Source organism: Natrix helvetica (assembly GCF_964273705.1).
Source record: "Natrix helvetica genome assembly, chromosome: W".
NCBI classification, from domain to species: Eukaryota; Metazoa; Chordata; class Lepidosauria; order Squamata; family Natricidae; genus Natrix; species Natrix helvetica.
Window position 1 is genome coordinate 34,750,794 of NC_138555.1, and position 288,358 is coordinate 35,039,151.

Consider the following 288,358-nt stretch of genomic DNA (forward strand, 5'->3'; position numbering starts at 1 on the left):
CTTAAAACCGTCTACGTGAATGCAGGAAGAAGGAAGAGGGAGAGGGGCTGGAAGTGTTTGTGCTGTGCACAGGATGTGAGTCTTAACACCATCTGATTGAATCCAGGAAGAGGGAAGAGGCAGAGGGGCTGGAAGTGTGTGGATGTGCAGCGGCTGTGAGTCTTAAAACCTTCTGTGTGTATCCAGGAAGAGGGAACAGGCAGAGGGGATTGAAGTGTGTGAATGTGCATAGACTGTGAGTCATAAAACCGTCTACGTGAATCCAGGAAGAGGGAAGAGGGAGAGGGGTGGAAGTGTGTGGATGTGCACCAGCTGTGAGTCTTAAAAGTGTTTGAGTGAATCCAGGAAGAGGGAAGAGGCAGCGGGGCTGGAAGTGTGTGGATGTGCACCGGCTGTGAGCCTTAAAACCGTTCGAGTGAATCCACGAAGAGGGAACAGGCAGAGGGGATGAAAGTGTGTGAATGTGCATAGACTGTGAGTCATAAAACCGTCTACGTGAATCCAGGAAGAGGGAAGAGGGAGAGGGGTGGAAGTGTGTGGATATGCATAGACTGTGAGTCTTAAAACCGTCTACGTGAATCCAGGAAGAGGGAAGAGGGAGAGGGGCTGGAAGTGTGTATGCTGTGCACAGGCTTTGAGTCTTAAGAATGTCTGAGTGAATCCAGGAAGAGGGAACAGGCAGAGGGGATGGAAGTGTGTGGATGTGCATAGACTGTGAGTCTTAAAACCGTCTACGTGAATCCAGGAAGAGGGAAGACGGAGAGGGGATGGAAGTGTGTATATGTGCACCGGCTGTGAGTCTTAAAACCGTCTGAGTGAATCCAGGAAGAGGGAACAGGCAGAGGGGATGGAAGTGTGTGGATGTGCATAGACTGTGAGTCATAAAACCGTCTACGTGAATCCACGAAGAGGGAAGAGGGAGAGGGGATGGAAGTGTGTATATGTGCACCGGCTGTGAGTCTTAAAACCGTCTGAGTGAATCCAGGAAGAGGGAAGATGGAGAGGGGGTGGAAGTGTGTGGATGTGCATAGACTGTGAGTCTTAAAACCTTCTACATGAATCCAGGAAGAGGGAGAGGGGCTGGAAGTGTGTGTGCTGTGCATAGGCTGTGAGTCTTAAGAACGTCTGAGTGAATCCAGGAAGAGGGAAGAGGCAGAGGGGCTGGAAGTGTGTGGATGTGCACCGGCTGTGAGTCTTAAAACCGTCTGAGTGAATCCAGGAAGAGGGAACAGGCAGAGGGGATTGAAGTGTGTGGATGTGCATAGACTGTGAGTCATAAAACCGTCTACGTGAATCCAGGAAGAGGGAAGAGGGAGAGGGGGTGGAAGTGTGTGGATGTGCATAGATTGTGATTCTTAAAACCGTCTACGTGAATCCAGGAAGAAGGAAGAGGGAGAGGGGCTGGAAGTGTGTGTGCTGTGCACAGGCAGCGAGTCTTAAGAACGTCTGAATGAATCCAGGAAGAGGCAGAGGGGCTGGAAGTGTTTGGATGTGCACCGGCTGTGAGTCTTAAAACCGTTTGAGTGAATCCAGGAAGAGGGAACAGGCAGAGGGGATGGAAGTGTGTGGATGTGCATAGACTGTGAGTCTTAAAACCGTCTACGTGAATCCAGGAAGAGGGAAGAGGGAGAGGGGTGGAAGTGTGTGGATATGCATAGACTGTGAGTTTTAAAACCGTCTACGTGAATCCAGGAAGAGGGAAGAGGGAGAGGGGCTGGAAGTGTGTGTGCTGTGCACAGGCTTTGAGTCTTAAGAATGTCTGAGTGAATCCAGGAAGAGGGAAGAGGCAGAGTGGCTGGAAGTATGTGTGCTGTGCACAGGCTGTGAGTCTTAAGAACGTCTGAATGAATCCAGGAAGAGTGAAGAGGCAGAGGAGCTGAAAGTGTGTGGATGTGCATAGACTGTGAGTCTTAAAACCGTCTACGTGAATCCAGGAAGAGGGAAGACGGAGAGGGGATGGAAGTGTGTGGATGTGCACCGGCTGTGAGTCTTAAAACCGTCTGAGTAAATCCAGGAAGAGGGAACAGGCAGAGGGGATGGAAGTGTGTGGATGTGCATAGACTGTGAGTCATAAAACCGTCTACGTGAATCCACGAAGAGGGAAGAGGGAGAGGGGATGGAAGTGTGTATATGTGCACCGGCTGTGAGTCTTAAAACCGTCTGAGTGAATCCAGGAAGAGGGAAGAGGGAGAGGGGATTGAAGTGTGTTTGCTGTGCATAGGCTGTGAGTCTTAAGAACGTCTGAGTGAATCCAGGAAGAGGGAAGAGGCAGAGGGGATGGAAGTGTGTGGATGTGCACCAGCTGTGAGTCTTAAAACCGTCTGAGTGAATTCAGGAAGAGGGAACAGGCAGAGGGAATTGAAGTGTGTGGATGTGCATAGACTGTGAGTCATAAAACCGTCTACGTGAATCCAGGAAGAGGGAAGAGGGAGAGGGGGTGGAAGTGTGTGGATGTGCATAGATTGTGATTCTTAAAACCGTCTACGTGAATCCAGGAAGAAGGAAGAGGGAGAGGGGCTGGAAGTGTGTGTGCTGTGCACAGGCAGCGAGTCTTAAGAACGTCTAAATGAATCCAGGAAGAGGCAGAGGGGCTGGAAGTGTTTGGATGTGCACCGGCTGTGCGTCTTAAAACCGTTCGAGTGAATCCAGGAAGAGGGAACAGGCAGAGGGGATGGAAGTGTGTGGATGTTCATAGACTGTGAGTCTTAAAACCGTCTACGTGAATCCAGGAAGAGGGAAGAGGGAGAGGGGTGGAAGTGTGTGGATGTGCATAGCTTGTGAGTCTAAAGAACGTCTGAGTGAATCCAGGAAGAGGGAAGAGGGAGAGGGGGTGGAAGTGTGTGGATGTGCATAGACTGTGAGTCTTAAAACCGTCTACGTGAATCCAGGAAGAAGGAAGAGGGAGAGGGGCTGGAAGTGTTTGTGCTGTGGACATGCTGTGAGTCTTAAGAACGTCTGAGTGAATCCAGGAAGAGGGAAAAGGCAGAGGGGCTGGAAGTGTGTGTGCTGTGCACAGGCAGCGAGTCTTAAGAACGTCTGAATGAATCCAGGAAGAGGGAAGAGGCAGAGGGGCTGGAAGTGTGTGGATGTACACCGGCTGTGAGTCTTAAAACCGTTTGAGTGAATCCAGGAAGAGGGAAGAGGCAGAGGGGCTGGAAGTGTGTGGATGTGCACCGGCTGTGAGACTTAAAACCGTCTGAGTGAATCCAGGAAGAGGGAACAGGAGAGGGGATTGAAGTGTGTGGATGTGCATAGACTGTGAGTCATAAAACCGTCTACGTGAATCCAGGAAGAGGGAAGAGGGAGAGGGGGTGGAAGTGTGTGGATGTGCATAGATTGTGATTCTTAAAACCGTCTACGTGAATCCAGGAAGAAGGAAGAGGGAGAGGGGCTGGAAGTGTGTGTGCTGTGCACAGGCAGCAAGTCTTAAGAACGTCTGAATGAATCCAGGAAGAGGCAGAGGGGCTGGAAGTGTTTGGATGTGCACCGGCTGTGAGTCTTAAAACCGTTCGAGTGAATCCAGGAAGAGGGAACAGGCAGAGGGGATGGAAGTGTGTGGATGTGCATAGACTGTGAGTCTTAAAACCGTCTACGTGAATCCAGGAAGAGGGAAGAGGGAGAGGGGCTGGAAGTGTGTGTGCTGTGCACAGGCTGTGAGTCTTAAGAACGTCTGAGTGAATCCAGGAAGAGGGAAGAGGCAGAGTGGCTGGAAGTATGTGTGCTGTGCACAGGCTGTGAGTCTTAAGAACGTCTGAATGAATCTAGAAAGAGGGAAGAGACAGAGGGGATGGAAGTGTGTGGATGTGCACCGGATGTGAGTCTTAAAAACGTCTGAGTGAATCCAGGAAGAGGGAAGAGGGAGAGGGGGTGGAAGTGTGTGGATGTGCATAGATTGTGAGTCTTAAAACCGTCTACCTGAATCCAGGAAGAGGGAGAGGGGCTGGAAGTGTTTGTGTTGTGCACAGGCTGTGAGTCTTAAGAACGTCTGAGTGAATCCAGGAAGAGGGAAGAGGCAGAGGGGCTGGAAGTGTGTGGATATGCACCGGCTGTGAGTCTTAAAACCATTTGAGTGAATCCAGGAAGAGGGAAGAGGCAGAGGGGTTGGAAGTGTGTGGATGTGCACCAGCTGTGAGTCTTAAAACCGTTTGGGTGAATCCAGGAAGAGGGAAGAGGCAGAGGGGCTGGAAGTGTGTGGATGTGCACCGGCTGTGAGTCTTAAAACCGTCTGAGTGAATCCAGGATGAGGGAAGAGGCAGAGGGGCTGAAAGTGTGTGGATGTGCATAGCTTGTGAGTCTTAAGAACGTCTGAGTGAATCCAGGAAGAGGGAAGAGGGAGAGGGGGTGGAAGTGTGTGGATGTGCATAGACTGTGAGTCTTAAAACCGTCTACGTGAATGCAGGAAGAAGGAAGAGGGAGAGGGGCTGGAAGTGTTTGTGCTGTGCACAGGATGTGAGTCTTAACACCATCTGATTGAATCCAGGAAGAGGGAAGAGGCAGAGGGGCTGGAAGTGTGTGGATGTGCAGCGGCTGTGAGTCTTAAAACCTTCTGTGTGTATCCAGGAAGAGGGAACAGGCAGAGGGGATTGAAGTGTGTGAATGTGCATAGACTGTGAGTGATAAAACCGTCTACGTGAATCCAGGAAGAGGGAAGAGGGAGAGGGGTGGAAGTGTGTGGATGTGCACCAGCTGTGAGTCTTAAAAGTGTTTGAGTGAATCCAGGAAGAGGGAAGAGGCAGCGGGGCTGGAAGTGTGTGGATGTGCACCGGCTGTGAGCCTTAAAACCGTTCGAGTGAATCCACGAAGAGGGAACAGGCAGAGGGGATGAAAGTGTGTGAATGTGCATAGACTGTGAGTCATAAAACCGTCTACGTGAATCCAGGAAGAGGGAAGAGGGAGAGGGGTGGAAGTGTGTGGATATGCATAGACTGTGAGTCTTAAAACCGTCTACGTGAATCCAGGAAGAGGGAAGAGGGAGAGGGGCTGGAAGTGTGTATGCTGTGCACAGGCTTTGAGTCTTAAGAATGTCTGAGTGAATCCAGGAAGAGGGAACAGGCAGAGGGGATGGAAGTGTGTGGATGTGCATAGACTGTGAGTCTTAAAACCGTCTACGTGAATCCAGGAAGAGGGAAGAGGGAGAGGGGTGGAAGTGTGTGGATGTGCATAGCTTGTGAGTCTAAAGAACGTCTGAGTGAATCCAGGAAGAGGGAAGAGGGAGAGGGGGTGGAAGTGTGTGGATGTGCATAGACTGTGAGTCTTAAAACCGTCTACGTGAATCCAGGAAGAAGGAAGAGGGAGAGGGGCTGGAAGTGTTTGTGCTGTGGACATGCTGTGAGTCTTAAGAACGTCTGAGTGAATCCAGGAAGAGGGAAAAGGCAGAGGGGCTGGAAGTGTGTGTGCTGTGCACAGGCAGCGAGTCTTAAGAACGTCTGAATGAATCCAGGAAGAGGGAAGAGGCAGAGGGGCTGGAAGTGTGTGGATGTACACCGGCTGTGAGTCTTAAAACCGTTTGAGTGAATCCAGGAAGAGGGAAGAGGCAGAGGGGCTGGAAGTGTGTGGATGTGCACCGGCTGTGAGACTTAAAACCGTCTGAGTGAATCCAGGAAGAGGGAACAGGAGAGGGGATTGAAGTGTGTGGATGTGCATAGACTGTGAGTCATAAAACCGTCTACGTGAATCCAGGAAGAGGGAAGAGGGAGAGGGGGTGGAAGTGTGTGGATGTGCATAGATTGTGATTCTTAAAACCGTCTACGTGAATCCAGGAAGAAGGAAGAGGGAGAGGGGCTGGAAGTGTGTGTGCTGTGCACAGGCAGCAAGTCTTAAGAACGTCTGAATGAATCCAGGAAGAGGCAGAGGGGCTGGAAGTGTTTGGATGTGCACCGGCTGTGAGTCTTAAAACCGTTCGAGTGAATCCAGGAAGAGGGAACAGGCAGAGGGGATGGAAGTGTGTGGATGTGCATAGACTGTGAGTCTTAAAACCGTCTACGTGAATCCAGGAAGAGGGAAGAGGGAGAGGGGCTGGAAGTGTGTGTGCTGTGCACAGGCTGTGAGTCTTAAGAACGTCTGAGTGAATCCAGGAAGAGGGAAGAGGCAGAGTGGCTGGAAGTATGTGTGCTGTGCACAGGCTGTGAGTCTTAAGAACGTCTGAATGAATCTAGAAAGAGGGAAGAGACAGAGGGGATGGAAGTGTGTGGATGTGCACCGGATGTGAGTCTTAAAAACGTCTGAGTGAATCCAGGAAGAGGGAAGAGGGAGAGGGGGTGGAAGTGTGTGGATGTGCATAGATTGTGAGTCTTAAAACCGTCTACCTGAATCCAGGAAGAGGGAGAGGGGCTGGAAGTGTTTGTGTTGTGCACAGGCTGTGAGTCTTAAGAACGTCTGAGTGAATCCAGGAAGAGGGAAGAGGCAGAGGGGCTGGAAGTGTGTGGATATGCACCGGCTGTGAGTCTTAAAACCATTTGAGTGAATCCAGGAAGAGGGAAGAGGCAGAGGGGTTGGAAGTGTGTGGATGTGCACCAGCTGTGAGTCTTAAAACCGTTTGGGTGAATCCAGGAAGAGGGAAGAGGCAGAGGGGCTGGAAGTGTGTGGATGTGCACCGGCTGTGAGTCTTAAAACCGTCTGAGTGAATCCAGGATGAGGGAAGAGGCAGAGGGGCTGAAAGTGTGTGGATGTGCATAGCTTGTGAGTCTTAAGAACGTCTGAGTGAATCCAGGAAGAGGGAAGAGGGAGAGGGGGTGGAAGTGTGTGGATGTGCATAGACTGTGAGTCTTAAAACCGTCTACGTGAATGCAGGAAGAAGGAAGAGGGAGAGGGGCTGGAAGTGTTTGTGCTGTGCACAGGATGTGAGTCTTAACACCATCTGATTGAATCCAGGAAGAGGGAAGAGGCAGAGGGGCTGGAAGTGTGTGGATGTGCAGCGGCTGTGAGTCTTAAAACCTTCTGTGTGTATCCAGGAAGAGGGAACAGGCAGAGGGGATTGAAGTGTGTGAATGTGCATAGACTGTGAGTGATAAAACCGTCTACGTGAATCCAGGAAGAGGGAAGAGGGAGAGGGGTGGAAGTGTGTGGATGTGCACCAGCTGTGAGTCTTAAAAGTGTTTGAGTGAATCCAGGAAGAGGGAAGAGGCAGCGGGGCTGGAAGTGTGTGGATGTGCACCGGCTGTGAGCCTTAAAACCGTTCGAGTGAATCCACGAAGAGGGAACAGGCAGAGGGGATGAAAGTGTGTGAATGTGCATAGACTGTGAGTCATAAAACCGTCTACGTGAATCCAGGAAGAGGGAAGAGGGAGAGGGGTGGAAGTGTGTGGATATGCATAGACTGTGAGTCTTAAAACCGTCTACGTGAATCCAGGAAGAGGGAAGAGGGAGAGGGGCTGGAAGTGTGTATGCTGTGCACAGGCTTTGAGTCTTAAGAATGTCTGAGTGAATCCAGGAAGAGGGAACAGGCAGAGGGGATGGAAGTGTGTGGATGTGCATAGACTGTGAGTCTTAAAACCGTCTACGTGAATCCAGGAAGAGGGAAGACGGAGAGGGGATGGAAGTGTATATATGTGCACCGGCTGTGAGTCTTAAAACCGTCTGAGTGAATCCAGGAAGAGGGAACAGGCAGAGGGGATGGAAGTGTGTGGATGTGCATAGACTGTGAGTCATAAAACCGTCTACGTGAATCCACGAAGAGGGAAGAGGGAGAGGGGATGGAAGTGTGTATATGTGCACCGGCTGTGAGTCTTAAAACCGTCTGAGTGAATCCAGGAAGAGGGAAGATGGAGAGGGGGTGGAAGTGTGTGGATGTGCATAGACTGTGAGTCTTAAAACCTTCTACATGAATCCAGGAAGAGGGAGAGGGGCTGGAAGTGTGTGTGCTGTGCATAGGCTGTGAGTCTTAAGAACGTCTGAGTGAATCCAGGAAGAGGGAAGAGGCAGAGGGGCTGGAAGTGTGTGGATGTGCACCGGCTGTGAGTCTTAAAACCGTCTGAGTGAATCCAGGAAGAGGGAACAGGCAGAGGGGATTGAAGTGTGTGGATGTGCATAGACTGTGAGTCATAAAACCGTCTACGTGAATCCAGGAAGAGGGAAGAGGGAGAGGGGGTGGAAGTGTGTGGATGTGCATAGATTGTGATTCTTAAAACCGTCTACGTGAATCCAGGAAGAAGGAAGAGGGAGAGGGGCTGGAAGTGTGTGTGCTGTGCACAGGCAGCGAGTCTTAAGAACGTCTGAATGAATCCAGGAAGAGGCAGAGGGGCTGGAAGTGTTTGGATGTGCACCGGCTGTGAGTCTTAAAACCGTTCGAGTGAATCCAGGAAGAGGGAACAGGCAGAGGGGATGGAAGTGTGTGGATGTGCATAGACTGTGAGTCTTAAAACCGTCTACGTGAATCCAGGAAGAGGGAAGAGGGAGAGGGGTGGAAGTGTGTGGATATGCATAGACTGTGAGTTTTAAAACCGTCTACGTGAATCCAGGAAGAGGGAAGAGGGAGAGGGGCTGGAAGTGTGTGTGCTGTGCACAGGCTTTGAGTCTTAAGAATGTCTGAGTGAATCCAGGAAGAGGGAAGAGGCAGAGTGGCTGGAAGTATGTGTGCTGTGCACAGGCTGTGAGTCTTAAGAACGTCTGAATGAATCCAGGAAGAGGGAAGAGGCAGAGGAGCTGAAAGTGTGTGGATGTGCATAGACTGTGAGTCTTAAAACCGTCTACGTGAATCCAGGAAGAGGGAAGACGGAGAGGGGATGGAAGTGTGTGGATGTGCACCGGCTGTGAGTCTTAAAACCGTCTGAGTAAATCCAGGAAGAGGGAACAGGCAGAGGGGATGGAAGTGTGTGGATGTGCATAGACTGTGAGTCATAAAACCGTCTACGTGAATCCACGAAGAGGGAAGAGGGAGAGGGGATGGAAGTGTGTATATGTGCACCGGCTGTGAGTCTTAAAACAGTCTGAGTGAATCCAGGAAGAGGGAAGAGGGAGAGGGGATTGAAGTGTGTTTGCTGTGCATAGGCTGTGAGTCTTAAGAACGTCTGAGTGAATCCAGGAAGAGGGAAGAGGCAGAGGGGCTGGAAGTGTGTGGATGTGCACCAGCTGTGAGTCTTAAAACCGTCTGAGTGAATTCAGGAAGAGGGAACAGGCAGAGGGAATTGAAGTGTGTGGATGTGCATAGACTGTGAGTCATAAAACCGTCTACGTGAATCCAGGAAGAGGGAAGAGGGAGAGGGGGTGGAAGTGTGTGGATGTGCATAGATTGTGATTCTTAAAACCGTCTACGTGAATCCAGGAAGAAGGAAGAGGGAGAGGGGCTGGAAGTGTGTGTGCTGTGCACAGGCAGCGAGTCTTAAGAACGTCTAAATGAATCCAGGAAGAGGCAGAGGGGCTGGAAGTGTTTGGATGTGCACCGGCTGTGAGTCTTAAAACCGTTCGAGTGAATCCAGGAAGAGGGAACAGGCAGAGGGGATGGAAGTGTGTGGATGTGCATAGACTGTGAGTCTTAAAACCGTCTACGTGAATCCAGGAAGAGGGAAGAGGGAGAGGGGTGGAAGTGTGTGGATATGCATAGACTGTGAGTCTTAAAACCGTCTACGTGAATCCAGGAAGAGGGAAGAGGGAGAGGGGCTGGAAGTGTGTGTGCTGTGCACAGGCTTTGAATCTTAAGAATGTCTGAGTGAATCCAGGAAGAGGGAAGAGGCAGAGTGGCTGGAAGTATGTGTGCTGTGCACAGGCTTTGAGTCTTAAGAACGTCTGAATGAATCCAGGAAGAGGGAAGAGGCAGAGGAGCTGAAAGTGTGTGGATGTGCATAGACTGTGAGTCTTAAGAACGTTTGAGTGAATCCAGGAAGAGGGAAGAGGCAGAGGGGCTGGAAGTGTGTGAATGTGCACCGGCTGTAAGTCTTAAGAACGTTTGAGTGAATCCAGGAAGAGGGAAGAGGCAGAGGGGTTGGAAGTGTGTGGATGAACACCAGCTGTGAGTCTTAAAACCGTCTGATTGAATCCAGGAATAGGGAAGAGGCAGAGGGGCTGGAAGTGTGTGGATGTGCACCGGCTGTAAGTCTTAAGAACGTTTGAGTGAATCCAAGAAGAGGGAAGAGGCAGAGGGGTTGGAAGTGTGTGGATGTGCACCAGCTGTGAGTCTTAAAACCGTTTGGGTGAATCCAGGAAGTGGGAACAGGCAGAGGGGATGGAAGTGTGTGGATGTGCACCAGCTGTGAGTCTTAAAACCGTCTGATTGAATCCAGGAACAGGGAAGAGGCAGAGGGGCTGGAAGTGTGTGGATGTGCGCCGGCTGTAAGTCTTAAGAACGTCTGAATGAATCCAGGAAGAGGGAAGAGACAGAGGGGCTGAAAGTGTGTGGATGTGCATAGACTGTGAGTCTTAAAACCGTCTACGTGAATCCAGGAAGAGGGAAGAGGGAGAGGGGATGAAAGTGTGTGGATGTGCACCGGCTGTGAGTCTTAAAACCGTCTGAGTGAATCCAGGAAGAGGGAACAGGCAGAGGGGGTGGAAGTGTGTGGATGTCCATAGACTGTGAGTCATAAAACCGTCTACCTGAATCCAGGAAGAGGGAAGAGGGAGAGGGGCTGGAAGTTTGTGTGCTGTGCACAGGCTGTGAGTCTTAAGAACGTCTGAGTGAATCCAGGAAGAGGGAAGAGGCAGAGGGGCTGGAAGTGTTTGTGCTGTGCACAGGCAGTGAGTCTTAAGAACGTCTGAATGAATCCAGGAAGAGGGAAGAGGCAGAGGGGCTGGAAGTGTTTGGATATGCACCGGCTGTGAGTCTTAAAACCGTTCGAGTGAATCCAGGAAGAGGGAACAGGCAGAGGGGATGGAAGTGTGTGGATGTGCATAGACTGTGAGTCTTAAAACCGTCTACGTGAATCCAGGAAGAGGGAAGAGGCAGAGGGGCTGGAAGTGTGTGGATGTGCACCGGCTGTGAGACTTAAAACCGTCTGAGTGAATCCAGGAAGAGGGAACAGGAGAGGGGATTGAAGTGTGTGGATGTGCATAGACTGTGAGTCATAAAACCGTCTACGTGAATCCAGGAAGAGGGAAGAGGGAGAGGGGGTGGAAGTGTGTGGATGTGCATAGATTGTGATTCTTAAAACCGTCTACGTGAATCCAGGAAGAAGGAAGAGGGAGAGGGGCTGGAAGTGTGTGTGCTGTGCACAGGCAGCGAGTCTTAAGAACGTCTGAATGAATCCAGGAAGAGGCAGAGGGACTGGAAGTGTTTGGATGTGCATAGACTGTGAGTCATAAAACCGTCTACGTGAATCCACGAAGAGGGAAGAGGGAGAGGGGATGGAAGTGTGTATATGTGCACCGGCTGTGAGTCTTAAAACCGTCTGAGTGAATCCAGGAAGAGGGAAGATGGAGAGGGGGTGGAAGTGTGTGGATGTGCATAGACTGTGAGTCTTAAAACCTTCTACATGAATCCAGGAAGAGGGAGAGGGGCTGGAAGTGTGTGTGCTGTGCATAGGCTGTGAGTCTTAAGAACGTCTGAGTGAATCCAGGAAGAGGGAAGAGGCAGAGGGGCTGGAAGTGTTTGGATGTGCACCGGCTGTGAGTCTTAAAACCGTTCGAGTGAATCCAGGAAGAGGGAACAGGCAGAGGGGATGGAAGTGTGTGGATGTGCATAGACTGTGAGTCTTAAAACCGTCTACGTGAATCCAGGAAGAGGGAAGAGGGAGAGGGGTGGAAGTGTGTGGATATGCATAGACTGTGAGTTTTAAAACCGTCTACGTGAATCCAGGAAGAGGGAAGAGGGAGAGGGGCTGGAAGTGTGTGTGCTGTGCACAGGCTTTGAGTCTTAAGAATGTCTGAGTGAATCCAGGAAGAGGGAAGAGGCAGAGTGGCTGGAAGTATGTGTGCTGTGCACAGGCTGTGAGTCTTAAGAACGTCTGAATGAATCCAGGAAGAGGGAAGAGGCAGAGGAGCTGAAAGTGTGTGGATGTGCATAGACTGTGAGTCTTAAAACCGTCTACGTGAATCCAGGAAGAGGGAAGACGGAGAGGGGATGGAAGTGTGTGGATGTGCACCGGCTGTGAGTCTTAAAACCGTCTGAGTGAATCCAGGAAGAAGGAACAGGCAGAGGGGATGGAAGTGTGTGGATGTGCATAGACTGTGAGTCATAAAACCGTCTACGTGAATCCACGAAGAGGGAAGAGGGAGAGGGGATGGAAGTGTGTATATGTGCACCGGCTGTGAGTCTTAAGAACGTCTGAGTGAATCCAGGAAGAGGGAAGAGGCAGAGGGGCTGGAAGTGTGTGGATGTGCACCAGCTGTGAGTCTTAAAACCGTCTGAGTGAATCCAGGAAGAGGGAACAGGCAGAGGGAATTGAAGTGTGTGGATGTGCATAGACTGTGAGTCATAAAACCGTCTACGTGAATCCAGGAAGAGGGAAGAGGGAGAGGGGGTGGAAGTGTGTGGATGTGCATAGATTGTGATTCTTAAAACCGTCTACGTGAATCCAGGAAGAAGGAAGAGGGAGAGGGGCTGGAAGTGTGTGTGCTGTGCACAGGCAGCGAGTCTTAAGAACGTCTGAATGAATCCAGGAAGAGGCAGAGGGGCTGGAAGTGTTTGGATGTGCACCGGCTGTGAGTCTTAAAACCGTTCGAGTGAATCCAGGAAGAGGGAACAGGCAGAGGGGATGGAAGTGTGTGGATGTGCATAGACTGTGAGTCTTAAAACCGTCTGAGTGAATCCAGGAAGAGGGAACAGGCAGAGGGGCTGGAAGTGTGTGTGCTGTGCACAGGCTGTGAGTCTTAAGAACGTCTGAATGAATCCAGGAAGAGGGAAGAGGCAGAGGAGCTGAAAGTGTGTGGATGTGCATAGACTGTGAGTCTTAAAACCGTCTACGTGAATCCAGGAAGAGGGAAGAGGCAGAGGGGCTGGAAGTGTGTGGATGTACACCGGCTGTGAGTCTTAAAACCGTTTGAGTGAATCCAGGAAGAGGGAAGAGGCAGAGGGGCTGGAAGTGTGTGGATGTGCACCGGCTGTGAGTCTTAAAACCGTTCGAGTGAATCCAGGAAGAGGGAACAGGCAGAGGGGATGGAAGTGTGTGGATGTGCATAGACTGTGAGTCTTAAAACCGTCTACGTGAATCCAGGAAGAGGGAAGACGGAGAGGGGTGGAAGTGTGTGGATATGCATAGACTGTGAGTCTTAAAACCGTCTACGTGAATCCAGGAAGAGGGAAGAGGGAGAGGGGCTGGAAGTGTGTGTGCTGTGCACAGGCTGTGAGTCTTAAGAACGTCTGAGTGAATCCAGGAAGAGGGAAGAGGCAGAGGGGCTGGAAATGTGTTTGCTGTGCACAGGCAGCGAGTCTTAAGAACGTCTGAATGAATCCAGGAAGAGGGAAGAGGAAGAGGGGCTGGAAGTGTTTGGATGTGTACCGGCTGTGAGTCTTAAAACCGTCTGAGTGAATCCAGGATGAGGGAAGAGGCAGAGGGGCTGAAAGTGTGTGGATGTGCATAGCTTGTGAGTCTAAAGAACGTCTGAGTGAATCCAGGAAGAGGGAAGAGGGAGAGGGGGTGGAAGTGTGTGGATGTGCATAGACTGTGAGTCTTAAAACCGTCTACGTGAATCCAGGAAGAAGGAAGAGGGAGAGGGGCTGGAAGTGTTTGTGCTGTGCACATGCTGTGAGTCTTAAGAACGTCTGAGTGAATCCAGGAAGAGGGAAGAGGCAGAGGGGCTGGAAGTGTGTGTGCTGTGCACAGGCAGCGAGTCTTAAGAACGTCTGAATGAATCCAGGAAGAGGGAAGAGGCAGAGGGGCTGGAAGTGTGTGGATGTACACCGGCTGTGAGTCTTAAAACCGTCTGAGTGAATCCAGGAAGAGGGAACAGGCAGAGGGGATGGAAGTGTGTGGATGTGCATAGACTGTGAGTCATAAAACCGTCTACGTGAATCCAGGAAGAGGGAAGAGGGAGAGGGGGTGGAAGTGTGTGGATGTGTATAGATTGTGAGTCTTAAAACCGTCTACGTGAATCCAGGAAGAGGGAGAGGGGCTGAAAGTGTTTGTGTTGTGCACAGGCTGTGAGTCTTAAGAATGTCTGAGTGAATCCAGGAAGAGGGAAGAGGCAGAGGGGCTGGAAGTGTGTGGATATGCACCGGCTGTGAGTCTTAAAACCGTTTGAGTGAATCCAGGAAGAGGGAAGAGGCAGAGGGGTTGGAAGTGTGTGGATGTGCACCAGCTGTGAGTCTTAAAACCGTTTCGGTGAATCCAGGAAGAGGGAAGAGGGAGAGGGGGTGGAAGTGTGTGGATGTGCATAGACTGTGAGTCTTAAAACCGTCTACGTGAATCCAGGAAGAAGGAAGAGGGAGAGGGGCTGGAAGTGTTTGTGCTGTGCACAGGATGTGAGTCTTAACACCATCTGATTGAATCCAGGAAGAGGGAAGAGGCAGAGGGGCTGGAAGTATGTGTGCTGTGCACAGGCTGTGAGTCTTAAGAACGTCTGAATGAATCCAGGAAGAGGGAAGAGACAGAGGGGATGGAAGTGTGTGGATGTGCACCGGCTGTGAGTCTTAAAACCGTCTGAGTGAATCCAGGAAGAGGGAACAGGCAGAGGGGATGGAAGTGTGTGGATGTGCATAGACTGTGAGTCATAAAACCGTCTACGTGAATCCAGGAAGAGGGAACAGGCAGAGGGGATTGAAGTGTGTGGATGTGCATAGATTGTGATTCTTAAAACCATCTACGTGAATCCAGGAAGAGGGAAGAGGGAGAGGGGCTGGAATTGTGTGTGCTGTGCACAGGCTGTGAGTCTTAAGAACGTCTGAGTGAATCCAGGAAGAGGGAAGAGGCAGAGGGGCTGGAAATGTGTTTGCTGTGCACAGGCAGCGAGTCTTAAGAACGTCTGAATGAATCCAGGAAGAGGGAAGAGGCAGAGGGGCTGGAAGTGTTTGGATGTGCACCGGCTGTGAGTCTTAAAACCGTTCGAGTGAATCCAGGAAGAGGGAACAGGCAGAGGGGCTGGAAGTGTGTGGATGTGCACCAGCTGTGAGTCTTAAAAGTGTTTGAGTGAATCCAGGAAGAGGGAACAGGCAGAGGGGCTGGAAGTGTGTGTGCTGTGCACAGGCTGTGAGTCTTAAGAACGTCTGAGTGAATCCAGGAAGAGGGAACAGGCAGAGGGCATGGAAGTGTGTGGATGTGCATAGACTGTGAGTCATAAAACCGTTTGAGTGAATCCAGGAAGAGGGAAGAGGGAGAGGGGGTGGAAGTGTGTGGATGTGCATAGACTGTGAGTCTTAAAACCGTCTACGTGAATCCATGAAGAGGTAGAGGGACTGGAAGTGTGTGTGCTGTGCACAGGCTGTGAGTCTTAAGAACGTCTGAGTGAATCCAGGAAGAGGGAAGAGGCAGAGGGGCTGGAAGTTTGTGGATATGCACCGGCTGTGAGTCTTAAAACCGTTTGAGTGAATCCAGGAAGAGGGAAGAGGCAGAGGGGTTGGAAGTGTGTGGATGTGCACCAGCTGTGAGTCTTAAAACCGTTTGGGTGAATCCAGAAAGAGGGAAGAGGCAGAGGGGCTGGAAGTGTGTGGATGTGCACCGGCTGTGAGTCTTAAAACCGTCTGAGTGAATCCAGGATGAGGGAAGAGGCAGAGGGGCTGAAAGTGTGTGGATGTGCATAGCTTGTGAGTCTAAAGAACGTCTGAGTGAATCCAGGAAGAGGGAAGAGGGAGAGGGGGTGGAAGTGTGTGGATGTGCATAGACTGTGAGTCTTAAAACCGTCTACGTGAATCCAGGAAGAAGGAAGAGGGAGAGGGGCTGGAAGTGTTTGTGCTGTGGACATGCTGTGAGTCTTAAGAACGTCTGAGTGAATCCAGGAAGAGGGAAAAGGCAGAGGGGCTGGAAGTGTGTGTGCTGTGCACAGGCAGCGAGTCTTAAGAACGTCTGAATGAATCCAGGAAGAGGGAAGAGGCAGAGGGGCTGGAAGTGTGTGGATGTACACCGGCTGTGAGTCTTAAAACCGTTTGAGTGAATCCAGGAAGAGGGAAGAGGCAGAGGGGCTGGAAGTGTGTGTGCTGTGCACAGGCAGCGAGACTTAAGAACGTCTGAATGAATCCAGGAAGAGGGAAGAGGCAGAGGGGCTGGAAGTGTTTGGATGTGCACCGGCTGTGAGTCTTAAAACCGTTTGAGTGAATCCAGGAAGAGGGAAGAGGCAGAGGGGCTGGAAGTGTGTGTGCTGTGCACAGGCAGCGAGACTTAAGAACGTCTGAATGAATCCAGGAAGAGGGAAGAGGCAGAGGGGCTGGAAGTGTGTGGATGTACACCGGCTGTGAGTCTTAAAACCGTTTGAGTGAATCCAGGAAGAGGGAAGAGGCAGAGGGGCTGGAAGTGTGTGGATGTGCACCGGCTGTGAGACTTAAAACCGTCTGAGTGAATCCAGGAAGAGGGAACAGGAGAGGGGATTGAAGTGTGTGGATGTGCATAGACTGTGAGTCATAAAACCGTCTACGTGAATCCAGGAAGAGGGAAGAGGGAGAGGGGGTGGAAGTGTGTGGATGTGCATAGAATGTGATTCTTAAAACCGTCTACGTGAATCCAGGAAGAAGGAAGAGGGAGAGGGGCTGGAAGTGTGTGTGCTGTGCACAGGCAGCGAGTCTTAAGAACGTCTGAATGAATCCAGGAAGAGGCAGAGGGGCTGGAAGTGTTTGGATGTGCACCGGCTGTGAGTCTTAAAACCGTTCGAGTGAATCCAGGAAGAGGGAACAGGCAGAGGGGATGGAAGTGTGTGGATGTGCATAGACTGTGAGTCTTAAAACCGTCTACGTGAATCCAGGAAGAGGGAAGAGGGAGAGGGGTGGAAGTGTGTGGATATGCATAGACTGTGAGTTTTAAAACCGTCTACGTGAATCCAGGAAGAAGGAAGAGGGAGAGGGGCTGGAAGTGTTTGTGCTGTGGACATGCTGTGAGTCTTAAGAACGTCTGAGTGAATCCAGGAAGAGGGAAAAGGCAGAGGGGCTGGAAGTGTGTGTGCTGTGCACAGGCAGCGAGTCTTAAGAACGTCTGAATGAATCCAGGAAGAGGGAAGAGGCAGAGGGGCTGGAAGTGTGTGGATGTGCACCAGCTGTGAGTCTTAAAACCGTCTGAGTGAATCCAGGAAGAGGGAAGAGGGAGAGGGGGTGGAAGTGTGTGGATGTGCATAGACTGTGAGTCTTAAAACCGTCTACGTGAATCCAGGAAGAAGGAAGAGGGAGAGGGGCTGGAAGTGTTTGTGCTGTGCACAGGATGTGAGTCTTAACACCATCTGATTGAATCCAGGAAGAGGGAAGAGGCAGAGGGGCTGGAAGTATGTGTGCTGTGCACAGGCTGTGAGTCTTAAGAACGTCTGAATGAATCCAGGAAGAGGGAAGAGACAGAGGGGATGGAAGTGTGTGGATGTGCACCGGCTGTGAGTCTTAAAACCGTCTGAGTGAATCCAGGAAGAGGGAACAGGCAGAGGGGATGGAAGTGTGTGGATGTGCATAGACTGTGAGTCATAAAACCGTCTAAGTGAATCCAGGAAGAGGGAACAGGCAGAGGGGATTGAAGTGTGTGGATGTGCATAGATTGTGATTCTTAAAACCGTATACGTGAATCCAGGAAGAGGGAAGAGGGAGAGGGGCTGGAATTGTGTGTGCTGTGCACAGGCTGTGAGTCTTAAGAACGTCTGAGTGAATCCAGGAAGAGGGAAGAGGCAGAGGGGCTGGAAATGTGTTTGCTGTGCACAGGCAGCGAGTCTTAAGAACGTCTGAATGAATCCAGGAAGAGGGAAGAGGCAGAGGGGCTGGAAGTGTTTGGATGTGTACCGGCTGTGAGTCTTAAAACCGTCTGAGTGAATCCAGGATGAGGGAAGAGGCAGAGGGGCTGAAAGTGTGCGGATGTGCATAGCTTGTGAGTCTAAAGAACGTCTGAGTGAATCCAGGAAGAGGGAAGAGGGAGAGGGGGTGGAAGTGTGTGGATGTGCATAGACTGTGAGTCTTAAAACCGTCTACGTGAATCCAGGAAGAAGGAAGAGGGAGAGGGGCTGGAAGTGTTTGTGCTGTGCACATGCTGTGAGTCTTAAGAACGTCTGAGTGAATCCAGGAAGAGGGAAGAGGCAGAGGGGCTGGAAGTGTGTGTGCTGTGCACAGGCAGCGAGTCTTAAGAACGTCTGAATGAATCCAGGAAGAGGGAAGAGGCAGAGGGGCGGGAAGTGTGTGGATGTACACCGGCTGTGAGTCTTAAAACCGTCTGAGTGAATCCAGGAAGAGGGAACAGGCAGAGGGGATGGAAGTGTGTGGATGTGCATAGACTGTGAGTCATAAAACCGTCTACGTGAATCCAGGAAGAGGGAACAGGCAGAGGGGATTGAAGTGTGTGGATGTGCATAGATTGTGATTCTTAAAACCGTCTACGTGAATCCAGGAAGAGGGAAGAGGGAGAGGGGCTGGAATTGTGTGTGCTGTGCACAGGCTGTGAGTCTTAAGAACGTCTGAGTGAATCCAGGAAGAGGGAAGAGGCAGAGGGGCTGGAAATGTGTTTGCTGTGCACAGGCAGCAAGTCTTAAGAACGTCTGAATGAATCCAGGAAGAGGGAAGAGGCAGAGGGGCTGGAAGTGTTTGGATGTGCACCGGCTGTGAGTCTTAAAACCGTTCGAGTGAATCCAGGAAGAGGGAACAGGCAGAGGGGCTGGAAGTGTGTGGATGTGCACCAGCTGTGAGTCTTAAAAGTGTTTGAGTGAATCCAGGAAGAGGGAACAGGCAGAGGGGCTGGAAGTGTGTGTGCTGTGCACAGGCTGTGAGTCTTAAGAATGTCTGAGTGAATCCAGGAAGAGGGAACAGGCAGAGGGCATGGAAGTGTGTGGATGTGCATAGACTGTGAGTCATAAAACCGTTTGAGTGAATCCAGGAAGAGGGAAGAGGGAGAGGGGGTGGAAGTGTGTGGATGTGCATAGACTGTGAGTCTCAAAACCGTCTACGTGAATCCATGAAGAGGTAGAGGGACTGGAAGTGTGTGTGCTGTGCACAGGCTGTGAGTCTTAAGAACGTCTGAGTGAATCCAGGAAGAGGGAAGAGGCAGAGGGGCTGGAAGTTTGTGGATATGCACCGGCTGTGAGTCTTAAAACCGTTTGAGTGAATCCAGGAAGAGGGAAGAGGCAGAGGGGTTGGAAGTGTGTGGATGTGCACCAGCTGTGAGTCTTAAAACCGTTTGGGTGAATCCAGAAAGAGGGAAGAGGCAGAGGGGCTGGAAGTGTGTGGATGTGCACCGGCTGTGAGTCTTAAAACCGTCTGAGTGAATCCAGGATGAGGGAAGAGGCAGAGGGGCTGAAAGTGTGTGGATGTGCATAGCTTGTGAGTCTAAAGAACGTCTGAGTGAATCCAGGAAGAGGGAAGAGGGAGAGGGGGTGGAAGTGTGTGGATGTGCATAGACTGTGAGTCTTAAAACCGTCTACGTGAATCCAGGAAGAAGGAAGAGGGAGAGGGGCTGGAAGTGTTTGTGCTGTGGACATGCTGTGAGTCTTAAGAACGTCTGAGTGAATCCAGGAAGAGGGAAAAGGTAGAGGGGCTGGAAGTGTGTGTGCTGTGCACAGGCAGCGAGTCTTAAGAACGTCTGAATGAATCCAGGAAGAGGGAAGAGGCAGAGGGGCTGGAAGTGTGTGGATGTACACCGGCTGTGAGTCTTAAAACCGTTTGAGTGAATCCAGGAAGAGGGAAGAGGCAGAGGGGCTGGAAGTGTGTGGATGTGCACCGGCTGTGAGACTTAAAACCGTCTGAGTGAATCCAGGAAGAGGGAACAGGAGAGGGGATTGAAGTGTGTGGATGTGCATAGACTGTGAGTCATAAAACCGTCTACGTGAATCCAGGAAGAGGGAAGAGGGAGAGGGGGTGGAAGTGTGTGGATGTGCATAGATTGTGATTCTTAAAACCGTCTACGTGAATCCAGGAAGAAGGAAGAGGGAGAGGGGCTGGAAGTGTGTGTGCTGTGCACAGGCAGCGAGTCTTAAGAACGTCTGAATGAATCCAGGAAGAGGCAGAGGGGCTGGAAGTGTTTGGATGTGCACCGGCTGTGAGTCTTAAAACCGTTCGAGTGAATCCAGGAAGAGGGAACAGGCAGAGGGGATGGAAGTGTGTGGATGTGCATAGACTGTGAGTCTTAAAACCGTCTACGTGAATCCAGGAAGAGGGAAGAGGGAGAGGGGCTGGAAGTGTGTGTGCTGTGCACAGGCTGTGAGTCTTAAGAACGTCTGAGTGAATCCAGGAAGAGGGAAGAGGCAGAGTGGCTGGAAGTATGTGTGCTGTGCACAGGCTGTGAGTCTTAAGAACGTCTGAATGAATCTAGAAAGAGGGAAGAGACAGAGGGGATGGAAGTGTGTGGATGTGCACCGGATGTGAGTCTTAAAAACGTCTGAGTGAATCCAGGAAGAGGGAAGAGGGAGAGGGGGTGGAAGTGTGTGGATGTGCATAGATTGTGAGTCTTAAAACCGTCTACGTGAATCCAGGAAGAGGGAGAGGGGCTGGAAGTGTTTGTGTTGTGCACAGGCTGTGAGTCTTAAGAACGTCTGAGTGAATCCAGGAAGAGGGAAGAGGCAGAGGGGCTGGAAGTGTGTGGATATGCACCGGCTGTGAGTCTTAAAACCATTTGAGTGAATCCAGGAAGAGGGAAGAGGCAGAGGGGTTGGAAGTGTGTGGATGTGCACCAGCTGTGAGTCTTAAAACCGTTTGGGTGAATCCAGGAAGAGGGAAGAGGCAGAGGGGCTGGAAGTGTGTGGATGTGCACCGGCTGTGAGTCTTAAAACCGTCTGAGTGAATCCAGGATGAGGGAAGAGGCAGAGGGGCTGAAAGTGTGTGGATGTGCATAGCTTGTGAGTCTTAAGAACGTCTGAGTGAATCCAGGAAGAGGGAAGAGGGAGAGGGGGTGGAAGTGTGTGGATGTGCATAGACTGTGAGTCTTAAAACCGTCTACGTGAATGCAGGAAGAAGGAAGAGGGAGAGGGGCTGGAAGTGTTTGTGCTGTGCACAGGATGTGAGTCTTAACACCATCTGATTGAATCCAGGAAGAGGGAAGAGGCAGAGGGGCTGGAAGTGTGTGGATGTGCAGCGGCTGTGAGTCTTAAAACCTTCTGTGTGTATCCAGGAAGAGGGAACAGGCAGAGGGGATTGAAGTGTGTGAATGTGCATAGACTGTGAGTCATAAAACCGTCTACGTGAATCCAGGAAGAGGGAAGAGGGAGAGGGGTGGAAGTGTGTGGATGTGCACCAGCTGTGAGTCTTAAAAGTGTTTGAGTGAATCCAGGAAGAGGGAAGAGGCAGCGGGGCTGGAAGTGTGTGGATGTGCACCGGCTGTGAGCCTTAAAACCGTTCGAGTGAATCCACGAAGAGGGAACAGGCAGAGGGGATGAAAGTGTGTGAATGTGCATAGACTGTGAGTCATAAAACCGTCTACGTGAATCCAGGAAGAGGGAAGAGGGAGAGGGGTGGAAGTGTGTGGATATGCATAGACTGTGAGTATTAAAACCGTCTACGTGAATCCAGGAAGAGGGAAGAGGGAGAGGGGCTGGAAGTGTGTATGCTGTGCACAGGCTTTGAGTCTTAAGAATGTCTGAGTGAATCCAGGAAGAGGGAACAGGCAGAGGGGATGGAAGTGTGTGGATGTGCATAGACTGTGAGTCTTAAAACCGTCTACGTGAATCCAGGAAGAGGGAAGACGGAGAGGGGATGGAAGTGTGTATATGTGCACCGGCTGTGAGTCTTAAAACCGTCTGAGTGAATCCAGGAAGAGGGAACAGGCAGAGGGGATGGAAGTGTGTGGATGTGCATAGACTGTGAGTCATAAAACCGTCTACGTGAATCCACGAAGAGGGAAGAGGGAGAGGGGATGGAAGTGTGTATATGTGCACCGGCTGTGAGTCTTAAAACCGTCTGAGTGAATCCAGGAAGAGGGAAGATGGAGAGGGGGTGGAAGTGTGTGGATGTGCATAGACTGTGAGTCTTAAAACCTTCTACATGAATCCAGGAAGAGGGAGAGGGGCTGGAAGTGTGTGTGCTGTGCATAGGCTGTGAGTCTTAAGAACGTCTGAGTGAATCCAGGAAGAGGGAAGAGGCAGAGGGGCTGGAAGTGTGTGGATGTGCACCGGCTGTGAGTCTTAAAACCGTCTGAGTGAATCCAGGAAGAGGGAACAGGCAGAGGGGATTGAAGTGTGTGGATGTGCATAGACTGTGAGTCATAAAACCGTCTACGTGAATCCAGGAAGAGGGAAGAGGGAGAGGGGGTGGAAGTGTGTGGATGTGCATAGATTGTGATTCTTAAAACCGTCTACGTGAATCCAGGAAGAAGGAAGAGGGAGAGGGGCTGGAAGTGTGTGTGCTGTGCACAGGCAGCGAGTCTTAAGAACGTCTGAATGAATCCAGGAAGAGGCAGAGGGGCTGGAAGTGTTTGGATGTGCACCGGCTGTGAGTCTTAAAACCGTTCGAGTGAATCCAGGAAGAGGGAACAGGCAGAGGGGATGGAAGTGTGTGGATGTGCATAGACTGTGAGTCTTAAAACCGTCTACGTGAATCCAGGAAGAGGGAAGAGGGAGAGGGGTGGAAGTGTGTGGATATGCATAGACTGTGAGTTTTAAAACCGTCTACGTGAATCCAGGAAGAGGGAAGAGGGAGAGGGGCTGGAAGTGTGTGTGCTGTGCACAGGCTTTGAGTCTTAAGAATGTCTGAGTGAATCCAGGAAGAGGGAAGAGGCAGAGTGGCTGGAAGTATGTGTGCTGTGCACAGGCTGTGAGTCTTAAGAACGTCTGAATGAATCCAGGAAGAGTGAAGAGGCAGAGGAGCTGAAAGTGTGTGGATGTGCATAGACTGTGAGTCTTAAAACCGTCTACGTGAATCCAGGAAGAGGGAAGACGGAGAGGGGATGGAAGTGTGTGGATGTGCACCGGCTGTGAGTCTTAAAACCGTCTGAGTAAATCCAGGAAGAGGGAACAGGCAGAGGGGATGGAAGTCTGTGGATGTGCATAGACTGTGAGTCATAAAACCGTCTACGTGAATCCACGAAGAGGGAAGAGGGAGAGGGGATGGAAGTGTGTATATGTGCACCGGCTGTGAGTCTTAAAACCGTCTGAGTGAATCCAGGAAGAGGGAAGAGGGAGAGGGGATTGAAGTGTGTTTGCTGTGCATAGGCTGTGAGTCTTAAGAACGTCTGAGTGAATCCAGGAAGAGGGAAGAGGCAGAGGGGCTGGAAGTGTGTGGATGTGCACCAGCTGTGAGTCTTAAAACCGTCTGAGTGAATTCAGGAAGAGGGAACAGGCAGAGGGAATTGAAGTGTGTGGATGTGCATAGACTGTGAGTCATAAAACCGTCTACGTGAATCCAGGAAGAGGGAAGAGGGAGAGGGGGTGGAAGTGTGTGGATGTGCATAGATTGTGATTCTTAAAACCGTCTACGTGAATCCAGGAAGAAGGAAGAGGGAGAGGGGCTGGAAGTGTGTGTGCTGTGCACAGGCAGCGAGTCTTAAGAACGTCTAAATGAATCCAGGAAGAGGCAGAGGGGCTGGAAGTGTTTGGATGTGCACCGGCTGTGAGTCTTAAAACCGTTCGAGTGAATCCAGGAAGAGGGAACAGGCAGAGGGGATGGAAGTGTGTGGATGTTCATAGACTGTGAGTCTTAAAACCGTCTACGTGAATCCAGGAAGAGGGAAGAGGGAGAGGGGTGGAAGTGTGTGGATGTGCATAGCTTGTGAGTCTAAAGAACGTCTGAGTGAATCCAGGAAGAGGGAAGAGGGAGAGGGGGTGGAAGTGTGTGGATGTGCATAGACTGTGAGTCTTAAAACCGTCTACGTGAATCCAGGAAGAAGGAAGAGGGAGAGGGGCTGGAAGTGTTTGTGCTGTGGACATGCTGTGAGTCTTAAGAACGTCTGAGTGAATCCAGGAAGAGGGAAAAGGCAGAGGGGCTGGAAGTGTGTGTGCTGTGCACAGGCAGCGAGTCTTAAGAACGTCTGAATGAATCCAGGAAGAGGGAAGAGGCAGAGGGGCTGGAAGTGTGTGGATGTACACCGGCTGTGAGTCTTAAAACCGTTTGAGTGAATCCAGGAAGAGGGAAGAGGCAGAGGGGCTGGAAGTGTGTGGATGTGCACCGGCTGTGAGACTTAAAACCGTCTGAGTGAATCCAGGAAGAGGGAACAGGAGAGGGGATTGAAGTGTGTGGATGTGCATAGACTGTGAGTCATAAAACCGTCTACGTGAATCCAGGAAGAGGGAAGAGGGAGAGGGGGTGGAAGTGTGTGGATGTGCATAGATTGTGATTCTTAAAACCGTCTACGTGAATCCAGGAAGAAGGAAGAGGGAGAGGGGCTGGAAGTGTGTGTGCTGTGCACAGGCAGCAAGTCTTAAGAACGTCTGAATGAATCCAGGAAGAGGCAGAGGGGCTGGAAGTGTTTGGATGTGCACCGGCTGTGAGTCTTAAAACCGTTCGAGTGAATCCAGGAAGAGGGAACAGGCAGAGGGGATGGAAGTGTGTGGATGTGCATAGACTGTGAGTCTTAAAACCGTCTACGTGAATCCAGGAAGAGGGAAGAGGGAGAGGGGCTGGAAGTGTGTGTGCTGTGCACAGGCTGTGAGTCTTAAGAACGTCTGAGTGAATCCAGGAAGAGGGAAGAGGCAGAGTGGCTGGAAGTATGTGTGCTGTGCACAGGCTGTGAGTCTTAAGAACGTCTGAATGAATCTAGAAAGAGGGAAGAGACAGAGGGGATGGAAGTGTGTGGATGTGCACCGGATGTGAGTCTTAAAAACGTCTGAGTGAATCCAGGAAGAGGGAAGAGGGAGAGGGGGTGGAAGTGTGTGGATGTGCATAGATTGTGAGTCTTAAAACCGTCTACCTGAATCCAGGAAGAGGGAGAGGGGCTGGAAGTGTTTGTGTTGTGCACAGGCTGTGAGTCTTAAGAACGTCTGAGTGAATCCAGGAAGAGGGAAGAGGCAGAGGGGCTGGAAGTGTGTGGATATGCACCGGCTGTGAGTCTTAAAACCATTTGAGTGAATCCAGGAAGAGGGAAGAGGCAGAGGGGTTGGAAGTGTGTGGATGTGCACCAGCTGTGAGTCTTAAAACCGTTTGGGTGAATCCAGGAAGAGGGAAGAGGCAGAGGGGCTGGAAGTGTGTGGATGTGCACCGGCTGTGAGTCTTAAAACCGTCTGAGTGAATCCAGGATGAGGGAAGAGGCAGAGGGGCTGAAAGTGTGTGGATGTGCATAGCTTGTGAGTCTTAAGAACGTCTGAGTGAATCCAGGAAGAGGGAAGAGGGAGAGGGGGTGGAAGTGTGTGGATGTGCATAGACTGTGAGTCTTAAAACCGTCTACGTGAATGCAGGAAGAAGGAAGAGGGAGAGGGGCTGGAAGTGTTTGTGCTGTGCACAGGATGTGAGTCTTAACACCATCTGATTGAATCCAGGAAGAGGGAAGAGGCAGAGGGGCTGAAAGTGTGTGGATGTGCATAGACTGTGAGTCTTAAAACCGTCTACGTGAATCCAGGAAGAGGGAAGACGGAGAGGGGATGGAAGTGTGTGGATGTGCACCGGCTGTGAGTCTTAACACCATCTGATTGAATCCAGGAAGAGGGAAGAGGCAGAGGGGCTGGAAGTATGTGTGCTGTGCACAGGCTGTGAGTCTTAAGAACGTCTGAATGAATCCAGGAAGAGGGAAGAGACAGAGGGGATGGAAGTGTGTGGATGTGCACCGGCTGTGAGTCTTAAAACCGTCTGAGTGAATCCAGGAAGAGGGAACAGGCAGAGGGGATTGAAGTGTGTGAATGTGCATAGACTGTGAGTGATAAAACCGTCTACGTGAATCCAGGAAGAGGGAAGAGGGAGAGGGGTGGAAGTGTGTGGATGTGCACCAGCTGTGAGTCTTAAAAGTGTTTGAGTGAATCCAGGAAGAGGGAAGAGGCAGCGGGGCTGGAAGTGTGTGGATGTGCACCGGCTGTGAGCCTTAAAACCGTTCGAGTGAATCCACGAAGAGGGAACAGGCAGAGGGGATGAAAGTGTGTGAATGTGCATAGACTGTGAGTCATAAAACCGTCTACGTGAATCCAGGAAGAGGGAAGAGGGAGAGGGGTGGAAGTGTGTGGATATGCATAGACTGTGAGTCTTAAAACCGTCTACGTGAATCCAGGAAGAGGGAAGAGGGAGAGGGGCTGGAAGTGTGTATGCTGTGCACAGGCTTTGAGTCTTAAGAATGTCTGAGTGAATCCAGGAAGAGGGAACAGGCAGAGGGGATGGAAGTGTGTGGATGTGCATAGACTGTGAGTCTTAAAACCGTCTACGTGAATCCAGGAAGAGGGAAGACGGAGAGGGGATGGAAGTGTGTATATGTGCACCGGCTGTGAGTCTTAAAACCGTCTGAGTGAATCCAGGAAGAGGGAACAGGCAGAGGGGATGGAAGTGTGTGGATGTGCATAGACTGTGAGTCATAAAACCGTCTACGTGAATCCACGAAGAGGGAAGAGGGAGAGGGGATGGAAGTGTGTATATGTGCACCGGCTGTGAGTCTTAAAACCGTCTGAGTGAATCCAGGAAGAGGGAAGATGGAGAGGGGGTGGAAGTGTGTGGATGTGCATAGACTGTGAGTCTTAAAACCTTCTACATGAATCCAGGAAGAGGGAGAGGGGCTGGAAGTGTGTGTGCTGTGCATAGGCTGTGAGTCTTAAGAACGTCTGAGTGAATCCAGGAAGAGGGAAGAGGCAGAGGGGCTGGAAGTGTGTGGATGTGCACCGGCTGTGAGTCTTAAAACCGTCTGAGTGAATCCAGGAAGAGGGAACAGGCAGAGGGGATTGAAGTGTGTGGATGTGCATAGACTGTGAGTCATAAAACCGTCTACGTGAATCCAGGAAGAGGGAAGAGGGAGAGGGGGTGGAAGTGTGTGGATGTGCATAGATTGTGATTCTTAAAACCGTCTACGTGAATCCAGGAAGAAGGAAGAGGGAGAGGGGCTGGAAGTGTGTGTGCTGTGCACAGGCAGCGAGTCTTAAGAACGTCTGAATGAATCCAGGAAGAGGCAGAGGGGCTGGAAGTGTTTGGATGTGCACCGGCTGTGAGTCTTAAAACCGTTCGAGTGAATCCAGGAAGAGGGAACAGGCAGAGGGGATGGAAGTGTGTGGATGTGCATAGACTGTGAGTCTTAAAACCGTCTACGTGAATCCAGGAAGAGGGAAGAGGGAGAGGGGTGGAAGTGTGTGGATATGCATAGACTGTGAGTTTTAAAACCGTCTACGTGAATCCAGGAAGAGGGAAGAGGGAGAGGGGCTGGAAGTGTGTGTGCTGTGCACAGGCTTTGAGTCTTAAGAATGTCTGAGTGAATCCAGGAAGAGGGAAGAGGCAGAGTGGCTGGAAGTATGTGTGCTGTGCACAGGCTGTGAGTCTTAAGAACGTCTGAATGAATCCAGGAAGAGGGAAGAGGCAGAGGAGCTGAAAGTGTGTGGATGTGCATAGACTGTGAGTCTTAAAACCGTCTACGTGAATCCAGGAAGAGGGAAGACGGAGAGGGGATGGAAGTGTGTGGATGTGCACCGGCTGTGAGTCTTAAAACCGTCTGAGTAAATCCAGGAAGAGGGAACAGGCAGAGGGGATGGAAGTGTGTGGATGTGCATAGACTGTGAGTCATAAAACCGTCTACGTGAATCCACGAAGAGGGAAGAGGGAGAGGGGATGGAAGTGTGTATATGTGCACCGGCTGTGAGTCTTAAAACAGTCTGAGTGAATCCAGGAAGAGGGAAGAGGGAGAGGGGATTGAAGTGTGTTTGCTGTGCATAGGCTGTGAGTCTTAAGAACGTCTGAGTGAATCCAGGAAGAGGGAAGAGGCAGAGGGGCTGGAAGTGTGTGGATGTGCACCAGCTGTGAGTCTTAAAACCGTCTGAGTGAATTCAGGAAGAGGGAACAGGCAGAGGGAATTGAAGTGTGTGGATGTGCATAGACTGTGAGTCATAAAACCGTCTACGTGAATCCAGGAAGAGGGAAGAGGGAGAGGGGGTGGAAGTGTGTGGATGTGCATAGATTGTGATTCTTAAAACCGTCTACGTGAATCCAGGAAGAAGGAAGAGGGAGAGGGGCTGGAAGTGTGTGTGCTGTGCACAGGCAGCGAGTCTTAAGAACGTCTAAATGAATCCAGGAAGAGGCAGAGGGGCTGGAAGTGTTTGGATGTGCACCGGCTGTGAGTCTTAAAACCGTTCGAGTGAATCCAGGAAGAGGGAACAGGCAGAGGGGATGGAAGTGTGTGGATGTGCATAGACTGTGAGTCTTAAAACCGTCTACGTGAATCCAGGAAGAGGGAAGAGGGAGAGGGGTGGAAGTGTGTGGATATGCATAGACTGTGAGTCTTAAAACCGTCTACGTGAATCCAGGAAGAGGGAAGAGGGAGAGGGGCTGGAAGTGTGTGTGCTGTGCACAGGCTTTGAATCTTAAGAATGTCTGAGTGAATCCAGGAAGAGGGAAGAGGCAGAGTGGCTGGAAGTATGTGTGCTGTGCACAGGCTTTGAGTCTTAAGAACGTCTGAATGAATCCAGGAAGAGGGAAGAGGCAGAGGAGCTGAAAGTGTGTGGATGTGCATAGACTGTGAGTCTTAAGAACGTTTGAGTGAATCCAGGAAGAGGGAAGAGGCAGAGGGGCTGGAAGTGTGTGAATGTGCACCGGCTGTAAGTCTTAAGAACGTTTGAGTGAATCCAGGAAGAGGGAAGAGGCAGAGGGGTTGGAAGTGTGTGGATGAACACCAGCTGTGAGTCTTAAAACCGTCTGATTGAATCCAGGAATAGGGAAGAGGCAGAGGGGCTGGAAGTGTGTGGATGTGCACCGGCTGTAAGTCTTAAGAACGTTTGAGTGAATCCAAGAAGAGGGAAGAGGCAGAGGGGTTGGAAGTGTGTGGATGTGCACCAGCTGTGAGTCTTAAAACCGTTTGGGTGAATCCAGGAAGTGGGAACAGGCAGAGGGGATGGAAGTGTGTGGATGTGCACCAGCTGTGAGTCTTAAAACCGTCTGATTGAATCCAGGAACAGGGAAGAGGCAGAGGGGCTGGAAGTGTGTGGATGTGCGCCGGCTGTAAGTCTTAAGAACGTCTGAATGAATCCAGGAAGAGGGAAGAGACAGAGGGGCTGAAAGTGTGTGGATGTGCATAGACTGTGAGTCTTAAAACCGTCTACGTGAATCCAGGAAGAGGGAAGAGGGAGAGGGGATGAAAGTGTGTGGATGTGCACCGGCTGTGAGTCTTAAAACCGTCTGAGTGAATCCAGGAAGAGGGAACAGGCAGAGGGGGTGGAAGTGTGTGGATGTCCATAGACTGTGAGTCATAAAACCGTCTACCTGAATCCAGGAAGAGGGAAGAGGGAGAGGGGCTGGAAGTTTGTGTGCTGTGCACAGGCTGTGAGTCTTAAGAACGTCTGAGTGAATCCAGGAAGAGGGAAGAGGCAGAGGGGCTGGAAGTGTTTGTGCTGTGCACAGGCAGTGAGTCTTAAGAACGTCTGAATGAATCCAGGAAGAGGGAAGAGGCAGAGGGGCTGGAAGTGTTTGGATATGCACCGGCTGTGAGTCTTAAAACCGTTCGAGTGAATCCAGGAAGAGGGAACAGGCAGAGGGGATGGAAGTTTGTGGATGTGCATAGACTGTGAGTCTTAAAACCGTCTACGTGAATCCAGGAAGAGGGAAGAGGCAGAGGGGCTGGAAGTGTGTGGATGTGCACCGGCTGTGAGACTTAAAACCGTCTGAGTGAATCCAGGAAGAGGGAACAGGAGAGGGGATTGAAGTGTGTGGATGTGCATAGACTGTGAGTCATAAAACCGTCTACGTGAATCCAGGAAGAGGGAAGAGGGAGAGGGGGTGGAAGTGTGTGGATGTGCATAGATTGTGATTCTTAAAACCGTCTACGTGAATCCAGGAAGAAGGAAGAGGGAGAGGGGCTGGAAGTGTGTGTGCTGTGCACAGGCAGCGAGTCTTAAGAACGTCTGAATGAATCCAGGAAGAGGCAGAGGGACTGGAAGTGTTTGGATGTGCATAGACTGTGAGTCATAAAACCGTCTACGTGAATCCACGAAGAGGGAAGAGGGAGAGGGGATGGAAGTGTGTATATGTGCACCGGCTGTGAGTCTTAAAACCGTCTGAGTGAATCCAGGAAGAGGGAAGATGGAGAGGGGGTGGAAGTGTGTGGATGTGCATAGACTGTGAGTCTTAAAACCTTCTACATGAATCCAGGAAGAGGGAGAGGGGCTGGAAGTGTGTGTGCTGTGCATAGGCTGTGAGTCTTAAGAACGTCTGAGTGAATCCAGGAAGAGGGAAGAGGCAGAGGGGCTGGAAGTGTTTGGATGTGCACCGGCTGTGAGTCTTAAAACCGTTCGAGTGAATCCAGGAAGAGGGAACAGGCAGAGGGGATGGAAGTGTGTGGATGTGCATAGACTGTGAGTCTTAAAACCGTCTACGTGAATCCAGGAAGAGGGAAGAGGGAGAGGGGTGGAAGTGTGTGGATATGCATAGACTGTGAGTTTTAAAACCGTCTACGTGAATCCAGGAAGAGGGAAGAGGGAGAGGGGCTGGAAGTGTGTGTGCTGTGCACAGGCTTTGAGTCTTAAGAATGTCTGAGTGAATCCAGGAAGAGGGAAGAGGCAGAGTGGCTGGAAGTATGTGTGCTGTGCACAGGCTGTGAGTCTTAAGAACGTCTGAATGAATCCAGGAAGAGGGAAGAGGCAGAGGAGCTGAAAGTGTGTGGATGTGCATAGACTGTGAGTCTTAAAACCGTCTACGTGAATCCAGGAAGAGGGAAGACGGAGAGGGGATGGAAGTGTGTGGATGTGCACCGGCTGTGAGTCTTAAAACCGTCTGAGTGAATCCAGGAAGAAGGAACAGGCAGAGGGGATGGAAGTGTGTGGATGTGCATAGACTGTGAGTCATAAAACCGTCTACGTGAATCCACGAAGAGGGAAGAGGGAGAGGGGATGGAAGTGTGTATATGTGCACCGGCTGTGAGTCTTAAGAACGTCTGAGTGAATCCAGGAAGAGGGAAGAGGCAGAGGGGCTGGAAGTGTGTGGATGTGCACCAGCTGTGAGTCTTAAAACCGTCTGAGTGAATCCAGGAAGAGGGAACAGGCAGAGGGAATTGAAGTGTGTGGATGTGCATAGACTGTGAGTCATAAAACCGTCTACGTGAATCCAGGAAGAGGGAAGAGGGAGAGGGGGTGGAAGTGTGTGGATGTGCATAGATTGTGATTCTTAAAACCGTCTACGTGAATCCAGGAAGAAGGAAGAGGGAGAGGGGCTGGAAGTGTGTGTGCTGTGCACAGGCAGCGAGTCTTAAGAACGTCTGAATGAATCCAGGAAGAGGCAGAGGGGCTGGAAGTGTTTGGATGTGCACCGGCTGTGAGTCTTAAAACCGTTCGAGTGAATCCAGGAAGAGGGAACAGGCAGAGGGGATGGAAGTGTGTGGATGTGCATAGACTGTGAGTCTTAAAACCGTCTGAGTGAATCCAGGAAGAGGGAACAGGCAGAGGGGCTGGAAGTGTGTGTGCTGTGCACAGGCTGTGAGTCTTAAGAACGTCTGAATGAATCCAGGAAGAGGGAAGAGGCAGAGGAGCTGAAAGTGTGTGGATGTGCATAGACTGTGAGTCTTAAAACCGTCTACGTGAATCCAGGAAGAGGGAAGAGGTAGAGGGGCTGGAAGTGTGTGGATGTACACCGGCTGTGAGTCTTAAAACCGTTTGAGTGAATCCAGGAAGAGGGAAGAGGCAGAGGGGCTGGAAGTGTGTGGATGTGCACCGGCTGTGAGTCTTAAAACCGTTCGAGTGAATCCAGGAAGAGGGAACAGGCAGAGGGGATGGAAGTGTGTGGATGTGCATAGACTGTGAGTCTTAAAACCGTCTACGTGAATCCAGGAAGAGGGAAGACGGAGAGGGGTGGAAGTGTGTGGATATGCATAGACTGTGAGTCTTAAAACCGTCTACGTGAATCCAGGAAGAGGGAAGAGGGAGAGGGGCTGGAAGTGTGTGTGCTGTGCACAGGCTGTGAGTCTTAAGAACGTCTGAGTGAATCCAGGAAGAGGGAAGAGGCAGAGGGGCTGGAAATGTGTTTGCTGTGCACAGGCAGCGAGTCTTAAGAACGTCTGAATGAATCCAGGAAGAGGGAAGAGGAAGAGGGGCTGGAAGTGTTTGGATGTGTACCGGCTGTGAGTCTTAAAACCGTCTGAGTGAATCCAGGATGAGGGAAGAGGCAGAGGGGCTGAAAGTGTGTGGATGTGCATAGCTTGTGAGTCTAAAGAACGTCTGAGTGAATCCAGGAAGAGGGAAGAGGGAGAGGGGGTGGAAGTGTGTGGATGTGCATAGACTGTGAGTCTTAAAACCGTCTACGTGAATCCAGGAAGAAGGAAGAGGGAGAGGGGCTGGAAGTGTTTGTGCTGTGCACATGCTGTGAGTCTTAAGAACGTCTGAGTGAATCCAGGAAGAGGGAAGAGGCAGAGGGGCTGGAAGTGTGTGTGCTGTGCACAGGCAGCGAGTCTTAAGAACGTCTGAATGAATCCAGGAAGAGGGAAGAGGCAGAGGGGCTGGAAGTGTGTGGATGTACACCGGCTGTGAGTCTTAAAACCGTCTGAGTGAATCCAGGAAGAGGGAACAGGCAGAGGGGATGGAAGTGTGTGGATGTGCATAGACTGTGAGTCATAAAACCGTCTACGTGAATCCAGGAAGAGGGAAGAGGGAGAGGGGGTGGAAGTGTGTGGATGTGTATAGATTGTGAGTCTTAAAACCGTCTACGTGAATCCAGGAAGAGGGAGAAGGGCTGAAAGTGTTTGTGTTGTGCACAGGCTGTGAGTCTTAAGAATGTCTGAGTGAATCCAGGAAGAGGGAAGAGGCAGAGGGGCTGGAAGTGTGTGGATATGCACCGGCTGTGAGTCTTAAAACCGTTTGAGTGAATCCAGGAAGAGGGAAGAGGCAGAGGGGTTTGAAGTGTGTGGATGTGCACCAGCTGTGAGTCTTAAAACCGTTTCGGTGAATCCAGGAAGAGGGAAGAGGGAGAGGGGGTGGAAGTGTGTGGATGTGCATAGACTGTGAGTCTTAAAACCGTCTACGTGAATCCAGGAAGAAGGAAGAGGGAGAGGGGCTGGAAGTGTTTGTGCTGTGCACAGGATGTGAGTCTTAACACCATCTGATTGAATCCAGGAAGAGGGAAGAGGCAGAGGGGCTGGAAGTATGTGTGCTGTGCACAGGCTGTGAGTCTTAAGAACGTCTGAATGAATCCAGGAAGAGGGAAGAGACAGAGGGGATGGAAGTGTGTGGATGTGCACCGGCTGTGAGTCTTAAAACCGTCTGAGTGAATCCAGGAAGAGGGAACAGGCAGAGGGGATGGAAGTGTGTGGATGTGCATAGACTGTGAGTCATAAAACCGTCTACGTGAATCCAGGAAGAGGGAACAGGCAGAGGGGATTGAAGTGTGTGGATGTGCATAGATTGTGATTCTTAAAACCATCTACGTGAATCCAGGAAGAGGGAAGAGGGAGAGGGGCTGGAATTGTGTGTGCTGTGCACAGGCTGTGAGTCTTAAGAACGTCTGAGTGAATCCAGGAAGAGGGAAGAGGCAGAGGGGCTGGAAATGTGTTTGCTGTGCACAGGCAGCGAGTCTTAAGAACGTCTGAATGAATCCAGGAAGAGGGAAGAGGCAGAGGGGCTGGAAGTGTTTGGATGTGCACCGGCTGTGAGTCTTAAAACCGTTCGAGTGAATCCAGGAAGAGGGAACAGGCAGAGGGGCTGGAAGTGTGTGGATGTGCACCAGCTGTGAGTCTTAAAAGTGTTTGAGTGAATCCAGGAAGAGGGAACAGGCAGAGGGGCTGGAAGTGTGTGTGCTGTGCACAGGCTGTGAGTCTTAAGAACGTCTGAGTGAATCCAGGAAGAGGGAACAGGCAGAGGGCATGGAAGTGTGTGGATGTGCATAGACTGTGAGTCATAAAACCGTTTGAGTGAATCCAGGAAGAGGGAAGAGGGAGAGGGGGTGGAAGTGTGTGGATGTGCATAGACTGTGAGTCTTAAAACCGTCTACGTGAATCCATGAAGAGGTAGAGGGACTGGAAGTGTGTGTGCTGTGCACAGGCTGTGAGTCTTAAGAACGTCTGAGTGAATCCAGGAAGAGGGAAGAGGCAGAGGGGCTGGAAGTTTGTGGATATGCACCGGCTGTGAGTCTTAAAACCGTTTGAGTGAATCCAGGAAGAGGGAAGAGGCAGAGGGGTTGGAAGTGTGTGGATGTGCACCAGCTGTGAGTCTTAAAACCGTTTGGGTGAATCCAGAAAGAGGGAAGAGGCAGAGGGGCTGGAAGTGTGTGGATGTGCACCGGCTGTGAGTCTTAAAACCGTCTGAGTGAATCCAGGATGAGGGAAGAGGCAGAGGGGCTGAAAGTGTGTGGATGTGCATAGCTTGTGAGTCTAAAGAACGTCTGAGTGAATCCAGGAAGAGGGAAGAGGGAGAGGGGGTGGAAGTGTGTGGATGTGCATAGACTGTGAGTCTTAAAACCGTCTACGTGAATCCAGGAAGAAGGAAGAGGGAGAGGGGCTGGAAGTGTTTGTGCTGTGCACATGCTGTGAGTCTTAAGAACGTCTGAGTGAATCCAGGAAGAGGGAAGAGGCAGAGGGGCTGGAAGTGTGTGTGCTGTGCACAGGCAGCGAGTCTTAAGAACGTCTGAATGAATCCAGGAAGAGGGAAGAGGCAGAGGGGCTGGAAGTGTGTGGATGTACACCGGCTGTGAGTCTTAAAACCGTCTGAGTGAATCCAGGAAGAGGGAACAGGCAGAGGGGATGGAAGTGTGTGGATGTGCATAGACTGTGAGTCATAAAACCGTCTACGTGAATCCAGGAAGAGGGAAGAGGGAGAGGGGGTGGAAGTGTGTGGATGTGTATAGATTGTGAGTCTTAAAACCGTCTACGTGAATCCAGGAAGAGGGAGAAGGGCTGAAAGTGTTTGTGTTGTGCACAGGCTGTGAGTCTTAAGAATGTCTGAGTGAATCCAGGAAGAGGGAAGAGGCAGAGGGGCTGGAAGTGTGTGGATATGCACCGGCTGTGAGTCTTAAAACCGTTTGAGTGAATCCAGGAAGAGGGAAGAGGCAGAGGGGTTTGAAGTGTGTGGATGTGCACCAGCTGTGAGTCTTAAAACCGTTTCGGTGAATCCAGGAAGAGGGAAGAGGGAGAGGGGGTGGAAGTGTGTGGATGTGCATAGACTGTGAGTCTTAAAACCGTCTACGTGAATCCAGGAAGAAGGAAGAGGGAGAGGGGCTGGAAGTGTTTGTGCTGTGCACAGGATGTGAGTCTTAACACCATCTGATTGAATCCAGGAAGAGGGAAGAGGCAGAGGGGCTGGAAGTATGTGTGCTGTGCACAGGCTGTGAGTCTTAAGAACGTCTGAATGAATCCAGGAAGAGGGAAGAGACAGAGGGGATGGAAGTGTGTGGATGTGCACCGGCTGTGAGTCTTAAAACCGTCTGAGTGAATCCAGGAAGAGGGAACAGGCAGAGGGGATGGAAGTGTGTGGATGTGCATAGACTGTGAGTCATAAAACCGTCTACGTGAATCCAGGAAGAGGGAACAGGCAGAGGGGATTGAAGTGTGTGGATGTGCATAGATTGTGATTCTTAAAACCATCTACGTGAATCCAGGAAGAGGGAAGAGGGAGAGGGGCTGGAATTGTGTGTGCTGTGCACAGGCTGTGAGTCTTAAGAACGTCTGAGTGAATCCAGGAAGAGGGAAGAGGCAGAGGGGCTGGAAATGTGTTTGCTGTGCACAGGCAGCGAGTCTTAAGAACGTCTGAATGAATCCAGGAAGAGGGAAGAGGCAGAGGGGCTGGAAGTGTTTGGATGTGCACCGGCTGTGAGTCTTAAAACCGTTCGAGTGAATCCAGGAAGAGGGAACAGGCAGAGGGGCTGGAAGTGTGTGGATGTGCACCAGCTGTGAGTCTTAAAAGTGTTTGAGTGAATCCAGGAAGAGGGAACAGGCAGAGGGGCTGGAAGTGTGTGTGCTGTGCACAGGCTGTGAGTCTTAAGAACGTCTGAGTGAATCCAGGAAGAGGGAACAGGCAGAGGGCATGGAAGTGTGTGGATGTGCATAGACTGTGAGTCATAAAACCGTTTGAGTGAATCCAGGAAGAGGGAAGAGGGAGAGGGGGTGGAAGTGTGTGGATGTGCATAGACTGTGAGTCTTAAAACCGTCTACGTGAATCCATGAAGAGGTAGAGGGACTGGAAGTGTGTGTGCTGTGCACAGGCTGTGAGTCTTAAGAACGTCTGAGTGAATCCAGGAAGAGGGAAGAGGCAGAGGGGCTGGAAGTTTGTGGATATGCACCGGCTGTGAGTCTTAAAACCGTTTGAGTGAATCCAGGAAGAGGGAAGAGGCAGAGGGGTTGGAAGTGTGTGGATGTGCACCAGCTGTGAGTCTTAAAACCGTTTGGGTGAATCCAGAAAGAGGGAAGAGGCAGAGGGGCTGGAAGTGTGTGGATGTGCACCGGCTGTGAGTCTTAAAACCGTCTGAGTGAATCCAGGATGAGGGAAGAGGCAGAGGGGCTGAAAGTGTGTGGATGTGCATAGCTTGTGAGTCTAAAGAACGTCTGAGTGAATCCAGGAAGAGGGAAGAGGGAGAGGGGGTGGAAGTGTGTGGATGTGCATAGACTGTGAGTCTTAAAACCGTCTACGTGAATCCAGGAAGAAGGAAGAGGGAGAGGGGCTGGAAGTGTTTGTGCTGTGGACATGCTGTGAGTCTTAAGAACGTCTGAGTGAATCCAGGAAGAGGGAAAAGGCAGAGGGGCTGGAAGTGTGTGTGCTGTGCACAGGCAGCGAGTCTTAAGAACGTCTGAATGAATCCAGGAAGAGGGAAGAGGCAGAGGGGCTGGAAGTGTGTGGATGTACACCGGCTGTGAGTCTTAAAACCGTTTGAGTGAATCCAGGAAGAGGGAAGAGGCAGAGGGGCTGGAAGTGTGTGTGCTGTGCACAGGCAGCGAGACTTAAGAACGTCTGAATGAATCCAGGAAGAGGGAAGAGGCAGAGGGGCTGGAAGTGTTTGGATGTGCACCGGCTGTGAGTCTTAAAACCGTTTGAGTGAATCCAGGAAGAGGGAAGAGGCAGAGGGGCTGGAAGTGTGTGTGCTGTGCACAGGCAGCGAGACTTAAGAACGTCTGAATGAATCCAGGAAGAGGGAAGAGGCAGAGGGGCTGGAAGTGTGTGGATGTACACCGGCTGTGAGTCTTAAAACCGTTTGAGTGAATCCAGGAAGAGGGAAGAGGCAGAGGGGCTGGAAGTGTGTGGATGTGCACCGGCTGTGAGACTTAAAACCGTCTGAGTGAATCCAGGAAGAGGGAACAGGAGAGGGGATTGAAGTGTGTGGATGTGCATAGACTGTGAGTCATAAAACCGTCTACGTGAATCCAGGAAGAGGGAAGAGGGAGAGGGGGTGGAAGTGTGTGGATGTGCATAGAATGTGATTCTTAAAACCGTCTACGTGAATCCAGGAAGAAGGAAGAGGGAGAGGGGCTGGAAGTGTGTGTGCTGTGCACAGGCAGCGAGTCTTAAGAACGTCTGAATGAATCCAGGAAGAGGCAGAGGGGCTGGAAGTGTTTGGATGTGCACCGGCTGTGAGTCTTAAAGCCGTTCGAGTGAATCCAGGAAGAGGGAACAGGCAGAGGGGATGGAAGTGTGTGGATGTGCATAGACTGTGAGTCTTAAAACCGTCTACGTGAATCCAGGAAGAGGGAAGAGGGAGAGGGGTGGAAGTGTGTGGATATGCATAGACTGTGAGTTTTAAAACCGTCTACGTGAATCCAGGAAGAGGGAAGAGGGAGAGGGGCTGGAAGTGTGTGTGCTGTGCACAGGCTTTGAGTCTTAAGAATGTCTGAGTGAATCCAGGAAGAGGGAAGAGGCAGAGTGGCTGGAAGTATGTGTGCTGTGCACAGGCTGTGAGTCTTAAGAACGTCTGAATGAATCCAGGAAGAGGGAAGAGGCAGAGGAGCTGAAAGTGTGTGGATGTGCATAGACTGTGAGTCTTAAAACCGTCTACGTGAATCCAGGAAGAGGGAAGACGGAGAGGGGATGGAAGTGTGTGGATGTGCACCGGCTGTGAGTCTTAAAACCGTCTGAGTGAATCCAGGATGAGGGAAGAGGCAGAGGGGCTGAAAGTGTGTGGATGTGCATAGCTTGTGAGTCTTAAGAACGTCTGAGTGAATCCAGGAAGAGGGAAGAGGGAGAGGGGGTGGAAGTGTGTGGATGTGCAGCGGCTGTGAGTCTTAAAACCTTCTGTGTGTATCCAGGAAGAGGGAACAGGCAGAGGGGATTGAAGTGTGTGAATGTGCATAGACTGTGAGTCATAAAACCGTCTACGTGAATCCAGGAAGAGGGAAGAGGGAGAGGGGTGGAAGTGTGTGGATGTGCACCAGCTGTGAGTCTTAAAAGTGTTTGAGTGAATCCAGGAAGAGGGAAGAGGCAGCGGGGCTGGAAGTGTGTGGATGTGCACCGGCTGTGAGCCTTAAAACCGTTCGAGTGAATCCACGAAGAGGGAACAGGCAGAGGGGATGAAAGTGTGTGAATGTGCATAGACTGTGAGTCATAAAACCGTCTACGTGAATCCAGGAAGAGGGAAGAGGGAGAGGGGTGGAAGTGTGTGGATATGCATAGACTGTGAGTCTTAAAACCGTCTACGTGAATCCAGGAAGAGGGAAGAGGGAGAGGGGCTGGAAGTGTGTATGCTGTGCACAGGCTTTGAGTCTTAAGAATGTCTGAGTGAATCCAGGAAGAGGGAACAGGCAGAGGGGATGGAAGTGTGTGGATGTGCATAGACTGTGAGTCTTAAAACCGTCTACGTGAATCCAGGAAGAGGGAAGACGGAGAGGGGATGGAAGTGTGTATATGTGCACCGGCTGTGAGTCTTAAAACCGTCTGAGTGAATCCAGGAAGAGGGAACAGGCAGAGGGGATGGAAGTGTGTGGATGTGCATAGACTGTGAGTCATAAAACCGTCTACGTGAATCCACGAAGAGGGAAGAGGGAGAGGGGATGGAAGTGTGTATATGTGCACCGGCTGTGAGGCTTAAAACTGTCTGAGTGAATCCAGGAAGAGGGAAGATGGAGAGGGGGTGGAAGTGTGTGGATGTGCATAGACTGTGAGTCTTAAAACCTTCTACATGAATCCAGGAAGAGGGAGAGGGGTTGGAAGTGTGTGTGCTGTGCATAGGCTGTGAGTCTTAAGAACGTCTGAGTGAATCCAGGAAGAGGGAAGAGGCAGAGGGGCTGGAAGTGTGTGGATGTGCACCGGCTGTGAGTCTTAAAACCGTCTGAGTGAATCCAGGAAGAGGGAACAGGCAGAGGGGATTGAAGTGTGTGGATGTGCATAGACTGTGAGTCATAAAACCGTCTACGTGAATCCAGGAAGAGGGAAGAGGGAGAGGGGGTGGAAGTGTGTGGATGTGCATAGATTGTGATTGTTAAAACCGTCTACGTGAATCCAGGAAGAAGGAAGAGGGAGAGGGGCTGGAAGTGTGTGTGCTGTGCACAGGCAGCGAGTCTTAAGAACGTCTGAATGAATCCAGGAAGAGGCAGAGGGGCTGGAAGTGTTTGGATGTGCACCGGCTGTGAGTCTTAAAACCGTTCGAGTGAATCCAGGAAGAGGGAACAGGCAGAGGGGATGGAAGTGTGTGGATGTGCATAGACTGTGAGTCTTAAAACCGTCTACGTGAATCCAGGAAGAGGGAAGAGGGAGAGGGGTGGAAGTGTGTGGATATGCATAGACTGTGAGTTTTAAAACCGTCTACGTGAATCCAGGAAGAGGGAAGAGGGAGAGGGGCTGGAAGTGTGTGTGCTGTGCACAGGCTTTGAGTCTTAAGAATGTCTGAGTGAATCCAGGAAGAGGGAAGAGGCAGAGTGGCTGGAAGTATGTGTGCTGTGCACAGGCTGTGAGTCTTAAGAACGTCTGAATGAATCCAGGAAGAGGGAAGAGGCAGAGGAGCTGAAAGTGTGTGGATGTGCATAGACTGTGAGTCTTAAAACCGTCTACGTGAATCCAGGAAGAGGGAAGACGGAGAGGGGATGGAAGTGTGTGGATGTGCACCGGCTGTGAGTCTTAAAACCGTCTGAGTGAATCCAGGAAGAGGGAACAGGCAGAGGGGATGGAAGTGTGTGGATGTGCATAGACTGTGAGTCATAAAACCGTCTACGTGAATCCACGAAGAGGGAAGAGGGAGAGGGGATGGAAGTGTGTATATGTGCACCGGCTGTGAGTCTTAAAACCGTCTGAGTGAATCCAGGAAGAGGGAAGAGGGAGAGGGGATTGAAGTGTGTTTGCTGTGCATAGGCTGTGAGTCTTAAGAACGTCTGAGTGAATCCAGGAAGAGGGAAGAGGCAGAGGGGCTGGAAGTGTGTGGATGTGCACCAGCTGTGAGTCTTAAAACCGTCTGAGTGAATTCAGGAAGAGGGAACAGGCAGAGGGAATTGAAGTGTGTGGATGTGCATAGACTGTGAGTCATAAAACCGTCTACGTGAATCCAGGAAGAGGGAAGAGGGAGAGGGGGTGGAAGTGTGTGGATGTGCATAGATTGTGATTCTTAAAACCGTCTACGTGAATCCAGGAAGAAGGAAGAGGGAGAGGGGCTGGAAGTGTGTGTGCTGTGCACAGGCAGCGAGTCTTAAGAACGTCTGAATGAATCCAGGAAGAGGCAGAGGGGCTGGAAGTGTTTGGATGTGCACTGGCTGTGAGTCTTAAAACCGTTCGAGTGAATCCAGGAAGAGGGAACAGGCAGAGGGGATGGAAGTGTGTGGATGTGCATAGACTGTGAGTCTTAAAACCGTCTACGTGAATCCAGGAAGAGGGAAGAGGGAGAGGGGTGGAAGTGTGTGGATATGCATAGACTGTGAGTCTTAAAACCGTCTACGTGAATCCAGGAAGAGGGAAGAGGGAGAGGGGCTGGAAGTGTGTGTGCTGTGCACAGGCTTTGAATCTTAAGAATGTCTGAGTGAATCCAGGAAGAGGGAAGAGGCAGAGTGGCTGGAAGTATGTGTGCTGTGCACAGGCTTTGAGTCTTAAGAACGTCTGAATGAATCCAGGAAGAGGGAAGAGGCAGAGGAGCTGAAAGTGTGTGGATGTGCATAGACTGTGAGTCTTAAGAACGTTTGAGTGAATCCAGGAAGAGGGAAGAGGCAGAGGGGCTGGAAGTGCGTGAATGTGCACCGGCTGTAAGTCTTAAGAACGTTTGAGTGAATCCAGGAAGAGGGAAGAGGCAGAGGGGTTGGAAGTGTGTGGATGAACACCAGCTGTGAGTCTTAAAACCGTCTGATTGAATCCAGGAATAGGGAAGAGGCAGAGGGGCTGGAAGTGTGTGGATGTGCACCGGCTGTAAGTCTTAAGAACGTTTGAGTGAATCCAAGAAGAGGGAAGAGGCAGAGGGGTTGGAAGTGTGTGGATGTGCACCAGCTGTGAGTCTTTAAACCGTTTGGGTGAATCCAGGAAGTGGGAACAGGCAGAGGGGATGGAAGTGTGTGGATGTGCACCAGCTGTGAGTCTTAAAACCGTCTGATTGAATCCAGGAACAGGGAAGAGGCAGAGGGGCTGGAAGTGTGTGGATGTGCGCCGGCTGTAAGTCTTAAGAACGTCTGAATGAATCCAGGAAGAGGGAAGAGACAGAGGGGCTGAAAGTGTGTGGATGTGCATAGACTGTGAGTCTTAAAACCGTCTACGTGAATCCAGGAAGAGGGAAGAGGGAGAGGGGATGAAAGTGTGTGGATGTGCACCGGCTGTGAGTCTTAAAACCGTCTGAGTGAATCCAGGAAGAGGGAACAGGCAGAGGGGGTGGAAGTGTGTGGATGTCCATAGACTGTGAGTCATAAAACCGTCTACCTGAATCCAGGAAGAGGGAAGAGGGAGAGGGGCTGGAAGTTTGTGTGCTGTGCACAGGCTGTGAGTCTTAAGAACGTCTGAGTGAATCCAGGAAGAGGGAAGAGGCAGAGGGGCTGGAAGTGTTTGTGCTGTGCACAGGCAGTGAGTCTTAAGAACGTCTGAATGAATCCAGGAAGAGGGAAGAGGCAGAGGGGCTGGAAGTGTTTGGATGTGCACCGGCTGTGAGTCTTAAAACCGTTCGAGTGAATCCAGGAAGAGGGAACAGGCAGAGGGGATGGAAGTGTGTGGATGTGCATAGACTGTGAGTCTTAAAACCGTCTACGTGAATCCAGGAAGAGGGAAGAGGGAGAGGGGCTGGAAGTGTGTGTGCTGTGCACAGGCTGTGAGTCTTAAGAACGTCTGAGTGAATCCAGGAAGAGGGAAGAGGCAGAGGGGCTGGAAGTGTGTGTGCTGTGCACAGGCAGTGAGTCTTAAGAACGTCTGAATGAATCCAGGAAGAGGGAAGAGGCAGAGGGGCTGGAAGTGTTTGGATGTGCACCGGCTGTGAGTCTTAAAACCGTTCGAGTGAATCCAGGAAGAGGGAACAGGCAGAGGGGATGGAAGTGTGTGGATGTGCACCGGCTGTGAGTCATTAAAAGGTCTGAGTGAATCCTCGAAGAGTGAAGAGGCAGACGGGCTGGAAGGGTGTATGTGTGAACAGGCTTTGAGTTTTAAAAATATCTGAGTGAATCCATAAAGTGGGAAGAGGCAGAGGGGCTGGAAGTGTTTGTGCGTGTACACAGGCTGTGAGTATTAAAACCGTCTGAGTGAATCCAGGAAGAGGGGAGAGGCAGAGGAGCTGGATGTGTGTGGATGTGCACAGGCTGTTTGTCTTAAAACCGTCTGAGTGAATCGAAGAAGAGGGGAGAGGCAGAGGGGCTGGAAGTGTGTGGATGTGCACAGGCTGTGAGTTTTATAAGTTTCTGAGTGAATCCAGGAAGAGGGAAAAGGGAGAGGGGCTGGAAGTGTTTGTGCTGTGAACAGGCTGTGAGTCTTAAGAACGTCTGAGTGAATCCAGGAAGAGGGAAGAGGGAGAGGGGCTGGAAGTGTGTGTGCTGTGCACAGGCTGTGAGTCTTAAGAACGTCTGAATGAATCCAGGAAGAGGGAAGTGGTAGAGGGGCTGAAAGTGTGTGGATGTGCATAGACTGTGAGTCTTAAAACCGTCTACGTGAATTAAGGAAGAGGGAAGAGGGAGAGGGGCTGGAAGTGTGTGGATGTGCACAGACTGTGAGTCTTAAAACCGTCTACGTGAATCCAGGAAGAGGGAAGAGGGAGAGGGGATGGAAGTGTGTGGATGTGCACAAGCTATGAGTCTTAAAACCATCTGAGTGAATCCAGGAAGAGGGAACAGGCAGAGGGGATGGAAGTGTGTGGATGTGCATAGACTGTGAGTCATAAAACCGTCTATGTGAATCCAGGAAGAGGGAAGAGGGAGAGGGGGTGGAAGTGTGTGGATGTGCATAGATTGTGAGTCTTAAAACCGTCTACGTGAATCCAGTAAGAGGGAAGAGGGAGAGGGGTTGGAAGTGTGTGTGCTGTGCACAGGCTGTGAGTCTTAAGAACGTCTGAGTGAATCCAGGAAGAGGGAGGAGGCAGAGGAGCTGGAAGTGTTTGGATGTGCACCGGCTGTGAGTCTTAAAACCATCTGAGTGAATCCAGGATGAGGGAAGAGATAGAGGGGCTGAACGTGTGTGGATGTGCATAGCTTGTGAGTCATAAAACCGTCTAAGTGAATCCAGGAAGAGGGAAGAGGGAGAGGGGCTGGAAGTGTGTGGATGTGCACCGGCTGTGAGTCTTAAAACCGTTTGAGTGAATCCAGGAAGAGGGAACAGGCAGAGGGGATGGAAGTTTGTGGATGTGCACAGGCTGTGAGTTTTATAAGTGTCTGAGTGAATCCAGGAAGAGGGAAAAGGGAGAGGGGCTGGAAGTGTTTGTGCTGTGAACAGGCTGTGAGTCTTAAGAACGTCTGAGTGAATCCAGGAAGAGGGAAGAGGGAGAGGGGCTGGAAGTGTGTGTGCTGTGCACTGGCTGTGAGTCTTAAGAACGTCTGAATGAATCCAGGAAGAGGGAAGAGGTAGAGGGGCTGGAAGTGTTTGGATGTGCACCGGCTGTGAGTCTTAAAACCGTTCGAGTGAATCCAGGAAGAGGGAACAGGCAGAGGGGATGGAAGTGTGTGGATGTGCACCGGCTGTGAGTCATAAAAAGGTCTGAGTGAATCCTCGAAGAGTGAAGAGGCAGACGGGCTGGAAGGGTGTATGTGTGAACAGGCTTTGAGTTTTAAAAATATCTGAGTGAATCCATAAAGTGGGAAGAGGCAGAGGGGCTGGAAGTGTTTGTGCGTGTACACAGGCTGTGAGTATTAAAACCGTCTGAGTGAATCCAGGAAGAGGGGAGAGGCAGAGGGGATGGAAGTTTGTGGATGTGCACCAGCTGTGAGTCTTAAAACCGTCTGAGGGAATCCAGGAAGAGGGAAGAGTTAGAGGGGTTGGAAGTGTGTGGATGTGCACCGGCTGTGAGTCTTAAAACAGTCTGAGTGAATCCAGGATGAGGGAAGAGACAGAGGGGCTGAAAGTTTGTGGATGTGCATAGACTGTGAGTCTTAAAACCGTCTACGTGAATCCAGGAAGAGGGAAGAGGGAGACGGGCTGGAAGTGTTTGTGCTGTGAACAGGCTGTGAGTCTTAAGAACGTCTGAGTGAATCCAGGAAGAGGGAAGAGGGAGAGGGGCTGGAAGTGTGTGTGCTGTGCACAGGCTGTGAGTCTTAAGAACATCTGAGTGAATCCAGGAAGGGGGAAGAGGCAGAGGCCCTGGAACTGTGTGGATATGCACCGGCTGTGAGTCTTAAAACCGTTTGAGTGAATCCAGGATGAGGGAAGAGACAGAGGGGCTGGAAATGTGTGGATGTGCACCGGCTGTGAGTCATAAAACCGTCTAAGTGAATCCAGGAAGAGGGAAGAGGGAGAGGGGGTGGAAGTGTGTGGATGTGCATAGACTGGGAGTCTTAAAACGGTCTGAGTGAATCCAGGAAGAGGGAAGAGGCAGAGGGGCTGGAAGTGTGTGGATGTGCACCGGCTGTGAGTCTTAAAACCGTTTGAGTGAATCCAGGAAGAGGGAACAGGCAGAGGGGATGGAAGTTTGTGGATGTGCACAGGCTGTGAGTTTTATAAGTGTCTGAGTGAATCCAGGAAGAGGGAAAAGGGAGAGGGGCTGGAAGTGTTTGTGCTGTGAACAGGCTGTGAGTCTTAAGAACGTCTGAGTGAATCCAGGAAGAGGGAAGAGGGAGAGGGGCTGGAAGTGTGTGTGCTGTGCACAGGCTGTGAGTCTTAAGAACGTCTGAATGAATCCAGGAAGAGGGAAGAGGGAGAGGGGCTGGAAGTGTGTGTGCTGTGCACAGGCTGTGAGTCTTAAGAACGTCTGAATGAATCCAGGAAGAGGGAAGTGGTAGAGGGGCTGAAAGTGTGTGGATGTGCATAGACTGTGAGTCTTAAAACCGTCTACGTGAATTAAGGAAGAGGGAAGAGGGAGAGGGGCTGGAAGTGTGTGGATGTGCACAGACTGTGAGTCTTAAAACCGTCTACGTGAATCCAGGAAGAGGGAAGAGGGAGAGGGGCTGGAAGTGTGTGTGCTGTGCACAGGCTGTGAGTCTTAAGAACGTCTGAGTGAATCCAGGAAGAGGGAGGAGGCAGAGGGGCTGGAAGTTTTTGGATGTGCACCGGCTGTGAGTCTTAAAACCATCTGAGTGAATCCAGGATGAGGGAAGAGATAGAGGGGCTGAACGTGTGTGGATGTGCATAGCTTGTGAGTCATAAAACCGTCTACGTGAATCCAGGAAGAGGGAAGAGGGAGAGGGGGTGGAAGTGTGTGGATGTGCATAGACTGGGAGTCTTAAAACGGTCTGAGTGAATCCAGGAAGAGGGAAGAGGCAGAGGGGCTGGAAGTGTGTGGATGTGCACCGGCTGTGAGTCTTAAAACCGTTTGAGTGAATCCAGGAAGAGGGAACAGGCAGAGGGGATGGAAGTTTGTGGATGTGCACAGGCTGTGAGTTTTATAAGTGTCTGAGTGAATCCAGGAAGAGGGAAAAGGGAGAGGGGCTGGAAGTGTTTGTGCTGTGAACAGGCTGTGAGTCTTAAGAACGTCTGAGTGAATCCAGGAAGAGGGAAGAGGGAGAGGGGCTGGAAGTGTGTGTGCTGTGCACTGGCTGTGAGTCTTAAGAACGTCTGAATGAATCCAGGAAGAGGGAAGAGGTAGAGGGGCTGGAAGTGTTTGGATGTGCACCGGCTGTGAGTCTTAAAACCGTTCGAGTGAATCCAGGAAGAGGGAACAGGCAGAGGGGATGGAAGTGTGTGGATGTGCACCGGCTGTGAGTCATAAAAAGGTCTGAGTGAATCCTCGAAGAGTGAAGAGGCAGACGGGCTGGAAGGGTGTATGTGTGAACAGGCTTTGAGTTTTAAAAATATCTGAGTGAATCCATAAAGTGGGAAGAGGCAGAGGGGCTGGAAGTGTTTGTGCGTGTACACAGGCTGTGAGTATTAAAACCGTCTGAGTGAATCCAGGAAGAGGGGAGAGGCAGAGGGGATGGAAGTTTGTGGATGTGCACCAGCTGTGAGTCTTAAAACCGTCTGAGGGAATCCAGGAAGAGGGAAGAGTTAGAGGGGTTGGAAGTGTGTGGATGTGCACCGGCTGTGAGTCTTAAAACAGTCTGAGTGAATCCAGGATGAGGGAAGAGACAGAGGGGCTGAAAGTTTGTGGATGTGCATAGACTGTGAGTCTTAAAACCGTCTACGTGAATCCAGGAAGAGGGAAGAGGGAGACGGGCTGGAAGTGTTTGTGCTGTGAACAGGCTGTGAGTCTTAAGAACGTCTGAGTGAATCCAGGAAGAGGGAAGAGGGAGAGGGGCTGGAAGTGTGTGTGCTGTGCACAGGCTGTGAGTCTTAAGAACATCTGAGTGAATCCAGGAAGGGGGAAGAGGCAGAGGCCCTGGAACTGTGTGGATGTGCACCGGCTGTGAGTCTTAAAACCGTTTGAGTGAATCCAGGATGAGGGAAGAGACAGAGGGGCTGGAAATGTGTGGATGTGCACCGGCTGTGAGTCTTAAAACCGTCTCAGTGAATCCAGGAATAGGGAAGATGCAGGGCGGCTGGAAATGTGTGGATGTGCACCGGCTGTGAGTCTTAAAACCGTTTGAGTGAATCCAGGAAGAGGGAAGAGGCAGAGGGGCTGGAAGTGTGTGGATGTGCACCGGCTGTGAGTCTTAAAACAGTTTGCGTGAATCCAGGAAGAGGGAAGAGGGAGAGGGGGTGGAAGTGTGTGGATGTGCATAGACTGTGAGTCTTAAAACGGTCTGAGTGAATCCAGGAAGAGGGAAGAGGCAGAGGGGCTGGAAATGTGTGGATGTGCATAGACTGTGAGTCTTAAAACCGTCTCAGTGAATCCAGGAATAGGGAAGATGCAGGGCGGCTGGAAATGTGTGGATGTGCACCGGCTGTGAGTCTTAAAACCGTTTGAGTGAATCCAGGAAGAGGGAAGAGGCAGAGGGGCTGGAAGTGTGTGGATGTGCATAGACTGTGAGTCTTAAGAACGTCTGAGTGAATCCAGGAAGAGGGAAGAGGCAGAGGGGCTGGAAATGTGTGGATGTGCACCGGCTGTGAGTCTTAAAACCGTCTCAGTGAATCCAGGAATAGGGAAGATGCAGGGCGGCTGGAAATGTGTGGATGTGCACCGGCTGTGAGTCTTAAAACCGTTTGAGTGAATCCAGGAAGAGGGAAGAGGCAGAGGGGCTGGAAGTGTGTGTATGTGCACCGGCTGTGAGTCTTAAAACAGTTTGCGTGAATCCAGGAAGAGGGAAGAGGGAGAGGGGGTGGAAGTGTGTGGATGTGCATAGACTGTGAGTCTTAAAACGGTCTGAGTGAATCCAGGAAGAGGGAAGAGGCAGAGGGGATGGAAGTTTGTGGATGTGCACCAGCTGTGAGTCTTAAAACCGTCTGAGTGAATCCAGGAGGAGGGAAGAGGCAGAGGGGCTGAAAGTGTGTGGATGTGCATAGCTTGTGAGTCATAAAACCGTCTACGTGAATCCAGGAAGAGGGAAGAGGGAGAGGGGGTGGAAGTGTGTGGATGTGCATAGACTGTGAGTCTTAAGAACGTCTGAGTGAATCCAGGAAGAGGGAAGAGGCAGAGGGGCTGGAAGTGTGTGGATGTGCATAGACTGTGAGTCATAAAACCGTCTACGTGAATCCAGGAAGAGGGAAGAGGGAGAGGGGCTGGAAGTGTGTGTGCTGTGCACAGGCTGTGAGTCTTAAGAACGTCTGAGTGAATCCAGGAAGAGGGAAGAGGCAGAGGGGCTGGAAGTGTCAGACCTGTAGTTATGTTTTTTTTAGGATCTTTGGCCTGCCACACTTTCTTATAATTTTCTATGCTGTTTCAATAGTGTAGTAGTTGGGAGGGGGGAATAGAAAGGAGTAGGATTGTAGAATGGATTGTTGACATTCTTTTGTAGAAGCCAAGGTCATCTTTTGTCTTCGCATCTCGACACCTGGCCGGAAGAAGATGGGTGTACATGCCAGCGTGGAAGATGATGATTGGAACATGTGATGGATTTGTGGGTGTGGGGAGAGATCATGAACTTTCAACTAGGTGAACTTACAGGATGTAATTCAGAGTTGAAATTTTCCATAGCCGTGCTAAATTGCCTGCGGAATAAATTGGACCTTAAAGGATGTTTTGCCTTGGACAATGATTTATTTCTACATGGTATTTAGAACCCTAACAGGAAGTGTGTGGATGTGCTCCAGCTGTGAGTCTTAAAACCGTTTGAGTGAATCCAGGAAGAGGGAAGAGGCAGAGGGGCTGGAAGTGTGTGGATGTGCACCGGCTGTGAGTCTTAAAACCATTCGAGTGAATCCAGGAAGAGGGAACAGGCAGAGGGGATGGAAGTGTGTGGATGTGCTAATCATGTACCCAAAGGCTTGATATCTTTCTTGATGGGGTTAGGTTCAACACGTTTTGTTAGATACTTGCTTCAACTACAGTGGTTTCCACCAAGGTCCTCTGTTCCAGCAAGAACAGATGTTTAATCTCATTGGTCAAAGGGTCTGATAGCTCCCTATAAAAGGGCTGCTGTCAGACTCAACCTTCGCTAGATTGTTCTTACTTGTTGTACTTAAATAGAGAGCTGTTGTTGCCTTTAGTCTTGTGTGCCTTTCCATTACCCGATCTAACACGTCTTATGTGAAAAGCAGAGCTATGACCTTGCACCACACCTTATCTGTTAGGGTTACTCATGCTTATCTTGATGGGCTTAGGCCAATATGTCATATCCGGTTAGGGTTATGACCTTGTGAGTCCTGCATCACGTGCGGGTGGATTATGCACATCACATCCGGGGAGGAGGGCTATGCATGTCATATCCGGAGGGTCGGGGCTGTGCACGTCACTTCCGCTTAGGGGCAGGTTCTGGTGATGTAATCAACACATGGGTTTGTTTACTTTGATGACATCACTGATCAAAAGTACTGTGGTCCTGTTCACAATTAAAACCATCTTTCCAAGCAGCCTCCATTCTCCAGTGTCTTTTTCCCCACTTGGAGCCGAACCCAGAAGGACATTTCTTTCATCAATTGGCAACCCGCAGATGGGACTCCAAGCTAGCCTAACCAATGGATATGGCCCAGGTAAGCCTCCCATGCAGGCACAGACCCCATTGAGTCTGTGGGTGGACTTTATCTTGGCCTTAGCCATTTGGATCTAGGTTTTTTTTTTATTATTGTAAAATTTTTATTGATTTTTTACAAATGTTTTAGGGGAAAAGGTAAATAGTTGTAGAAAATTTTTGACAGCTACATCATGCGGGAGGTAGAAATCCCCCCGAATCTCACAACTTTAACCAAAAAGAAAAGAAAAGACATCCAAATTTGAATAAACATTGGCAGCTTTTTGTTTTTACATTCAATCATCAATATATTCAATCATCTTTTGTATCACTTCCGAGAGTTACATTATAACAACAATTGCAAAAATGTTTCAACCCATTTTTGTGATCTGAGTCTTCTAAGTGTTGCGTCCTCCCCCCTGTCTGCTGGCAGAGCCGCGGCCCCTCCCTCCTTCACATCTTGTGTACTGTCCCCTGTTTGATCTAGGAGGGCACTATTTTTTTTAATAAAGCCCTCCGCCTCCGCAACTGTGTTAATTCTAATTCTGCTGCCCTCCCAGAAAATTAGCATTCCTTCTGGCAACAACCATTTAAACCAGATTCCATTGTTATATAATTTCTTTGCTAAAGAGGAGTATTTCTTCCTCTTATCTCTTACTTTCTTTGGAATCTGTTTAAGAATGGTTATTTCTTTGTCTTTATATTTTAGTGGTCCCACCCTTTGAGCTCCTAAGACCTCATCTCTTGTGGTCTTTCTAAGAAATTTAACATGTACTTCCCTTGGAACGTTGTGTGTTCTAGCATATGCTGAATTAATCCTATAGATCAAATCAATATCCCACCATAGCTGTTCTTTGTCTCTTTTAATATATTCTGCTAAAATTGTGGTCATAATCTCCTTGAGATCTTCATTCTCTGTTTCTGGCAAGTTTGGGAATCTAAGAAAAAAAGACATTCTCTCAAATTCCACCTTTATCATATGGTTTTCAAATTCTACATTCCCCTTCTGGATTACCTTAACCTCTTCCCTCAGCCCAGTCACGCCCTCCTCCAGCACCCCTATTCTCTGTTTATTTTGTGTTGTTTGTTGTTGCGTTTCTCTGAGCTGATAATTTAAGTCTGCCAGTTGTTTTTTCAATTCGTCCTGTCCCTTTAAGAGAGTTTGAAACATTTGCTCAACTGATAGTTCCTTTGAGCTTTCTTCAGTCATTTTAGGTTGTAAAAATGAAGCCAATGGTGTCTTTTGGGTAATCGGGTTGGACGTAGATGATGTTGGGGCCGAAGACGGCTTACCAGGCGGTAATTTTTTAGGACCCATATTAGGTTCAGAGATAGCTATAAGTCTGCACAAAGAAATGGCGTCTGTGGAAAGACACAACCGGGAGAAGTCACAAGACAAGCAAGTCCAGAGGAGAGTGTAGGTCTCTATAGCCAGGTGATATAAATCAATGTTCCAAATCCAAGGGAGATACGTGCGAGAAGAGGCTCCTGGAGATCTCTAGGGTGTGATAAAGTACAAAGCCAGAAATTCTTTCAAAAGGGAAATTCATTCATAAGTGCAAGAAGAAGGAGGAAGTTGGCCATCTTGGCTCCGCCTTCACAGGAGATCAGAAAGCAACGTCCAAAGTTTCCATAAAGTAGTTTAAAAGAATCAACTCAGCAATCCTCCTTTGCAATTGTAGCTTAAAGGAAGAGAAAGTAACTTTTAACTCTCTCTCTCTCTTCCGAGAGAGAGGGATTTTCCAATTGCCACTTTTCCGAGGGGGTGGTGGAAAATCCCCCCCTCCAATCTTAACATTTCAAAAGATTGAATCCACAATTTAGAAAGGCTGCTGCTCATCAATTAGATAGATTTAAAAGGAGATTGAGGGAAGCTTCTCACCTCACCGCATTTCAGCTGTAACATCCGATTAGTTGTTTCCTTCCAGGCTCCACTCGGCGAAGGCGCACTGTTGCGCACCCCCCAAGCTCCCCGGCTCCTGGGGCGAAGCTGGCAACCCCCCTGAGGCCGCCACTGATTCAGGGGGTCCCAACAAGCCGCCCTACGGCAGGGGGCCCCTCCAAGGCTCCCTGTGCTCCCCCTAAACTTAAGGGGAGCCCACCGAGAAGACGAACAGCAGACGCAAACGTCCGTCGCCTTCGGGGACCGGAAGTGATCTCCCATTTGGATCTAGGTTTTAAAGGGGTTTTGAGTTTGAGCTCAAAGGCTGCCTGGAAAGAAGGTGAGAGCTATGCATGTCATATCCGGAGGGTCGGGGCTGTGCACGTCACTTCCACTTAGGGGCATGATCTGGTGATGTAATCAACACATGGGTTTGTTTACTTTGATGACATCAGTGATCAAAAGTACTGATAATTTTCATTTAAAAAAGGTATACACTGTGTGTGTGCGTGTGTGTGTTGGTATGGAGTTTTAAGTATAGAAAAGACTCTCAACATTCAGCAGGGTGCATGGTAAGGTATACTAGGCAATTACTGGAAGATACTCCCCCCCCCCCCCCCCGTGTTGCAGCAAGACAATAGTAGTTTCCACTCAGGTCCTCTCTTTTCCGGCGGGAACAGAGAGGCCCCTGATTGGCTGGAGCGCTGGACAGCTCCCCTTTAAAAAGGGAGCTGCCCGACCATGCATTCAGTGGATGCCTGTCCTTATACCAATAAAGAGCTGTTGTTATTGCTAGCCTTTTGTGCCTTTCATTACCCGATCTTACAATTACAGTAAGTCCTATTTGCCATGAAATCATTAGACTTTAGAAATTCTCCTGTAACATAGAGATAATGCCAGCAAGGAGAATTTTGCCTCGGAGCAATGATTCCCAGTCAAGGGTAAGGAATAGGCAGGTGCACCCCTGGACTTTTTTTTCAGGGCCTTTCTTTTGTCTTTGACTGGACACATTGCCTCAAAGGTGCTCTTAAGAAAGAGATCATAGATTGGTAAGGATCTGAGAGGGAACGAAGCAGCCATCTATCCTTCCTGTGACAGAGAAATTGGTGAGTCTGCATTTATTGTATTTCTAAGAAGCCCCAACTCCCTTTTACCTGTATGCAATGTAAAAACAGCCTCTTAGTTAATTACTTCTTTTGTGAAAAGGAGGTGTACAGGCCTTTAGAAGGACCATAGTTGTAAAGTACCGGTATTAAAAAGAGAAAGAAAAAAAGGCTGAATACACATTGTTTCAGTGCCCCCACCCCACCCCATGAGTTAGCAAGTAGATTGAAAACTGCCTGAAATGGGGAATGTAAGAGACTCACAAGAAATGGATGATGAAAATGCTTGTACAGTACTCCTCTTAGATGTCTATACCATTTTTTTAGCAGCTGGCAGGTTAGAATGGGAAAAAGAAAAAAGAAAAAAAAGGGGGCTATTAAAATAGAATAAAATATGAATTAAAATATAAGAATGAAGACGTGGCATAAAAGGGACAGTTAGTTAAAACTTCGTTATGCCTCTGTGCCCAAAACTGGCAGGGCAAGATGGCACACTTCCGTTGTCTTTATGAACTCTGAAACCTGACTCCACCTTTAAAACTCAGGCTTCCGGTCTTTGTCTCCGTGTCTCCCAGAGGAATCTCTTGTGGATTGGTATTTTTTCAACCTTCTAGGGGAAATTTTCTATCTATTGCCAGACTTATTGGAGAGAATCTCTTCTGCCTGATTCTTCTGCTGCCGGATTCACCTGGCTACCCTTCTTTTCTAACTGCTTACTTCATATTTGGACTGAACTTCTAACGTTATAAAGGATGGCATCTAAAAGACCCCCTCCTGGAAAACCTGGCTTTGCCACTTCTGCTCCAACATCCGCAACATCCAGTCCAGCCACACAGTCAAAGATAACAGAATTGATGCAACATAAGACTACAGAGATGGACTTTCAACAAATGCTTCAACAAATTCTACAGGGCCAGGAGGAAATCAAGAAACAGCTAAGGGAAATGAAAGATGAAATTAAAGAAAATCAAGCCCAAATATATAAGAACTCACAAAGACTGAATCTTGTGGAAGGGGGGGTGGAGGAGGTGAGGGGGGGGGTGGAAGCTGTGCAGAAAGGGAACAAAGATCTTGACATCCAACAGATGAAATTAGAATTTGAGAGAATGTCCTATTATCTTAGATTTCAAAATGTTATAGAAGAAGATGGGGAAAATATAAGGGACATCATGACAAACATTCTGGCTGACTACATACACAAAGAAAAACAACAGATGGGGTGGGATATAGACCTGGTTTATAGAGTGAACTCAGCTTACGCTAGAACACACAATGTACCCAGGGAGGTTCACATTAAATTCCTTAGAAAAAGCACAAGAGATGAGATTCTGGGTGTACAAAGGGGGCAAGCATTGACATATCATGATATGGAGATAACCATTCTGAAGCAGATCCCTAAGAAGATTAGAGAAAAAAGAAAAAATTATTCGCAATTAGCGAATAAATTATACCAGAAAGGGGTGTGGTTTAGATGGTTGATGCCTGAAGGTATGCTGATATTCTGGGAGGAGACAAGAATCAGAATTAATTCACCCATAGAGGCGCAGGCCTTTATGGAAAAAAATAAAACACTCCTAGAGAAAACACCAGACATTACAACGGACACGCAGGACACGGGAGGGGCCAGAGCTCTGCCAGTGGAGGGAGATGGGGCAATAGCAAGAAGACTCAGATCACAAAAATAAATAAGAAAATCATATTATTATAAATTGACCGAAAGTGAAAATGGAATTATATTAGGATTTTATATTGAATTGTTTAATTTGATTGAATTTAATAATAGAACTAATATGCTGATTGTAATCAATTATATACTAATGCATTATATATAAATGTATACTATGGGTATGGAGGGAGGGGGGCCTCACACATTTTGCAACTGCCAAAATTTGTATACCTGTCCATTTACCCTTTTCCCTATAAATTTTGAAAAACCAATAAAATTTTATTACAAAAAAAAAAAAAAAAGGGACAGTTAGAAGCTTGCTTAAAGGGACAGGAAAATGTCATCAGCCTCTAACCACAAGATGTTCTAGCCAACGTCCCTATGTCAAACGTCCAAACCACAAGGTTCTGTAGGAAGTTATCACCCAGCCCTCTCCCAGAAAAATGAAATATCCTAGGAAATATTGAAAAGGCAGAATATTATATTTCCCTGGATGTGAAAAGGAAGAAACGTGTTTTAAATTGAGAATAGCTCCCTGTAGCTTCTTGCCTCCACCCACTTTGTCAATGGGCCATTAAGGTGGCCAAGCCAGTCCCTTTACATAATAAAAGAGTTCTCCCCTTCAGCTCCAGGGGGATGGGAATGAAGGCATGATAATATAAGCCTTTACTCAACTGACCACATGGCATCTGAGAACTCTGAGAATTCAACCAAACCTGGACTCAGCCTAGAGAGTTGCCCCTGCATGGGCCCATGTGAGTCTGACAACCAATCAGAATACATTTCTTACACAGGAACAGGAAACAGAGAGGTGGGACTGAACAGGTTATAAAAAGCCTAGCAAGCCCCTCCCTCCTCCTTTCCTTCTCTTCTCCTCAACATTGAAGCATGTGATCACCTTTTCTGTTCAGCACTCAAGCGATGTGGTCCTGTCCACCATTAAAACCATCTTTCCAAGCAGCCTCCATTCTCCAGTGTCTTTTTCCCCACTTGGAGCCGAACCCAGAAGGACATTTCTTTCATCAGTTCAAATAAAGTTTGTTAATGACACACAGTCCATACCTGTAACAAAAGGAGAAGTAAACCCCCCATCTACTTATAAGGCTTTCCCCCCAAAATAACCAATAAGAAAAGAGTTAAGTATTTCCGTGTTGCGCTGCTTTTGAGAATGTATAAGAATGCATGCTTCGATAATGAAGGTTGTTCAGAATTTGCAATGTTAGCTATGTGCTAGCTTTCTGAACCTGGCTGCCAAATAAACTCTTCCTGTATCCTGAGAAGTCTAAAGCCTGTCATTTTCTGCAACACTATCTATTGTAAGCCTATCTGGCCAAAAATTAAAAACTCCCAAAGAATTATTCATGGCCTTCAGAAGGTATCTTTGAAGTACCAGTTATACTTGTTCTTATGACTGAATTATGGGAGTCCAGAAAATTTGAACACTGGTATGCTCAGTTGTTTTTTTAAATGCCAGTAGTAATACAGAGTTATTGAACAAATGCTATCATATTATGTATAGTGGACCCCTCCCCAACAAAGGAAATTCTTTTCTAATGAACCCATCTTTGAGAGCAATTGCATCATATTTAAATCACTCAAATATTTTACCAGATGCCCCCATGGAATTTCTCCCACCTATAGCTCTCCTAATGGGGCAGCCCCAGTTCCAGATGAGGCAGCCCAAGCCCAAATAGTCCCACAACGGGAGGTTCCTAGATTATTCCAGCATATAGTGAAATTCCTACAAAAAATGGCTGAGTTGTTTAAAAGCATTATTTCTACTCATAATCCTACATGGAATGAGTTACAAACTATGTTTAATGTTTTTCTGACTGAGGAGGAAAAACAGATGGTTGTGGGGAAGTTAGATCAGAGATTACAGAGAATCCTAGAGATGCTTTGTTTCCCTTTCAAGATCCTGTGTGGGATCCAAGCATCCCAGCAGATTTGAGAGAGTTGTGAGAAGACAGCAATTGAGTAGTTGCAGCTTTAATGATTGCTATTCCAAAGAAGAAAACTTTAGGGAAGATTTATCGAGACCTCCTCCTGAATTTTCGTCACTGCATGGAGAACAAAGTTGCCCCAGGAAAGAAAAGAGGAAATTTAAAGGGGAAAAAAACCCTCCACAGGTCTGGAAATGATGTTTAATTGTGTGTGTGTATGCGTGTTTGTGTGAGTCATTTCTAAGACCTGGGGGTGGGGAGGGCTAGTTAGCCTTTTCTTAGTAATTAGAAGGACAATGGAATGTGTTAAACAGAATGGAGATGATCCCATAGGATGGAAAAGTTGTTAGTATATGTAAGTGGAAAGAGAGAAAGAGAGAAAGAGAGAGAGAGACGTGTTTTATGCCTGGCCAAGTTGAAAGGTGAGAACTTTGATTTTTTATCTTGTGTGAAAAGACTTATGCTATAGAAAACTCATAGAAAGTTATGTATTTCTCTAAGTTCCAAAAAATAACCAGAGTGGTCAATGCCTGGAATGCACTACCTGACTCTCTTGTTACATCATCAAACCCCCATAACTTTAACCTTAAACCGTCTACTGTTGACCTCACCCCATTCCTAAGAGGTCTGTAAGGGGCGTGCATAAGTGCACCAGCGTACCTAACGTCCCTATCCTACTGTCCCCATTTATTTGTACCCGTTTCCTGTGTTCTTATTCAAGTTTATTCTTATTCCTGTTATCTTGTACATGAGCGACAAACCAGATAGATAGATAGATGATAGGTAGATGATAGGTAGATAGATAGATAGATAGATAGGATTGGAGCCGACCTCATGGGGAGAAGGAGCAAGAGGTTCCAAAGGGCAGAAGCAATAGTAGAGAAGGATCTTCTCCTGGACCCCGCCAGCCAGAATACCTTGGCCAATGGGGCCCGCCGCATGCCTGCGCTAGCCATTGGTTATAATCAATAACCATTATAAAATGACTAAACATCTATATCAATTTCGGTCCCCAGTTGAAGGTGTCTTTGTGTGTACAATCTACGTATTCTACGTATTTGTATGTTGCTGAGTTAGCGTAGGGCGTGGATAGTTCAGGACTTCCAGACTCCGCTTTCATTGCCACCCACTTGATTCCGATGATGTTCATAAAAGACTACATTTCCCAGCCAACGCTGCTGCGTTATATCATTGTAGGTCGATGCAGCAAAGTCTAAGGGGAGGAAGTGAGACAAGCGGTTTCCGGTGAAAATAAGGCCCTGTGGTTCCAGCCGGCGTGAGTGAGCGAGTTTTGCTTTTAAGATGGCGGCTGCGGCGGGCTTGGAGTTTCAGCGCGCCCAGTCTTTGCTAAGCACTGATCGCGAGGCCTCAATCGGCATTTTACACTCCATAGGTGAGTTTGGGCCCGCCGAAACGTAGAAAACTGGCAGGTGACCTGGCTGCCAACAGTGGGACGAAATTGATGATGGGCCTGGACGGGTTGAACTGGATCCGCTGCTGACTCACTGTGAGCAATTCCGAAGGAAAACGGGAGCTGCTAAGAAAGGAATTTGGGAATGGGAAGGCTCAGTGGGAACGGCCTGAGTAGGTCTCTATATTCAGCATCGCTTCATGGAAATAGAGAAAGCGAGTCGGGATTGGAAGACAGATGCTGTGATTGAGTTGAGGGTAGGGTCGAGGCTGACGTGGCCTCAGAGCACCAAGCGGGGTCTTTGACCTGTCATATTGGCTTTTATTCAGAAGGGGTGGTCTGAGGATTAGAAGCTAAGCGGGCGGATTTATCCACTAGGAATGGGTTCTGCTGCCGCTTTTCACCAACTTTCTAGCTTTTGCCTTGACCTAGTTAGGTTAGTCTGACTTCCTAAGACCTTAGCGGACTGTCAGGCCTGCTTCACTGTTTTGGAACTCCACTCAAAAGCAACTTTCGGTGACACTAATGAGCAGACGATTGTATACAGAGGTGAAAGAAGTGTGTATGAAGCTGATGATCATTTGGAGGGTTTTTGAAATATAGGTTGATCTAATAGGAGAGGAGAGTGGATTCTTGGTCACAGTGAATATGTAAGGGAGTACATTGCACTTGCTTTACCAGTTTAATATGTTCATTCAGTATTTTTAGCATTAATTTTGACAGGCAAGTAGCCTGTCATGGTAATGCATTTTACATGTCATGAAACATTTCACTTGTTGGTTGTAGAAAAGACTATTTACAAGTGTAAATTAGTATAGGACGTTTGTTTTATTAATTCATTTTTAGTTGGGATTTTCTTGTTAGCTAATAGTATGCTTGATAGGACTGCTCTACTGTTGCAGAAATTGACAGGCTTAGACTTCTCAGGATACAGGAAAAGTTTATTTGGCAGCCAGGTTCAGAAAGCAAGCAAAGAGCTAGCATTGGAAATTCTGAACAATCTTTCTTATTGATGCACGCATTTTTATACATTCTCAAAGCAGCGTAACACGGAAATACTTAACACATTTCTTATTGGTTATTTAGGGGGAAAAGCCTTATAAGTAGATGGGGGTCTTACTTCTCCTTTTGTTACAGGTAAGGGCTACGTGTCATTAACGAACTTTATTTGAACCTTGTGGTTTTGGACTTTTGACATAGGGACTTTTACTGGAACATGTTGTGGTTGAGGGCTGATGACATTTCCCTGTCCCTTTAAGCAAGCTTCCAACTGTCCCTTTAAGCAAGCTTCCAACTGTCCCTTTTATGCCACGTCTTCATTCTTATATTTTTAATCCATATTTTATTCCACTTTATTTCCCCCCTTCTAGACTCTATTAAGGCCCACAATTGAGTCTAGCCTGTTAGATTAACAATATAAGCATGCAGAATACAGAATAGCAGAAAAAGCAAGGATACAAGAATACACATCTCAGGGCTTATCTTCTGGAATCACTTTCTCTACTTCTAAGAGGGCAATTTGAATATAGGAACTAGTATCTGAGACTTCATCTTCCTTGAGGGTATGAGGAATTAGGCTTTCCATTATTATCAATTCCTTTTCAGATTGCATTTCTTTTACAGACCTCATAACGAGCTGTTTAATCAAGGGCATTATGCAGGGGAGGAAGGCTAAACTTGCGATTCCACATAATAAAAGAAATAGCATTTGCTTAATCCATCCTGTTCCTGGTAGCCAAGAGAACCACGCATCTGTCCCTTGTATTTTTTGACCAATAGAGGAAGCTCGATCTCGTAGTTCTTGGATCACACCCTGGACTGTTCCTGATTTATTCATATAAAAGCAACAGTCCTCCCCCCAAAATACACATAGCCCACCCTTTTCAGCAGTTAAAAGATCAATGGCTCGCCGGTTCTGTAATACTACAGCTGCTAGAGAATCAATTTGGTCTTGGACTTCAACCAAGGTGCCAGCAATTTGGTTCAGGCTTTCTTGGAATTCTTCCGACAGTTGCCTGAACTGTGTAATAGAATGGGTCATTCCACCTATACCTGTTCCTACTGCTGTCCCTATGCCCAGGATCGCTAACAGTGGAATTAGGAGTGGCACTCTTTTCTGGACATGTCCCATGAGGGGTACAGGGAGGGCCTGTTCCCCACTTACTACTCCCATTTTGGGGAGGAGGTGTACTAGGGTACATGTGCCAGTCCAATTGGTAGGCAAGCACAGATAGGCATTTCTCCCGCAGAGAAAGAAAACTCCATTTTCTCCTATACATACGCCAATGTTCATGGAGAAGGCATGGACTCGGAGGTTCCTTTCATTAGTCCAGACTTGTAAAGTTCCTGCTAGGAACATACCAGACAGGGGCTGCAATGGAACTTCTTGATTAGGGTCCATTAGCTTATTTCTGAGGACTGGTCCTTCAAAGAGATATTGGGAACTTGCATTTCCAGGGGGGAAGTAAACACAGACTCCCGTAGTAGACTGTATTGAGAGCCAAATGGGCAATCCGGGCGGTTGTAATGGCCTGGGGCAGCTTCCAGTGGTCAGATTCCCTTTCCATCGATTAAAAACAATTGGAGGTGGGAGTGAGAAAGTGACCTTTTGTTGGAAGAGCTTGTGAGCAGAGGGAGACATGCTGTGAGTCAATTTTACGTCTATTAGGGTTTTCCTGGGGGCTAGGTACATTTCAGATGGGCATTGTTCCTCTGATAGTGACCCCACAGGAATACCAGGCTCCTGATATCGTTTGATGCACAAGGAGGGTGACCCTATAATTTCTATGTCAACTGCTATGGGCCCAACGATGGGGAGACGGCTCATCCCTAGTCTTTTAAGTGCGTCATACAGGTCGCCATGTAGCCGGGCTTCTGCCGATTTAGTTCCCCATCTACCTCCCTTGTCAAAGACTATCGTAGCTCTGGTTTTTTCCCAGAGATCTGACTCGACTGGTACCGCATGATAAGATGAGGGTCCAGCAGACAAACATAACCAGCATTTCTGGCCCAGGGCAGGGTCAGACTGATTGATTAAGCTTTGTCCTAATTCCAACACTCTTAACATGTAATCCCCTTGTCTTAACTGCTGAAGGGGTCCGTTTTCCCTGGGCTTTGCATTTTTCTTTCTTACAGGGTTTGTCAAATACCTAGCTGGAAGTGTTGGAATTGGCTTGCGGTTTCGTCCCCAAGCATAAATAATACGCCACTGGCGGGAGCGGACCAGTTCCCCACTCTGTAACGTGTTTTTATCTTGTTCTCCGAAATTTTTGACATCCTCAGATTCTTCCTCTAGAGCTAAGGGCGTTTCTTGTGTATTTTCGCAACATGGGGATTTAATAGTCAGGAAGTTATCACTTAGCATGCCTTTTGCCAACAACAGCCAAAGCCACAAACAACTCATAATTATCCCTTTACACAATATTTTCCTTTCACACAGTTCCTCTTTAGCCTATAGATTCACTACATCAGGGAGAGGGATAGGATTATATATGGTTTGGAGGGTTACAGTATTGGCTTCTGACTCTCCACAAGACCAAATCTTATTTGCTAGAAACACACAACAAATTATAATAAGGATAATAAAACTTACAAAAGTAAAAGATATAGCAGTTACAGATATAAAAGCATATACCGCCATATCTTGACAGGTGCTCGATTTCTCTAATTCATCTTGCAACTGATAAGTCGGAACGTTGTTTTTCCTTCCTCCAATTCTTCAGCCGTACGTCGAGAAACCAGCGTCCGGTTGTGGTTTCAGTAGGGCTTCTTCTGCCCCGTAAGAGCTACCCGTTGCCGGTAGGGAAGCTTATAGGAGGCGTTTCTTTAGGCGTACTACTAAGGGCCGGGATTCGTCTGAGTCAGCCTCCCAGCGTTTTTCAGTGGCTGGTTTAATGCGGGTCCAATGAATCCAAGACTTGGATTCTAAAACTTTTACTGCAAGTGGAGAACACATAACTACAGTATACGGGCCCTTCCATCTAGGTTTCAAGTTCTCCCCTTTCCAGTGTTTTACCCACACTCTATCCCCCACCTGAATATTATGACTGGAACTTGTTAAAAATGGTGGGGTAAGGGAGACACAATATTGTTGGATTTCTTGCACTTTCTTATTTAATTCTCCCACCATTTGGTTCACCCATGAGGCCCCCAGCTGTCCCAGGTCCCCTACGTGATTTTTCAAATTAGAACTTATTACCGGTGGCCGTCCAAACATCATTTCAAAAGGGGACAATTTAAGTCCTTTTCGTGGAGTACACCTTACAGACCAAAGGGCTAAAGGTAAGGCGTCTATCCATTTAAGGTGGGTTTCTAGACACACCTTAGTTATCTTTTCCTTAATAGTGCGGTGTGAGCGTTCCACACGGCCAGCGCTTTGGGGGTGCAGAGAACAGTGGAGCCTCCATTGGGTTCCCAAGGATTTTGCTAACTTTTGGGTTATTTGATGCATAAACTCTGGCCCATTATCTGATGATATGAATGAGGGAATTCCATATCGGGGCACAATGTCTTTGAGTAGGATCCTAGCTACTTCACGGGCTTGCTTCGTCTTTGTGGGGAAGCACTCAGGCCACCCAGTGTAATTGCACACCATGACCAACATAGCTTTATAAAGTCCACACTTGGGCATATCTGTGAAGTCAACAACTAACGAATCCATGGGGTAATACCCTTTAGGCTGGCTCCCAGGGGGAAGTTTAGGTCCTTGCCTTGGATTAACTTGGGCACACGTGTTACATCTTTCGCTGGCATGAGCACATAGAGAGTGAAGGCGGTCAATGTACGCTATACGTTGAAGTGCCTCAGCTAATGCAGTTTTCCCCATGTGTGTTGTTGAATGGGACTCCTTTACCACATGCCAGGCAATATTGGCGGGTACAAAGATTCTTCCGTCCGGAAGTACATACCATTCTCCCTTCTTTAGTCCGTTCAGGTCTACAGTCGCCTGGAGTTCCTCTGTCCTGGAATATCTAGGGCTGAGTTCTTTTGGTATTTCTAGTGCTACGTAAACAGGTATGTCAGGATAGCCTTGATCATCTCTGGTGGCTGCTAGTCTTGCTTCTTTATCTGCTGCCCTATTCCCTCTGGCTATTTCATCTTGTCCCTTCTGATGGCCTCTACAATGCATAACAGAGACTTTCTTTGGCATTTTTACTGCAGCAATTAGCCTTTCAATTAGGAAGGGGTGCTTGATTTCCTTCCCTGAGGCCGTTAAAAGACCTCTTTCTTTGTAGACAGCTGCATGAACATGCAAAGTGAGAAAGGCGTATTTAGAGTCAGTCCATATGTTTACTCTTTCATCCTTTGTTCTTTCTAATGCACGAATTAAAGCCCACAATTCTGCCACTTGGGCACTGGTGCCTTTTGGGAGAGGTCCACTCTCAAGGACTTGGTCGAGAGAGACTATCGCATAGCCAGCATAACGTTTTCCCGTAGTAATGAAGCTTGATCCATCAGTGAACAAGTTATAATCTGCAGATTTCAACGGCATGTCCGTTAAGTCTGGTCTGCATGAGAACTGACTTTCAATGGTTCTCATACAATTATGCTCAATTTCGGGTCCTGGTATTGGCAAAAGGGTGGCAGGGTTTAAGGCATTTGTTTGCTTCAAGGTCACTTGTGGATTTTGAGTCAGGAGTGCCTGATATTTGTAAATTCTAGGGTTTGTTAACCACAAATGTCCCTTTGTTTCTAAAATCCCTTGAATTGCATGGCTGGTATAGATAGTGGTGGGCTGTCCGAAAGTTAATTTATTAGCTTCCTCCATCAGGAGGGCAGTTGCGGCTAGAATTTTTAGACAATGGGGCCATCCCTTTGCAACATAGTCCAACTGTTTGGATAGATAAGCGATCGATAGATAAGCGATCGGCTTCCCTTTTCCTGTGTCAGGACTCCCAGAGCAGTGTTGCCTTTTGAATCCACAAAAAGATTAAAAGGTTTTTCCATATTGGGGAGCCCCATTACTGGAGCTTGAGATAATTCTGCTTTTAGAGTTTCAAACGCCCGTTTTTGTTCCAGCCCCCAAATGAAGGGTTCCTTTTCACCCCCCTTCGTGGAGGTATACAAAGGTTTGGCCAAAAGAGCGAAATTTGGAATCCAGATTCTGCAATATCCAGCTGCACCTAAAAATCCTCGCAACTCTTTCCTGTTTGTTGGTTCCGGAATTCGGCAAATAGCCTCCTTTCGCTCATGTCCTATTGCTCTTTGTCCTTGACTTATGGAATATCCCAAGTATTTAACTTGGGTTTTTACTAATTGTGCCTTTTTTCTGGAGGCCCGATATCCCTTTTCCATTAATAGATGGAGTAATTGGTTGGTATTTTTCCAACAAGTTTCCTTCGTCTGTCCTGTCACTAAGATATCGTCTACGTATTGGAGTAGTACATCTCCGGTTTCACAAGGCTGGAAATTTTCCAAGTCGGAGGCCAAGGCTTCACCAAAAAGGGTAGGTGAGTTTTTGAAACCTTGGGGAAGTCGAGTCCAAGCGTATTGCCTCTTACGACCTGTTAAAGGATCCTCCCATTCAAACGCAAACAGTTTTTGACTGTCCCTGTGTATTGAGATGGTGAAGAAGGCGTCTTTTAAATCTACCACTGAAAACCAAGTAGCTGAGGCTGGAATCAGACTCAAAAGAGTATAGGGATTGGGGACAATGGCATGTACAGTTACCGTGGCGATGTTCAAAATCCTCAGGTCTTGAACTGGTCTGTAAGAGCCATCTGGTTTTGGTATGGGCAAAATTCGGGTATTCCAGGGAGACTGTATTGTTCTCAGAATGCCAGCTTCCAAATATTTGACAATATGGTCCTGAATTGCCTGCGTAACGGATCGGGGATAACTTTTCTGTCTCAGGCGGACAGGCACAGCTAGAGGCTTCACTTGTATAATTATAGGTGCATGATGAGATGCGTGGCCCGGGGGGTTGTCTTCCGCCCAAAGTTTAGGTACTTTAAATTCCTGCCAGGTATCGGGGATCTGGTCATCTTGAATTACCATCACTCGCCATATCTCATCTGGGGGGTGCCTCATTGTTAGGACCATTTTGTCTTCTTCAAAGGACAGTCTAGCTCCCATTTTACATAGAATATCACGACCCAACAGCGGAACTGGGCATTCAGGCATGTATAGGAACTGGTGTTCTATGTCTCTTCCATTCAGGGAACATTTTAAAGGTTTCAACACAGGGCGTCTGTTTATCTGGCCATCAACCCCTTGGATGTTTAGTACATTATTAGAAATGGGAGCCAAGGGTTTTGTAATTACTGATCTTGACGCCCCTGTGTCTACTAAAAAGGTTACATTATTAACCCCTATCTTCATTCGGACCAAGGGTTCAGGGGGGGCTGGACTAAACCCTGGTCCCCTTCAGTCTTCAGACCTTTCGTCTATCACGGCTAAGCTTATGGCTTCCGCCTCGCTTTGGGGCAGTCTTCGGTCTCTGCCCGTGAATCCACGGGGCTTCATTCCTCTTCTCCCTCCCGGGGAATCATAAATCTTGACCTTTCGATTCGATCGACCAGGTTCCATTCTTCTATTCTGTCCTCTTCCCTGCCCCCTTATCCCAGCTTCTAGTCTTTTGGGGCATTCTAACATCCAGTGACCCTCTTCCTTGCACCAATTACATCGACCTCTGCTCTGGATTTGAGATTTATTTGACAATGCAACTGCCAGCAATTCGGCTTTGCGTTGCATTCTATCGTTCTTCTTTTTCTCTTCTACTTTTTCCCTGTTCACAAAGACTTTGCGAGCAATTTCCATTAATTGGCTTATATTCATCCCTAAGGCCCCTTCTTGCCTCTGGAGCTTTTGTTTAATGTCTGGGGCACTCTGGGATATGAAAGCCATCGTTAGCATACGGGCATTTTCAGGATCCAGGGGGTTGATTGGGGTGTAGGTTTTATAGGCATCAATCAGTCTTTGGAAAAAGGCTTCGGGACTTTCGTCTGGTTTTTGGATCACAAGAGAGGGTTTGGACATATTTACTGGGGGTTTTGCAGCTTGTTCTAAGCCTTGAAGAATTAGTGCCTGATAGTCCCGGAGGGAGGCCATGTCTCTATAGGGGTCCCACTGTGGATCTTGCCGGGGAAACCGTAAATTTAGTGCAGCTTGAAGGCTCCCTCCATCTGCGGGTTTCAAGATTTTTCCAATGGCACCACTCAACCTTTCTCTTTCTTCTCCATTAAGGAGAGTAATCATTATTTGTTCCAAATCCTGCCATGTTGGATTATGGGTTCTGATAATGACCCTAACCAAGTCAATGACTTCCTGAGGCTTAGTGGACAGCGGTCCGTAATGTTGTTTCCAATTCAACAGGTCTGTGGTGGTAAACGGGACGTATTGAAACAAAGGCTGGATCTCTACTTGTCCCTGTCCATCTATAACCCTTTGATCCATTTGGCGCAGTGGAGCTAGGAGCTGACTTCTGGTTCGGGCAGCACCTGGGGAATTTCGTTGGGTTACAGGAGAAGGGGGTCTGCTAGGCGGATTTTCCAATTTCTGCTTTTCTCCCTGGTTACTTTGTCCTACTGCCCTTTGGTTGATTCCACCACCGGAATTCGAAGGCTGCCTTGGGTGATAGAGAGGGGCATATGGAGGGGGGCCTTCTTCATCGGGCGCAGTTTGGAGGAAAGGCTTTTTCTCAGGGTGATTCATTTTAACCTTGCTTTTTTCATTTCCTTTTATCCGAGCCACACAAACTTTTACGGCTTCCTTTTTACATTTACGGAGCCAGTCAGGATTTTGTTGCACTGCTATCTGCCACTGGTCAATATACTGATATTGATCTGGGTGACCAGTTTTAGCATCTACTATGATCTGATGTACTTTTGAAATGATGTCTGGATTAAAGGTGCCTTCGGGTTTCCATCCTACATTAAAGGTTGGCCATTCGTTCTCACAGAATTTTTTTAGCTCCCCTGGGTTGGGTTTGGGATCTCCATAGTCTCCACTAAAAGCTTTCCTGAAGTTTTTCAACATGCACTGGAGAGGCGTTCGAGGAACGCTCCCCCCCCCTCCCATGTTCTATTTCTAAGACACTGTCACCGACCTGGGGTGCCGGAATACCACGGTCGCCTTCAGGAACTGCGATGACTTAACCACCCACACAAACCTAGAGCCTCTTTAGGATACGCCGGTTCCGTTTGGAACGGACGCTATCCCGGGCTCAGGGAGGTGATCAGGCCCCCTCTTCCACTCCTAACCGAGTGGGTCCACAATTCTTTTAATACTTGCCTGCAGGCGTCTTCTTTCTCAGCCGGCGTAAATTTTATTAACTTGTCCTGATCCTGGTCAGATCCTTGGATCGGTGGTGTCCTCCGGATGCCCAAGAGGGGTCATCGGCCCCCCTTCCAGAGAAAGATCTCCGTGGCGCCTAAAGAAGGGCGAGATGGCCTCGATGGGGCACCGGTCGGTCCGTTCCGTCCTCAGCGAAATATCGCTCTAAGTCCTGCCGCCACGGTCGCCAGAATTGTTGCAGAAATTGACAGGCTTAGACTTCTCAGGATACAGGAAAAGTTTATTTGGCAGCCAGGTTCAGAAAGCAAGCAAAGAGCTAGCATTGGAAATTCTGAACAATCTTTCTTATTGATGCACGCATTTTTATACATTCTCAAAGCAGCGTAACACGGAAATACTTAACACATTTCTTATTGGTTATTTAGGGGAAAAAGCCTTATAAGTAGATGGGGGTCTTACTTCTCCTTTTGTTACAGGTAAGGGCTACGTGTCATTAACGAACTTTATTTGAACCTTGTGGTTTTGGACTTTTGACATAGGGACTTTTACTGGAACATGTTGTGGTTGAGGGCTGATGACATTTCCCTGTCCCTTTAAGCAAGCTTCCAACTGTCCCTTTAAGCAAGCTTCCAACTGTCCCTTTTATGCCACGTCTTCATTCTTATATTTTTAATCCATATTTTATTCCACTTTACTACTACAGAGAGTAAAAGAGGAAACATGGTCTGTGCCACAGAAGTGGACTTTTTAGGGAGACAGAACATTATGGTCTGGACATGACAGTAAGAATGGTAATGTGAGGAGTAAGAATGATGGATCTTAAAAGGGCTAATACAGAAATTGAATATAGAAAAAAATGATGACATAGCATGAGTAAAGTTGTTGGTGGAGCACACTTTGAATGTTCCTGACATTCCCTTTTCTGTGTCAGGGCATTGCTAGTTAGAGCACCTTCATGGTCCAGAAGTCTACTGTACGTCTACATAGGTAAATATGTGGTATAGAAATGTCAGCTGCTGTTATTAAACAAGATGGCTACTATACCTGTGCCTATTAATGGGCTTCATGAGGGCATATGGTTAACTACTAGATTTTAAATAAGTTTTTGTTCTGATTTTAGGACTGTCCTTGTTTCTTATCTAAAAGGAATTTGGTTGAATTAATTATGTAATTGTAAACACATTGTAGGAAGGGTAGGCTTTCCAAATTGGGAAGTAAGATACAATCCAATTATCTGTAAAATGAGTGTAATTAACTACCCTTTTTTCTTCTGTGCACATAGTCTTACACGTACATCTTAATGTAGTTACTCCATACATCTTATATCAAATTCCAGTTGATTTTCTGTAGAACGCGTTAGTTGGTAACAGCAGTAAGACAACATCCTTGCTCAGACAAATTTGAGTACAGGACACCTGCTGTAGAGGTTCTTTACTTTTTGTGAGCTTGCTAGCAGCAAAGAAATGAGATGAGTACACCACCAAGGGCAACTTGCTTCCATGTTTGTTGTCCACAGAAGGTTCCCTGGTGTTGCAGTGTTCAGTGAATCCTGGTGTCAGTTACTGGAACTTATGAAGACAAGATTGATTCAGAAGTACTAGCCAGGAATATACGTAGAGGTACAGATAAAGGGACTAGAAATCAAAAAGGAGCAATTTAAGTGACAGGCCTTTGCGGACGATCTAGTGTTTGTGCTAGAAGTTCCTATAAAATCTGGTTCGAAACTCATTGAGGAATTGACAGAATATGGGAAAATAGCGGGTCTAAAGATAAATATGACAAAGACCAAAATGCTGACTAAAAATATGACATCAAAAGCAAAAGAGGAGTTAACGAAGAAATTGGGTATTCAAATTGTCAAAAAAGTTAAATATCTTGGTATACATTTATCTGCGAGGTGTGTGACCATCAAAGAAGATAATTATACTAATCTGATTAATAAAACTAAGAAGGATCTAGAAAGATGGAAAAACCTACAACTGTCCCTGATGGGCAGGATCGCAGTTATAAAAATGAATATATTACCAAAATTTCTTTTCCTATTTCAGAATATTCCCATTGAATTAGAAAAAGGTGTCTTCAAGGATTTGAATCAATTGGTTTCGAAATTTATTTGGCAGGGAAGAAAACCAAGAATAAAACTTAAGGCTATGCAAGACACTAAGGAAAAGGGAGAATTTGGCGTACCAGATTGGGAACTCTATTATACTGCGGCCATATTAACATGGCTAAGGGAATGGATAATGCTGAGAAATAAAAGATTACTCAAATTGGAAGGCCATGACCTCCAAGCAGGCTGGCATGCCTTCCTCTGGTATGAAAAAGGATCTGCACACAAATATTTTAGTAGACATTACATCAGACAATCTCTGTTAATAATATGGAACAAAATTAAACATGACCACTATACCAAAATACCTATTTGGCTATCTACGATGGAAGCATACATACACCCAAATTTAATCAACATGGAAAATATAGTCACATATAAAGAATTATTGAACAGGCAGGGGGAGATCAAAACCAGATCAGAATTGACATCACAAGGAGTACAAGTAGAATGGTGGTCTTATTTACAGATACAATCAAGGTATGCACAGGATAGGAAGAACGAAGGTATTGCCAAAGTACACAATATTAGATAAAGTGTTGATACAGACAGAAAACAGACTGATCAAAGTGCTGTATAGATTCTTGTTGGAATATAAACTAGAGGAGGAACATGTCAAAGAAACCATGGTCGCCTGGGCGAAAAATTTCGGTTACAATGTGGAATTGGCTAAGTGGGAAAAACTTTGGATACTTAATCAGAAACTAACATTGGCTACGGCGTATAAAGAAAATCTTTATAAGATGTTCTACAGATGGCATCTCCCCCCAGCACGGTTTTCCAAAATGTTCAAAAATCTGGCCCCAAACTGTTGGAAGTGTAAAAAAACACCAGGCACTTTCTATCATATGTGGTGGACGTGCAATGAGGCAAAAAAATATTGGAAAATGATTCAGTCATGGTTAGAACAAATGGTGGGAGAACAAATTATGTTTAAACCAGAAACTTTTCTCCTAGGCATAATACCGGAGGGGTTTAAGAAAGATGTAATTTATTTACTTATACATATACTAACTGCAGCGCGCATAACCTATGCACAGTATTGGAAAAAAGAAAATACACCATCAGAGCTTGATACAATCAGAAAAGTGTTGGCCTGTGCAGAAGCAGATAGGCTCACTCTTGAACTTAAAAATAAAGGGGAATTAGAATATTTTGAAGTATGGAACAGATTTTATGATTGGTATAAGACAAGATGACAAGACTGGAACAAATGTATATATTGTGATTGAACAGAAGGACAGACAATGTATTAAGTAGATTAATTGTTAATGGTTGAAACTAGCTGTACATAATGTGAATGTATGACCACTCCGACTCCGCGGTATTGCATTGTTTTAAATGTAAAAATTATATATATATATATGTATATGTATATGTATATGTATATGTATATGTATATGTATATGTATATGTATATGTGTTACAAGCCCTGGTATGCCTAAAGTCTCCCTTTGTTTATTTATCAGTACAAATACAACACAAATATATATATATATATGTCACGATGTTAAAAAGTTTGCTAGGCCTGAACTGACATTCAAGAGTTAAACTAGGAAAGCTTTATTGCGCAGATCATAAAAGTTCTTATCTGAAAGTGATTTATTGCGCATGCGTTACACATTCCAGAATTCCTTTCTTCTTTGTTCGGCTGCCAACTTGGCAACCGGAGCTTTCATTATCAAAATGTAACAATTAGTTTATTTTACTTTTATTTACTTTTATTAAAGTTTGTTTATTAATTAGAATATACTTGTCAAAGACTTTTATTTTATTTTTCTTAATATCTCAAAAGATATGCGGAAGGGGGAATCAGCCCGATCCATTGATCTCAAATTTCTACAGGGTGTTTTTCCCCTGACAACTTGGTATGCAGAGGTTGGTTTGATGATACCAGCTGAGATGGCTACAATTTATGGCTGTATTTTCCCTTCATGCTATCTAAAGATAACCGACTAAGCCTAATTAGCAATGTCGGAGAAAAAGAAAAAAAAGAAAAAGAAAGATGGGGCAAGCACAGACGGATCAGCTTCTTCTGACAAAGAATCCATTCCCTCAGACACAGAGGAACAACAAATTCCTTCAGGTGCCGAGCCAGATGTGGGGGAAGAAAGCTACAGGACGCGACATCCACGAAACGAGGTCAGTGGTTCCTCCTTCTAAAATATCTCCAGGAGATTATGAATTTTTGGGGCCAAGCCAAAACTTCCCACTCTGCCAGAGCCACTCCATTCCCAGACCCTCGCAGATTATCAAACAATTGATGAATGGCAACTGCCGGCAGAAAAAAAATCCTCCCACGCAGAAAGCAGACTTTATGAATCCTCCCCAGATGATGAGCAAGAAATGCAAAGCTATCTTGATCAAATAGAACGCTTTGAAAAATATGCTAGGGACGTGAGAGAGTGCTTTAACGAAATAAAGCGAAGTAGGAGGAGCTCCCCCACTCCCAAAATGTCTGAGGACGCCATCTTGTCTTCAAAACAACAGCCTAAGACACAACCCACAGAGTTCATTGGTCAATTAGAACAAAGAGACATGTACACGTCACCGAGGTCACGTCCCTTTGAGCCCATTGAACTTCCGGCCATGTATAGAGGGCTGCAGCCAAGAAGTGAAGCTGCACTGCCATCTGCTGGTGGAGAAAAATTATTAGAGCAAAAGATGATGCAGTTTCATCAAAGCTTTAGAGATTTAGCTATGAGCCCTTTAGAAGCCAAAACTTTGCCCCCAAAGGTTAAGTCTTCAACACCCCCTGGCGGTGTCGAATCCTCCCTAGATGGAAAAAGGCAAAGCCAAAGGCGAATTCGAGGAAGCCAATTTGATGTTGCCACGCAAAGGCCAATGATGCAACCCCAGCATCCCCTGGTTCAACAACCAGCTTTGCAACCAGAACAACAAATTGTTCCGATGCACATTCCTCAGCAGGTATTCACAGTCACCCCCTTGACTGGTGAGTCCAAATTAAAGGAGTCAGGAGAGAATTATAAAGCCTGGGTCAGTGAAATTGCGCTCTTGCTTCGAAGAGAAGGCACACATTCCATGATTTTTAATCCTCCTCCTCAGCCCTGGACACCTGCAATGAGAGACCTCGAAAACAGAGCAATCACGACTTTGCTCATGTCAATGGAAATTGAGATCCAAGGTATCTTTCCACCTGATGCAACTGCCCAAGAAATTTGGGCTATTTTGGAAGATTGCTACAGGCCCGTTTCAATTGAATCTTCATGTTTGCTCATGTCTGAGTTCCATGGTTCGAAGTTGAAACCTGGTGAACGAATTGGTGGACATTTGACCAAACTGAAAAGAATGAGAAGTGAATTGAGACAGAATGGCCATGTAATCGATGATATCCAAATGATTAGCATCATCATTAACTCATTGAATTATGAATGGAAAGATGCTGTTGCAAAGATTAACTACGTGCCTATTGCTCAACGCAGAGTTAACCACGTTTGCAGACTTTTAGTGGAAGACGAAGCTATCAGGTTAGCTACACCACATCTGCAACGACCTCCAGCATCAAAGGCTCCAGCCAGACGTCCCTTCCGAGGAAGAGGCTACGCTCCAAGGATGCCAAAATGCTACACCTGCAACCGTGTGGGACATGACACCCGGGATTGTCCCCAACGAGTTCCAGCTCCCGTCACGTACCAGCCCAGAGGAACAGATTCCAGAGGCAGAGGTAGAGGCGGAAGACAAGGCCGTCGTGGTCCAAGGCGTGATTCACAAGCTCCACTTGTGACACTGGCCATAACCAACGTTCCACAACCTGATCCAAAGTTCGACAGACGTCTTTTGTGGACTTTAGATAGTGGAGCAGCTGTGCACGTTACCCACAGAAGGGAACTTTTCACAGAGATGGGCGAACCAGAGCCCGAGTATTGAGAACTGTATTCCTTCACCAACCACACTTGCAAGGTCATGGGAAAAGGAACTGTTTACATTGAAGAGCTCGATACACACATCCCTGATGTTTATTACATACCTTCAGCAACCAGTAATTTGCTTAGTCAAAGTCACTTGTCTAGAGATTTAAAGTTCCAGGTTCACCACCTCGAAAAAGCAAGTTACTTAGTTAAAGATGGTGATATTGTTGCTGAAACCATGCTGATTGGTGGTGTTTATTACTTAAAGCCAAAGCCTAAAGGGCAAGCACAGGCAAGTATGCAAACTCCAAAAAGGCACAACGCGAACCCAGAGAGAGTTGGCCCAGAGAGAGAAAACGTTACTGTGCCAAAGGTTCCTAAAGCCAACAAACAGAGAAAACAAAAACAGATTGCTCAGAGCAAGCCTGAGGGTCCTCATGAAACTGTTAATGTTGAGAATTCACTAACTGGTAAACCTTTGCATTCCAGGTGTATTCACAAGTGGCACAGAAGATTGGGGCATGCCAGTTTCCGTGTTCTTAGAAAGATGCCGGAGTTCGCAAAAGGTTTGGATCTAAAGGGGTGTAAGGTGTTTTTGGATTGTGCCGTTTGCAAAAAGGCTAAATCTAAGGCGGCTCCAGTTCCAAAACACGCTACACGCCTGTCAACACGCATTTTTGATTTGGTACACACTGACATAGTGGGTCCTTTCCCACCAACACTTGGTGGCAGAAAGTATTTTTTAACAATTGTAGATAATCATTCTAGATATGGATTTGTATATCCTATGAGAGAGAAATCTGAGACCTTTCAGATCTTTAAAGACTTTGCAGCGTTTGTTTCTACACAATACCAAGTTCGCATCGCCAGAATCCAGAGTGACCGTGGTGCAGAATTCATGTCTCAGCGTTTCCAGGACTGGATGCGTAAGAATGGAATTCTTCATCAGACATCTGCTCCATATACACCGGCTCATAACGGAGTCGTAGAAAGAAGACAAGGGGTTCTACAAACCATGTTGCGTTGTCTTCTAGAAGATGCCAATCTCAGTAACACATACTGGGGTGAAGCAATCAAGTATGCAAATTACATTGTCAACCGTACTTGGAGCAGTGTAATCAATCAAACTCCTTTCTACATGCTGTATGGCTACAAGCCTGATCTCAAGAACCTCCATATTTTTGGTTCATATGCTATGGTGAACACTCCCTTAAGTCAAAGAAGAAAGGGAGGTACAGTAGCAAAGAGACTGAGATTTATGGGTATTGATGATAATTCAAAATGGTTCAAATTCATTGATACTAAACATGTGATTGTCATTTCACAATCTGCTAATTTTGAGGAAGATATTGACTGGTCCAGGATTCATTCCAATGATCCTGAAGTTTATTTTCCTAGAGATGGTGTTCCAGATGCCACGCAGCCTGATGACAATTCGCAGGCAGATGTTCCTTCTACCAGTTCTTCACAACCTGATGTTCTGTCTTCGCAAGCCGCGGATGCTGATGCTAGCGACGAACGTGAGGACGAGGATGATGATGAAGAAGAAGAAGAAGACTGGACTGTTGCTCCTAGACGCTCCAAGAGGGCCACAAAAGGAATCCCTCCACAACGTTATTCATGGCAACTGACAAAGTCACCATTACCTTTGATTTGCAACGTTACTCTTCCTCCAGAGACATTCACACAAATCAAACAGCTTCCTGATTCAGAACAAGACAAGTGGTATGATGCAATGCAGGATGAAATGGACAGTTTAAAGAAACTTAATGTATTCACACCTGCAAAACCTCCAGCAAACAAGAAAGTCATTGGCACCCGATGGGTCTACAGAATCAAGAAGAAACCAAATGGTGAGTCTTTATACAAAGCCAGACTTGTAGCTCAGGGTTTCGCTCAACGTTATCCTGAGGACTACACAAACACTTACCAACAGTCAGAACTGAAAGTGTAAAAATTGCCTTAACCACTGCAACTATTCTTGGTTTAGAAGTTTTCCAATTTGATGTGGACACAGCTTATCTACATGCAGACCTAGATGAAGAGATCTACGTGAGAAGCCCTCCAGGATTCTGAAAGCAAGAAGGGGATACCTGGTTCCTGAACAAAAGTCTTTATGGTCTGAAACAGTCAGGTTTAATGTGGTATTTATGTCTTACTGACAAACTAAATTCAATGGGCTTTATTAAGTCCGAAACTGATGAATGCGTGTTCACAAAAAGATCTAACAATGCATATGAGATAATTCTTGTTTATGTTGATGATATTGTTTATATTGGTCCAAATAAGAAAATGAGTGAGATTTTTGCCAAAGGTTTGCAGAGATACTACACACTGAAATCTTTAGGACACATTAGCACTTATTTAGGTGTTCAAATTGAAAAGACACAGAAGGGGTTTAGTCTTTCACAAGAAGAGAAAATTGACCACATTCTACATCATTGCAACATGAAAGATGCTAGCACAACAAAGACACCCATGCAAACAGATTTTCACAACTTAACACATGAACCAAGTCCTGAGTTCGAGGATCAAACACTTTATCGTTCAGTCATTGGTTCACTATTATACATTAGTAGTTGGACCAGACCTGACATCGCACTTAGTGTTAATCTTTTATCACGACACGTAGGTAAGGCAACACAATTTCATTGGTCATGCATTAAGAAGTTGTTGAAATACCTGAAACACACTAAACACATGAAGTTATTGCTAGAACCAACACACACTGATCAACCAAAGTTGATTTGTTTTTCTGATTCCGACTGGGCGAGCGACAAGAAGTCACGCAAAAGCACTTCTGGTTACATGATGTTCCTAAATGGTTGTCCTGTTTACTGGCAAGTGAGAAAACAGAGTTTTGTTTCATGTTCATCTACTGAAGCTGAATATGCTTGTGTTTCAGATGCTTGTAATTCTCTAACGTGGTTTGATGCTTTGATCACAGATATCTGGACACGTCCAATTCGACCAATCACCGTGATGGAAGATAATGTATCTGTGGTTTATATTTCTGAGTCACATTTCACAGGTTCTAGGTCCAGACACATTGATATTCGTTATCAAAACACAAAGCAATTAGTTAAGCAAGGTTTTGTTAAATTGCAATATGTTTCTACACATGATCAGATCGCAGACATGCTTAACAAACCACTTGCCGCAAATCAACACGAGTATCTGCGAAAGAAGATGTGCCTTAATTGATGATTAGATGACGTCAGCCCAGACTAGCAAAAGAAGGGGTGTCACGATGTTAAAAAGTTTGCTAGGCCTGAACTGACCTTCAAGAGTTAAACGAAGAAAGCTTTATTGCGCAGATCATAAAAGTTCTTATCTGAAAGTGATTTATTGCGCATGCGTTACACATTCCAGAATTCCTTTCTTCTTTGTTCGGCTGCCAACTTGGCAACCGGAGCTTTCATTATCAAAATGTAACAATTAGTTTATTTTACTTTTATTTACTTTTATTAAAGTTTGTTTATTAATTAGAATATACTTGTCAAAGACTTTTATTTTATTTTTCTTAATATCTCAAAAGATATGCGGAAGGGGGAATCAGCCCGATCCATTGATCTCAAATTTACAGGTTTTTTTTCCCCTGACAATATATATATATATAAAGCACAGCACAGCAAAGATGCATAGGAACCAATTCCCTGAATCAATATTATATATATATAATATTGATTCAGGGAATTGGTTCCTATGCATCTTTGCTGTGCTGTGCTTTACAATAAGTGTTTGCCTTAGGACAAAATAAATTTTATGATATTCTGATTATTCTGAAAATAGGAAACAAAAATATTAATTTGGCTCAGTAACTTTGCTATTGGGAACTGTTGTGTCTTGAGAACAGGTCCTGTTGTCATTAAGATTATTTTAGGTCACCCACACAGCATTTTATTTTTCCTATAGTTCTATAATTTTAAGTTCAATTCATCATAGGTGACAGTTATGCTGTTCTTTCTATTATCAGTTGTCCCAGGATGGAAAGAAGATAAATTAGGATGGAATGAATGATTCTGCCAATAAATCTTTTGTAAGCAATAGTAGGTTATAGTGGGGATGTGTATTTTTTATTTCCAGTCTGTATATGACATTCACCCTTAGAATTGCTAAAGATAATTGGATGATCTCCCAAGCAAAAAGTTTGTGTTTCATTCATGTCTTAAATGTTAGCTGCTGCACTGTGCAGGTACTCTAAGAAACAAGCTTACTGCTTTGGCTTCTCTGAATAACAGTGGTTTTGTGCCTGTTTGTTCATGCAAATTAGCACTGGTGGCATACCTGTTTTTAGTGTTGGAAAACTTTGTATGCATTGTCTTATTTACAGTATCTGGTAACACATTCAAGAGTGAAGATTAATTTCATAGTTGCAGCCATATTTATGTTGATGCAAGTATTAATACCGTGTTTCCCCGAAAATACGACATGTCCTGAAACTAAGGCCATGCCAGATTGTCGCGGTGGGCAAAAATATAAACCCTCCCCGAAAATAAGCCCTAGTGAAGGGGTGGGTTTATCCAGAACAGGGGGCAGCCCTTCCCTTCCCCGGTCACCTCAGGGCTTCTTGGCCCCTTAATCGGATCAGCTGGGCCGCTCCGTTCACAAAACAGCTGATTCGCGGGTGCCGCTCAGGCCTCTGCCTCCAGCAAATGCCGGTCGCTTTTGCAGCCAATTGCAAAGCCGGAGGCCAAGCAACACAACCCAAATGCCTCATGCCCTCCTTGCCTAATGGTGACAGTCACAGCTTGCAATTCCGTCCATGGAACAGGAAAAGAAGGCATGGAAATCCATACACCTGGTACATTGGAAGAAGCCATGCGAGGAGACGCTGCTGCCGAAGTGCAGGAAATCTCCCCCCCCCCCCCGCAGATCGTCCTTTCAAAGAGGAGTTTCACCAGGATGAAGGCGACACAAACGCCGCCTTCAGTCACCTTTGTCCTGGTGAAACTCCTCTTTGAAAGGACGATCTGCAGGTTGGTGGAGGGGGGGATTTCCTGCACTTCGGCAGCAGCGTCTCCTCACAGGGCTTCTTCCGAAGTCCCAAGTGTATGGAGTTTAATGCCTACAGGAGGTCGCTTCTCACCTGCATATTCACATTGAAGGCTTGAAATGGGGCGTAGAGGTTTGAAAAACGCCACATTCCAAGCCTTCACATTATCCAGGATTGCAGGATTGAAGGCATGCGGGAGGGAGGATTTTTTCTCTTATCCTGTTTTCAGTCTGTGACCTTCAGAACGGGGAGAGGCAGAAATATCCCCCTCCATATTTTCCATTGTAGGAGGGGGAGTGGTCACGTGTCGGTATTCTCATAGCCTGATTGGTCCAAAGACTGAGAGCAAACGCTTAAATACTCCTGGCTTTCGTTTCCTTCCCAGTTCCTCTCAGTCTTTTTGGTCCAATCACTTGAGAATCTGTGTGTAGGTAGGAAATTATTGAGTTATTTACTTTAATTTGGTCTGTTTTGGCTAATTGGGCATTTTAAATAGTTTTCCCAACAATTTTAAATTTGCAGCTGTGGCCCAAAGGGACAGTGTCTGCCCCTAAACGTTTGGGGGGGGACCTCTTGGGGGCTCCTGCCTCCCTTCTGAGGGCGCGGAGCCTAGCCCGACTCCTGGGACTGCGGGGGTGCCGGCTCTAGGCAGCTGCAGCCGCGCCGAGGCTTTTCTTTTTAAAAACGGAGCTTTCGGCGCCACGTGGACTCAGCAGCGGCTAGAGAAGCTGCTGCTCGCCGGAACGAGCGGTTTTTCGCTCGGCGAGGCGTTTTGAATACTGAGGCGTGCAGGCGAGTGGGGGGAGTGCGTGCGGGCCTGCCGCGAGGCCCCTGGGTGCCGCCAAGCCTTTATTGTTGCAGCTGGAGGCCGGAGAGCTGAAACGGAGTTTTCGGCCGTTTTCTTTGCCGCGTTTGATTCCGGCGGCCATTTTGAATCATGCCACGTGCACGCAGCTCCCATTGGGCTTGGGGAGCATTGAGGCCTAGGCACAGGCGGGCAACCTGTTAGAGGCCTTGCTGCAACAAGGGTCCAGGCTCCGAAAGGGCCTACAGCGGCCTTCTGATCGCGATTTCCAGTCTCCTGGACACGTGAGTAAGGCGATGGAAAAGGGCGCGATTCTTCCCCAGGGCCAGGCCGAGGGCCCGGCAGGAGGGGGGCAAAAACAGGAGGCCGGGGATCCCTCGGGTGCTCCAGGGACGGCCCAGAGGCCATCCAGGGCCTCCACCAGGGAGGAGGCAAGGAGGCATAGGGCATTGGAAAAGACCTTTGCCAGGGCCGAAAGGCAGGCCAGGTCTGCAGGGCGGGCCTCAACCAGCAGGCCTCGTTCGCCCATCAGGCCTAGATCGTTCCAATCCTCTCCTAGAGGATTCAGCCCCTCATCTCCCTCTGTGTCTCCACCCAGGTCCCGCAGATATTCCAGGCGGAGGGGGTCTCCCTCTCCTTCCCACTCTATCTCACCAAGGTTGGCAAGGGGGGATGAGGAGGACCCCTTGGAGGGAACTTCCAGGGGACCTGTTTCCTCACGTAGGCTGGCCCCCCCAAGGACCTAGCTCTTCTTATGGAGGGGGGGAGGATTTGGAGCACCTCCCAGAAAACATTAAGAGGCTTATTTCGACTGCTATTACTAGGGGCATTGCACAGAGAGACAGGGGCTCCTTCTCTGCTAGGTCTCAGTACAGGGCATCGTCTCCGTCTATGGTAAGCGAGGCCTCAGCCCTGGGAGAGGAGAATCCCCAAGGTATGGGGTTCTCTGAGGATGAGGAGACTGCTAGGCCCGAGAGTCCTCCGCCCAAGGGTCTCTTTCACCCGGCCATGTTCAAGATCCTTCTGAGCAAGGCTAGAAAGACCACCAAGGTGGGCACAGGTGATCCTACGGTTCCTCCTCCAAGGGACCCGGATATGGCCATGTTTTCAAACACGGCCACTAACAAGGCTGAGATTCCGGCACCCCCTTTTTTCATGGAGGTTCTGACCAATCAGTGGTCTCGCCCTTCCAATTTCCCTAACCCCCGGGAGCAATGACCGTCGCTTCTATAATGTGGAGCAGACCTTTGCGAAGGCCATTCAGCTACCTTCCATTGACGCCCCAGTGGCCGCCCTAGTGTCTTCCTCCCCAGTGGTGTCTGGGGACGCGGCTGATAAGTTGAAGCCCGAAGACAAACGGGCGGAACTTACCTTGCGGAAGAACTTTAACGCCACAGCGTGGGCCATTAAGGCGGCAGCTGCTGCGTCTTATTTCAACAGGGCTACGGTCATGTGGCTACACCAGCTCCAGGATCGCATCCCGATCCAGGACGAAAGGTTGCACCAAGATCTGTTCAAGATCATTGCGGCTGCCGAATTTTCCGCTGACGCGACTTTGGACACAGTGAAGTTCGCGTCCAGCGCCCTGGTCACTTCGGTGACTTCTCGCCGTCTCCTGTGGCTGCGTAATTGGCAGATAGATAATAAGGCTAAATGGGATCTGGCGGCCGCCCCGTTCAAGGGCCCCACCCTCTTTGGGGAGGCCCTCGACCCGATTCTTGTCGAAAATAAGGACAAGAAGAAGGTCCTCCCATCTTCTACCAAAAAGTCAGAGAATAGGTCTCATCCTTACCGCAGGCAGTCTTATAGAGCATCTGAGTTTGATCAACAACGCTTTTCTTCCTTCAGGTCGGACAGGCAGTTTTCGCGACAGCCCTATCAGGACAGGAATAGGTTCCAGCATCAATCCCGGCGGCCCTTTCGGGGGGGCGGCGGTCGCCCGTACCGTAGGGGGAAGTGACTCGAACCCGAGTCCCATAGGCGGCCGCCTGTCTCTCTACGCGGATCGTTGGGACGACATCACGTCAGACACATGGGTGAGGTCCACAGTTCGCCAAGGACTCAGGTTAGAATTTCTCTCCACACCCCTGAACTCCTTCAGGTCGTTCCCTCCGTCTCGGAGCCTGGAGCGCCGCCGCCTGATGGATCAGGCAATCAAACATCTCCTGGACATTCAGGCGGTGGAGTTAGTCCCCCGTTTGGAAAGGGGGCTGGGCCACTACTCCAACCTGTTCGTGGTTCCGATGAGTTCGGGGGGTTGGCAAGCAATTCTGGACCTCAAACGTCTGAACCGTTTCCTAGTGTACAGACGCTTCAAAATGTCATCACTCAAGTCTATTCTTCAGGGCATCAGGAAAGGGGATTTCCTGGCATCGGTAGACCTCACAGAGGCCTATCTTCACATCCCAATCTTCCCGTCTCACCGCAGGTTCTTACGGTTCTCGCACGGGAACCAACATTATCAGTACAGGGCTCTTCCGTTTGACCTGGCCTCGGCCCCCCGCACCTTTACGAAGGTGCTGGCGGCATTGGCAGCGCACCTTCGGGCTGTCCCAGTGAGACTACAATGTTACCTGGACGATGTCTTGGTCCAGGCGGGGTCCCTTCCGCGGGCGATCTCAGATCTCCAGCTCACCATCCGGACTCTTCAGTCCCTGGGGTTCTCAGTAAACTTCCCCAAGAGCCATCTGTCTCCCTCCACTCGCATCCTTCATCTGGGGACGGTGATAGACTCGGAGGAGGGGGTGGTGCGCCTGTCTCAGGACCGTCAGGACAGGTTGCGCCAGCTGGCGGAAAGGGTCCGCGTAAGTCGGTCCATTTCTGTCCTCACGTTATCACAGTTGCTGGGCAAGATGGTGTCGTGCATTGGGATAGTTCCGTGGGCCAGGCTCCACCTCCGCCCTCTGCAGTGGGAGCTCATCCCGTTCCAGAGGGACCGGATGAGCAACTCGCTCCGTACCCTTCGTCTCCCGGCAGGGGTGCGCGCTTCCCTTCGGTGGGACGTCACCGGCCATCCAGATGGGCTGTTCCTTCTGGGAGCCGGACAGAGTGACAGTCACCACGGACGCGAGCTTGTTCGGGTGGGGAGCTCTAGTGGGTTCCCACCTGGCTCAGGGCAGGTGGACCCAGACAGACCTCCGCCACAACATAAATTGGTTAGAACTGAAGGCGGCCAGACTCGCCCTCCAACACTTCCGGTCCTCGGTGGAGGGCCGGCACGTGCTCCTTCTGACGGACAATGTGGCCACCAAGGCTCACATCAACCGTCAGGGGGGGACGCGGTCTCGAGCACTCTGGCTGGAGGTTCTGAGGCTGGGCGCCTGGGGAGAGAAGCACCTCTTGTCCTTGGTCTCGGAGCACATCTCCGGCCTCTCCAACCATCAGGCGGATTGGCTGAGTCGAGCCACTCTGGACAATGGCAAGTGGCAGATCCATCCGGACCTCTTCCGGAGGATTTGCCAGCGGTTTGGCGCGCCCCTGGTGGATCTCTTCGCGTCTCCGACGAACGCGCATCTGCCCCTGTTCTTCACTCGCTTTCAGTCCCGGGGGGCGGAGGGGACGGACGCTCTCAGGAGCAGGTGGCCGGCGGGTCTCATGTACGCCTTTCCCCCAATTCCGCTCATCCCGGGGGTTGTCAGAAAGGTGGTGGCGGAGAAGGCTCTGGTCATAGTGGTGGCCCCCTTTTGGCCCAGGCGACCTTGGTTTGCGGATCTCACCCAGATATCGGTGGCCCCTCCGTGGAGGATTCCACGGGAGGAGGTGATCTTGCGCCGGATGGATCAGGACCCCCTGTGGCTTCATCTGACCGCATGGTTGTTGAACGGGGATTGCTGAGGGCGGCTCAGCTGTCCTCGGGGGTCATCCGCACCATAGAGGCTTCCTGGCGTCCGTCCACAAATCGTATCTACAACTCGACTTGGGACGCGTTCGTGAGGTGGTGCTCCCATAATCAGATCTCTCCAACTAGAGCCACCATTCCTAATGTCTTAGATTTCTTGCAGAAGGGCTTAGAGAACGGTCTGTCACACAACACCTTGCAGCGCCAAGTGGCTGCTCTATCATCAGTTCTGGGGGGAGTGGGCTCCTCTTCGCTAGCTCATCTTCCCCTGATCAAGAGGTTTCTCAAGGGGGCGGCTAATCTCCGGCCTCCCCCTGTCCACAGGTTCCCCACGTGGGACCTGCCCCTGGTCCTCAGAGCCTTAACGGGGGCCCCGTTCGAGCCGCTTAGGTCGGTTCATCTCAGATTCTTGTCCCTTAAGGTAGTCTTTCTTGTGGCGATTACATCCGCCCGGTGTATCTCGGAGCTGGGCGCTTTATCATCCAAAGATGACCTCTGCCATTTTCATTCGGATAGGGTGGTGCTTCGGCTTGACCCTACCTTTCTTCCGAAGGTAAACACTCCGTTTCACAGGGCTCAGGAGATTGTTCTGCCGGATTTTTGTCCGGGTCCGTCTTCGGATAGGGAACGGCTCTGGCACCGTCTTGATGTTCGTCGAGCCTTGCGCATTTACCTCCGGCGGACGGCGGAGTTCCGCAGGTCGGAGGCCTTATTTGTGTCCTTTCAACCCAGGACCTTGGGCGCTAGGGTGTCTTCGGCCACTATTGGCCGTTGGCTGCGTCAAGCCATCCGAGAGGCGTATGCGGCAGCGGTGCGTCCCGTCCCCTCAGGGATAACGGCCCACTCCACTAGAAGTGCCGTGACTACGGCGGCGTGGGCCACTAGGGCCCCCCTTGAGGACATCTGTCGGGCCGCCACTTGGGCGTCCCCGACACCGTTCATCAGACATTATCGTCTGGATTTGTTCGCTTCGGCGGATGCTGCCTTTGGGAGAAGAGTGTTACAAAGGGTGGTAGCTGATTCTCCCCTTGGGCCATAGTTATTGGTTAAGTTATCCCTCCCTTGGGACTGGGCTTGGGTATGTCCCACACGTGACCACTCCCCCTCCTACAATGGAAAAAAGAACGTTGGTCTTACCTGAACGTGTCTTTTCATTGTAGTAGGGGGAGTGGTCACGACCCGCCCTATTTTGATGTTGGGGCCAAGGGGAGCCCGGGGTCCCCCTGGGGAGGGAGGTTGTGTTGTTTGTGTTTATTGTTTCAGTTCTACTGTTCGCCTTCGAGGAACTGGGAAGGAAAGGAAAGCCAGGAGTATTTAAGCGTTTGCTCTCAGTCTTTGGACCAATCAGGCTATGAGAATACCCACACGTGACCACTCCCCCTACTACAATGAAAAGACACGTTCAGGTAAGAACAACGTTCTTTTTCAAACGGTTTGCAAAAACGTTCCATTTTGAGCCTTCAGCATATTCCAGGATTGCAGGATTGAAGGCTCGGAATGGGGCATTTTTGCGAACGGCTTGAAAATGGGGAGGGGAGATTTTCCTTCCTCTTACCCTGTTCTGAAGCTCAGCACAGACTCAGAACAGGATAAGAGGCAAAATCTCCCCCCCCCCCCTTTCCTGGCAATCATTCTTTCCTTGGGATCTCAGCGCAGACACACATCCTCCAAATGCTCTATCCGAAGCCTTCTCTGCGTCTGTGCAGAACTCCCAAGGAAAGGATGGTGTGTATGTGTGTGTGAGAAAGAGATCCCTAACCCCCCCCCCCCCCCCCAGGCAGCCACATCCCTCCACTGACCTGCTTTCCTGCTCCATTCTTCACTGCCACGTGCAGGACAAGAAAAGTAGTTTGTGGGACGACTTCCAACTTCGCAAGATCTTTTTTTTTCTTTTGCAAGAAGTTGGAAGGTATTTTCTGGTATTTTTTTTACCATAGGCACACAGTCTACTTTTCTTGTCCTGCACGTGGAGCGGAGAATGGAGCTGGAAAGCAAGTTAGTGAAGGGATGTGGCTGCCTTGGAGGAGGAGTGTGTGTGTGTGTTCGTTCGTTCTGCCAGGAAGAGCCCCCCCCCCCCCCCCCGCGAGGCCAGAGCAGCACAGTCAGGTGTTCTGCAGCCAGCAAGCAGGGCAGGCGAAGGCCAGGATGCAAGGAGAACTTGGGTCATTGTGGCCGCAGGCAAGCAGGTGGTGGAACAGAGAGGGTGGGGCTGGTGGGCTTGCTGCTTACTGCACCTGTAAAATAATAAGCCCTCCCCCTTTAATAAGCCCAAGGCCATATTTCGTGGGTCAAAAAAATATGAGACCCTGTCTTATTTTCGGGGAAACATGGTACCAAATGGGCTGACATCAAACACTGTATAAATATTCTATTTTATGAGCTGCCCCATGATGCAGATCTTTCTGCTCTTTCTTCAAGACAATGAATAATCTGTCAGGCGGGTATTTTTGGCTTCTATAAGAAGCAAGTTAAATTTAAAATGGAATTTTTAGAGAATTGTAAACAGTCTTTCATTTGAAATGTACTCTTCTTTTATTAAAATGTTTATCTTCACAGTGAAACGTGATGTTCAAGACAATGATGAAGAAGCAGTCCAAGTCAAAGAACAGAGCATTCTGGAACTTGGGAGTCTTTTGGCCAAGACAGGACAGGCAGAAGGTAAATTATATATTTAAGCAATTTAATGGTCACATCCCTAGCAGTATTTCTAAAACTAGTATAAATACTAGAATGGGAGATTTTCTCTTTTTCTACCAGTAATTTGAAATTGATCTTGATCAAATAATTATCCTGTTTAGATCTCTTTGCTTTCCCATCACTGTTTCTCCATGTTAAATTATGATTTAACTATGACTGGCTTCACACATTTCATAAAGCCATAAACTATAATACAATACAATACAATAGCAGAGTTGGAAGGGACCTTGGAGGTCTTCTAGTCCAACCCCCTGCCTAGGCAGGAAACCCTATACCGTTTCAGACAAATGGTTATCCAACATCTTCTTAAAGACTTCCAGTGTTGGGGCATTCACAACTTCTGGAGGCAAGCTGGAGGAGAATGATTATCTAGACCCGCGCCAGTCCGGCTTCCGACCCGGGCACAGCACGGAGACGGCCTTGGTCGCGTTGGTTGATGATCTCTGGAGGGCCAGAGATAGGGGTTGTTCCTCTATCCTGGTCCTATTAGATCTCTCGGCGGCGTTCGATACCATCGACCATGGTATCCTGTTGCACCGGCTAGAGGGGTTGGGAGTCAGGGGCACCGTTCTACGGTGGTTTGGCTCCTACCTCTCTGGCCGAACGCAACGTGTGTTGGCAGGGGAGCAGAGATCGACCCTGAGCCCCCTCACATGTGGGGTGCCACAGGGGTAGGTGCTCTCGCCTCTCCTGTTCAACACATACATGAAACCGCTGGGCGAGATCATCCGTGGCTTTGGGGTGGGATATCATCTGTATGCTGATGATACTCAGCTGTACATTTCCACCCCGAACCACCCCAACGAGGCCGTCGAAATGATGTCCTGGTGTTTGGAGGCCGTACGGGTCTGGATGGATGGCAACCGACTAAAACTCAACCCCTCCAAGACGGAGTGGCTGTGGCTTCCGGCCCCCCGGTTCAACCAGTTGCTTCCATCTCTGGCCATCGGGGGCGAGCAACTGGCCCCCGTGGAACGGGTGCGCAATTTGGGCGTCCTCCTGGATGCCCGGCTGTCCATGGATGACCATGTACAGGCAAGGGGGGCGTTCCATCAGGTTCGCCTGATGCGCCAATTGCGCCCCTTATTGGACCGGGATGCCCTACGCACAGTCACCCATGCGCTGGTGACGTCTCGCCTGGACTACTGCAATGCTCTCTACATGGGGCTTCCCTTGAGATGCACTCGGAGACTGCAGTTGGTCCAGAATGCGGCCGCGCGGGTGATTATGGGGAGGACTAGATACTCCCCTGTAACACCTCTCCTGCGCGAGCTGCACTGGCTTCCTGTAGTCTATCGAGTGCGTTTCAAGGTTTTGATTACGATCTTTAAAGCGCTTCATGGTACAGGACCTAGTTACATGCGGGATCGCATCCTGCCCCATACATCCCTACGACCAATCCGCTCACACAGAGAGGGACTTCTCCGGGTGCCGTCCACTAAACAGTGTCGGGGGGCGACACCCAGGAGCAGAGCCTTCTCTGTGATGGGCCCAGCCCTGTGGAATGACCTCCCCCGTGACATCAGGATTACTTCCGATCTCCGCTCCTTCCGTGTACAGCTTAAGACCCACCTTTTTCAATTATCTGGCCTGGCTCAACCGTAGTTTTTTCTTATTCCTCCTGACAGTCCTTTTAAATTTTAAATTGTGTTATTATTAAGGGGTATTTTAATGGCTGATTTTTTAACATTCTTAATGTGATGTAATTGTTACCTCCTCCGTGCATGTATGTCTTTGTATATGTGTGGATTTGCTGTTTATGTGTTTGCACATATGTTTTTATGTGTTATATGTTTTATTGTACGCCGCCCCGAGTCCTTTTTGGAGAGGGAGCGGCTAATAAATTAAAAATTATTATTATTATTATTAAGCTGTTCCACTGATTAATTGTTCTAACTGTCAGGAAATTTCTCCTCAGTTCTAAGTTGCTTCTCCTTAATTAGTTTCCACCCATTGCTTCTTGTTCTGCCCTCGGGTGCTTTGGAGAATAGTTTGACTCCCTCTTCTTTGTGGCAATGCCTGAGATATTGGAACACTGCTATCATGTCTCCCCTAGTCCTTCTTTCTATTAAACTAGACATACCTGTTGGAAGGAGGCCAGAAACTGTTCGAAGTCTGGACCGACCACAAAAATCTGGAGGTGCTTAGGACCCCACGGAAACTATCACCCAAACAAGTCCGATGGGCTCAATACTTCAACCGTTTTGATTTTGTTTTAAAGCACATTCCAGGGGGGAGGAACTTTCTACCTGACGCCCTCTCCCGCGTGCCTCAGTACAAATGCGAATGGGAGTACGTAGTGGACGCCATCATTCCCTCTAGTCGAACCGCTGCCCAAGTGACCAGCAGGTGGTAATGTCATGACCGGCAAGACCAACCCACAAGCGACTTAACCACGAGGCTCAAAACCGAACTGCTAGCAGACCCCTGGTTCCAAAACAACCAACACATCTTGACAAAAAGAAATGACCTTGCATGAAAGGGGACAAAACTCTACGTCCCAGAATCTTTACGTACCCTAATTCTCCAGAGGAGCCACAACGCCAAACTGGCAGGTCACTTTGGGTTCCTAAAGACTTAACACTTAGCCCGGAGACAATCCTGGTGGCCTGGCATGAAGAAAGATGTAGATAGTTACGTGAAAAGTTGCACCATCTGCACCACAATGAAGAGACGAACAGGAAAAACCCCCGGACTGCTGCAAATAGTAGCAGAGCCAACGAGGCCGTGGGAGGAGATCGCAATGGACTTTCTAGTAGAGTTGCCAAAAAGAGGGGGAAACACGGTGATTTGGACTGTAATAGACCTGTTCTCCAAACAGGAACACTTCATACCCTGTAGTGGACTACCCTCGGCTCACAAGCTGGCTAAACTGTTCGTGAAGCATATCTACCGACTGCATGGAGTACCTCGAAGAATTATCTCCGACGGGTCCAGTTCACGGCTAAGTTCTGGAGGGAGTTCCTGCGGTCCATTGGGTCATCTCAGGGCCTTAGTTCAGCTTTTCATCAGAGCACCAATGGGGCAGCAAGAGAGACTGAACAGGTGGAGCAGTACCTGAGGTGCTATGTAAACTATCAGCAGTCCAATTGGGCAGACCTTTTATCTTTTGCTGAGGTTGCGTACAATAATGCTGTTCACAGTAGCACAGGACTCACACCGTTCAAAGTAGTAAGCGGTATGGACTTCGTCCCAATGCCTGAGTATCCAAGGGATCCCCCCTCCTCAGTCAGCTTGACTGATTGGATGTCGATGCTGAAAGCAACCTGGGAAAATGTCAAACAGCACTGGCTAAAGTGGCACAAACGTATAAGAAACAGGCAGATAAACACCGGGCTCTGCAACGGCCATTCTGGGTGGGAGAGAAGGTTTACCTCTCCACAAAATATTTGAGATTAAAACTGCCTAGCAAGAAACTGGGGCCAAAGTTTATGGGACCATTCCCCATAGTAAAGATCATCAACCCAGTCACAGTGCAATTGAAACTGCCTCGATTGTTGGGGAAGATACACCCAGCATTTCATAGCAGCCTCTTAAAACCCGTGATTGGATCCACTCTGAGACCACTACCCCGGGAGCCCCCGGGCCCTACGGTCATAGGGGGCCAAACCCATTATGAAGTTCAACGAATCCTTGATTCAAGGTGGCACAGGAGACAACTCCAATACTTAATCAAGTGGAAGGGCTACCCCTTATCAGAGGCATCTTGGGTGAAAATTAGAAATATCCAGGCTGATGGCCTTATAGCAAAATTCCATGCAGAAAATCCAAGCAAGCCTGGGGGAGGAACACATCCCTAAGTTATACACCTGTACTCAAAATGCTTTGTTTTACACAGGTCGCTTTCAGGAAGTGAAGGGAGCTGGATGTCGACGTGTAAAGCGTTTCCATGACTACTATCAACTCGGGAAGGGAGGAGAATTCCATGCATACTTTTGGCCCGTCAAGTCTCATATTCTTTGCAGCTGGCCTGTGAATGCGCATGTCTATACACCTGCCGTAACATCTTGTTGGTGTATGTGATTAATGACTTCAGGCAGAGGGGAGGGGACACAGGGGTAAAGTTCAGATGCCATTAAGTGGAATTTAGTTTCGGCTCCACAGAAAGTCATGCCAAGATGTTGATCCTAATAAATGAATGTTTTTTTTAAGCTTTGTCTCGAGGCTCGTAAATTAATTAGGTCATCTCTTGGGAACTTCACACGCAGGCTATTTGCTGATATTCTGCCTTAGTTATGTCCCCCTTTCCACTTTTTATATTTATCCTTTTTGTCTTTGAATTTGTCACAGAGTTCTTTATGCAGCCATGCTGGTTTCTTTTGGGAGCTGTTAGTTTTCTTCTTCATTGGTATTGTTCTAGACTGGGCTTTTATAATCTCATTTTTCAAAATTTCCCAAGCTTCTTGAGTTGTTTTCCCCTTGAGGATTCTCATCCATGGAATCCTTCCCAAGCTCTCTCTTAGTTTATTGAAATTAGCTCTCTTAAAGTCCAAGACTCTAGTTTGACTTTGTTCTACTACTTGTGTTTGCGTAATGTTGAATTCCAGTATTGCATGATTGCTTGCCCCCAAGGTTCCTGTAGCTTCAACACCTTATCATTTCCTCTCTGTTAGTGAGAATTAAGTCCAATATGGCCGATCTCCTTGTTCCCTTCTCTACCTTTTGGGAAACAAAGTTGTCTGCTAGGTTTGTTAGGAACCTGTTGGATCTTCCACTTGGTGCAGAGTTTGTTTCCCAGTTGATGTCAGGGTAGTTAAAATCCCCCATTACTATTGTGGTGTGCTTCCTACATACCTTAGTTAGCTGACTAGCAAAAGGTTCGTCTACTTCCTCTGCTTGGTTAGGTTGCCTGTAGTATAGACCTATGGCAATGTCGTTTCCCCCCCTTTAATATTGACCCAAATGCATTCAAGATAGTTCTCATCATTGTTGTGCTCTATTTCTGTAGAGATGTAGTTATTTCTTATATATAGTGCAACTCCACCTCCTCTTTTATTTGGTCTATTTCTTTTAAATAATTTAAATCCTTCTAGCTGTATGTTCCAATTGTGGGTTTCATCCCACCAAGTTTCTGTAATGGCAACAATATCATATCTGCCCTCATTTACTTGAATTTCTAATTCACCCTGTTTATTCCTCATACTGTGTGCATTGGTGTATAGACATTTGAGTCCATTTTGATTGACCCTGTGTTTACTGTCTACATAACCTGTGTTATGCCTGACTGCCCCTATTTTCTTGCCACTTGTATGATTCATGCACATGGTATGGCACTCACTATTAAATGCTTGGTTTTGCTTGATAGCGGTAGTGATAATCTTACCCGCACAAACATCTATGTTACATGCACTGATAACCCTATGACTTTTAGGTTGCTTGGGACAGAAATGTTCTGTATCAATTAATTCTCTGTCCCCGCTGTTCAGTTTAAATGTTTATCCAGAAAATCTGTGATTTTAATGCCAAGTAACTCAGTCCCTTTCTTGGATGGGTGCAAACCATCTCTTTTGTACAGTTTTTCATTGGACCAGCTGCAGACATCATGACTAATAAAACCAAAGCCTTCCCTTTTGCACCACTCCATAAGCCACACATTAAACTCTGCTACACGCTGGCCCTTCCCTTTTTGTTCCTTATATACTTATACCTATATATACTTATATACCTATACTACTAAGTTCATACCCCAAGCTCTGGAAATCATCCTGCACAGAAAGTACATCTTTTTGGGACAGTTCATTTGTTCCAAGATGTATAGTAGCATCAACATCACAGTCCTTACTTGCATTCTTGACTATCTTAAGAATACGCCTCTTGTCTCTGCTGGCAGTAGCACCTGGTAGACACCTGACCTCTTTTAAAACCTCCATATCCTTTCCTAAATTTACATGCCTTATGATTGAATCACCAACCAGAAGGTGACTTCTCTTTTTGCATACCTTGTTCTTCTTGTGCGACTGATGTGTGATACCTGGTTCCCCATTTCGCCTTTCCGAAGTAAGTTCTTCGTTTTGGACCATGATCCTTTGCTTATCTGAGTCATTATCACAACTACCTTGACCTGTCACTTTAGTGTCCCCATTAAGGTCAGCAAGGGCGCTATAACTGTTATTCTGGGACACAGCAAAAGCTTTGTTTTTATGGTTCACAGCTCTCACCCTGCCAGATCCCACAGTTGTCCAGACTGCTCTTCTCTTGCGGGATCTTTGCGGAAGAGGGGGCTGGTAGCGTGGCATCTCCATAGAATGGAATGGCCGAATTGGGCATCTAATTTCTGATTGGAGAGCACAGATTAGAGATTAAACATAGGTAATGTGTCTATGTAGTCTAGTAATTTGTTTACAAAGGGGACAGTATCCAAATTTGGAAAGAGTACTGCAAAAGACAGGTGCAAAACAGCTATTACATTGAACTAAGCCAGTCATTTCGAAATAAAATAAAAACACAGTCTCAAGTGCACTAACCCAGAATGTATTATTGGTATTTTTGGTTTATAGATATATGATTCTACCGTAGTCCTATGGAGCTCTTTGACTCCCCTCTCGCAGCCAGGAGCTATAAACACTAACTAGGTTCACATGGCATTCTGAGCCCAAACAAGCCATTTTGTCACCTAGTCATTAGAAAATGTAGCTTGTAGGAAATTAACTTCCCTGCCTATTTATTGTGGTTTGACACACATAAGCTTTATTATCTGTTTCTGAGGAAGACTTAAAGTACTCATAATCATTAAACACTGTCATACTTGAGGGTCAAACTATATAAAAAGTTAATTATAATATGTATTTACTACTAATGTTTCTATGTTGTTTCATTTCAAATGGTTCTAAGCAACTTATAGCAAAATAAGGATTAAATAACAGAAAACAATGTAAATTGGTTGGCTTTATATGTGTATAGTTTCTTTACAAAGTGACAGTTCTGGCATAGAGGGAGGGTGAGTCTTTGTTCCTCATGATACCAATCCAGATGTTTCCCAGAAGCTATTTGTTCAAGAACTAAATGTGTATACACCAATTATACAATTAATTTTATATCTAGTTTGCCCTTGACAAATAAGGGGACAAATATTGTGTTCATATACTTTTCTAGATCCCACTTACATTTTAAGACAGGCTTTCCTATCTCCAAATATATTGGATTATCATTCTTATGTTTCCCAAGACTTGAAATGCATAATGATAAAACAGAGGTGGCAGAGGTTCTATTTGTGCTGCTGTTGGCTAGAGATTGTTGAGCAAAGGTGAGGTATGACTTTGAAGGTTAGAGTGAGAATCAGTGAAGCTCATGTTCAGAGATTTAGTGCTGTTTTGGACAGATGGAAAACACTACGGCCTGACGGATAAGTTTACTACAGATTTTGAACCTTTTTCTATGAGGGATTTAGAGTTAATGGATTAGACTTTATACTTCTCCCTATGTGTTCAGTGCACTATTATTTTTTTCTTTTTTATTGCAGCTTACTGTATTTTTATTAAAATTTTTATTTTCAAACAAACATAAACACACAAAACATATAACATAAAAAACCTCTTCAACTACATACAGTGTGTTGATTGGTTATAAAATCTTTCTCTGTCCTTTCCATAGTCATCACTTGAGCTTTACATTATTAGTATACATTATTATTGTACTTCATTTGTTTAATTATCACTATTGTTTCACCATTTTAAACAAGGTATTCTAAATATGTATCCATTTATATTATGATGATTCATTATATCATCTTCAATATATCCAATAATAAAGATTTTTTTTGTATCCCATTCTAAATCATTCTATTATTTTAGCATTAATAACATTCTCTAATAATTTTCAATTCCATGTTTTTTCCATTATTAGTATCATCAATATAATATACATTTATACAAATTATTATAATTGTTAAACTTCCATTAAGCATAGCTATTATTACATCCTTTTTATATGAAGCATATTAAATTTGAAGTAAATTTATATTATGGCATTTCATTACATCATCCTGAAATCATCCAATGATATTACATCTTTATATTCTATTCTATATACAATTATTTATCTTTTATAAAAAAGGCTTTTCAACATCATCTCCATCATCCTCACTTACAGTTTATATAAAATTTCATATGTATAATATGTTTTTATAAGCCATTTGTTTCACAGTGTTTTGCATGATGATTTTATTCTTGAATATTGATGGTGGTGTTAGTTGCCCAGAGTCACCTGGTAAATGGGTGGCCATCTACTGTAAATTGAGGAAATAAACATTTCAAAGAACTGGAGGAAATGGACAGTAATGTTGAGAAACAATTAGGCAAAGTGACATATTTTAATTGCACATTTGGGAAGGACCCCTATAGTAAACCTGTAATGGAAATCAGAATTAGTTTATATGAATATGCCTTGTCTCCGAAGTGAGGCGTGGGAGGAGTCACACATGGGTATTAACACAGCCCCTTTGCCCTGGAGACTGAGGTAATCTTGAAGGCCACACCTCCATTCCTCCTCTGACCTCCCAGATTAACCTCAGTCTCCGGCCCAGAAGGAGTGTTTACCTGACTCTCCCTCACTTCGAAGACTTAGGAATTTTTTTGCAGGTTTTTTCTTCCTTTTACCTTTTTTTTCCTTTGCTGCTGGATTGCTGCATCCCTCCTCTACCGTGCTCAGCGCGGCTAGCGTAGAGCCTTGCCGCTTGCTAGCGTGCGCTCCCCAAGCGGCCGGACGGTCGCGTAAAAGGGGAAGAAGCCTCCGCGCCGCGTAGAGCACGTGGAACGGCTGCTCGGCTTCCGGGAGACGGGCGAAGACCTTCGGAGGACCGGGGATCCGGCAGGGATCGCCCCAACGCTCCCCAGCTACAAGAGATCAGGCCGCAGATCAGCGGCCGCCATCTTGCCCCCGCCATCTTGAGCACGTGAGTGAGCGCGTGGCCGGCGTTCCTCTTACAGACGCCAAGAGCGCTCAAGAAGCACTGCCGAAGGCAGAAGAGGCTTCGAAAGGCCCCAACTCTGCCGGCAATCCGGGGAGGGCCGTAGTTTTCAGTGCTTGCCGGCATTCGGGCCATGGATCGACGGCAGGGAAGGAGCGTGGAGCTTGAAGAGCTACGCGCACACCAATTCAAGCCGGAAAGAAGGAGAGAGGAGGGGGTAATCGTCGGAATCGTGAGTAGCATGGCAGAGGCGGCAGGGGTGCGGGGTCTAGATCCCTAGGGGACTTGGACCCGAGTGAGGGGGCCTCTAGGGGGGCTCCCCCAGGCACCAGAGGGAGGTCCCCCACCAAGAGAAGCACCCCCAGGGGCCCTAGGAAGGAGATCTCCCCTAAAGAGGGTCGAGTCACCAGGGCCTCCACTAGGAGGTTTAGGGCCACCATTAGCCCATCACCTTCTAGGTCACGCTCTCCCCGCAGGCTGCCTACGCTGGTAGAGGCCCAGGTGATGTCCCCTGGCTCCCCAAAGAGCTCAGGCAGAGGGCGCAGTTCCCCATCGCCCCCCCCATCGCCTGCCCATCCATCAGAAGTTAGGGGAGATCCCTTTGGGCGCAGGGCCCCCAGCCCTGCCAGGCACTGGCTGGCACCGCAATCCCCACAGCCAAGGGAGTTCTTGCAACCCCCAGAGCTGCACTCCTCCCTCCCAGGACTTCCTGATAGCTTCCAGGAGGTTTTAGCCAGGGCCATAACCCAGGGGATTGCCTCTGGGATGAAACACCAGGCCCAAGGTTCCAGGAGTACTTCCTCCCGGGACCAGTCCAGGGGTCATCAGGATCACCCCAGGTCCTCTGCTAGCAGAGAACCCAGGTCTCCCTCCCCCTCCACTGCCAGTGAGGCTTCGGATTTAGAGGAGGGGGAGCTGAAGGAGGTGGGGTTTTCTGAAGATGAGGACACCCAGGCTCCTGAGGCCCCCAACATCACCGGGCTGTTTCCCTCTTCCTTGTTTAGCTCCTTACTTCGTAAGGCCAGGGCCACAGCAGACCTGGACACCCCTCCAGAGTCCAGTCCTGTGACTGCCACCACTGGCAACAGCGGGGGGAACAAGAAGGGGCCCTTCCACAGGGCCCAAGTGGAAAAGGAGGAGATTCCCACTCCAGTGATGTTCCTAGAGGTGCTTAAATCCCACTCCAGAGATGTTCCTAGAGGTGCTTAAATGGGTTAAGCCAGGATCTTTTCCCAATCCGGGGGGGTAATGAGTGTAGATTTTATAATCTCAATTCTACCTTTGCCCAAGCGCTGCAGGTACCTTCAGTGGACACTGCGGTCGCCAGCCTGGCTTCAGCCTCCGCGGTGGTGACTGGAGACATAGCCAACTGTCTCAAGGCAGAAGACAAGAAGGCGGAGATGGTGATGCGTAAGTCCTTCCAAGCAATAACCTGGGCTATTCAGGCAGCCACGACTGCCTCCTTTTTTAAGAGGTCAACAGTGCTATGGCTGGAACAGCTAAGACACAGGACCCCAGCCACGGAAGTACGACTGCTGCAGGACATCTCCAAGGTACTGGCAGCCACCCAGTTTTCGGCAGACGTCACGCTGGATGCAGTTAAGTATGCCTCGTGAGCTTTGTCGTCCTCTGTAGCGTCCAGGCACTTGCTGTGGCTGTGCCACTGGCAGGCGGAGTCTCGTGCAAAGTGGCACCTGGCAGGAGCGGACTACACCGGGGACAAGCTGTTCGGGCCTTTGCTGGATCCCATCCTGGTGGAGGACAAGAATAAGCGGAAGGTCTTCCCGGCCACGACCAGAAGGTCAGATCACCGACCGGCGCCTTACCCCAGGAGAGCAGCTTACCGCCCGCCTGACACGGACTCACAGAAGCAGAGGTACCCGGTTCACAGGTTTCACAGGCAGGGGGACAGACAGTTCCCTAGGAACAGATTCAGAGGCCAACAGCAGAGCAAGCGGCCCTTTCGAGGAGGGGGCGGCCGTCCTTTCCGCAGGTTCAAGTGATCCGATCGTGGATCACCCCATAGGCGGTCGCCTCTCCCTATTTGCGGATGCCTGGGATCGCGTCACATCGGACGAGTGGGTCCTCCAGACTGTTAGGCTCGGGCTTCAGCTGGAGTTCCGCTCGCAGCCCCCGAATAGATTCCGCACCTTCGCCTCCTCCAGAGACCCGGCCAAACGGGCCCTTAAGGCTAAGGCCATCAAACACCTGTTAGACATCAGGGCTATAGAGAGGGTACCGGAGGGGGAAAAGGGTTCTGGATTCTATTCAAACCTGTTCCTGGTCCCCAAGAGTTCAGGGGGGTGGAGAGCCATTTTGGACCTTAAACTGCTCAATTCCAGAGTGGTCTACCGTAGGTTCAAGATGGTCTCTCCGAAATCCATCCTAGAGGGCATCAGACAGGGCGATTACCTGGCCTCCATCGACCTCAGAATCGCCCCGGAACATCGTAGGTTCCTCAGGTTTTCCCACGAGGGCAGTCACTTCCAGTATAGAGCCCTCCCCTTTGGGCTGGCCTCAGCTCCCAGGACCTTCACCAAGGTGTTGGCCGCGGCCGCAGGCCACCTTCGTTCCTTCCCAGTCCGACTTCACTGTTACCTAGATGACATTCTTGTCCTAGCCAGGTCCCCAGACACTGCCAGGCAGGACCTGGGTCTCACCATCGACATGCTTAGGTCCCTGGGTTTCTCGATCAACTTCGAGAAGAGCCAACTAGCCCCATCTACCAGGCTCCAACACCTAGGGTCCATTATAGATTCGGTGTCTGGAGAGGTGCTCCTCTCCCAGGAACTTAGGGACAGCATCATACAGCTGGTTCAGGAGATACGCAGGTTACACTCTGTTCCTGTAGTTCTCCTTTCCAGGCTCCTGGGGTAATTTATTTCTTGCATAGGGATCGTGCCTTGTGCTCGTCTCCACGCCAGGGAGCTCCAGTGGTTCCTGCTCCCACACCAGAGAGCAGGAACGAGCGGCGCCAGCTTCAAAGTTCGAGTGTCACCCCAGGTTCTCCTATTGCTCCGTTGGTGGTTGACCCCAGCCATAGACAGGGGGTCACTCTTCAGAGAACCAGCAAGGAAGGTGCTCATGACAGACGCGAGCCTGTTCGGCTGGGGAGCACATCTGGAGGCCCAGATAGCCCAGGGCCGTTGGACTCCAACAGACCTGCGCGACAACATCAACTGGTTGGAGCTCAGGGCCATCCATCTGGCCCTACGCCACTTCAGAGCTACGGTGACTGACCATCATGTCTTGGTCTTGACGGACAACGTGGCAGCCAAGGCCCATGTGAACAGACAGGGAGGCACCCACTCCAAGGCCCTGCGTGACGAGGCCCTCCGACTGGGGAACTGGGCAGAGAAGAACCTCCGATCCATCAGAGCGGAACACATCTCCAAGATAGAGAACCAACAAGCAGACTGGCTCAGCAAGGAGACGGTCGACAACGGAGAGTGGCAACTCCACCCCAACGTCTTCCTACAGATCTGCGAGAGGTTCGGACGTCCGGCAGTGGATCTCTTCGCAACCCCAGCGAACGCCCAACTGCCAATCTTCATGTCGAGGTTCCCGTCCAGAGGCGCCATGGACATGGATGCCCTTCGTTGCAGATGGCCGCCCGGTCTCCTCTACGCCTTTCCTCCCCTTCCCCTCATTCCCGGGGTTCTGAGGAAGTTAGTGTCAGAGAGAACAGAGATGGTTCTAGTGGCCCCCTTCTGGCCACGTCGCCCCTGGCTGGCAGACCTGGTGGAGCTGTCCTCAGCTCCCCACTGGAGGATTCCCCCAGGGGAGGTGTCCCTGCACCAGGGGTCTCTGGAGCATCCGGACCAGGAGTGGCTCCATCTCACAGTCTGGTGATTGAGCGGGAACAACCAAGAGGGGCCCATTTCTCTGCGAAGGTCATTAAGACCATTGAGGCTTCCAGGAGGCAGTCCACCACTTGCATCTACAACGCCTCCTGGGTCGCCTTCGCAGAGTGGTGCCAAGCAAAGGACCTTAATCCAGCTTCGGCTTCTGTGCCCCAGGTTCTGGACTTTCTACAGGAAGGTCTGGAGAAAGGTCTGACCCCCAGCATCCTTAGGAGACAGGTCTCCGCCCTATCCACGGTCCTGGGGGGAGTGGACTCCCCGCCCTTGTCCCAGCATCCAGTCCTAAGGCGCTTCCTCAAGGGAGCGGCGAATCTGAAACCCCCTGTGGTCCATCGATTCCCCACCTGGGACCTGCCCACGGTCCTCCAGTCTCTGACGGAGGCACCTTTCGAGCCTTTGAGGGAGGTGTCCCTCCAATTCCTGGTTGCCATCACCTCAGCCAGGAGAGTATCCGAGCTCAATGCTCTTGTCCAGCAGGGAGGACCTCTGCACCTTCCTGGATAACTGGGTTGTCCTCAGACTGGACCCTGCATTCATGCCCAAGATCAACTCCTTTCCACAGGGCATTAGAGATAGTTCTACTGGACTTCTGTCCGAAGCCCTCCAGGGATAGAGAAAGATCGTGGCACCGGCTGGACGTGAGATTTTAATTTAATTTAATTTAATTAGCACTTCTAGACCGCCCCCTCTCCCAAAAGGGACTCGGGGCAGTGTACAGTCCATATCAAAAACATCATACATAATAACAACTAAAAATTATTAAATGGATAAATACATAAATAAGAGGAGGATAAAATAGACAGAACTGTAATTGCTAAATAAATAATTTAAAATATACAAAATTTAAAACCCCAGTGTCCTATAAAATTAAGTCCACTAAAAAACCAGTAGGAAATATATATGCCAGGAGGTAGACGTTAAGAATTATGCCAGGCCAGCCAGTCGGAACAGGTGTGTCTTCAGTTTCTGCCGGAAGGAGCGGAAGTCAATGGTGGTTCTAATGTCGGGGGGGAGGTCATTCCAGAGGGTTGGGCCCATCACAGAGAAGGCCCTACTCCTTGGTGTCGCCCGCTGGCATTGCCTAGTGGACGGCACCAGGAGAAGCCCCTCCCTGTGAGAGCGAATTGGCCGCAGGGATGTATGTGGGAGGATGCGATCCCGCAGGTAACTAGGCCCTATGCCATGGAGCGCTTTAAAGATGGTAGTCAAAACCTTGAAACGCACCCGAAAGACCACAGGTAGCCAGTGCAGCTCGCGCAGGAGCGGTGTTACGTGGGAGTACCTAGTACTCCCCATGACTGCCCGCGCGGCTGCGTTCTGGACTAGCTGCAGTCTTCGTGCGCGTCCCAAGGGAAGCCCCATGTAGAGAGCATTACAGTAGTCCAGGCGAGACGTCACCAGTGCATGAGTGACCGTGCGTAGGGCATCCCGGTCCAGAAGGGGGCGAAATTGGCACACCAGGCGGACCTGGTGGAACGCCCCCCTAGCCACGGCTGCCACATGGTCGTCCATTGACAGCCGGGCATCTAGGAGGACACCCAAATTGCGCGCCCGTTCCACAGGGGGCAGTTGTTCGCCCCCTATGGCCAGCGTTGGAGTCAGCTGACTGAACCGAGGTGCCGGTAGCCACAGTCACTCAGTCTTCGAGGGGTTGAGTTTGAGTCTGTTGTCCCCCATCCAGACCCCGACGGCTTCCAAACACCGGGACATCACTTCGACAGCCTCGCTGGGGTGATTTGGGGTTGAAACGTACAGCTGAGTATCATCAGCGTACAGATGGTATTCAACCCCAAAACCACGGATGATCTCTCCCAGCGGCTTCACATATGTGTTGAACAGGAGGGGCGAGAGGACCGACCCCTGTGGCACCCCACAAGTGAGTGACCTCAGGGTCGACCTCTGCCCCCCTGTCAACACACATTGCGACCGGTCGGAGAGGTAGGAGCCGAACCACCGTAAAACGGTGCCTCCGACTCCCATCCCCTCCAGCCGGCGCAATAGGATACCATGGTCGATGGTATCAAAAGCCGCTGAGAGGTCTAATAGGACCAGGATAGAGGAACAACCTCTATCTCTGGCCCTCCAGAGATCATCAACCAGCGCGACCAAGGCTGTCTCTGTGCTGTGCCCTGGTCGGAAGCCGGACTGGCGTGGGTCTAGATATTCGGATTCGTCAAGGTGTCGTGGAAATTGCTGTGCCACCACATTCTCAACAACCTTCGCTAAAAAGGGAAGGTTGGAGACTGGACGATAATTAGCCAGCTCCATTGGGTCCAGTGAAGGCCTCTTGAGCAAGGGCCTTACCACCGCCTCTTTCAAGGCAGTTGGTAGGAAGCCCTCACCCAATGAGGCGTTCACCAGGCCCAGAAGCCAGCCTCGTGTCACCTCCCAGGATGCCAGTACCAGCCAGGAGGGACACGGGTCCATTGAACATGTGGTGGGTCGCAGCCGTCCACGCAACCTGTCCAAATCCTCGGGGGCAACAGAGTCAAACTCCTCCCAGAATGGTCTCACAAGACTCACTGTTGACGGCTCGTCCGGCCCACTGGAGGGGGCCCATCCGCTCCGGATCTGAGCGACTTTGTCCTGCAGATATTCCCCAAATTCCTCTGCTCTACCCTGCAAGGGTGCCCCCCGCGTCCCCTGTGACAGGAGAGAGCGGGTCACCCTAAACAGGGCAGCAGGGCGGTTATCCGCGGACGCAATAAGAGCGGCACAATGTCTACGTTTGGCCGCTCTCAATGTCACAAGGTAGGTCCGTAAATAGGCTCTTACCTGTGTTCGATCAGACTCGGAGCGTGAGGATCTCCACCTGCTCTCTAGACGTCTCCTATGGCGCTTCATCACCCTTAGCTCCTCGGTATACCAAGGAGCTCGGGTGGATCGCTGCCGCAGGAGAGGTCGCAAAGGCGCAACCCGGTCCAAGGCCCCAGCCACCGCCGTATTCCAGGCGGCCACTAGGTCCTCCGACCGAGCGCGGGTCAGGGCTACAGGTAGTGGCCCAAGTTCCGTCTGGAACCTATCCGGTTCCATCAGGTGCTTGGGGCGGTACCAGCTTCGGCAGGCTGGCTCCGCCTCCTCGCGGTGGGGGGTAGCGGCAGGGAAGTCCAGCCGGAGACATGAGTGATCTGACCATGACAGGGGAGTAATGACTAAGTCCCCTATTCCCAGATCACTCGTCCACTGTTCAGATACAAAAATAAGGTCCAGTGTGTGACCGCCCTCGTGTGTGGGGCCCTGAATTAATTGGGTCAGGCCCATGGCTGTCATGGAAGCCATGAACTCCCGAGCCACCTCAGATGCTGCTCCCGTCGACGGCAGGTTGAAGTCCCCCATGACCAAAAGCCTGGGGATCTCAACCGCCGTCTCTGAGATCAGCTCGAGGAGCTCGGGCAGGGCCGCTGATGTATAGCGAGGAGCCAAGTATACAATCAGCAGGCCCAACTGCCTCCCTGGGCCCCATTTCACACCTAGGGATTCACAACCGGGTATCTGAGGAACAGTGAACTCTCTCGGTTCCAGACCATCCCGTATAACTACCGCCACCCCACCACCCTTACCCAGGGCCCGAGGCTGATGGAATGCACGGAAACCCGGTGGGCACATTTCCACGAGGGGTAAACCACCCTCGTGGCCCAACCAGGTCTCCGTTATCCCTGCAAGGTCCAGCTCCCCCTCCGAGATCAACTCGCTAATAAGGGGGGCCTTGTTGGTTACGGACCTTGCATTGCAAAGCATCAGCCGCAGGCCCTGGCTCTGTAGTTCCTGACCACCTAGGCTGCGGGGGTTGGTACAAACGACCGGGCGTAGCCAACAGCCACGGTCTCCCAACCGACCTTGTGATCTTCTCTTGTCCTCGCATCCCCCCCTCCCCGCGACCGATGTAATAAAACAACCCTCTACCGGAATAATTTGTTCCCTCTCCCCCCCCACCCCGCTCACTTCCCTCCTGGACTCACCTGTTCGACTGGCGCTGGCTTCCCTCCCGGCCTGGTTAACCCACCCCCCCTCCCTGGAACCCCCTAAAAACAATGTAAAACATTTGACTAAAAATCCCCTCAGCTTCCGTTTCTTCCACCTCTCGGGGTTCACAAACCCGTCATCAAGGCAGGCCCTTGTAAGAGCCAAGGGCCATACCTGCGAGAGAGGGGCCTCCCGCAGGCGGAGCAGGTCTAACCTTGAATAAATTGATAGAATATTAAAGCCCAATTGGGTAAGGGTGCTGGTAGTAAAAGTCAATAGCCGGAGGGCTAAGGTCTTAATGGGGGAGCTGGAGGCTTTAGTATCCAGATAGTACTTGGAAAGAAGGCGGGGGGGGGGGGGGAATGTTCAAATATTCCCAAATAGTGGAGCAAGGCAGAGATGTCATAAAAATGGGAGACAGTCTAAGGTGGTTGAGGATAGATATAATTACAGATGTGGGATCCTTAGTGGGTGGGGGGGGCATTCTGAGCCCAGCTGTTTTTAATCTAGGCAGTCAGTCAGGCCCATCCATAGCCCTGAAACGGGCCTCCAGTGGCCTCTGAAGTTCTAGGCCATCCCCAGCCGTTATTTTAGTTCCTCTCCTCACTTCTGGTTCCCCAACACATTCATCTTGGTCCCCATCCGGCGCCTCAGTGATCATTGCAATTTGGGTAAAGCTCTCAAAAATTATAGGAACATTCTCCAGGTTCCCGGGAGCATGGGAGCAGCCAGGCTACGGCCAAATGTCATAGAGGAGTCCCTGGCTGCAGCTCTTTCCACACCTCCGACGCTGCAGCCATCTCCCTTTGCCGTTCCCGACTGTCTCCCTGATCTGCTCACCTCTCCGGAGCCTCCAGTGCCTCGTTGTCTTCTCTGGTGTCGTAGGGTGGCTCTGGTACCTCCGGTGCCACCTTGTTCTCTTTGGTGCCATTCTCTTGCTTTTTCCCATTTTTTTGCATTTTTTTCGCAACGCAGTTCAAACTTCACGCCTTCGCGCCACTGCGCGCGCCGCCGCCATTGCCTCCCGGCTTCCTCCTCAGCCGCTCACAGCCGCTCCGCTCCTTTCACTCTCCGTTCTTCTCCGACCAACCCTGGTGGGCTAAAACGAGCCCAAAACAATGAGCCCTGCGCATCTACCTGAAGCGCACGGCACCCTTTAGGCGTTCAGAGGCCCTCTTCGTCTCCTTTCAGGCATCCACCCGGGGAGCCACCATCAGCAGGTGGATCAAAGCAGCCATCTCCAAGGCCTACGAAGCACGCGGGCTCCAGGTCCCAGAGGGCATCACCGCGCACTCCACCAAAAGTGCTGCCACTTCGGTGGCTTGGGCCACCCAGGCTCCCATAGAGGAGATCTGCAGGGCTGCTGCCTGGTCCTCTCCCTCGCCTTTCATCAGGCATTACCGGCTAGATGCGTACGCCTCCGCGGACGTGGCCTTTGGGTGGAGGGTCCTTCAGGGAGTCCTGGACTCTCGGGGGACTCAGGCCCATTGATCCCTCCCAAGGACATCTAGCTTTGGTATGTCCCATGTGTGACTCCTCCCACGCCTCACTTCGGAGACTGTCAGTTGGTCTTACCTGAACTGCATGTCTCGAAGATGGCGTGGGAGGAGTCACTTCCCACCCGTTAGAGCACCCCGCGCTAGGGGCCTGAGTTAGTTCAGTGGTCAGTCAGGGCCGGACAGGAAGGATGTGTGTGTGTTCTCTGTCCCTTCCTTCCAGGGCTCTGCTACGAACCATCGGTTAATCTGGGAGGTCAGAGGAGGAATGGAGGTGTGGCCTTCAAGATTACCTCAGTCTCCAGGGCAAAGGGGCTGTGTTAATACCCATGTGTGACTCCTCCCACGCCATGTTCGAGACATGCAGTTCAGGTAAGACCAACTGACATTCTGTCTCAGATAACTGTTAGCTGAAATTAAGAACTATGTGGTCACTTTTTCTAGAATATGACCATAACCTTTTATAATGCATTCTGATGCAATTATAGATCCTGAGCTATATTGCTACTTGATTATTTTATTGTTAATACAGAGCTTGGAGGACTTCTGAAGTATGTTCGTCCTTTCTTGAACTCCATTAGCAAGGCAAAGGCAGCCCGTCTGGTTCGGTCCCTGCTAGACCTATTCCTAGACATGGAAGCTGCAACAGGACAAGAGGTGAGGCAACTGAAATTCAGGCACAGTTATGCTACTTCAAATTCAGAATGTTGGCAGCTGTTTCTGAAAAGTCCTTGCAAAACGTTCAGAGCCAGCTTATGTCGAAATTGATATCATGACACCAGTGAAGATACAAACAGTAGAAAAATAATTGAATGTAGTTTTTCTGTTAGGTTGACCTATGTCTTGAATGCATTGAATGGGCCAAATCGGAAAAGAGGACGTTCCTACGCCAGGCTCTGGAGGTACGATGTAACATGCCCATTTTAGTTAATGTAGTGATCCACTTGCTATTTGGGTTAGTAAACCTGTCATTCTCTATGCCAGTACACCATATTCAAACATTTGCCATCACTTTTTCTCTAGGTTATTATTGAAGGCATGTTCTCAAGTATTAGTTTGGAGCATGATAAACTTCCAGACTGATATTCACATGTTTATTACTGGCAATTTTTCCTCCAGTTTATAATGCAAACATCTTTTGCTTCTTAAAGAGTGTCCTGTTATGGTTGAAGTAAGATCTTATCTACATAAATGCATTAGTGAAATGATGATTCTACTAGCATGTTAATACATGTTGTTCAATGTGTGCCTTTAGTCCATGTTTCTGTTCTACCATTGTCAATCCTTGAACAGCATTCAGTTCAAAATAACAGGTAGTCCTTGACTTACAACAGTTCATTTAGTGACCATTCAAAGTTACAACCACACTGAAAAGAGTGATTTATGACCATTTTTCACACTTAGAACCATTGCAGTATGATTCCCAAGATCACGTGATCAAAATTCAGAGGCTTGGCAACTGACTTGTATTTATGATGGTTGCAGTCTCCCTGGGTCATGTGGTCCCCTTTTGCGACCTTCTGACAAGCAAAGTCAATGGGGAAACTAGATTCACTTAACAACCATGTTACTAACGTAACAACTGCAGTGATTCACTTAATAACTGCAGCAAGAAAAGTAGTAAAATGGGGCAAAATTCACTTAACTGTCTCGCTTAGCAATGGATAGTTTGGGCTCAATTGTGGTCATAAGTCAAGGACTACCTGTACTTGTTCTACAGATTTCTTTTGCATTATTATGGATGCACTTTCTACTATCTTTTTTCTCTGTTTTCTTGCTACTCCTGAAACATGAGTAGTTTCCCAGGAGTCTTGTCTGCTTCATATTTCATACCAGTCAGCTCTAGTTAAATATCTAAAAATCATAAAGTAGTTTTCATGACAATTTTTTACTTTTCCATCTTCTAGGCAAGGCTGATTTCTTTGTATTTTGACACAAAAAGGTATCAAGAAGCATTGCAGTTAGGTAAGTTGACTTCCTATACTGACCCTAATATTAATTAGGTTTATTCTAGAGATGTGTAAAATGGTATATGCATAAAATAGCTAGCTTGGAGTGATTTTTGCATGAAATGAGAATGTGTTTGGTCCGGACATGGAATGAAATAGTTCTTCGTTTGATCTGGTAATGGTTTGAAATATCTTTGTTAGAAGCTGAAGTGTTTTCAGGGGTAGGTTGTAAGAGTGAATAGTGGAGAAAAATCAAGGTCATTGGTGTTTATAGAGGCTATGAGGAGAGGGGAAGATCTTGGAAAGATTGTGGAATTGTTGCAGAAATTGACAGGCTTTAGACTTCTCAGGATACAGGAAAAGTTTATTTGGCAGCCAGGTTCAGAAGAGTTAGCCCATGGCTAACATTGTGAATTTCTGAACGACCTTCATTATCGAAGCACGCATTCTTGTACATTCTCAAAGACAGTGTAACACGGAAACACTTAACTCATTTCTTATTGGTTACCTTGAGGAAAAAGCCTTATAAGGAGATGGGGGTCTTCTCCTTTTGTTACAGGTATGGACTACGTGCCATTAACGAACTTTAATTGAACCTTGTGGGTTTGGACTTTTGACATAGGGACATTTACTGGAACATGTTGTGGTTGAAGGCTGATGACATTTCCCTGTCCCTTTAAGCAAGCTTCTAACTGTCCCTTTTATGCCACGTCTTCATTCTTATATTTTAATCCATATTTTATTCTACTTTATTTCCCCCCTTCTAGACTCTATTAAGGCCCACAATTGAGTCTAGCCTGTTAGATTAACAATATTAGCATGCAGGATACAGAATAGCGAAAAAGCAAGGATACAAGCAATACACATATCTTCCAAAATCACTTTCTCTAATTCTAAGAGTGCAATTTGAATATCATCTTCCTTGAGGGTATGTGGGATTAGGCTTTCTATTTAACATTAACTCCTTTTCACCCGGTGTTTCCTTTACAGACCTCATAACGAGTTGTTTAAGCAAGGGTATTATGCAAGGGAGGAAGACTAAACTTGCGATTCCACATAATAAAAAAAATAGCATTTGCTTGATCCAACCTGTTCCCGGTAGCCAAGAGAACCACACATCTGTTCCTTGTACTTTTTGACCAATAGAGGAAGCTCGAACTCGTAGTTCTTGGACCAACCCTCGGACTTCCCCTGGTCTATTCATATAGAAACAGCAAGCTTTTCCCACATAAGAAGAAGACTCCATTTTCCCCTACACACACTCCTATGATCATGGAGAAGGCATGGACTTGGAGGTTCCTTTCATTAGTCCAGACCTGTAAAGTTCCTGCTAGGAACATACCAGACAGGGGCTGTAATGGAACTTCTTGATTAGGGTCCATTAGCTTATTCCTGAGGATTGGCCCTTCAAAGAGATATTGGGAACTTGCATTTCCAGGGGGGAAGTAAACACAGACTCCCGTAGTGGACTGTATTGAGAGCCAAATGGGCAATCGGGGTGGTTGGAATGGCCTGGGACAGCTTCCAGTGGTCAGATTCCCCTCCCATCGGTTAAAAACAAGTGGAGGTGGGAGTGAGAAAGTGACTTTTTGTTGGAAGAGCTTGTGAGCAGATGGAAACATGCTGTGAGTCAATTTTACGTCTACAAGTGTTTTCCTGGGGGCAAGGTACATTTCAGATAGGCATTGTTCCTCTGATAGTGACCCCACAGGAATGCCAGGCTCCTGATATCGTTTGATGCACAAGGAGGGTGACCCTATAATTTCTACACCAACTGCTATGGGCCCAACGATGGGGAGACTGCTCATCCCTAGTGTTTTAAGCGCGTCATACAGTTCGCCATGTAGCCAGGCTTCTGCCATTTTAGTTCCCCATCTACCTCCCTTGTCAAAAACTATCGTAGCTCTGGTCTTTTCCCAGAGATCTGACTCGACTGGCACCGCATGATAAGATGAGGGTCCGGCAGACAAACATAACCAGCATTTCTGGCCCAGGGCAGGGTCAGACTGATTGATAAAGCTTTGTCCTAATTCCAACACTCTTAACATGTAATCCCCTTGTCTTAACTGTTGCAGGGGTCCGTTTTCCCTAGGCTTTGCTTTTTTTTCTTACAGGGTTTGTCAAATAGCTGGCTGGAAGTGTTGGAATTGGCTTGCGGTTTCGTCCCCAAGCATAAATAATGCGCTGTTGGCGGGAGCAGACCTGTTCCACATCCTGTAACTTGATTCCACCCTGTTCTCTGTGATTTTTGACATCCTTGGATCTTTCTTCAAGAGCAAGGGGGGTTGCTTGGGTATTTTCGCAACATTGGGAACTACTATTCAAGACGTTATCACTTAGCAAGTCCTTTGCCAATAACAGCCAGAGCCACAAAAAGCTCATAATCATCTCTCACGCAAAATGTCTCCTAACACAATTCTTTCAGCCTACTGAATCACCACGTCAGGGAGAAGGCAGGGGTTATATACAGTGGGGCAAAAAAGTATTTAGTCAGCCGCCAATTGTGCAAGTTCTCCCACTTAAAAAGATGAGAGAGGCCTATAATTGGTATCATAGGTAGACCTCAACTATGAGAGACAAATGTAAAAAAAAAACACCAAACAATCACATTGGCTGATTTGGAAAGAATTTATTTGCAAATTATGGTGGAAAATAAGTATTTGGTCACCTACAAACAAGCAAGATTTCTGGCTCTCACAGACCTGTACCTTCTTCTTTAAGAGGCTCCTCTGTCCTGCACTCATTACCTGTATCAATGGCACCTGTTTGAACTTGTTATCAGTATAAAAGACACCTGTCCACAACCTCAAACAGTCACACTCCAAACTCCACTATGGTGAAGACCAAAGAGCTGTCGAAGGACACCAGAAACAAAATTGTAGACCTGCACCAGGCTGGGAAGACTGAATCTGCAATAGGCAAGCAGCTTGGTGTGAACAAATCAACTGTGGGAGCAATAATTAGAAAATGAAAGACATACAAGACCACTGATAATCTCCCTTGATCTGGGGCTCCACGCAAGATCTCACCCTGTGAGGTCAAAATGATCACAAGAACGGTGAGCAAAAATCCCAGGACCACATGGGGGGACCTAGTGAATGACCTGCAGAGAGCTGGGACCAACATAACAAAGGCTACCATCAGTAACACACTACGTCGCCAGAGACTCAGATCCTGCAGTGCCAAACGTGTCCCCCTGCTTAAGCCAGTACATGTCCGGGCCCGTCTGAAGTTTGCTAGAGAGCATTTGGATGATCCAGAAAAGGATTGGGAGAATGTCATATGGTCAGATGAAACCAAAATAGAACCGTTTGGTAGAAACACAACTCGTCGTGTTTGGAGGAGAAAGAATGCTGAGTTGCATCCAAAGAACACCATACCTACTGTGAAGCATGGGGGTGGCAACATCATGCTTTGGGGCTGTTTCTCTGCAAAGGGACCAGGACAACTGATCCGTGTACAGGACAGAATGAATGGGGCCATGTATCGTGAGATTTTGAGTGCAAACCTCCTTCCATCAGCAAGGGCATTGAAAATGAAACGTGGCTGGGTCTTTCAACATGACAATGATCCCAAACATACCACCCGGGCAACGAAGGAGTGGCTTCGTAAGAAGCATTTCAAGGTCCTGGAGTGGCCTAGCCAGTCTCCAGATCTCAACTCCATAGAAAATCTTTGGAGGGAGTTGAAAGTTCGTGTTGCCCAGCGACAGCCCCAAAACATCACTGCTCTAGAGGAGATCTGCGTGGAGGAATGGGCCAACATACCAGCAACAGTGTGTGCCAACCTTGTGAAGACTTACAGGAAACGTTTGATCTCTGTCATTGCCAACAAAGGATATATAACAAAGTATTGAGAGGAACTTTTGATATTGACCAAATACTTATTTTCCACCATAATTTGCAAATAAATTATTTCCAAATCAGCCAATGTGATTGTTTGGTTTTTTTTTTTTACATTTGTCTCTCATAGTTGAAGTCTACCTACGATGCCAATTACAGGCCTCTCTCATCTTTTTAAGTGGGAGAACTTGCACAATTGGTGGCTGACTAAATACTTTTTTGCCCCACTGTATAGTTTGAGGAAGGGCAATATGAGCTTTGGGCAATCCACAAAACCAAATCTTATTTGCTAAACATATCACCCACAATCCAAAAACTCCTGTTATACTGCAAAGAACCCATTCCCATGGTTCTCCAAACATAAGTGTCATCAGAAGATTCGCACTCCTCTTTGTCACAGTCAATGATTTTAGCCTCAGCACCTGTCTTCCTCTGGAGGGGGCAGCTTGCCATTTCCTGACAGGTGCTCAACCTTTCTAATACATCTTATATCTAATAAATGGAACGTTGTCTTCCTCCTCCAAATCCTCAGCCATACGTCGAGAAGTCAGCTTCCAGGGGTGACTTCAGTAGGGCCTCTTCTGCCCCGTAATTCTGCCCATTGCCGGAAGGGCAGTTTTTAGGGGGCGTTTCTTTATGCATATCACTAGAGGACGGGCTTCTTCCTGGTCTGCCTGCCAATACTCATCAGCAGCTGGGTTAACTCGAGTCCAGTAAATCAAAAACTTGGATTCCAACACTTTTACTGCAAGTGGAGAACACATGACCACAGTATATGGGCCCTTCCATCTAGGTTTCAAATTCTTCCCTTTCCAGTGTTTTACCACACTGTTCCCCATCTGAATATTATGACTGGAAGTTGTTAAAAATGGTGGGGCAAGGGAGACACAATATTGTTGGATTTCTTGTATTTATTTATTCAATTATCCCACCATTTGATTCACCCATGAGGACCCCAGCTGTCCTAGGTCCCTTATATGATTTTTCAAATTATGGCTTATAACTGGTGGCCGTCCAAACATCATTTCAAAAGGAGATAAATTAAGTTCTTTACATGGAGTACACCTCACAGAGCAGAGAGCTAAGGGTAAGGCATCTACTCATTTAAGGTGGGTTTCAAAACACACCTTATCTTTTCCTTAACAGTGTGATTCACACATTGGCTTAATTTCTTTCCTGAGGCCGTTAAAAGACCTCTTTCCCTATAATCAGCAGTATTGATATGCAAAGTAAGGAAGGCATACAGAGTCAGTTCAGATGTTCACCCTTTCATTCTTTGTCCTCTCTAATGCACGGATTAAAGCCCATAATTCTGCCACTTGGGCACTAGTGCCTTTTGGGAGAGGTCCACTCTCAAAGACTTGGGCAAGAGAGACTATTGCATAGCCTGCATAATGTTCTCCCATAGTAATGAAGCTTGATCCATCAGTGAACAAGTTATAGTCTGCATATTTCAACGGCACGTCCGTTAAGTCTGGTCTGCATGAAAACTGACTCTCAATGGTTTTCATACAATTATGCTCAATTTCGGGTTCTGGTATTGGCAAAAGGGTGGCAGGGTTTAGGGCATTTGTTTGCTTCAAGGTCACTTGTGGATTTTGAGTCAGGAGTGCCTATTTGTAAATGTCCCTTCATTTCTAAAATTCCTTGAATTGCGTGGCTAGTGTAGATATTGGTAGGCTGTCGGAAAGTTAATTTATTAGCTTCCTCCATTAGGAGAGCCGTGGCGGCTAGAATTTTAGGCAATGTGGCCAGCCTTTTGCAACACAGTCCATTTGTTTAGATAGATAAGCCACAGGTTGTTGCCAACTTCCTTTTTCTTATCAGAGCCTGAGATAATTCTGACTTTAGGGGCTTTGTAAACTTTTCTGCTTTAAACCCCAAACAAAGAGTTCTTTTTCACCCCCTTTGTAAATGCGTAAGGAGGTTTGGCTAGAAGCGCGAAATTCTGCAATATCCTGCTGCACCTAAGAATTCTTGCAACTCTTTCCTGGTCATATGTGTAAGGAGGTTCCGCAATTTGACATACAGCTTCTTTTCGCTCATGTCCTATTACTCTTTGTCCCTGACATATGGTGTACCTTAAGTATTTAACTTGGGGTTTTTCCAGCTGAGCTTTTTGCCTTGGGGCACGGTGTCCCTTGTCCATTAACAGATGAAGCAATTGATTGATTGGTATTTTTTTTTCTTCAACAAATCTCCTTCGTCTGTTCGGTTACTGAGATATTATCTACATATTGGAGTAGCACATCTCCATCTTTGCAAGGCTGGAAATTTTCTAGGTCTGAGGCCAAGGCTTCGCCAAAAAGGTAGGTGAATTTTTAAAATCCTTGGAGAAACCTAGTCCAAGCAAACAGCCTCTTTTGACCTGTTACTGGGTTTTTCCTACTCAAAAGCAAACAGTTTTTAGTTGCCTCTATGTATTTGAGATGGTGAAGAAGGCATAGGCAAACAGGCATGGCTAGAGGCTTCACTTGTATAATTATTGGTGTATGATGATACGCATGGCCTGGTGGATTCTTGAACCACCATTACTTGCCATATCTCATCTGGGGGAGTGCCTCATCATTAGAGCCATTTTATCTTCCTCAAAGGACAGTGTAGCTCCCATTTTGCATAGGATATGACGACCCAAAAGAGGAACTGGGCATTCAAGCATGTCTTGGGACATTCTTTTAATCAATAATCATCATCAATATTTATTTCTAAGCCGCACCCTCTCCCGAAGGACTCGGGGCGGCGTACAATAAAACAAATAAAATACAAAGTACAATACAATACAATACAAATCTGAACAGGACATACATATAACAAGGACGTATATAAGACGTATACAAGGAGCCAGTGGCCTTTTTTTCCTTACACCAATTACATTGACCTCTGCTTTGGGCTTTGGAATTATTTGACAATGCAACTGTCAGCAATTCAGCTTTACTTTGCATCCTGTCATCTCTCTTTCTTTCTTCTACTTTTCACAAAGACCTTTCATGCAATTTCCATTTTATTCAATCCACACAGACCTACATGCACAAATACCCTGAAACAACACTTTCAGGCCTGGGCAAGAGTCTGTCCCTTTAAATCTTCAATTTTCTTTCCTTGGGAAACATGTGGCTCATTCTCCAAGCAGTGGGAAAACTCAGAAAGCAGTTTAAATCCTAACTCTCGTTCCCCACAGCTTCAAGCCCCAGCTGAAAAGCTTACTTATTTTGCCAGCTGGTTAAATATATCAAAATCAATTCAACACCATTCAATTCTACATGTTATTAGTATAGATACACACCTAAGAATTGCATCAAATTAATCAAGTCCAATTACCTAGATCTTCTTATTCAATAGGCTTTACCTTTTTATGACCTGCTAAATTTCTTACTTTTGCTCAAAGTTATACCCGTTGTTCTATCTCCTTAAGCACTAGATTGTTAATACCTGTCTCTGCCCTGGGGTGTTCTGTATGGAGACTTTCATTAACATATCGTTTGCATCTGGGTGGGGCTCTTGATTCATCTGATGGTGGCCAGAATCTGAGGCCCTATTCAAAGGCACCCCAAACCTTGGCACAATGTCTTTTAGTACACACAAAACCAAGGGATCTCTAAATCCCACTTTCTGGGAAAATTGTGGGGACATCTATTTGCCACACAGCACCTGGGAGCCCTGTAGAAGGACTTCCAAAGGAAGTTTCCATCCTGTCTTTGGGTTGTTTTGTCACAACAGAGACAGGCTGCAGCAACCTGATTAACAACAGCATGTGTGCCTCTAACTACCGATTCCCGCAAACAACCTCCTCGACAATTCTTCCGGCAGGTCCCCTTGCCTCCCACTCTATCTAAGAGCCTTGGCGAGAAAAAAATGTGTTTCCTCTTGCCTTTTGAAGTTCCTTTTTATCCGGTGGATTCGAGGGAGGGGTAACACGTGGGTTTTAACACAGCCTGATTGGTCCATAGACTGAGAGAAAGCTGATGAAGGCTCCTGCCTTACCTTTACTTCCCAGTTTCCTCTCAGTCTTTTGGTCCTAGCGCTGTGTTACTCTACTACTGGTAGGAAAAATTTTATTGTGATTATTTTCTGATTTGATCAATTGGATACACTAAATTCTAAATTAAAGGCTGCGGCCCAGAGAAAGTCCTCCTGTCCGAGCGGTTGGGGAGGGCCCCGTGGGGCAGCCTCGCCTCTCCCCCGCGGGCCATTGGATCCTAACCGGTCCCCGGGTGTGCGGGGGTGTCGGATTCGCCAATTGCAGCCGAGGGGAGCCCGCTAACCTTTTTGGCGTTTTTGAAGCGTATGATCAGCTATGTGAGCCGCCCGCAGCCGCTCGAGGGCAATTTGATTGTTTTCCCGCCGCTCCCGGGCAATTTAAAGGGAGCGCACGCGTGGTTGAGGCTTGCGGAGGCTCGATAACAAGAGAGGAGCCTCCGCGGTGAGGAAAAAAAAAAAAAAAGCCGCGGCGCTTTAAATCGGCTGCAAGAGAGGAGGCCGATTGATCTGGGAGCCTCCTCGTGGTCCTAACTCTCCGTTGGAGACCATTTTAACAAGGTGGGCTGCCATTTTGGAAAGTTGCGGTGGCCATTTTGAATATATTATAATTTGAGTGACGGGCGGCCATTTTGTTTCGCGCCTCGTGCGCAGACCTGTCGAGGCTCCTGTGAAGTCTAGAGCTGCCGTGACTTGCTGCGTGGAACAGCAACAGAGAGCGTTCCCTGCTGCCAGCTGTACACTTTGACTAGTGGAAGACACGTGAGTGGGGCAATGGCGAATGTACAGGAGGCAGGCCTCCCTCAAGATACGGAAGGTGCCCCTGTAGAGGGTGGAGAACGATTGGGCAGGCCCAGAACCAGGGCTGCTTCATCTCAACCCAAAGTCTCCCAGCGTTCATCCAGGGCTTCCACCAGAGATGAGCAGAGGAGACAGAAAGCACTGGAAAAAGTGGTGGCCAGGGCAGAGAAACAGGCCCAGGGGCCTATAGCCAGGCCTAGATCCAGGTCTCCAATTAGGCCTTCTTCAGCCCACTCTGGTTCTTCCCCCAGGGGTTTCAGTCCATCCTCTCCTTCTGCATCCCCGGGATCTGCCAGGGGTTTCAGGCAGTCTAGATCTCCTTCTCCCCCAGCCTCACTGACACCTATCGGGGGGGAGGCAGAACCCCTGGAAGGTTCCTCTAGATCCTTCCTTTCTGCTCCAAGACTGGCCCCTCAGGATGATCTGGAGGATTTGGAGCTTTTGCCCGAAAGCATCAAGAGGCTCATCTTAGAGGGGGGAGATGGAAGGGGTGCAGAAGGGGAACAAAGAACTTGAGACTCAACAGATGAAAATAGAATTTGAAAGAATGTCCTTTTATCTTAGATTTCAAAATGTGGTTGAGACAGATGATGAAGTCATAAGGGACATTATGACAAGTATTTTGGCTGAATACATTCAGAAAGAGAAGCAACAGATGGGGTGGGAACTAGATCTGGTTTATAGAGTAAATTCAGCATATGCTAGAACACACAATGTACCCAGGGAGGTACACATTAAATTTCTCAGAAAAACCACAAGAGATGAAATCTTGAGTGCACAAAGGGGGGAAGTTTTGAAATACCAAGATAGGGAAATAACCATTCTGAAACAGATCCCCAAGAAAGTGAGGGAGAAAAGAAAAAATTATTCGCAATTAGCGAAGAAACTTTACCAGAAGGGGGTGTGGTTCAGATGGCTGATGCCTGAAGGTATGCTAATATTCTGGGAGGATACAAGAGTTAGAATCAACACAACCATAGAGGCACAGGCCTTTATGGAAAAAAACAAAGCACTCCTAGATAAACCAGATGATCCTACAACAGACACACAGGACACGGGAGGGGCTGGAACTCTTCTGGCGGGGGGAGAAGGGTCAATACTAAGAAAACTCAGATCACAAAAATGAGTAAGAAAATCTGCTTGATATAAATTGATTGAAATTATTAACTGATTTTGTATGCTGACTAAATATTGCTATTTAGTATTGAACTTTGTTTAAATATATACTATGAGTATGGGGGGAGGGGACACCTGCCGCACGTTGCAACTGCCAAAATTTGTAACCCTTTCCATCACCCCTTTCCTTTTTTATTCCCTAAAAACCAATAAAACTTTGTTGTTTTTTTTAAAAAAGAGGCTCATCTCAGCTGCCATCACATGGGGTATAGCACAGAGGGACAGAGCCCCTCACTCTAGTAGATCCCTGGGGCGCCAATTTTCTAGGGCCTCTTCCCCATCTGTAGTGAGCGAAGCCTCTACCAGGGGGGAGGACAATTACAATGACATGGGATTTTCGGAGGACGAGGACTCCGCTCCACCAGATGCCCCCTCATCCTCGGCCTTGCTTCCTCCTGCCATGTTTAAGCCGTTATTGCATAAGGCTTGTAAGACCACCAAAATTGGTACTGGAGACCCCACGGTTCCTCCACCTAGGGATCCTGACATGGCTATGTTCTCCAACACAGCCACCGATAAGGCAGAGATCCCTGCACCGCCCTTATTCTTGGAGGCGGTCCAAAATCAGTGGGCTCGCCCTTCTAATTTCACCAGCCCAGGCAGCAATGACCGGCGGTTTTATAACGTGGAGCAAACCTTTGCCAAGGCGTTGCAGCTTCCCATTATAGACACTCCCATAGCCGCTTTGGTCTCCTCCTCCCCTGTAGTCTCTGGAGATGCAGCAGATAAAATGAAGCCAGAGGATAAGAGGGCGGAGCTTACTCTAAGGAAGAACTTTAATGCTTCCGCCTGGGCGGTAAAAGTGGTGGCTGCCGCTTCCTATTTTAACCGCACCACAGTGATGTGGCTCCATAAGCTTCAGGAGCGCACTCCAATCCAGGATGAGCGTCTCCACCAAGACATAACAAAAATTTTGGCGGCCTCTCAGTTTTTGGCCGATGCTACCCTTGATGCTGTGAAATACGCATCCAGTGCCCTGGCCACTTTGGTCACATCCCGTCGCCTGTTGTGGCTCCGCAACTGGCAGATAGACAATAAGGCTAAGTGGGGTCTGGCGGCGGCCCCCATGCGGGTCCCAATCTTTTTGGGGAGGCCCTGGACCCCATTCTGATTGAAAATAAGGACAAGAAGAAGGTCCTCCCGTCTAATGCAAAAAAGGCAGAGTCCAGACCCACTCCTTATCGCAGACCCTCTTACAGGGTTCAGGAGCAGGATCACCAGCAAAGATACTCCTCTTTCAGATCGGATAGGCAGTTCTCCCGTCCCTATTACCAGGACCGTAATAGGTTCCAGGGTCAGAACAGGCGGCCCTTTCGTGGGGGGGGGGGCAGCCGCCCCTTCTGCAGAGGGAAGTGACTCGAACCTGGGCCTTCCCATAGGCGGCCGTCTGGCACACTATGCGGATCAGTGGGACAACATCACCACTGACGCTTGGGTCAGGGCCACCGTTCGGTACGGCCTGAGACGAGGTTCTCTCCAACCCGCCGACCTTATTCAGAACGTTCACCCTCTCTCGGGACCCGGAGCGACGACGCCTCATGGATCTCGCAGTAAATCATCTCCTCGAGATTCAGGCGGTCGAACCCGTTCCAACCGCAGAGTGAGGGTTAGGCCACTATTCCAACTTATTTGTGGTTCCGAAGAGCTCGGGGGGCTGGAGGGCAATTCTAGATCTCAAGCGTCTCAATCAGTACCTCCTTTACAGACGTTTCAAAATGTCTTCCCTCAGGTCAATCCTACAGGGCGTCAGGCGGGGGGATTACATGGCCTCGATCGAGCTGACCGAGGCCTACCTTCACTTTCCTGGACGATGTCTTGGTTCAGGCAGACTCCCTTCCCCAGGCCACTCATGACCTCCAGCTCACCATCAGGTGTCTTCAGTCCCTAGGGTTTTTTGTCAACTTCCCCAAAAGTCACCTCACCCCGTCCACACGCATACTACACTTAGGGACAGTTATAGATTCAGGGGCGGGGATGGTCCAGCTCTCCCCAGACAGGCTCACCAGTCTCCGACAGCTAGTACTCAAGGTGCGCAGAAGTCGGTCAGTTCCCATCCTAACCTTGTCTCAGCTACTTGGCAAGATGGTCTCCTGCATCGGCCATCTTCAGCCCCTGCAGTGGGCCTTGATCCCATACCAGAGGAGACGGATGAGCAACTCTCTGAGGTCTCTTCAGCTTCTTCCATCAGTCCGAGCGTCCCTCCAGTGGTGGCTGTCTCCTGCCCTGAGTCGAGGCAACACGTTTTGGGAACCGGACAGAGTGACGGTGACTACGGACGCCAGCCTGTTCAGCTGGGGGGCGCTGATGGGGTCCAGGATGGCGCAGGGTCGTTGGACAGTATCAGATCTCCGCCACAACATAAATTGGTTGGAGCTGAAGGTGGCTCGTCTGGCCCTGCAACACTTCAAGGTTGCTGTTCGAGGTCGTCACGTATTGCTGCTGACGGACAATGTAGCCACGAAGGCCCACATCAACCGACGGGGCACGCTCTCCCGGGCCCTCTGGCTAGAGGCGGTGAGATTGGGCCCGTTGGCGGAGAAACATCTAGAGTCCGTGGTGTCCGAACACATTTCCGGGGAGTCCAATCATCAGGCCGATTGGCTGAGCCGGGCGACCCTCGACAACGGCGAATGGAGTCTCCAGTCGCAGCTGTTCCGGAAGATTTGTCAGAGATTTGGCACCCCGCTGGTGGACCTGTTTGCCACGCCTCGCAACGCGCAGCTCCAGAGATTCTTCTCCCGTTTCCAGTGCCGGTCGGCGGAGGGGACGGATGCACTCCAGAGCAGATGGCCACGGGGCCTTCTTTATGCCTTCCCTCCCATTCCCCTTATTTAATTTAATTTTATTAAATTTATAGACCGCCCGCTCTCCCCGAAGGGACTCGGGGCGGTGTACAGGCACATTAAAAACCATATACAAAGAATAAATACACTTAAAATCAAATTAAACCTAAGGCTGTACAGAGTGATAAAGATTAAAAATCGACTTAAAACCAACCCCTAAAAATTTAAAAGTGCAGAATTGAGGGACTAAACTGGGATTAGGCCAGGCCAGCTAAACCAAACAGGTGGGTTTTAAGCTTCTTGCGGAAGGAGCGGAGATCTGTAGTTGTTCTGATGTCCGGGGGGAGGTCATTCCAGAGGGTCGGGCCCATCACAGAGAAGGCCCTACTCCTGGGCACCGCCCGCTGGCACTGCCTCGTGGACGGTACCCGGAGGAGTCCCTCTCTGTGAGAGCGGATCGGCCGAAGGGATGTATGGGGCAGGATACGATCCCGCAAGTACCTAGGTCCTGTGCCATGGAGCGCTTTAAAGATGATAATCAACACCTTGAAACACACCCGAAAAGCCACAGGTAGCCAGTGCAGCCGCGCAGGAGAGGTGTTACGTGGGAGTACCTAGAGACTCCCACAATTGCCCGCGCGGCCGCATTCTGGACCAACTGCAGCCTTCGGACGCATCTCAAGGGGAGCCCCATGTAGAGAGCATTACAGTAGTCCAGGGACCATCAGGAAGGTAGTGTCAGAAGGGGCTCATGTCATCCTCCTAGCTCCCTATTGGCCCAGGAGACCATGGTTTGTGGACCTGATGCTTCTCTCAGTGTCCCAGCCATGGAGAATTCCTCAGGAGGAGGTTGTCTTGTGCCAGGGGGTCCTGATACATCCGGAACCCCAGTGGCTCCACCTGACCGCCTGGCACTTGAACGGCAGCTCCTGAGGGGAGCCCACCTGTCCGCCAAGGTTATTGAGACTTTGGAGGCCGCTAGACGTCCATCCACCACCAGGATCTACAATTCCACCTGGTCGGCTTTCGTTAGGTGGAGCATCCCGTTAGGCCTAGATCCAACCAGAGCCTCAGTGGCTAACGTACTAGACTTCTTGCAGAAGGGTCTGGAGGGCGGCTTGGCGCCTAACACCCTGCGCAGGCAGGTAGCCACCCTGGCCACGGTCCTGAAGGGAGAGGGTGCTCTTTCTCTCTCACATTCCCCTCTTATCAAACGGTTTCTAAAGGGGGCAGCAAACATTCTGCCCCCTCCTATCCACAGGTTTCCCACCTGGGATCTTCCTCTGGTTCTCAGAGCCCTTACAGGTTCCCCTTTTGAGCCTATCAGGTCAGTGCACCTGTGACTGCTGACTCTGAAAGTGGCGTTTCTGGTAGCCATCACGTCGGCTAGATGCATCTCGGAACTGGGTGCCCTGTCTTCCAGGGACGACCTTTGCATTTTTCACCTAGACATGGTGGTCCTCTGTCTTGACCCGTTCCATAGGGCTCAGGAAATCATTCTCCCTAGAGGTAGCCTATGAGGCTTCGGATCGGGTTCCTCCGTCGAGAATCACGGCCCATTCAACTCGAAGTGCAGCCACCATGGCAGCGTGGGCCACTAGAGCTCCGTTTGAGGACATTTGTAGGGCTGCCACTTGGGCTTCCCCGACTCCGTTTATTCGCCATTACCGTTTGGATTCTTTTGCCTCTGCAGAGGCGTCTTTTGGGCGTAGGGTCCGACAGAGGGTGGTGGCAGATCCTCCCCCGGGGCCCTAGTCTTCCCTCCCTCGGACTTAGCTTGGGTATGTCCCGCGTGTTACCCCTCCTTCGAATCCACCGGAAAAAGGACGTTGGTCTTACCTGAACGTCCATTTTCGGGGGTTGAGAGGGAGGGGTCACTTCCCACCCTAGATAGTTAGCATAGGGCCGGGGGAGGGCAGGGTTGGCTCCTGGGTCTTCTTGTGCTTCCTTTATGCAGATGCTGTACCTTTGTCTTCGTGGAAACTGGGAAGTAAAGGGAAGGCAGGAGCCTTTATCAGCTTTCTCTCAGTCTATGGACCAATCAGGCTGTGTTAAATCCCACATGTTACCCCTCCCTCTCATCCCCCGAAAATGGACGTTCAGGTAAGACCAACGTCCTTTCTCTGAGGTTTTGAGCCCTAAGGAGGAGCTTCCGGGGGCAATGGCGGACCTTCTCAGAGCTCCGTGAACGATGGGGCTCCCTGGCAGGGATAGCGGGTGTTTCCGGCCCCCATTTGTCATTCTGGGGGTCTGGAATTGTTGAGTGGCAACCCTGGCTCTTGTTGAGAACAGCTTGCCGCCCCCCCGGGGGGGGGCAGGCAGCCAAGAGGACGGGAGAAGGAGAGAAAACACATCGGTGAAGAGGAGAGAACGCACCCAGAGGCTGGGCCGCGGCAGCGAAGTAATGGTGAGGAGGTCTGCGCGGCTCCCCCCCCCCCCCCCCGCTGAGCTGCGATTTCCGTCTATCCTCTAAGAACTGCCTCTGGGCCCTGATGGATTGTGGATTGTGGATTGTGGTTTGTGGATGTTTCTTCCTCTCCCCTCTCACTTGCCTTTTAAGTGCTCTGCTTTCCCATTTACATCTTGGACCTGCTACAAATGAAACCCTGCCATAGCCATAGCTATGGTCTGATACCAACATCTTAATCTACTCAAGGTCTGACCTTCCACGACTGCGAGGGTCCCCTCTCTCGCAGGCATGCCCCCCTGCCCTGGCTAGGGCCCACCTCGATGAAGGGTTTATTAACCCAGAGAGGTGGAGGAAGCAGGGGATTAGGGTTTTTTTAGTAAAATGTTTTTTAAAGATTTTAAGGGGTTCCAGGGTGGGGGGGAGGGTTATCCAGCCTAGGGGTGTGGATATAGCCAGGCCAACAGGTGGGGTCAGGGGGGAAGGGAGCGGAGTGGGGGAGGTGGGGGAAAACAGCATTCCTGCAGGGGGCACTGCAATAGCGACGGTCGTAGGGAGGGGCGGGCGCGAGGACATTAGAAGAACGTATAGTCGGTTGGGTGACCGGGGCTGCTGGACACGCCCGGTCATGTGCACCAACCCCCGCAGTCTAGGTGGACAGGATCGGCAGAGCCTGGGCCTTAGGCTGATGCTGTGTAACGCGAGGTCCGTGGTTAACAAGGCCCCCCTCATTAGTGACTTGATCACAGAGGGGGAGCCGGACCTCGCAGGAATAACGGAAACCTGGTTGGGCCCGGAGGGGGGGTTGCCCCTCGGGGAAATGTGCCCTCCAGGTTACCGTGTATTCCTCCAGCCACGGGCCCAGGGTAGGGGCGGTGGGGTAGCGATAATTATTCGGGAAGATTTGGCACCGAGAATTCACTGTGTCGCAGATATCTGGGTGTGAGTCTCTAGGCGTGAAATGGGGCCCAGGGAGACAGTTGGGCCTGTTGATAGTATACCTGGCTCCCCGCCATACATCAACGGCCCTGCCCGGACTCCTCGAGCGGATCGCTGAGATGGCGGTTGAAACCCCCAAGCTATTAGTGATGGGGGATTTCAACCTGCCGTTGACGGGAGAAGCATCCGAGGTAGCCCGGGAATTCATGGCTTCCATGACAGCCATGGATCTGACTCAAGTAATTCGGGTCCCCACACACGAGAGAGGCCACACACTGGACCTTGTGTTTGTCTCCAACCAGTGGACGAGTGATCTGGGAATAGGGGATTTAGTCATCACGCCCCTGTCATGGTCAGATCACTCACTTCTCCAGCTGGACTTCCCTGGCGCTACCCCCCGCCGCGGGGAGGCGGAGCCAGATTGTCCCAGATGGTTCCGCCCCAGGCGTCTGATGGAACCAGATAGGTTCCAGGCGGAGCTTGGGCCACCTCCTGCAGACCTGTCCCGCTCCCGGGCAGAGGACCTGGTAGCTGCATGGAATAATGCGGCTGCCGGAGCCTTAGACCGGGTTGCGCCTTTGCGGCCTCTCCGATGGCATCGATCGACCCGGGCTCCCTGGTTTAACGGGGAGCTTAGGGCGATGAAACGCCACAGGAGACGCCTAGAGAGCAAGTGGAGATCCTCCCGCTCCGAATCTGACCGAACACAGGTAAGAGTCTACTTAAGGACCTACCTTGTGGCAATAAGAGTGGCCAAACGTCGATATTGTGCCACCCTTATAGCGTCCGCAGAGAACCGCCCTGCCGCCCTGTTTCGGGTGACCCGCTCCCTTCTGTCACAGGGGCAGCGGGATCCCCCATTGCAGGGCAGGACAGAGGAATTTGGGGAATACCTGCAGGATAAAATCGATCAGATCCGGAGAGGATGGACCCCCTTCAGTGCTCCAGGGGGGGCGTCCGATGCAAGTCTTGAGAGACCACGCTGGGAGGAGTTTGACCTTGTTGTCACCGAAGATTTGGACAGGTTGCGCGGGCGACTGCGAGCCACCACATGTTTACTGGACCCGTGTCCCTCCTGGCTTGTACTGGCTTCCTGGGAGGGTTCACGAGGCTGGCTACTGGGACTGGTGAATGCTTCGTTGAGTGAGGGCCTTTTACCAGCCACCTTGAAAGAGGCGGTGGTGAGGCCCCTGCTCAAGAAGCCTTCTCTGGACCCAAAGAAGCTAGCAAATTATCGTCCTGTCTCCAACCTTCCTTTTTTAGCGAAGGTTGTTGAGAGTGTGGTGGCTCAGCAGTTCCCGCGTCACCTGGAGGAATCTGATTATCTAGACCTGCGCCAGTCCGGCTTCCGACCCGGCCACAGCACGGAGACGGCCTTGGTCGCGTTGGTGGATGATCTCTGGAGGGCAAAGGATAGGGGTTGTTCCTCTATCCTTGTCCTATTAGACCTCTCAGCGGCTTTCGATACCATCGACCATGGTATCCTATTGCGCCGTCTGGAGGGGTTGGGGGTCGGAGGCACCGTGTTGCGGTGGTTCCGCTCCTACCTCTCTGGCTGGACGCAATGCGTGTTGGCAGGGGAGCAGAGGTCGACCCCGAGGCCCCTTACTTGTGGGGTCCCACAGGGGTCGGTCCTCTCGCCTCTCCTGTTCAACACATATATGAAGCCGCTGGGCGAGATCATCTGTGGTTTTGGGGTGGGATACCATCTGTACGCTGACGACACGCAGCTGTGCATTTCCACCCCAAACCACCCCAACGAGGCCGTCGAAGTGATGTCCCGGTGTCTGGAAGCCGTGCGGGTCTGGATGGGGGACAACAGGCTCAAGCTCAACCCCTCCAAGACAGAGTGGCTGTGGCTCCCGGCTTCCCGGTTCAACCAGTATATCCCATCTCTGGCCATCGGGGATGAGCAATTAGCCCCGGTGGAACGGGCGCGCAATTTGGGCGTCCTCCTAGATGCCCGGCTGGCTATGGATGACCATGTGGCAGCCGTGGCGAGGGGGGCGTTCCACCAGGTTCGCCTGGTGCGCCAATTGCGACCCCTTTTGGACCGGGAGGCCCTGCGCACAGTCACTCACGCGCTGGTGATGTCTCGCCTGGACTACTGCAATGCTCTCTACATGGGGCTCCCCTTGAGGTGCGCCCGGAGACTGCAGTTGGTCCAGAATACAGCCGCGCGGGTAATTATGGGGAGAACGAGGTTCTCCCATATAACACCTCTCCTGCCCAAGCTGCACTGGCTTCCTGTGGCCTACCGGGTGCGCTTCAAGGTGTTAGTCACCATCTTTAAAGCGCTCCATGGCACAGGGCCTAGTTACCTGCGGGATCGCGTCCTGCCCCACACATCCCTGCGACCTATTCGCTCGCACAGAGAGGGACTTCTCCGGGTGCCGTCCTCCAGAGAGTGTCAGAGGGCGGCGCCCAGGAGTAGGGCCTTCTCTGTGATGGGCCCTACCCTTTGGAATGACCTCCCCACAGACATCAGGACAACAACTGACCTCCGCTCCTTCCGTATGAAATTGAAGACCCACCTGTTCCGACTAGCCGGCCTGGCTTAAATTTAGAGCTTCTCCACCTCTTGGGCATTTTTAATTGTTAATTTTAATTTTTAAATTTTAACTGTCATTGGGGTTTTAATTGTTTCAAAGTACTGTAATTTATTTATTTATTTTTTACCTCCTCCATATTATATTGTTGTGATTGTTGCTATTGTACGTCGCCCCGAGTCCCTGGGGGGAGAGGGGGCGACTAAGAAGTCAAATTAAATAAATAAATAAATAATAAATTAATCTACGCTTTGTATGATCATTCCACAAGTTCAGAGATGCCTTTCCTGACCCCTTTTTTCCCTAATGCCATCTGCAGTGTGACTAATGAAGATACAATACAATACAATAGCAGAGTTGGAAGGGACCTTGGAGGTCTTCTAGTCCAATCCCCAGCCTAGGCCCACCTGTTCCAATTAGCTGGCCTGGCCCATTGATAGTCCCATTTATACCTCCTGGCAAATATATTTTATCCTGGGATAGTTTTTAGGGGTGTTTTTAATGTATTTTTAAATCTTTAAATTTTTAAATCTTAAATCTAACTTTAACTATTGTACAGTAAACTACTGCTACCTCCTCCAGCCACACCTATATTTATTTTATATTTATATTATGTATATTATTGTTTTTTAATACGACTGTACACCGCCCCGAGTCCCTTCTGGGAGAGGGGCGGTCTAGAAATCAAATAAAAGTTAAAGTTAAAGTTAAAGGCATTTGTTTCAGACAAATGGCTATCCAACATCTCCTTAAAGACTTCCAGTGTTGGGGCATTCACAACTTCTGGAGGCAAGCTGTTCCACTGATTAATTGTTCTAACTGTCAGGAAGTTTCTCCTCAGTTCTAAGTTGCTTCTCTCTTTGATTAGTTTCCACCCATTGCTTCTTGTTCTACCCTCAGGTGCCTTGGAAAATAGTTTGACTCCCTCTTCTTTGTGGCAACCCCTGAGATATTGGAACACTGCTATCATGTCTCCCCTAGTCCTTCTTTGTTGCTCTTCTCTAGAGTCTCTAGACTCTTTCTAGAGTCTCCACATCTTTTTTACATCGTGGTGACCAAAACTGAATGCAGTATTCCAAGTGTGGCCTTACCAAGGCATTATAAAGTAGTATTAACACTTCACGTGATCTTGATTCTATCCCTCTGTTGATGCAGCCTAGAACTGTGTTGGCTTTTATGGCAGCTGCTGCACACTGCTGGCTCATATTTAAATGGTTGTCCACTAGGACCCCAAGATTCCTTTCACAGTTACTACTGTTGAGCAAGGTACCCCCTATACCCGTGATGGCAAACCTATGGCACGCGTGCCACAAGTGGCACGCGGAGCAATTTGTCAGGGCACGCAAGGCGCTGCCCTGTCAGCTGGCCAGCGTGCATGTGCGCGCTGGCCAGCTGAGCTCACCTTTTTAAAAGCTATTTTTCGCCTTCCCCAGGCTCCAGAGGCTTTATAGGAGCCTGGGGAGGGCGAAAAGAGCCCCCCCCCCGCCCCCCCCAGAGGCTTCAGTGAGCGTCCCTGAAGCCTTCGGAACGCTTAAAACCACCCTCCGAGCAAACCGGAAGTGACTTCTGGGTTGCTCGGAGGGTCGTTTTAAGCCTTCCGAAAGCTTCAGGGACCGCCCGAGGCTTCCCTGATGCCTTCGGAGCGCTTAAAACGACCCTCCGAGCAACCCGGAAGTCACTTCTGGTTTGCTCGGAGGGTGGTTTCAAGCGCTCCGAAGGCTTCAGGGAAGGCTCTGGACAGTCCCTGAAGCCTCCGGAGGGCCTCTGGGGGGTCGGGGGAGGCTCTTTTCGCCCTCCCCAGGCTCCTATAAAGCCCCTGTAGCCTGTGGAGGGCAAAAAAAAAACATGTAAAAATGGGGTGGTCGCGCGTTTTGCGCGCATGTGCACTGGGGTGGTCGCGCGTTGCATTATGGGTGTGGCACGCCCGCACTCAACCCCCCTGCGCTCCCCCCACTTGTGGCACGCGAGCCAAAAAAGGTTCGCCATCACTGCCCTATACTGTACCTGTGCATTTCGTTTTTGTTGCCTAAATGTAGAACCTTACTCTTTTCACCACTGAATTTCATTTTATTAGATAGTGCCCAATGTTCAAGTTTGTCAAGATCCTTCTGTATCTTTAGCCTATCTTCTGGAGATTATATTGACCATTCTCTTATTTTCTTCAACCTCAGGATCTAATGTGGTATATTGCCTGAAGGTTTGATAAATGCATTCTAGAAATTCCCCTGGATTTTCATCCTGTTTCTGTTGAATTTAATAGACCTTCCCTAAATTCTTAACTTTTGTTTGAATCCTAACAAAACTAAGGTCCAATAGTTTTGCAGCTGAATGTACTTGGTTCCTAATCTGGTTCCTTCAGTAACCATGTCCAGTCTGGATTTTTTTTTTACATGATCCGTCTGCAAAGGCTTATTCATGGTTACCTTCACCAGCCTTCTTTTCTCTGTGGTTAATAAAATTTCCATCAGACTTTTTATGTCAGCCCAAGCAGACTGGTGAGTTCAGAAAAATGGATGCAAAAAGGACATGCATCTCATCTGTATTTTCTCTATAAACAGGAATTTGATTTTTCCAATTATATAAATCAGCCATTGAGAATGGAGCATATATCCACACCTTACGTAGCTCCCCCTCAGCTTCTGGCAATAAAATTCCCTTAGGGGCAATTTGAGTTTTTATCTCAACTGCTCCCTTGGACCAGGTTTGTGGACCACTTGATCTGTCCCTTCGATAATCTTTTTGATTTTCTTTTTCCTGGCCCCACCTAATGGGACCGTTTGTTCATTCTAACCTGTTGTGGCCCAGCAGGCGCCGCTGCCGCTGCCACCAGACTCCGAGAGTGAGGGTCCCTATGAGTCTGCTCCAGAGGAGGTGGGGGACCCTGGACAGGATTCCGACGCTGAGCAGGGATCGGAGAGTCTGGTCGGCCACCAGGAGGCGCCTGAGGCATGGAGCAGCGGTGAGACCCAGAGGAGGGGGGCTCCCGATGCCATGCCTTGGAGCAGCGGGGAGGAGTCACGAGACAGTGAGTCAGAACTGAGCAAGGAGTTCCTGGACGCTCGTTACCGCAGTGCCCATAGACGCAAGGAGCGTGGGCGTAATTATCGGTGATAAGAGCTCTCAGCTGATGGTCAGGAGGCTCCTCTCCAGGTTATAAAAAGGGTTGACTGTGCATACGTCCTTTGCAGCAGTCAACAGAAGACTTATGCCAGAAGTTCTAGTCTGGAATTCTAGCAAGCTGGATAGCTGCTTTCGTGTTTTGTTTTTGTGAGTTTTGTCTTAGTGGTTTACTGCCACGGAACCTTCTGTTTGTTTGTGCAATAAACCTTGTTCCCTTGTACTGTTCCGGAGTGTGTTCTGTGTGGGCAAAGGAGGAAGGGGGGTCAGAACAGTTTGCTGCCCCAAACGAACCTCCATTCAGCAATAATGGAGCAACTCCAGGCGGAGAATGTCCTCTTCGCACAGCAACTTGCCTTGTTAACAGCGCAGGTTGCGCAACTTTCTGCTCCTGTCAACCCCCCACCCCCCCAGCAGCAACGGAGGAAATGCCCAGTGACCATGCCGGATAAGTTTGATGGCAATCCAAAACTTTTTGCGGCGTTCCTGGGCCAATGCCGGTTGTTTATCGGCTTGAGAGCGGAGGACTTTCCCACCGACCAGACGAAGGTGGGATTTATTATCAGCTTGCTCTCAGGCACAGCAGCGAGGTGGGCTACTCCTTTGCTGTCTCAGCCGAGCCCCCTGCTGAACGACTTTCAGGGCTTTTGTACTCATCTTCGGCTGATGTTTGAAGATCCCATCAAGGGGGAAACAGCCACCAGACTCCTGAAAGAGTTGCACCAAGGGCGTGGTTCTTTACTGGATTATGTTAGCGAGTTCCGGCTGCTTAGTCAGGACTCTGAGTGGAATGAGCCAGCCCTTATGGATGCTTTTCAGGACGGCCTGTCAGATGCCCTGCAGGACGAGCTGGTGAGAGTGGACAGGCCTCCAACGTTTGATGCGTTGGTTCATTTGTCCCTCCGGATTGACGGCCGGCTGCAGAGGCGGAGGCCTCGCCGAGCGTCCCGGTAGGTTCCGAGAGTGCCAGTTCCACAGGAGACTCCTCTCACACGGGAGGAGTCCATGGAGTTGGGTGCAGCCAGACCCCGCTTGTCACGCACGGAGATGGATAGACGGCGTGCAAGGGGGTTGTGTTTTTACTGTGGGGATCCGGGACATCTGGCTATGGTTTGCCCCAAGAAGGGAGGTAGAGGGGCTGCACGGTCTACGGCCTCCCCTCAACGACGGACCTCCGTATCGCGAAACGGAGGAAGCCCGATCTGAGGAAGACTTCGGGTCGGGCACAGGCCGGAACAGAGGCGGAGGGGCCTCCACGGCATATGATTTTAGCAGCGCACATTCTCTTGTCGGGTAGTCCGCAGGGAATTCCAGCCCATGCCTTGGTCGATTCCGGGGGTACCACAAACTTTATGGATGCAGCGTTTGCTACAAAATACAACGTCCCTCTGTGTCCGGTAGACCCTCCGATGCGAGTGGAGACCATTGACGGTCGCGTGCTTCTGTCTGGGCCCATCAAGGACGCCACGCAGCCTTTGTGCCTGATCCTCGGGGAGCATGAGGAGGCCATCCAATTTTACGTGGCTTCGGGTCTGCATTTCCCCGTGGTGTTGGGCTTGGCTTGGCTGCGGGCGCACGACCCTCAGATCTACTGGTCGCAGAACCGGATCTCGTTCCCATCCTTGTAATGCGTCGACCACACCCATCATGTTTGTGCAGCTCAGGTGCCCAGTTCGGCCGAGGTGACAGTGCCGCCGGGTTTAGCAGAGTTCGCGGATGTTGTTAGCGAACGGGAGGCGGATCAACTGCCACCGCACCGGCCTTACGACTGTCCCATTGACCTGGTACCTGATGTGAAACTCCCGACGGGCCGTTTATACTCCATGTCTGAACCGGAGTTGGCCGCATTGCGGGACTTCATTGACAAGAACCTTGCCTGGGGGTTTATCCGGCCTTCGTCTTCGCCCTTGTCTGCCCCGGTTTTGTTCGTCAAAAAGAAGACCGGGGATCTAAGACTTTGTTGCGATTACCGGTGCTTGAATGCCATCACGATACGTAACCGTTACCCGTTGCCTCTGATTCCTGAGTTGTTGGAGCGGCTCCGGGAGGCAGCGGTGTTCACAAAACTGGACTTGCGTGGGGCTTACAATCTGGTCCGAGTCAGGGCGGGGGACGAATGGAAGACTTTCATGGCGAACGTCGGGTACCACCCTCGTTTTTTCCCTATCACCCCAGTGGACTCTCCGGTCCCCGCAGCGCAGGATTTCCTCTCTGAGCTTCAGGCGGTTAACCAAATGGTGCGCCGCTATTTGAATCAGGAGGATTACAAGCGAGTAGCGGACAGGTCTCGACGTGCGGTTCCGGAATTGGCTGTGGGTGATCGCGTGTGGTTGTCCACGCGGCATCTTCCGTCCCACCAGCCAACGAGGAAGTTGGACCACCGGTATCTTGGGCTGTTCCCGGTGGAGGCCGTTATCAACCCGGTGGCTTATCGTCTGACCCTCCCGTGCTCAATGCTTGTACACCCGGTGTTCCATCGCTCGCTCCTGATCCCTGAGCGGTCGGATTGTCCTCTCCGACGTCCCTCTTCGCCCCACACCGCACAGAGTGACACGGATCCGTGACTCGAGATGGCTCAAGGGACGGTTCCAGTATTTGGTCAACTGGACGGATGAGGACTCGGACGGGGGGACCTGGACCGATGTGACGGCTGTGCATGCTCCAGCTTTGGTGCGGGCCTATCATGTACAATTTCCCTCACGATGGCATCCCGAGCGTCAGACCCGGGGGAAGGGCCCTGCGGTGAGGGATAGTGTTGTGGCCCAGCAGGCGCTGTTGCCGCTGCCACCAGACTCCGAGAGTGAGGGTCCCTATGAGTCGGCTCCAGAGGAGGTGGCGGACCCTGGACAGGATTCCGACGCTGAGCAGGGATCGGAGAGTCTGGTCGGCCACAAGGAGGCGCCTGAGGCATGGAGCAGCGGTGAGACCCAGAGGAGGGGGGCTCCCGATGCCATGCCTTGGAGCAGCGGGGAGGAGTCACGAGACAGTGAGTCAGAACTGAGCAGGGAGTTCCTGGACGCTCGTTACCGCCGCGCCCATAGATGCAAGGAGCGTGGGCGTAATTATCGGCGATAAGAGCTCTCAGCTGCTGATCAGGAGGCTCCCCTCCAGGTTATAAAAAGAGTTGACACTGCATACGCCCTTTGCAGCAGTCAACAGAGGACTTATGCCAGAAGTTCTAGTCTGGAATTCTAGCAAGCTGGATAGCTGCTTTCGTGTTTTGTTTTTGTGAGTTTTGTCTTGGTGGTTTACTGCCACGGAACCTTCTGTTTGTTTGTGCAATAAACCTTGTTCCCTTGTACTGTTCCGGAGTGTGTTCTGTGTGGGCAAAGGAGGAAGGGGGGTCAGAACACTAACCAATGTCTGATTCCACCTTTTGTCTCCCTTGGTCTCCTACCCCTTCAGTGTCAACCACTTCATGTCAAGGCTACACAGGTGGAGGGCACTGATGTCAGAGACAGACACTCTCTTTCTCTTTTTAAACACTTAAACACATCAACAAAGACAAACATGCAAACTAAAACAGACAGGAACTAAAATGTTTCGTTGAGACTCTCTTTTTCTTTTTCTTTCCTTTCTTTCTGGAGGCTTGTTACTCATCCTGGTAACTGACTATATCTCAGAGTTTTTCTAAGAGTGTTGTATTCTGTCCACGCAGAACTACACACTTTACAACTCTTTTTTCCCCTTTGTTCTGGGGTGTCCAGTGTCTTCTCTGTTCTAAAAAAAATTTTTTTTTTGAACCTCTCAGCACACGCTGGCATATTTTTAAAGATCCAAAGTTTTCTATATCTATCTTTTAGACCTCCCAGCAATGCTGGCATATTTTTAAAGATCCAGATGTATAGAGTAACATGTATTTAAGAGGCGTTTGAGGAACGCTCCCTTCACCACCCATGTTCTATTTCTAAGACACTGTCACCGACCTGGGGTGCCGGAATACCACGGTCGCCTTCAGGAACTGCGATGACTTAACCACCCACACAAACCTAGAGCCTCATTAGGATACGCCGGTTCCATTTGGAGGGGACGCTATCCCGGGCTCAGGGGGGTGATCGGGCCCCCTCTTCCACTCCTAACCGAGTGGGTCTACAATTCTTTTGATATTTGCCTGCAGTTGTCTTCTTTCTCAGCCGGCGGAATTTTTATTAACTTGTCCTGATCCTGGTCAGATTCTTGGATCGGTGGTGTCCTCCGGATGCCCAAGAGAGGTCGTCGGCCCTCTTTATTTATTTATTTATTTATTTATTTTCAAGATTTATAGACCGCCCCCTCTCCCCGAAGGGACTCGGGGCGGTGTACAGGCATCTAATTAAAAACCAGATACAAAAATAAATACCCTTAAATACCCTTAAAATCGAATTAAACCTAACAGCTGTACAAGATAATAAAAGTTAAAAATCAACCTAAAACTAACCCCTAAAAATTTAAAAATGCAGACTTGAGGGACTTAACTGGGATTAGGCCAGGCCGGCTAACTTGAACAGGTGGGTTTTAAGCTTCTTTCTTACGGAAGGAGCAGAGATCGGTGGTGGTTCTGATATCAGGGGGGAGGTCATTCCAGAGGGTCGGGCCCATCACCGAGAAGGCCCTACTCCTGTGCGTCGCCCGCTGGCACTGCCTAGTGGACGGCACCCGGAGGAGTCCCTCTCTGTGAGAGCGGATCGGCCGAAGGGATGTATGGGGCAGGATACGATCTCCGTGGTGCCTGAAGACGGGCGAGATGGCCTTGATGGGGCACCGGTCGGTCCGTTCCGTCCTCAGCGAAATATCGCTCTAAGTCCTGCCACGGTCGCCAGAATTGTTGCAGAAATTGACAGGCATTAGACTTCTCAGGATACAGGAAAAGTTTATTTGGCAGCCAGGTTCAGAAAAGTTAGCCCATGGCTAACGTTGTGAATTTCTGAACGGCCTTCATTATCGAAGCACGCATTCTTATACATTCTCAAAGACAGTGTAACACGGAAACACTTAACTCATTTCTTATTGGTTACCTTGAGGAAAAAGCCTTATAAGGAGATGGGGGTCTTACTTCTCCTTTTGTTACAGGTATGGACTATGTGCCATTAACGAACTTTAATTGAACCTTGTGGGTTTGGACTTTTGACATAGGGACATTTACTGGAACATGTTGTGGTTGAAGGCTGATGACATTTCCCTGTCCCTTTAAGCAAGCTTCTAACTGTCCCTTTTATGCCACGTCTTCATTCTTATATTTTAATCCATATTTTATTCTACTTTAGAAGGGTAGGCTGCTGAGGCTTCCCATACTGGGAAACATGGTAGACTGGAAGAGGGAGGTGCTGGTTCAGATCATGTGGTGGGTCATCAAGGTATGTTATACTAGGACAATGTGGCAGTTGAGTGGGGAGCAGGGAAGGTGCTAGAAAGATTGGGGGTGAGCAAGATGAAGAGATATACTGCACTGGACGTTCTTGAGGGGAGAAAAAAGGTGATACACAACAGCTTTGCCCTACTTATCCCATGAAAACACTCTCAGAATATAGTTTTAGCTAAAACCCAGAACAGAAAAGTATGGGTTTTTTCCCTGTTAAACTGTAGCCAATCCAAAATGGTTTGGCAAAATGTCCAGAACCTGATGTGTTTGTTGCAAGCTTGAAACAAAATAAATGTTCTGAATTTTTCAGATACAATTTGGAAACAAAATTCACAGTGACTTAGTTAAGTAACTGGCAACTGTACTGGGTTCTCCAGGTTGTGAAGAGTAATATTGTTAAGATCTTTTTAATGGCAAATTCCATTAGTTAGGCACATGTGATGTATTTGGAAGCTTTGGGAGTATTATACTGATATTGAAAAAGAGCAATACTAGTTTTTGAATCTAGTGTATTGGCTTGTATCTACTGTTTTCACTCTTCCTATACCTTTATCAAAGTAATGTATTAGATTTTTCTTTTTCTGATCAAGTTAAAGGATTCAGAGGAAGGCCTTTGACATGGTGTAAATGCCACCATCACATTGCTTTTATCAGGATCACAGCTTTTGCGGGAGTTGAAGAAGATGGATGACAAGGCCCTGTTGGTAGAAGTGCAGTTACTAGAGAGCAAGACCTACCATGCCTTGAGCAACCTGCCAAAGGCCAGAGCAGCATTAACCTCTGCCCGTACAACAGCCAATGCAATCTATTGTCCACCCAAGTTGCAAGCAGCATTGGATATGCAATCAGGTAAGGCCTCTGTGCTTTTCCTATTATGAGTGCCTTGATCTTGAGTCAACAGGAGTTGCACAAGCCAGGACAATGTGAGTTCTAGGCCTTCTATATAGGCATAAAAGTTGGCTGGGTGACTTTGGGCCAGTCACTCTCCCTTGGTCCAGCCCACCTCACAGGGTGGTGGTGGTTGTGGGGAAAACAGGAGGCAGGAAGTTTGAATAAATCTTTTTCAGAATTACTGTAGGTTGAGAATATCTGCTTTGAATGGTACAGGTAGTCCTCGGGTTACAATGACAATTGAGACTGAAATTGCCATTGCTAAGCAATGTGGTTGTAAAGCATAACATCACAGGACTACATTTCTTAGTGGCAGCAGTCCCAGATGCCATTATTAAGTGAGGACCTCATGTTACCATGACTTCTGACTCCCTGTCAGTTTCCCCATTGACTTTGCTTGTGGGAAGCTGGAAGGGAACATCAGAAATCATGATCACATGACTGCAGCTTGCTGCAATGTTGTAATCATAAGCATGATGGTGGGAATTTTGAAGCAGCTCCAACTCCAGCGACCTGTTTTAAGTCCCCCTCGTTCAGCACCATTCCAAGTTTGAATGGTTGCTGAACAAGTGGTGGTAACCCAAGGATTACCTATAATTGTGGGATATCTTCTAGCATTTTGAAAATAAATTGCCTTATTTTATATGAGTAATTCATTCAAAATAGAAACATCTGACATGATTGGGAGATTACAACAAAAAGAAATATGTTTCTTTTTATAAGTGGTAAGCTGAAGTCATTAGCAGCTAGATACAGATTTTATCTGAATTGTTAGCTAATGCTCTTTTGTTAAAGTTTATCCTGAGTTATATAATAATACAATACAATAGCAGAGTTGGAAGGGACCTTGGAGGTCTTCTAGTCCAACCCCCTGCCTAGGCAGGAAACCCTATACCCTTTCAGAAAAATGGCTATCCAACATCTCCTTAAAGACTTCCAGTGTTGGGGCATTCACAACTTCTGGAGGCAAGCTGTTCCACTGATTAATTGTTCTAACTGTCAGGAAATTTCTCCTCAGTTCTAAGTTGCTTCTCTCTTTGATTAGTTTCCACCCATTGCTTCTTGTTCTACCCTCAGGTGCCTTGGAGAATAGTTTGACTCCCTCTTCTTAGTGGCAACCCCTGAGATATTGGAATACTTTCGGACATTTCCTGATCACTTCCTTGACATGGCTTCTCTGACTTAGCAGCTACTTAATATAGTTGGTGTTGTTTTGAATCTCATTCAGTCTGTTATCAAAAAAATTTTAGGTGAAATTTCAAATATTGGAAGAAATTACATTTGCTATTTTGCATGAGTATATGAAAATGAATTTTGTGGGAATTAGAAACATTTCTAGCCATATACATAAAATTAGTTTTCCTTGCCCTACCCCACAACCCAGGGGCAGGGATTAAAAAATGCAGTTCAAGAATTTTCTGGCTTGGAGAAATAAATAGGACTTGGCAGCAATGTTTTCCCTTATTTTGTACCCCAGGTACCTCTGTTATAGTCAGACCACTTTTTTTATTTCACCTTTAATAGGTATTATCCATGCAGCAGAAGAAAAGGACTGGAAGACAGCATATTCTTATTTTTATGAGGCATTCGAAGGTTATGATTCTATTGACAGCCCCAAAGCCATCACTTCATTGAAGTATATGCTGCTATGCAAGATCATGTTAAACTTGTATGTGATTTTTATTCTATCACATAAGGAATGCAACATGTACTTGTTTCCTTTTTTTATACCTGCACATAGGATAGTTGCTCTGATCAGATCACATGTTGCAGTTTGCAAAACTCTTGTATGAATAAGTTACATTTCAAATTAGGATGGTGGTTGAAGAGATACAGTATGAATACTAAAGGAGGAAAAATGGAGAATTAAAAGCCAGGAAAGGGGGCAAAGAAGGATAGAATATTTGCCCCTCTTCTGTTTAGACTTCTACATATTGGAATTGCATTATCACTGGCAAAATATTACCTATTTCAGCTCTGTTCTAACTTTAAGAAAGCTGGGCAGTGCTTGTTAGAAGCAAATCCTTAAGAAGAGTGAAAAGGCCAGTATATTTGAGTTGCTTGCCATCTAACAGAATTGAATGTTTTTATAACATGCTTCCCTAGTCAAAAGAGGATTTGATCTGATGAAGCTAAGTTGACTATTGACAACAAATGCAGGTCCTTGAAATATAACTTTTTATTATTTCTCAATTTTGAACAGCTGAGAGAAAGCAAAGGTTCTCTTGGTTTCTCTTCCCCAGGATGAGCAGGCATTTGAAAAAGAAAGCTCTAGAAACATTTTTGTCCAATGACTTCTATCAATACTGTCATTTGGTTTTTGATGTTGAAACATGGCAGAAATCTGCTTTGTGCTTTTGTTTATATTTATTGATCTTTTTATAATTCTGGCATTTGCAGTTGGCTAAAATAGTGGAATGCAGACGTTTCTGGAAAGCAGTGATTATATAGTGAGGTTCATTTGTAGCCTGAGTTCAGGGTCTCAGTAAATCAATATCTCTTTGCTTTTTTACAGACCTGAAGATGTCCAAGCATTGGTGAGTGGGAAGCTTGCACTGCGGTATGCAGGCAGACAGGTATAGAAATCCTGAACTACTTTTTTTGTTCCTGAAAATGTTTCCAATCCTAGCTGACTCCTGTTTAAAAAGTTTGCAAATTCTGCTCAAAACAGTTACAAATTTGTTCTGCCTCACATGTAATTCATTAGATGGCTTTTATGTATCCTGGGTATCTTGGGAGTCAGTTGGCATGTGCTCCCTCCTGGATGCAGAAAGATGGACCAGCAGCATTAATTTGGTAAGTCAACAAAATGGAGTTTGTTAACAAGTAGCATCCCTGATCTTATGTCATTGGATTACAACCTTTGAGCCCAATTGAACTCGAATGCCAGGGGCCTTGACTGGTGTGTGACTTGATGCAGCAGTTTCCTTTTGTTCCATTTCCTGGTCTGAGTCAGATGAGTCAAAATGGAGCAGATCTCTGGCATCTAGAGATTGGCAAGATTAGGGCAAATTAGGCTGCTTTGGAGTTGCTAAAGTGTGAAGTACTTCTCTGCTTTGGTGAGGGAGTTAAATTGTAGGACTCTTGAGATTTATAAAGGCTTTCTGCATTGTTGTCAAATCCAAGGATACCAAGTGAGTGTTTTGGCTGCTGGACAGATTACTGCCAGCTTTTAAGTTCATCAAGTGTTCTCAGCATTTCTTCTTGCTCACAATTAGGTAAGACTCCAAAGAGTTAATTACTACTCTTTCTAAGGCCTCACCTATATCATGGGTTTTTGGCATTATTTTAGGTGGATTATTTCAACTTTGCCTTGACAAGGATGCTAGAGTTACTGGGTTGCCATAGTTTCTATAATTTGGCATGCTGCCAATCAGAGGTGGGTTGCTAATCTTTTTACTACCGGTTTGGGTGTGCTCCGGGTGGGTGGGTGGAGCTTCCCGCCACTGCTACCAGTTTGGCTGATCCGGGCCGAACCTGCAGCAACCCACGTCTCCTGCCAACGCATGCATTGGGCAAGACAATATCTGAATGTGCTCATTTTCTATCCTGAAAAACACATAGTTGATATATTTGAAAAGGGCCCTTCAAAGGGCCCAAAACATGGAAGGAATTGTAGATTGGTTAAATGACAGCAAAATAATTTTATATCCTGCGCACTTGGATGCTCTTTAACAGCACTTTGAAAGAAATGGCTAAATGCCAGAATATAGTAATAGCTCTTCTAGTAAACCAGCACCAATTATTAACTCTACTAAGTGTAACTTTAAACAGCTTGATTCATTTGAATTATATAACTGCCTGTTTAGGTTTCTTTTTTGTGGAATGTGATGCTATAGATCAGCGATGGCGAACCTTTTTTGGCTCGTGTGCCACAAGTGGGGGGGAGCGCAGGGGGGTCGTGTGCGGGCATGCCGCACCCATAATGCAACGCGCGACACCCCCCCGTGCGCATGCACGCACAACGCGTGACCCCCCCCCCAATTTTACATGCTTTTTTCGCCCTCCCCAGGCTCCAGAGACTTTATAGGAGCCTGGGGAGGGCGAAAAGAGCCTCCCCCATCCCCCCGGAGGCCCTCCGGAGGCTTCAGGGACCATCCGGAGGCTTCCCTGAAGCCTTCGGAACGCTTAAAACCACCCTCCGAGCAAACCGGAAGTGACTTCCGGTTTGCTTGGAGGGTCGTTTTAAGCGCTCCGAAGGCTTCAGGGACCATCCGGAGGCTTCCCTGAAGCCTTCGGAACGCTTAAAACGACCCTCCGAGCAACCCAGAAGTGACTTCCGGATTGCTCGGAGGGTGGTTTTAAGCGTTCCGAAGGCTTCAGGGACCATCCGGAGGCTTCCCTGAAGCCTCCGGAGGGCCTCCGGGGGGGCGGGGGAGGCTCTTTTTGCCCTCCCCAGCCTCCTATAAAGCCTCTGGAGCCTGGGGAAGGCGAAAAATGGCTTTTAAAAAGGTGAATTTAGTTGACCAGCGCGCGCATGCGCGCTGGCCAGCTGATAAGGCAGCGCCTCGCGTGCCCTGACAAATGGCTCCGCATGCCATCACTGCTATAGATCTCCCTTTATTTGATCTTATTAGTCTTTATTTGGTTTCCCCAATAGATTCCGTTCATGACTAGCTGTGGGCTGTTCACTGCTATTGCCAGTCTTTTAATGTGGAAACTGTTAACATATGTGCAAGTTTTGCCCAGGAGTTTCAAAAACTATTTTGTAAGAAGTCCACGTTCTTGTTTATAGATGGTTAATATTCAACGATAGAAAGTACTGTTTGTGTAGTCAGTCGGCATCACCTGGCAACAAGGTCTGTTGTAAATTCCTTTCAGAGTTGTTTGTCTTGCTCAGCCCTCACTGAGGATGTATTTTTCTGGAGAAAAAATTGCTGCTTCAGGGTGGGAAGCTAAGGGAGCATTCTGATCACCTGGTTCCTTGTTTATGAGAGGTGGACATCTCTAGAAATGGTTGCCTTTCAAGTTTTGTTTCCAAATCCCAATTCAAATGGTCATATGTATTTTAGGTGTGAATAAAGTAAGTAGGATTTGTCTTGTTAGTTTTATTTACAGTTTACTTCTCCGGGTGGAATCATATGTTTGCTTTCTGATTTAGATAGAATCTGGACTCCTTTTGTTGCATGGGGGGGGCGAGGGGGGCAGAATTTTACTTTTATCTTGAGAGGTTAAATTAGATTGAATTTTAGGATTTTCAGGATGTTAGAGCTGTCTAATCTTCAAGGGAGCAATAGGGATAGTTAACATTGAGCAGCAGATTGAAATAAAAGAAGGATAATATATAGATAAAATGAGAACAAAATACCAAACAAATAGATTATCCTGTCAGCTCATCTGGGCCATTTTCCTACTTCCAATACTAGCTAGCACTTCTGTTTTTTAATGAGTTTAGATAAGGAGTGTCAAACTCCCGTCATCATGGTGGCGTCATGTGACATATTGGGACTGTTTTCCCCTTCGCTAAACCAGGCGTGGGTGTGGCCAGTGTGTGACGCATCCGGCCCATGGGCTGTGAGTTTGACAGCCCTGGTTTAGATCCTCATTGATGGACTTCAGTTGCAGAGAATACTTGTGGGCTTTCAGGTACTTCGTTGTAGCAGCCTAAATTTCTGCTTCTTTGTTGGGGTTATTTTGTCTTGATAGTGTTTTTTAAAAACTTAATATGAATGATTCTGTGATTTAGCAACTGCTTGAGTTAAGTGAGGGCAGAAGAATTAAAGCAGTCTTAGTATTTTCATCAAGTATCCTTCCTGAATTACATTATGTCCAAGTAAATCATTTTTCTCACATGTGAACATTACAAGCACTACTTGTATCTAATGGTTCAGACGAATATAAATGTTGGCTCTACACTGTTTTACAGACAGAAGCACTGAAGTGTGTAGCTGAAGCCAGTAAGAATCGGTCATTGGATGATTTCAAAGAGGTAAGCAAACATAATAAGGAAAACGGGTTGAATATCTTTGGGTTAGATTAATCCTTAGTCTTAGAAAAGGAACTTCTACACTGGGAAGCATTAAAGAAAAAAGGGAGAGATGTCTTCACTATACCCAGCCTTTGAGTGTTTAAGAAACGCTTGCTGAACCCATTTGGGACTGGGTGGAATGGGCTGTGATTACTAAGCCCAGAGTTTCTTTTTTAAAAAAAACCATGTTTTATTTGCAGCTTTCTTTTCACACCATACATATTTTGTGGACAGTGTAATGACTGGGTCAAGTCTTTTAAACAATGTTCACAATAAAAATACAAATAGGTATGTGTAATCCTAATCTTCTAACTTCAACAATAGTATTCTCTTTTTATAATCCTTTATCATTTTCCCATTGATTCATTTAAACATATTTTAAGAATTACTCATTCCACCATAACTTCAATATTCAAAATACGTAGGATTACTAATAATGCCAAGTATTAACAATATTTAATCAATCCCAGGAGTGTATCTCAAAATCCCCACGCTTTCCAATCCTTAATATTTTAAATTCACAATATACTTTAACATACTATTAATTTCCATCTACTAGTCTTAACTTTATATCTATATCTATATCTATATCTATATCTATCTATCTATCTATCTATCTATCTATCTATCTATCTATCTATCTATCTATCTATCTATCTATCTATCTGTTGTGGCCCAGCCGGTGCCGCTGTCACCAGACTCCAAGAGTGATACTCCATACGAGTCAGCTACAGAAGAGATGTGCGATCCTGGACAGGATTCGGAGGCTGAGCAGGAATCCGAGAGTCTGGTCGGCCACCAGGTGGCGCCAGAGGCATGGAGCAGCGGTGAGAGCGAGAGGAGGAGGACTCCCGTTGCCCTGCCTTGGAGCAGCGGAGAGGATAGTGACTCAGGACTTAGTAGGGCGTTTCGGGATGCTCGTTTCCGGCGCGCCCACAAACGCAAGGAGCGTGGGCGTAATTATAGGCAGTAAAGAGCTCTCAGGTGCTGTTGGGAGACGCCCTTTTTAGGTTATAAAAGGGTTGACTCTGGACAGGCTCTGCGTAGCAATCAACAAAGGACTTTGGACAGCAACTCTAGTCTGGGATCCTGGCAAGCTGGATTGCTGCTTTTGTGTGTTCTGTCTTTGTGAGTTCTGTCTTGGTGGCTTGCTGCCACAAAGCCTCTTGTCTGTTGGTGTAATAAACCTTGTTCCCTTGTACTGTTCCGGAGTGTGTGTACTGTGTGGGCAACGGAGGAAGGGGGGGTCAGAACAGATTGATTGCTACCCCAAACGTATCTCCATTCAGCTATGATGGAGCAACTTCAGGCGGAGAATGCTCTCTTCGCACAGCAACTTGCCTTGCTAACAGCGCAGGTTGCACAGCTGTCTGCTCCTGCCAACCCCCCACCCCCCCAGCAGCAACGAAGGAAATGCCCAGTGGCCATGCCGGATAAGTTTGATGGCAGTCCGAAACTTTTCCCGGCGTTCCTGGGCCAATGCCGGTTGTTCATTGCCTTGAGAGCGGAGGACTTTCCCACCGACCAGACGAAGGTGGGCTTTGTGATAAGCTTGCTCTCAGGCACAGCAGCACGGTGGGCTACGCCTTTGCTGACTCAGCCGAGCCCCCTGCTGGATGACTTCCAGGGTTTTTGCACTCATCTTCGGCTGACGTTCGAAGACCCCATCAAAGGAGAAACAGCCACCAGACTCCTGAAAGAGTTGCACCAAGGGCGTGGTTCTTTACTGGACTACATTACCGAGTTTCGGCTGCTCAGTCAGGACTCTGAGTGGAATGAGCCAGCCCTTATGGATGCTTTTCAGGATGGCCTGTCAGAGGACCTGCAGGATGAGCTGGTGAGAGTGGACAGGCCTCCAACGTTTGACGCGTTGGTTCATCTATGCCTCCGGATTGACGGCCGGCTGCAGAGGCGGAGGCCTCGCCGAGCGTCCCGGGAGGTGCTGAGAGTGCCAGTTCCACGAGAGACTCCTGTCCCACGAGAGGAGCCCATGGAGTTGGGTGCAGCCAGACCCCGCTTGTCACGCACGGAGATGGAGAGACGGCGTGCAGGGGGGTTGTGTTTTTACTGTGGGGATCCGGGACATCTGGCTACGGGTTGCCCCAAGAAGGGAGGTAGAGGGGCTGCACGGTCTACGCCCCCCCCCTCAACGACGGACCTCCGTCTCGGGAAACGGGGAAAGCCCGATCTGAGGGAGACTTCGAGTCGGGCACAGGCTGGAACAGAGGCGGAGGGGCCTCCACGACATCTGATTCTTGCAGCGCACATTCTCTTGTCGGGTAGTCCGCAGGGAATACCAGCCCATGCCTTGGTCGATTCCGGGGCTACCACGAATTTTATGGATGCAGCGTTTGTCACGAAATATCACGTCCCTCTGTGCCCGGTAGACCCTCCGATGCGAGTGGAGACCATTGACGGCCGGGTGCTTCTGTCTGGGCCCATCAAGAACGCCACGCAGCCTTTGTGCCTGATCCTCGGGGAGCATGAGGAGGCCATTCAATTTTACGTGGCTTCGGGTCTGCATTTCCCCGTGGTGTTGGGCTTGGCTTGGCTGCGGGCGCACGACCCTCAGATCTACTGGTCGCAGAACCGCATCTCGTTCCCGTCCTTGCAATGCGTGGACCATACCCGTCATGTTTGCGCGGCTCAGGTGCCCAGTTCGGCCGAGGTGACAGTGCCGCCGGATTTAGCGGAGTTCGCGGACGTGTTTAGCGAGCAGGAGGCGGATCAACTGCCACCGCACCGGCCTTACGACTGTCCCATTGACCTGGTACCTGATGCGAAACTCCCGACGGGCCGCCTATACTCCATGTCTGAACCGGAGTTGGCCGCATTGCGGGACTTCCTTGACAAGAACCTGGCCCGGGGTTTTATCCGGCCTTCGTCTTCGCCCTTGTCTGCCCCGGTTTTGTTCGTCAAAAAGAAGACCGGGGATCTAAGACTTTGTTGCGATTACCGGCGCTTGAACGCCATCACGATCCGTAATCGCTACCCGTTGCCTCTGATTCCCGAGTTGTTGGAGCGGCTCCGGGAGGCCGTGGTGTTTACAAAACTGGACTTACGTGGAGCTTACAATCTGGTCCGAGTCAGGGCGGGGGACGAATGGAAGACAGCCTTTGGCACCCGATACGGACATTTTGAGTATACGGTCATGCCGTTCGGGTTGACCAATGCCCCAGCTGTCTTCCAACATTTTATGAACGATATCTTTCGGGACCTTTTGGATCAGTTTGTCGTCATCTACCTGGACGACATCTTGATCTACTCTACGTCCCGGAAGGATCATCAACAGCACTTGCGTCAGGTCTTGCAGCGCCTTCGAAAGCATCGCTTGTTTGCCAAGCTGGAGAAGTGTCAGTTCTGGCAGACCACCATCGAGTTCCTGGGGCATCGTATATCCCCTGAAGGAATTGCGATGGAGCCAGGCAAGGTGGAGGCATTACGAAGTTGGCAATCTCCTCGACGGATGAAAGACGTTCAGAGACTCCTCAGGTTTGCCAACTACTACCGGTCCTTCATCCCCGGCTTTGCTTTCTTGACCGCGCCCCTCACTCGACTCCTGCAAAAGAAAGTGCCGTTTCACTGGGGGTCCACGGAACAACAAGCGTTCGTCGCCTTGAAGCGCGCTTTTACAAAGGAGCCGATCTTGAAACACCCTGATCCCCATCGCCCCTTTGTAGTCGAGGCGGATGCGTCCGACGTCGCGGTGGGGGCGGTGTTATTGCAGGCTCACGCCCCTGATGGCACCCTTTTCCCTTGCGCCTATTACTCTCGGAAACTCAATCCTTCCGAGAGCAATTATACCATCTGGGAGAAGGAGTTGCTGGCTATCAAGGCGGCGTTCGAAGCCTGGCGACATCACCTGGAGGGGGCCAGGCATCAGGTCGAAGTCCGGACAGACCATCGGAATCTGGAGTTTTTGACAACAGCGCGGAAGCTCAATCAGCGCCAGATCCGGTGGTCTCTGTTTTTTGCCCGGTTCCACTTCAAGGTCACGTATATCCCCAGTGCCTTGAACCAGAGGACGGATGCCCTATCTAGAAAGCCGGAGTACTCAGACCCTGCTGACTCCCTGCCCCCCCGGACGGTCCTACCCGTCGAGTCCTTCGCTGCAATCCAGGAACCCGTGGATTTACGGTCGTTGATACGGAATGCGCAGCGAAACGACGAGTGGGTGGAACAACGGCGGGCAGAGGTAGGGCCGACATCCCCGTGGACCTTTGACGAGGACCTTTTGAGGTATCGGGATCGGCTCTACGTGCCTGCAGGACCGCTCCGTGGATTGGTTCTCTCCCAATGTCATGACACTCCCGCAGCGGGACACTTTGGCCTGTTCAAAACTTTGCACCTGGTTTCCCGTACGTTTTGGTGGCCTCGCCTGCGACATGACGTGCAGACGTACGTCACGTCATGTGTGCAGTGTCGACAGGCCAAATCAGCGACGGGAGCTCCTCCAGGCTTGCTACAGCCATTGCCGACCCCGGACAGACCCTGGGGAGCCGTGTCCATGGACTTCTTGACGGAACTGCCTCCGTCGTCCGGTTTCACTACGGTCCTAGTGGTGGTGGACATGCTCACCAAGATGGCGCATTTCATCCCCTGCCGGAGATTGCCGACAGCCCGCGCCACCGCCCGCATGTTCATCCAGCACGTGTTCCGGCTGCACGGCCTACCTGACCGGGTCGTCTCCGATCGTGGTACACAATTCACGGCCCAGTTCTGGAAAGGGCTGATGGCCGCTCTTGACGTTCAAGTTTGTCTGTCCTCGGCGCACCATCCCGAAACCGATGGAGGGACGGAGAAGGTGATTGGGATTCTGGAACAATATCTGCGCTGCTTCGTGAACCAGCAGCAGAACAATTGGGCGGAGTACCTCGCCGTGGCGGAGTTTGCGTTCAACAACTCGCAGCACTCCTCCACACGGACGATGCCTTTCATGGCGAACGTCGGGTACCACCCTCGTTTTTTCCCTCTCACCCCCGTGGACTCTCCGGTCCCCGCAGCACAGGATTTCCTCTCTGAGCTTCAGGCGGTTCACCAGATGGTGCGCCGCTACTTGAATCAGGCGAAGGAGGATTACAAGCGGGTGGCGGACAGGTCTCGCCGTGCGGTGCCGGAATTGGCCATGGGTGATCGCGTGTGGTTGTCCACGCGGCATCTTCTGTCCCACCGGCCTACGAGGAAGTTGGACCACCGGTATCTGGGGCCGTTCCCTGTGGAGGCCGTTATCAATCCGGTGGCCTATCGCCTGACCCTCCCGCGCTCGATGCGAGTACACCCGGTGTTCCATCGCTCGCTCCTGATCCCTGAGCGGTCGGATTGTCCTCTCCGACGTCCCTCTTCAACCCTGCCGTCGTCACCTGACGTGCACGCACGGCCATCACACAGAGTGACCCGGATCCGTGACTCGAGATGGCTGAAGGGTCGGTTCCAGTATTTGGTCGACTGGTCGGACGAGGACTCAGACGGGGGGTCCTGGACCGATGCGACGGCTGTGCATGCTCCAGCTTTGGTGCGGGCCTATCATGGACAATTTCCCTCTCGACCGCATCCCGAGCGTCAGGCCCGGGGGAAGGGCCCTGCGGTGAGGGATAGTGTTGTGGCCCAGCCGGTGCCGTTGTCACCAGACTCCGAGAGTGATACTCCATACGAGTCAGCTACAGAAGAGATGTGCGATCCTGGACAGGATTCGGAGGCTGAGCAGGAATCCGAGAGTCTGGTCGGCCACCAGGTGGCGCCAGAGGCATGGAGCAGCGGTGAGAGCGAGAGGAGGAGGACTCCCGTTGCCCTGCCTTGGAGCAGCGGAGAGGATAGTGACTCAGGACTTAGTAGGGCGTTTCGGGATGCTCGTTTCCGGCGCGCCCACAAACGCAAGGAGCGTGGGCGTAATTATAGGCAGTAAAGAGCTCTCAGGTGCTGTTGGGAGACGCCCTTTTTAGGTTATAAAAGGGTTGACTCTGGACAGGCTCTGCGTAGCAATCAACAAAGGACTTTGGACAGCAACTCTAGTCTGGGATCCTGGCAAGCTGGATTGCTGCTTTTGTGTGTTCTGTCTTTGTGAGTTCTGTCTTGGTGGCTTGCTGCCACAAAGCCTCTTGTCTGTTGGTGTAATAAACCTTGTTCCCTTGTACTGTTCCGGAGTGTGTGTACTGTGTGGGCAACGGAGGAAGGGGGGGTCAGAACACTATCTATCTATCTATCTATCATCTATATATATATATATATATATATATATATATATATATATATATATATATATATATATATATATATATATATATATATATATATATATATATATATATATATATATATATATATATATATATATATATATATATATATATATATATATATATATATATATATATATATATATATATATATATATATATATATATATATATATATATATATATATATATATATATATATATATATATATATATATATATATATATATATATATATATATATATATATATATATATATATATATATATATATATATATATATATATATATATATATATATATATATATATATATATATATATATATATATATATATATATATATATATATATATATATATATATATATATATATATATATATATATATATATATATATATATATATATATATATATATATATATATATATATATATATATATATATATATATGTTGGTTTTGTTGTATTCGGGTCTTTTCCCGTGTAAGGTTGAGATTGTCTTTGCAGATGTTTGGTAGGCGGGATAGCTTTAAGGTGCTGGAAAAGGGAAGAAGTTTTTTCTTTTTTTCTTACTGCGTTCTTGTGTTATGTGATGCGTGCATTTATCCTCCTGTTTGTTTGTCCTATGTATATTGCTGGGCAGATTTTGCATGGTATTTTGTAGATTCCTTGGTTTTCTTTACCTTAAAGACACCTTAAAGCTACAGGACATGAAATCAACTTTGAAGGAGCCAGGTTAATCTCCAAAACAGAACACCTCCACAAGAGAATAATCATGGAAGCCATCGAAATAGAGAAACACCCCCACAACATGAACAAACGTGATGATACCTCCCGCCTACCAAACATCTGGAAACCAGCCCTAGCCAAGAAACGAACACCACCCACCACCCAAGCCGTTACAATACAAAACAACAATGCACACACAGCCTGCACCAATCAGCACCAATCTACCAATCATGATGCAACCACACAACCAATCATTCCACTTACTGAAACAAAGCCAGCACCCCATCCCCTCCCACCAAGACTTACAGAAAGACGCCAGCTCCGTTCCCATTTTAAGCCCACGCTTGAAGATGGCAGGTGAGATCCTGCCGAAACGTTGCAAAGACAATCTCAACCTTACACGGCAAAAGACCCGAATACAACAAAACCAGCATACCTACACCCGTGAAAATCTACGAAAACAAACATATATATATATATATATATATATATATATATATATATATATATATATATATATATATATATATATATATACATACATATACATATACATATACATACATATACATATACATATATACATACACACATATATGTGTGTGTGTGTGTGTTGTATTTGTGCTGATAAATAAATAAAGGGAGACTAGTATAGATCTATTTCAAGCTATTTAGCTCTTATCAGCTAGCCATACCCTTACTGGGATTTGAACCTGGGCTGTATTACATATTAGGCAGGAGTCTTAGCCACTAAGCCACAGGCTCTCCTCCTTATCAGCTGAGCCAGGGAAATAGGTATGTATTTGTGTTACAACCCCTGGTATGCCCAAATATGGGAGGGAGCTCACTACTCCCCCTTTCTGTCCTTCGGCTCATTACAGAAGACCATAAAGGGAGACTAGTATAGATCTATTTCAAGCTATTTAGCTCTCATCAGCTAGCCATACCCTTACTGGGATTTGAACCTGGGCTGTATTACATATTAGGCATATTAGTCTCCCTTTATTTATTTATCAGTACAAATACAACACAAATATTAAAAAAAAGGCAACATTAAAAATAAAAATATGGTTTTCTGCCTGGATGGTCTTCTGTAATGAGCCGAAGGACAGAAAGGGGGAGTAGTGAGCTCCCTCCCATATTTGGGCATACCAGGGGTTGTAACACAAATACATACCTATTTCCCTGGCTCAGCTGATAAGGAGGAGGGCGATGCCATTGTCCTGTTCTGTGTCTTGGTTTTTTGGGGGAGTCTCCTTTTGGATCAGGTTGGTGATTGTTTTTCTTTGGAATCCGTTGGAGATTCATACATTTGTGAGTTTGTGTAATTCAGTTTTCAGGTGGTCTTTGTCGGCTAGGCGTTTGGTTCTGGAGATGAGGGTCTTGGCTACAGAGTTGATCTGTGCAGGGTGGTGATGGGATTGTGCATTTAAGTAGCAGTTGGTGTGTGTTTTTTTCTGGTAGATGGTGTGTCCTAGGGAGCCATTGGGTTTTTTGTAGATTAGGACATCCAGAAAGGGAAGTTGGTTGTTTGCTTCTATTTCCATGGTGAATTGTATTTTGGGGTGTAGGCTGTTGAGATGTGTGAGGAAGTTGTCCAGTTTTTCTTTCCCATGTGGCCAAATCACAAAAGTGTCATCAACATATCTAAACCAGAGTTTGGGTTTGTGTTCAGATTTGTCTAAGGCGTTGGTTTCAAAATGTTCCATGTATATGTTTGCAATTACGGGTGAGAGGGGTGATCCCATGGGTGCTCCTTCTATCTGTTTGTATCTTTGTCCATTATGGATGAAGTATGTGTTGGTTAGGCAGTGGTTGGTCAGGTCCAGGATGTGTTTGGGGGGGTTGTGTTTTTTCTGGATGGCTGTCAAGGCTTCTTTTATAGGCACTTGGGTGAAGAGGGATATAACATCAAAACTCACGAGTAGGTCGCTGGGTTGTAGGTTTTGTTTCTTTATTGTTTCTATGAAGTGGAGTGAGTTTTGTACGTGTGAGGTGATGGATTCTGCGTAGGGTTGGAGTTGTTTGGCGAGGAATTTTGCAAGATTCTGTAGAGGTGAGCCTATGGAGCTGACTATGGGTCTGAGTGGTATCCCTTCTTTGTGTATCTTGGGGAGGCCATAGAGCTTGGGGCATCTGGAAGATTTCTCTCTGGGGATGATTCTTTGCTGGATCTCTTCACTGATGGCAGAGGCTTTTATTTTGGATTTGGTGGTTTTTTTCAGGTAGGTGGTGGGGTCTGTGTTTATAGGTTTGTAAGCAGGGTCTTGGAGTAGGTTGGATAGTTTGGCTTGGTAGTCAGATGTGTTCATCACCACTGTGGCATTTCCTTTGTCTGCTGGGAGAATGATTATGTTGTTGTCTTTTCTCAGGTTGGTGAGTGCTATTTCTTCTTGTTGCTGTAAGTTGCTTCTGGGTGGATTACTGGAGCAAAGGACGTTGCTGGCTGCAAGTCTGATTTTATTGGCTTCATCTGGGTTGATTTTGATGAGTGTAGCTTCAACTCCGCATATGATGTCTTCAGTGGGGATACGTTTAGGGGCAACTGCAAAGTTGAATCCTCTGGAAAGGACATTGGTTTCAGCTGTGGTGAGGGTTTTGTCTGATATGTTGTGTACTGTTTGTTTCATGAGTTGCTGAGGGTGGGGGGGTTAGGCTTCTGTCGTTTTTCTAGTCTGTAGAGTTTGTAGGAGTGTTTCTCTGTCTTATAGGAGGTTTCTGTTTCTGCTCTCCAGAGGGCTAGTTGTTTGGATTTGTCCCAGAGTGCTGGGTGGATTTTGTTGCTGAGTTTGAGGTGAAGAGTGAGCAGGTCCCGGTTGGTTTGGTGTAGTAGGAATCTTTTCCTGTGGAGTTCGTTTCTGATTAGGGCTAATTCAGTTCTTTTCAGGATCCTTTCGGTGGCTGAGGTTTGTGAATGGAATTTTAGTTGGAAGCATGTGGGGATCAGGCTTTTGTCTCAGCAGTTGCGTAGGAATGTTAGGTCACATAAGATGGTGGCTCTTCGGACTTCAAGCCTCTCATAGAATCTGGTAAGCAGGAAGGTTTCCTCCCCGTAGAGGTAAGATATTTGTTTTCGTAGATTTTCACGGGTGTAGGTATGCTGGTTTTGTTGTATTCGGGTCTTTTCCCGTGTAGGATTGAGATTGTCTTGGCAACGTTTCGGCAAGATCTCACTTGCCATCTTCAGGCTTGGGCTTAAAATGGGAACGGAGCTGCCGTATTTCTGTAAATCTTGGTGGGAGGGGATGGGGTGCTGGCTTTGTTTCAGTAAGTGGAATGATTGGTTGTGTGGTTGTATCATGATTGGTAGATTGGTGCTGATTGGTGCTGGCTGTGTGTGCATTGTTGTTTTGTATTGTAACGGCCTGGGTGGTGGGTGGTGTTCATTTGTTGACTAGGGCTGGTTTCCAGATGTTTGGTAGGCGGGAGGTATCATCACATTTATTTATGTTGTGGGGGTGTTTCTCTATTTCGATGGCTTCCATAATTATTCTCTTGTTGAGGTGTTCTGTTTTGGAGATTAACCTGGCTCCTTCAAAGTTGATTTCATGTCCTGCAGCTTTAAGGTGCTGGAAAAGGGAGGAAGTTTTTTCTTTTTTTCTTACTGCGTTCTTGTGTTCTGTGATGCGTGCATTTATTCTCCTGTTTGTTTGTCCTATATATGTTGCCGGGCAGATTTTGCATGGTATTTCGTAGACTCCTTGGTTTTCTAGCTGGATTTTGTCTTTGGGGTTTCTTAAGATGTTGGCTATTTTTTGGTTGGTGGTGAAGGCTGTCTTGATATTGTGCTTGTGGAGAATTTTGCTGATTTTATCTGTGGTGCCTTTGATGTAAGGGAGGAGGGCGATGCCATTGTCCTGTTCTGTGTCTTGGTTTTTTGGGGGAGTCTCCTTTTGGATTAGGTTGGTGATTGTTTTTCTTTGGCCAAACGTTGGCAAGATAATCTCAATCCTACACGGGAAAAGACCCGAATACAACAAAACCATATATATATGTATTTGTGTTACAACCCCTGGTATGCCTAAATATGGGAGGAAGGTCACTACTCCCTCTTTCTGTCCTTCGGCTCATCACAGAAGACCATGCAGGCAGAAAACCATATTTTTATTTTTAATGTTGCCTTTTTTTTTAATATTTGTGTTGTATTTGTACTGATAAATAAATAAAGGGAGACTAGTATAGATCTATTTCGAGCTAATTAGCTCTCATCAGCTAGCCATACCCTTACTGGGATTTGAACCTGGACTGTATTATATCTTAGGCAGAAGTCTTAGCCACTAAGCCACAGGCTCGCCTCCTTATCAGTTGAGCCAGGGAAATAGGTATGTATTTGTGTTACAACCCCTGGTATGCCTAAATATGGGAGGAAATCCCAGTAAGGGTATGGCTAGCTGATGAGAGCTAATTAGCTCGAAATAGATCTATACTAGTCTCCCTTTATTTATTTATCAGTACAAATACAACACAAATATTAAAAAAAAAGGCAACATTAAAAATAAAAATATGATTTTCTGCCTGCATGGTCTTCTGTGATGAGCCGAAGGACAGAAAGAGGGAGTAGTGACCTTTCTCCCATATTTAGGCATACCAGGGGTTGTAACACAAATACATACCTATTTCCCTGGCTCAACTGATAAGGAGACGAGCCTGTGGCTTAGTGGCTAAGACTTCTGCCTAAGATATAATACAGCCCAGGTTCAAATCCCAGTAAGGGTATGGCTAGCTGATGAGAGCTAATTAGCTCGAAATAGATCTATACTAGTCTCCCTTTATTTATTTATCAGTACAAATACAACACAAATACACACACACACACACACACACTATTTTCCCTGTTCGTATTTTCCCATTCTATTAAAATATTTTCCCATCCACTATCTCTTAACCTTTTAAAAATCCCATCATTTATTGACTTTTTAGTCAGACTTTTATCTCTCTGTCTTGGAGTCTTATAGCTCTTTTTTAATATTTTTGTGCCTACTGTACATTCCCTTCTGAAAACCCTTTGTCTCTTTCTGCTGTATTATTTCAACACCTATCACCAAAACTTCCTTTTTAAAAAAGGAATTTTTTCTTTTTTTTTTCTTTAAATCTTTCTCTTTTTTTGAGAAATGTTTATCTTTTCTCTTTGTTCTAGTATAAGCTTTTGAAGAGTTATCTGATTGGTTCCTACTTTTTAATCCTTTCTTTTCTTTATTCTTTAGCTTCTTGTATCTCATTTTGATTTTTCCCTTCCACTGCTTCTTCTAATTTCTCATCCATTTCTTGAATATCATGTTCCTCTTTTTCCCTGAATTGTCCCCTCGTCTCATTGTTCTTTAGAGATTCACACACACTTTTTAACATCAAGAGTATTTCCTCATATACCACAGTTTCAATCTTAATAACTGAAGAGTCTGATTTCTTTTGAAGGTGCACTTTGGAGTGCAGACTTTTCTTCGATGAAAGTCAGAAGAATCAATAACTTGGATCCTTGTATTGTTTGATAGGTCAAAGCATGTGGCAATAAAAATATTCTGAAGATAACCTGTTTTACAGATGTTGCAGGCTCACTATGCACAAATCAAAACCAAACTAGAAAAACAATGAGAACAGAAATAAAACTTAATAATTTCTGTTGCTGGAAAGTAAAGTACTATGTTCCGATTAGCAGGCCTGGCATAATTACAACTGTCCCTCCTGGCAAATGTACTATTAACTGGTTATTTTAGAGGTATTGTTTTTAATTCATTGTGTGTGTTTTAGGGGTTTAAAAACTTATATTTATATATACTGGCTTTGTACAGTTCTTTTAATTCCATTTTTACCCTCCTCCATTCCAACTGTACATATTCAACTTTTTATTGTATTTTGATATATTTTGCATGGACTGTACACCGCCCCGAGTCCCTTTTGGGAGAGGGGGCGGTCTAGAAGCTCGGTAAAATAAATAAAATAAATAAATAAAATAAAATAATAATAATAAATAATAAATATGTTCAAATGTCCCCTTCTCCAACCTGGAAAAAATGTTTATATCTGTATACAGATATATCTGTGGGAAAGCTTTGAATATCTTGGTTTGCACAACTGATTAATTGACCTGAACTAGGGGCTTATCTACAGAATTAAAGTTCAGTTTGGTTACAGCTACCTCGCTATGAGAAGCTATTTGGCTCTAAAGTGGAAATGGTGGTTTTAAGAAGGTGTGAGCATGCTTGCTGCCCCTCTTGGCATCTCCTCAAAGGAGACAACAGGTTCAGTGTGTATGCCCACACCCCCTCTGAAGCACTATTTTTGCTTTAGATCTAAAGAAATATACATCACTAGGACATACTGTATGATTGTTGCAAAAATTCAAATAGCCACTTGAACGTGTCTGTTGGACGCTCATAGGTCTGTGTGTTTTGAGTGTGATTTTCATTAGTCAGAGATAACCATTTTAGTCCCACATTTAATTCCTTTTTTAATGAAGTTTGTAATCATATTAAAGATGATTCTAAAAATAGACATGAATGGGATAACTTTAGGTACCTTGTTCAGGATGGTTGTGAGGTTGCCTTCTGCATTCAGTAATGATTGAATTTGATCTGCCATAGGCTCTGAAAGATTATAAAGTGGAACTCAGGGATGACCCCATCATCAATACACATTTGGGAAAACTCTACGATAACTTATTGGAACAAAACCTCATTCGTGTTATTGAGCCTTTCTCCAGAGTGCAGGTAAAACGTTCCTGCAGAGCTTGCCATGTGCTTCCCTTTCTGCTTTTATTAAATCATTATTGTTCTCTCTTTTCCCATCAAATTGAGCATGCAGAGTTTATTCTAAAACATTGGTGCTTTCATATAAAACTAATTAATATATGTTTTAAATCTTTTAAACCCTTCTATATCTCTGTCTTGTTGAACAAGTCAGAGTCCGTATGACATATAAAGTAATTATGTCTTATTTGGACAATTCTGATGTTCTTTCTTTCTGTTTCTTTTGGATGGAGTACAAAACCAAACTGGGACTAAGCTATTATTCTAGCATCAAACATAATCACAAGTCCTGGATAAAATGAGGAAGGATTTGTAAACTAATAGCAACTTGTGGTTGGTTGTATTAAAAAAATCAGCCATTTTTTTTCTCATACTGCATGTTTAGTTAATTGATTTATTTGACCACATTTATGCATTAGCTAAACCAGAAAAGAACGCAACATACTATGAGATAGCATAGCATTTTAGTGGAAAAGCTTGATAGACATAAGAAAAATAAATAATAAAATAATTTTGTCTAAACTAGGCTACTCTGAAATGTTCTGTTACATGGGTTTTAGGACTGGGATAGGAATTTCAGGGCAGAATGAATTGGGTGAAACTGTTCCAAATCTAGAATAGTAGTTTTCAATATCGGGTCAATAAATGGATTTAGTTATCAGATTCTTATGCTGTGTTCAGATTCTCTAGGAATTCTTTGATCAGAAGTACTAAGAGAATCCTTAGTTACTAAATTGTTTGCCATGTAGTTGAATTATAGATTCTAAATAATTGATCATAAAGCTGATAAGATTATTTCAAGATAGGAAGATTTTTTTTAAAAAAACGAACTCTAGTATGGGTGGAGAGTATTAATATTTTTCTTTATAAAATTAATAAAAAAATTAATTGCCAAAATTGACCTTGTGTTTCATTATAAAGAAAAAACTATCAAGTGTGAATCAAATAATCAGAAGCGCTAACATCAACGTTAAAATTATATAGAGAATAAAGAAGGCAACCTTGACAGATATGTAAGATCCATTACCAAAGTGACAAGCGGAAAAGCATATCTTAAGTCCACAACAAGCAGAAAATATGTGGAAGAGACTCAGGATACCTCCCTAATTCACATGAGTATAAAAAGGCAAGGAGGTACAGCACAATCAGACTTGTAAGATTCTGTTATCATAGCCACTCTTAATAAAAGTTGTTTTAGCCTTCCTGTGGAGTGGATTCCTGCCCTGGTCTATGTGGTAAGGCTGAAAAATTAGCACAATCAGTTGTGAATACAGGGGTAGAGACAAATAGTGTAAAGATTAATAGATAATTATTACATATTAACTGTTTCAGAAAAATAGCAGTTCCACTCACTGTGGCCCCATCTCAATTTCTTTTGCAGATTGACCACATATCTAGCCTTATCAAGTTATCAAAGGTAAGAGCTCAAATGTAGCAGCCTATATGATACTAACTTGCAGTGATTTTTGTTAAAATATTAGTTATAGTTGTGAAAAAGCCACATTAATTTCCTTCAGCAGCAGAAGTGATTTTGGAAGAAATTTGAAATTCAGTTTCAACTCTTTTAAAAAGACAGAAGTAATTCTGTTTTTGGACAATTTAAATAAAACAAAAAAAAATACTAATCCTGAAATACTAGAACTGCACATGGAAATAAGCTGCATTGAACACAGTAAGCAGGTATACATCCGTTGAAATGTAAAGGTTTATTGGGCTTTGGCAACTGTTTCTTTGAAATAAATAATGGAAAATAGTTCTTCAAGGGATAAAGGGGAGAGGGAATCATTATTCTAAGCAATCACTTGAGCATTTCCTGGTTCAATTTCAGGCAGATGTGGAAAGAAAGCTCTCTCAAATGATCCTGGACAAAAAATTCCATGGTGAGTCTTCCGCAATTCTCAAGAATGAAGGAGTTTGTTTCTGTCCATTGCAATGTTTGTGTTTCTTATGTTTCCTGAATAAATATGAAGTACCTCAACAAGCACCAAAAATAAGTTATATTATATTGAGGAATTCCCACAAGTTTTAGGGTTCTTCCTTTATCCTCATCTTTAAAAGTTCTGTACTTGGAAACTATATAGATGGAGTCTAATCTTTATTTATTAAATACATAATTCAAGCTAGTCTACTTGCTTTGCTCCTTTGAAGTCTGTTAAAATTAAAGAGGAACACTTTGTGTTAGATATGTAAGTTATCAAAAAACCTTAATTGAAACTTTTCTCTCATTAGGGATTCTTGACCAAGGTGAAGGTGTCCTGATTATTTTTGATGAACCACCTGCAGACAAAACATACGAAGATGCTCTGGAGACCATTCAGAATATGAGTAAAGTAGTGGATTCATTATACAACAAAGCTAAGAAGCTAACATAGGTGAGGGTCTCTTTCAGCCCATAGTTAAGGCTGTAACAGATTTTTGCACCCCCTCCAGAAGAATTGTTCTGTTGAATGATATGGCTCCGTCTTTTATTTTCCTTGCAGAGTTGAAAACTGTTAACTGTTTGGAGCGTTGGTGTGTGAAAGGGGGGGGGAGGGAAGAACAAAAGGTTTAGAAGACTGGTGGAGGGGGTTGTTCCTCACCTTCCTTTTATTCTTCTCACTCAAAAAGTTTAAGACAGCCTCCCCCAACTTGGTGACCTCCAGATGTGCTGGAACAACAGGTCTTTGAATTCCAATCAACATGGCTAGGAATTCTAAGACTTGCAGTCCCAATACATCTGGAGGCCACCAGGACAGGGAAGGCTGTTTTAAGATTTCCTCATCTGATCCATCTTGTCTATACAATTGTGTGTCCATGTAACCTTTTACCTGCTGAACTTTGTACTGGGATGAGGAAATGTTTAAAAAAGAAAAAAAATGGGGGGGGGGGGGGGGCGGAAGCAGTGGCAGCATCCTAAATAAAAGGACTGAAACTTATGCTACCTTTAAAAATGAACGACAAAGTTGCTTTTCATTTTCTTGAAGGTGGCAAAGGGGGTGGACTAAGATGTCTTGTAAGTCACAAGAACCCAGCCACACAAATTTCCTGCATAGAAGGTATTTCTTATGTGCATTGTGTACAACATGATTGTCCACAGGTGTACATGCACTGGGTAATCAAGGTTGATTACTGTTTCTTAGTATACAGTATGCCCAGGTAGCAAATGTCCATGAGTTTATGTTGATTTCCCACTCTTTACTCTCTAAAGAGTAAATTAGAAATTGGGAGCTACATATGTTAACTTTGTGGTTAGAATTCAGGAGTTATGGGCAGTGAGAGTGAGATGAGTTGGCTAAGCCACAACAATCTTCACACTTATTGAAGAGTCAGTTAAAAAGAACTATTACAAGCCTCTGTCATCCTTAAGTGCTCCATCTTCAATTCTAAGGCCTTATCACATGGGGCCTGGTTGTAATACAGTTTTCCATAACAATTAAAGGGCAGAAAATAGCCACTCCCAAACAGTGTTTCTCAAAGTTTCCTAGTTCTTTACTTCATTTTTTTAAAGGCCAGAATGTACTTGCCTTTTAACTTTGCAAGATACACCATTGAAAGTACAGTTGAGCTTCTTAATTGTTGACTTAAGAAAAAAAAAGTAGATGGATTTTTATTGATGGAAGGCTGGTTTGGGCCACCCAGAGGTATTTTTAACCTGTGTTCCATTCCCTGAGCATCAGGAATAAAGCTGCTCTTTGAGGGAGAGGGCATGGCTGAATATTACACTACCCATGTAGCTGCTATCTGAAACAGGATTCTTCTGTTACTGTGCCAGATACCTAAGGGGATTTGCTGCAAAACAGATTTCCTTATAATTTGCCATACTGTCATCTCAGCATTGAATTTTCTCATAGTCTATGTTAAGGATCAAGGAACTACTTGCTTCAGTACCAAATTAACTCATCAGGTGTAAGGTGGAGGAAGTAATTATTGAATTTTCTGGCAGCCTGTCTTTTGGAATGGCAGGTGGGAATCCTTCATTACTTCCAGAAAACAATTATTGGCCATAAACATTTCATCAGGGAGAGGGGGAAACTTTTCAGAGGCAACCCTGTAGCAAAAGTAAAGCAGTCTTCTTACTCCTGGTGCCCACAATATATCTTGGATTTCAGCTCCAATACTTCCAAGCATGGTCTGAGGAGCCTTTGGGGGCTGGGGGACCTAGAATGAAGAAGACTGTTGTAAATGTTTTGCCTCTTAAAACTGTCTCTGTTCAACTTTAGAGGAACTGTAGAGTGATGGTTTTGTGTGGGAGAGACAGGGCACTCTTCACCCTGGTGTTATGTCATTGGATAATGAAGTTATATATAAGGCAGGGTTGTCAAACTGGCATCACGTCATCACATGATGTATCATGACTTTTTCCCCCTTCGCTAAAATGGTGGCCGTGGCCAGCGCATGACGCATCCAGGCCATGAGTTTGACACCCCTGATTTAAGGTGTTGCTGACGTGTGAGTAGTGTAACCTTCCACATCACTACCCTCATCTTCCACTTACTTTCTCTGTTTTCTCATAATTATTTTGTAAAATACTTCTCCTATGTCACAAAATATTTTTGCATACACATGACATCTCTTAACTGGCTGTATCTACCCCTCATTTTACATGCTGCTTTTTCTTATCTTTCGTTTACTTAACATTTTTAAAGTTTCTGTCTTAGCCAGTTCAAATGCTCTGGGGAGGTGATTTTTTGGGGGGGAGGGGGTGTATCTTGGGGAGGGTTTTGTCACCATGAATTTCAAAATGTAGAACTGGTTCATGCTAACACACACCAGGTATATCTGATGTTCAGATGGCATACAAATAAAAAAAATATTTTTCAAAAAGTCTGTCTGTTTTCTTTGTCTATAGAGGCACAAATATAAGATCATGGGAGTATCAGTGACATGGTGACTCAGTCCCTATAATAGTTAATCTTCATAGCGCAAGTTACCTTAATAAGGTTCTTCTCTTTACCATAATTACTCTTTTGTAAAATCTTTCAAGCAGATTATTGACTCCATCGTACTTCCTGTGATCTCACTGAGTCGTCTTGTCTGAACATAGAAGCATTTTATTGCAGCCTGACAACAATAGGCCAGTCTTCTGGAGAGAACCCACTCAGTATCTGAATACAATACAATACAATACAATACAATACAATAGTAGAGTTGGAAGGGACCTTGGAGGTCTTCTAGTCCAACCCCCTGCCTAGGCAGGAAACCCTATACAGTTTCAGACAAATAGCTATCCAACATCTTCTTAAAGACTCCCAGTGTTGGGGCATTCACAACTTCTGGAGGCAAGCTGTTCCACTGATTAATTGTTCTAACTGTCAGGAAGTTTCTCCTCAGTTCTAAGTTGCTTCTCTCCTTGATTAGTTTCCACCCATTGCTTCTTGTTCTACCCTCAGGTGCCTTGGAGAATAGTTTGACTCCCTCTTCTTTGTGGCAACCTTAACCAGTGAGCATTTTGAGCTGTAAGGTCTTAATCAGCAACACCAATCATGTAGTTGTCAGAAATATGAAGTTGCAAGTAGTTACTTTGGACCTCTAATCTTACATAAACTCAGTAGATAGCCATAGGTAAAACTTTATTTTCCTATGTCACTTGCTTTATTGTTTCCTGTTTTCATAAATACTCAACTCTATTATGAGCCCCTTCCCCAGATTTGAATCCTCAAAAGCCTGAAAAGTAATAATTGTGAAGCATAAATCAGTATCATGATAGTTTATACTTTCACGTAGAACAACAAGCAATGTAATAGCCTTTGTAGTATCAGCTATTTATGTATTATTAACTGCAATCACTGAAGATACATCAGGCGTTGACCTACTAGAGGTGAGGAAGGATGAATTATTGGGGCTTCTAGTTTATCAAGATTAGAGAAAAGGTGAAGAGAATCTCATTGAATATAACCATTTTCATGATAGCAAAAAAGTATTTTCTACTACTGTTGAATAAGTATACTAGTCAGAAGAACAATTCTATATTATAAAGGTTTTATTACAGGTTGTTCCTCTTACAGGAAATGTTAGCACTGTTCAGAAATCCCGTATGATAATTCTGTGAAGAATTTTGCAGATAAAGTTCCTTGGATCTGTTCACACTTTGGCTCTGCTCAGTGGTGATTCTGGAGAACACACTGGCTTCCTCTTGGCAACTTTTGTTGAACATCTTTCACTTTGTATATACTGATAATTGGAGAGGATCCATGGAGAAACACAGGCTTACTTGTCCTGAACTTCCAGGGAGAAGTTCACTGATACTTCACATGGATCTTTCCTAGCCCTAGTAAGTATTGACCCCCCCCCCCCCAAAAAAAAAGCTGGAAAAACTTGCTCAATTTTTGAATTGAGTAACTGCCAAAATACATTTTTCAAAGGTATATATTTTTACACATACAGGTGAAACTCGAAAAATTAGAATATGGTGCAAAAGTTCATTTATTTCAGTAATGCAACTTAAAAGGTGAAACTAATATATGAGATAGACTCATTACATGCAAAGCAAGATAGTTCAAGCCTGATTTGTCATAATTGTGATGATTAGGTCTTACAGCTCATGAAAACCCCAAATCCACAATCTCAGAAAATTAGAATATTGTGAAAAGGTGCAATATTCTAGGCTCAAAGTGTCTAATCAGCTAATTAAGCCATAACACCTGCAAAGGGTTCCTGAGCCTTTAAATGGTCTCTCAGTCTGGTTCAGTAGGAATCACAATCATGGGAAAGACTGCTGACCTGACAGTTGTGCAGAAAACCATCATTGACACCCTCCATAAGGAGGGAAAGCCTCAAAAGGTAATTACAAAAGAAGTTGGATGTTCCCAAAGTGCTGTTATCAAAGCACATTAATAGAAAGTTATGTGGAAGGGAAAAGTGTGGAAGAAAAAGGTGCACAAGCAGCAGGGATGACCGCAGCCTGGAGAGGATTGTCAGGAAAAGGCCATTCAAAAGTGTTGGGGACTTTCACAAGGAGTGGACTGAGGCTGGAGTCAGTGCATCAAGAGCCACCACACACAGACGGATCCTGTACATGGGCTTCAAATGTCATATTCCTCTTGTCAACCCGCTCCTGTACAACAAACAACGTCAGAAGCGTCTTACCTGGGATAAAGAAAAACAGACCTGGTCTGTTGCTCAGTGGTCCAAAGTCCTCTTTTCTGATGAGAGCAACTTTTGCATCTCATTTGGAAACCAAGGACCAGAGTATGGAGGAAGAATGGAGAGGCACACACTGCAAGATGCTTGAAGTCCAGTGTGAAGTTTCCACAGTCTGTGTTGATTTGGGGAGTTATGTCATCTGCTGGTGTTGGTCCACTGTGCTTCATTAAGTCCAGGGTCAACGCAGCCGTCTACCAGGAGATTTTGGAGCACTTCATGCTTCCTTCCGCAGATGACCTTTATGGAGATGCTGACTTCATTTTCCAGCAGGACTTGGCACCTGCCCACACCGCCAAAAGCACCAAAACCTGGTTCAGTGACCGTGGGATTACTGTGCTTGATTGGCCAGCAAACTCGCCTGACCTGAACCCCATAGAGAATCTATGGGGCATTGCCAAGAGAAAGATGAGAGACATGAGACCGAACAATGCAGAAGAGCTGAAGGCCGATATTGAAGCATCCTGGTCTTCCATAACACCTCAGCAGTGCCACAGGCTGATAGCTTCCATGCCATGCCGCATTGAGGCAGTAATTGCTGCAAAAGGGGCCCAAACCAAGTACTGAGTACATATGCATGCTTATACTTTTCAGAGGTCCGGTATTGTCTATCTACAATCCTTGTTTTATTGATTGCATGTAATGTTCTAATTTTCTGAGATTGTGGATCTGGGGTTTTCATGAGCTGTAAGCCATAATCATCACAATCTTGACAAATCACGGCTTGAACTATCTTGCTTTGCATGTAATGAGTCTATCTCATATATTAGTTTCACCTTTTAAGTTGCATTACTGAAATAAATGGACTTTTGCACTATATTCTAATTTTTTGAGTTTCACCTGTATACATACATGCATGGTACTTTACAAAATTAAGAGAGAGAAGTCTTTGTCCCCAAAGGGCTCACAATCAAGCATTTGATTGGGATGAGACAGGGAGACAAGTGAAATAATAAATGTAAACATACCAATAAACACAGTTGTTTTATAACTGGGCAGTCTTGTTCATCTATTCTATTACAGTGACATTCTGAAACTGTAAGAAAAGTCATTTTCCTTTTCTCTGTCATATGAATCTTGCCATTAAGAATATTAACTCCAGAACCTTTCATGTGCAAAGTCTGTTTTACCATTAAGCTACAGCAGAACAAGATGGGGATAAATGTAAATTCAGCATACAGAAATTTGATTAAGGTTTAGAATATAACACACTAATAACTAGTAGACTAGTAACTCTAGTAACACTACTATCACGTCTCCCCTAATCCTTCTTTTCACTAGACTAGCCATACCCAATTTCTGCAACTGTTCTTATGTTTTATCAATCAATCAATCAACTTTTATTTATAACCCGCACCCTTTCCTAAGCAGGACTCGGGGCGGTGTACAGTCATTATTAAAAACCAAATACATATCAAAATGGCATACATTTTAGTCTCCAGGTCCTTAATGGTCTTAGTTGCTCTCTCTGCATTCTTTCCAAAGTCACATCTTTTTTTTTATAATATGGTGAACAAAACTGGATGCAGTATTCCAGGTGTGGTCTTACTAAAGTTTTATAAAGTGGTACTAATACTTCATGTGATCTTGACTCTATCCCTCTGTTTATGCAACCAAGGATTACTTTAGGTTTTTTGGCTACTGCCTTATATTGCTGACCCATATTTAACTGGTTGTCCACTAGGACTCCAAGATCCCACTCAAAGTTGCTGCTTTTGAGCAGGGGTGAAATAATCTGAAGTCTGCTACTGGTTCACTTTGTGCATGCGCATTGAAGCCTTTTCTGAGTCTGCAAAGGTAAGTAGAACACCGAGGGGGGGAACAGCTGTGCCGCATGATTTAGATTAGTTAGAAAGTTTCCGACTTCCGGTGGCAACGTAGGTGCTGATGGACGTTCCTTTGGGAACGCCAGCCCCGAGATCGCGTTAGGCTGCTAGAACAGCGTAAATCAGCTGTCTGGCAGTTTGAAAACTCTCCCCTCGGGAAAAGGGGGGGAGGTGAGCACCCGGGTAAGGGTAGAGCTCCCTTAGACCCACAGGAGTAATTCTGGGGGTTGAAAGGCGAGAGCCCCCCTGCAGCCCAATAGTGCTCCGCTCCCGAGGCGTCTCTGCATCGGCAGAACAAAGCACCACAACCACTCCTGCTATCAACGTATTAATCTACATTTGAATAAGAAGCAGGCGGAGCGAAGACAGGAGTGATTAGAATCGCAAGTACAAAACTTAACTCAGATTTACTATAACTTCCTTCTGTGAAGATTAAGGGGGATAAAAGGAAAGATGGCGCCTGAACATCAAAGGGCGTGGTGAAAGTGAAACTTAAGAAGCAAAGTATCTGTTAAGTGCTTGCTAAAGTTGTAAAAAGAATCAAGAGCTCGAGATTAAACAAAACAGCGTTGGTTCGCTAACAAGCTATAAAAATTAACAAGCCTGGGGGTTAGGTGGACTTTTTGGATAAGTAATTCGGCCGCTGAAAAGTTTGATTTGAGTATTTGGAAATGGCTTCAAAGCAAACTAAATTAACTGCCTCTAAGACCGCTGGAAGCTCTCCAGCCCAGACACAAAAATTGCAATCTTTATTACCCCCAGCAGAAGCATTAACACTTGAAGCCCTCCAAAGTAACCTTCAAAATGCCTTAAAGGAACAAGCTTCTGCTCTGGAAGGCAAAATTACTAAAGCCATTAAAGATGTGTTCTGACCCCCCTTCCTCCTTTGCCCACACAGAACACACTCCGGAACAGTACAAGGGAACAAGGTTTATTGCACAAACAAACAGAAGGTTCCGTGGCAGTAAACCACTAAGACAAAACTCACAAAAACAAAACACGAAAGCAGCTATCCAGCTTGCTAGAATTCCAGACTAGAACTTCTGGCATAAGTCCTCTGTTGACTGCTGCAAAGGGCGTATGCACAGTCAACCCTTTTTATAACCTGGAGAGGAGCCTCCTGATCAGCAGCTGAGAGCTCTTATCACCGATAATTACGCCCACGCTCCTTGCATCTATGGGCGCGGCGGTAACGAGCGTCCAGGAACTCCCTGCTCAGTTCTGACTCACTGTCTCGTGACTCCTCCCCGCTGCTCCAAGGCATGGCATCGGGAGCCCCCCTCCTCTGGCTCTCACCGCTGCTCCATGCCTCAGGCGCCTCCTGGTGGCCGACCAGACTCTCCGATCCCTGCTCAGCGTCGGAATCCTGTCCAGGGTCCCCCACCTCCTCTGGAGCCGACTCATAGGGACCCTCACTCTCGGAGTCTGGTGGCAGCGGCAACGGCGCCTGCTGGGCCACAACAAGATGTGTCTAACGAAATGTCTGAAATTAAGGACTTAATCCAAACTCGCAACCAGCAAATGAGGGAAGATATAGTGGATGCATTTAAGGGTTTGCTTGATTACGTAACATCACTGGAGGATAGAGTGGAAGAAATCAATCCAATGTGAATTTGGAGAACAAGGTTGTAGACATTCAAAGCAAGATTGATAAGTCAGGCAGAAGTCACAATGACACAATATCGAGCTATGGAGTTTGCTTTGAGAATAAGGGGCCTGAAAGAAAGTAACCAAGAAAATTTGAAAGAGATTTTTGCGGAAGCTTTTGTCTAATTAACTGGTGAATCTAAGACCAAATATGACTGGGAGATGGACAAAATTTACCACCTAAATTCATGGATTGCCAGACGGAGACAACTACCAAGAGATATTGTAATCTATTTTGTTACCAGGAAAATAAGGAATGGGATATTACAAGCGACGTATAAAAACAAATTGCAGGTCGCAGGTCAAGAGGTGACAGTATTAAAGGAAATTCCCCCTAAAACGTTGAGTTCTAGAAAGGATTATGCATTCCTAGTGGATGAACTCAGAACTCGCCAGATACAGTACAGATGGGAGGTTCCAGAAGGATTGGTGGTGAACTACTTAGGAGAAAGATGTCGTCTTAGCTCAGTCTGGAAAGCAAGAGATTTTTACAGCAATGTATTAAAGGCTGGACACCCTCCATCTCCAGGATCTAGAGGAAGAAAAGAAGCAGGGGAAGATAAACAGGAAGATATCCAGGCACAAGCGGATGATGCTCAAACCCTGGACCTACTTGAGACAGAAGAAATCATGGAACAAAGACAAACCCGAGCGATTACCAAACGTAAAGAGCAAGAATTAAAGATGCAACAAGCCCAGACTGTCAGGCCTGTAGTTTTGTTCCTTTTAGGATCTTTGGCCTGCCACACTTTCTATTAATTTCTATGCTGTTTCATTAGTGTAGTAATTGGGAGGGGGGAATAGAAAGGAGTAGGATTGTGGAATGTGTTGTTGTGATTCTTTTCTAGAAGCTCAAGGTCATCTTTTGTCTCCGGACCTCGACACCTGACCGGAGGCAGAGGGGTGTAGATGCCAGCGTGGAAGATGAAGATTGGACCATGTGATGGATTATGGGTAGGGGGATAAGATCATGAACTTTCAACTGGGTGGAATCCCAGGAAGCAAATCAGATTTGGGATTTCATAGCAAAATGCCAACATGTCTGTCTTATTAAATTGGAACCTTAAGGAAAGTTTTGCCTTTGATTTTGATTTAATTCTGCATGATATTTGGAACGCTGACATCCCAAATCTCACTGTAAAATAAGGCACCAGCACTCCCCCTCGCACGGGTGGGGGTGGAGGTGGAAAGGGGTGCTGGATTCCCAACGCTGACCGGGACAGCATAAAATATCAGCGAACAATTATGACTAAGCTTTTGGAGATAAGAAGCTGAGATGAGGCGCTTCTCTGCAAATCTTCAAAGGCAAAGGAATTTCTGCTTCAAGATTTATTGCATCTGGCAAGAGGCACAGCCTGAGGGGATGGAACGGAGGGGGCTGGAAAGACTTTCTCTACACCCGACTAGAGGATGGCCAGAAGATGAAATGAATGGAGACCCCAGCCACCCTCACACAATCATCTCTGATGGGCTTCCCGGACCATTTCGGACAACTAAACGTGAGTGTAAGCTCCCCCAGCCAAGGCTTGGGAAAAAAAAACCTGGAGTGGAGATTTTGACTCCTTCCAGACAGCGATAAATGAAATGAATTATTACCCTGCAACTGAGAGGAAGACAGATTCCCTATCAAAATGGGAAATTCAACCCAGCCAGCAAGAAGGGATTTGGCCAGCATCTTTCACTTACCAACCACCAGAAATTGGGCTGCAGCTTGTGAATGAAGCACCACCAAATTGGGCTTTCTTCCCAGAGTATGGATGGAACAGATGCCAGTGGGCACTTGCTTGGCCATCAGCATGGGAAAATCCTCCAAGCCAGCAGAGGGCACCTACTTGGCCCATAACTCCTCCAAGCCAACAGAAGGGTCCTTGGCACATAACCCCCCCTAGCCAGCCATCATTGGTTGAACTGAAACCTGTGAATCAGGCAACCCCGGGATGGGTCTTAACCCCAGGTCATGGATGGGAGGGATGCCAGTGGGCACCTGCCCTCCCTCAGCAGATGGCACCATCGCAGAAAACTGGGCAGTAGCCAACCGAGGGATTGACCTCCCCATCGGTTCCAGTCTCCCCTGCAATGCCCCTACAGGTTCTTACCCCACCTTCCTACAGAGAAGCAATCTCCACAATGGAAGAAGGGTTTACCAAAGGGAGGTCTGCAGGGTGGATGGCAGGACAATGTGCACCTGCAATGCCCCAACAGGTTCTTACCCCACCTTTCTACAGAGAAGCAATCTCCACAATGGAAGAAGGGTTTACCAAAGGGAGGCCTGCAGGATGGATGGCAGGACAATGTGCACCTGCAATGCCCCAACAGGTTCTTACCCCACCTTCCCACAGAGAAGCAATCTCCACAATGGAAGATGGGTTTACAAAGGGGGAAGCTGCAAGATGGATAGCAGTCCAATGTGATGAAGCGGTTCCTAAGTTTAGAGATGAAACTAGGTTCCTTCCTTCGTGGGGGCCAATAAAATGCCACTGTTGCTGTCAACTTGGCCACAGAGCATCAAAGTGCTTGGCTCCAGCCCCAATGCCACAAACATGCACACCAACTGCCATGGCGGTAAAGAGAAGGCCCCAGATGCCACCACAGAAGGGTCATCTGGGCCAACACCCTCTGGAAGAGGATCCCCAACTTTCGGTGATGAAGAGTCCTACCAAGGGGGAGGCCTCGGAGGAGGGAAATGCCGAAGAACAAACGTGTGTACCAATTGCAACGGCGGTAAAGAGAGGGCCCCAGATGCCACCACAGAAGGGTCATCTGGGCCAACACCCTCTGGAAGAGGATCCCCAACTTTCGGTGACAAAGAGTCCTACCAAGGGGGAGGCCTCGGAGGGGGAAAAGCCCAAACGACCTCTGGAAGAGGATCCCCAACTTAAGGTGATGAAAAGTCCTACCAAAGGGGAGGCCTCGGAGGAGGAAAAGGGCGAGCCGTGGATGATTGAATCCAAGAGCCCAGAACCTGCAGCACCTGCAGCCGAGAGCCCTAACCGTCCATGGGAAGAGGTCACATTGGACTTCATCGTGGAACTCCCAGACAGCAGTAGGAACAGAGTAATCTGGACAGTTATTTATTCGTTTTCGAAGCAGGCACATTTCATCGCTTGCTCAGGATTGCCATCTGCAAAGAAATTAGCGAAAATGTTCGTGAAACACATTTATCGCCTGCACGAATTGCCCAAGAGGATCATTTCAGACCGCGGAGTCCAGTTCACAGCCAAGTTCTGGAGAGAGGTCCTGAGATCCATTAGGTCCACACAAGAACTACCCTTCGCCGAAGTGGCATACAACGATGCTGTCCACAGCAGCACTGAATTAACGGGGTTCCAGATTACCAGTGGCATGGAAATTGTTGCCATGCCTGAGTTGCCTAGAGAACCTCCTTCCTCCATGCCTTTGAATGAATGGATGGACACGCTAAAGAAAGGATGGGAGAATACGAAGAAGGCTCTAGCAGTTGCGGCAGAAGCCTACAAGAAGCCTACAAGAAGCCTACAAGAAGCAAGCTGATAAACATCGCTCGCTCCAAACCCACTTCCTTGTGGGGGACAATTTAATTTAATTTAATTTAATTAGCACTTCTAGACCGCCCCCTCTCCCAAAAGGGACTCGGGGCGGTGTACAGTCCATATCAAAAACATCATACATAATAACAATTAAAAATTATTAAATGGATAAATACATAAATAAGAGGAGGATAAAATAGACAGAACTGTAATTGCTAAATAAATAGTTTAAAATATACAAAGTTTAAAACCCCAGTGTCTTATAAAATTAAGTCCCCTAAAAACCAGTAGGAAATATATATGCCAGGAGGTAGACGTTAAGAATTATGCCAGACCAGCCAGTCGGAACAGGTGAGTCTTCAGTTTCTGCCGGAAGGAGCGGAAGTCAGTGGTGGTTCTAATGTCGGGGGGGAGGTCATTCCAGAGGGTTGGGCCCATCACAGAGAAGGCCCTACTCCTTGGTGTCGCCCGTTGGCATTGCCTAGTGGACGGCACCAGGAGAAGCCCCTCCCTGTGAGAGCGAATTGGCCGCAGGGATGTATGTGGGAGGATGCGATCCCGCAGGTAACTAGGCCCTATGCCATGGAGCGTTTTAAAGATGGTGGTCAAAACCTTGAAATCGCCTGCACGACAAAGTTTTTGTATCTACCAAATACATAAGATTAAATATGCCTAGCAAGGAATTTGGTCCAAAATGTCTAGGTCCATTCCCAATAATGAAGATAGTTAACCCAGTTACAGTTCGACTCAGTCTACCCAGAGGTCTAGGGAAAATTGACCCAGAATTTCATTGTAGCTTGTTGAAACCAGTAATTGGGTCTAGCATAAGAGTATCCACCCAAGCTTTCTCTCCTCCTGTAGTGATAGAAGGGGAAACACAATCTGAGGTGGAAAAAATCATAGACTCCAGGCTGAATAGGGGTCGCTTACAGTACTTAGTGTACTGGAAGGGTTACCCTTTGTCTGAAGCTACTTGGGTGAACAGTGGGAACCTAAAAGTGGAGAAGTTAGTAAAGCAATTCCATGAGAAATTTCCCAATTAGCCAAAGGGTCCCCCCCGGGGGGAGAAGAGGTGGTTAATTGTGTTATGTTAACTTTTATGTTATTCTCTTTTCAGGAAGCGTTTTTCTTCTGAGGAGAGGCCGCCTGTCAGGCCTGTAGTTACGTTCCTTTTAGTATCTTTGGCCTGCCACACTTTCTATTAATTTCTATGCTGTTTCATTAGTGTAGTAATTGGGAGGGGGGAATAGAAAGGAGGAGGATTGTGGAATGTGTTGTTGTCATTCTTTTCTAGAAGCTCAAGGTCATCTTTTGTCTCCACACCTCGACACCTGACTGGAAGCACAGGGGTGTAGATGCCAGCGTGGAAGATGAAGATTGGACCATGTGATGGATTTGATTCTGATTTAATTCTGCATGACATTTGGAACGCTGACAGAGACAACTATCCAAGAAACTATAAGCATAAATACAGAAGCTGTGGGGGGGAGCCAGACCGAAGAAGAAATTCCAGCAGGATTTCCAGGTGGCTCTTAAAAAGCTTCAGGGGGCTGAAGATGACAATTAAATTTCTAACCTGGAACGTTAATGGTTTAAACTCACCACAAAAAAGGAAAAAAATATTCCACTATCTGAAACAATTTAAAAATGATGTGATTTGTCTGCAAGAAACACATATTAGAACACAGGACCAGAAATATCTGATGAATGCAAGATTGGGACTACATTTTGTGGCATCTGCTCCGGAGAAGAAAAATGGTATAGTTATGTACTTAACAAAAGATTTAAAGGCTGAATTAATTGAAGCAGATCCTCAAGGATGATATATTGCCGTGATGGCGAACCTATGGCACGCGTGCCACAGGCGGAACGCGGAGCCATTTCTGAGGGCACGCGAGGCATTGCCCTGTCAGCTCCAGTGCGCATGCACCCGCTGGCCAGCTGATTTTCAATAGTTTTTTTTAATCTCCGGAGGATTCCCTGAAGCCTCCAAAGAGCGAAAAACAGCCCAATGCAAAGAGAGCTGCCGGAACGGGGAAAGACAAGCGGCAAGGAAAGAGGCTTCTTTCACTCCTGCTGCCTGCTGTGTTCCCCCCTGCTACTAAAAAGGATCCTGCCCGATCGCTGAGAGAGCTGCCAGCACGGGGGAGACAAGCGGCAAGGAAAGAGGCTTCTTTCACTCCTGCTGCCTGCTGTGTTCCCCCCTCCCCCCTGCTACTAAAAAGGATCCTGCCCGATCGCTGAGAGAGCTGCCAGCACGGGGGAGACAAGCGGCAAGGAAAGAGGCTTCTTTCACTCCTGCTGCCTGCTGTGTTTCCCCCCTCCCCCCTGCTACTAAATAGGATCCTGCCCGATCGCTGAGAGAGCTGCCAGCACGGGGGAGACAAGCGGCAAGGAAAGAGGCTTCTTTCACTCCTGCTGCCTGCTGTGTTCCCCCCTCCCCCCTGCTACTAAAAAGGATCCTGCCCGATCGCTGAGAGAGCTGCCAGCACGGGGGAGACAAGCGGCAAGGAAAGAGGCTTCTTTCACTCCTGCTGCCTGCTGTGTTTCCCCCCTCCCCCTTGCTACTAAAAAGGATCCTGCCCGATCGCTGAGAGAGCTGCCAGCACGGGGGAGACAAGCTGCAAGGAAAGAGGCTTCTTTCACTCCTGCTGCCTGCTGTGTTTCCCCCCTCCCCCCTGCTACTAAAAAGGATCCTGCCCGATCGCTGAGAGAGCTGCCAGCACGGGGGAGACAAGCGGCAAGGAAAGAGGCTTCTTTCACTCCTGCTGCCTGCTGTGTTTCCCCCCTCCCCCCTGCTACTAAAAAGGATCCTGCCCGATCGCTGAGAGAGCTGCCAGCACGGGGGAGACAAGCGGCAAGGAAAGAGGCTTCTTTCACTCCTGCTGCCTGCTGTGTTCCCCCCTCCCCCCTGCTACTAAAAAGGAAAGAAGAAAAGAGGCTTCTTTCACTCAACGTGGCTGCTCTTGCCCTTTTCTCCATTTCAGTGCTAGGGCATCGAGGTTGCCCCACCCACCATCGCCCAGGTCCTCGCTTCTCCCAAACATTTCTTTGCCTACCTGATTTCCAGCTCCATCGCGTTTCTTGCCATCGTGTGCAGAGAAACAAAGTTTGTGGGACTAAAAAAAAACTTCAATCAATTACAACTTGGGGAGGGGGAAGAGATCTCGCAAAGTTGGAATTGATTGAAAGTAGTTTTTTTTAGTCCCACAAACTTTGTTTTTCTGTCCAAAACGGCAAGAAACACGATGGAAAAATGCTACGGAGGGGAAATTAAATAGGCAAAGAAATGCTTGGGAGAAGCGAGGACCTGGGGGGTGGGGCAGGCTCCATGTAGTGGTGCTGAAATGGAGAAAAGGGCAACAGAGCAGCTACCTTGAGGGGGGAAAAGCTGCTTTTCCTTATTTCCTTGCTACTTGTCTTTCCCTCATGCAGATTGGTCTCTTCCTCATTTCCCTTTGGACTGCAGGGACCAGGCAGGATCCTCTGTGCTAGAACGGGGGAGGGGGGGGGGACAGAGCAGCCACCTTGAGGGGAAAAAGCTGCTTTTTCTTCTTTTCTTGCTGCTTTTCTTTCCCCTGTGCCAGAAGCTCCCTTCCTCATTTGTCTATTGACTGTAGTGCCCAGGATCCTCTTTAATAGAAGGGGAGAATTTAGCAACTGGACTCACACCTGCCATTGTAAAAAGGGCCCAATCTTTACACAGGAGAATGATAAGGGAAGGTTTTTTGACACAGGAGCACACTTGAGCATCCCCCCACCCCCACCCCAATCTCTGCCCGTTAGTGGCAGAGCAACTTCTCCCCTCACTGGGTGTTATCCAAGGGGAAGCAGCCAGAGCAGGGAGTGGCGAGGAAGCCTTGTGCAAAAATGCGCGGTCCACACAGGTGAGCGGGGGCATTACGTTATGTGGGTCGGCACTCGAGTTCGTGTGATAGCGCGCACGTATGTGCTTTTGGCACCCGAGGCGAAAAAGGTTCGCCATCACTGATATATTGCAATTGAACTATTAATTGAAGGAAAGAAAATACTTTTAACAGGAGTATATGCCCCCAATCAACAACAAGAGAAATTTTACAAGGGAGGTACATGTTAAATTCCTCAGGAGGACCACAAGGGATGAGGTGCTTGGGGCCCAAAGGGAGAGACCACTGAAATATAAAGATGAAGAAATTTCCATTCTTAAGCAGATTCCGAAAAAGATAAGAGAGAGAAGGAGGAAGTATTCCTCCTTATCAAAGAAATTATACAATAAAGGAATTTGGTTTAGATGGTTATTGCCAGAGGGAATGTTGATCTTCTGGGAGGGAAATAGGATTAGAATTAATACAGTGCAGGAGGCTGAAGCCTTCATTAAAAGGCATTTCCCCCTCCTAGAGGACGAACACAGCGAAGGTAGTGAAAAGGATAGCAAGGTACAAGACAAGAAGGAAGGGGGGGCTCTGTCTTCCTCGGGGGACAGGGAGGAAGGAGCAATATCAAAAAGGCTCAGGTCACAAAAATAAAAGTATTTGAAATAATAGTAATTGTTGATATTGTAGAAAGTGACAAAAGAAAAATGATTGAACACATGGTTGACAATATAGAATAAGACTTTGTTTTCTGCTTATCTTTTAGCTTTTGTTTTTAAGATTGTAAAAACTGTGAGATTTGGATGGATTTCTATCACTAGTGTGGGAGCTGCCAAAATTTTCTTTTCTTTTTTTTAAAAAGAATTTTATTGGTTTTTACAAATATTTATAGGAAGGGGTGGGTAGGTATAAAAATTTTTGACAGCTACATCGTGCAAAAGGTAGAAATCCCCCCAAATCTCACAACTTTTACAGAAAAAAAAATAAAGATCAAAAATTAAAAGATAAACATTGGCAGCTTTTTGTTTTACATTATATCAACAATATATTCAATCATCTTATATGTCACTTCCAACAATTACATTATAACAACAATTGCAATAATATTTCAAACTTATTTTTGTGACCTGAGTGTTCTCGATGTTGCTTCCTCCCCCCTGTCCTCTGGCAGAGCCACGGCCCCTCCCTCCTTCATATCTTGTGTAATGTACCCTGTTCTATCTAGAAAGGCAATGTGTTTTTTAATGAAGGCCTCCGCCTCCACAACTGTGTTGATTCTAATTCTATTGCCCTCCCAAAAGATCAACATTCCTTCTGTCAATAACCATCTAAACCAAACTCCTTTATTATATAATTTCTTTGATAAAGAGGAATATTTCTTCCTCTTATCTCTTACTTTCTTCGGAATTTGTTTAAGAATGGCTATTTCTTTGTCTTTATATTTTAATGGTCCCACCCTCTGAGCTCCTAAGACCTCATCTCTTGTAGTCTTTCTAAGAAATTTAACATGTACTTCCCTTGGAACGTTGTGTGTTCTAGCATATGCTGAATTGATCCTATAAATCAAATCAATATCCCACCATAGCTGTTGTTTGTCTCTTTTAATGTATTCTGATAAAATTGTGGTCATAATCTCCTTAAGGTCTTCATTTCCTGTCTCTGGTAAGTTTTGAAATCTAAGAAAAAAAGACATTCTTTCAAATTCCACCTTTATCATATGATTTTCAAATTCTCTATTCCCCTTCTGGACTGTCTTAACCTCCTCCCTCAACCCAGTCGTGTCTTCCTCCAACACACCTATTCTCTGTTTGTTTTGTGTTGCTTATTGTTCCGTTTCTCTGAGCTGTTCATTTATTTATTTTATTTATTTATTTATTTATTTATTTATTTATTTATTTATTCGATTTATAAGTCGCTCCCTCTCCATGAAGGGACTCGGGGCGGCGTACAATTAAATATACAAGCATATGACACGGAGGAGGAATATACATAAAACATTTTTACAATTCATAAATAAAATAGCCATAAAGTTAAAAGCAGTAACAATAAAATTAAAACAATTAAAATACCCTAAAATTTGAAATTTATCATTTAAAATTGCCAGGGGGATTAGAGAATATAGTTCTAATTTAAGCCAGGCCGGCTAGTCGGAACAGGTGGGTCTTGAGTTTCTTGCGGAAGGAGCGGAGATCGGTAGTTGTCCTAATGTCGGGGGGGAGGTCATTCCAGAGGGCTGGGCCCATCACAGAGAAGGCCCTACTCCTGGGCGCCGCCCTCTGGCACTGCTTAGTGGACGGCACCCGGAGGAGTCCCTCTCTGTGAGAGCGAATTGGTCGCAGGGATGTATGGGGCAGGATGCGATCCCGCAGGTAACTAGGTCCTGTGCCATGGAGCGCTTTAAAGATGGTAATCAACACCTTGAAACGCACCCGGTAGACTACAGGGAGCCAGTGCAGCTCGCGCAGGAGAGGTGTTACATGGGAGTACCTTGTACTCCCCATAATTGCCCCCGCAGCCGCGTTCTGGAACAGCTGCAGTCCCCGGGTGCATCTCAAGGGGAGCCCCATGTAGAGAGCATTGCAGTAGTCCAGACGGGACGTCACCAGCGCATGAGTGACTGTGCGAAGGGCAACCCGGTCCAATAGGGGGCGCAATTGGCGAACCTGGTGGAACGCCCCCCTTGCCACGGCTGCCACATGGTCATCCATAGACAGCCGGGTATCTAGGAGGACGCCAGTTGCTCGCCCCCAATGGCCAGTGATGGGATCCACTGGTTGAACCGGGGGGCCGGTAGCCACAGCCACTCCGTCTTGGAGGGTTTGAGTTTAAGTCTGTTGTCTCCCATCCAGACCCGTAGGGCTTCCAAACATCGGGACATCATTTCGACGGCCTCGTTGGGGTGGTTCCGGGTGGAGATGTACAGCTGTGTATCGTCAGCGTACAGATGGTATCCCACCCCAAAACCACGGATGATCTCACCCAGCGGCTTCATATATGTGTTGAACAGGAGGGGCGAGAGGACCGACCCCTGTGGCACCCCACAAGTGAGCGGCCTCAGGGTCGACCTCTGCTCCCCTGCCAACACACATTGCGTCCGGTCGGAGAGGTAGGAGGAGAAACGGTGCCCCTCACCCCCAACCCCTCCAGGCGACGCAATAGGATACCATGGTCGATGGTATCAAAAGCCGCTGAGAGGTCTAATAGGACCAGGATAGAGGAACAACCCCTATCTCTGGCCCTCCAGAGATCATCTACCAACGCGACCAAGGCCGTCTCTGTGCTGTGCCCGGGTCGGAAGCCGGACTGGCGCGGGTCTAGATAATCAGTTTCCTCCAGGTGACGTGGGAACTGTTGGGCCACCACACTCTCTACAACCTTCGCTAAGAAGAGAAGGTTGGAGACGGGACGATAATTAGCTAGCTCAGTTGGGTCCAGAGAAGGCTTCTTGAGTAAGGGCCTCACAAACGCCTCTTTCAAGGCGGCTGGTAGGAACCCCTCCCTCAATGAAGCGTTCACTAGTCCCAAGAGCCAGCCTCGTGTGACCTCCCAGGATGCCAGTACAAGCCAGGAGGGACACGGGTCCAATAAACATGTGGTGGCTCGCAGTCGCCCACGCAACCTGTCCAAATCATCGGTGGCAACAGAGTCAAACTCCTCCCAGAATGGTCTCTCAAGACTCGCCTCGGACGTCCCCCCTGGATCACTGAGGGGGACCCATTCCCTCCAGATTTGAGCGATTTTATCCTGCAGATATTCCCAAATTCCTCTGCCCTGCCCTGCAAGGGGGCTTCCTGCGGCCTCTGTGACAGGAGGGAGCGGGTCACCCGAAACAGGGCGGCAGGGCGGTTGTCTGTGGACGCAATAAGAGCGGCACAATGTCGGCGTTTGGCCACTCTTAATGTCACAAGGTATGTCCTTAAGTAGGTTCTTACCTGTGTTCGGTCAAATTCGGAACGGGAGGATCTCCATCTGCTCTCTAGGCGTCTCTTGTGGCGTTTCATCGCCCTTAGCTCCTCGGTAAACCAAGGAGCCAGGGTGGTTTGTTGCCACAGGAGAGGCCGCAAAGGCGCAACCCGGTCTAAGGCCCCAGCGGCCGCACTATTCCATGCGGCTACCAGGTCCTCCATCCAGGAGCGGGTCAGGTCTACAGGAAGTGGCCCAAGCTCCGTCTGAAACCTATCCGGTTCCATCAGGCGCCTGGGGTGGAACCATCTAGGACATTCTGGTTCCGCCTCTCCGCGGTGGGGGGTAGTGCCAGGGAAGTCAAGCCGGAGAAGTGAGTGATCTGACCATGACAGGGGTGTGATGACTAAGTCCCCTCTTCCCAGATCACTCATCCACTGGCCAGAGACAAAAACAAGATCCAGCATGTGGCCTCCCTCGTGCGTGGGGCCCTGAATTAATTGAGTCAGGTCCATGGCTGTCATGGAAGCCATGAACTCCCGAACCACCTCGGATGCTTCTCCCATCGACGGCAGGTTGAAATCCCCCATAACTAAAAGTTTGGGGGTCTCAACCGCCATCTCTGCGATCAGCTCGAGGAGTTCAGGCAGGGCCTCTGATGTATAGCGAGGAGCCAAGTATACAATCAGCAGGCCCAGCTGTCTCCCTGCCAATTGTTTTTTCAGTTCGTCCTGTCCCTTCAAAATAGTTTGAAACATTTGGGCAACAGATAAGTCCTTTGAACTCTCTTCAGTTTTTTTAGGTTGTAAAAATGAAGCCATTTGTGTTTGTTGTGTAATCGGACTAGACGTAGAAGATGTTGGGGCCGAAGATGCCTTACCAGGTGGTTGCTTTTTAGGTCCCATACTAAGTTCAGAGATAGCTATAAGTCTTATGCAAAAGAAATGGTGTCTGTGGAATACACAGCTGGGAGAGATCGTGGAGGCAAACAAGCCAGAAGTGAAAGTTAATCCTCCTGTACAGCTGCAAGCCAGAGGATAAGAGTCAAATCCAAATCCAAGGGGACCACATAAGAAGAGAGGCTCCAGGAGATCTCCGGGGTGTAGAATAATATAAAGCCAGAAATTCTTTCAAAGGGGAAACTTCATTCGTAAAAGCAAAGAAGAAGGAGGAAGTGGGAGCTGCCAAAATTTTCTATGTATCCCCTTACCTTTTCCCATAAATGTTTAAAAACCAATAAAATTAAAAAAAGAGAGAAATTTTACAAGTTGCTTCATACCAAATTAATACAATGGGATTATAGATCGTGTATATTACTGGGTGATTGGAACGAAGTATTGGACACCATGAAGGACAAGAAGAAACTTTTGCAAAATACTCAAACACGAGCAAGATTGCCTAAATCTTTTTTTGACATGATAGATGATATGGAATTGAGAGATATCTGGAGAGAACGGAATCTTAAAGAACGGGACTTCACATTTTTTTCTGATAGGCATCAATCCTTCTCTAGAATTGATTTTATACTAATTACAAATGATTTCCTTTCCAGGGTGAAGAAGACGAAGATATGCCCGAGAACTCTAACAGATCATAATCAGGTTTGGATGGAATTGGTATGGAGAGGGATCTAGGAGGTCTTGGAGGTTAAATGAAAATCTATTTAGATACGAGAGAAATGTTATAGAATGCAAAAAATTATTGAAAAAATATTTTGCTTTTAACATGCATAAGGGGACACCTATGGAAATGGTTTGGGACGCAAGTAAAGCATATATGAGAGGTGTTTTAATAAACTTAAATAACCTATATAGATGTAGACAGGGAGAAAAACGAAGGGAATTGGAAGAAGAGATAAAAAAGAAAGAGCAGGTGCTAATATCTAACCCAGATGATAAGAAGACAAAAGAAGCAATCACTTTACTGCGAGGGCAGTTTAACATGTTGATGTCAGATCAAGTAGCCACTAATCTGCTATACGCTAAACATAATACTTTTTGTAATGCAAATAAACCAGGCAGGTGGTTAGCATACATGTTAAGGAAGAAACAAAAGTCTCGTACTATAGAGAAAATAGAATACAAAGGTAAAGAAGTCTATCAACAGGATATGATTAAAAAGGCTTTTTTAGAATTCTATACTAGACTGTATGCTGGTGATCAAATACAAGGTTTAGATATAGATAGATATTTGGAGAAAGGGAAAATCCCAATAGCTACAGATGAGCAAAGGGAAAGACTGAATCAACCAGTAACCACGGAGGAAACTCTCCTGGCTATTAAGCAGTTAAAATTGGCAAGGCCCCTGGTACAGGTGGATTGACAGCGGTTTATTACAAAAAGTTACAATTAGAAATGGTAGAACCTCTTAAGGAATTATTTAATAAAATTCAATTGGAAGGAAGGGTACCACCATCTTGGAGAACAGCCTTTGTTTCCCTGATTCTGAAAGAAGATCAGGATCACACTCAGCCAAAATCTATAGGCCTATATCATTACTTAATACAGATTATAAATTTTTTGCTAAAATATTAGCAAATAGGCTGATGTCAGTTATACAACAAACGATTCACAATGATCAATCTGGTTTTATACAGGGGAGACAAATGAAAAGTAATGTAAGACAAATTGTTAATATACTGGAATATTTGGGGAAGAATAACCAAGTCCCCGCAGTGCTTATATTCTTAGACGCGGAGAAAGCATTTGATCGAGTGAATTGGCAATTTCTAATGAAAATAATACAAAAGATGCAGCTTGGAGAGTATTTCACACAATCTATCAAGGCAATATACCAGAAACAGACAGCACAAATTATAGTTAATGGTAGCTTAACAGAATCCTTTAAAATTGAAAAAGGAACAAGACAGGGGTGTCCCCTGTCTCCATTATTGTTTATCTTAACCTTGGAGTTATTGTTGAACAGAATACGTGGGTCAGATGATCTACAAGGAATTAAGATTTGGCATTATGAATATAGAGTACGAGCATTTGCGGACGACTTGGTTGTAACTTTAACCCAGTGGTGGGCAACCTTTTTTTTCAACTGAGCCAATTCTCGCCAAAACCACGATTGAAATTTATTTTGAGAGCCACATTTTTAAAACCGAAAATACATATGATGGTACACTGTTTTTAGTTTCAATAAGTTTTTATTGAGAATATTCTGCATGCAAGTATCCACATAGGTCGGGAGGATACAAATAACACAACTAATAAAACAAAAACTTTAGAACGATATTATTTATCGATAACGTTAAATTCCGTAAAATTTTCCATACAATGTAGAGAAAATTACATCCTGACAATGACTGACAAAGTCACAACCACTAATGTGAACATTGGCCTTGCATTTCCTTGGATAGTTTGAGTAAGTCAGGTTTGTATGTTGTTGTTTTTAATTTCATCTCTCTCTCCCACTTTCTTTTTTTCTTTTTCTTTCTCTCTCTCTCTCTCTGGCTCTTTGTCTCTCTCTCCCTCCCTCCCTCTCTGTCTCCCTCTGTCATTTTCTCTGGGTGTCTATCTGTCTGTCTCTCTCTGTATCTCTGTCTCTCTCTCCTCTTTCCCCCATCTCTGTCATTCTCTGTGTGTGTGTGTCTGTCTGTCTCTCACTCACTCTGTGTGTGTGTGTGTCTGTCTCTGTCTCTCCCTCTGTCTCTCTCCCCTCCCTTCCTCTCTCTCTATCACTCTGTGTATGTGGGTGTGTCTGTCTCTCACTCATTTACTTAATCACTCACTCTGTGTGTGTCTCTCTCTCTGTCTGTCTATCTTTCTCTCCCTCCCCCTCTCTGTCTCTGTGTGTGTGTGTGTGTGTGTGTGTCTGTCAGTCTCTCTCTGATTCCCTCCCTCACTCCCTCTCTCTGTTCCTCTCTCTGTCTGTCTGTCTGTCTCACTCACACACACACACACACACACACACACTGTGGTCACCTTGTTGAGTGTTCCAATCACATTTGAAACACTCAACAACTGGCCTGCATTTATGGTATTTTGCAGCATTCTGCAGTCATAGGACCAAAATTGAAACCGAGAATAAAACTTAAAATGATGCAAGATATACGTGAAAGGGGAGGTTTGAAAGATATACGTGAAAGGGGAGGTTTGATGCAAGATATACGTGAAAGGGGAGGTGGAAGAAGAGGAGGCTCCGGGGGTTTTTGTGTAAATGTTTTTTAAATGTTTTAAGGGGATCCAGGGTGGGGGGTGGGTCTAGCCAGACCAGGAACAGGAGTAGAGCCAGGCGAACAGGTGGGGCTGAGGAGGAAGAGAGCGGAGCGGGGGAGGTGAGTCAGTATAACGTTCCTTTAGAGGGTTCCTATATTCCAACGGTCGCAGGAAGGGGTGGATGCGAGGACAGAAGAAGATTCTGCAGTCGGTTGGGAGACCGTGGGCGTTGGTTACGCCCGGTCGCTTGTACCAACCCCCGCATTCTAGGTGGTCAGGGCTTACAGAGCCGAGGCATGAGACTGATGTTGTGTAACGCAAGGTCCGTTGTTAATAAGGCCCCCCTCATCCATGACCTGGTTTCTGAGGGGGAGCCGGACCTTGCAGGGATCACGGAAACCTGGTTGGGCCACGAGGGGGGGGTGCCCCTCGTGGAAATGTGCCCACCAGGGTACCGTGTATTCCATCAGCCTCGTGCCCGGGGTAGGGGTGGTGGGGTGGCGGTCATTATACGGGAAGTCCTGGCACCGAGAGAATTCACCGTACCTCAGATATCCGGATGTGAGACTCTAGGTGTGAGATGGGGCCCAGGGAGTCAGTTGGGCCTGCTGATTGCATACTTGGCTCCTCGCTATGCTTCAGCGGCCCTGCCAGAGCTCCTCGAGGTGATTGTGGAGGTGGCAGTGGAGACCCCCAGACTATTAGTCATGGGGGACTTCAACCTACCATCGACGGGTGAATCATCCGAGGTAGCCCAGGAGTTCATGGCTTCCATGACAGCCTTGGACCTGACCCAAATAATTCAGGGCCCCACACACGAGGGAGGACACATGCTGGACCTTGTTTTTATCTCTGGTCGATGGAAGAGTGATCTGGGAATAGGGGATCAGGTGATCACTCCCCTGTCATGGTCAGATCACTCGCTTCTCCGGCTGGACTTCCCTGACGCCACCCCCCATCGCGGGGAGGCGGAACCAGAAGATCTTAGATGGTTCCGCCCCAGGCGACTGATGGAACCAGATAGGTTCCAGACGGAGCTTGGGCCACTTCCTGTTGCCCTGACCTGCTCCCGGACGGAGGACCTGGTGGCCACATGGAACAGTGCGGCGGCCGGGGCCTTGGACCGGGTGGCGCCCTTGCGGCCTCTCCGGTGGCAGCGAACCACCCTGGCCCCTTGGTTTACTGAGGAGCTGAGGGTGATGAAGCGCCACAAGAGACGCCTAGAGAGCAGATGGAGATCCTCTCGTGCCGAATCTGATAAGGTAACACAGGTAAGAGCCCATTTACGGACCTACCTTGTGGCACTAAGGGTGGCTAAACGCCGATATTATGCCACCCTTATTGCGTCTGCAGAAAACCGCCCTGCCGCCCTGTTTCGGGTGACCCGCTCCCTCCTTTCACAGAGGTCGCGGGAAGCCCCTTTACAGGGGAGGGCAGAGGAATTTGGGGAATATCTGCAGGACAAAATCGCTCAGATCTGGAGCGAATGGGTCCCCCTCAGTGATCGTGAGGAGACACCGGAGGCGAGTCTTGAGGTACCTATCTGGGAGGAGTTTGACTCTGTTGCCGCCGAGGATATGGACAGGTTACGCGGGCGACTGCGGGCCACCACATGTTTATTGGACCCGTGCCCCTCCTGGCTTGTACTGGCAGCCTGGGAGGTTACACGTGACTGGCTCCTGGGGCTGGTGAACGCCTCGCTGGAGGAGGGGTTCCTACCAACCGCCTTGAAAGAGGCGGTGGTGAGGCCCCTACTTAAGAGGCCTTCCCTAGACCCAGTAGAGTTAGCCAATTATCGTCCTGTCTCCAACCTTCCCTTTTTAGCGAAGGTTGTTGAGAGTGTGGTGGCGCAGCAGTTCCCTCGACACCTGGAGGAAATTACTTATCTAGACCCGCGCCAGTCCGGTTTCCGACCCGGTCACAGCACAGAGACGGCTTTGGTCGCGTTGGTGGATGATCTCTGGAGGGCGAAGGATGGGGGCTGTTGCTCCATCTTAGTCCTGTTAGACCTCTCAGCGGCTTTCGATACCATCGACCATGGTATCCTATTGCGTCGACTGGAGGGGATGGGGGTGAGGGGCACCGTTTTGCGGTGGTTCTCCTCCTTCCTCTCCGGTCGGACGCAATGTGTGTTGGCGGGGGAGCAGAGGTCGACCCTGAGGCCGCTCACGTGTGGAGTGCCACAGGGATCGGTCCTCTCCCCTCTCCTGTTCAACACATACATGAAACCGCAGGGCGAGATCATTTGAAGATTCGGGGTTGAGTGCCATCTATATGCAGATGACACTCAGTTGTACATTTCTACCCCGAACCACCCCAACGAAGCCGTCGAGGTGATGTCCCGGTGTCTGGAAGCCGTGCAGGTCTGGATGGGCGACAACAGACTCAAGCTCAACCCTTCCAAGACGGAGTGGCTGTGGTTACTGGCGCCCCGCTTTAGCCAATGTGTTCCATCTCTGGCCATCAGGGGGGAATAACTGCCCCCAGTGGATAGGGTACGCAATTTGGGCGTCCTCCTAGATTCCCGGCTGTCGCTAGATGATCATGTGACGGCCGTGGCTAGGGGGGCGTTCCACCAGGTTTGCCTGGTGCGCCCTTTGCACAGTCACTCATGCCCTAGTGACTTCTCGCCTTGATTACTGTAACGCTCTCTACATGGGGCTCCCCTTGAGATGCGCCCGAAGGCTCCAGCTAGTTCAGAATGCAGCCGCGCGGGTTATTTTGGGGAGTACTAGGTACTCCCATGTAACACCTTTCCTGCGTGAGCTGCACTGGCTACCTGTGGCTTTTCGGGTGCGTTTCAAGGTGTTGATTGTCATCTTCAAAGCGCTCCATGGCTCGGGACCTAGTTATCTGCAGGATCGCATTCTACCCCATACATCCCTGCGACCAATCCGCTCTCACAGAGAGGGCCTCCTCCGGGTTCCTTCCGCTAGACAGTGCGGGCGGGCGGTGCCTAGGAGTAGGGCCTTCTCTGTGATGGGCCCAACCCTCTGGAACGACCTCCCCCCCCCCGATATTAGAACCACCTCTGATCTCCGCTCCTTCCGCAAGAAACTCAAGACCCACCTGTTTCGAGTAGCTGGTCTGGCCTAATTATAATCGTAATTGTATTTACAAAAGGAACATCTATCACTATCTTTCCTGGATGGCTTTTTAAATTTTATATTGGGGTTTTAAACGGGTTTTAAAATTGTTTTTAATTATTTAAATTGGTTTTGGGGTTTTATATACAGACAGTATGTGTGTGTTGTTTTGTTCAATGTCTTATGTTATGTTTTTGTTGTTTTGATTTTGAACGGTCTGTACACCACCCCGAGTCCCTACGGGGAGAGGGGGCGGTTTATAAATTAAATAAACCTAAACCTAAACCTCAACCTAAAATGCACAACTTAAAATTATACTATGAAGCAGTAGTTTTATCAACAATTAGCGATTGGATTAATTTAACATAGGATAGAATACTGAATATTGAGGGATATGATTTGGTATACGGTTGGCATGCTTACTTAATATATGATAAGATGGACAAGATTTTTAAAAGCCATATTTTAAGGAATGCTCTACTGCGTGTCTGGAAAAAATATCAATATAAGTTAAATGATAAGATACCTATGTGGGTAGTACCCAGACACGCAATAGAGAATATAAGTATAGAACAAAAACAGGATGTAATTACATATAAAGAGCTTCTTAACATAGAAAGAGGTGTACTACAGCTAAAGCCTTTGAATGTACTAAGAGCGGAAAGGGTAATTCAAACCTGGTTTCAGTATGGACAGTTACAGGCTAGATGGAAAAAAGATCAGAAAATTGGTATCATGCAAAATGAGGATAATTTGGTAAAACAAATTAGGGACCAGAGTAAAATGCATATAAAAAGGTTGTATAATATACTGATAGAAACAGATTCTGAAACAGAGTTAATTAAAGACTGTATGATAAAATGGGCACATAACTTTGAAGAACCAGTAATGATGGAAACATGGGAAAAGATTTGGGTAAAAAATGTAAAATTTACGCAAGCTCAAAACTTGAGAGAGAATTTCTATAAGATGTTTTATAGATGGCATTTAGATCCTAAAAAGTTAGCTTGTATGTATCCGAATTTACAACCTAAATGTTGGAGATGTGACTGTGCTGACGCTACGTATTACCATATATGGTGGACTTGCAAAAAAGTTAAAGCATTTTGGATAAAAATATGGTGGATTATTCAAAATATTCTTAAAAAGAGGATAAAGTTGACTCCCCAGCTGTTCTTGTTAGGGATAATTGCAGACTGTACAGTTATAGAGACTAATTTGATTCTGAATTTAACAACGGCAGCAAGATTGCTGGTGGCGCAGTACTGGAAGAAGGAAGAGTTGCCTACTATTCAAGAATGCACGCTAAAAGTAGTAAACTTAGCAGAGATGGCCAAAATCTCAGCATATCTGAAGGACTATTCAGATGAGAAATACAAGTTGGAATGGAGAAGATGGATTCAATATATTCAAAATAAATATCGGACTAAGAAATTCCAATTAGCTTATGAGTGAAAGAACAAGGATTGTTATAATTTATCTAAAGTTAGCTTAACAAAAAGAAGAGTCAAAGTACAAGAGGAGGAAGATGTTAAAGTTAGTTAGCTTATGTTAGCGTATGATTGTTAAATGTTTATACCCTGTATTTTGCTCTGGGAGGTTGGGGGGAGGGGTGGGTGGGATCGGGATGGAGGGAGGGGAGGGGAAGGGGATATATTTGTAAAATTTATTAAAACTCTTTAATAAAAAAAAAGTTTCCTGCTTTCTAGCGAATATAAATCACACAGAACAGCTGATTGTCACACAGCTGATCACCAGAACTACTGCTTCACCCAAACTGGTAGCATTTTTTTACTACCGGTTTGGGTGAACGGGCCCAAACTGGTAGCATTTCACCCCTGCTTTTGATACAGGTTTCACCTAATCTGTACTTTTACCTTTGGTTTTTCCTGCCTAAGTGTAAAAATGTACTTTTCTCTACATTAAATTTTGTTTTGTTGGATAGGGCCCAGTATTCAATGCTTACTTCTCTGCATGTAAATGTGGTTCCATTAAGGCAGGGGTGTCAAACTGGCAGACCACGGGTCAAATGCATTATGTGTAGGCCATGCCCACCCCAGCTCCGCGAAGGAAGAAAATGTCAGTTGGTCTTACCTGAACTGCATGTCTCGAGGGTGGCGTGGGAGCAGTCACTGAATGGGTATTATCACGGCCCAATTGCCTGGAGACTGAGGTAAATCTGAGGACACTCCCTCTGCTCCTCCTTCTGACTCCCCAGATTAACTGATGGTCCGGATGAAGAAGAACCTGGAAAGGAAGGGACGGAGACACCCAACTCCCTCCCCGGTCCCTGACTGATCATAGCTACCTACTCAGGCCCTGTGCAAGTGCGCCTGTGGGTGGGAAGTGACTGCTCCCATGCCACCCTCGAGACATGCAGTTCAGGTAAGACGAACTGACGGTCTCTGAGGTGGTGCATGGGAGGAGTCACTGAATGGGACATACCAAAGCTGGATGCCCATGGGAGGGATCATTGGGCCTGAGTCTCCCGAGTGTCCAGCACACCCTGAAGGACCCTCCTCCCAAATGATGCCTTTGCTGAGGCATATGTATCTAGCCTATAGTGTCTGATGAAGGGTGACGGTGAGGACCAGACGGCAGCCCTGCAGATGTCCTCGATGGGGGCCTGGGTGGTCCAGGCCGCCAAGGTGGCAGCGCTCCTAGTGGAGTGACCTGTGATGCCCTGCGGCACAGGTAGCCCTCGAGCCTCGTAGGCCTTGGAGATGGCTAACCTGATCCACCTGCTGATGGTAGTCGGGGAGACTTTAGCGCCCCGAACCGAAGAATGGAAGGAGACAAACAGTGCCTCGGAACGCCTGAATGGAGCTGTGCGCTTGATGTAGATGCGCAGAGCCCTTCTCACATCCAGACGGTGCCAGGACCTCTCTCTGTTGCAGGGGAAGGACAGAAATCAGGAAGGATTACCTCCTGGCCCCTATGGAACGGAGAATTGACCTTAATCGAGCCTAAGTACAACCCTGTTGTTGTGAAAGGTACAGAGGTCCGCCCTGGTGGAAAGAGCGTTAAGCTCGGACACCCTCCTGGCTGAGGTGATTGCCACGAGGAAGACTACCTTGAGGGTGAGGAATTATAGGCTAACCTCTCTAAGTGGCTTGAAAGGCGCCTCCAGGAGTGCCTGGAGTACCGTGGGTAGGTCCCAGGAGGGAAAGCGGTGGATTACTGGAGGCCAGAGGTTAGCCGCCCCTCGGAGAAATCTCTTTGTCAGCGTTCCAAGTATCATGCAGAATTAAATCAGAGTCCAAGGCAAAACTTTCCTTAAAGTTCCGATTTAATAAGTCAGACATCTTAGCACATCTGTGGAATCCCAATTCTGATGAGCTTCCTGGGATTCCACCCAGTTGAAAGTTCATGATCTTATGCCCACACCCATAAATCCATCACATGGTCCAATCTTCTTCTTCCACGATGGCATCTCCACCCCGCTGGTTCCAGTCAGGTGTCGGGGTGCCCTTGAGCTTCTAGAAAGGAATGACAACAACACATTACACAATTCTACTCCTTTCTATTCCCCCTCCCAACTACTACACTAATGAAACAGCACAGTTAAATAATAGAAAGTGTGGCAGGCCAAAGATCCTAAAAGGAACATAACTACAGGCCTGACACTCTTAATGACCGGAAACTGGGACAGGGACAGGGAGCCCCCCACCCCCACCCCGAAGGATGATGGCTAGAGCGGAGACCTGCCTACGGAGGGTGCTATGAGCCAGACCTTTCTCCAGCCCATCCTGGAGGAATTCCAGTACCTGGGGGACTGATGCCGACGAAGGATGTATCTTGGAAGTCTGGCACCATGCCGCGAAGGACGTCCAGGTCGCATCATAGATGCTCCAGACTCCCCTGGCGCAGGGACACCTCCCCCCTGTGGGATTCTCCAATGGGGCAGGATGGACAACTCCACCAGGTCCATGAACCAGGGACGCCGTGGCCAGTGTGGGGCCACTAGGATGATGTCTGCCCTCTCTACCACTAACTTCCTCAAGACCCCGTGAACGAGGGGAAGTGGAGGAAAGGCGTAAAGAAGGCCTGCCGGCCATCTGCACCATAGGGAGTCGATGTCGATCGCCCCCTGCGATGGGAAGCACGAGATGAATCTCGGAAGCTGGGCGTTCAACGGGGAGGTGAAAAGATCCACAGTCGGGTAGCCGAACCTCTGGCAGATCTGGTTGAAGACGTTGGGGTGAAGTGGCTCCTTGCTGAGCCAATCTGCCTGGTGGTTTTCCACTCCGGAGATGTGTTCTGCCCGGATTGACAGGAGGTTCCCCTCCGCCCAGCATCCCAGACGTCTTACCTCGTCGCGTAGAGCCGTGGAATGAGTCCCTCCCTGCTTGTTTATGTGGGCCTTGGCTGCCACGTTGTCCATCAGCACCAGAATGTGATTCCCAGAGACCGTCTGCATGAACCGTCGGAAGGGCTAGGTGGATCACTCTGAGCTCCAGCCAGTTGATGTTCCTCTGCAAGTCCGTCGGCGTCCACCGACCCTGGGCCAACTGGGACTGCAGGTGGGCCCCCCAGCCGAACAGACTCGCATCTGTCGTTAGGACCAGCCTGTCCGGTTCCCTGAATAGGGAACCCCTGGCCAGAGCCGTGGACAGCCACCAGCGGAGGGAGAGAAGCACCTGGGGGGTCACCAGGACCTTGAAGCTTGCATCGCTTGTTCCGTTCCTCTGGTGGGGAAGGAGGAACCACTGCAACTCTCTGTCATGGAGACAAGCCTAAGGGACGATCCCGATGCAGGAGATGAACTTCCTGAGAAGCCTGGAGAGTAGAGCTACGGGAACAGATCGAGTCCTGCAAATCTCTTGAACCAATTCCACAATGCTGTCCCTACGTTCTTGGGATAGGGACACCTCGCCCTCCACCGAATCAATAATGGTTCCCAGATGTTTTTTTAAAAAAATAATTTTTATTTATTTATTTTCTTTAAAAAACAAGACAACACATACAGAACAAAAGCAAGGAGAAAAAACAACTTTCCTCAATTTCATCAAGCATGTCGTTTGGTTACAAGTTTTTGTGCAACAGTTTTTACAATTAAAAATAAAGTCACTGGTTATCCATTAAACATAACTAAATATTTCATTGAACATTATGTGTTCAGATTACCATTAATATTCTTTCATTTGTGACAGCCCTTATTTCCTTGAATCCATAATTATCTATTAAGTAACAATAAGTCTTTATAGAGTTATAATATCGCCTATCTCTAGAGAGTAAAAACAAAGATTAAAACAAAAGATTCCCATTAATTCATATTGCACATTTATACTTTCAATTAACCATAATGTCATCAATCATCCACAACTCCAAATATAATTTTCCATTGTTAATTATTAATTCATATAGTCATTAGGTATTTCAATTCATGTATGTATCCATTGTTCATTACATCATCATTAGTCCATTTAGTATAGCAAAAATCTTAATAGTATAGAATGATCACTACCTACAGTTATACCTAGAAGTTCAAATCATCCCACTCTTATACATTAGGTTCATTATTGTTCTTCATATATCGTGTAGATAAGTACTCTGTTGCATAATAAAAAATAAATAAATAAACCTTTCATAACAGTATATATAACTTTCTATTATTGCATAAGAAAACAATTTCATTTCCAGGTTTTTTTATCTAACCATTGGTAAAACAAATCCCATACTCTATAAAATTGCTCATCCTCTAGTTCTCTAATTTCAAATGTAAGCTTACTCATTTCAGCACATTCCATTATTTTCCGAATAATTTCCTCCTGTGTTGGTAATTTCTCATTTTTCCAATTTTTGGCAAATACAATTCTAGCAGCTGTTAAAACATTTATAATCAGATATTTCAAGTCCTTGGTGTATGTTTCTGGTATTATTCCCAATAAGAAGAGTTCTGGTTTTAAGTCTATGTGTTTATGTGTCATTTTCTCCAGCCACATGTGGATTTTTGTTCAGTATCTTTTAGCTTCAGTACAAGTCCACCACGTGGTAATATGTGCCCGGCGTCTGATGACATTTCCATCATTTTTCAGATTTATTCTTAGACATTCTTGCTATTCTCATTGGGGATAAGTGCCACCTGTAAAACATCTTATACAAATTCTCTTTATATGCAGTTGACATTGTCATTTTATAGTTTTGAGTCCACAGTTTTTGCCATTTTTCTAAATCAATCGCATGCCCAAAGTTTTCCCCCCAAAGCTAACATAGTTTCTTTGACTTGTTCTTCCTGTAATTTCACCTCTAATAGGTAGTCATAGAGTTTTTTAATTACTTTTTCATCGTTACCTGTTAAGATTTTATCTAGTTCAGTCATTTTATCATAAAAAAAACCCTTTTTTCGATCTTCATTGTATTTAGAATGTATTTGCACATATGAATACCAATTAACTTCAATACCTTCCTGCTTCAATTCTTGTATAGATTTGAGTTCACCCTCTGTATTTAATAATTCAGCATATCTAACTGTTTGTTCCTTTTTATATATTATTGAATATGAAAAAGTTCAATGGTTGATATCCAGACTGGAATTTTTAAGTAATGTAACCTCTTAAACTTCTCCCAGTTTAATAACAAAGCCTCCCTTATATAGTGCCTTCTAAAATAACCTTGTTCTTTAGTTCCCTTATGCCATAAAAATGCATGCCATCCCAACAACAAATCATGGCCCTCTAGGTTCAAAAGCCTAACATTTCTTAACATTATCCATTGCTTGATCCACATCAGACTAGTTGCCTGACAATATAGCTCCCAGTCAGGTAGGCCCAACCCTCCTCTTAATTTAGCATCTTGCAGCACTTTGCGTTTTATTCTTGCTTTTTTCCCCTGCCATATAAATTTCGATACCATTTTATTTAGATCTTCAAAATAGTCATTCCCCAACCTAATTGGGATTGTCTGGAACAAATATAGGATTCTAGGTAAATGTTCATTTTAATTGTTGAGATTCTCGCAATCATTGATAGTTGAAGATTTTCCCATTTCACCAAATCTGCTGCAATTTGTTGTTTCAATCTAAGATAATTGTCTTCTTTAAGGGTACTACATCTAGCTGTTAGAGAAATCCCCAAATATTTAACCTTCTTTGTAATTTGCATTTCCAAAATTTCCACCAATTCTTCTTTTTGTTTTGATGGCATATTTTTTGACAAAATCTTTGTTTTATCTTTATTTATTTTCAAGCCTGCCACTTTTCCATACTCCTCGATTTTTCCTATCAATTTAGGTGCAGATTCAAGTGGCTCCTCAAGAATGAAGACTAAGTCATCTGCAAATGCTTGCAACTTATATTCTTCTTTTTTAATAGTCATTCCCTTTATTTCTTCCTCTTCTCTGATCCTTCTATTTAACACTTCTAACGTTAAGACAAAAAGTAGCGGTGATAGTGGGCAGCCTTGTCTCGTACCTCTTTTTATTTCAATAGGATCTGTCAGTTCTCCATTTATCATTATCTTAGCTGTTTGCTTGTGATATACCGTTTGTATAGCTTGAATAAAATTCTTGCCAAAGTTCATTTGTTCCATTTGTTGTATCATAAATAACCAGTTCACATTAGCAAAGGCCTTCGGTGCGTCGAGAAACATCAAAGCCATTTGCTTTTCAGGGTGGGCCTCATAATATTCCAAAGTGTCCAAAATCATTCTTACATTATCTCTAATTTGTCTCTTTGGTAGAAAACCATTTTGGTCCGGGTGGTTAAACCCATTTAAATATTTTTTCAATCTCTCAGCCAGTATAGATGCAAATAATTTATAATCTGAGTTCAACAAGGAAATAGGTCTATAGTTCTTAATTTGCGTATGGTCTGCCTCCTCTTTAGGTAGCAATGTAATGTATGCTTCCAGCCATGAGTTAGGTATTTTACTTTCAGTCATTACTTCGTTCATAACTTCTAACAGGGGAAGAGCCAAGGATTCCTCTAGTGTTTTATAAAATTCCACAGGTAGACCATCCGGTCCCGGGGCCCTCCCATTATTTTGTCTTTTAAGAGCTTCAGTTAATTCCATCATTGTTATTTTACCTTCTAATATAGTTCTAATATCATTTGGTATTTGGGGGAGATTGGCATTTTGTAAATATTGTTTAACTTCTTCCTCTTTTATATTCTCTTGTTCATACAACTTAGCATAATAGTCCTGTATAATTTTCTTCTTTTCCATATTCCCATAGTGCATTTGTCCTTGTTCATCTCTTAGCTGTTTTATTTTCTTGGCCTCTCTCTCCTTTCTCAGTTTATATGCCAACCATCTACCTGGTTTATTTGCATTTTCAAAATAATTCTGTTTAGCTCCTCTAATTTTTTGTGCCAGTTCCTTCTTTTCCAGTAAGTCCATTTTGTGTTTAATTGTATCCATTTTTATTTTTATTTCTTTCTTTTGTGGAAATTTCTGTAGTTCTTTTTCCAGTATTCTATAGTCTTTTTCTAAGTCCTTAGATATTTGTCTTTTCTTTGAATTTCTCATTCTTGTATAGTCTATTATCAGACCTCTAGAAAAGGCCTTCATTGTGTCCCAAAGGTTCTGCAAGGACATATCTTCCTTTTAATTTTCTTTAAAGAAGAAAGTCAATTCTTTTTCCATTTTCTTTACAAAGTCTTTCTCTTTCAATTGTTTAGAGTCCATCTAGATCTTGTTCTTTGTGCTCTCCATTTTATTGTCATTGGATTGTGGTCCGCCCAAATGCTTGGTTCAATTTCCACCTCATGTGCACTGCCAATTAAATCCATTGAAGCCCAAATCATATCAATTCTAGAGAATGATAAGTGTCTATTTGAATAGAAGGTATACTGTTTTTTGGTAGGATTTCTTTCTCTCCAGACATCTTTTAAATTTATTTCATCCATCATCCTGAAGAAGGATTTCGGGAGTGTTTTTCTATTTGATTTTATTGTTTTGTGGGTTTTATAATCCATGTTCTGATTTGTAATGCCATTAAAGTCTCCCATCATACAAATATCAGCATAGTCTAAGTCAGAAATTTTCTTGTGGAGTTTTTTATAAAATTCATCCTGTTTTTCATTAGGTGCGTAGATTGCAATTAAAAGTATTTTCCTTACATTGTCCATAATTTCCACCATTAAAATTCTTCCATCTTCATCTGTGTAAATTTGTTTTGCTGGAATTTTATCTTTAATATAAAAGATCACTCCTTTTCTTACAGTCTGCCAAGGAAGTAAAATTTTTTTCCAAGTTTTGGTTGTACTAATAAGTGACCATTTCTTTGTTGAATGTGTACTTCTTGTAAGCAAATTATGTCTAATTTTAATTTTTCTAATTTATGAAATATTTTCCTTCTTTTGGTTGCCGAATTAAGTCCATTTATATTAATTGAAAGCAGTTTTGTTCCTTCCATCATTATGTTTTATATATAGGATTTATAGCTCTAGTTGATCTTGGTTCCCGTTGTTCTCTAATCTCTACACCCCCTACAGCACCTTTTACACGTTGTTCTCTAATCTCTACACCCCCTACAGCTATCACTCCCCTGTCATGGTCTGATCACTCACTGCTCCGGCTCGACTTTCCAGCTGCTACTCCCCACCGCGGGGAGGCGGAACCAGATTGCCCAAGATGGTTCCGCCCCAGGCGCCTGATGGAACCTGACAGGTTCCAGACAGAGCTCGGGCCATTTCCTGTAGCCCTGACCCACACCCGATCGGAGGACCTAGTGGCTGCATGGAATAGTGCGGCCGCGGGGGCCTTGGACTGGGTGGCGCCTTTGCGGCCTCTCTTGCGGCAGCGAACCACCCAGGCCCCTTGGTTCACCGAGGGGCTGAGGGTGATGAAGCGCCACAAGAGACGCCTAGAGAGCAGATGGAGATCATCACGCTCTGAATCTGACCGAACTCAGGTGAGAGCCCATTTACAGACTTACCTTGTGGCGTTAAGAGTGGCCAAGCGTCAGTATTGTGCCACTCTTATTGCGTCCGCAGACAACCGCCCTGCCGCCCTATTTCGGGTGACCCGCTCCCTCCTATCACAGAGGCCGCGGGAAGCCCCTTTGCAGGGTAGAGCAGAGGAGTTTGGGGAATATCTGCAGGACAAAATCGCTCAGATCCGGAGTGGATGGGCCCCCTTCAGTGGACCAGGGGAGACGTCAGAAGCAAATCTTGAGGGACCACGCTGGGAGGAGTTTGACTCTGTTGCCCCCGAGGATTTAGACAGGTTACGTGGGCGACTGCGAGCCACTACATGTTTATTGGACCCGTGTCCCTCCTGGCTTGTACTGGCATCCTGGGAGGTTACACGAGGCTGGCTCCTGGGACTAGTGAACGCTTCATTGGGTGAGGGGTCCTTACCGGCCGCCTTGAAGCAAGCGGTGGTGAGGCCCTTACTCAAGAAGCCTTCCCTGGACCCGGCGGAGCTAGCTAATTATCGTCCCGTCTCCAACCTTCCCTTCTTAGCGAAGGTTGTAGAGAGAGTGGTGGCACAACAGTTCCCACGTCACCTGGAGGAAACCGACTATCTAGACCCGCGCCAGTCCGGTTTCCGGCCCGGTCACAGCACGGAGACGGCCTTGGTCGCGTTGGTGGATGATCTCTGGAGGGCCAGAGATAGGGGTTGTTCCTCTATCCTGGTCCTATTAGACCTATCAGCGACTTTTGATACCATCGACCATGGTATCCTATTGCGCCGGCTGGAGGGGGTGGGAGTAGGGGGCACCGTTTTGCGGTGGTTCTGCTCCTACCTCTCCGACCGGACGCAATGTGTGTTGGCAGGGGAGCAGAGGTCGACCCTGAGGCCGCTCACTTGTGGGGTGCCGCAGGGGTCGGTCCTCTCGCCCCTCCTGTTCAACACATATGTGAAGCCGCTAGGTGAGATCATCCGTAGTTTTGGGGTCGGATACCACCTGTACGCTGATGATACGCATCTGTACATCTCCACCCCAAACCACCCCAACGAGGCCGTCGAAATGATGTCCCGGTGCTTGGAAGCCGTTCGGGTCTGGATGGGGGACAACAGACTCAGGCTCAACCCCTCCAAGACGGAGTGGCTGTGGCTACCGGCGCCCTGGTTCAACCAGTGTATTCCATCGCTGGCCATAGGGGGCGAGCAACTGCCCCCCGTGGAACGGGCGCGCAATTTGGGCGTCCTCCTAGATGCCCGGCTGTCGATGGATGACCATGTGGCAGAGGTGGCGAGGGGGGCGTTCCACCAGGTTCGCCTGGTGCGCCAATTGCGCCCCCTATTGGACCGGGACGCCCTATGCACAGTCACTCATGCGCTGGTGACGTCCCGTCTGGACTACTGCAACGCTCTCTACATGGGGCTCCCCTTGAGATGCACCCGAAGACTACAGCTAGTTCAGAATGCGGCTGCGCGGGCTATCATGGGGAGTACCAGGTATTGATTACCATCTTTAAAGCGCTCCATGGCACAGGACCTAGTTACCTGCGGGATCGCATCTTACCTCATACATCCCTGCGACCAATTCGCTCCCACAGGGAGGGACTCCTCCGGGTGCCGTCCACTAAGTGATGCCAATGGGCGGCGCCCAGGAGTAGAGCCTTCTCTGTGATGGGCCCAGCCCTCTGGAATGACCTCCCCCCCGATATCAGAACCACTACCGACCTCCGCTCCTTCCGACAGAAACTCAAGACCCACCTGTTCCAATTAGCTGGCCGAGCTGATTTATAGTCCCATTTTTAACCTCCTGGCAAACATTCTATTCTGGGGTAGTTTTTTAGGGGTAGTTTTTAATGTATCTTTAATTTTAATTATTACTGTACAGTTTATATGTTACATCTATATTTATCTATATTTATGTATTTATATTGTTGTTTTAATATGACAAGTCCCTCCCAGTCCCTTCTGGGAGAGGGCGCGGTTTATAAATTAAATAAAAGTAAAAAGTAAAGTAAAGTCTCTGGCTACTCCCACGTAACACCTCTCCTGCGTGGGCTACACTGGCTGCCTGTGGCTTTTCGGGTGCGTTTCAAGGTGTTGACCATCATTTTTAAGGCGCTCCATGGCACAGGACCTAGTTATTTGCGGGATCGTATCCTGCCCCATACATCCCTTCGGCCGATTCGCTCACACAGAGAGGGACTCCTCCGGGTGCCGTCCACTAGGCTGTGCCAGCGGGCGACGCCTAGGGGAAGGGCCTTCTCTGTGATGGGCCCGACCCTCTGGAATGACCTTCCCCCCGACATTAGAATGACTACGGATCTCCGCTCCTTCCGTCAGAAACTTAAAACCCACCTATTCCAGCTAGCCGGCTTGGCCTAATTCCATCTTTCCCGCCTCAGTTTTATTTCTAAATTTTTAGGATTGGTTTTAGGGTCTGTTTTTAATGTTTTTAATTTTTATAAATTCGTACAGGGGTTGTTTAATTTGATTTTTAGCTATGTATATGATTGTTTGTATGTCTAGAAATTTAATAAATTATTATTATTATTATTATTATTATTATTATTATTATTATTATTATTATTATTATTATTATTAAATATCAATTCCACCTACGGCACTCTACATCTTCTTAGTTTCAATTATATGTGTGTCTAATGATTGCACCAATAATTCTTCTTTTCCATACTTCTCGGCCTTTCCTCTCAGATATTCTGTATAGAAGGCTTCTGCTTTTTCAATCGTGTCAATTCTGTATCTTTGTCCTTTCCATAGAAATATTAAACCTTCCGGTATCAGCCATCTGTAATTAACTCCTATTTTGAGTAAAATTGTGGTCAGGAATTGGTATTTTCTTCTCTTCTCTCTCACTCTTCTTGGAATTTGCTTTAAGATTACAATCTCCTTGCCTTTATATTCCAATTTTCTATCTCTTGTTTTCTGCAATATTTGTAGTTTTAGTGCTTTTTTAGTAAATCTTACATGGACTTCCCTTGGGAGAGAGTTTCTCGTTGCATATCTTGTATTTACTCGAAATGTCTCATCTATGCCATCCAACATCTTCTCTTGAGATATCTCCAATACCTCTATCAGGATTTCAGATATTATTTGTGGCAAATTTTCTCCCTTTTCTTCTATTATATTTTGAAATCTTAAGAAATATTCGGAACGCTCCATCTCCCATCCTATTATTGCACTGCTTTCTATTTCCATTTCACTCAGTCTGCAGTCGATTTCTTCATCCCTCTTCTCTCTTTGTTCATCTCTTTCAGCAATTTTTTGCATTCTATCTTATCCATTGTTGTATGTCCTCTATCTTTCCCTCTGTTTGATCTGTTTTTTTTCTGTGTTCCCAATTCGCTGATCTATTGTCTCCATCTTTTTTTCCATATTTTCCAACTTCTTTGCAATATATCTAATTTTTCATCAGTGCTTGTTTGAAGTTTTTGTATTGCCTGCTGTTGTGGCCCAGCAGGAGCCGTTGGAGCTGCCACCAGACTCCGACAGCGAGGGTCCCTATGAGTCGGCTCTGGAGAATGAGGAGGACCCTGGGCAGGGTTCTGACTCTGAGCAGGGATCGGAGAGTCTGGTCGGCCACCAGGAGGTGCCTGAGGCATGGAGCAGCGGTGAGAGCCAAAGGAGGGGGGCTCCTGATGCCATGCCTTGGAGCAGTGGGGAGGAGTCACGGGACAGTGACTCAGACATCAGCAGGGAGTTCTTAGATGCTCGTTACCGCCGCGCCCACAGGCGCAAGGAGCAAGGTTGCAGTTACCAGCGGTAAGGGCTCTTAGCTGCTGATAAGTAGACTCCTCTTCAGTCTATAAAAGGACTGATTGTGCATACGCCCTTTGCAGAAGTCAACAAAGGAACTATTCGGAAAGTTCTGTCTTGGAAGCTTGGCATGCTGGACAACTGCTATCGTGTCTCTGTGCCAGAGGGTTCTGAGAGTCTTGTCGTGGTGGATTGCTGCCAAGGATCTGTCTGTCTGTCTGTGCAATAAATCCTGTTGAAGTAGTTTTGGTCCGGAGTGTGTTCTGTGTTGGCGAGGGAAGAAGGCGGGTCAGAACAGCCTGCATAACTGACTCTAGTGATATAGGCTTCTCTTTTTCCTGCTGGATCATAGTTTGTATTAGTCTTTGTCCTCCTGCTGGTGAAGAGGCAGGGGTCGTTGTGGAGCCCACTGGTGTTGTCTTTCTACTCATCTTCCTGATTTATTCACTCTCTTTCTTTTTGTGGTTCAATCCAGTTGCAATGAACTGTAAGAGAAAGAAGGGAGAAAGAAAGAGAAAAGAAAGGGAGGAGAGAGAGGAAAGCGTGTAGTGATTAGGTAGAAAAAGTAGGCAGAAAGGTCGGAATTAAGGTAAAAAGAATATAAAAAGTGTGGTAAGAAATAAAGGAAGAAAGGGCAAAGAGGCAATCTATAAAAATAAGGGTGGATGTAAGAAGAGGGAGAAAAAAGAAAAATCTATATTTCAAAAAAGTAAAAAGAAGAGCACAAAAAAAATTATTCAACGCTTCACAGCTTCAAGGCTTCAAGAAAAAACGGATGAAGTGGAACGAACAACAACAACAACAAAAGAAAAGAATCATCACATCCCAGGCAAAGTAATATAACCACTGGCTGCCAAAAACATGAAGAAGAGAGTTCAAAGTCCCCCCCCCCCCTTCTTGGTGTAGAGACGTTTCCAAGGTCACTCCAATTTTCCCTTAAACATTTTCATTCATCTTCCAAAATAGGTTTCTAGACACTAAAGATTCGCAAGAACCACCTGCGTAAACAACTGATTCTTGCTTCTTATCAGGTCTTAACCTTGAGTGAGAGAGTTTGTCTCTAAATAATTCCAGCAGTAAGATTTGGTAACATTGGTAACATTGTTTCAAGATCCACTAGATGGCAGTGTTAAATTGTATCCATACCCTAGCCCCTTAAAGCTCTGCCTTTAAGAAAAAATATTCAAAAAGAAAAAAAAAAGGAAAACCAGGGACTACGGAAATAGTAAGAAAAGGGAAAAAAGGAAAGGAATCTTTAAGGCATAATAAAAAAGGGAATAGTCCCCAGTCAAATCACTTCCAAAAAACAAAAAGTTAAAAGTAAAGAGAAGGCTTCAACAACAAATCCACATTTTGTAACAAGAGTCCAGTCTGGCTTCCGTTAATAAAAAGGGAAAAAACCTGGACGGTTTCAATTAACCCTGTTCAGACCCGCCGCTAATTCTTCTGTTATACTCTATTTTCCTTAAATCTCCAAGTTTAGGGTGTTCTCTTTACAATTAAAAAAAACTTTATAGGTAGTCTCACCAAAAACGGCATGCTTCTTTCTCTCCTTTCTCTCCTTTCTCTCCTGCTCTTGCTTTGTAGAGCTGTCAGCAGCTTCGGCAGCCTAGAGGCTGGCTCTTGATCGCCGGCAAAAGGGTTTTTTTCCTGAGTCTCCAGAGACTTTGCAGGTGTCTCTAGATCCCCTGGGTTTTCCCCTACCTCCCACCGTCTCTAGGGGACGGCTTGGGTCCAATGGACCTTCCAGGCGATCCGGATTCAGCGGCTAATCCGGAGTGACCAGAAAGCCGCGGTAGCACTGCGACGCGTAGCTCCTCCCTCCTCCAATGGTTCGCAGATGTTGAAGTCTAGTGGAGGGAACTAGGTGGCTCTTCTCGAGGTTAATCGAGAACCCCAGGGACCTTAGGGTGCTAATGGTGGTACTGAGATCCCCCTCTGCCAGAGCCACCAAAGGGGCTAGTACAAGGGTGTCATCAAAGTAACAGTGTAGGCGAACTGGGAAGGAACGAAGGTGGGCCGCAGCCACGGCCAGCACCTTGGTGAAGGTCCTGAGAGTGGAGGCCATCCCGAAGGGAAGGGCCCTGTATTGGTAATGAGAACCCCAGTACAAGAACCTGAGGAACTTGCGGTGATCAGGGGCAATCATGATGTGGAGATACGCCTTTGTGAGATCGATGGAGGCTAGGAAGTCCCCCTGTCTGATCCCCTCCAGGATGGACTTGAGGGAGACCATTTTAAATTTACGATATACAATCCTGGAGTTTAGCAACTTGAGATCCAGGATGGCCCTCCATCCCCCCGAGCTCTTGGGGACTAGGAACAGGTGGGAATAGAACCCTGACTCTTTCTCCCCCTCCGGGACTGGTTCTACTGCCTTAATCTCCAGAAGGTGGTGAATGGCATTGCGCATGAGAGTGCGCTTGACCGAGTTCTTGGAGGAGGGAAAGGTGTGGAATCTATTGGGGGGTTGGGAACAGAACTCCAGATGGAGCCCCGTCCTGACTGTCTGGAGAAACCAGGCATCCGTGGTGATGCCCTCCCAGCAGTCTGCAAACACGGAAAGGCGGCCGCCGATGGGGTGATTCAGTCCCAAATCACTTGGCTCTGTGGAAGGGGCGGCCGCCGCCCCCCTCGAAAGGGCTGCTTGCCGGGCTGCTGTAACCTATATCCCTGGAAAATTGCCTATCCCCCTGCCTGGGGTACCTGGGGGCAGAGTACCTCTGCTGTTCAGGGTCCTGCTCAGGAAGTTGATAGGAGGGTCTCCTGGAGTAAGGTGCCACCCGGTGGTCTGCGCGTGTGTCAGGCCTGTAATTCTGTTCCTTTTAGGATCTTTGGCCTGCCACATAATTAAAACATATATATTATGCTGTTTCATTGGTATAGTAGTTGGGAGGGGGGAATAGAAAGGAGTAGGATTGTGGAATGTATTGTTATGGATTTCTTAGAAGCTCAAGGTCGTCTTTGGTCTCCGCACCTCGACACCTGGCCGGAAGAAGAGGGGTGTACATGCCAGCGTGGAAGATGAAGATTGGACCATGTGATGAATTATGGGGTGTGGGGATAGATGATGAACTTTTAACTTGGGGAATTCACCGGATGTACCTTAGAGTTGAAATTTCAACAGCATAATGCCAACATGCCTGTCTTATTAAATTGGAGTTTTAAGGACTACTTTGCCTTGGACAATGATTTAATTCTGCATGATATTTGGAATGCTGACAGCGTGTGGACGTGGACAGGAAGACTTTCCTCTTGTTCTTGTCCTCGACAAGGATGGGATCCAGGGAAGGACCAAAAATCTTGTCCCCTGTGTACTCTGCCTCCGCCAGATGCCACTTTGCCCAGAACTCAGCCTGCCAGTGGCATAGCCACAGTAGACGTCTGGATGCCACTGAGGATGACAAGGCCCTGGAAGAATACTTTTACCACGTCCAGGGTGGCCTCCGCCGAGATCTGGGTAGCCGCCATCAACTTCATAATGTCCTGTAGAAGTCTCATGTCTGATGCTGGTGTCCTGTCGCAAATCTGCTCCAGCCATAGAAGGGTGGACCTGTTAAAGAAAGATGCAGCCGCAGCCACCCTGATCGCCCATGAGACAGCCTGGAAGGTCTTGCTCATGACCAGCTCCACTCTCCTGTCCTCTGCCTTCAGGCAGTTAGATATATCCCCTGTCACCACGGCAGAGGAAGAAGCCAAGGCTGCTACTGGGGCATCCATGGAAGGAACCTGTAGGGCTTGTGCAAAAGAGGCATTCAGGTTATAAAATCTGCGATCATTGCTACCTGGTGTGGGAAAAGAGCCGGGGTTGGACCACTGGCACTTGAGTACCTCCGTGAAGAGGTCTGGAGTGGGAATCTCCTCCTTCTCCACCTGGGGTCTGTGGAAAGGGCCCTTCTTATTTCCCCCGCTAGTACTGGGAGTAGTGGAGTCCTGGTTAGCAGATGGGGTAGGGTCCAAATCTGCCGTGGCCTTGACTTTGCGTAGCAAGGAACTGAATAAGGAAGGAGGAAATAACCCTGTGATGGTTGGGGCCTCTGGGGCTAAGGTATCCTCATCCTCTGAGAACCCAATGTCCTTCTGCTCCTCCCCCTCTGATTCAGAGCCCTCACTAGCATTGGAGGGTGAGGAGGCTCTGAAATCCCTGGAGCCTGAGGGCTCTGGCTGGGCTGCTTGTTCTCGTGGGGCCCCAGGAGTAGACCTGTGCCTGGTTCCCTGGAACTGATGTTGCATACCTGAGGCGATGCCATCAGCAATGGCTCTGGCTAGCACGTTTTGGAAGCTCTCAGGTAGCTCTGGGTAGGCTGGAGAAAGGCTTGGGGGCTCCCTGTGATCCCTGATGCCAGGAGATAGAGGGGCCAAGCGTTGCCTGGGGGAATTCGTTGCCCTGCGGCCAAAGGGGTCCCCCCTTGCTCTAGGTGAGCATGATGGTGATAAAGGAGGGGATAAAGGGCTGCCCTCTCTAGGGATTCTCAATGGGCCTGGAGAGTCAGGCTCCTCAGCTAGGGGAGAAGGCCTGCGGGAGGAAAGTGATCTGGCAGGGGAAGGACTAATGAGATCCCTGGCCCTCCTACCAGCCAGTCTAGTAAGGGGAGCCTCCTGCCTGGGCCCCTCCTTCCTGGAAGACTTGGAGGAGCACTTCCTAGGAAGGGATCTCCCCCTCGCCCCAGGCCCTACCTCCCGGGAGGTTCCCTTGCCTGGGTCTGTTCCCCCGGGGAGCCTGGAGCAGCTGCTCCTCTGCTCCTGGTGGCCTCTGCCATCGCAGTACTCACGATTTGTAGACTCTCTCTACCTCCTCTCCCGATCACCTCCGGTCTCTCCTCTAATGCGTGGATTCGGAGCTCCTTCGAATCCGCGCTCTTCTCAGCCACCCACCGATCTGCGGGTCGAAATGAGACCTGTGCACCGCTAAGAATGGGCCCTCCCCGGATTACCAGCGGAGCTCAGGCCCGACGAATCTTTTCTCTCTGCTTCTGTGCATGTGCCCTCGGTTTCAAAATGGCAACCGCCGACCACGCGGTCCGATAGCCTGGGGCGGCTCCAACTGAGCCGCTCCCCCCTCGCCGCACTGCTTTGAATGGAGGATCCTGCTGTCTTCTCCCTTCCAGCGATGATTCCTGTTAAGAAAGCTGTGGCGCGCAGGGTCTGGGTTCCCCCCCCCCCCAAACCGGGTACTGGTGGCTCGGGGCCCGTGGCAATGCAGCGAGCACAGCTCGTGCTTAGGCAGGAAAAATGGCGCAGGAAGAAGAGGTAGGAGGTTCGATGGAAAAGAAACAATAGAATCCGGAGAGTCAGTTTTTAGCCCCTGTTAGGCCGAAGACTGAGGTTAATCTGGGGAGTCAGAAGAAGGAGCAGAGGGAGTGTCCTCAGATTTATCTCAGTCTCCAGGCAATTGGGTCGTGATAATACCCATTCAGTGACTCCTCTCATGCCCCACCTCGGAGACCATCGCAAAACATCACGTGATGGCGACGTGATGCTGCAAGTTTGACACCCATGCATTAAGGACTACATGTCAATGGAGAGAGAACAAAGGCTGACTTGCCACTTGAATTAACTATGCGAGAAAGACTGAAATCACAGTTGCAAGAGTGCTTGCTGAGCTGTTTTTAAAAATCAAAACTTTTGCTCTTCTCCCTGCGAAGAGGAGGAGTCAAGATGGCTCCCCTCCGTTCTTGTTTTTGTACTTATAAATGAAGTCTGCCTTTTGAAACCACCTTGGGGGGAAAAATGATAATTTCTGGCATCTTTTAATACCTCCCTTGAGGGTGCTCTGGATCTCTTCTGCTACGTGGACTTTCTGGATTTTGATTATTTGTTTTCTCTCTTTTTGGTGTACCTCTGTGTCTTGGAACAGTGAAGGAGAATTAACTTTTTACTTTCGGATTCGCCTGCTACCTTGGACCACCCCGGCTGTGCGCTCCAGGGACGCCATTTTCTTTGTAAAAGACTTACCATCTCTGAACTTAGACAATGGGACCTAAGAAACCACCAGCGGGCAAGTCACTATCAGCTCCCGCCTCAGCGATTTCCAGTCCAAGTACCCAGCAGCCGAAAATTACTTCATTGCTACAAAAAGAAGCGGCTGGAGAGAGCTCAAAATAATTATCTGTCAACCAAATGTTTCAGGAAATTATGAGAGGTCAAAACGAACTGAGGAAGGAAGTGGCAGATCTCAAAGATGAACTCACAGGGGTGCAACATAACATAACAGAAAATAGACAAAGAATTGTGGTGCTGGAGGAGGGGGCAGCTGAGATGGGGGAAAAGGTTAAGGAGGTCCGAAAGGGAAATTTAGAACTGGAAAATGTTATGGCCAAAATAGAATTTGAAAGAATGTATTTTTTTCTCAGGTTCCAGAACCTACCAGAGACAGAAAATGAAGATCTTAAAGATATTATGAGCACAATGTTAGCAGAATACCTTAAGAGAAACAAAGAACAGATGTGGTGGGATATGGACCTGGTTTATAGAATTAATTCAGCATATGCCAGAACCCATAATGTTCCAAGAGAAGTACATGTTAAATTTCTCAGGAGGACCACGAGACATGAGGTGCTAGGGGCCCAAAGGGAAGGACCTTTAAAATACCAAGATAAAGAAATTACCATTCTAAAGCAAATTCCGAAAAAGATAAGAGAAAAAAGGAGGAAGTATTCTTCCTTATCAAAGAAACTATAAAATAGAGGAATTTGGTTTAGATGGTTATTGCCAGAAGGAATGCTGATTTTCTGGGAGGGAAGCCGGATTAGAATTAAGACAGTGGATGAGGCCGAAGCCTTTATTAAAAAATATTTTTCTCTCCCAGAGGACGAAGATAGCGGAGGTGGGGAAAAAGGCAGCAATGTACAAGACATGGGGAAGGGGGGGGGGCTATGGCTCCACCTGGGGAGAGGGAGGAGGGAGCAATATCGAAAAGGCTCAGGTCACAAAAATAAATATATCTGAAATATTATTGTAATTGTTGATATACTAGAAAGTGACAAAGAGATGATTGAACACATGGTTGATATAAAGTAAGAATTCTGTTTATGCTTATCTTTTATATGTTATTTTTAAAATTGCAGAAGCGTGAAATTTGGAGGGATTTCTACTACTAACATGGGAGCTACCAAAATTTTCTATGTACCCTTTTACCTTTTCCCCATAAATGCTTTAAAACCAATAATTTTTTTTACAAAAAAAAAAAAAAGGACTACATGTTGAGTGTGGTTTGTCAGCCAGTTACAAACCCATCTGGTGGTGATGCTGTCTATCACACACTTTTCTAGCTTACCACGGTTGTGGTCTACTTTGTTGAATGCCTGAAATTCAAGTATACTATGTCCACAGCATTTTGCTGGTCCACTAATTTAGTCACTTTGTCAAATGCAATAAGATTTGTTTGGCAGGATCTGTTTTTGACAAACCTGTGTTGGTTTCTGGTTATAACTTTGCAGATTTGTTTTTTGATCTGTTCAACCCCCCCCCCCTTTTTTTTTTTTTTTTGCAGATCGGAACCACATCAGCTCTTTTCCAGTCTCCAGTGCTCCAGGATCTTTGAAAGATGTGGTTCAATGGTTCTGAGATAACTTATGTCAGCTCATTCAGAACTTTGGGATGTAATCCATCAGGTCCTGGTGATTTGAACTCAGACAGGTGTTCTCTTACCATTTCTTTTTTGCTTATTTTAATTTTTATTTCTAGTCTGTCTTTTACAGTTATGTTTTTGGTAGGTTGGGCTAGAATTTATTTTGGTGTGAAGACAGATGCAAAGAATGAGTTAAGCAGCTCTGCTTTCTCTCTACTGCCTGTTACTTCCTTACCATAATCTCTCTTTAGTGGACCAATTGATTCCTTGACTTTTTTCTTGTTTCGTAAAGATCTTTTTACAACCATGCTGGTTTCTTCTTTGATTTCTTTTTTTTCTTTTTCAGTGCTATTGTGCTTGATTGGATTTTTTTTTATATTGTAAAATTTTATTGGTTTTTTACAAATGTTTTAGGGAAAAAGGTAAATAGGTGTAGAAAATTTTGACAGCTACATCATGCGGGAGGTAGAAATCCCCCCGAATCTTACAACTTCAACAAAAAAAAAGAGAAAAAACATCAAAATTTGAATAAACATTGGCAGCTTTTTGTTTTTACATTCAATCATCAATATATTCAATCATCTTTTGTATCACTTCCAAGAGTTACATAATAACAACAATTGCAAAAATGTTTCAACTCATTTTTGTGATCTGAGTCTTCTAAGTGTTGCATACTCCCCCCTGTCTGCTGGCAGAGCCGCGGCCCCTCCCTCCTTCACATCTTGTGTACTGTCCCCTGTTTGATCTAGGAGGGCACTATTTTTTTTAATGAAGGCCTCCGCCTCCGCAACTGTGTTGATTCTAATTCTACTGCCCTCCCAGAAAATCAGCATTCCTTCTGGCAACAACCATTTAAACCAGATTCCATTGTTATATAATTTCTTTGCTAAAGAGGATTATTTCTTCCTCTTATCTCTTACTTTCTTTGGAATCTGTTTAAGAATGGTTATTTCTTTGTCTTTATATTTTAGTGGTCCCACCCTTTGAGCTCCTAAGACCTCATCTCTTGTGGTCTTTCTAAGAAATTTAACATGTACTTCCCTTGGCACGTTGTGTGTTCTGGCGTATGCTGAATTAATCCTATAAATCAAATCAATATCCCACCATAGCTGTTGTTTGTCTCTTTTAATATATTCTGCTAAGATTGTGGTCATAATCTCCTTGAGATCTTCATTCTCTGTTTCTGGCAAGTTTTGGAATCTAAGAAAAAAAGACATTCTCTCAAATTCCACCTTTATCGTATGGTTTTCAAATTCTACATTCCCCTTCTGTATTGTCTTAACCTCTTCCCTCAACCCAGTCGCACCCTCCTCCAGCACCCCTATTCTCTGTTTATTTTGTGTTGTTTGTTGTTGCGTTTCTCTGAGCTGATCACTTAAGTCTGCCAATTGTTTTTTCAGTTCGTCCTGTCCCTTTAAGAGAGTTTGAAACATTTGATCAACAGATAGTTCCTTTGAGCTTTCTTCAGTCGCTTTAGGTTGTAACTTGATTGGGTTTTTATGATCATATTTTTCAGAGTTTCCCAAGCTTCTTGATTTGTTTTCCCCTTTAAGATTTTCATCTATGGAATCTTTCCCAAACTCTCTCCCAGTTTGTTAAACAAATTTCTTTATTTCTAATTTCATCCAGTATCTTTTTGCATCTTTTCCTGTGATTTTCTGTTGTCTAAATGTTTAAATTGTATAAATTAATCCCTGATGACCACTTTATTGGAATTCCAGTCATTCAATTTGTCCCTTTTATTTTCATAATATTCATTTAATTTCTTTTTACAGTCTTGTAATGGTCTCCTTTTGAAAAATAGATTCATTTAATCTCCATCTATAATTCAAATCTTTTTTTCTGAGTATCAAAAGAACTGGATTGTGATCTGAAAAAGATTTAGGCAAAATACCAACTTTTAAAATTTTATTTGCAAGGCTTTTAGAAATCCATATAAATTCTTGAGAATAATTTATGTCATTCTGAAAAGAAAGTATATTCTCTGACAACTTTTCTCATCTTCAGAACATAACCCTCATCATGTCTAGTGTGGTGGTCTATATAGAAACCATTGGTTGGAAAAACTGGCTCAGTTGTCTGGGTATACTGCTGCTGGCAAACTAAAGCAATTACTGGTGCAAAAATGGGAACCCTTGGACCACATGTGGCTTCCAAACTATTTTATGTGACTTCTCGAGTACTGAAAGTTTGCATTATTAACATTTGTGGGCAAAATACTGCAAAATATGGGACTTCCTGTTGCTCCCCATGGAAAATGAACCAAATGAAAACTGCTAAACTTAGTTTATTTACATCAGAAAAAAAACTCAAATTCAGACCACCCATAAACTAGTTATTTCGGAATAAATATTCCCAGTGCTTAATTGCATAACATTATGATATGTCTGGTGTAGTGGTTCAGGCATTGGGTTACAGACTGGGAGACCATGTGTTCTAGTCCTACCTACCTCCACCCAAAGGCCAGCTGGATCATCTTTGACCAATCACATTGCCTCAGCCCTCAGAAGGAGGCAATGGCAAACCACTGTAGGAGATGACCAGGGTGAGCCCAAGGGAGGGGTTAAATGCACCATCAGTCACGAGTCCTTTTGCGCCCACAAGAGTTTTAACTCCAGCCCACCTTGAATTCCTTTCTATTCTTAACTCCCACGAATTTCCCTTGACATTTAGTTGCTCAGATTCTTGTAGAGAGCTTAAGCTTTCAATAAATCTTTATCCTCATTTGAACTGCCTAAATCTCCTGGTTTCCCCAGTTCTTTGCTTGACATTAATCTGAGCTACTCCCTTTGCCCAAAATTTTCATGGGCTCCAGAATACACTAGTCATGACCTCAGACAGCCCCACCCAACCGCTTCCAAGGCTGACTTCACCTGTCATTACCCCTAGCCTCCCTGCCCCCTTGGATTTGGACACTGAAGAGCCAATGCAAATTGGAGCAGCCAGACAAGCCCCGGGAGCAGAAGAATGGGAAAAGTGCGGAGAGCTTGTTCTGTGTTTCTATTGCAGAGAGCCTGGCAACATGGGCAAGAAATGCCCTACTAATCCTCCCAGGAGAGGCAACAGACAGTGTGACAGTCTCCACTACTCACTGCCTGGACAACAAGCCCCAAGGCCAGGGAAATGAGAAATCCCCCCCGCCCCCCCCACGAGCTCACATGGCTGGCAAACCCAAGCACTGAACAGAGCTCAATTACTTCCACTCAGGAAATTAATAAAATTTGATTCTATCCTGACACTTCCCAGTGGTCAGGAAACCACCATCCCTGTTTTGATAGATTCTAGATCAACCTCTGACTTCATAAAGCTAGCCATGGTCCAGAAACTTAAGATCCCTACAGTTTCTCTGAGGTCTCCATTGCCAGTGATAATTATTGATGGATGAATTTTAAAAGCAGGCCCCATTACTCTTTTTAAAGCTTTTTTTGTTTTATTACATATAAAAATTCTTTTAGGAAATAATAGTCAAAATATTTACAATAGTGTTCATTACATTGGTATTAATTATATAATAATATTTGCTTATCCATTTTAACAAACCTTCCTTATAACATTAGTCCTTTTCTTATATTTCCATGTTTCTAACTTTTGTTTTTATTGCTTAACCGTTGATAAAATAAGTCCCATGTTAAGAAATATTCAGTTTCTTCCTTTTCCTTGATTTTCAGTGTTAATGTATCCATTTCTACACATTTTTAAATTACATTTTCATCTCTAGGGATCCCTTCATTTTTCCATTGTTGTGCAAAAGCAATTCTAGCTGCAGCTATTGCATGTAAAATCAAATATGTATTCCCCTTGGTGTACTTATCCGATAAAATGCCCAACAAAAATCTTTCTGATTTTAAATCTATATGTTGCTTTTCACTTTTTCCAACCATGTATGCATTTTTGTCCAATATTTGTTTGCCTTTGAGCATGTCCACCACATATGATAATATGAACGAGGTACCTGCTTACATTTCCAACGTTTAGCTGACATGTCCTTAAACATCTTTGCCAAACTTGTGGGTGCAAAATGCCATCTATAAAACATTTTGTAAAGTTTTTCTTTATATGCAGTTGACATCGTTAATTTACAGTTCCTATCCCACAGTTTCTGCCATTTATCTAACTATTGTATAACCAAAATTTTTGGCCCATACTATCATTGTCTCCTTTACTTCCTCACCTTCCATTTTAATACTTGATAGCTGTATATTTTCTTTATTAATTTTTCATCCGTCCCTGTTAATATCTGATCTAATTCTGTTAATTCTTTATAAAAACCATACATTTTAGCGTCCTTCACATATCGAGATTGCATCTGCGCTTGTGGCCACCATGCTATGTCAATCCCTTGACTACTCAATTCTTGCTTAGTTTTGAGTTCCCACTTTTCGTTCAAAATGTCTTTGTATCTTGTAATTTTTTCCATGTTAATAACATTTGGATGTATCAGTGCCTCCATTTGGCAGCTCCGGCATGCCTGGCGGCCCGGACCTGCCATTCCGGCGAGGGATGCAACAGCGGGATACCGTGACCACCCTCCCTTCCGATACTGGCCTAAACAGCTGAGAAGCAACCTGTACTTTGAACTGTGTGAGGCGGCATTAACGGCTCCAGAAACAGCTGATATGTGGCTGCCGGTGATGATGTTACCACAGCTGAGCCGCGGGATAGCGTGCAAGCAGCAAATTGACTGGACGGCAGCCATGGAAGCTGGCCCAGTTGGAAGGCACTTTCGGGATCACGTGGGGCTGGGATTGTGCGAGTAGAGGGCGGGGTGTTGAAAACTGCTTAAAGGTGGTGGGGAGCACTGGGCATGTAGCCCTGACTTAGAATTCACTGCTTTAATGTGGTTGTCAGTTCGTGCCAGAGCGGAAGATAAAAAGATTGCAAACAGGACTCACTCTATTCATTATAGCTGAAGGTACAGTGCTGGGCTTGGAGGCTGCAGACTTGGAAGAGTCAGTTCCATAAGTCGCAGTTGGACTATCTGGAGTTTTGCATTTCACCCAAGGGGGTTGAAATGGACCCCACGAAGGTAAAAGCAGTGTTGGACTGGCAGACCCCCAAAACACGCAAACAGCTACAAAGCTTTTTTGGGTTCGCTAACTTCTACCACCAGTTCATCCCGTCTTTTGCCCGGGTAGCTCTCCCGCTTACCGATCTCTTGAACATGAAACATCTAACTCGAAAGCCCCGCCTGAGTTACCCGGTTCTATGGACAGATAGACAATAAGAGCCAAGGTGGCGCAATGGTTAAGAGTGCAGTACTGCAGGGTACTTCAGCTGACTGCTAGCTGCTGTTCGGCAGTTCAAATCTCACCGGCTCAAGGTTGACTCAGCCTTCCATCCTTCCAAGGTGGGTAAAATGATGAGCCAGATTTTTGGGGGCAATATGCTGATTCTGTAAACCACTTAGAGAGGGCTGTAAAGTACTGTGAAGCAGTATATAAGTCTAAGTCAGAGATGGCAAAACTTTTTTGGCTGCCATGCCAAAAGCGGGGGGAGCAGAGGGGGGTTGTGTGCCGGTGTGCCACACCAATAATGCTATGCACGCAACCAGCGACACCCCCCTGCTTTTGGCGCAGGTTTTTCAACCTCCCCAGGCTCCAGAGGCTTTCTAGGAGCCTGGGGAGGGTGAAAACTGTGAAGGAGGGAGTTTCCCCCCTTTAATTAACGAGGTGTGAATCGTCGGCCTTCCAAGTAGCATATTTCCAGATAAGCAGAAAAATGAAACCCGAGAACATATTCTAATGAACAACTTTTAATATAAAATAAAATAATACAAATCTTACTATTTAAATCTTACATTTTGGCAGAGCTATGTTGCCCACCTCCTTCGGCAGGCGAACGGAAGATCAGAAAGGAAGTAAAGAATGTGTGATGTATTATGTCATGCGCAGTAAATCATTGTCAGATAAGAAACATTTCTACAGTATAACTCAGAATATAAGCTCAAGTTGACAAACAAAATTAACGCAGTGACACCCCTTCTTTTGTCACTTGGGCTGATATCATCAAATCATCAAATAAGGCACATCTTCTTTCGCAAATACTCGTGTTGAGCTGCTGGAAGTGGTTTGTTGAGCATGTCAGCAATTTGATCATGTGTAGATACATATTGCAATTTAACAAAACCTTGCTTAACTGATTGCTTTGTGTTTTGATAACGAATGTCAATGTGTCTGGACCTAGAACCTGTGAAATGTCACTCAGAAATATAAACCACCGATTCATTATCTTCCATCACGGTGATTGGTCGAATCAGACATGTCCAGATATCTGTGATCAAAGCATCAAACCATGTTAGAGAATTGCATGCATCTGAAACACAAGCATATTCAGCTTCAGTAGGAGAACACGAAACAAAACTCTGTTTTCTCACTTGCCAGTAAACAGGACAACCATTCATGAACATCATGTAACCTGAAGTACTTTTGCGTGATTTCTTATCACTTGCCCAATCAGAATCTGCATAACAACATAATTCTGCATAATCAGTATGTGTTGGTTCTAGCAGTAACTTCATGTGTTTAGTGTGTTTCAGGTATTTCAATAACTTCTTAACGCATGTCCAATTAAATTGTGTTGCCTTACCTACGTGTCGTGATAAGAGATTAACACTAAGTGCAATGTCGGGTCTGGTCCAACTACTAATGTACAACAGTGACCCAATCACTGAACGATATAGTGTTTGATCCTCGAATTCAGGACTTGGTTCATGTGTTAAGTTGTGACAATCTGTTTGCATGGGTGTCTTTGTTGTGTTAGCATCTTTCATGTTGCAATGATGCAGAATGTGGTCAATTTTCTCCTCTTGTGAAAGACTAAACCCCTTCTGTGTTTTGTCAATCTGAACACCTAAATAAATGCTAATGTGACCTAAAGATTTCAATGTGAAGTGTCTCTGCAAACTTTTAGCAAAACTCTCACTCATTTTCTTATTTGGACCAATATAAACAATATCATCAACATAAACAAGAACTATCTCATATGCATTGTTAGATCTTTTTGTGAACACACACATTCATCAGTTTCTGACTTAATAAAGCCCATTGAATTTAGTTTGTCAGTAAGACATAAGTACCACATTAAACCTGACTGTTTCAGACCATAAAGACTTTTGTTCAGGAACCAGGTATCCCCTTCTTGCTGTCGGAATCCTGGAGGGCCTCTCACGTAGATCTCTTCATCTAGGTCTGCATGTAGATAAGCCGTGTCCACATCGAACTGGAAAACTTCTAAACCAAGAATAGTTGCAGTGGTTAAACCAATTTTTACACTCTCAGTTCTGACTGTGGGTGAGTAAGTGTTTGTGTAGTCCTCAGGATAACGTTGAGCGAAACCCTGAGCTACAAGTCTGGCTTTGTACAATGACTCACCATTCGGTTTCTTTTTGATTCTTTAGACCCATCAAGTGCCAATGACTTTCTTGTTTGCTGGAGGTTTTGCAGGTGTAAATACATTATGTTTCTTTAAACTGTCCATTTCACCCTGCATTGCTTCATACCATTTGCTTGCTCCGAATCAGGAAGCTGCTTGATTTGTGTGAACGTATCAGGAGGAAGTGTAACATTGCAAATCAAAGGCAAGGGTGTTTTTGTCAGTTGCCACGAATATCATTGTGGAGGGATTCCTTTTGTGACCCTCTTGGAACGTCTAGGAACAACAGTCCATTCTTCTTCTTCTTTGTCCTCGTCCTCACATTCGTCGCTAGCATCAGCATCTGCGGCTTACAAAGACAGAACATCAGGTTGTGAAGAACTGGTAGAAGGAATATCTGCCTGTGAATCGTGGTCATTAGGCTGCGTGGCATCGGCAATATCATCTCTAGGAAAATAAACTCCAGGATCATTGGAATGAATCCTGGTCCAGTCAATATCTTCCTCAAAATTAGCAGATTGTGAAATTACAATTACATGTTTAGGGTCAATAAATTTGCTCCATTTTGAATTATCATCAATACCCATAAATCTCAGTCTCTTTGCTGCTGGACCTCCTTTTCTTCTTTGAGCTAAGGGAATGTTCACCATAGCGTATGAACCAAAAATGTGGAGGTTCTTGAGATCAGGCTTGTAGCCATACATCATGTAGAAAGGAGTTTGATTTATTACACTGCTCCAAGTACGGTTGACAATGTAATTTGCATATTTGATAGCTTCACCCCAGTATATGCTACCGAGATTGGCGTCTTCTAGGAGACAACGCATCATGGTTTGAAGAACCCCTTGTCTTCGTTCTGCGACTCCATTATGAGCCGGTGTGTACGGAGCGGATGTCTGATGAAAAATTCCATTCTTAAGCATCCAGTCCTGGAAACGCTGAGACATGAATTCGGCACCACGGTCGCTCTGGATTCTGGCGATGCAAACTTGATATTGGGTAGAAACAAAAGCTGAAAAGTCTTTAAAGATCTGAAAGGTCTCAGATTTCTCTCTCATAGGATATACAAATCCATATCTAGAATGGTTATCTACAATTGTTAGAAAATATTTTCTACCACCAATTGTTGGTGGGAAAGGACCCACTATGTCAGTGTGTACCAAATCAAAAATGCGTGTTGACAGGCGTGTAGCGTGTTTGGGAATGGCAGCTGCTTTGGATTTAGCTTTCCTGCAAACTGCACAATCCAAAAACACCTTACACCCCTTTATATCCAAACCTTTTGCGAACTCCGGCATTTTTCTAAGAACATGGAAACTGGTGTGCCCCAATCTTCTATGCCACTTGTGGATACACCTGGAATTCAAAGGTTTACCGGTTAGTGAATTTTCAACATTAACAGTTTCATGAGGAACCTCAGCCTTGCTCTGAGCAACCTGCTTTATTCTCTGTTTGTTGGCTTTAGGAGCCTTTGGAGTAGCAACGGGTTCTCTCTCTGAACCAACTCTCTCTGGGCCCATGCTGTCCCTTTTTGGAGTTTGCATACTTGCCTGTGCTCTTGGCTTTAAGTAATAAACACCACCAATTAGCATGGTTTCAGCAACAATATCTCCATTTTTAACTATGTAACTTGCTTTCTCGAGGTGGTGAACCTGGAACTTTAACTCTCTAGACAAGTGACTTTGACTAAGCAAATTACTGGATGCTGAAGGTATGTAATAAACATCGGGGATGAATGTATCGAGCTCTTTAACGTAAACAGTTCCTTTTCCCATGACCTTACAAGGGTGGTTGGAGAAGGAGTACAATTCTCTGAATTCGGATTCCGGCTTGCTCATCTCTGTGAAAAGTTCCTTTCTGTAGGTAACGTGTAAAGCTGCGCCACTGTCCAAAGTCCACAAAAGACGTCTGTCGTACTCTGGATCAGGTTGTGGAACGTTGGTTATGGCCAATGTGGCGAGTGGAGCTTGTGGATCACGCCTTGGACCACGACGACCTTGTCTTCCACCTCTACCTCTGCCTCTGGAGTCTGTTCCTCTGGGCTGGTATGTGACGGGAGCTGGAACTCGTTGGGGACAATCCTGAGTGTCATGTCCCATACGGTTGCAGGTGTAGCATCTTGGCATCCTTGGAGCGTAGACTCTTCCTCGGAAGGTACGTCTAGCTGGAGCTCTTGACGCTGGTGTTCGTTGCAGATGTGGTGTGGCTAATTTGATAGCTTCCTCCTCAATTAAAAGTCTGCATACATTATTAACAGTGCGTTGAGCAATAGGCACGTGGTTAATCTTTGCAATGGCATCTTTCCATTCATAATTCAATGAGTTAATGATGATGCTGATCATTTGGATATCATCAATACCATGGCCTCTTTCTCTCAATTCACTTCTCATTCCTTTCAGTTTGGTCAAATGTCCACCAATTTGTTCACCAGGTTTCAACTTCGAACCATGGAACTCAGACATGAGCAAACATGAAGATTCAATTGAAATGGGCCTGTAGCAATCTTCCAAAATGGCCCAAATTTGTTGGGCTGTTGCATCAGGCGGGAAAGTTACCTGCAATTCAGTATCCATGGACATCAATAATGTTGTGCAAGCCCTAGTCTCTAGGTCTCTTATTGCAGGAGTCCATGGTTGGGCAGGAGGATTAAACACCATACAATGGGTACCTTCTCTGCGAAGCAAGAGTGCAACCTCACTGACCCAGGCTTTATAATTCTGTCCTGACATCTTTAATTTGGACTCACCAGTCAAAGGAGTGACAGAAAATGCCTATTGAGGGATATGGATTTGGGCATCTTGCTGTACGGGTAAATATGCTGGTTGTTGAACCAGGGGGCACTGTAACGTGACCTGTGGTCTCTGTGTTACAGGTGCAGTTGATGCTTGAGCAGCAAAATTAACTTGGCTTGCTTGAGAGACTGGCATTTGCCTTTGCTGCATTAAGCGTTGTGTTCCATCTAGGAAAATTCCAACACCACCAGGGGGCGCTGAAGATTGAGCCTGTGGAGGCATTTGTTGCATTGCAGCTTGGGCGTCTGAGGGAACTACAGATATATTTGACCAGGTTTGCTGTAGTCCCTTTAACCGCTGCTGTAATGTAGCATGCATATCTGCTCTCTGCATTAAATTATTTCTGCCAGGAGATGGTGGTGCAGCTTCACTTCTCGGCTGCATCATTTCTGCCTGCGTGGCATATGCTGGAGAACAAAGGAGATCACGTGGCAACTGGGACGTGTACATATTTCTCTGTTCTGATTTGCCTGACACAGTATCCACCAGGGGGTGTGCCTTAGGCTGTGAAGAAGAAGGCAAGATGGCGTCCTCGGACATTTGGAAAATGGGGAAACCCCTCCTACTTGCCTCTAATCTGTCATATTCTTTTTTGGCTTGAAAAAGCTGATATTCGAAAAGATCTATCTGGTCACGATAGCTTTTCATATCTTGCTCAGGGCTTGGGAAGAATTTGCAAGTTTCTCTTTCTGTGTGGGAGTGATTTTGCTGTGCCGGTGAGAGCTTTGGCCAAGCATCAAGCGTTTCATAATCTCTAAGAGTTTGGGAGCATGCATAATCAGAAGGGAGTATAACTGACCTCGGTCTGTATGCTTCATCTCCTGGAGCAGTCCCATTTTTTTGAGATCTTTCTGCCACGGCAGGTTCTTCATCCAGCCCGGTTACATGAAGAGTTGTAAATCTGTCTAAGATACTTTTCTTCTCTTCAGCAGAGAGGGTGAAAATATCTGAATGTCTTGAAGAGAAATTCTTTGCTTTTGTTTCTTCATCGGAGGTATTAAAGCCTTCAGAATGTGTTCTGATTTTTTTCTTTTTCTTCTTCAGCATGGTTAGAAAGTGAGTTTAAGCGTATCTCAATAGCTATAAATCATTCTTTCTAATTAGGCTGGTCGCTTATCTCTTGGAGATAGCTAACAAGGAAAAAGGCCGTAAATTATAAGACCAACCTCTGCTAGCATTTGTGAAGGAGGGAGTTTCCCCCCTTTAATTAACGAGGTGTGAATCGTTGGCCTTCCAAGTAGCATATTTCCAGATAAGCAGAAAAATAAAACCCGAGAACATATTCTAATGAACAACTTTTAATCTAAAATGAAATAATACAAATCTTACTATTTAAATCTTACATTTTGGCAGAGTTATGTTGCCCACCTCCTTCGGCAGGCGAATGGAAGATCAGAAAGGAAGTAAAGAATGTGTGACGTATTATGTCATGCGCAGTAAATCATTGTCAGATAAGAAACATTTCTACAGTATAACTCAGAATATAAGCTCAAGTTGACAAACAAAATTAACGCAGTGACAAAAAGAACCTCTCCCCCCCCCCCCCCCCGATGCCCTCCGGAGGCCTCAGGAGCTTCCCTGAAACCTCCGGAGGTAAAAATCGGCCCTATGGCCAAACCGGAAGTCACTTCCAGTTTGCTCGCAAGGCCGGTTTTTGCCCTCTGGAGCCTTCAGGGACCTTCAGGGTGAAAAACAGTCCTACAGACAAACTGGGAGTCCATTCCTGAATTTCCGGTTTGTCCGTAGGACCGTTTTTTCATGCTTTGGGGGCTCAGGGAAGCCTCCGGAGGGCGAAAAACGGCCTCAAAAGAAGGCCAAAGTCAGTTGGCCAGCTGACAGGGCAATGCCTTGCGTGCCCTGACAAATGGCTCCGCATGCCACCTGTGGCACACGTGCCATAGGTTCGCCATCACGGGTCTAAGTGCTATTGCTATTAAAGTGCCAGCAACCATTCGAGCACTTGAAATCACTATTTGCAAGAGAACCGGTGCTTAAACACCCAGATCCATCTAAACCATTTGTTGTGTTTATAAAAGGACTGATTGTGCATACGCCCTTTACAGAAGTCAACGTAGGAACTATTGGGAAAGTTCCGTCTTGTGAGCTTGGCATGCTGGATAGCTGCTATCGTGTCTCAGTGCCGGAGGGTTCTGAGACCCTAGTCGTGGTGGATTGCTGCCAAGGATCTGTCTGTCTGTCTGTCTGTCTGTCTGTCTGTGCAATAAATCCTGTTGAAGTAGTTTTGGTCCGAAGTGTGTTCTGTGTTGGCGAGGGAAGAAGGGGAGAAGGGGGGTCAGAACATTTATGGTACAAGGAGACACCAGTGAGGTGGCAGTGGCCGCAGTCCTCTTACAGACCAATGAGGAGGGATCCCTCCAGCTGTGTGCATATACTTCATGAAAACTGAATGATACCGAACGCAACTGGCCCATATGAGAAAAGGAAGCATTCACTGTTAGGTGGGCCCTGTTGGGAAGTGGGGGGTTACTGTTTGAAGTCTGGATGGACCACAAGAATCTGGAGGCCCTCCAAACCCCATGGCAGCTGTCGCCAAAACAAGTTAGGTGGGCATTGTATTTCAGACGGTTTAATTTCAAGTTGAAATACATACCAGGTGGGAAGAACTTACTGGTGGACGCCCTGTCCAGGAAACCACTATGATAGGCGCGGAAAGATATAGTACAGTCTATAATACCAACCACGCAGCCCCAAACACTTGCAGCTCAACAAACGCTACTCTCATCCCAACTGAACACACTGATAGGGGACATATCCCAGGGTATTTGGGCAGTGCTCCCGACAGACCAGTGATTTCAGGAAAACCAGTCTTTGCTGACACAGAGTGGTGGTGTCAGCCCTTAGGCTGCTATTCCAAGTGTTGATTCCACCTCCACTCTTCCTGAAGCAGCAGTGTGGCCCAGCACCCGTCCAGACTACCCTGTCCATCCTGGCTGCTTCCTTCTCCACTCAGTCAGAGCAGGAGCATGGCTCAGTGCATCCCAGCACCTGTCCAGACTACCCCGTCCATTCTGGCTGCTTTCTTCTCCACTCGGTCGGAGCAGCAGCATGGCTCAGTGCTCCTACCCCACTCCCTGAGCTGCAGCTGGTAGAGTGATGTCATCAGCCGAGAATGTTCCTTTGCCAGGAGCTGTTTGCCTAAGAGAAAAGCTGGAGACTTGTTCAAGGCCACCTTCTGACTGGTCTGCGGGTATTCCCTGGCTGGACTGCACTGGACTGGCTTGGACTGCTTTCACAAGGGGGAGGACTCTGGGTGGGGTTTGGCACGGCCTGGTGTAGGGTGAATGCCAGAACATTGACAGTAAGTCAGCTCTCCCATAATATACTTTCTTGCTCTGGTGGCTGTTGTGTGCAGCCTAGTTTAGAAGAGGGATGTCGGAAGGGGCTGAAGGAGGTTTAGAGATGGCCACAGGGGCTGAGGCCACTTTCAGACAGCCCAGTGCCAGCTGAGACACCTGTTGTGGATGTGCAGCAGAAAGAGAGGTCCACTGAATGTCATCCTGTTGCAGTGGGGCCCTCAACTAGCCAGCCAATGGCTCCAGTGGAGGAATGGTGGAAGAAGCCAGGACTGGTTGCTAGCTCGGGGGAACCCTTGGCTATTCCCAAGGTGGGTCATTTCACCCAATGGAGGCAACAGCGTCTAACAGGATGAAGAGGGGGAGTGGAGCTACTCTACCGCCCTGGGTAGCCAGACCATGGACTGTCTACGAGAATGGTTTGGGGAAGCCAGCTTCCGAGAAAGCAGACCCAGCATACCTTGGGCTCAGGAGGATAGAGGAGGGGAGACTCGGCTGGGTAGTCAGTATTCGTTGCGACCACCTCAACCATCTGTGTCTTGTTTTTGCCTTGCTAGCCCAAAGTTTTGCCTGGAGGGGACTTAGGACTATTCCAAAAGTAGTGGTGAGCTGTCAGGTCCACGCACAACGTCCAGTTACCCGGTGCCACAGTTGAGAGAACCACCAGGTAGTGATAGAGGCCACCGGTGGGTGCCTCCTGTGGTGGCTAGTCCACAGCCGGTGTACCCATGGCCAGCAGGACCTGGGCAGAATCAAGCCAACGTGGTCCCGTGGGAGCCTCCATCGCTAGGAGTGTCCTTTGATGGTAACCCTGATAAGGTGGCTTTCTTTCTGGGCCAAGTGATCAAACACATGGACAGATATGGCCATTTACATAATTCTCAGTGGGCAATGGTGATGGCCATTGCAGCTGCTTTGGAGGAGGAGGCCGCCGATTGGACAGCAGACCTGTACAATGACCATAGCCCGGAGCTTCACCATTGTGGACCATTTTTGGATGACTTGCAAGAGAGATTTGAAGACCCAACCAGGGCCCAAAGAGTGGAGGGGGAACTGATGACTTTACACCAAAGGGGTTGGCCTGTGGGGGACTATGTTCGGGATTTCTGACGTTTGTCAGGAAAGCTACGCGGCTGACCAGAATGACTGCTGGTGCATCAATTCAAGGTTGGTCTGGACAGGTCTCTTCGCCAAGCATGTATTTACAGGGGGTTAGTGCCCAGGTTATGGACTTGGTATCAAGCAGCTACTGAATTGGAGGCAGAGCTGAAAGACCTGCAGCCAAAGGAAGAGGGAGGTGGGAGGCCACGTCAATTCCCAGAGCACACTGGAGGTCGTCCCCTGGGGATTCCGCCAACCCCAGCTGGTTCAGCTGATAAGACTGGGTCAACCAAGACACCCATGCTGTGTTTTTGATGCGGTAAGCCGGGGCATTGGGCAGCTGAGTGTACCACTTCAACGGTGGCCCCAAGACCCACCACTGGTCTCCTGAGCCCGGGTCCAACTGGTACTGCTCAGAAATCCACAAAGAAGACCCCGGAAAGGTCCTAGGGTGTTCTGCAGGGAGAGTCTGCGATTCCGAAAGTGGCAGTTGATGAGTCGCGAGTGTCTGTGGAACCCCAGGGGGAAAGCAGTGACAGTGACAATGACGATGAAAATGATCCCATAGTAAGCAAACCAATACAAAAGCAAACCCTTTTGGCTGCCAGTGGTTCTCACAGGTAATAGGCGCCAGGGTTATGATGTGCTTATCGTTTCAGGTAGTACCCGATGTTTGATAAACCTGAAGTCAGTGAAGGAGTTGGGGGTCAAAACCCGGAAGTAGATAACTTATCAAACATCGGCCTATGCGGTTCGAACAGGTAAACGGGTCTTTGCTGGGTGGGGCTCCCGCTACCCATATTACAGAACAGATACGACTAGAGTTTGCCCGCCATTGGGAATTAATCAGGTTTATTGTACCACGTATGACAGAAACTGATTCTTGGTCTGGCATGGTTGGACAAGTGGGGTCCAACTATTTGGTGGGGGTGGGGTGGCTATTGGCATTTACAGATTGGGGTCGGTCTGGACCCACCACCGCATGAAACACCAGTGCTAAGGGATGCGGTTACTGGGGTAGGCCAGGAGCATAAGCCAATGGTAGCCAAGACCGTGAAGGATAAACTAGCATTCCCAGACGTGTACCAGGACCTAGCTGAAGTATTTAATAATAACTTTATTTACAGTCACAGACCAAAACACAACCACTACAAAAGCAGCCAGTCGCCAAAAGCCCAACTAAGGGAGGTTACAGCTCTCTCCTCTGATGGTCACAGCTCTCAAGAAAAACCTGGAAACCTGAGAGGTGATGTACGAGGAGACATCCCTAAGGCAATGCACAAACAAATCACAGCCATCAGGACCAGAAGGGACGATTTCAGGAAGAGACAGTAACCTAGATCTGTCCGCGCTATACATAGGGCAAAATAGAAGGACATGCTCCGCTGTCTCAACCTCGGCTCTGTCACAAGGGCACAGCCGCTCATTAATCGGGAGCCTCTTGAAACGACCATCCAGAAGTGCTGAGGGCAAGACATTGAAGCAAGCTAGGGAAAAAGCTCTTCTATACTTGGGAATGGTTAGGGTATAAAAATAGGAAGCCATCCTCAATCTATAGTTATTAACTTGGTTGAGAGTCAGGGGGGAGCAAGTTTTATTGGCTCTGGCTCGTAGATATTGTAAATCAATGTCCACGAGCCATTGGACTATCCTAAATTGGGCATCCTTGAGGTCGTAGTTTCCCAAGGCATCCTCTGTGAAACCTAGCAGATGAAGTTTCTTCGGCAGCTCTTTCTCCCAGCGAGAAATATGGGAGTCTGTGAACACCAGGGAGAGATAGCTGCCAGGAACTGCCAGAAAGAGCACCCAAAACCACCATTTAAAGGTGTTTATCCAGGCCATACATTCCGCCGATCGAATGCCTAGTTCCAGGTATATCGGGGCAAAACCAACACAAGGGGGAAGACCCAGAAGTTTTCTAAGGAAAGCAGCCTGAGTTCTTTCAATGCAGTCCTTGAAGCCCCGTATCCATATGAGAATGCCATAAAGAGTTTGGGCCAGCGTTTTGGCTTTGTAAATGCGTAGGGCAGAAGGAATGAACTGGCCACCCTGGGTATAAAAGAATCTTAAAATCTGCTGGTGACTACAGGAGGCCGAGTTCAGCACCTGGGTTCGATGTCTAGTCCAGGCACCAGTGTTCTGAAATTGAATACCTAGATACTTAAAATGGAAAACCTGCTTAACAGCATTGCCACTGATATCCCAGTTATACAATTTCCGGGCTCTAGTAAACACTAGTACTTTTGATTTATCTTTGTAGTTGTCAGCTTCGGGGCGTGGGACTCAATATGTCCGATGTAACTGAAGTATTTAGTATTTATACTTCCGCCACATCGTTCCACCGATTGCACCATTGAGATTTTACCTGGAGCTAAGCTTCCAAAACCAAAAATGTATTCAATGATGCCTAAGGAATTAGATGAAATGCACAAATACATTGAGAAAAATCTGGCCAGGGGGTTCATACAACCAGCTAGGTCCTCTATACCAGCCCCTGTACTATTCAGGGAGAAGGACAGAGGGTTACACCTTTGTGTGGATTTTCGCAGTATTAATGGTGTGTGTGTAGAACACATGTATCAACTGCCGCTTATGAAAGATATGCTGGCTCGTTTGTCGCAAGGGGTGATTTTTACCAAATTGGACCTCCGTGAGGCGTATTACAGGGTCAGGATACAAGAGGGGGAGACAGCTTTCAATTGTCCCCTCAGGAGCTACCAATATCGAGTAATGCCTTTTGGATTACAAGGAGCACCGGCGGTGTTCATGCAGTTCATTAACGAGGTTCTGCATGAACACCTGCACAACGGTATACTTGTTTATCTTGATGATATCTTAATCTATACAAAAAACATGGATGAGCATGTCAGGTTAGTGTGTGAGGTCCTCACCAAGTTATTAAAAGCTCACCTATATGTTAAGTTGATCAAGTGGAAATTTCATAAAACCCAATTAGATTATCTGGGATATAGGGTTTCCCAAGCTGGGATAGAAATGGATACAGCAAAAGTACAGGCGGTACTCGATTAACAGGGACCCAGAAGTTACAAAGCTTCTTGGGGTTTGCCAATTTCTACTGCCAATTTATTCCATCATTTGCTAAAGTAGCACTACCATTAACCAATTAATTAAAAACCAGGCATTTAGCTGGAAAACCTCAGCCTAGTCAACCACTACCATGGGATTTGGCCTACCAACAGGCTTTTGAAATTTTAAAGGCATTGTTCGTGCAGGAACCAGTGTTACGCCATCCAGATCCTACGAGACCATTTGTGGTGCAGGCCGACGCTAGTGAGGTAGTGGTAGGAGCTCTGTTGCTGCAGACCAAGGAGAAGGGGTTTTTACAACCGTGTGCATATACGTCGTGAAAATTAGGGGAAACGGAGAGACGTTCGGCTATCTGGGAAAAGGAGACCTTCACGGTCAGGTGGGCTCTTTTGACCTGGTGACACCTACTGGAAGGGGCAGTGGTCTCTTTTGAAGTATGGAGCAATCATAAAAACTTGGAGGCCCTCCAGTCACCATGCAAATTATCACCTAAGCAGGTGCGATGGGCTCTGTACTTTCATCAGTTCAATTTCCACCTAAAGTACATTCCGGGGAGCCGGAACTTTATGGCGGATGCTTTTTCACGAAAGCCACAATTTAATGGCAGTCATGATGAAATGATATATTCCATGGTTCCTCCGTCAACAGAGGTGGGTACAATGGCAGGCGTCCAGGTGAGGCCCCGGCAGGGAGGGATCATGGATGACATTACCCATGCTTTGCAGACTGACTTGCCACTCGATCCGTGGTTCTATGCGAACAAGCAAACCCTTACTCAGCGGGATGGGCTAGTCTGGAAGGGTTTGAAGATATATGTACCAGCTGGCCAACACGTAGCCATATTGAAACGCTGCCACAATACCAAAGTGGCAGGGCATTATGGATTTTTAAAAACTTTGCACCTTACGAATAAACAGTTTTGGTGGCCTAAAATGAAATATGACATAGAGGAATATGTTTGTAGCTGTGACATTTGTGCAACCATGAAGAAGTGGCCGGGAAAGCCTCCCGGGCTTTTACAACAAGTAGCTAACCCCACCCGTTCCTGGGAGGACATCACCATGGATTTTATTGTAGACCTCCCAGAAAGCCAGGGTAATACTGTAATCTAGACTGTAATTGATTTATTCTCAAAACAAGCCCACTTCGTCGCTTGTCCAGGCCTCCCGTCGGCTAGAAAATTAGCGAAGTTATTTATAGCACATATATACCACTTGCATGGTGTGCTGCGGCATATAATTTCCAACCGGGAGGTACAGTTTACTGCCCAATTTTGGCGACGGTTCTTAAAGCTGGTAGGGTCCTCCCAGGGACTCAGTTCAGCATTCCACCTGCAACTAATGGAGCTGCTGAAAGAGCTAATGCTGCCGTGGAACAGTACCTCTGTTGTTACGTCCAATACCAGCAAACAGATTGGGCAGAGTTACTGCCGTTTGCTGAGGTTGCACATAATAACGCAGTACACAGCAGTACCCTTCAGGGTGGTTAATGGGGTTGGTTTCATGGCTATCCCTGAGTGTCTCCGGGAGCCACCAACCAATATGAGCTTGAAAGATTGGTTGGATAAAATGCAGATGGTATGGGAACATGTCTGTATTTCTCTCAAAACAGCAGTGGCAATGTACAAGAAGCAGGCGGACAAAAAGTGGAGCCTGTTACGAATGTAAGCTAACAGTTCGGTTAGCAATATATAAACCAGGATGGTAGTACTGTAGTTTTAAGTACTGCTATAATGTGATTGGTTGCTGTTACCTCAAGCAGCCATAAGAGGGAGCCAGAATGACTGTTAGCTCTCTGTTTGTTAGACGCTGATCAGTGTATTGTGAGGTACTGTGTTTATTCTACTGTTAGCTACTTTGTGTGCTAAACTGCTTATTTGATACTGGACTGTATTCGAAGGATCATTCCTTAACTGAGAACATTGATAACTGACTGACTGAACAGTGTATGACTTGGACTGTAAACTGAACTCTGAATACCTCTATATTTCCACATAGTAAACTACTATATTTTATACTATTCGGTGTCCCTGTATCAGTGATGGGCGGTGAGGTTTATGACTGGTGAGGCACTGACACAGTGCTGGGTTTCAAATATTTTTAGACTTGTGGACTTCAACTCCCAGAATTCCACAGCCAGGCATGCTCAGTTCCAATTTAAAGCGACAGCATTTGTTTTTCTCCTTTGCTCCTTCTTTCTTTTTCTTTTTCTTCTCCTTCCCCTCCTTCCTCCCTCTCTCCCTTCCTCCCCCTCTCTCAAACACACACACACACACACACACACACACACACACACACACACAGAAGTTGGATTGGACTATCTCTCCTACCCCTTCCCTCTCTCACTCACTCTCAAACAAACCCCCCCACACACAAAAGTTGGATTGGATATCTTTTCCAGTGGCTTGAAAGCAGCTCCTCTGCCATCCCCCCCCCCCCCATTCCCCTGCTGCCTTTCCCAAACACCTCCACCATTGCAAATGCAGCCTGCTGTCTGGGTGGGAAATGCCTGGAACACAATAAAGCCCACCCACCACCTGCTGCTGGCAGGCTGGGGTGAGAGGAGAGGCAGAGAAGCCGGAGGGGAGCCGATCTGAGCCTTCCAAAAGAAAGAGGCTGGGGGAAAGTGTGTGTACTACAGCATGGCTCTTTGCCTGGCTTCCTGCCTCCTCCTGTGGTCTCCTCAGTGCTCGCTTGTGCTCTCCCTCCCCAAGTGTAGTTTGATTGCAGGTGGAGCCGCGTTGCCTTTTCAAACTTGTAATCAGTGAAGCTGGGCTAGATTTTTATATAGTTTTATCCAGCTGTGTGTGTGTGAGAGAGAAATGAATGGGGGCCTGGGAAGGAAGTCACTACACTTGGGGAGGGAGAACACCAGTGAGGAGACCACAGGAGGAGGCAGGAAGCCAGGCAAAGAGCCATGCTGTAGCACACACACTGGCCCCACAACGTGGCTCTGCCTGCAATCAAACTACTCTTGGGGAGGGAGAGCACAAGCGAGCCAGGGTCCTTCCCTCCAGCCTTTGCCCAAAGCCCTGCACAGCACCAGGAGGATGAAGTTTGAATTCCTCCCCCTCCCTCCAACCCACACGTACCTTTTTCAGCTTTTTTTAACAGTTAAGCAGAGTCATCCACGGTGAGGCAGTAACTAGCTCAGCTTTTTCCTTTTACTTTTTTTTTTCATGATGAGAGTGGTGAGGCTGTGCCTCACTTGCCTCACCTGACTGCACGTCACTGCCCTGTATGCTGGTTTGTGTGTGTTCTTGCATACCACTCTCATAACACTTCTCTGCACACTCACTCTCCTAACGGGGAGCTTACTTACTTAACACTGGTTATGGGCCCAGAGTGTACCAGACGTAGCTAGAAAGAGAGTTGGTGTCGTTACGCAATACCGTCTACAGATAGCTGTTTAGTTTGTAATTGTTACTATTATGGAGAAGATGGCACATGCCCCATTAGCAAGTCTATCACTAATAACCCGGTTGGATGGAACAAACTACGTTTCCTGGTCTATGAAGTGCAGCCTACTCCTGCATAGTGAGGGATTATAGGATGCTGTACAGAATCCACCGGACGTAACTTCTTGGAATCCAGATGTCGAGGATGATGCCAAGAAGATAGCAGAGTTTTTGATTTTCTGGGAGGGAAGTCGAGTTAGAATTAAGACAGTGGACGAGGCAGAGGCCTTTATTAAAAAACATTTATCCCTCCCAAAAGATGAAGATAGCAGAGGTGGGGAAAAAAGCAGCAGAGTACAAGATAAGGAGGGGGGTGCACGGCCCCACCCGGGAGCAGAGAGGAGGAGGCAATATCGAAAAGGCTCAGGTCACAAAACATCTGAAATATTACTGTAATTGTTGATATACTAGAAAGGGACAACGAAAGAGTTGATTGAACATGTTGTTGACACTAAGTAATAACTCTGTTTATGCTATCCTTTACATGTTATTTTTATAATTGTAAAAGTGTGAGATGGGGGGGATTTCTACTGCCAGCATGGAAGCTACTAAAAAATTTTATGTACCCTACTACCCTTTTCCCATAAATGTTTTTTAAAACCAATAAAACTTTTTACAAAAAAAAAAAAGATAGCAGAGTTTCAACGATGCAACGAACGAGCATTGTGTATAATTGGTCTAACACTGACTGACCAACAATTAGTTCATATTCATGGGGAGAATTCTGCAGCAAGATGTTTGGAGACTTTGAAGAATATATATGTACGTGACACTGTAGGTGCACATATACATCTTACCAGCAAACTGTTTAGGGCACGTCTTCTGAAGGGTGGAGATATGTTAGCTCATTTAAACTTTATGAAAGGAGTTTTCCAAGAGCTACATGAAAAAGAACTTATTTTCTCAGAGTTACATCAAGTCTACATCGTTCTGTCCTCACTGGATGAGAGTTATGATGATTTTGTATCTTCCCTTGAGGTCCTAACTCGAAATGAACTAACATTGTCTGACATAACTGCACGACTGTTGGAAGAGTCGAGAAGGAGGATGGAAAGAACAACTGAGAGAGAAACCACCACAACATGAAGAGTTACCTTCAACTGCTTATACTGTTAGAAAATGTTTTTCTTGTGGGGCTAAGGGGCATATAGCTAGATTCTGTAAACATTCAAAACACCAGAATATTAGAAAAGCTAAGAAAAATGCTACTGGCTATTTAGGTATGTCTACTTTGACTATCTCTAGAAATGCACCAATAAGCCATGATTCATGGGTTGTTGATAGTGGAGCATCACAGTGCATTACTAGAAATAAGAATTGTTTTGTAAAATTGTCCACCAGCAAGCAACATGTATCTTTGGCAAATGGATGAAGGGTGAAAGCATCTGGTGAAGGTATGGCACAGTGTTCATTTGTAAATGAGCATTTATCCATGTTGTATATACCTAAACTGAAATTTAATTTATTATCAGTAAGGGCTCTAGTTAATATTGGCTATGTAGTAACCTTTAAAGGAGATAACTGTATCATTGAAAAGGAAGGTAATAGGGTTACTGCCAAATTAACAAATGGTTTATATGTTATATCTGATGCCCATACAGCTAACTCAGTGTATGATAATGTGAAGCCACATGATGAATGCATACATCTGCTACATAGGGGTATGGGGCACATTAATTTCAAGATGCTGCAACAAACTGTTAAATTGTCAGAAGGAGTAAAGTTAAAACCTTGCAGTAAATATTTAAATTGTAATGTGTATAGTCAGGAAAAAAGCAAGGTTACTCAAGCAAACAGAAGAAATGGGTTTAAAACTAAAGAACCTCTGGAAGTTGTATTTGCTGATCTAATTGGACCTATGAAACCCAGTTTGGGAGGTGCCTGTTACATTTTGAGTATCATGGACCATTATTCAAGATATGGTTTCTGCTATTTACTGAAGGATAAGGCCGAAACGTTTCAACATTTCTTTAATTGGTTAAGTGTCAGCGTTCCAAATACCATGCAAAAGTAAATCAGAGTCCAGAACCGAATCATCCTTAAAGTTCCAATTTAATAATACAGGCATGTTGGCATTATGCTATGAAATTTCAACTCTAATGTACATCCTGTGGGTTCACCCAGTTGAAAGTTCATATCTATCCCCACACCCCATAATTCATCACATGTTCTAATCATCATCTTCCACGCTGGCATCTACACCCCTCTGCTTCCGGTCAGGTGTTGAGGTGCGGAGACAAAAGATGACCTTGAGCTTCTAGGAAGAATCAAAACAATACATTCCACAATCCTACTCCTTTCTATCCCCCCTCCCAACTACTACACTAATGAAACACATAGGAAATTATAAGAAAGTGTGGCAGGCCAAAGATTCTTAAAGGAACCTCTGCAGGCGGCCTCTCTTCAAAAAACCCACGTCTGCAAAAGAAGTAAAAGTATAAATTACTATACACAATTAACCACCTCTGCCTCCCCCAGGGGGACCCTTTGGCTTACCAGGGAACTTCTCATGGAATTGTTTCACTAATTTATCCTCTTTCAGATCCCAACTTTTCACCCACGTAGCTTCAGACAAAGGGTACCCCTTCCAATGCACTAAATATTGTAAGCGACCTCTATACAGCCTGGAATCTAAGATTTTTTTCACCTCATAATGTGTTTCCCCTTCTACCACTACGGGAGGAGGTGGAGCTTGGGTGGATGGCCTTATGCTAGACCCGCTTACTGGCTTCAATAAGCTACAATGGAATACCGGGTAAATTTTCCCTAGGAGTCTGGGTAGGCTGAGTCAAACTGTAATGGGGTTAATTATCTTTTCTATTGGGAAAGGACCTAGAAATTTTGGACCTAATTTCTTACTAGGCATCCTTAACCTTATGTATTTAGTAGACACAAAAACTTTGTCCCCCACTCGAAAGGGGGGTTGTAGGGAGCGATGTTTATCAGCTTGCTTCTTGTAGGCTTCTGCCGCATCTGCTAGCGCCTTTTTCGTATTTTCCCATCCCTTCTTTAGTACCTCCAGCCATTCATTCAGAGACATGGAGGAGGGGGGTTCTTTAGGTAGTTCAGGCATGGGAACGAATTCCATGCCACTGGTAATCTGGTAAGGAGTTAATCCTGTACTGCTGTGGACCGCATTATTATATGCTACTTCGACGAAGGGTAGCAAGTCCGACCAATTGTCTTGCTGATAGTCCACATAACACCGGATGTACTGTTCCACCATCACATTGGCCCTCTCTGCTGCCCCATTTGTGCTGGGATGAAATGCTGAGCTGCGTCCCTGTGTGGACCCGATCGATTTTAGGAATTCTCTCCAGAACTTGGCGGTGAATTGAACTCCACGATCTGAAATGATCCTTTTTGGTACCCCATGTAGGCGATAAATGTGTTTCACAAACATTTTCGCTAATTTCTTTGTGGATGGTAGGCCTGAACAAGCGATAAAGTGTGCTTGCTTGGAAAACAAATCAATAACTGTCCAGATTACTCTATTACCCTTGCTATCTGGAAGCTCGACGATGAAGTCCATTGCTATCTCTTCCCATGGTCGGCTAGGGTTGGCCACTTGTTGTAGTAGTCCAGGGGGCTTTCCCGGCCGGGTTTTCATTGTGGCACAAGTAGCACAGCTTTTTACATAATCTTCCAACTCCGACCTCATCTTCGGCCACCAAAATTGACGTCTGGCAAGGTGGAGAGTTTTCAGGAATCCGAAATGACCTCCTAGTTTCGCATCATGACTCCGCTGTAGTACTTGCAGTCTCATCTCTGCAGGGACGTACAGTTTGGACCCCTTCCAGGCTACGCCATCATTCATCGTTAGGATGTCCTTGTTGTTGTTGAACCACGGGTCTGTCTGGAGGGCCGCTTTCAGCTCGGTTTTCAGCTTATCTTGGCTTCGAGTGGTGACTTGAGCTGCCTTTTGGTGGGAAGGAGATATGATGGGGTGGACAACTTCTTTCTTCTTACTGTCAAACTGGGGTTTTCTCGACAGCGCATCTGCTAACAAGTTCTTTCCTGCGGGGATGTATTTAATTTCAAATTTGAACCTTTGGAAATATTGGGCCCAACGAACTTGTTTAGGGGATAACTTCCGATGGGCAAGGAGAGCTTCGAGGTTTTTATGATCAGTCCATACCTCGAACGGTATATCCCCCCCTTCCAGGAGATGTCTCCAGGTGAGCATGCTCCACCTGATTGCGAATGCGTCCTTCTCCCAAATGGGCCACCTTCTTTCCATAGCCGTGAGTTTCTTGGAGATGTAAGTGCATGGTAAGAGGTGGCCTTCTTTATTCTTTTGCAGTAGCACCGCGGCTATCGCGACATCACTGGCATCCATTTGGATTATGAAAGGTCGCTCTGGATCGGGGTGTTGCAATATGGGTTCTTGGGCAAAGAGTCGTTTTAATTTCTCAAAAGCCTTTTGACAATCCATTGTCCATTTTAACGGTTGGTTTGCTTTCGTTTTAGATGGGGAAGGCCCCGTTTTTAATAGTTCAGTCAATGGTAGGGCAATTTCAGCGAATGTTGGAATAAACTGCCTATAAAAGTTTGCAAATCCAAGGAAGCTTTGTAATTGTTTGCGAGTGCTTGGAGGTTTCCAATCTAACACCGCTTTCACTTTTCCTGGATTGGCTTGATTCATGGGTTCAGAGCCACCACTTTGCAGAGGGGGGGAGGTGAGAGTGCTCCAGGCCCCTTTCGGCTGGCTGGCTTTTACTTCCCAACTTTGTTGCACTCCAGGAGGTGGGGGGTGCTGATTCGCTGGTGGCTGTGTGGAAAGAACCAAGGTCTCCACTCCACTGTGCAGCAGTTTCTCTGCTGGGAAAGGATAATGTGGGCTTTGCCAGGGTCCACCTGGGTGGTCCTGGGGGGCCGAGGGGTTTGATTTCACTCACATTTAGGCGTCCAAATTGGTCTTCAAGGCCCATCAAAGAATGGCTGTGTGAGAGCGACTGAGATCTCCATTTGATCTTCTCCCCATCCTCCAGTCGTCTGTCGGAGTTCCCTTGGGGGTGGGGGCTCTCATTCTAGCAGGCATTCCTGAGAAGCTATAAATCCCGATGCTTCATCTCGCAGGTCTAATTCCGTCTGTGAGGGAAGCCTTGGTTTCGGTTCCTTTCGCCGGGCGCCCAGCTGAAGTTCCCTTTCCCTCGCCTCTGCAAGTTCAACTATTTCTTTAGAAAGTGCATAGATAGTATCGACATAAATAAGCGATCCGTTATCCTTAGCCTTCTCTGCTGCATTCTTTCCTTCCTCCATCTTCACTGAAATTTCATCCTGCCCAGGATTGGGTCAGAACTGGGATTCAGTACCCCTATGAAAGTAAAAAATTTTTACGTGAGAGTTGAAATAATGTCAGCGTTCCAAATACCATGCAAAAGTAAATCAGAGTCCAGAACAGAATCATCCTTAAAGTTCCAATTTAATAATACAGGCATGTTGGCATTATGCTATGAAATTTCAACTCTAATGTACATCCTGTGGGTTCACCCAGTTGAAAGTTCATATCTATCCCCACACCCCATAATTCATCACATGTAGGAATGACATCTTGCTGCAATAGGAAATTATAAGAAAGTGTGGCAGGCCAAAGATTCTTAAAGGAACCTCTGCAGGCCTGACATTTGCTGAAAGAAAAATGAAATCTAAGGTGATTACTGTTGTAACCGATAACAGAACTGAGTTTACAAACTTAAAATTTAAAACAATGTTGAGATCAGCTGGTATTGAGCATAAACGTTCTGCTCCTTATAAGCCACAACATAATTTGTTTATAGAGCAAAGGGGGCAAACATTACAAGCCATGGCTCGAACCATGTTAGTTGATTCAGGATTGCCTGAAACACTGTGGGGTGAAGCTATGTTGTGTAGTAACCATGTTTTAAATAATGTGGTAAATACAACAACTGGTGAATTACCATTCACTCGTTGGCATGGTAGAAAACCTGATTTATGCTATCTTCACACATTTGGAGCTCCGGCATGGGTACATATTCCTTCACAGGTAAGACTGAAGGGACAGCATAGAGCTAGGCAGTTATTTTTCGTATGTTACGAAGCAAACCATAGATCGTTTAGATTTTGGGAAAAAGGCACTACGAAAGTACACTGTAGTGCTAGTGCTCGATTTATTGAATCCTTTGGATGGGATAAACTGGAATATAACAATGACGTAGTTATTGAAACCCAGGTATTTCCTAGTGGTGAAATAGAAAGACCAGCTATACAAATTAAAGAGGAAGTGCAAAGTCAGGAGGAAGTGTAAAGTCAGGAGGAGTTAGATGAACGGGAGCAGACGCAACAGGAGAGTCCACTGGTGAGCCCTGAGTTGCCTAGGCATTCTACCCATGTAACACAACCACCTGACAGATATCAAGCTAGTATAGCATGTCAAGTAGAAAAAGTTCCTGCTACGTATCATGAACTATCAACATATCCTAAAGAGGAGCAAATAGTTTGGAAAACAGCAATGAACAGGGAACTGAAATCTTTACAAGATCTGCAGGTATATGAGAATGTGAGGTTACCACCAGGTAAAAATGTAATAGGATGTAAATGGATTTACAAGATTAAAACAAGTGTAGATGGGACTGTTACCCATAAAGCCAGATTAGTAGCACAAGGTTTCAATCAGTCAGCAAATGACTATGATGAGGTATTTGCACCTAGTTTAAAAGCTACATTACGTTCATCATTAGTTTGGGCAGCTAAGCATGGATATGTAGTGAATCATTTAGATGTTGAGATAGCATATCTCCATGCACCATTGCAACACACTATATATTTAAAGAAACCTGAAGGGTTAAACACTGATAGCAACACTCTTTGTTGGAAGTTAAAAAAGAGTCTGTATGGTTTAAAACAGTCAGGCTATGAATGGAATCAATGTATAGTGAAGGAATTAGCGAGGATAGGTGTTAAAGCTGGAATGGCTGATCCTTGTTTATTTAAGCAAGAAAGCGATGGTATGATTTCATTATTGCTATTGTTTACAGATGATATAGCATTGATTACTAAAACAGAGCAAAAGGCTATTGAGATTATTACACTATTAAAAACACGGTTTAAAATGAAACACCTTGGTGAAATTAAAAAAATATCTTGGTTTAAAGATAGATAAGACTAGGGGAGGATATAAAATATCACAAACTGAGAAGATCAATCAGTTACTCAGGACTTTCAAAATGGAACTGTAAACTGGCTAAAGCTATGAGTCAAGAATTTAGCCATGATGATATCAAAAGCCCAGTTTTTGATAAAGGTATTTATCAATCCCTAATTGGTAGTTTATCTTATCTTAGCAATTGGTCAAGGCCAGACATTGCATATAGTGTTAATCAATTGACCAGGTTTAATGCTGAACCTACTGAACGGCACTGGCAAGCTGCTAAACGTGTATTGAGATATCTTAAACAGACAATACACTATGCCTTATATTTAGAACCTAAGGATGAACTGAGATTAACTGCATACGCTGATGCAAGTTTTGCAACTGACGTGTCTAGACGTAAATCTACATCAGGTATTGCAATATTCTTAGGAAAGGCGTTAATTGGATGGGGGTCTATTCGTCAAAAACATTTAAGTTTATCAATAATGGAGGCTGAATTTTCATGTTTATCTTTGTTATGTACTGATTTGATTTGTTAGAAGCAACTACTAATGGATATGGGAATTAATGTACGGGAAGCTATTGTTGTATACGAAGAGAACCAAGCAGCGATCCAGATGGCATCAAATCTTGCTGTAAAGACAAGGACAAAGCATACTGACTTAAGATATATGAATGTACGGCAAAGTGTTAGTAATAAAATGATTACACTAGAGTATTGTATGTCTGAAGAAGAGTCTGCACACTCGCTCTCCTAATGGGGAGCTTACTTACTTAACAGAGCCCGCAACCAGTGTTCCATGTGGGGACAGGGTGTTCCTGTCTATAAAGTACCTCCGCCTGAAGGTGCCAAGTTCAAAGTTGGGCCCTAAATTCATTGTCCCCTTCCCGGTTGTGCGGGTCATTAATCCGGTTACTGTGGAACTTAACTCAAAAGGGGCGGGGGGGGGGGGAACACAGCATTACAAAGTCGCCCAGATCCTTGATTCACGTAGATATCGAGGTCACATACAGTATTTGGTGCTTTGGAAAGGGTACTGACTTTCAGAGGCCTCATGGGTGAAGTGTGCGGATGTATGTGCGCCAAGTCTGGTCGCTCGGTTCCACCGCCAACACCCAGGCAAACCAGGAAGGGATACTGCTAATGGTGTAACTTCTCTTCCAGGGTCCACACCAGTGGTAGGGGGGTGGCATGTCAGCCCTTAGGCTGCCATTCCAAGTGTTGCTTCCACCTCCACGCTTCCTGAAGCAGCAGTGTGGCCCAGCACCTATCCAGACTACCCCGTCCATCCTGGCTGCTTCCTTCTCCACTTGGTCAGAGCAGCAGCATGGCTCAGTGCTCCTACCCCACTCCCTGAGCTGCAGCTGGTTGAGCGATGACGTCATCAGCCGAGAATGTTCCTTTGCTGGGAGCTGTTTGCTTAAGAGAAAAGCTGGAGGCTTGTTCAAGGCCACCTTCTGACTGGTCTGCGGGTATTCCCTGGCTGGACTGCACTGGACTGGCTTGGACTGCTTTCACGAGGGGATGGACTCTGGGTGGGGTTTGGCACAGCCTGGTGTAGGGTGGGATGGGGCAGTGACGTATGGGTGGTTATGGGAGGGGTGATGTGTATATATTTGGGTGTAAGGTTAACTGGGTTAGAGCTGACTTCACATGTATTCTTTGTATCATTTGTCATATGCTGCTGGTTATCACAGGTTTCACTAAGAGATAAAGCACTTAAACCACCAAACTGTTTCTCTTGTTGTGTCCCTGGTAAATGCCAGAATGTTGACACATGGCTTTGCTTGGAAGGGGTCCAAGATTTATGTACCCAGTGTTATCCAATTAGACGTACTGCGTTGCCACAACACTCGCTCGGCCAGCCATTTTGGGTTCCTGAAGACCCTGCATTTAACTAATCGACAATTTTGGTGGCCACGTATGAAAAGATACATTGAGGATTATGTACGAAGCTGTGTCGTATGCACCACCATGAAGACCCGACCAGGGAAACCTCCCACCCTTTTGCAGCCAGTGGCGATCTCTGTCCAAGCATGGGAACAAATAGCCATGGATTTCATTGTAGACTTACCAGAGAGCCAGGGTAATACAGTGATTTGGACAGTGATAGATCGCGTCTCAAAACAAGCTCACTTCGTAGTTTGTTCTGGCCTTCCATCCACCAGAAAGTTGGTGAAACTATTTGTTGCTCATATGTATCACCTCCATGGCATTCCAAGAGGGTAATCTCTGATAGGGGGGGGGGTGCAGTTAACTGCCAGGTTTTTGGCAATGGTGGGGTCCTCACAATGCCTTAGTTCAGATTTCCACCCTGCTACCAATGAGGCTGCAGAAAGAGCAAACATGATGGTGGAGCAATACTTCCACTGCAACGTTAAACACCAGCAAACCTATTGGGCCGACCTACTCCCCCTTGCTGAAGTAGCGTATAACACAGTTCACAGCAGCACAGGGTTTACCCCTTTCCAAGTGGCTACTGGAAGGGAGTTTGTTCCGATACCTGAGTGTCCCTGGGTGGCTCCAGAGGACCTGGGGTTACAGGAATGGGTAGCGTGGATGCAATGAGTATGGAGAGTGGTAAACGAAGAATTGTGGCAGTCAGCAACTGGGTATAAACAGCAAGCAGACAAGAAACAGAGGTTACAATCCCCTTTCTACGGTGGCCAATGGGTATACCCCTCCACAAAATATCTGAAATTGAGAGACCCCTACAAGAAACTAGGCCCAAAGTTCATCGGGCCTTTTCCCATAGTGAAAATTATTAACCCTGTCATGGTTCAGCTCTGTCTTCCACGGTTGTTGGGGAAAACCCACCTGGTCTTCCACTGCAGCTTACTCCAACCGTCCGAAACATCCCAGATCAGAGGAACTCCACTGCAACCACCCCCACCGATCACTGTGGGCGGGGAACAACATTACGAAGTAAAATATGTGTTAGTCACCCAGTGGCATAGGGGACAGCTACAATACCTTATTGTTGTGGCCCAGCAGGAGCTGTTAGAGCTGCCACCAGACTCCGACAGCGAGGGTTCCTATGAGTCGGCTCTGGAGGATGTAGAGGACCCTGGGCAGGGTTCTGACTCCGAGCAGGGATCGGAGAGTCTGGTCGGCCACCAGGAGGCGCCTGAGGCATGGAGCAGCGGTGAAAGCCAAAGGAAGGGGGCTCCTGATGTCATGCCTTGGAGCAGTGGGGAGGAGTCACGGGACAGTGAGTCAGACATCAGCAGTGAGTTATTAGATGCTCATTACCGACGCGCTCACAGACGTAAGGAGCAAGTGCGCAGTTACCGGAGGTAATTGCTCTCAGCTGCTGATAAGTAGACTCCTCTCCAGTCTATAAAAGGACTGATTGTGCATTCGCCCTTTGCAGAAGTCAACGCAGGAACTATTGGGGAAGTTCCGTCTTGTGAGCGTGGCAGGCTGGATAGCTGCTATTGCATCTCCGTGCCGGAGGGTTCTGAGAGTCTAGTCGTGGTGAATTGCTGCCAAGGATCTGTCTGTCTGTCTCTGCAATAAACCCTGTGAAGTAGCTTTTGCTCGGCGTGAGTCTGTGTTGGCGAGGGAGGAAGGGGGGTCAGAACACCTTATATTATGGAAAAGGTACCCCCTCTCGGAGGCATTGTGGGTGCCCAGTACTGATGTAAAGACCCTTCGTATAGTTGCCAGGTTCCACCGGAAGCACCCAACTAAACCGGGGAAGGGGACCTCCACCTCATTGTTGCTCACTGTGATCTTTGTCTTCCAGGTGCTGTCTCCATGGTAGGTGGGCCGCATGTCAGCTCTGGTGTGCCTGGCGGCCCGGAGCTGCCATTCCAGCGGGTGACGCAATGGTGGGATACCATGACCACCCTCCCTTCCGATACTATCCGAAACAGCTGGGAAGCAGCATCGGTGGAGGAACCAGTTGAGATGCTGCCACCTGTACCTTGAACTGCGCGAGGCGGCATTATTGGCTCCAGAAACAGCTGATATGTGGCCACTGGTGATGACGTTACCACAGCTGACCTGCGGGATAGTGGGCGAGCAGCAAATCGACTGGATGGCAGCCGCGGCCACTGGCCTAGTTGGGAAGCACTTCCAGGAAAACATGGGGCTGGGATTGTGCGAGTAGAGGGTGGGGCATTGAAAACTGCTTAAAGGTGGTGGGGAGCACTGTGCATGTAGCCCTGACTTAAAATTCACTGCTTTAATGTGGTTGCCAGTTCGTGCTGGAGCGGAAGATAAAAAGATTGCAAACTGGGATTGTGGTTGGCTTTTCTTTCCTTTTGGAACCTGACACCGTTGTGGAAAGCCAGACAGGTATTTTCAAATGGTGTTGTTCTATAATTTTTACCCATACTGATAATAGTGCATTTCTAATATAATATCTTTAGCATTTTATTTTATTTTAATTTAATTTTATTTTTTCCATACCATAAAAAGGCATGCCAACCCAGTTGGAGATCATGTCCCTCCAAAGTTAATAACCTTTTATGCCTCAAACTAATCCATTCTTTCACCCATGTAAGTACCGAGGCCTCATAATGCAATTCCCAGTCTGGCAACCCAAAGCCTCTTCTATTTTTAGAAACTTGTAGCATTTTCAGACTTATTCTTGCTTTTTTCCCTTGCCAAATATATTTTAATATTATTTTATTTAATTCTTCAAAGTATTTTTTTCCAGCTTTATCAGAATTGTTTGAAATAAATATAATAGTCTCGTCAAGATATTCATTTTTATCAGTGGTGGGTCCTAACATTTTTTTGCTACCAGTTCAGGTGGGTGTAGTTGGGGGGGGCATGTGACTGAGTGGGCGTGGCCAACTTGACATCATTCACGCACATGCCCACTCAGTCGCATGCCCCCCCCATCTAGCCACACCCCCCAAACCGGCAAAAATTTCTCTTTTGCCAGCTGTGAGGCTGGCAAAGAAGCCTTGCGTTCCCCACCATGGCAGCTGTTTCTAGCTCAGTGCCAAATGGTCCGTGCCCTCCCCCTACGGACTGATGCCACAGGAGGGCAGGAAAGAAGCGAGTTTTGGGAGAGACCTTCCCTCCCTCTCCAGAGAGTCCGTGCGGGGAGAGAGGAGGTGGGCTGGTTTGAACGTGGGTGGGTGGTTTGTGGCCAGTGCCTCCTCTCGTTGGAGCAAGCGCAGCAAGATGCATGTTTTGTTTTTTTTTAACAAAAATTTTTATTGGTTTTTCAACATTTATAGGGAAAAGGGTAAATGGACAGGTATGCAAATTTTGGCAGTTGCAAAATGTGACAGGCGCCCCTCCCTCCATACTCATAGTATACATTTATATATAATGCATTGGTATATAATTGATTACAATCAGCATATTAGTTCTATTACTAAATTCAATCAGATTAGACATTACAGTATAAAATCCAGATATAATTCCATTATCACTTTCGGTCAGTTTATAATAATATGATTTTCTTGTTTATTTTTGTGATCTGAGTCTTCTTGCTATTGCCCCATCTCCCTCCACTGGCAGAGCTCTGGCCCCTCCCGTGTCCTGCGTGTCCGTTGTAGTGTCTCGTGTTTTTTCTAGGAGTGTTTTGTTTTTTTCCATAAAGGCCTGCGCCTCTATGGGTGAATTGATTCTAATTCTTGTCTCCTCCCAGAATATCAGCATACCTTCAGGCATCAACCATCTAAACCACACCCCTTTCTGGTATAATTTATTCGCTAATTGCGAATAATTCTTCCTTTTTTCTCTAATCTTCTTAGGGATCTGCTTCAGAATGGTTATCTCCATATCATGGTATGTCAATGCTTGCCCCCTTTGTACACCCAGAATTTCATCTCTTGTGCTTTTTCTAAGAAATTTAATGTGAACCTCCCTGGGTACATTATGTGTTCTAGCATAAGCTGAGTTCACTCTATAAACCAGGTCTATATCCCACCCCATCTGTTGTTTTTCTTTGTGTGTGTAGTCAGCCAGGATGTTTGTCATGATGTCCCTTATGTTTTCCCCATCTTCTTCTATAACATTTTGAAATCTAAGGTAATAGGACATTCTCTCAAATTCTATTTTCATCTGTTGGATGTCAAGATCTTTGTTCCCTTTCTGCACAGCTTCTACCCCCCCCCCTCACCTCCTCCACCCCCCCTTCCACAAGATTCAGTCTTTGTGAGTTCTTATATATTTGGGCTTGATTTTCTTTAATTTCATCTTTCATTTCCCTTAGCTGTTTCTTGATCTCCTCCTGGCCCTGTAAAATTTGTTGAAGCATTTGTTGAAAGTCCATCTCTGTAGTCTTAGGTTGCATCAGTTCTGTTATCTTTGACTGTGTGGCTGGACTGGATGTTGCGGATGTTGGAGCAGAAGTGGCAAAGCCAGGTTTTCCAGGAGGTGGTCTTTTGGATGCCATCCTTTATAACGTGAAAAGTTCAGTCCAAATATAAGATAAACAGTTAGAAAAGAAGGGTAGCCAGGTGAGTCCGGGAGCAGAAGAACCAGGCAGAAGAGAATCTCTCTAATAAGTCTGGCAATAGATAGAAAATTTCCCCTAGAAAGTTTAAAAAATACCAATCCACAAGAGAGTCCTCTGGGAGACACGGAGACAAAGACCGGAAGCCTGAATTTTAAAAGTGGAGTCAGGTTTCACAGTTCATAAAGACAACGGAAGTGTGCCATCTTGCCCTGCCAGTTTTGGGCACAGAGGCATAACAAAGTTTTAAAAAGTTCCAAAAGTCCTCAAATCACAGTAATATGTAGAATTAAATTGAAAAGAAAATCATCTCAGCCTGGGTGAGGCTTCATTCGTTGGCTCTCCCCCCTCCTCCTTCCCCGGGGGCTGAGAGCAAAATTGTTCCTCGCCGCTTGTCCAGGGGGGGGGGGAACCCCCCCTCCCTCCAGCCGCACCTCCAAAATGCTCCGAAAGTTATTTTAAGAAGCTGAGTAATTCTTCATGCAGAATAGGGAATGAAGAGAGAAGCAACCTCACCGCACTGCAGCTGCTTCCTTCTATTGTTGCATTCTCCAGTCGGCTTATAGCGAGGCGCGAGGCGTAGGAACGCGAAGCGCCCTCCGAGCTTGCTCCCCGATGCCTTGGGCGCGCGAGAGACCTCCCGCTGGCCGCCGCCGCTGCAGGAGTCCTCTGCGATGCCACCCCTCCGGCAGGACCCCTCTGCAGGGTGTCCTGTGCCCCCCAAGGAGTGGGGAAGCCCACCGGGGAGCCGGAGCGGGCAAGGAGCTGCCCGTCGCCACCGCCGCCGGAACTGGAACTCCAGCAAGATGCATGTTGTAGCAGCGCCCACACTGCCTGCCTGGGTGAAGACAGCGTGCGGGCAGGTGGGTTTTTCTTCCCTCTCTCTCGCTCTTCGCCCACCCACCTCCTGCTGCTTTTCCTCCCGCTCTTCCTCTGCGTTGCCTGGTTACGAGGGCCGAAGAAACCAGTGGTGGGTTACAACTGGTACGCCCCGGTACAGGCCTACCGGTGCCTGTCGGGAGCACTGGGTACCGTTCCGGTATGGTGCTCCGGAAGGCCCACCCACCCGCCCGCCATCCTTACCTGTATTTGAACTCTTCGGGGCTTCCGCACATGTGCACGGAGCGTACAGTGCCTGCGCAATGCTCCGCCAAACAGCTGGTGCAGCGTGGAAGCGGTGTGGAGCAGCACAGATGGTAACTAGGCATGCGCATGCTGTGTATGTGCCGGTGCACTGAGCGGGTTCATGTGGTGGACGCCGGGCTCCGTTGCACCATACTGGTTGCAACGGGATCCAGAACCCACCACTGGAAGAAACTATGGCGGGGGGTTAAGTAGGGACATGAGGTTGTCCGGAGGGGTGCTCCCCTTTGCCCTTGGTCGTGGGGGCTGCTTTATCACACGCCTCCGTCCCTTTGCTACTGCGGGGATGCCATCTGGGCAAGCAAGGAAAGAAGAGGGGCCAGAGAAAGAAAGGTGACACGGTTGGTCGGTCGGTCCAGTGCGCACCAGGCAGATAATCTCCAGGTGCTGATCCTTAGCAGTGCCTCCCCCCACCAGCTGTAGTAGGACCCCTGCTTCTACCTCAGTGCCGAACGGTCCGTTCCCCCCCCCCCCTACACACACACACCACGCTTGCTCTGGCAGCACCCTGGCAGTAGCAGCCAAGTGAGCAAAGGAGAGGGGCCGGAGAACGAAGTAGGCGTGGCGCACCCAGAGCCACTGCTTCTTTGCAACAGCTGAGGACGGAAGAGGCACCGCTTCCTCCCTTGGCTGTTGAGAAGAAGTGGCTCTGGGTGCACCACACCAGCTTCATTTTCTTTCAGAGCCACTTTGCACCTTGTTTGCAAATCTGCTGCTTGGAACTCACTACCGCTGCCACCCCTACCCTTGGAGCTGCAGGCAGCTGGTGAAAGATGAGCGAGGATCCGCCTCAGCATTTTTTCCTGCCAGTGGAAAAAGTGCTGAGAGCTCACCCCTGCCACCCTGCTTGCTTGGAGCTCCGGGGGAGGGGGGCTGCAACACTGGTGGCTTTGGGAGATGAATGCTTACCTGTCTGGAGGCAGGAGGAGGCAGTTCTGTGGATGCAAGTAGGGAAGGCGAGGCAGGGTGAGCATCAGAGCGGGCCGGTTCGGTGGCGTGGCCAGCGAGCCATCACTACTGGTTCAGCGACCCAGGTCCAATTACTACTGCCAGTTCGCCTGAAACAGTCTGAACCAGGAGCAACCCACCTCTGATTTTTATAGTAGCTATTCTTCCTGTCAGTGACAGTTACAGGTTTTTCCACTTCTCCAGATCTAATCTAATTTGTTGCATCAGCTTACAATAATTATCTTTAATAGTTGAACATCTTGCTGTTAGTTGAATTCCTAAGTACTTTACTTTCTTAACTATCTGGATATCTGTCCTCTACATTAACTCTTTTTTCTGTAATTTTTTAAACTAGTGTTTTAATTTTTGCCTTATTTATTTTCAATCCTGCAACTTCACCTTTTAATTAATTGGGTCCAGTTTCTTGTGGATCTTCCTAGATGAAAACCAAGTCATTTGCAAATGTCTGTAGTTTATATTTTTCTTTTTTATTTCCATACCTTCTATTTCTATGTCTTGTCTAATATTTCTATTTAACACTTCCAATGTCAATATAAACAGTAAAGGGGATAGTGGACATCCTGGTCTTGTGCCTTTTTTATATTAAAGTTCTCTGTCATGTCCCCATTTGCCATCACCTTTGCCATTTGTTTGTGATATATTGCCTTGATTAATAAATGTCTCCCCAAAGACCACGTATTTTAGTTTTAATAACATAGATTGCCAGTTTACGTTATCAAATACTTTCTGTGCATCTAAAAAGATCAACACCATTTGTTTTCCAGGATGTACAATACAATACAATACATTACAATACAATACAATGCAATACAATACAATACAATACAATACAATACAATACAATACAATACAATACAATAATACAATAATACAATAATACAATAATACAATAATACAATAATACAATAATACAATAATACAATAATACAATACAATACAATACAATACAATACAATACAATACAATACAATACAATACAATACAATACAATACAATAGTAGAGTTGGAAGGGACCTTGGAGGCCTTCTAGTCCAACCCCCTGCCTAGGCAGGAAACCCTATACCATTTCAGACAGATGGCTATCCAACATCTTAAAGACTTCCAGTGTTGGGGCATTCACAACTTCTGGACGCAAGCTGTTCCACTGATTAATTGTTCTAACTGTCAGGAAATTTCTCCTCAGTTCTAAGTTGCTTCTCTCCTTGATTAGTTTCCACCCATTGCTTCTTGTTCTACCCTCAGGTGCCTTGGAGAATAGTTTGACTCCCTCTTCTTTGTGGCAACCCCTGAGATATTGGAACACTGCTATGTGATTCATAATACTCCAGTGTATTTAAAATCATTCTCATATTGTTTTTAATCTGTCTCTTAGGCAGAAATCCATTCTAGTCTGAGTGTATAAATTCGTTCAAAACCCTTTTTAGTCTCTCTGCTATTATTGAAGCATGTACTTTGTAATCAGCATTCAATAAAGATATTGGCCTATAGTTTTTTATCTGCATTAAATCTGAGTCTTCTTTTGGTATAATAGTAATGTTCGCTTCCATCCATGAATTTGGTACCTTCACTTCTAACAATACTTCATTATAGACTTCCAACATTGATGGGCCTAAAGTATCTTGTAAATACTTACAAAGTTATGCTGGTAGCCCATCTGGTACTGGTGTTTTGTTATTCTTTTGTCTCTTAATCGCTTCTGCTAATTCCATCATTGTTATTTGTTCATTTAACATGGCTTTCACTGTTTCAGGTACTTTAGGTAATTCAGCTTTTTCCAAATATTGTTTTATTCTCTCTTCTGGAATTTTCTCATGATCATACAACTTTTTGTAGTAATCTTGAATTATTATTTTTTGTCATCATTTTGATAATAGAGAATTCCTTTCTCGTGTACCAGTCGATGTATCAATTTCTTTTCTTTCTCCTTTTTCAATTTATATGCCAGCCACCTTCCTGGTTTATTCGCATTTTCAAAAAAAATATGTTTAGCATTTTTAATTTTTTTGTGCCAATTCTTCTTTTTCTAGTAAATTCAGTTTATGTTTTATTAATTCCATTTGATTTTTTAAATTCTTTTTTGGTGGTTCTTTCTGTAGTTCTAATTCTAGTCTTTTGTGTTCTTCTAATGTCTTTTGGTTTTGTTTCTTATTACTATTTTTCTTTCCCATATAGGTTATAGCTAATCCCCAAATATACGCCTTGGCAGTATCCCATACATTTTGCAGTGAGGCCTCTTTTTCCTGTTCTCTTTAAAAAAGAAATCCAATTCTTTTTCCTTAGTTTGTATAAATTCCTTGTCCTTTAATATTGATTGGTTCAACGTCCATCTCAATTTTCTCTTTTGTCCTGTCCACTTAACCTTTACTGGGTTGTGGTCTCCCAGATGCTTGATTCTGTTTCTATCTCTTGCACATTTGCTTTTAACTCCAGTGACATCCATATCATGTCTATTCTTGACCAAAACTTGTGTCTAGTTGAATAAAAATGAATATTGAATTTTCTTAAGGTGTATTTCTCTCCATAGATCTTGAATGCCTACTTCTTCCATCATTTTGAAGAAAGTCTTTGGAAGTGTTTTTCTAACTTTTTTGCCTACTTTACTACTTTCATAATCAAGCTCTGCATCTACAATTGCATTAAAGTCTCCTACCACACAATTATTTTCATATTCCAATGCTATAATTTTCTTGTGGAGCTTTTCATAGAAATCTTGTTTATTGTTTGGTGCATATATTGCTATCAAGAGTATCTGTTTATAATTCATTGTTACCTCCACCATCAATATTCTCCCGTCTTCATCTGCAAAAATTTGTCTAGCATTTACTGTTTCCTTAATGTATAGGGCCACACCCCTTTTCTTTTCCTTTTCTTTTGCTGTGCTAATGAACAATATAATTTCCCAATTTTAGCATGTTACATTGTTTTTTAATGTGGACCTCTTGAAGACAAATTAAATCTAACTTTAATTTTTCTAATTTGTTAAAAGTACTTTTCCTTTTCGTAGGAGAAATTTATATTATAAATTTATAATTTATATTATATTAATCGACAGCAACTTTATTTCTTCTTCTATCGCTTTACTTATAGATAGGTCTTGTTGTTCTAGTTGCTCTTATTTCTCTGTTCTTTTGTCCTTGCTCCTTCTCATTCTACTCTTTCCTTTTGCTCCATTTCACCTTCTTCTTGTGTGTTTCCTCCTCCTGATAGTTCCTCCTGTCTTTTATCCTCTATTTCCTCTCTCCTTCCTTTTTCCTCGTATGACCCAAAATAATGGTCATAAAATTGCTCTGCTTTGTCTATTGCAGGGGTCTGCAACCTCAAACACTCAAAGAGCCATTTGGACCCTTTTCCCACAGAAAACACCGGGAGCCACAAAACCTGGGTGGGCATGGCCAACTCAACGTCACTCCCACCCAGTCACATGACCCCCCCCAGCCACACCTACCCAGGTTTTGTCGCTCCCAGTGTTTTCTGTGGGAAACAGGTCTCTCCCTCTTTCTCTGTGTCTCCTCTCTCTCTTTCTCTGTGTCTCCTCTCTCCCCCCCCTCTCTCCTCTCTTTTACACCACATTTTCAATCTTTACAGCATTCCAGTATCAGCAACACTCATAGTTACATAATGGTTATTTCATTCTTCTTCTTATCCAATTCTATACATCGCTGTTCTATGTATTATTTGATTCTCTTCAAGAATGTCGGCTCGCCCCCCCCTCCAGCTTCATTGCCCGCCCTCCCACTCCAGTGGGGATTTTGGAGGAGCGCTGGAGGCTGGCAGCTTTTGGTGGAGGAATGCTGTGGGGCTGGAGATCTGGCTGGCAAGAGGTAGGAGGCTCCTTGGCGCAGGACTAACTTTTCCCACTGACTATGTGATTAAATCATCTCTCCACCCTCCAAGATTTGGGCCGTTTACTCCACTGGAACAAAGGAATTTTTACCATCCGTAACATCCCCAACCAAACTGTAGCCCTGCCGGAAATGTTACCTTACCATGTACTCGAGGGCAGCCCTGGTTTTATTGCGGGAGTCCCCCCTCTCGCAATTATGCCCCCCTGCCCTCGCGAGGGCCCACCTCGATGAGGGATTTATCAATCCAGAGAGGTGGAGGAAGCGCAATCTTAGGGTTTTTTTAATTAGATCTTTTTTATGTTTCTTAAGGGGTTCCAGGGTGGGGGGTGGGCTTAGTCAGGCTGAGGGAGGGGATAGTGCCAGGCAGACAGGTGGGTCTAACCAGGAAGTGAGCGGAGCGATTAAGAGAAGGGGGAGGGGTGACATTCCGGAAGAGGGTCTTCCCATTCAAACGGTCGTGGGGAGGGGTAGGTGCGAGGGTAGGTTGAGATCTTTTAACCGGTTGGGAGACCGGGGCCGTTGGATACAGCCGGTCATTTGCCCCAACCCCCGCAATCTAGGTGGTCAGGATCTACAGGGCCGGGGCCTGAGACTGATGCTATGCAACGCCAGGTCCGTTGCCAACAAAGCCCCCCTCATTAATGATTTGATCTCGGAGGGGGAGCCGGACCTGGCAGGGATAACGGAGACCTGGCTGGGCCACGAGGGAGGTCTCCCCCTCGTGGAAATGTGCCCTCCGGGCTACCATGCATTTCATCAGCTGCGGGCCCAGGGTAGGGGTGGTGGGGTAGCGGTTATTGTAAAGGAGGGTCTTGAGCCAAGAGAGTCCACTGTGCTACAGATAACCGGTTGTGAGTCCCTATGTGTGAAGTGGGGCCCAGGGAGACAGTTGGGCTTGCTGATTGTATACCTGGCTCCTCGCTATGCATCAGCGGCCCTGCCCGGGCTCCTCGAGGTGATCTCCGAGATGGCAGTTGAGACCCCCAGGCTGTTAGTCATGGGGGACTTTAACTTGCCATCGGTAGGGGAAACTTCTGAGGTGGCTCGGGAGTTCATGGCTTCCATGACAGCCATGGACCTGACCCAGGTAATTCGGGGCCCCACACACGAGGGAGGTCACACACTGGACCTTATTTTTGTATCTGGCCAGTGGAGGAGTGATCTGGGAGTAGGGGATTTAGTTGTCATGCCCCTGTCATGGTCAGATCACTCACTTCTCCGGCTCGACTTTCCAACCGCTGCTCCCCATCGCGGGGAGGCGGAACCGGAATGCTCTAGATGGTTCCGCCCCAGGCGCTTGATGGAACCTGATAGGTTCCAGACGGAGCTTGGGCCATTCCCTGTAGCCCTGACCCACACCCGGATGGAGGACCTAGTGGCCGCATGGAACAGTGCGGCCGCCGGTGCCTTGGACCGGGTTGCGCCTTTGCGGCCTCTCTTGCGGCATCGAATCACCCATGCCCCTTGGTTTACCGAGGAGCTGGGGGTGATGAAGCGTCGCAAGAGACGCCTAGAGAGCAGATGGAGATCGTCACGCTCCGAATCTGACCGAACACAGGTAAGAGCCTATTTACGGACTTACCTTGTGGCATTAAGAGTGGCCAAACGACAATATTGTGCCACTCTTATTGCGTCCGCAGATAACCGCCCTGCCGCCCTGTTTAGGGTGACCCGCTCCCTCCTTTCTCAGAGGCCGCGGGAAGCACCCTTGCAGGGTAGAGCAGAGGAGTTTGGGGAATATCTGCAGGACAAAATCGCTCAGATTCGCAGCGAATGGGTCTCCGCTAGCGGTCTAGAAGAGACGTCGGAGGCGGGTCTTGAGGCTCCATTCTGGGAGGAGTTTGACTCTGTTACTTCCGACGATATGGACGGGTTACGTGGACGACTGCGAGCCACCACATGTTTACTGGACCCGTGTCCCTCCTGGCTTGTACTGGCATCCTGGGAGGTCACACGAGGTTGGCTCCAGGAATTAGTGAACGCTTCACTGAGGGAGGGGTCCTTACCGGCCGTCTTGAAAGAGGCGGTGGTGAGGCCCCTACTCAAAAAGCCTTCCCTGGACCCAGCTAATTTAGTTAATTACCGTCCCGTCTCCAACCTTCCCTTTTTGGCGAAGGTTGTAGAGAGTGTGGTGGCGCAACAGTTCCCACGACACCTGGAGGAAATTGATTATCTGGATCCGCGCCAGTCCGGCTTCCGGCCCGGTCACAGCACGGAGACGGCATTGGTCGCGTTGGTGGATGATCTCTGGAGGGCCAGAGATGGGGGCTGTTCATCCATCTTGGTCCTGTTAGATCTCTCGGCGGCTTTTGATACCATCGACCATAGTATCCTATTGCGTCGCCTGGAGGGGTTGGGGGTGAGGGGCACCGTTTTGCGGTGGTTCTCCTCCTACCTCTCTGGTCGAACGCAATGTGTGTTGACGGGGGGGGCAGAGGTCGAGCCCGAGGCCGCTCACTTGTGGGGTGCCACAGGGGTCGATCCTCTTGCCTCTCCTGTTCAACACATACATGAAGCCACTGGGCGAGATCATCCGTGGGTTCGGGGTAGATTACCATCTGTACGCTGACGATACGCAGCTGTACATCTCTACCCCGGACCACCCCAACGATGCCGTCGAAGTGATGTCCCGATGTTTGGAAGCCGTTCAGATCTGGATGGGAAGTAACAGACTCAAACTCAACCCGTCCAAGACGGAGTGGCTGTGGCTACCGGCACCCCGGTTCAACCAGTTACGTCCATCACTGGCCATTGGGGGCGAACAGCTGGCCCCCGTGGATCGGGTACGCAATTTGGGTGTCCTCCTGGACGTCCGGCTGTCAATGGATGACCATGTGACAGCCGTGGCAAGGGGGGGCATTCCACCAGGTTCACCTGGTGCGCCAATTGCGTCCCCTATTGGACCGGAACGCCCTATGTACAGTCACTCATGTGCTTGTGACGTCTCGACTAGACTACTGTAATGCTCTCTACATGGGGCTCCCCTTGAGATGCACCCGAAGGCTGCAGTTGGTTCAGAATGCGGCCGCGCGGACAATTGTGGGAGCTACTAGATACTCCCACATAACACCTTTGCTGCGCGGGCTGCACTGGCTACCTGTGGCTTTTCGGGTGCGTTTCAAGGTGTTGGTCATCATCTTTAAAGCGCTCCATGGCACAGGACCTAGTTATTTGCGGGATCGTATCCTGCCCCATACATCCCTTCGGCCGATTCGCTCTCACAGAGAGGGACTCCTCGGGTGCCGTCCACTAGGCAATGCCAGCGGGCGACGCCCAGGAGTAGGGCCTTCTCTGTGATGGGCCCGACCCTTTGGAATGACCTCCCCCCAGATATCAGGACTATCACCGACCTCCGCTCCTTCCGTAAGAAACTAAAGACCCACCTGTTCAATCTAGCCGGCCTGGCCTAATTCCTCATTCCCAATTTTAGTTCCTCAAGCCTGCATTTTTTAAAATTTTCTAGGGGTATACTTTTAGTTGTTTTTTAATTTAATTTTTAATTTTTACTTTTTGTACAGTTGTATGAGGTTTAATTCGTTTTTAAGGGTATGGGATATTCGTCTTTTGTATTTGTTTTAATGACACACCTGTACACCGCCCCGAGTCCCTTCGGGGAGAGGGGGCGGTCTAGAAATATTGAAAATAAAATAAAATAATAATAAAAATAAATTATATATTATATCCCTATTTACATGACTATTATACATTATGTCAATGTATGTATGTATGTATGTATGTATGTATATATATATATATATATATATATGTGTGTGTGTGTGTGTGTGTGTGTGTGTGTGTGTGTGTTTGTTGTATTTGTGCTGATAAATAAATAAATAAATAAAAAACATAAAAAGGCAACATTAAAAATAAAAATATGGTTTTCTGCCTGGATGGTCCTCTGTAATGAGCCGAAGGACAGAAAGGGGGAGTAGTGAGCTCCCTCCTATATTTGGGCATACCAGGGGTTGTAACACAAATACATACCTATTTCCCTGGCTCAGCTGATAAGGAGGCGAGCCTGTGGCTTAGAGGCTAAGATATCTGCCTAATATGTATACAGCCCAGGTTCAAATCCCAGTAAGGGTATGGCTAGCTGATGAGAGCTAAATAGCTTGAAATGGATCCATACTAGTCTCCCTTTATTTATTTATCAGCACAAATACAACACAAATATAAAAAGGCAACATTAAAAATAAAAAATATGGGTTTCTGCCTGGATGGTTTTCTGTGATGAGCCGAAGGACAGAAAGAGGGAGGAGTGAGCTCCCTCCCATATTTGGGCATACCAGGGGTTGTAACACAAATACATACCTATTTCCCTGGCTTAGCTGATAAAGGAGGAGAGCCTGTGGTGTAGTGGCTAACAAATCTGCCTAATATGTAACACATCCCAGGTTCAAATCCCAGTAAGGGTATGGCTAGCTGATGAGAGCTAAATAGCTTGAAATGGATCCATACTAGTCTCCCTTTATTTATTTATCAGCACAAATACAACATATAGATAGATAGATAGATAGATAGATAGATAGATAGATAGATAGATAGATAGATAGATAGATAGATAGATGATAGCTAGATTATATATATATATATATATATATATATATATATATATATATATATATATATATATATATATATATATAGAGAGAGAGAGAGAGAGAGAGAGAGAGAGAGAGAGAGAGATAGTTCTACGTCTGACTATTATATGCACACATATATATATATATATATATATATATATATATATATATATATATATATATATATATATATATATATATATATATATATATATATATATATATATATGTAAAATATAAAACATATATATAAAATGAGTATGGAAATAAGTATGGCATTATATATAATTTATATATTATACTGTCAATAGGTATAACCTGTTGTCCAAACAGTACTGTGGAATAAATTCTTCTAAAGCAATTAATTATAACTAGTAAGTTCCATCAATATATAATAATAGTTCTTTATCCATTAGTCTTGCTACTGCTATTGCATCAGCCACTCTTCATCCCTTTGCCTCAAGATGCTTTTTCCCTTTTCTCTTCCTACTCCATTCAGTCAGGCCGTCACGCCTCCAGATCTGCCATTCTCTCTCTTTCTCTGTGTTCTCTCTCTCTCTCTCTCTCTCTCTCTCTCTCTCTCTCTCTCTCTCTCTCTCTCTCTCTCTCTTTCTCTCTGTGACTCCTCTCTCTCTGTGTGTGTGTGTCTCTTCTCTCTCTGTCTGCCTCTTTCTCTCTTTGTCTGTCTCTCTTTCTCTGTGACTCCTCCCCTCTCTCTTTCTCTCTCTGTGTCTCTCCTCTCTCTGTCTGTCTCTCTTTCTCTCTCTGTGACTCCCACCTGTCTCTTTCCCTCTGTGTGTGTCTCTTCTCTCTCTGTCCTCTCTCCCTCCCTTCCTAACTGTCTTTCTCCCCCCCCCCCCGGGGGGGGGAGTGAAGGAACCACTGAACTGGTGCTGGGTGGTGGAAATCTGATGTCCGGAGAGAGAGAGAGAATAGATGTGAAAGATCTGTTCTAAGAACCCTAAAAAAAAACCAACAAGTGAGTGCATGTTTGTAAAGCAGCCCCCTCCCCAGCCATTCTGCATCCATGTACAAGAGCAGGTTGCTGCTAGAATACTGTTTGGGTGTAAAAGACAGCTTTTCCCCATTTAATCTCTCTCTCTCTCTCTCTCTCTCTCTCTCTCTCTCTCTCTCTCTCTCTCTCTCTCTCTCTCTCTCTCTCTCTCTCTCTCTCTCTCTCTTTGTGTGTGTGTGTGTGTGTGTGTGTTTGCACAAGAACAGACAGAATAATGTAACATGCCCATGCAGGTGCAAAGCCACTTATGTGGGAGAAATCAGTCACATGAACAATTCTTGTGTGGCTGGCAAGGTCCGGTGGGCCAGGCACAGATAGAGACTCACTGCCATTAATTCCAGACCTATTAGATCAGGGGTGTCAAACTCAATTTCATTGAGGGCCGCATCAGCATTATGTGTCAGATTTCTCGAGCCGAGTTTCAATACAAAACTAGTCATTTATTAGGAGCACCATTAGGCAAGACATTTTCACAGTCAGATCTAAGCTTTGTTTGAGTTATAGCTGAACTTTACCCTTGTTTCTTCCCTCCCCTCAGTCTGTGTCCTAAGAAGAAGATATCCTAAGCTATTGCCCAATCATCCTGCACTGTATTCCATGGTTCCAGGGGTGGTTGACTTCTTACAATAACAGCATGCAGCCAAAGACCTTTCAAAACAGCAACTTGACCAAGCAAAACAGGCTTACAAGAGGGCAGCAGATGCCCATCGCCAGGAGGACCCACTCATACCAGTAGGAGACAAAGTTTGGCTCTCTACTAGATTCTTCTTGGGTCTCTACCCCGAAAATAAGCCCTAGCCTAATTTTTAGCATGCTCCTAATATAAGCCCTACCCCCAAAATAAGCCCTGGTTAATGTCAGAAAGGGGCATGGCCAGCACCGGAGGCGATGAGGGTGTGGGGGCTGAGGGTTTGGCAGCAGCTGCAGCCTGCCAAGTGCAAGTGAGTTGATTACCTGTCCAAGCAGCAGACAGATGCAGAGGTCCAGGGGTGGGAGGGAGGCAGGCGATCCGAATGCATCATGTGGGCCGCAAGAAAACCAAGAGTCAATGGGCCAGAGTAGTTGGGCGGCCACAGGAGTCTCGTCTTCATGTGGAGGCACCAGCAGCAGATGGATGCACAAGCATGGAGGGGAGGCAAGCAATCTGGATGTACTGTGGGTAAGCTGAGAGATGGGCCAGCCGCAGGAGGCTCATCTTCATATGGCGGCACTGGCAGCAGGCAAAGGCAGATGCACAAGGGGGGGGGGGAAGGCAGGTAATCCTTACGCGCCATACGGGCTGCAGGTAAGTTGAGAGACACAAAGACAACCCTCCCGCAGCAGCCTGCTCACTCTGTCCCACCATCTGTCAGCTTGGCTGCGGCCCACACAGCATGTCTGGATTGTGTGCCTCCCCCCTGCGCCTTTGCTCCATCTTCTGCTGGTGCCGCCATGTGAAGAGCCTGTTGTGGCCGGCTGTCCATTCCAGCCCACCGACTCGGCTTTCCCATGGCCCATGCATCACATCCAGATTGCGTGCCTCCCCCCATGCCTCTGCCACCGTCTGCTGCTTGGAGAGGTAATCAGCTCACCTGTGCTGTGCAGGCTGCGTTTCCTCAGAAGGCACCGACCAAGGGGCCAGCTGGCTGCAGCTGGTGCCAGACGTTGGTCTGCATGTGCTCACCACCTTTTGTGTGCATGGGGGGGGGGGGGAATGACCAGCTGAGCTGATCATGCTAAAATGGTGTTTTCCTGAAAATAAGCCCTATTGTTTATTTTGGACCCCCAAAAAATATAAGACCAGGTTGTCAGGGGTCCAAGTAACACCTCCAACAAAAGAAGACTCCGAGGCTTGAGTTTCCTCAAAAGTTCCATTTTATTAGAGATGTCATATTGGCACATCTGGGAAAACCCAAATCTGAAAGTTTCCAGGTTTTCCCCACCCAAATTAAAGTTCAAGTTCCTGCCCAGCACCCACATGTCCATCACATGATCTAATCAGGCACCATCCAAAACTGGAGATGCCTCGCAATCACCTCATCACAGCTGCAGGGCAAGGTGTCCTTGACTCTTTGAGAAAGGAATGCTATTTTGACTATATATCACCCATACTCCATATAATCCCCCCTCCCATTTTCCCACAGCAGAAAATGTGACAGGTCTGAAGGCCCAATGTAAAAGATGGCTTCCAGGTCCCCCCCCCCCCAGTAGAAAAATGTATCCTGTAATGAGAGTAACACATGGGGTTAAACTCATACTCCTAATCACCTCTTCCCCACCAACCCAGGTGTACCCTTTGGCTTATTAGCATACTTGTCATGGAATTGCTTAACCAGTCTATCTGCCTTTACATCCCAAGTTTTAACCCAGGTAGCTTCAGACAATGGGTACCATTTCCAATGAACTAAATATTGTAAATGACCTATATATACCCTAGAGTCTAGACTTTTTTTTCACTTCATAATGGGTTTCTCCCTGCACTACTATAGGTGGAGGGGGTGGCTGGGTCTGAGGTCTTAATCTAGACCCAAGGACTGGTTTCAGCAGGGTACAATGAAACACTGGATAAACTTTCCCTAGAATGCGGGGGAGGATAAGCTGAACTGTCATTGAGTTAATTACTTTCACTATTGGAAATGGACCTCAAAACTTAGGTCCCAGGTTTTTTTATGCTAGGCAGTCTCAATTTTATGTATTTGGCTGATAGGAAAACTTTGTCTCCCACTCAGAAGGGGGGTTGAAGACAACGGTGTTTGTCTGCCTGCTTTTTATATTCTTCAGCAGCATCTGCCAGCGCTTTCTTCATATTCTCCCACCCCTCCTCAGAGACTCCATCCATTCTGTCAAAGTCATTGAAGAGGCGGGCTCTCTGCGCAACTTGGGCATGGGGATGAATTTCATGCTGCTGGTAACTTGGAAAGGGGTCAATCTGCTGCTGCTATGCACGGTGTTGTTGTAAGCCACTTCTGCAAATGGCAATAGGTCCTCCCAGTTCTCTTGTTGGTAATCCACATAGCATCGTATGTATTGTTCCACCATTGCATTCACTCATTCTGCCACGGTGTTTGTACTCAGATGAAAAGCCACGTTAAGTCCTTGTGTGGATCCAACGGATGTCAGGAACTCCCTCCAAAACATGGCCATGAATTGGACTCCTCGGTCTGAGATGATTTGGCGGGGTATTCTGTGCAGCCAGTAGATGTGTTTGATGAACAGTTTAGCTAGCTTCTTCTCAAAAGGCAGTCCGGAGCAAGCAGTAAAGTGGTCTTGCTTGGAAAATAAGTCAATTACTGTCCAAATTATTGTTTCCCGCACTCTCTATGAGTTCAACTATAAAATCCATTGCTATTTTTTCCAAAGGTCTATTGGGGCTTGCCACTTGCTGAAGGAGTCCAGGGGGCTTTCCTGGTGTCATTTTCATGGCAGCACAGGTGGCACAGCTCTTTACATAATCTTCCACATCTGCTTTCATCTTTGGCCACCAAACTTGTCTTCTAGTGAGGTGCAGGGTTTACAGGAATCCAAAGTGACCAGCTAGCTTCAAGTCATGGCTGCACTGTAACACCTCCAGTCTCAAGCTCACAGGGACATACAGTTTGGATCCTTTCCATGCTAGTCCATCCCTCATAGTTAAGACATCTTTATTGTCTATGAGCAAGGAGTCAGCTGGTAGTGCGATTTTTAACACATCTGTCAATTTGTCTTGGCTGGGGTCAGGTGGCTGTCTGGCTTGGCTTCTGGTGGTGACTTGCACTGCTGGTTGTGCGGGGCGAATGATGGCATGGACTACTTCCTCATGGTGGCTGTCAAACTGCAGCTTTCTTGACAAGGCATCGGCTAATAGGGCTTTCCCTGCCGGGATGTACTTCAGTTTGAATTTGAATCGTCTGAAGTATTGTGCCCAAGGGACTTGTTTGGGAGAAAATTTTCTGAGGCTTTTTAGAGCTTTTCAGTTTTTGTGATCAGTCCAGACCTTGAAAGGCACTCCCCCACCCTAGGAAATGTCTCCAGGAAAGGAGGGCCCACCAGACTGCGTAGGCTTCCTTTTCCCAAATGGTCCACCTTCTCTCGGTGTCAGTGAGTTTTTTGGACACATGGGCTCAGGGCAGGCGTTGTCCTTGTGGGTCCTTTTGCAGAAGTACTGCTGCTATGGCTATGTCGCTGGCATCTGCTTGGATGATGAACTGTTGCTCTGGATCCGAGTGCTGAAGGATGGGTTCTTGGGCAAAGAGTGTTTTTAAATTTTCAAAGGCTTTTTGACAGTCCATTGTCCAAGTGAGCAGCTGGTTTCTCTTTTGCGTCGTCGGATGAGACCCCATTTTCAGAAGTTCTGTTAGGGGTAGGGTGACTTCTGCAAATGATGGGATAAATTGCCTGTAAAAATTGGCAAAACCCAGGAAGCTTTGAAGTTGTCTGCGGGTGCATTGAGGCTGCCAGTTAAGCACCACTTTTACTTTCCCTGGGTCCATTTCCACCCCTCCACTGGATATTCGGTAGCCTAAGTAATCTAAGGAAGTATTGTGGAATTCACATTTTGACAGCTTTGCATAAAGCTTGGCGTCGAGGAGTTTTTTCAGCACCTGCTGTACTAGCGTTTCTTGTTCATCTAGGGCAGTGGTTCCCAAACTTTTTCAGTCCACCGACCCCTTGGTGCTACAAACTGATCCTCAGTGCCCCTCACCCAGTGTTGGAATTCAATTTTTTTTACTACTGGTTCTGTGGGCGTGGCTTGGAGGGCATGGCTGGGGGGTCATGTGACTGGGTGGTTTGCACGACGGAAGGAAGATAGTAACAGTAAAATTCAAAACTGTAACAATTAATTGCACATTTATTCAAAATCCAATTTAAAAACCTTTTTAGTTAATGTTAATTCAACAAAATTGTTGAACATGATCCAGTGATAGCAGGTTTTCAAAGTCTGATAGTCATTTATCAAGAACTTAGTAACGAGTAACTTTAGTAACTCAGTAAAATTTAGTAACTACTTCACTGTTCAGTAAATTCTTAATGTGAAGGATGGGCTTGATGAAGTGATACCAGTTTCCCAATGTCTGGTTTTAAGTCACTTAGCAGGAGTCTTAAATCACCACGTTCAGTAATCTGGAGTCGATTTCTTTGCTTGGATAGAAGTTGGATGACCACACTGAAGCCACGTTCCACCAAATATGATGTTGGAAATGCAACAAGGAGCTTCTTAACCACTGTCCATAGTGCAGGATAGCAATCAGAAATTTCTTTCTGTAACCAAAACTCTTGGTACGATTTCTTAAACTTTGACTTCAGCTCAATGTCATTTTGAAGCTCTATGAGTTGTTCCTCCACTACCCCATCTTCCTCAGTATCTGAAAATGGATTTATCACCCAATCTGGAATTTCCATCAAAAGAAGATCCTGATATCGCTCAGACATATCTTTATGCAGCATGTCCAAATGATCACAAAAAAACTGAAGATCGTCATCTTGTATCCCACCTTTCTCTTCTAGCTCAGACAAGCTTGGAAATTGGTATAAGTAGCTTGCAACGGCCTATATTGCGCCTGAATAGAGTTAACTTTGAAATAAACGTAGAGATGACAGATTTGGCCTTAATAAGATTGACCTCATTTCCTTGCAACTGCAAATTCACTTCACTGAACTTTGCAAATAGTTCTGATAAATAAGCAATGTCATGCCTGATCTCTTTCAAAAAACTCCACAACAGTGTCAAAAAGATTGTAAAAGTGTCTCACACAGTTGCCTTTTGATAGCCAACAAACTTCTGTATGAAGCAGCAAATGATCAAAATCTTCATCATTCTCAACACAGAGCTCTCTAATAGTTGATCACTGAGAGCATGTACTTTACTTTTGTTAACTGCAGTAATGATCACTGAGGTTTTTTGCAACCAGATGTTGGCGATGAATGACACAGTGAATGGTAAAGACATTTGGCACTGCTTTTTTCAAGTAAGCAATGAACCCACGGTAGTGACCAGTCATTGATGGTGCTCCATCAGTTGCACAAGCTAGTATGTTGGTAAGTGAAATTTCCTTGTCTTTGAAATTTCCTTGTCTTTGAAAAACTGCTCAACAACATGAAATATTGACTCCCCTTTAGTATCTGTTTTTAGTTGCCTCGCAAATAACAACTCTTGAGTCACACTTTCGTCTTTAATAAAGCGCACATAAGCAAGAAGCAAAGATTCATTCCCTGGCAAAGTTGATTCATCCAGCTGTAATGCAAAGTCTGTTGTCCGTAGTATGATGCACAATACATCTTCCACATTCTCAGCCATTTCATCTATGCGTCTTTGCACTGAATTGTTGCTGAGAGGAATTGTCTTAATTATATTATGTGGTGACTTATGCAAAACAGTACTCAGAACTTCACTAATGGCTGGTAGGATGAGTTCTTTACCAATAGTATGTCGCTTTCCAGACTTAGCAATCAGCAATAAATGTTGTATGATGCATGCAAACCATCAGTGTTTTGTTGGGAAGCATTGTAAAACATGCGTGACAGTGTTGGGTGCTTTTGCAAGTTGTCACGAAGTGATTGCATGGTACCTAGGGATTCCCAATATGGAAAGTGAGAATGGGAACATTTTAACAGACCTATATGTTCTTGGGTTATAATTTTCACTAAAGAACCATGGGAATGGAAAGGGAAATATAGACAATGGAGTCCAATCCCCTTCCTCAACAGTTTGGAAGCAAAGAATAACTCTAGCAAAATGTAGCCTTTTACTTCTTTGGGGAATCATTTTCTTTTTTTAATTATTATTATAATTTTTTTTATTTTTCCCAATACAACTCATGCAAAGGGTCATCCACACATACATTAGATTTTCCACACTTTTAACTTACATATTTGTGATTCCTTATAACTTCTTTAAGCTAAACATTTTTAGTACAAATCAACACATTGACATATATATCACTAATGCAGTTTCCTATCTCTTCCATTGACATAATTAACACCTTTTCATAAGTAACGTTCAGTTGTCTTTCTCTCACCTCTCTTCCTCTCTCTCTTCCCCTTCTCTCTCCCTCTTTCTCCTTTCCTCTCTTCCTCTCTTTCTCTTCCTCCCTCCTTCCCCCTTTCTCTCCCTATCTCCTTCCCACTCTCCTTTCTTACTCTCCTCTCTCTCCATCTTTCTCCCTCTCACTTACTTTCTCCCTCCTCCCCTCTCTCACTTCTGTCCTCTTTCCCTCTCACTTCCTTCCTCCTTTTCTTCCTCTCTCTCTCTCTCTCTCTGACTTCCTCCCTTCCTCTCTCCTTCTCTTTCTCTCCCTCCCTCTCTGCCTTCCTCCATCCCTCCCTCTCTCCTCCTCTCCTTGTGAAAAAAGAAATAGCTTGGCAAAAAAGAAAAACTTTTTCCCCCTCCTCCTGGCTGCTCTGTTGCCCCCCTTTCCCGCCCTGGATTTTAAACTGAATGCTAGGTTCAGCTATGCAAGGGAGAGCCCAGACTGAGGGAAATAGTTTAGAAAAAAAGAAAAACTTTTTTCCCTCCTCCTGGCTGCTCTGTTGCCCCCCTTTCCCACCCTGGATTTTAAACTGAATGCTAGGTTCAGCTATGCAAGGGAGAGCCCAGACTGAGGGAAATAGTTTAGAAAAAAAGAAAAACTTTTTTCCCTCCTCCTGGCTGCTCTGTTGCCCCCCTTTCCCGCCCTGGATTTTAAACTGAATGCTAGGTTCAGCTATGCAAGGGAGAGCCCAGACTGAGGGAAATAGTTTTTAAAAAAAGACTCACCGGGCTGTGTGTTTGAGATAAGCGAGGGAACCAGGGGGCAGCAGCAGCAGCACCTGTGCTTCTAGGCAGGCGAGGTACGAAAAGGAGTGAGTGGGAGGGGCGGGAGGTGAGGCCAGAGCCAGTCAGTGGTGCATTTTGCCGGTTCTCCGAACTGCCCATAATTCACCCCTGCCAGAAGTGCTCAGCTGACTGGCGGCCAACAGAGCCCCCAGGCAGAATTGCGCCCTGCGTGGGGGCCACCTCCAGCACTCCTCTGCCACCTCCCTTGCCCCTCGCGCCCCCCTGCTGCCCCCCTTTGCCTCTTAGCACTCCGCTAAGTCATCCCACCGCCCCCCAGGGAAGCTACTGAGAGGGCAGTTGAAGGCAGTTTTTCCATTCATAATCATCTTTAATTGTTATGCGGTACTAGGCTTCTCTTAAGTCTAATTTGGTGAATGCCTTGCTCTTGGACAAGTGATTTAGCATGTCCTTCATGAGAGGGAGGGGGTAGGTGTTCTCCTCACATACAGCATTAATTCCACAAAAATCCATGCAAAGTCTCATCCCCCATCTTTCTTTTCTTTGAAGAGTACCGGGGCTGCCACTTTGGACTTTACGGGCTGAATGAAGCCATGCGCTAAGTTGGCGTCTATGTACTTTCTCAACTTCTCAATTTCTTTAGGAATCATGGAGTACATCTTAGGTTTGGGCAGTTTAGCCCCCGGCACAAACTCGATTGTGCAATCAGTTGCATGGTGAGGGGGGAGGAAGTTGCAGTCCTCTTCACTAAAACCCTCTGACAGGTCTTGGTATTTGGCTACCAGGCAGTCCGTCAGTGGCAGGGGCTGCGGCCTTAGGTTTGCTGGCACTGCTAGGGCTTGTGGCTTTCTGGCACTGATCCAGCTTTATGGGTGGCAGCGGCCCAATGCCCATGTTTATTTTCCTATAGCCATCCTCCCAGGTGATGGTTGGTCCCCACTTGTCTAGCCATGTGAGTCCTAATATAATTGATTCAGTCATTTTGGGGGCTATGACAAACCGGATGAGTTCTCTGTGGTGACCCATCTCTAGTCTGACGAGCTCGGTGACCAATGTGGCTGGGCCCCCACTGATTAGTGTCCCATTGACCTGCTCGAAGCAGATGGGGCACACTAGGGGCCTCGTGCATATGCCTAGCTGCTCAACTATGGGGAGGCTAATTAGGCATCGAGTGCAGCCAGTGTCTATGATGGCTTCTACTTCCCCCTGGACCCCCGTTTCTGGCACCACTATCTTGGTTTTGATGGTAAAGGGGTGGATGGCTGAACTTACCATTGGGTCATCCTCACCACTGGTTTTTCCTGCTGGGGCTGGAGAAGCCTCTGTGGCTGGAGTTCCTTCAACTTTGTTGGGAAGGTGCGGAACCTCTACAGCCTGCTTGGCAAGTCGTCCTTTAGTGGGTGGCTTCTTTGGGGTTCTCCTCATCCCGGCCATGGCTGAAGGCCGGGTTTGGGGAACCGGGGCCAGGGCCAAGCATTTGGAAGCCCAGTGTCTGTGCTGGCCACACTGGTAACTTTTGACAGTCCCGGACGGTGTGGGAGACAGTGCTTTGGCTTTTTTCACTTGGGCTCGGCGCCCCAGTGGTCTTCTCGCTGGTTTGTCCACAGTAGGCTTCCTGTGGGGGTGGATTTCTAGGTCAATTGCGACAGCTATGTTGTACCAGGCCTTTATGCATTCTGGTACCCCGCCTGAATCTGGGTCGAGGGCCTCCTTGAAGTGGTGCACTAGGAGGCATTCCAGCCAGTCTGTTAGCTTCCCAGCTAGTCTCTGAAATTCCAAAATTAATTCTTTTGGGGATCAGCCAGCTTGCTTCAGTGCCTTGATCTGGGACTTGGCTTCCACTCGATGGGTCATTGTCCTCGAATCGACCCCGCATCATTTGGACAAACTCATTGGCATCCTCTAGCTCAGTGGCTTCTTTGTCATGAAGTTTTGCTATCCATTCCACTGCTCCTCGTTCGTTCATGCCTTCAGCGATGGCAGAAATCAATTCCCAATTGAATGGGTATTGATCTCCAAACTGATAAATGTGAGTCCAGACTCAGTTGAGAAAGTAGGCTAGCCTCCCTGGTGTCCCGTTGAATGTCACCCTGAACTGTGGAGGGGGAGCGGCTGGCAGGACCTGTTGCTGAGCCTGTGCTGATTGCTGCAATGGGACTTGTTGCTGGGTTGGAACCTGTCACTGGGCCAGAACCTGTTGCAGCACCACGGCCTTGGGTTGAACTTGCAGTTGCAGCTTGACCAGTACCTGTGGCGGAGCAATGACTGGCAGCTGGAAAGGTCTGAGTGGTTGGAAAGGCATCATCTGTGAAACTGGGGCCGGAGTCCACTGATATTGCACCCACCCTTGGCCTGGGTAGAACGCCTATCCAGGAGGGACCTGGCTCGCTGGAGGCAGCCCAAAGACCGGTTGCAGTGGGGTAGTGGGACCCTAGAAGCCTTGTTGGGGCCCCTACATCACCTGGCCCGGCTGGTTCAGCAGGTTTGGTTGTTGGATCATCTGCATTCCTGTAGTGACTGTCCCCACAGCTCGTCTGGCCTGAGGTATGAGGCTATGGGCCGAGCTGCTCTGTGCCGAGTGAAAGGAGGCTGACACTCCACTCAGTTGTGCTGCAACTTCTTTGCCCAGGAAAGTGAATGTAGGCTGTGCCAAAGTCCACCTGGGCTGTTCGGTACCAAGGGGTTGAGTAGCACTGCTCACAATGAGTTGGCCAAAGTACTCCGGGAGCCCAGCCAGCGACTGGCTGCATGACGGTGGCTGGAATCCCCATTCTCCAGAGCGCTTGCACCACATCTGCTTTAGCATTCTCCACTCAAGGGTCCAACAGCATCTCCTGGAGTGGGGTGACTCCTGCAACTTCGCCTTGCAGGGTCAGGCCCAACTGCAAGCCATGCTCAGGTGCTGGCTCTTTGGGCCAGGCACCCAGCTGGCAGTCCCTCTCTGTGGTTTCTTCTGCTTCCACCACGGCTTGGGAAGAGGAGTAGACAGTCTCAACATAAATTGCTGAACCATCGCCTGCAGCTCCCTCCGTGGTTTTCGTCTTCCTCCATCTTCCCCGAGTCTTTGCGCCGCCCGGGTCCAGGTCGATGCTTGGAGCTCAGTACCCCAGACAGCACTTTGGAGCTCAGGAGAGCTGGTTGAGTTTTAAAAGGGATTCAAGTGAATGTCAGGGTTCCAAGTAACACCCCCAACAAAACTTGGCCCTTGCCAAGTTCCCATGAGAACTCAGACTTTGAACACACAATACTAGAAGGGGAAAGCAGCATAGAAGAACCTATGGAAAAGGAGTAGGGCCACGATGGAGGGATGGGTGATGTAGGAGATGACTAAGCTGAACCCGAGGGAGGGGTCAAATGCATCATCAGTCAGGAGTCCTTGCTCTCCCACAAGAGTGTCAGCCTTGTCGGACTGGAGCCCCTGGACTGCTGGAGCCTCATCTGTCTCTCTGTTTGGCTCAGCATTGGAGCTCAATCAAGCAGCTGAGGCGACGGCAGCTATTATCAGCAAGCCAGGAAGCATGACTCAATGTAATCAAGGCTTACAGAGGCGGCGATTATCAGTGATGTTCCCTGGGGACTGCCGAAATGAAACTTATCTTAATGGATGGAGGAACAGACCAGTGGGGAGGGGGTTGCTTGGGAAGTCTTTGACTTTATACATTCCAATAGGGCACTGGTGATAGGCTCAAGAGGAGGGAAAGTGGAAATGTGGGAGGGATTGGCCACTGGATGCTGGGTGGGGCTCAAGGGATTGGCTTATAAGGTGGAGGGGAGCACACAGCAGCAGCTGCAACAATTATTCCATTTTTGCAAGAATTTGGTGATCAGTTAGTACTGGTATGATAAAGAAACATTTAAACCAGGATTGGTGTTTTGTTTTTTTATTGTTTCATCGGAACCTTGACAAAGAAATAAGTCTAGCCCACCTTGAATTCCTTTCTATTCTTAAATCCAGCGATTTTCCCTTGACAGTTAGTAGCTCAGATTCTTTCAGAGAGTTTAAGCTTGCAATAAATCTTTATACTCATTTGAACTGCCTCAATCTCCTGATTTCCCAGCTCTTGACAACCACTTCTGACAAAAACCTGTCAAGAAAATTGCAGAGACTTCTCCAGGCACTCTCTAAGAATCAGACAGGATTGTATGGAAGAAAAAAAAAAGTCATAGGAATACCTATACTACTATGGCTACCACTACCCTCACCACTACTATTACTAATAAATATAATGTGTCACCCCCATACCCGTGTTTATGTTATAGTTGTATACCTTCTAATCCTGTAGAACTATTTAAGCTAAAGTACTAATAACAATTTTTCAACTATCAATTTTTTCTACAGCCATACTGTAACTTGAAAGGAAGATGGTTTTCCAAGACAAATCATAATTTGAAATTTGGGGTTTTAATTATAATAGAAATAATACTAATATTAATAACTTAATATTTCTTGTAGTCATCCTGGTTTCTGAAAAGGTATAGAAAATAATTTTGAATAGCTGTTATTGTTATTTTGTGTGCAATTTAACATTTCAAAATATAAAGTGCAATACAGTACCTTCAGTTTAGTGCTAAGAAAAATATATAAATTATGTGATGGTCTCTAGAAAGCCTATGGAATTTGTATATCTGTGTGCAGTTCTTCCTGCTAGTTATAAGAGAAGGCCAAGAAACTGTCATCATAAGGGGACTATTATAGTTTTATTGAATTATCTTTTTAAATCAATTTATCACAGAATAATATCAGAGATGGAAGGGACTTTGGAGGTCTTCTAGTCCAACCACCTGCTCAAGCAGGAAAACCTATAAAATGTCAGACAAATGGTTGTCCAATGTCTTCTTAAAAACCTCCAGTGATGGAGCACCCACAACTTCTGAAGGCAAGCCATTCCACTGGTCAATTGTTCTGTCAGCAAATTTCTCCTCAGTTTTAGGTTGCTTCACTCCTTGATTAGTTTCCATCCATTGCTTCCTGGTCCTGCCTGCTAGTTCTTTGGAGAATAGGTTGACCCCCTCTTCTTTATGGCAGCCCCTCAAGTATTGCAACACTGCTATCATGTCACCCCCTAGTCCTTCTTTTCATTAAACTAGACATACCCAATTCCTGCAACCTTTCTTCATATGTTTTAGCCTCCAGTCCCCTAATCATCTTTGTTGCTCTTCTTCACTCTAGAGTCTCAACATCTTTTTCTTTATATTGTGACGACCAAAACTGGATGCAATATTCCAAGTGTGGTCTGACCAAGGTATTATAAAGCAATACCAACACTTCACATGATCTTGATTCTATCCTTCTGTCCAGGGGTGGGTTGCTGCCAGCATTACTGCTCGCTTCACTCGCACATGTGTGCACAGTTGCTCAAAAATAGGTCTGTGCATGCACAGAACATTAAAAAATTATTTTAAAAACATGTTGCGCTGACTGGGGAACTGGTTCGGAGCCGTGGCAGGCCTGGGTCACTGCTGGTTCCAACGACCCCAGCCAGCAAACCACTACCGGTTCAGCCGAACTGATCCAAACCAGTAGGAACCCACCTTTGCCTCTGATTAATGCAGCCTAAGACTGTATTGGCTTTTTTGGCAGCTGCTGCACACGGCTGCCTCATATTTAAGTGGTTGTCCACTAGGACTCCAAGATCCTAGTGGACCCTAAGGAGGTAATGGCGGTTGGCTTGTGAGCTCCGCATGTTTGCGGGGGGGCCTCCCTGATGGGAGGGGTGCTGCCAGCCCTCTGTTCCATCCTGAGGATCGGAATTTCGTTGACGACCACCCTGGCTTCGCCCTGGCTTTGGGCTGGATCACCAGGGTGGTCGGAGAGCCAGATGGTGAGGCAGAAACGCGCTAGCTAGTTGGTGCTGGGGCTGGGGCTGGCGATTGCCGGCTCGTGTGCAGAACGGAAGAATGGAGCGGAATGGAGCGGAATGGAGCGGAATGGAGCGGAATGGAGCGGAATGGAGCGGTGCGGAGGCAGCCGGAGGAGGAAAGGAATCCCGGACAACCCATGAAGCCCAGGCGGCGGAGGTTTGGGCAACGGCGGTGGTGGAGGTGGTTAAAGACGCCGAACGCCAGACCTTTTTGGCCACCATAAATCCCGGACCAGCGGGGGGCTGCGAGAGGTGAGAATGAGACCTGGGGTGCTTTCTGGGCGCCAAAGAACATTAGCAGACCAGCGGAGGCTGCAGGGAAGCTCAGGAAAGCCGAGACGACCCTGCGGGCTCAGGAACAACAACCCAGGCTGCCGAGGAGACAAATGGCCACTCATGTCTGAGACTGGATAGAGACGCTTGGAAGACTGGTGGCCATTTGTTGAAGGTCTGACTTTTTACCCTCTCACCCTTGCTGACAACTTTCCTTCCTCTATTCAAATTACTATCTGACTAAGGCTTACCTTAACGCCCTGCTACAAACTGCTCCTTAGTGCCATCTTGTTACAAACTGCTCCCCAGTTCCCCCTTGAGGCTCCACTTGTAGACCATTCTGGCTAGCCTGCTAGCTCACCAACCTACCCTTTCCATCCAGGGTAAGGATAACCACCATCTACATACCCCTTTTGTGGGGGAACCCTGGCTCATGAACAAACTTATGATTTTAACAACAGCACCCGGAAATGAGCTCGCCCCTATGACAACCTATGAACTCTATATATTCCAGGTCAGACCTACTACTACTGCGAGAGTCCCCCCTCTCGCAGGTATGGCCCTCAGACCTTTCAAGGTCCCACCTTGATGACGGGTTTGTTAACCCAGAGAGGTGGAGGAAGCGGAAATTAAGGGGTTTTTTAATTAATCATTTTTTAACAGTTTTAAGGGGTTCCAGGGTAGGGGGGAAGGGGATTCAGGCCAGGAGGGAAAGTAGAGCCAGGCAAACAGGTGTGGTCGGGAGGGGAGGGAGCGGAGTGGGGGAGGAGAGTGATAATAGCATTCCAGTACAGGGCTCTGTTATACCAACGGTCGTGGGGAGGGGTGGGTGCGAGGACAGACTAAGAACCTGCAGTCGGTTGGGAGACCGTGGTTGTTGGTTACACCCGGTCACTTGTACCAACCCCCACACTCTAGGTGGCCAGGATCTACAGAGCCAGGGCCTTAGGCTGATGTTATGCAATGCGAGGTCCGCTGTTAACAAGGCCCCCCTCATTAATGACCTGATTTTGGAGGGGGGGGGGCGGACCTCGCAGGAATAACAGAGACCTGGTTGGGCCACGAGGGAGGTGTACCCCTTGTGGACATGTGCCCACCAGGTTATCGAGCATTCCACCAGCCACGGGCCCAGGGTAGGGGCGGTGGGGTAGCGGTAATTATCCAGGAAGACCTGGAGCCGAGAGAGTTCACTGTGCCACAGACATCCGGGTGTGAATCCCTTGTCGTGAGATGGGGCCCAGGGAGACAGTTGGGCCTGCTGATTGTATACCTGGCTCCTTGCTATACATCAGCGGCCCTGCCTGAGCTCCTCGAGCTGATCGCAACGATGGCAGTTGAGACCCCCAAACTTTTGGTCATGGGGGACTTCAACTTGCCATCGGTGGGAGAAGCATCTGAGGTGGTTCAGGAGTTCATGGCTTCCATGACAGCCATGGACCTGACTCAGTTAATTCAGGGTCCCACACACGAGGGAGGCCACACACTGGATCTTGTTTTTGTCTCTGACCAGTGGACGAGTGATCTGGGAATAGGGGACATAGCTATTACTCCCCTGTCATGGTCCGACCACTCACTTCTCCGACTTGACTTCCCTGGTGCTACCCCCCGCCGCGGGGAGGCGGAACCGGAATGTCCTAGATGGTTCCGCCCCAGGCGCCTGATGGAACCGGAAAGGTTCCAGATGGAGCTTGGGCCACCTCCTGTAGACCTGACCCGCCCCCGGATAGAGGACCTAGTAGCCGCCTGGAATAATGCGGCTGCCGGGGCCTTAGACCGGGTGGTGCCTTTGCGGCCTCTCCTGCGGCAACGAACCACCCTGGCCCCTTGGTTCACCGAGGAGCTAAGGGTGATGAAACGCCACAAGAGACGCCTAGAGAGCCGATGGAGATCCTCCCGTTCCGAATTTGACCAAACACAGGTACGAACCTACTTAAGGACATACCTTGTGGCAATAAGAGCGGCCAAACATCGACATTGTGCCGCCCTGTTTCGGGTGACCCGCTCTCTTCTTTCGCAGAGACCGCGGGAAGCCCCTTTACAGGGCAGGGCAGAGGAATTTGGGAAATATCTGCAGGATAAAATCGCTCAAATCCGGAGGGAATGGGTCCCACTCAGTGGGCTAGGAGGGATGCCCCAGGCGAGTCTTGAGAGACCATTCTGGGAGGAGTTTGACTCGGTTGCCATCGAGGATTTGGACAGGTTACGTGGGCGACTACGAGCCACCACATGTTCATTGGACCCGTGTCCCTCCTGGCTTGTACTGGCATCCTGGGAGGTTACACGAGACTGGCTCTTGGTGCTAGTGAACGCTTCATTGGGCGAGGGGTTCTTACCGGCCGCCTTGAAAGAGGCGGTTGTGAGACCCTTACTCAAGAAGCCTTCCCTGGACCCAATGGAGCTAGCCAATTACCGTCCTGTCTCCAACCTTCCTTTCTTAGCGAAGGTTGTAGAGAGTGTGGTGGCCCAACAGTTCCCACGTCACCTGGAGGAGAATGATTATCTAGACCCGCGCCAGTCCGGCTTCCGACCTGGGCACAGCACAGAGACGGCCTTGGTCGCGTTGGTAGATGATCTCTGGAGGGCCAGGGATAGGGGTTGTTCCTCTATCCTGGTCCTATTAGATCTCTCAGCGGCTTTTGATACCATCGACCATGGTATCCTCCTGCACCGGCTGGAGGGGCTGGGGGTAAGGGGCACCGTTCTACGATGGTTCTGCTCCTACCTCTCCGACCGGACGCAGAGTGTGTTGGCAGGGGAGCAGAGGTCGTCCCTGAGGCCTCTCACCTGTGGTGTGCCGCAGGGGTCAGTCCTCTCGCCTCTCCTGTTCAACACATATATGAAACCGCTGGGTGAGATCATTCGTGGTTTTGGGGTGGGATATCATCTGTACGCTGATGATACACAGCTGTACATCTCCACCCCGAACCACCCCAACGAGGCCATTGAAATGATGTCCCGGTGTTTGGAAGCCGTACGGGTCTGGATGGATGACAACCGACTCAAACTCAACCCCTCCAAGACGGAGTGGCTGTGGCTTCCGGCCCCCCGGTTCAACCAGCTAATTCCAACACTGGCCATTGGGGGCGAACAACTGGCCCCCATGGAACGGGCGTGCAATTTGGGCGTCCTCCTGGATGCCCGGCTGTCCATGGATGACCATGTGGCAGCCGTGGCGAGGGGGGCGTTCCACCAGGTTCGCCTGGTGCGCCAATTGCGCCCCCTATTTGACCGGGATGCCCTTCGCACAGTCACTCACGCCCTGGTGACGTCCCGCCTAGACTACTGTAATGCTCTCTACATGGGGCTTCCCTTGAGATGCACTCGAAGACTGCAGCTAGTCCAGAACGTGGCCGCGCGGGTGATTATGGGGAGTACGAGATACTCCCATATAACACCTCTCCTGCGCGAGCTGCACTGGCTTCCTGTGGTCTATCGGGTGCGTTTCAAGGTATTGATTACCATCTTCAAAGCGCTCCATGGCACAGGACCTAGCTACATGCGGGATCGCATCCTGCCCCATACATCCCTACGACCAATTCGCTCTCACAGAGAGGGACTCCTCCGGGTGCCGTCCACTAAGCAGTGCCAGAGGGCGGCGCCCAGGAGTAGGGCCTTCTCTGTGATGGGCCCTGCCCTCTGGAATGACCTCCCCCCGGATATTAGAATTACCACCGACCTCCGGTCCTTCCGTTCAAAACTCAAGACCCACCTTTTTCAACTAGCAGGCCGGGCTCAACCATAGCTCCATTTTATTCCTCCTGGCAATTTTTAAACTTGTAATTTCCATTGGGGTTTTAATTTAAATTATTTTAATATTTATATGTTATTATAATGATTGTATTGTGTTTTATACCTCCTCCGTACAATGTGTACAATGTGTAATTTTATAATATGTGTTTTTATTTATTTTACGCCGCCCCGAGTCCCTTTGTGGAGAGGGAGTGGCTAACAAATTTAATAAAATAAATAAAAATAAAATAAATCCCTTTCGCAGTTACTACTATTGAGCCAGGTTTCACCTAATCTGTACCTGTGCATTTGGTTTTTTTCTTGCCTAAGTATAAAACCTTACTTTTCTCATGCTTGAATTACATTTTGTTAAATAGGGCCCAGTGTTAAAGTCAGGGGTGGTATTCACTTACCTTCCCTACCGGTTTGCAAATATGCTCCGCTTTCCATGCATGTGCTTTGCCTAAAAAAAGGCCCTAAATGGGATGCTGAAGAGCTGGGGCAGGTGGGCGGGGCCACCCATGATTTCCGCTACCGGTTCAGGCGAACCGGTCAGAACTGGCAGAATACCACCTCTGGTTCAAGTCAGTACACCTGTACTGACCTCGGTCTGGACTAACTGGGCCTTTTTCCTAGAAGCCTTGTATCCCCTCTCCATTAGCAGATTCAACAGAGCTGATGTGTTTTTATGACAGTGCTCCTGATTGTGTCCGGTGACCAATAAGTCATCTACAAATTGAAGCAATACATCAGGCTGGGGGATCTGTAATGCCTCAAGGTCTGTAGCCAGGGCCTCTCCAAACAGAGTGGGGGACTTTCTCAAGCCTTGTGGGAGGCGAGTCCAGGTGTACTGTTGCTTGCGACCCGTGACAGGGCTTTCCCACTCAAAGGCAAACAGGTGTCTGCTCTTGCGATGTATGGGGATGGAGAAGAAGGCATCTTTCAGATCGATCACGGAGAACCACTTAGCAGTTGGAGGAATCAGACCCAAGAGTACATATGGGTTGGGAACTGTTGGATGTATGGTGACCGTAGCGAGGTTCACGGGGCGTAGGTCCTGGGCCATTCTAAAGCGACCCTCTCCCTTAGGGATGGGCAAGATGGGGGTGTTCCATTTTGAGTCGGTGGGAACCAGAATGTGGTTGTCCAGGTAAAGATCAATGACTTCTTGGATGGCTGCCACTATGGGTCTGGGATAGGGTCTTTGACGTATCCTGACAGGGTTTTTAAAGGGGAGCTCTTCCACTATGATAGGTGGGTGGTGAGCTGCAAAGCCAGGGGGGTTGTCCTCTGCCCACAATTCAGGGACCTTGAATTCACGCCATTTTTCTCCTGGTACTTGCATGACGGTCATAATTCTCCAGGCCTCCTCCCGGGGCACTTCCAAATTCACCCGCCCATATTTGAGATTCAGTAAAGAAGATCTGGGCGCGCAGCTTGCAAAGTAAGTCGCGGCCCAACAAGGGGAGCGGGCATTCGGGCAAATGCACAAATTGATGAAGAATAGACTGTCCTCCCGTTTTGCAAAGCAGGGGCTGTAGGAGTGAGCGCTTCTGAGGGCCTCCTGTGGCCCCTTGGATGTTGATAGATTGATTAGAGAGGGGGCCCAGGGGTTTGGTGAGCACGGAGCGTGTAGCACCCGTGTCTACGAGGAAGGGGATTTCTGTGCCTCCAACTTTAATACGGACCATAGGTTCAGGGAGGCTGCTGAAGGGGGGCAGGGGGACGGAATCCTCTTCTGCCTCCGCGCCCACGGTTGCTGGGGCGGAGACGAGGGTCTCTAGGTGGTCTGGGTCGTCCAGATCCTCTTGCAGGTCCCCCGCCATCCCTAGCCTTTTGGGGGCATTCCTCCCTCCAGTGTCCATGTTGATGACAGTAAGCGCATTGATTGCGTCCCAAGGGCCCTCCACTCTCCCTCTCTCTCATTCTTCCTTCTCCTGGTGGCAGCGTCATGATGGCCGCCGCCAGAAGTTCAGCCTTGCACTGCATTTTGGACTCCTTCTTCTTTTCCTCCATAGCTTCCCTGTTGACAAACACCTTGCGTGCCACCTCCACTAGCTCGCTCATGGGCTTGCCCAAGGCACCTTCTAGCGTTTGAAGCTTCCGGCGTATGTCCAGGGCGCTTTGGGAAATGTAAGCCATAGCCAGCATGCGAGCATTTTCAGGCGAAGTGGGGTCGATGGGGGTATACATTTGGTAGGCTTCAATGAGCCTGGTGTAGAATGCCTCTGGGCTTTCGTTCGGCTCCTGATGAACTAGGGAGGGTTTTGACATGTTGGTAGTTGGTTTGCCAGCCATCCGGATAGCCCTAACAATTAGCTGCTGGAGTTGCCGCAGGTTCTCCATTTGCCGGGGCTCATAGGGGTCCCAATGGGGATCCTGGGATGGAAAACGTCTCTCTATAAACTGGGCCAAAGTGGAATGGGCAGGGACATCTGGCTTCAAAATCTGGCCAATCGCTATTCGGATCTTTTCCCTTTCTTCTGGGTTGAACAAGGTGGCAAGCAGCTGTTGAAGATCCTTCCAGTTTGGGTTGTGGGTGTCCATGATGGTTTTAAACAAATCAGCCACATCATTTGGCTTTTCGCTAAAGGGACCCTAGTGGAGCTTCCAATTAAGGAGGTCTGATGTAGAAAAAGGAACGTGCTGAAACAGGGGGCTGGTCAGCACCTTGGTAGGGTCATCTCGATCCACTAGGAGTTGATCCACTCTTCTCAAGGGGGCCGTAATGGCGGTTTCGGCTTGCCTTGCCCTGGTACGGGTGGAGATGGGGGGGTCCTGACTTTCCCCTATGGGTATGCCTCCACTTGCTTCCATCCCTTCCCCCTCTCCTGTTTTTTCTTTTGCTTCTGGGGATACTGGTCGTTCAGTGGGAGCCAGATCCTGGGAGCCTTTGAAGGAGCTGGTGGCTGAGAGTAGGGGGGTTAGTTCGTCCAGCCTTTCTTCCATCCAGGTAACCCCCGAGGTCCTGCCTGAGCTAACGCTGCGTGGACGGGCACCCGAGTGGTGCACCTGGGGCAGCAGAGCAGGCACGGGCGGTGGCCTGGCTGCAGCTAGTCGGGGTGCCTCCACATGAGAGACTTCATAAGGGGGGGGATGGGGGACCTCTTCTGGAGCACTGGCCATTATGGGAGGAACCGCTTTCTTAGGGCGTTTTAGCGTCAGTGTACGAGACATCATGACATTGACAGCTTTGGCTTGGCATTTTTTCATCCAGGGAGGGGGTCTTCGCACCAAGTAATACCACACATCTATGTAAGGAGCCTGGTCGGGATGGCCCAATTCGGGGTGGAACACCAACTGATGGACTCTAAGAGTAATTTGGGGATCAAATGTGCCTGTAGCTGGCCAATCAAAGCCGAAAGTGGGCCATTCAGACGTGCAAAATACCCTGAGTTTGTGCCTACTCCACCTGATGCCATAGTCCTGAGACATGAATTCAGCCTTAAAATGGTCTAACATACATTGGAGGGGGGTCTGGGGTTTACTTTCACTACCACCCATGGTCCTCCAGGGGCCCCAGACAAAACAGATAGCTTTCACTCACACGTCTGACCCACAGTCCCGGATCACCACGGCCACCAATGGGAACTGCGAACGTAACACATTCACACACACACACAGTCGTCCGACCCAGGGAGCCCGATCACCAGGGTCACCGTAGGGAACTGCGAACGGCTCACGCACTTGCTACTGGCCCAGGGTGCCCGATCAGCAGGGTCACCGTAGGGAACCGCAATAGCCTCAGAAAGCACTCGTGCTTAGACAATCCACCCAGAGGTACCTGTTCAGTTAGCGTTGGGGGATCAGCCCGCGCCTCCGGTTTGCTAAGGAATCCGGGCGTCCTGGTCCGGCTCTCTAACGAGTCCGGCTCAACTTCAGGGGAGAGGGGTCCCGCAATACTTGCCTGTCTGAATCCCCTCGTCCCGGCCGGCCGGCGTCTGTGAGCTCCTGGTCTCTGGTCCTTGTCACGTGGTTCTTGGAGTTGTCAGCCGCTGGTGCCGTAGCCCTCGGTCCTCTGGAAGTCCCTCGGAACAAAGGTCCGTTGGCGCCAGGGAAAGTCCCTAGGACCAGCCAGGCCCCGGCACCGGGGTGGACACACCAGAGGGTCCCAAAACCCCTCACAGTCCCGGCTCGGAGTCGCCAGAAATGTTGCGGCAAACTGGGGCAGGAAACCTCAGTCAGCCAGAGATTGGGACGTGAGACCACAAGGTGCGAGAGAAAACAGGTTTTAATGATGCATCAGAGTTCAGAGCGTTAACACAGCAAAGTCTGAACTGCCCTGGCTAGGCCAGGACAGAGCTTTAATACCCCCTTGGAATTTAGGGGGTTACACAGGCGTGTTCTTCCAAGAAAGGGAGGTGCGAGGGGAGGTTACATCTTGGATTCATCATTATCATTACAGCGTTTACATTAAGATGTTACAAATGTTACAAATGTTCTTTTTGGAATATTACAGAAACAGAAGTAAAACTGTTGATTACAAAGAAAGAGAAGTGAAATGTTAGCATTGGCAATCTTTCCATACTAAAGTTTATTAAAACGCTAAATGCCACTTCCTTATCTTACACCATCTGTATTTCTATGCCCAACTGTGAAGCGTTTTGCAACCTATGTCTCAATAAGATTTGTAATACTTCCTATGCAAGCTAGAGAAGTCCTTTTAATATGCAGACTTAATTAATGCTTTGATCAAGGAGTTTAGGGGCTCCTATACCCTTCAGGTAAGGGGGTTATCTACCTGCTGCCTCATTCCCCCCTGTTGAAACTTCACCTGTATGTGACAGCTTACTGGGGAGTTTCATAGACATTGTTGGGATCATCCCAAGGACGCCAGAGTGGGGGTTCCTCCTTGTCTTGGTGGAGCAATGTGACATACTCTCCTTCTAAGTCGCGCAGAGCTAAGGCTTTTGCAGAGGCCTTTTTGTCGACTAGAAGTGAGAGACTGTTACTAATGGTTCTGACAAAAATGGGAAGGATGCAAGGGAGAATAACACATCCAGCAGCAATGAGGCCAATAAGGGCCACTATTGCCTGCAGCCCTGGGAGTTTGGGAAACCAGGAACCAAAGGCTGAGGAGAAGTCAAACCCCTTCCAATCCTGTCCCTCAAAATGGGTAAGTTGCCTCATTTCGGTGGTCAGTTGCTTTATAACTGAGCCAGTTTCATCTATTTGGAGACAGCAGTTGGTAAGGTTAAATTTTCCACATACCCCACCTTCCTTGGCCAGCAGATAGTCTAGGGCCAGCCGGTTTTGATATACAGCTGTCCGTAGATTATCGGCTGTTGAGGCCAAAATGTTAAGTGACTTATCAATCCTCTCACCCGCTAAGTCCAAGACCGCCTGGAGCCTAATGATGCGATTCAGCATGTATATAGGAGTGCGATACCCCCAGGAACCATCCTCAGCCCAGGTGGCCTTCCCATAGGTGCAAACAATACGTTCCGAATCCCAGAATGTTTGTTCTTCGTATTGGGCCAGTTCATTGCAAGGGAAGTTGGAAAATGCATGCTCTGACTCCCTTTTCTTCCTTTGAAGCCCTATATGTTCATACAGAGGTACCCCTAAGACTTGGCGTTTTTGGATAGGGAGTAGGAAAAAGGAGGGTTTTATCCATCCCAGAATGCATGACCCAGACCAATACGGTGGCAAGACCTCATAGGCCGTGTTACCACAAATCCAATACATATTGGTAGGGGCAACCCATGGACCGGGGAACTCAGGATTGGAGCTAATAAAAGGGAGGAAAGTGCTGTTGAACTTCGGAGGGGCTGGCAAGTCGGATGGTGAGGTCCATTCGGTGTAATTGACATCCCATGTACCTAGACAAATCAAATGGCCCACCGGAACTGATCCATTTCGGACAAAGCAATTCCGCCCCACCAAGTTTGTAGTGAGCGTCCAGACTATGCCTGAGGGATCAGTTCTGCTAGTGATATTGCCCTCTTGACTCATGTTGTTATACACTTCGGGGCTAGTTTCCAAAGCTTCCCATGGCCACTGTTCTCCCATGTTGGTTCCACCACACACAAAGCAATTTTTGACCGTGAGGGACTTTGCAACTACCTCGGCCATTTCCACAAACAAATTGACTGCCTTGGTACTTAGGGGGAGAGGTTTTTCCAAATCTCGAAGGTTGTCATAGACTGACCAACCAAGAGACTTTATCTCCCCATCATTTTTAGCCTGGAGGCGAATGGTGATATAGGTAACAGGATCCCTCCCTGACCCCTCAATCCCAATACCGTAACTGACCTGAGGGGGGTGGTCTCGAGACACCTGGATCGATACCAGATTACTACCAGGGATCCTTTCAAACTTGGCAATGTGTGGACAACCCGAGTGTGTTCCTTGGCCTGTGTATTTGCATACGCAATCCCAACCTGTACATACCATTCGGTTTTCACAAGGGGTGAAGTTATCAGGATTGCCCTTGTGAGGGTCCAAATTCCTTGGGCATAGGTATTTATGTGCCGATCGATATGTGAGGCGCCACCCACTGTTCCCACAGGTGATGTGGACAGCTTTGTCCATAGCAGCACACACATCAAAGACAACAGTCAGGGGTTGTGTTCCCTGCTTCAGGGCTACTGTGGAGTTTAGGTAATAGAGCCATGAGTGTTCCTGAGAGGTGAGGCTGAGGCCTGCCCAAACAGAAACATTCATCCGTACGGGGAGTTCTGGATTGTAGCACACCAAGTCAGTTCCCTGCAAACAGTAACTGTACATGGTGCCATTGGTGGTGCACCTGGTCGCTTGTGGTACACAATTTGGAGGGGCCTCAGTGTGGTATATCAGAGTTTCAATGGTACGAGTCCCCACCCAAGCCTTTTTCATGCAAGGTGTGCAGCTGTCTAGACCTTGGGGTTTTGGAAGGTAGCAGATGATACCGGTGGAACCCTGGCATCTTTTATACACTTGAGGCTTTAGGGGAACCTGAGTACAGTTTCTAACACCAGCCCGACCCTTACATATTTTTACCTGAGGGTGATCCTTCCCAAAGGTGCAGTCCGGTAGCGAAGCAGTCTCAGCCGAAATGCTGCACTCTTGGGGCAGGCCTAATTTAAACTTAAAAATGTTTTTACCTTGGCCCGTCATACATGAGGTGCACTGGGGGACCTCCTTGGGTATTACTGTTATATTTGAGTTAGCCCAGGCTCTCTTGACCTCATCAGCTGAGGCACTGTCTGGTGGACCTATATGTTTCCTCTCGGTAATGTGTATGATGGTGTTTCCCTGGGGGGTCCTGAATTCGTTCGTGTGGGTGGTTTTAAATTGGGTGTTTTTGTTTTTGTCACGTTTCTTCGCCTCTTGCCATTGGTTATTCGTGAAATTGGTCAACCAGGCTAACATGTTTTTCTGGAGGGCCTGGAGTTCCTCTTCAGTGGGTTCCTTGCTAGTGGGTGTGGCCTTGGCTCGTTTGTGTCTGGTATGTCTGATACCAGAAATTGGCACCTGGGTGGGCCTTAGCAAGTGGCACATGATGGATGAGTTGTAAATATCATTGGAGGCCCATTTTGTAACATTGGGGTCTATTCTGCATTGCCAAAAGTTAGTTTTTTCATACTCACAAGGGGAGAGCCCTTCCTCTTTATGGCATTCGGGGAACCAAGAGTCGCTATGAAGGAACTGTTTTCCCCCTGGACCATACATGAAGCAATCCCCACAGGGTGGAAAAGGGCCTGGCCCCATAGTTTTGTATATGGGGCGTGTCCCATTCCCCCCTGTCGGAGGATCGACCGACTCGGGGAATCCCTCCGGCAGAACCAGAGGAAGGTCCTGAGCCCGCAAAAGTTGGTACAAGTACATAGAGTTAATGACAATGGAAATAAAGAGAAGGATGACTACCACCCAGATGGTAGGCATAAGGCCTCGTCTGATCCAGGCCGTTTGGCGCAAGCGCTGGGTGGCTTCCATTGGGCTATTTGGAGCAATGGGATGAGCGAAGGGTCCACGGGAGACGTTGTACGTTGCCCGTGCGATGGGTGATCGCGTCCGGAGGATCACCTGCAGGGGATGGAGAGCGTTGGTCACCTGTCCGTGGAGAGACAGCGTCCGGAGTGTCGTCAGGAGAGGTGACAGTCCTCAGATCAGGGCCACGATGACAGCGAAGAGTGAGCTTCAAGGGGTTGTGTGGGTCGCTGGCCGCGTGCCACTGGGGAGGGGCTGCCAACTTAACTCGCGACCAATGGATCCACGGTTTGATCTCAGCGACCTTAACAGCAAGGGGAGAACATATGACAACAGTATACGGTCCTTTCCACTTGGGGCCTAATGGTTCCTTTTTCCAGTCCTTGACCCAGACATCCTGGCCAGGGTGGAAGGAATGGGCCGGAGTGGCAACAACATGTGGCCGACAGGACAATGCATATTTTTGCAATTGGAGGACTATGGCATTCAGGGCTTGCAATTGTTTAATTTTGATGGAGTCTGCTATCTGAGCGGTCGGGTGCAGGTTGGGGGCCAGGAGGTTGGGCACCCGCCCATACAACAGCTCGAAGGGCGAGAGACCAAGACCCCTGCTCGGGGCACAACGAACCACCAAGAGAGCCATAGGCAGGGCATCTGGCCACTTAAGGTGGGTTTCTTGGCAGATTTTAGCGACCTTGTCCTTAATGGTGCAGTTCGAGCGTTCCACGCGGCCGCCAGAAGGGGCGTGGAACGAACAGTGGAGCTTCCAGGTGATCCCTAAGATGGAAGCCACCTTCTGCGTGGCTTTATGAATGAATTCTGGGCCATTGTCGGAGGAAATGTGGGAAGGGAGGCCGTAACGAGGGATTATGAGACACAAGAGGGCGCGTATCACCTCGAAGGCCTTCTTCGTCCTAGTGGGGACACATTCAGGCCAACCCGTGTAGGTGCATACTAAGACTAACATGGCGTTGTATGGACCTGACCTAGGCATATCTGTGAAGTCAATCATTAGGGAGTCAAACGGATAGGATCCCCTTGGTTGGTGTCCCTGGGGAAGAGAAGGACCCTGGCGAGGATTATTGGCAGCACAAATTTGACATCTGGCACACACACTAGCTGCCATACTAGGAAGGTGCTCAATGTAAACTTCCCTGGCCAAAGCCTTTTGCAGGGCAGTCTTTCCCAGGTGTAGGTTCCTATGAAGGGAGGTAACTGCTTCCCATGCCAAGTGTTGAGGGACAAAAACTCTGTTGTCAGGCAAGACCCACCATCCTTCCTGAAGGTGGATGGGATGGGTCTGGGGTCCATAAGGTAAGGCAGGTAGCTTGCAATTTCATAGGGCGGAGAGCGGCGGCACGGGCCGTGCGGTCAGCTTTGTTGTTGCCTCGCTCATTGTCCGTGGTGCCTCTTTGATGTCCTCTTACATGCATAACGACCACTTCCTTAGGTGCCCAGACACTGTCCAATAACCTCAGAATCTGTGGGCCGTATTTGATGTCTTTTCCTCCTGTCGTGATGAGCCCCCTTTCTTTGTAGAGAGCCCCATGGACCTGTACAGTGAGGAAAGCATATTTGGAGTCCGTGTAGATGTTGACCCGGAGGCCTTGTGCAAGCTCCAGGGCCCGTGTGAGAGCATGTAGCTCAGCCAATTGAGCGCTTGTGCCTGGGGGAAGGGGCTCTGCTTCCCATACCTCCTCAAGAGTGACTATTGCATAGGCGGCCTTGCGGGTTCCGTCATGGAGAAAAATGGTGCCATCCGTGTACAGAGAAGCATCGGGGCGAAGGAGGGGCTCATCCTTCAAGTCGGGGCGACTGGCATAAGTCTCAGCTATGGTTTGTAGACAGTCATGCGTAGTTTGGGCATCTGGTTCAGGTAGAAGAGTGGCCGGGTTGAGGGCGTGAGATTGGATCAATGTGACAGCAGGATTATGAGTGATCAGGCCTTGGTATTTGAGCATCCGAGGATTTGTGAGCCATTGATGGCCATTTCGGTCCAGGACAGCCTTAAGGGCATGTGGGGTTTATATGTTCAGGTCCTGGCCAAAGGTCAATTTATTGGCCTCATGGGTGAGGAGGGCCGTGCCAGCAACTGCTTTAAGGCAAGCAGGCCATCCTTTTGCTACCGGGTCCAACTGTTTGGACAGATAGGCCACAGGACGGTGCCAGGTACCAAATTTCTGAGTTAACACTCCCACAGCCATGTTCTGTTTAGTGTCCACAAACAAATGAAAAGGCTTGTCCAAATCCGGAAGGCCCAAGCTGGGCGCTTGGGTGAGGGCCTGCTTAAGTTGCAAGAAGCTGGCCTGTTCCTCTTTTCCCCATTGCATAGGCTCTTTCTCATGTCCTCTTGTGGCATCATATAATGGCTTAGCTAGCAGGGCAAAATTAGGGATCCAAATACGACAGAAGCCTGCTGCCCCCAAGAAGCCTCTCAATTCCTTAAGATTCTTGGGGATTGGTAATTGGCAAATGGCTTCTTTACGTTCATGCCCCAATGCCCTTTGGCCTTGTTGTATATCATAGCCCAGATATCTGACCTCGTTACTTATAACAATACCTCGTTAATTAAAAGGGGAAAACTCCCGCCTTCACAGACTGACTATTTGATAACTGAATGACTGAACCGTGTATGACTTGGACTGTTAACTGGACTCTGAATATCTCTATATTTCCACATAGTAAACTACTATATTTTATACTATTCAGTGTCCCTGTATGCTGGTTTGTACGTGTCCGTTCATACCACTCTCATTACGCTTCTCTGCACACTCGCTCTCCTAATGGGGAGCTTACTTACTTAACACTGGTTATGGGCCCAGAGTGTACCAGACGTAGCTAAAGAGAGAGTTGGTGTTGATACGCAATACCGTATACAGATAGCTGTTTAGTTTGTAAGTTTTACTATTATGGAGAAGATTGCACACACACCATCAGCAAATCTATCACTGATAACCCGGTTGGATGGAACAAACTATGTTTCCTGGTCTATGAAGTGCAGCCTACTTGTGGGATGCTGTACAGAATCCACTGGATGTGACTTCTTGGAATCCAGATGACGAGGATGATGCCAAGAAGATAGCAGAGTTTCAACGATGTAACAACAGAGCATTGTGTATAATTGGTCTAACACTGACTGACCAACAGTTAGTTCATATTTGTGGGGAGAATTCTGCAGCAAGATGTTGGATTGGATTGGATTTATTAGATTTATATGCCGCCCTTCTCCCAAGGACTCAGGGGGGCGTACAGCATTAAAAAACACATAGTACAAAAGTTAAAAGGAAATTAGAAACAGTCCAAAAAACAAACCCAATTCATATAACACTCACATTTTAAAAATTAAATAAAATTAACAGGCCACGCCGGCTTGCTGGAAAACCCAACTTTTTAGGGTGCGTCGTAAGGACCGGAGGTCAGGGATTATGCGAAGCTCCGGGGGCAGCTCATTCCAGAGGGAAGGCGCTCCCACAGAGAAGGCTCTCCCCCTGGGGGTCACCAGCCGACACTGTCTGGCCGACGGCACCCTGAGGAGGCCAACTCTGTGGGATCGTACTGGACGGTGGGAGGCTATTGGTGGCAGTAAGTGGTCTTGCAGGTACCCTGGGCCTAAGCCATGGAGCGCTTTAAAGGTCATAATTAGTACCTTGAATCGCACCCGGAAGACAACCGGTAACCAGTGCAGGCCGCCTAAAAGGGGTGTAACATGGGAGCACCTAGGTACCCCCATGACAACCCGCGCGGCCGCATTCTGGACCAGCTGAAGCCTCTGGGTGCTCTTCAAGGGCAGCCCCATGTAGAGAGCATTGCAGTAGTCCAGGCGAGAAAGGACGAGGGCATGAGTGACTGTGCACAGAGCATCCCGATCCAGGAAAGGGTGCAACTGACGTACCAGGCGAACCTGGTAAAAGCCCCCCCTGGTCACGGCCGTCAGATGTTCTTCTAAACTAAGCCGCGTATCCAGGAGGACTCCCAGATTGCGAGCCTTCTCTGAGGGGGCTAAAATTTCTCCCCCTACCATCAAAGATGGAACAAGATGCACAAATCGGGATGACGGAAACCACAGCCACTCAGTCTTGGAGGGATTGAGCCTGAGCCTGTTCCTCCCCATCCAGATCCGCACAGCCTCCAGGCATCGGGACATCATGTCGAGGGCATCGTTTGGGTGGTTTGGGGTAGAGATGTAAAGTTGGGTATCATCAGCATATTGATGATACCGTACCCCAAAACCACGGATGATCTCGCCCAGCAGTTTCATATATATGTTGAACAATAGAGGTGAGAGAACCGACCCCTGGGGCACCCCACAAGTGACGCGCCTGGGGGTCGATCTCTGCCCTCCAGTCAACACAAACTGCGACCGATCCGATAGGTAGGAGGAAAACCACCGTAAAACGGTGCCCCCCACTCCCAACCCCCCGAGTCATCGCAGTAGGATACCATGGTCGATGGTATTGAAAGCCGCCGAGGGGTCTAATAGGACCAGGACAGAGGAGCAGCCCCTGTCCCGGGCCTGCCAGAGATCATCGACCAACGCGACCAATGCCGTCTCTGTGCTGTACCCAGGCCTGAAACCCGACTGAAACGGATCCAGGTAGACAGCTTCATCCAGGTACTGGGGAAGCTGATGTGCTACCACACTCTCGACAGCCTTCGCTACAAAGCGAAGGTTGGAGACCGGACGGTAGTTGGCTAAAGAAGCTGGGTCCAGGGAAGGCTTCTTAAGGAGGGGCCTCACCACCGCCTCCTTCAAGGCGGTGGGAAAGAACCCCTCTCTCAATGAAGCGTTGGTAATCGCCTGGAGCCAGCCTCGTGTCACCTCCCGGGAAGCCGAAACTAACCACGAGGGACACGGGTCCAGCACACAAGTGGCAGCACTGAGTCTCCCCATAGTCCTGCCCATGCCCTCGGGGGTCACAGGGTCAAACTCATCCCAGATTGTCTCCTCAAGATTCATCCCTGTCGGCTCGCCCAAATCTACCCAGTCAGAGTCCAAGCCTGTCCAGATCTGAGCGATTTTATCCTGCAGATACTGAACAAATTCTTCAGCCCTACCCTGCAAGGGGTCTTCCCCAGTTCCTTGGTTAAGTAAGGAACGGGTCACCCTGAACAGGGCGGCTGGGCGGTTATCTGCGGACGCGATCAGAGCGGAAAAATGTTGCCGTTTTGCCGCTTCCATCACCACTAAGTAGGATTAAATATGAATTCTTACTAGTGTTTGATCAGATTCGGACCGGCTGGCCCTCCAGCCACTCTCTAGGCGTCTTTTCTGGCGTTTCATCTCCCGGAGCTCCTCGGTAAACCAGGGAGCCACCCGGCATCGACACCGGGTCAGAGGCCGCAAAGGCACAACGCGATCCAAGGCCCCAGCGGCCGCCCTATCCCATGCTTCCACTAGGGCTTCGGTCGAGTTGTGAGCAAGGGATTCAGGAAAAGTCCCAAGCTCCATCAGGAACCTTTCGGGGTCCATCAGGTGCCTGGGGCGGAACCATCTGGTCGGTTCCGCCTCCCTGCGGCGAGGGGTAGCAGTATGGAAGTCAAGCCTGATGAGGAAATGATCAGACCATGACAAGGGTTGAATAGAAATATCCCCTAAATCTAGATCATTCATCCACTGCCCAGAGACAAAAATCAGGTCGAGCGTGTGTCCCCCATTATGGGTGGGGGCTTGAATTAACTGAGTTAGGTCCATAGCTGTCATGGAAGCCATGAACTCCTGAGCTGACTTGGATGTCTCGCCAATGGAAGCCAGATTGAAATCCCCCAGGACCATAAGCCTGGGGAAATCAACCGCCAATCCAGCTAACACATCCAGCAGCTCTGGCAGGGCCGATGAAACGTAGCAGGGAGACAGATACGTAACAAAAAGGCCCACCTGAGCTCCAAGGCCCCACTTCACAAAGAGGGACTCACACCCGCCTATCTGAGGCACAGTGACCTCCTGAGGTCTGAGACTTTCCCTAATAACCACCGCTACCCCCCCGCCCCTGCCCTGGGCTCTCAGCTGGTGAAGCGCCCGGAAGCCTGGTGGGCATAGTTCGCACAGACCCCTCATAGCCCAACCAGGTCTCCGTAATGCATGCCAGGTCCGCTCTACCCTCTTGTATGAGGTCGTAAATGAGGGGAGCCTTATGTACCACAGACCTGGCGTTAAGCGACACCAGCCGGAGACCAGGGTCCTGTAATCCCGGGCACCCGGGGGTGCGAGAAGGGCGATGAGGGTCGGAACACGCGATCGCTCTTAAACAGCAAACCCGCGTCCTCCGAACATCATTTGGCCCTCGGCCCCCACCATATCTGCCTCTCCCACAAACAGTAGAGATGGTGAACCCCCCAATGGAATGGCTTAATGTCTCCCCCAGAATCCCAACCCTTCCTAGCCCTCCCAACCCGCGCCCATTAGTTAGTGCTGGCCTGTGCCCTGGCAGACTCCCCCCCAAGCCTGTCTGAGCCATCCGAATCAACCCACCCCTCCCACCCCTTAAAATTTGGTTTAAAATCCCCTGTAAAAAACCCTTAAGAATTCTCTTCTTTGCATGCCACCTCTCGGGATCCCAAGATCCATCATTAAGGAAGCATCTTGATAGGCCAGAAGGCCATCCCCGGGAAAGGGGGAGTTCCCGGAGGGAATAAAGTTCTGTCACAGTATAGCATAGAGGAGAGTGTGGCATCAACCAAATGGGATGACATCATGGGGAGATGGAATGAGGAGATGACATGTCCACGGGGGGGGGGGGGGCAGCCGGCAGTGTTCAAGGGGGTAGCAGGAAGCTTATGTCCATCATAAAATTGTCGGTGTTGGGGACAATATGTAAGGGTAACAGCCAGCTGTCCAAAATCGCAGCAGATGCTAGCTTGCGAGGTGGTAAAGCTGCCAGTGATGGTGGCAATGAGGACAGCGGCGGCATCAGGAGAATTTGAAGAAGATATATGTACATGACACTGTAGATGCACATATACATCTTACCCGCAAACTGTTTAGAGCACTTCTTCTGAAGGGTGGAGATATGTTAGCTCATTTAAACTTTGTGAAAGGAGTTTTCCAAGAGCTACATGAAAAGGAACTTATTTTCTCAGAGTTACATCAAGTTTACATCATTCTGTCATCACTGGATGAGAGTTATGATGATTTTGTATCATCCCTCGAGGTCCTAACCCAAAATGAACTAACATTGACTGACATAACTGCACGCCTGCTGGAAGAATGAAGGAGGAGGTTGGAAAGAGAACAACTGAGAGAGAAACCATCACAACAAGAAGAGTCACCTTCAACTGCCTATACTGTTAGAAAATGTTTTTCTTGTGGGGCTAAGGGGCATATAGCTAGATTCTGTAAAAATGCAAAACAACAGAATACTAGAAAAGCTAAGAAAAATGCTAATGTCAACTTAGGTATGTCTACTTTGACTATCTCTAGAAATGCACCAATAAGCCATGATTCATGGGTTGCTGATAGTGGAGCATCACAGTGCATTACTAGAAATAAGAATTGTTTTATAAAAATGTCTGCCAGCAAGCAACATGTATCTTTGGCAAATGGATGGAGGGTGAAAGTATCTGGTGAAGGTATGGCAAGGTGTTCATTTGTAAACGAGCATTTATCCATGTTGTATATACCTAAACTGAAATTTAATTTGTTATCAGTAAGAGCTCTAGTTAACATTGGCTATGTAGTAACCTTTAGGGGAGATATCTGTATCATAGAAAAGGAAGGTAATAGGGTTACTGCCAAATTAACAAATGGTTTATATATTATATCTGATGCCCATACTGCTAACTCAGTGTATGATAATGTGAAACCACATTATGAATGCATACATCTGCTACATAGGCGTATGGGGCACATTGATTTCAAGATGCTGCAACAAACTGTTAAATTGTCAGAAGGAGTAAAGTTAAAACCTTGCAGTAAATATTTAAATTGTAATGTGTGTAGTCAGAAAAAGAGCAAGGTTACTCCAGCAAACAGATGTAATGGGTTTAAAACAAAGGAACCTCTGGAAGTTGTTTTTGCTGATCTAATTGGACCTATAAAACCCAGTTTGGGAGGTGCCTGTTATGTTTTGAGTATCATGGATCATTATTCAAGATACGGTTTCTGCTATTTAATGAAAGACAAGACAGAAACGTTTCAACTTTTCTTTAATTGGCTGAGGTTTGCTGAAAGAAAGATAAAAGCCAAGGTTATTACTGTAGTTACTGATAATGAGATGGAGTTTACCAATTATAAGTTCCAAACAATGTTAAAAACAGCTGGTATTGAGCATAAATGTTCTGCTCCTTATAGACCACAACATAACTCGTTTCTAGAACGAAGGGGGCAAACATTATAAGCCATGACTAGAACCATGTTATCTGATTCAGGATTGCCTGAAGCACTGTGGGGAGAAGCCATGATGTGTGCTAATCATCTACTGAACAACGTTGTAAATGCTTCTACTGGAGAAGTACCATTTACTTGCTGGCATGGTAGGAAACCTGACTTGAGCTACTTGCATACATTTGGAGTTCTTGCATGGGTGCATATTCCAGCACAGATCAGATTGAAGGGACAACATAGAGCTAGGAAATTATTTTTTGTAGGTTATGACTCAAACCATAGATCTTATAGGTTCTGGGAACAAGGGACAATTAAGATCTATCACAGTGCTAATGCAAAGTTTCTAGAGCATGTTGGTTGGGATAAACTGCAATTTAACAATGACGTAGTTATTGAAACCCAGGTATTTCCTAGTGGTAAAATGGAAAGACCAGCTATAAAAATTAAAGAGGAAGTGCAAAGTCAGGAGGAGTTAGAAGAACGGGAACAGACGCAACAAGAGAGTCCAATAGTGAAATCTGGGGTAGGACTCCTTTCCATCTCTCTTCCCTTTCCATGTTCCATTCTTTCAATTTCCAACCACGCTCAGATCACTGTCAATATCCACAGTTATCTTGCCTCTTTGTTCATTTTTCCCTTGGGTTTTTGAGACTCTAACCTCCACTTTTTCCATTAGCTGGCTATCTTCAATTTCATCAAATTTTGCTATATTACCATCTATATTTTCCAATTTCTTGTCAATTCTCTCTGATGTTTCTAATAATTTTTGAGTTTCAAACATAATCTGTTGTAATGTTATGGTTTCTTCTTGGTATTGTGTCATTGTCCAATTTATAAACACTGCCACTCTAGTTGGAAAACAAAGCTTTGTTTTTCACTTCTCTCCCCCTGCCAAATAGACATCCAAAGGGCACCTGCATAAACAACCCATCTTATCTCTTTGCAAGCTAAAACCTTTGAAGTGCAAGGTCAGAATGATCAGAGAAAAGAGAGAGAAAAATATTTCCAGAACTCAGCCTCCAACCCAAGTGACAGTGTAACTTCTTTTCCTTCTGATGTTACTGCTCTCTTTATATTCCTTTTATATCCTCTTTATATTCCAAGCTTAAAAGAAAAAAAACTCTTAAATGGAACAAAATAAAAAGAAAAAAAACCCATCGAAGGCAGTATTGTGAAAGTAAAAAAAAAGATTTAATCCATAGATTAAAAAAAAGTAGTAGAAGAAAAGCCAATACTTTCACTTTAAAAAGTAGGAAGTGTTTGCAAAACTTCCATCCATAGAAGACGATTAAAAAATAGGATAACACACTGTCCAATATAGCTTAAATTTGCCGCTTCTTTTCTTTTCTTTTCTTTTCTTTACAAGTTTAATTTGGTTTTAATCTTTTTTGGGCAGTCTCTTTTGTAAAAATAAAATTTCCTCACCAGATGGACACACTTTCTCTTTTCCGCTTTCCTCCAGTTGCGGAGCTGTCCCGACTTCAGCAGCTTGGGGCTGCACTGCTATCGCTGGTTAGAAGAAAAAGAGAAAGAATTAAAAGAGACAACGAAAGAACAAGAACAGCACTAAGAGAAGGGGCAAGAGCAAAAGAGGTGAAAGAACAAAGAGCGACTAGATCAACTAAACCTACAAATAAGTAAGACATGGAAGAAGAGATAAAAGTGATATCAATAAATATAAATGGACTAAATTCAGCAATAAACAGGAAAAGAACATTTAATAAATTAGAGAAGTTAAAATTAGATATTATATGCTTACAAGAAGTTCATATTAGAAAACAACACAAAAAGTTTTTTAAACATGTAAAACTTGGAAAACTATATACGGCACTTGCTTGTCAAAGTAAAAGAGGGGTAGCACTATATATCAAAAGGCAATACAATCAAAGCAAGTATTTCAGGATGAGGAGGGGAGAATATTAATGGTGGAAATAATAATGAATTGTAAAAAAAATATTGTTAGTGGCAATATATGCTCCAAATGAGAACCAAGAAGAATTTTATGGGAAATTACATAGAAAGATAATAGAATATGAATATGAAGATATATGTATAATAGGAGATTTTAATGTGATTGTAAACAATGAGTTAGATTATAAAACTACAAAAATGAATAAGAAGCTAAGAAAGACTCTCCCCAAAACATTTTTTACAAGGGTAGATGAATTAAACTTGCAGGACCTTTGGAGAGGAAGATACCTGAAAGAAAAGCAGCATACATTTTATTCAAATAGACATATGTCGTGGTCAAGAATAGATATGATGTGGATGTCAACAGAACTAATACACAAAACACACAATATTGATATAGAAACGAGTACATGGGCAGATCACAATCCAATAATAATGACATGAAAGGGACAGAGAAAAAGAATGAGATGGACATTAAATCAAAAACTATTAAATGAAAAGAATTTTCAGCAGTATATGGAAAAAGAGCTGAGCACAGAGACGGCATTGGTCGCGTTGGTCGATGATCTCTGGCAGGCCCGGGACAGGGGCTGCTCCTCTGTCCTGGTCCTATTAGACCCCTCGGCGGCTTTCAATACCATCGACCATGGTATCCTACTGCGATGACTCGGGGGGTTGGGAGTGGGGGGCACTGTTTTACAGTGGTTTTCCTCCTACCTATCGGATCGGTCGCAGTTTGTGTTGACTGGAGGGCAGAGATCGACCCCCAGGCGCGTCACTTGTGGGGTGCCCCAGGGGTCGGTTCTCTCACCTCTACTGTTCAACATATATATGAAACCGCTGGGCGAGATCATCTGTGGTTTTGGGGTACGGTATCATCAATATGCTGATGATACCCAACTTTACATCTCTACCCCAAACCACCCAAACGATGCCCTCGACGTGATGTCCCGATGCCTGGAGGCTGTGCGGATCTGGATGGGGAGGAACAGGCTCAGGCTCAATCCCTCCAAGACTGAGTGGCTGTGGTTTCCGTCATCCCGATTTGTGCATCTTGTTCCATCTTTGATGGTAGGGGGAGAAATTTTAGCCCCCTCAGAGAAGGCTCGCAATCTGGGAGTCCTCCTGGATACGCGGCTTAGTTTAGAAGAACATCTGACGGCCGTGACCAGGGGGGCCTTTTACCAGGTTCGCTTGGTACGTCAGTTGCACCCCTTCCTGGATCGGGATGCTCTGTGCACAGTCACTCATGCCCTCGTCCTTTCTCGCCTGGACTACTGCAATGCTCTCTACATGGGGCTGCCCTTGAAGAGCACCCGGAGGCTTCAGCTGGTCCAGAATGCGGCTGCGCGGGTTGTCATGGGGGTACCTAGGTGCTCCCATGTTACACCCCTTTTAGGCGGCCTGCACTGGTTACCGGTTGTCTTCCGGGTGCGATTTAAGGTACTAATTATGACCTTTAAAGCGCTCCATGGCTTAGGCCCAGGGTACCTGCGAGACCACCTACTGCCATCAATAGCCTCCCACCGTCCAGTACGATCCCACAGAGTTGGCCTCCTCAGGGTGCCGTCGGCCAGACAGTGGCGGCTGGTGACCCCCAGGGGGAGAGCCTTCTCTGTGGGAGCGCCTTCCCTCTGGAATGAGCTGCCCCCGGAGCTTCGCATAATCCCTGACCTCCGGTCCTTACGACGCACCCTAAAAAGTTGGGTTTTCCAGCAAGCCGGCGTGGCCTGTTAATTTTATTTAATTTTTAAAATGTGAGTGTTATATAAATTGGGTTTGTTTTTTGGACTGTTTCTAATTTCCTTTTAACTTTTGTACTATGTGTTTTTTAATGCTTTACGCCGCCCTGAGTCCTTGGGAGAAGGGCGGCATATAAATCCAATAAATCAAATCAATCAAATCAATCAAAGCATATATTAGAGGACTGGCGATGACATAGTTAGGAAAAAGGAACAAACAGAATAGACAAACACAAAGAAACTGGAGGAGGAGTACAAGAGGTTAGAGACAGAATTACAGAAAAATCCACAAAATAAAAAGACTAAGAATTTGATGGATGTGCAAAAACACAAATTGAACTTAATTAAAAATGAAGACTTGGCAAATAAAATAAAATCAACAAGACAAAACTTTTTTGAAAATGCAAATAAACCAGGATGATGGTTGGCATATAAAATGAAAAAGGAGAAGGGAAAAAATAATAAATCAATTAACAGCCCAAGAAGGAAACATATGCCACCAAAATGAGGAAAAGAAAAAAATAGTTGAGAACTATTATAAAAAATTATACCAACACAAGACAGTTGCAGATGAAAAGATAAAACAATACTTAGAAAAAGCTGAAATACCTAAGATTTAAAAAATGTAAAAAGGCACTTAAAGAGAGAATAACAATAATGGAATTAATGGAGGGAATTAAAAGGCAAAAGAATGGGAAAACACCAGGACCAGATGGACTACCAGCAGAGTTGTATAAAATATTACTGTCAGGCCTGCAGCGGTTCCTTTAAGAATCTTTGGCCTGCCACACACTCTCTTCTAGCTTCATCTTTAGTATGCATATTCATTAAGGGGGGGAATAGCAATGGGTAGAATGTGTTGTTTTCAAAGTAAAAAATTCCTTTCTAGAAGCTCAAGGTTATTCTTTGTCTCCGCACCTTGGTACCTGACCGGAACCAGCGGGGTGGAGATGACAGCATGGAAGAAGAAGATTGGACCATGTGATGGATTAGTGGGTGTGGGGACAAGATCATGAACTTTCAACTAGGTGGGAATCCTAGGTAACTTCCAGAATTAGGATTCCACAGATGTACCAACATGTCTGAGTTATTAAATTGGAACTTTAAGGAAAGGTTTGCCTTGGACTCTGATTTAATTCTGCATGATACTTGGAACGCTGACATTATCCCAATTCTCCCTTTAAAATTACTTTTATAGGGGTACTGAATCCCAGTTCTGACCCAACCCTGGGCAGTACGAAATTTCAGTGAAGATGGAGGAAGAAAAGAATGCAGCAGAGAAGGCCAAAGATAACGGATCGCTTGTATTTGTCGATACTATCTATGCGCCTTCTAAAGAAATAGTTGAAGCTGCAGAAGCTAAAGAAAAGGAAATCTGGCTGGGAACCTGGAGAAAGGAACCAACCCCCAGACTTCCCTCACAGACGGAATTAGACCTGCGAGATGAAGCCTCAGGATTTACGATTTCTAAAGAATGCCTGCTAGAAGGAGAGAGGGGCACCAGGGAAGCTCCGACAGATGACTGGATGATGGCCAGAAGATCTGAGGAATGGAGATCTCAGCCACCCTCACACAGCCATTCTCTGATGGCCCTCCCAGACCAATTCGGTCGGCTAAACGTGAGTGGAATCAACCCCCTCGCCCCCTCAGGACCACCTAAGTGGAACCTGGCACAGCCCACATTCTCCTTTCCTAGCAGAGAATTTGCTACGCACTGGAGTGGAG

General features: G+C 47.1%; 1 protein-coding gene across 2 annotated transcripts; it reads left to right on the forward strand.

The window, feature by feature from the left end:
• Positions 1-57,292: 57,292 nt before the first annotated feature.
• On the forward strand, positions 57,293-203,037 carry LOC309400490 (26S proteasome non-ATPase regulatory subunit 11-like). 2 transcript variants are annotated; one of them, XM_081969013.1, is made up of 14 exons: positions 57,293-57,447; positions 84,874-84,975; positions 103,774-103,898; positions 104,072-104,143; positions 105,149-105,206; positions 132,772-132,966; positions 134,533-134,677; positions 135,524-135,584; positions 138,875-138,937; positions 152,520-152,645; positions 154,066-154,101; positions 154,513-154,564; positions 154,914-155,056; positions 202,903-203,037. In XM_081969013.1, exons 1-13 carry the CDS (start codon positions 57,357-57,359, stop codon positions 155,054-155,056), a joined length of 1,269 nt encoding a protein of 422 aa, XP_081825139.1. In that variant the 5' UTR covers positions 57,293-57,356; the 3' UTR covers positions 202,903-203,037. The 2 variants fall into 2 exon arrangements, with proteins under 2 accessions (XP_081825139.1, XP_081825138.1); XM_081969012.1 differs by lacking the exon at positions 202,903-203,037 and adding an exon at positions 155,165-157,557.
• The last annotated feature ends 85,321 nt before the right edge of the window (positions 203,038-288,358 follow it).

Coding starts and splice junctions, on each gene's coding strand:
- LOC309400490 (XM_081969013.1), top strand. CDS start 57,357: ATGGCGGCTGCGGCGGGCTTGGAGTTTCAGCGCGCCCAGTCTTTGCTA. Junction 103,899..104,071: donor AAGCTGCAACAGGACAAGAG/GTGAGGCAACTG, acceptor TTTTTCTGTTAG/GTTGACCTATGTCTTGAATG. Junction 154,102..154,512: donor GCCTTATCAAGTTATCAAAG/GTAAGAGCTCAA, acceptor GTTCAATTTCAG/GCAGATGTGGAAAGAAAGCT.